Source organism: Oncorhynchus nerka, linkage group LG3, assembly GCF_034236695.1.
Source record: "Oncorhynchus nerka isolate Pitt River linkage group LG3, Oner_Uvic_2.0, whole genome shotgun sequence".
In the NCBI taxonomy this organism is placed as follows: domain Eukaryota; kingdom Metazoa; phylum Chordata; class Actinopteri; order Salmoniformes; family Salmonidae; genus Oncorhynchus; species Oncorhynchus nerka.
In genome coordinates this window covers 48,223,071-48,511,428 of record NC_088398.1, presented here as the reverse complement: position 1 = coordinate 48,511,428, position 288,358 = coordinate 48,223,071, and the positions used below count along the sequence as shown (strand labels likewise).

General features: G+C 41.1%; 1 protein-coding gene across 1 annotated transcript; it reads left to right on the top strand.

The window, feature by feature from the left end:
- Positions 1-167,304: 167,304 nt before the first annotated feature.
- LOC115109819 (contactin-associated protein-like 5) lies at positions 167,305-278,014 on the top strand. Its single transcript, XM_029635082.2, has 24 exons — positions 167,305-167,563; positions 192,877-192,987; positions 196,530-196,723; positions 203,796-203,943; positions 209,004-209,207; positions 233,491-233,675; positions 233,909-234,052; positions 235,114-235,381; positions 242,546-242,689; positions 249,323-249,497; positions 252,033-252,139; positions 255,141-255,260; positions 255,845-256,045; positions 261,830-261,986; positions 262,228-262,355; positions 262,562-262,732; positions 263,456-263,674; positions 264,613-264,852; positions 268,433-268,657; positions 272,040-272,173; positions 272,380-272,467; positions 275,249-275,452; positions 275,845-275,919; positions 276,085-278,014. The coding sequence occupies exons 1-24, from the start codon at positions 167,491-167,493 to the stop codon at positions 276,336-276,338; spliced, it is 3,969 nt and encodes a 1,322-aa protein (XP_029490942.1). The 5' UTR covers positions 167,305-167,490; the 3' UTR covers positions 276,339-278,014.
- Positions 278,015-288,358: the final 10,344 nt, after the last annotated feature.

Below are 288,358 nucleotides of genomic sequence, written 5' to 3'. Positions count from 1 at the left end.
TTGTCTTTAGAGCTCCAAGACAGGATTATGTCGAGTCACAGATCTGGGGAAGGGTACCACCAAAACATTTCTACAGCATTGAAGGTCGCCACAAACACAGTGGCCTCCATCATTCTTAAATGGAAGAAGTTTGGAACCACCAAGACTTTTCCTAGAGCTGGCCACCCGGCCAAACTGAGCAATCGGGGGAGAAAGATTTTGGTCAGGGAGGTGACCAAGAACGCAATGGTCACTCTGACAGAGCTCTAGAGTTCCCCTTTGGAGATGGGCGAACATTCCAGAAGGACAACCATCTCTGCAGCACTCCACCAATCAGGCCTTTATGGTAGAGTGGCCAGACTGAAGACCCTCCTCAGTAAAACACACATGACAGCCTGCTTGGAGTTTGCCAAAAGGCACCTAAGACTCTCAGACCATGAGAAACAATATTCTCTGGCCTGATGAAACTGATATTGAACTCTTTGGCATGAATGCCAAGCCTCACATCTGGAGGAAACCTGGCACCATCCCTACGCGAAGCATGGTGGTGTCAGCATCATGCTGTTGGGATGTTTTTCAGCGGCAAGGAATGAGAGACTAGTCAGGATCGAGGCAAAGGTGAACGGAGCAAGGTAAAGAGAGATCCTTGATGAAAACCTGCTACTGAGTGATAAGGACCTCAAACTGGGGCGAAGGTTCACCTTCTAACTGGACAATGACCCTAAGCACACAGCCACTACAACGCAGGAGTGGCTTTGTGACAAGTCTCTGAATGTCCTTCAGTGGATAAGCCCGAGCCCGGACTTTAACCTCTTCTAACATCTCTGAAGAGACCTGAAAATAGCTGTGCAGCAACACTACCCTTCCAACCTGACAGAGTTTGAGAGGATCTGAAGATAAGAATGGGATAAACTCCCCAAATACAGTTGTCCCAAGCTTGTAGCATCATACCCAAGAAGACTCAAGGCTTTAATCTCTGCCAATGGTGCTTCAAAAAAGTACTTAGTAAAGGGTCTGAATAGTTATGTAAATTTGATATTTCCGTTTTTTTTAATAAATTAGCAACAAATTCTAAAAACCTGTTTATGCTTTGTCATTATAAGGTATTGTGTGTAGATTGATGAGGGGGAAAAACGATTTAATCAATTTTAGAGTAAGGCGGTAACCTAACAAAATGAGGAAAAAGTAAAGGTGTCTAAATACTTTCCAAAGCACTGTACGCTGCTGCTATTGTGTTTATTTATTTATTTATCTATCCTGATTGCCAAGTCACTTTTATCCCTACCTACATGTACATGTTACCTCAACTATCTCATACCCCTGCACATTGACCCGTTAACGATACTCCTTGTATATAGTCTCGTTATTGCTAGTTTCTTGTGTTACTATTTCCTTTTTATTTCTTATATTGTAACTCTGCACTGTTGGGAAAAGGCTCATAAGTCAACACCTGTATTCTGTGCATGTGACAAAGAACATTTGATTTTCTAAGTTATGAAGTTGACTAAAGTAGAGCTCATCTTCTGTTTATAGGTATTTTCACATGGTAATGAGTAATAAGCGATTATCTAGAAAGTGCTCATAGATAACTGTAAAGTTACACTTCACTTCAAATAGCCAAGTCAACTAGTGATAGCCTAGATATGTACTCTGTGGTGTATTAGTGCTTATACAACAATTAGATGTAAACCTTATATCTGGGGCTATTATATAAACAGCGTTATGGTAATGTGGCCACACCGTCTCCCATGAGCTTCCCAAGTTGTGACAAACGGACCAGTTCGTAGCTGGATTCTTCACTGATCTTTTACACTTTCTCCGGAACATGAAATTTGTTCGTACCTCACGTTCTGTGAGGTGGAAGGATTTCCTTTGTCTCCATGAAAAACTACTCTCTATAACTGTGTGTCCATGAGGTCTTCTCAGGAATTTACGACCTCTGACCACAGCAGCCTAGTTGAAGGAGGCAAGGGGGGAGGCATGGAGAGGGGGATGGGGTTGCTATACTCAGAGAGGCCAACGTCATGACATTACTGAATTGGATGCAGCTGAGAAGAAACTAAACACTAAATTGGGGACTTTTGTGGAAACATGCCCATTTGTAACAAGCATTTGTTGTTACACCTCTGTAATTACAGACTGCAATTACCACCAGTTAAATGTTATTATTACAATGTAACTATGAATTATTACAATTAACTACAATACTTGTCTGAAGGGTGATCTCTTCAGATATAATAAGAAAACACCAAAACTCTGAGAAAAAAACAAACGTGAAGCAGCCCTGGACTTGTGAAGAGGGGGTAAAGGTTTGAGTTTGACAATGATGCCACCCACACCAGTTTAGCTAGGTACTGGACAAATCCACACTAACGGAATTATGGTAAAATCTCCCTCAGGTTGTTATGCAACCACATTTTTCCAAAACTCTGTTAAACATCTGCTCTCAATTAAGATTCAAAAGATGCCTGCAGAAAGAATGGGGTGCCAGCTATGACATGGCACCTTGAGTTTGAAAATCCACTTCACTACAGTAAGTGAAGTGGATTTACACCTGATAACGGAATTACAGTAATGGAATTACATCACGGGTACCTGATCTGTACTACACAGAAATGCATATGTATATGAATGTCATTCTCCTAATGTTCCACAAGTTTACAGCACAGCAGAGCAGATCAGAATAGAGTAAGTTAGAGAACAGTACAGTAGAGTTCAGTACAGTACAGTACAGTACAGTAAAGTAGAGTATAGTTCTGTACAATAGAGTACAGTACAATATACTGTACTCTAGTTTACTGTACTGTACAACATTCTACTTTTTTTACAGTACTTTATTGTACAGTACTATGGTATGGTACTGGACTGTATTATACTGTATTTTATTTTATTTGTACTCTACTGTACTCAGTACTGCACTGTACTGTACTGTACTGTACTCTACTGTACTCTACTGTGCTCTACTCACTGCATTGTATTGTACTTTACTGTGAAACATGGACGTTAACATCAAAGCAAGGGTGGACTGACCAACTACTTTTCAACATCCATGGACAGCCGGTGTCAGTCGGTGCTCAGTGGGTTAGGATGCTGGTTATCGGGGGCTCATGGGTAGATGTCAATAAGAGCTGGGAGAAGTGGCAACTGTGGAGTGAGAGAGAAAGGCAGGGAGAGACATTGGGTTAGAGGGAGGGGGTGTCCAGACTCAGACTGTTTCATACTCTTGGTTTGACCACCATACGACAGAAAGAGAAATAAAACAGTTGTGAGCTGAACATAATAATATGCCAGTGGAAGGGAGGACAATAACAGGTGGTTTGTCAGTATTATGATTTCCCATTGTAATCAATTCAGTTGCAGTAATTCCATTTTTGGGGTATTCTGTTACCAATTTGGTCAAATGAGACTAAAATGTATATTTTTGTTCATCAAGGAAAATGCTATGTCTGGCGCAAACCCAACACGTCTCATCACTCTGAGAACACCATCCCGATGTTTTTCATCGGCAGGGACTTGGAAACTGGTCAGAATTTAAGGAATGATGGATGGCGCTAAATACAGGGAAAATCTTGAGAGAAACCTGTTTCAGTCTTGAGACTGGGATTCACCTTCCAGCAGGACAATGACCCTAAGCAGACTGCTAAAGCAACACTCGAGTGGTTTAAGGGGAAACATTTAAATGTCTTGGAATGGCCTAGTCAAAGCTCAGACCTCAATCCAATTGAGAATCGGTGGTATGACTTTCTGTACACAGTTTTGCATTGATGAATGGGAAAAAATCCTAGTGGCTAGATGTGCCAAGCTTATAGAGACATACCCCAAGAGATTTGCAGCTATAATTGCTGCAAAAGGTGGCTCTACAAAGTATTGACTTTGGGGAGGGGGTGATTGGGGGGGGGGGGGGGGTGAATAAGTTATGCACGCTGAAGTTTTCTGTTTTTTTTTTTGGTCTTATTTCTTGTTTGTTTCACAATAAAACATATTTTGCATCTTCAAAGTGGTAGATATGTTGTGTAAATCAAATGATACAAACCCCCCAAAATCTATTTTATTTCCAGGTTGTAAGGAAACAACAAAATTGGAAAAATACAAAGGGGTGAATACTTTCGCAAGCCACTGTAAATCATCAGGTGTTGCCATCACTCATGGCATATGAAGCTTTTGATAAGAACATATTTGTAAGGTCCATTAGGTTTTGAGAGATGGGAGTCTGAGAACTGACTTTCCAACAAAATGATTCCTCTTTTTTTTTGAAGTGTCACAGTTGGAGTTGTTTTAAATGCCAAATTTCTGTTAAATGTTGGACTGTGATAAGCTGTCAGTGAGTGAGGTGGGTGAAGACACATGCCCTCTGTTCTTTTGCTTCTGTTAAGGCAGACCACTGTGGAGCACAGGTGATCTACAGCAGCCCATTAGCCTAGCTGTCAGGCTGAATTAAAGCTGTGAGTGGGGCAGGTTCAGACACCTGCAGAAATCCATGCATCCCCCTGAATAGAACGCCACTGGCTTCAATACATTCATTAACCTTTGAAAATAGGTGTTCAGTTCCACAAGGTATTGTGGTAAGTTAAAGTCCTGGAAATGTTAGCAAGAATAGGAGTTTTGGGGGCTTTTTAAAGCCTACAAAGTATACAGTGCAAACATTTGTAATGAAATATCGTTTGTATACATTTGTTTGAGCATATACTTTGAACATGGAAAAACACACCCCTACTCTCCAATACTTTGCTTTGGTGAATGACCTGAGGTGATCTCAATATACTGATATTGAGTGAAATGAACGAGAAAGTTCAGCCAATTGCATAGGAGGGAGATATTGTTCCTCTGCAAGAGAAATGAGAGTGGCAATAAGGCAATTGTATAGGAAAAATGTATAGGAAAGGAGGAACACATTTGTCTATATTCTAGAGAAATAAAGCACTAATGTCGTGTTTGGGTCTTTCCATTTGGAAAACATAGTTCACATTTGAGGCCTATTTTGTGTTATGTGCCACAGTGCTTAGAATGGTAAGAGGTTGACATATTACATTTTAAAGGTAGTATTTGTGACTTTTCTTGTTTTCCATTTCCACATTTATATTGTATGTGTTTTTGATGAAATCCAAGGTCTTCAAAATCATTGATGCCGAATCCACTCTTTTTTCAAACAGATTCAAATTTAAAAATGGCTCTGCTCTAAATGATTCATTTCTTTTTTTCTTGGGAAATGTATTATTCAACTGGTGGAAAGTCAAAGCATTAAGATTTTCTATAAGACAACTGTGATGTTTTCTCTCTAAAATGCATCAAAACAAATGTCAAAGCATTAAAAAGACTAGAACACTCTCCTGCCGAGTGCTTTGAGTAGGAATAAAACCTCTCTGTAGGTGCTTTAATGGATATGCCCTGGTTTGAAATGGGGACTCTCTCCATCTATAATGCTGAAGGCCTGTGGAAATCTGCCCACTGTAATATAAGCAACAACAACAACACCCACTACTGACTCACAATTTATAAGTAACACACAGGGTTTGAATTATTATACTGTGGCTTTTGTGTGGATTACTAACACAAATTACTAACACAAATACATTCCCTATTTGAAATTAGTGGCTTCCATTGACTATCATACAGTGCCTTGCAAAAGTATTCACCCCTCTTGGCGTTTTTCCTATTTAATTGCATTACAACCTGTAATTTAAATTCATTTTTAGTTTTATTTAATGTAATAGTCATACACAAAATAGTTTAAATTGGTGAAGTAAAATTAAGAAATTTACTTATTTAAAAAATATATAAAAAATAAAACATGGAAAAGTGGTGTGTGCATATGTATTCACCCCTTTGCTATTAAGCCCCTAAATAAGGTCTGGTGTAACCAATGTAAGTGTGTGTGCTGGTGGCAGGGAAGTCAGGTTCAGGAGATCGAACTTGGCATAAACAGAGCAGTTTAATAAGTGCTCAAAAACTCAGAAAACCAAAGTATACAGACAAAAAAAAGACAATTTTAAGCCATACACTCCATAGAGCTGGGCTTTATGGAATAGTGGCCAGACAAAAATAAACAAACACGTTTGGTGCTCGCCAAAAGGCATGTGGGAGACTCCTCAAAAAGTATGGAAGAAGGTACTCTGGTCAGATGAGACTAAATGTAGCTTTTTAGCCATCAAGGAAAATTCTACGTCTGGCACAAACCCAACACCGCTCATCACCCTGAGAACATCATCCCCACAGTGAAGCATGATGGTGGTAGCATCATGCTGTGTGGATGTTTTTCATCAGCAGGGACTGGGAAACTGGTCAGAATTGAATGAATGATGGATGGCGCTAAATACAGGGAAATTCTTGAGGGAAACCTGTTTCAGTCTTTCAGAGATTTGAGACTGGGACGGAGGTTCACCTTCCAGCAGGACAATGACCCTAAGCAGACTGCTAAAGCAACACTCGAGTGGTTTAAGTGGAAACATTTAAATGTCTTGGAATGGCCTAGTCAAAGCCTCAATCCAATTGAGAATCTGTGCTTATAGAGAGCTATAATTGCTGCAAAAGGTGGCTCTACAAGGTATTGACTTTTGGGAGGTCAATAATTATTCACGCTGAAGTTTTCAGTTTTTTTTGTCTTAATTCTTGTTTGTTTCACGATAAAACATATGTTGCATCTTCAAAGTGGTAGGCATGTTTTGTAAATCAAATGATACAACATGAAAAATACCAAGGGGGTAAATACTTTTGTAAGCCACTGTACATATATGAACAGGATGGTGTGTGTAAAAAATGCTGATAGATTGTATTTCGAACAGGTGCTATAGAGCACAGACCTAGGGAAGAGGAGAAATCTCTCGGTTGTCCCAGGCTCTGTGGGTGACAAACAGGCCACTAAAATGTAACTGCCTCAGCAAGCTGAAGTACCCATCCATAAAAATGTTAATTGATAGCCCTTGAAAGAGATATTGATGATGCAATCCATACATTATCGCTGGAGGGAAAGGGTATTTGCTAATGTCAGGATCATAAATGGTATGGTGATGGAACACACATCCTGTCATGCGTGTCAGTCGTACACAGGGTAGGCGTGCGCTGGGCAATCGTACACAGGGCAGTCATACACAGGGCAGTCGTACATAGGTCAGTCATACATTATACTGGGCAACACGGAATAAACAAGGTACTGTACAGTCTTAGCATTTGCTTTGCCAGTAATTGCTACAATAGGCCTAATTTTCTGATATTTTTCTCAAGCACATAATTACAAATGAAAAAGCTTGCAGACCAAGCCATTAATTTGCAAACACATTAATCTCTTTCTTTATTTTGTCGTGTTGGGCTAATAAGTAGTATGAGAACTGAAACTACTCATTTGGAAGATAACTTCCAAGGGACCACAGCTGGTGGCACACATGGGTATCTCTCAGCAGTAAATAACACTGCCTACCCTAAATGGGTGGAGGCCCGGCTTCCCCTGGTAAAAGGCATCAGGTGCTATCCCGAGTTTACAGCCACAGTTTCGTTTCAGATCCCACAATTATTTACACCATGCTCTCAAAGCACATTTAATTGCTGTGGTGAGATATGCCCATCTCTCAACAGGCAATTTTCGAACAATTGGTTCAGCCATTTTGATACCTGGGGATAGGGAAAGTTCGTTTGAGCATAGCTCGGCTTGATTAATTGTTATGGAAGGAGGTAGCGATATGGCAATCTTATATTCACAGTCCGGGAACAAGCAGAGCTTATTTTTAGACCAGGCAGCTGCCAAGAGACACATTTAACTAAGATTTCTCTACTAGGTGACATGATTCTGCTCTCTCCCCTCTTCTCTTATGAGAATGAAGCTGTCAGTTTGATGGCTGAAATCCTGTGTGGTTAGAAGACGTCTCAGATTGCATATATATTTCAGGGCTATTTCGCGATCTAACCATCCTCTTGGCTACAGAGTGCAAAGTGCATTTTTTTTAGGTAATTATTCAGATTCAAGCTGGTGTCGTTCATGAGGAAAGATAGAGATTTCAGGCCTTAATGATATTTGAACTAAATGATATTCAACTGAAAGAAGCTGAAAGAATCATGCAGTCTAATTAAATCTCTAAGTAAATTGGCTATGATAATTAATAGAGTAAAACATGATATATTCTGTATATATATATATGTACATGTTTTTACTCTGTCCCCATCAATGGCTTCATAAAAAGGTCTTACCTTGGTCACTGATCATTATAATGTATCTCATCTCCTCTTCAGAAAGCAGTAATTTAATTATTTGAGGTAGAAACACAGATGCTAATTAACCTTGGTTGGGGTGAAGGAGGTGGGAGACTGCTGTTGTTTTAACTGGTGAACCAATGTCTCCCAACAATGATTAATCGTTCCAGGGCTGCAGTCTTCCAATAAACAGGACACCTTGGGGTTCTACAGTTACCGGTACAGTGGGAAGTAGGCAGGAGCATGTTAAGGTGAAGGTGTGTGTGCGCATGTGTGTGGAGGGTTGTACATCACTCTCCTCACGGGGCCCTAACACCTCGCAGGATACACGGGGTTCCTCATATAAATGTCATACAGAGGGTATCTCAGGTATTAGTTCTAACATGGTGAGAGGATGTATCCCTGTGAGCCACTGGGATGTAAATATATTGTTTGCAATTATTCATATCAGGATGAATACAGAATTGTACCTCAATAACAAACCACTCTTTAGACCATGGATATACACGTCATTTAGAACTGTTTACTGCTGAATGTTGTAAACAGAAAATTACATATGTGCTTATTCATGGTAAACGTTGTCTTCCTCTCTAAACTGGCTCTTCTAGAGTATGTTACAGAGAATGTGTACTTTATCTCTTCAGAAGTGGTCTCTCGGCAAGTGCTGTCACTCTGTATACCCAGAGCCAGCTCACTATGTTAGAGGGGTTATTGATTTCAAACAGGAACATATTTTGCACAGGGCTATTGTTATTTGCATGGAAACAAGCTAATTATATAAAAACAAATGTATTATTTGCTGGGGCAGCACAGTGGAGTGTAACACTGGAGGGAATAACATTGCATCACTTAGTTGTCATACTAACAATGTGTTTTCCCACACTATACAATTTCCTGTTTGTTTTCCAATTCACAGTATACCTGTCTGTGACTGTTTGCTGGCAAGCCAATATGTTGTCTGGCTTTGGAGTGATAGTCACGTCTCAGGGCATTGAGATCAAAACAGGGGGGTGCTCAGGAGTATTTCTCTCCTCTAATACAGGAGTAATAAAGGCCTAGTTCACATAATTTGTCAGATTATTATTATTATATATATACTTTTTTGTTGTTGTTGTAATTATTATTATTTTTGTCATTTCTATTAAAACCCCTACTTCCTGCGGCTTATGGTCCTATCCTAGACATGCCAGCTGGTAGCTCCGGTACCCTCAGGCTCAGTCCCAGTTAGACCAACTAGTTGTGACCTTTACTATTGAACACAACATTCACTTTAGGGAGGAAGTACAACATTGTTTGTTAACATAAATGTTGAGATGGGAGAATATGTTTCTCTCAAGGGTGCTATTAAAATTGAGATATTACCACAAGGAATGGAACTGATCGTAAACTGTGGTTGAACATGTTATGAGGAAAGAACTTATTTTGCTTCCCAGGAGAAAATCAATTATGTCTTTTGATGATAATAAAACTAAGCAAAATGGATATGCAATCGAAGTGTAAACACATACCATATGTATACAATATAACTGTACACGGTGTAGAAGCAAGCTATGCCCTCGAGAGTGTCATTTCAGTGACAAGTGTTCACCAGACACTCAGAATGCAGCCTTTTGATCCATTCTCTTTCCCAGACGACTTCAAGCATGCATCTCTTTGTGTAGCTAAAGTTTGTCTCCTTTGACAGTGGTAAAAAAAAGATTTTGACCCTGAATAAAAAAGTAAGCATAGGATTCATCCAGCTTAACACTAATCTGCAGATAAAAGAGCTGGTTTATATTAGATAACAGTGTCTGTAACTTTCTACAGAAAGTTTCCAGGACAGAGGACCTATTTGACCTTGGTACTCAGAAAAAGACCATCAACATCAAAGTCTTAGGATGTGGTTGGTAACATCACTGATTTGGAGACCATAGGCAAGTATCAACTGAATAAACAGAAAACAAATGCACATGGAACACAGGAGGACCTCCTGTCGTGGACAGAACACTGTTCTATAAGAGTCTGGTCACAACCACTCCAACGAGATTTAACACTGTGTAGGGAGGAAGAAAAAATCATGATAGCCAGCTACCGAAATGGTTGTACTCACTGCCTCTTGAGAATGGTTAAAGTAGCCTCTCATAAGAAACCTTGGTGTACTCACCACCATTTCTGAACAGAGTCATTCCAGTATTTTCTTAACCTCTTTCCAATTGACACGTTTTAAACTCAAAAGTGTACATACCTTCTAGCAAACCAGCTTCTTACAAGCTTAAAGAAGGAAGCAAATTACTTATCAAGGCACCTGGAGCAGGAATTATCAGCTTGCCCAGAGGATCTACCCTAGCAGAAGACATTCATTATAGATATCAGGCAGTTTCTCTGTCTCAGGTGTGGAGTCATTATCAAGAATGTGGCATATTGTCACCCTCCTCTGAGCCAGAGTCTATTTGTTCCCTCTCCTTTCCTCTAAATCTGGCCCCCAGTGAGAACATATGGTGAAGAGCCTGAGTGACAGTCTATCACTCTTTTAATCTTTCAAGACCCAGAGCCAGTCAGGAGTTTGAAATGGGTGTCACCGTTACAAGCTTTATCAACCATGACAACCTCTACTGCCCCCTAATACAGCACAGATGGTGTTTTGGAGGATGTCCCCGTTTGTCACAAAAATACAAGAGTGACAGGGTCTTCGCCAGTAGAATCCAAAATTGGGGACCAAGTAGTAGTTGACAACGTCTAGCCACCTGTTCTCAGCTGATAAGTAAGGGAGAGGTAGTAATTGTGCGAATCTGGGGCATTGTTGCCAAGAACACCATGACCTGTTAAGGTTTTAATTAGGCCAAGCAGGAGACAATGAGGAACTGCCTGACTTCGTGCTCCACACAGACATGGATTGGCATTCTGTCCTCTTCCAGAGGAGCAAGACTTATTTGACTCATCCTTTTGTGTAACACGTACAGTATCACACTTTCTACATTAATCCTGGTAGGTACTTCAGACTGATCTATTGAACAAATTTGTAAGGAGCAAGATACACTTCTCAAAAGGCACCAAATTAGACCCATATCTGCCCCCATATAAAAAAAAACTAGACATATCCTGTAGGTGGTAAATGAACCAACTTCATCCATGACAAAACAATGTGTATTACTTCAAAGTAAATATTCAATCTATGTTGCATCTCAGATACGGTGTCCCTGCCGTATGCAATAGATAGGATCAATGTCCATATGTTACCTTATTTTCTTTTGAGATCTGCTCAAGGGATAATAGACAATAAAATGTAATCAGCTGTTCCAGATGACTGTGTGATCACGGTCTCTGTAGCCAATGTGAGTAAGATCTTTAAACAGGTCAATATTCACAAGGCCGCAGGGCCAGATGGATTACCAGGACGTGTACTCAGAGCATGCGCTGACCAACTGGCAAGTGTCTTCACTGACATTTTTTTATCTGTCCCTGACCGAGTCTGTAATACCTACATGTTTCAAGCAAACCAACATATTCCCAGTGCCCAAGAACGTCAAGGTAACCTGCCTAAATGACTACCGACCCGTAGCACTCACGTCTGTATCCATGAAGTGCTTTGAAAGGCTGGTCATGGCATCGACACCATCATCCCAGAAACTCTAGACCCACTCCAATTTCCATACCGGCCCAGCAGATCCACAGATTACGCAATCTCTACTGCACTCTACACTCCCCTTTCCCACCTGGACAAAAGGAACACCTATGTGAGAATGTTGCTCATTGACTACAGCTCAGCGTTCAAGACCATAGCCCTCAAAGCTCATCACTAAGCTAAGGACCCTGGGACTAAACACTTCCCTCTGCAACTGTATCCTAGACTTCCTGACTTTCCGCCCCCAGGTGGTAAGGGTTGGTAACAACACATCTGCCACGCTGATCCTCAACACAAGGGCCCCTCAGGGGTGCGTGGTTAGTCCTCTCCTGTACTCCCTGTTCATCCACGACTGTGTGGCCAAGCACGACTCCAACACCATCATTAGGTTTGCCTATGACACAACGGTGTTAGGCCTGATCACCGACAACGATGAGACAGCCTATAGGTAGGAGGTCAGAGACATGACAGTGTGGTGCCAGGACAACAACCTCTCACCTCAATGTGAGCAAGACAAAGGAGATGATCCTGAACTACAGGAAAAGGATGGCCCAGCACACCCCCATTCACATCGACGAGGCTGTAGTGGAGAAGGTCGACATCACAATAAACTATCATGGTCCAAACACACCAAGACAGTCGTGAAGAGGGCACGACAACGCCTATTCCCCCTCAGGAGACTGAAAAGATTTGGCATGGGTCCTTCAGATCCTCAAAATGTTCTACAGCTGCAGTATCGAGAGCATCCTGACTGGTTGCATCACTGCCTGTTATGGAAAGTGTTCGGCATCCGACCGCAAGGTGCTACAGAGGGTAGTGCGTACAGCCCAGTACATCACCGGGGCCAAGCTTCCTGCCATCCAGGACCTCTATACCAGGCGATGTCAGAAGAAAGCCCTAAAAATTGTCAAAGACTCCAGTCACCCTAGTCATAAACTGTTCTCTCTGCTACCACATGGCAAGTAGTACCAGAGCGCCAAGTCTAGGTCCAAATGGCTCCTTAACAGCTTCTACCCCCAAGCCATAAGACTGCTGAACAGTTAATAAAATGGCTACCCGGACTATTTGTATTGACAGCCCCCTTTTTCACGCTGCTGCTCGCCCATTGACTCGGTACAGGTACCCGCTGTATATATGCCTCGTTATTGTTATTTTATTGTGTACATTTAGTTTTACTTTGGTATATTAGGTAAATATTTTCTTAAAAATGGCATTGTTGGTTAAGGGCTTGTAAGTAAGCATTTCACGGTAAGGTCTACACCTGGTGTATTCGGCGCATGTGACAAATACAATTGGATTCGATTTTCTGAATGTATTTAAACATTTCCAATGTTACTTTCCTTTTGATCTGTCTAATTCAAATGTTTTATTAATGCTCAGAACAAGTTATTTAGCAGATTACAGAAGATAAAGGAACACCATTTCATTCCCTCATTAATCAAAGAAAAAGTTGGCCAATTGGGAATATATTCTCTTTCATCTTAGAGGGTGCAGTAGGAATCTGTGCCGCCACAATAGACATGCCCAGAGCTTGTTTGCTTAAGCGTTACTTACCATGAGAGGCAAGGCTGCCGGGCTATAGCCTGGTGCAAAATACACACCCATTGTTTTCATTATTCTAATAAGACTCTCTCAAGTGTGGGTATTACTATTAATGAGCCCAAATACCCTCACAGTTCCCTTATTAGTCCATGGGCTATTGGAATGGGCAACTACATTTAGAAGCATATTTGAAGTGAGAGATTTTTGCACTTTTTGTGGTAATTGTACTGCGAAGGAGTGACTTTACAAATTACGATAGAGTTATTTTGAAAAGAGCCGGTTGCAACTGTAGTCACAAAATGTACTCTTACCCGTATGCATGCACACGGACCTGAGAGGGTTTGCAACTCTTGCCAAAACACTGCTTTTCTGAGTGACAGTCCTGTGAGATAAAAAGCTGAGTTTGGGCTGCACCAGGAGATTTGTGAGCCAGTAATTGAGCGCGGAGGTCAATGTGTCACCTGCAAGTTAAACAGCTCCCTGGATGGCATGCATCACTAATGAAAGGTTTCACTCTCGCCGGCAGCTGCCACCTCTGTCCTCCCTCCGTCTGTCAAATGCTCTCGTTCCCCCTCTTCAATGAGAGCAGCTATAATATTAATGGCTGTTGTGATCACTCTGGTGTGTAAAACAATCTAAAGCAGAGTATAATCTACCGCTCGGAAATGTCTCTAAAAAAACATGTATTTGTTCCAAATGGATAATTACATTGGCTATAGTACATGTGAAGATCGTGCTGAGGCAATTTTTGTCCTTCACATTTCAGTAGTTAAATCCGCTCCTCATAGCTCCTTTGAACTCAGTCAAATCTCTGTTGACTGAGGAACAGAAAAGAGTCATTTCCATTTAAATGATATCATTCCGTGTAGTTTAGTGGGGACCTGGGTCCACGGAGTGTCTACCCTCTTCACAAGGGCAACGTACATTTTAGCTCAGTGAGAGAAAGTAAACACAGTAACTGATTTCCCCTTGAGCATGGACCTCATGACTGTTGTAGGTTTCATTGCAATGTGTTTGTGTTTCAATGAATCTCGGTTGAGTGTCTTTCATCCATGAAATGCAATTGGCTAGACCCACAAGGTGTGTTAGTATCAGAATGGCAGCTGCTCAGACGCTCTAGTACTGGCGTACAGAGATATTGAATTGAATACATTGGCACAGGTACAGTACATGCATATACATGCAAACATGTAAACACACACACCTGCCCACCCATAGAGCCAAACAAAGCACCCATAGATCTCCAGTTGTCATTAGCTTCAGACTGTGTGTGTGTGGGTGTGCATGCATACGTTCAGATGTGTGTGCTCGTGTGTGAAGTCCTCTGAGATAGCCAATCAGATGTAACACTGTGTTCAGTAATTACAATTAACAACCCATCTACACATCCCATCTAACACAAAGGTGGGAATTCTGTGTCTCACAAAAACAAACCAACCTATCAATGTGTACAAAATCTGGCAAAATTGTAGAAACAAATATTTCAAAAGGATGCCCCTTTAGAGCTCCAGTTTTGAATAAATACTAATAAGTTCAACACAGATAAAGACCATCAAGTATTCCACATTTTCTTCAATATTTTATTCCCTGAAAAAATAAGTTTACTAGTGAATCATGGGGGAATGTGTATGCATCACACATTTTTCTCTATGACAGTGTACCAACTACTTTAATTCACAAATAGCCTTTTTAGGACATCTTGAAGTCATAAATATATATACAGTATTACAGAGTACATTAGTCATACCTGCCTCCATTTCTAATATGCCCATAATGGACAAAGAGACAATGTGTTTTTCTGAGAAATTAATGTAATTGTGAAAATTTCCCAACATCTGTTTCTGAAAAAAATTGGACTATGTCCCTGTTCCACAGTCTGCATACCATCTGCAGGCTTGTCAAATCTGGAGTTGTTCCATTTCTCGAAAGGAAAATTGTGGCAATTAAAAAGGCGCTGTGTTTATGGATCGCCCACCGTAAGTCTCGTCCCAGTCAGTCAATAGATACGCAGCCATAGGGTGGAGACAACGAAGCAAGGCAACACTCATAAGTCGTGAGAAGCGTTAATAAAAACAAACACTTAACTCAACTCTATTCATCACAAACAGACCTCAGTTAAACATAATGCTTTTGTACTTACCCACTCCTCTTAGATACATCACAAACGAATAGCTTACAGTTGCATAGATCGGTCAGTTTGATACATACTGCCAAGTCTCTATAATTGAGGGTAATGTTCAATAATGTATGCTCTTCATTTAAGGAGCTACTCTGGACTTAATTGTTTTCACACCTGGGCCATTTTCATTTTCTAGGCAGAGTAAAAGGGTCGTTCCATGAATTGAGTCCCTTTTCGGTAGTATTTCAACAAATTTGAACAAATATGTTCAACTTATAAAAAAACAAAAATCTCTTTCACAAGAGGTCAAATATAATAATCACTACAGTAATTTCCCAATAAAGTAATTGAATCTTAAATCAGCCAAAAATCCCCGATTTCATCTTAAATCAGCCAATCCCCTTGTGACAGGGGGAATGGAAGCTTGTGGGCAACAAGGATTGTCATTGGCCCTTTGTTAAGGCCTGCCACAGAATTTGGGGAAACCATTCCTAGCGCTCCAATGGATAGGAATTGTCATCGAGTCCAACACCTCGGACAAGCTGATGTTTGAAACACATGAAAGGCATTGAGGGCATTACTAGAATTGTGAGTTTTCAATGGCTAAATAATTTAACAGTGCGCCAGGGTTCTTGCTACTGTGACTCCAAAAATGCAGAACCTGTTAAATATTTTTTTAAATCTGAAATTATACTTTTGTTACATTGTTTGCTAACTCAGCTATTTAGCTAGCTAGCTCTCAGCCTTATTGACCACCGAACATTGCTAATGCTAACTAGCTAGCCAGTTAAAATACAGTGTTTTGCAAAAGTATTCACCCCTCTTGGTGTTTTTCCAATTTAGTTTTATTACAACCTGTAATTTAAATTGATTTTTATTTGGATTTCATGTCATGGACACACACAAAATAGTCAAAATGAAGTGAAATGAAAAACATTACATCTTTCAAAAATGGAAAATGGAAAAGTGGTGTGTGCATATGTGTTCACCCCTTTGCTATGAAGCCCCTAAATAAGATCTGGGGCAACCAATTACTTTCAGAAGTCACATAATTATTAAATAAAGTCCACCTGTTTGCAATCTAAGTGTCACATGAGCTGTCACATGATCTCAGAATACATACACCTGTTCTGAAAGGCCCCAGAGTCTGCAACACCATTTAGCAAGGGGCACCACCAAGCACGTGGCACTATGAAGACCAAGGATCTCTTCAAACAGGTCAGGGACAAAGTTGTGGAGAAGTACAGATCAGGGTTGTGTTATAAAAAAATATCAGAAACTTTGAACATCCCACAGAGAACCATTAAATCCATTATTAAAAAATGGTAAGAATATGGCACCACAACAAACCTGCCAAGATCACTTCTGTGATCGAAAAAGCCTTGGTTTTATGCATGTCAACATCAGAAGCCTCCTCCCTAAGTTTGTTTTACTCACTGCTTTAGCACACTCTGCTAACCCTGATGTCCTTGCCGTGTCTGAATCCTGGCTCAGGAAAGCCCTCCAAAAATTCAGAGATTTCCATACCCAACTATAACATCTTCCGTCAAGATAGAACTGCCAAAGGGGGCGGAGTTGCAGTCTACTGCAGAGATAGCCTGCAAAGTAATGTCATACTTTCCAGGTCCATAACCAAACAGTTCGAACTACTAATTTTGAAAATTACTCTCTCCAGAAATAAGTCTCTCACTGTTGCCGCCTGCTACCGACCACCCTCAGCTCCCAGCTGTGCCCTGGACACCATTTGTGAATTGATCGCCCCCCATCTAGCTTCAGAGTTTGTTCTGTTAGGTGATCTAAACTGGGATATGCTTAACACCCCGGCAGTCCTACAATCTAAGCTAGATGCCCTCAATCTCACTCAAATCATCAAGGAACCCACCAGGTACAACCCTAACTCTGTAAACAAGGGCACCCTCATAGACGTCATCCTGACCAACTGGCCCTCCAAATACACCTCTGCTGTCTTCAACCAGGATCTCAGCGATCACTGCCTCATTGCCTGTATCCGCCACGGAGCCGCAGTCAAACGACCACCCCTCATCACTGTCAAACGCTCCCTAAAACACTTCTGTATGCAGGCCTTTCTAATCGAGCTGGCCCGGGTATCCTGGAAGGACATTGACCTCATCCCGTCAGTTGAGGATGCCTGGTCATTCTTTAAAAGTAACTTCCTCACCATTTTAGATAAGCATGCTCCGTTCAAAAAATGCAGAACCAAGAACAGATACAGCCCTTGGTTCACTCCAGACCTGACTGCCCTCGACCAGCACAAAAACATCCTGTGGCGGACTGCAATAGCATCGAATAGTCCCCGTGATATGCAACTTTCAGGGAAGTCAGGAACCAATACACGCAGTCAGTCAGGAAAGCTAAGGCCAGCTTCTTCAGGCAGAAGTTTGCATCCTGTAGCTCCAACTCCAAAAAGTTCTGGGACACTGTGAAGTCCATGGAGAACAAGAGCACCTCCTCCCAGCTGCCCACTGCACTGAGGCTAGGTAACACGGTCTCCACCGATAAATCCATGATTATCGAAAACTTCAATAAGCATTTCTCAACGGCTGGCCATGCCTTCCGCCTGGCTACTCCAACCTCGGCCAACAGCTCCGCCCCCGCAGCTCCTCGCCCAAGCCTCTCCAGGTTCTCCTTTACCCAAATCCAGATAGCAGATGTTCTGAAAGAGCTGCAAAACCTGGACCCGTACAAATCAGCTGGGCTTGACAATCTGGACCCTCTATTTCTGAAACTATCTGCCGCCATTGTCGCAACCCCTATTACCAGCCTGTTCAACCTCTCTTTCATATCGTCTGAGATCCCCAAGGATTGAAAGCTGCCGCAGTCATCCCCCTCTTCAAAGGGGGAGACACCCTGGACCCAAACTGTTATAGACCTATATCCATCCTGCCCTGCCTATCTAAGGTCTTGAAAGCCAAGTCAACAAACAGGTCACTGACCATCTCGAATCCCACCGTACGTTCTCCGCTGTGCAATCTGGTTTCCGAGCCGGTCACGGGTGCACCTCAGCCACACTCAAGGTACTAAACGATATCATAACCGCCATCGATAAAAGACAGTACTGTGCAGCCGTCTTCATCGACCTTGCCAAGGCTTTCGACTCTTGTCAATCACCATATTCTTATCGGCAGACTCAATAGCCTCGGTTTTTCGGATGACTGCCTTGCCTGGTTCACCAATTACTTTGCAGACAGAGTTCAGTGTGTCAAATCGGAGGGCATGCTGTCCGGTCCTCTGGCAGTCTCTATGGGGGTGCCACAGGGTTCAATTCTCGGGCCGACTCTTTTCTCTGTATATATCAATGATGTTGCTCTTGCTGCGGGCGATTCCCTGATCCTCCTCTACGCAGACGACACCATTCTATATACTTTCGGCCCGTCATTGGACACTGTGCTATCTAACCTCCAAACGAGCTTCAATGCCATACAGCACTCCTTCCGTGGCCTCCAACTGCTCTTAAACGCGAGTAAAACCAAATGCATGCTTTTCAACCGATCGCTGCCTGCACCCGCATGCCCGACAAGCATCACCACCCTGGATGGTTCCGACCTTGAATATGTGGACATCTATAAGTACCTAGGTGTCTGGCTAGACTGCAAACTCTCCTTCCAGACTCACATCAAACATCTCCAATCGAAAATCAAATCAAGAGTCGGCTTTCTATTCCGCAACAAAGCCTCCTTCACTCACGCCGCCAAGCTTACCCTAGTAAAACTGACTATCCTACCGATCCTCGACTTCGGCGATGTCATCTACAAAATGGCTTCCAACACTCTACTCAGCAAACTGGATGCAGTCTATCACAGTGCCATCCGTTTTGTCACTAAAGCACCTTATACCACCCACCACTGCGACTTGTATGCTCTAGTCGGCTGGCCCTCGCTACATATTCGTCGCCAGACCCACTGGCTCCAGGTCATCTACAAGTCCATGCTAGGTAAAGCTCCGCCTTATCTCAGTTCACTGGTCACGATGGCAACACCCATCCGTAGCACGCGCTCCAGCAGGTGTATCTCACTGATCATCCCTAAAGCCAACACCTCATTTGGCCGCCTTTCGTTCCAGTACTCTGCTGCCTGTGACTGGAACGAACTGCAAAAATCGCTGAAGTTGGAGACTTTTATCTCCCTCACCAACTTCAAACATCAGCTATCCGAGCATCTAACCGATCGCTGCAGCTGTACATAGTCTATTGGTAAATAGCCCACCCATTTTCACCTACCTCATTCCCATACTGTTTTTATACTGTTTTTTTATTTATTTACTTTTCTGCTCTTTTGCACACCAATATCTCTACCTGTACATGACCATCTGATCATTTATCACTCCAGTGTTAATCTGCAAAATTGTAATTATTCGCCTACCTCCTCATGCCTTTTGCACACATTGTATATAGACTGCCCCTTTTTTCTACTGTGTTATTGACTTGTTAATTGTTTACTCCATGTGTAACTCTGTGTTGTCTGTTCACACTGCTATGCTTTATCTTGGCCAGGTCGCAGTTGCAAATGAGAACTTGTTCTCAACTAGCCTACCTGGTTAAATAAAGGTGAAAAAAAGAAAAAAAAAGAGGGCCCCCCAAAACTTACAGACCAGGCAAGGAGGACATCAATCAGAGAGGCAACAAAGAGACCAAAGATAACCCTGAATGAGCTGCAAAGCTCCACAGCGGAGATTGGTGTATCTGTCCATAGGATCACTTTAAGCCATACACTCCATAGAGCTGGGCTTTACAGAAGAGTAGCCAGACAAAAATTTTGGGAAATAATAACACAAACATGGTTTGTGTTTGCCAAAAGGCATGTGGGAGACTCCCTAAAAATATGGAAGAAGGTACGCTTGTCAGATGAGACTAAAAATGAGCTGTCTGGCTATCAAGATAAATGCTTTGTCCGGCGCAAACCCAACACCTCTCATCACCTCGAGCACACCATCCCCACAATGTTGGTGGCAGCATCACGCTGTGGGGATGATTTTCATTGGCAGGGACTGGGAAACTGGTCAGAATTGAAGGAATGATGGATGGCGCTAAGTACAGTGAAATTCTTGAGGGAAACCTCTTTCAGTCTTCCAGAGATTTGAGACTGGGACGGAGGTTCACCTTCCAGCAGGACAATGACCCTAAGTAGACAGCTAAAGCAACACTCGAGTGGTTTAAGGGGAAACATTTACATGTTTTGGAAGGGCCTAGTCAAAGCTCAGACCTCAATCCAATTGCGAATCTATGGTATAACTTCAAGATTGCTGTACAGCAGTGGAAACATCCAACTTGAAGGTGCTGGAGCTGTTTTGCCTTGAAGAATGGGCAAAAATCCTAGTAGCTTGATGTGCCAAGCTTATAGAGACATACCCCAAGAGATGTGCAGCTATAATTGCTGCAAAATGTGGCTCTACAAAGTATTGACTTTGGGGTGGTGGATAGTTATGCACGCTCACGTTTTCAGTTTTTTTTTGTCTTAATTCTTGTTTGTTTCACAATAAAAAACATGTTGCATCTTCAAATTAGTAGGCATGTTGGGTAGATCAAATGATACAAACCCCCAAGAAATAAATATTAATTCCAGGTTGGTAGGCCACAAAATAGGAAAAATGGCAATGGGGGTGAATACTTTCTCAAGCCACTGTAACTACTTTTCTATGTTAGCTAACTAAGTTACTGGAAGAGATAAGACAAGGAATGAAGAAAGCAAATGAATAAATCCAGAACTTGGGCTTGAATGCAAAATAAAACATCATAATTCCCCAAAAATCATAGTGCAAGAAAGTGCATAAATGAAAGGTTAAAACAAAACACAAATGTTTGAGGCTCAGTGAAAATGCGAACTTCGCAAACAAATGTAAATTGTTAAAACATTTCTAGCCTGTTTATTGACGAGTAACAGGTTTGACATGTTGTGCTCAACACACTCATTTTTCTCCACCACGAAACACCAGCAAATGTCCAAAAAGAGTAGAACCAGCTCACCTGAGTTTACAGTATGATTTGACTATTAGATGTTCAATGTTTCTTTTGAAAAAAAAATGTTTTAAATGAAGTTTCACCATATTAAAATGAGAGTTCAGTTCACGTAACAGGGTTTACCTTAAAATGAATGACTAATATCATTAAATAAATAATAATCTTCAGAAATGACTTTGTCAAAGCAATAACACACCCAAGGCTTTACAATGATGGTGAATGTGATGAGTCCACAGAGAGACATGTCAAAATGCAGAATTTGGACACTTTAGAAAGTCTTTAATAATATTACAAATATGATTTATAGAATTTTACACGTGGTCTATATTAAAGGGCACTTCGTTAAATATTGGTGGATAATATCTACTTAAAAGATCCAAGTGATGCAAAAGGTACTAATTTCGTGGAACAACCCAAAAGTTTAGCGGAGGCCGGGGAAAAATCATGTGGTTACCGTATTCATCAAGTTGAAGTTCAGGCTCAGTGCATTGTTTATCATTCCCACCGGGTGATTTGATTTAGAAATAGGATGCTTTTCACGAAGGCCTGGGAGAGGCTCTCAGGAATTACAGCAGAACAAGGAGTAAACAATTAAAGGAGGGTCAGAATGCTATATAATGTCCGCCATTGCTAAGAATGCATAGCCTATTTGTGTGAATAAGCGGTATGTGTGTTTGCTCTTGATTATGGTTGTGTTGTTAATAATTCATACTGTTTTAAGTGGACTTAACACTTAGTGCAGCCCACTGAGAGCCATAATTTGTTTGCACTTTTTCTAATGCAGAAGCAGTTTTAGACATATATCTTGAGTGTTTTGGATATTACAGTATGTGGCTGGTATGTCAAATGCAATTCACAAAGGAAATTACAGTAATAAAATTGTTCAAACATGGCTTCCTCTGATAATTACACATTAATGAGGATGCTCTCTCCCTCCTGGTGTGACATGCCGAGGAAGGTGGCCTTAGCATGTGCCTGTCATTCAAGAGTAATGCATGCCATAATATGTTTATGTTCTATGGATGTTTCATTCTGCCACTTGAGCCATTCACAGCTAAATGTCTTTACAAAGTCCGCCTCTCACTGTGTGAAGGCCTTCACACTAAATCAACATTTCAACCAGTATGTGTCAGGGGCGGAGATTATGTGTATGTGAATAGAGTGTGCAGGCATTTCTGTGCGTGGGTGTTTCAAAGGGGAGGGGGTTGGCACCAGAACTGCCTGCAAGGTAAGCTATGTTGGCTCGCTAACCTTAAATTCAGCAAAATAAGGTTGGCTTATTCACAGCAAAGAGAACATCAATAAGCAAGGATAGGTAAGGTAAACCCTGGCTAGACTACCACTTCTGTCTCGTGAGCTAATAGAACATCATGGCCCTGGCTTTCGAATCTAGCCCTAGACCCCAGTAAATACTACATTATTAGTTTCAGTTTCCCTATTGTGTTTGCTCAATACAACACATTAAAGCATATTTTAAGATACTCATCAGTGATCTGAGTAGGGTGACTAATTGAAAAAACTAAGAAGCAAGGAAAGCAATTTACTCTGTTCAAAATGACTTCTTATCATACAAATGCCATGATCCGGCGGGTTCTGCTCTGGTTTGGTTAGGCCAAGGATAAATAAAACTTAAGTCAATTATATTATTCACAGAAACGTGTACGTTTGGATTCAAGCAGACATTGCAGATGCTGTACATTTTCACAGGCCAAGAGGTTTTGTGTCAAAATTCCTATGCTGATCTATATAGGTCTTACAGTTTTATCTGAATGCTTAAACACAAACAGTGATTCTTGAAGCACTATCTCTGGATCCATTAACTCTTGAAGCCAATGCATTTACCAAGTGTGCCAAACTGAATGCACATTCTTTGCTTTAGACTCAGTTTGTAATTTTATAACACACTTTTTGCAAAACTGTAAACACAACTCACTGCTTTACACACAGGTTACAATTTAATAACACACTTCTAGCAAAACTGTAAACATTGGTCTCTACATTGCTACATTATTTCGACAATTTCCTTTCCGCATTGAAACATGTGAAAGCACTTTTAGATAATGAGTTCACTTACAAATCAGAGCTTGAGCCCTATAAATAGGCCACAGGTAAACATTTAGTTTGGACAACAATGGGGCCAATGTTGGACAGAGAGTAAGAGGGGTCAGAACTAGAGGAGGATGAAGAGGAGGACGAGAAGGTGAAGAAGTAAGAGGAGGAGGAGGAGAAGGAAGAGGTGAAGTAGGATGGGGGAGAATGAGAGGACAGGGAGGAGGAAGAGGAAGGGGAGTCAGGAACACAATAACTGATGAAATCAGAGTGACTGTGTTTGACCATGTTGTCAACCAAGGGATGAGCATGAGGGAGGCTTGGCAACGGGTTCAACCAAATCTGAGCCTCTGTACCGTTGCAGGTATCATCCGGATGTTTCAAAATGAGAACCGGTAAGTAACTGTAAGTGCTGTAATCATACTGGTACAGTAATATGTTTTGTACTTTCCTAATGAGAAGGATCTATCACTAAAACCATTTAAATGTTTTTACAACTAGTATCTGGTGGAAGATGTCGACTGTTCACCCCAGAGCAGGAGACCCACATTGTAAATATGGTCATTGCAAACAACTGCATCAGATTCAGAGAACTGCAGGACCAAAAAATGGCAGATACCACAATATTCCAAAACGTCAACAGAGTGAGTCTCTCTGCACTGTCTCGTCTACTGAAACGCAATAGAATTGGGACGAAGCAGCTGTACAGAGTCCCTTTCGAAAGAATCTCAGACCGTGTAAAACAACTGAGATATGAATATATATGAATATGGTTCTGGAAGTGTATGTTGCTACATCATATTGACTGATCCCTGTCTTTTCGTACTGCGCTACATTGTTTTGTCTTGTCTCTTTCAGAGAATCATGGAGCTAGAAGCAGATGCAGTGCATCATTAGCTAATATATGTGGGCGAGGCAGGTTTCAACCTTGCAAAAACAAGGGGCCGCGGCAGAAATATCATCGGACACCGTGCCATCATCAACGTCCCGGGACAACGTGGTGGCAACATATCGATGTGTGTGGCTATTAGTCAAAACGGCGTTCTTCACCATCATGCAATCCTAGGCCCATTCAACACTGCACACATGATCACATTTCTGGACACCCTCCACAACAGTCTAATCCCTGATGACCAGGGGCCAGAGCTGCCCAGATACGTTATCATCTGGGACAATGTTAGTTTCCACTGGGCTGCTGTGGTCCGCAGTTGTTTCACAGGTCACCCACTTTTCATCACACTCAATCTCCCCCATACTCTCCGTTCATGAATCCTTTTGAAGCATTCTTCTCTGCATGGCGTTGGAACGTGTATGATTGCCAGCCCCAACAACGCATACCCCTTCTACAGGCAATGGAGGAGGCTTGAGGAGACATCGATCAGGGGATACTTTCCACGCTGACTAGCTCAAGCCAACATCGCATGTGATGTGGATGAAGTCTTATGGCCAGACCCACAAAGGCGGCGAGATGTAGCCACATTTTGATCTGTTCTTTTTTTTCGAGCACAAATGTTTTTGTTTTCTTGTTTTCTTTTGTTGTTTGAGGAGTGTTAGAACATTTAAAAAATGACCAAACTTGTATTTATAGTGTGTTATATTCGGAATAGACATCCATACTTTACACATTTGGATACCTGTGTGTATGTGTGTTTACTAGATGTATGACAACTTTATTGCAAACTGCTATGCCCTGCACACAGAAAAAAGTGTCATTTATACTATCACTGCGAAGTTGGTGCTTCGTGTGCTTATTCAAATGATAGTTTTGCAAGATTGTTTGCTTTTGCAAGAGATGTATCATGTTTTGCTGGTTTGGTGTAAGGTTTTGTGGTTAGAGTTTTGCAAAAATAGCCTATAGTTTCAAAGATAGTGCCTAAGCAATCAGAAAAAACTGTAATACATAGGCCTCTCCACCTAGAGGGATCTCTGAGACAATGGGAGTGAAAATAACAGTGGCTGATGCAGATACAGAGAAATTACAGTGTTTTAATTATGAATAATTTATAATATATTACAGTATACCTGCATTTGCACAGCAGTGCCAAAGAAACATACCTAAATTATTAACATTGAGTAAATGGAATATTTGAATTATAAATAAATGGACCTCCCTCTGGAATGAGTTTGACATTTAGATGATTCCTATCATGGGGAATATAGTATCTAATATGCGTTTATAATACAGGTTACTGTATATGTGCAATATGGGCATAATATCCACACATGATCTGTTTTTAGATGATCAGGGAGTGAATTAGTATCTCAGTAATTGCATTTCTAAATGAGATATTACGTCTAAAGTGCAGCTAGCAAATTAGGGTTGACAGGCAAAATCTGGAACCAGCAACCTTATGGATGAAAGCACTTACATGTGCAATATAATGCCCACACCTAGTAGTAGAAGTCATAGTATGTGTACATACATCAGGGACACACAAAAAATACCAATAGAAAACACGGACCAAGAGGTTTATAACTAATATCCCAAGTATAGATGCTATCTTGTTACAGTACTCCTATGAGATTTGTTAAGTTGTTTGACAAATCACATATTCAGACACTTAATAAGGAGAAATGGAAAAACAAATAATGCATCTTGAGCAGCACGGTGACTTAAAGTGCTCCACTTAGTACACTCTGATGTTTTGTGCAGCACACCATTATTGCGAAGGAGATTTTAAATGTTTCATAACACAAGTTTGCTATGTACTGTATATGTCCCGCAGGAGGTTGGTCGCACCTTAATTGGGGATGACGGGCTCATGGTAATGGCAAGAGCGGAATAGGTGGAATGTTATCAAATACCTCAAACAGATGGTTTCCATGTGTTTGATGCCATTCCATTTGCTCCATTCCGGCTATTATTATGAGCCGTCCTCCCCTCAGCAGCCTACTGCGATATATACATTCCTGCCAGTGACAAATCCTATTTTCTCTGTCTCCCATTCTTGAAAAGAAACATGTCTTTCTCTGTCTCAAAGCTTAAATGACACAGTATAGTAAAATGGAGAGATACAAATCTATGTCTCCAAACTAAAGTGTTTTAAAGGCACCACTAGTTAGTTATTCAATGGTTTCACCTAATTGCTGGAACAATCCCATTGGATTCAACATGTCTGGATTCAAAGACACTGTCATCAATTTCTAACTATTTTGATGATACAATGGTTTTATTCAACTAGAGGGAAAATCTACTGTATAAATACGGCAGGGTGGGTTTGTAATGAGCCTGATATAGTGGTGATTAGACTATATATCACACTGCTTCCCTGGTGTCACCATAGGATATTCATGGCAGGCCCATAAACTTGACCGTGAACGCCTCGGTCTATGTCAGTGCACTGATGCAAAGATGGGAGAGAGGCTTCAGATTTCTGCCGTGTCATGAAGCTTTCGAGTAAACAAGATCTGTCTCTTTGGTTCACTGACATTCGGGCAGAAGAGTCATTGATGCAGGGCAGACAGTTTTGGCACACAGTTTCCTGCCTACCAAGGGTTTTGGGCTCGGCTTATTGAGATCCCCCTTTTTGAAGACAGAATAAGTAGAAGGGAAGAGATCACTTTAACAGAAAGACCTTCATCTGATGCCCGGGAGGTTAGAAACAAAACTTTTCTAAACAATTTTGTGGAGGCGGGTGTGAAAAGTCATGCCTTTGATGAGGGCACAGTTTAAATGGGTATGAATTCCTAGACTTGAGAACCCAACTCCACATGAAAGAGTTTTGAAAATCAGAACAATCTACAATGTGCACACCCTGGTATGCATATCTGACCTCACATATTGGAACGCATTCTTTAAGTAGCCAGAATAGTTTCATACGTTCCATAAAGTCCACAGCAGTTGTGCTTTGAAGCTGTCTGATGAGTAATAGATGACTATGTCATGTGACACCGTACACATTATTATTATTTTTTTTTTCACCTTTATTTAACCAGGTAGGCTAGTTGAGAACAAGTTCTCATTTGCAACTGCGACCTGGCCAAGATAAAGCACGGCAATTCGACACATACAACAGCACAGAGTTACACATGGGGAATTAACAAAACATAGTCAATGATACAGTAGAACAAAAGAAAACAAAAGTCTATATACAGTGAGTGCAAATGAGGTAAGATAAGGGAGTTAATAAGGCAATAAATAGGCAATGGTGGTGAAGGAATTACAATATAGCAATTAAACACTGGAATGGTAGATGTGCAGAAGATGAATGTGCAAGTAGAGATACTGGGGTGCAAGTAGAGATACTAGGGTGCAAAGGAGCAAGATAAATAAATAAATACTGTATGGGGATGAGGTAAGAAAATATATGGGCTATGTACAGGTGCAGTGATCTGTGAGCTGCTCTGACAGCTGGTGCTTAAAGCTAGTGAGGGAGATATGAGTCTCCAGCTTCAGGGGTTTTTGCAGTTCGTTCCAGTCATTGGCAGCAGAGAACTGGAAGGAAAGACGACCAAAGGAGGAATATGCTTTTGGGGTCCCCAGTGAGATATACCTGCTGGAGCGCGTGCTACGAGTGGGTGCTGCTATGGTGACCAGTGAGCTGAGATAAGGCGGGGCTTTACCTAGCAGAGACTTGTAGATAACCTGTAGCCAGTGGGTTTGGCGGCGCGTATGAAGCGAGGGCCAACCAACGAGAGCATACAGGTCGCAATGGTGGGTAGTGTATGGGGCTTTGGTGACAACACGGATGGCACTGTGATAGACTGCATCCAGTTTGTTGAGTAGAGTGTTGGAGGCTATTTTATAGATGACATCACCGAAGTCGAGGATCGGTAGGATGGTCAGTTTTACGAGGGTATGTTTGGCAGCATGAGTGAAGGAAGCTTGGTTGCGATATAGGAAGCCAATTCTAGGATACATTTTTGGATTGGAGATGCTTAATGTGAGTCTGGAAGGAGAGTTTACAGTCTAACCAGACACCTAGGTACATGTAGAAGACATGTTTATGAAACAGATATATGAGGTGTGACAGGGAATGAGCATAGAGAGGCCGTACATGCTGTACACTGTATACACAGCTGGAGGGGAATGGCAGCATTCCATCACTGGTGCCGTGCATTGAGACAGCTAAAATGTCAATCTTTATGGCCCTCTATGACAGAGAACAACTAAATGCAAATGTCATCTCCATTAATGAACAGACTATATTACACACAATTAATTATGCATGACATCTTGCTTGCCAGCACACTAAGCTGAGCACATGCAGTATATCTCACCCAAGACTATTTCTAGCCTTTTATGAAAACTACAGGTATAGGCTATTGCTGTAGATTTTCAGCGTCACCATACAGTTCGTCATCTTACCGGTATTGGCTGAAAAGTGGCCAGCAGCTTTCCACAAATTAAATCAAGGCCCTTTCAATACTTTTTTGGACCATTTGTGAAATGTTTACGAACCTTAGACAATCCTGCTGTACATTGAATTACTAACGCTCAGTAGATGACACTTTCCAGCACAGTATAAGTCTCCAGATATGCAGGAATGGTCTGTTCATTATGAACATCCATTAAAATATCTCCCTCTTCAGCAAAGCATTTCTTCTATCTAGACAAACAGAGTATAATTTAATATTGCAAATCAATTAACTAATCTGCTCTTTCTACGGTCCATTCAAAAAATTGCCCATCCATAACAACAAGACTTGTCAGAGTAACATCAGCTTCGTTAGGTGTTGTTATGTGCTCAGTTTAGTGTATATTACAGCTAATCGATTTCTCTTTCACTGGTGTTTTAGAATCAGGATCTATTGACTTTATTGACATGTGGTGCAAACAGATAATCCTCTGCATTTACTTCCTATTGATGAATGTAAAACTCCTTTCACATTTTGCAGCCTGGCCTCAGAGCCATATGAAATGTACTTGATCTATTTCTGAGCACCTCCAAGACGTATGATACATACTAATAGTCTAGTTAATTGAGACAGAAACTAAAGTAGGGAGGTCGGGAGGATGGGTGGGCGTAATCTGCAATAGTCTAGCAATCAAATGTTGCATGTTAGAGTAGCCTCAAGGACAACTGGAGCATTTTAGCTAACCCTTCCCATAACCCTTATTCTAAACTTAACCCAATTTACCTAACTTGCTATGTTTATTCACCAAACCTTTGTTGTTTGTTCTCCTAACCGACAACTTAAATTGTTCCTGTAATTGTCCTTCGTTGTTACAGCGCAACAAGCAACCTGGTCTCAGGTAAAGACATGCAATACTCTACGTTAGCCAAGACATATGATAAGTTACATCATCCAATTAGAATGCTATTGTACGACCAGGTAAGACGTATGACACCGTACAGCCTCTAATTCGTATCACATTGTGCGACCATTATTTAATTCATAATGTAACCTAACGTAAAATAACATACTAAAAAGCATGTCACATATTTACTTACAGAAAATCCAAATTTCCCTCAGACCACGATTCATTTTTATAATTCCGCTCAATACATTTTGTTTATTTGCCAGTGTTATACACATGTCAGGTTGTTTGTACAATTGATTTCACCAATGCGCTTTGCACAACTTATTGTGCTTGTGTCTTATATACATTGTACTGTATACGTTTCTTCTGGACTCCTTCCAAGAAGTAAGATGTGGGACTTATGTCTCACAAGAGGAGCATCCTTTCTTTCCAGATCTGCTGCTCAAGTTTATGAATTTTAAGCTCAAAATACAAAGGAAGGGCACCCTTCTAAATGCTTATTTTGCAGTTTATTATTACAACTAAAATGCCTAAAGTCAAGAGATGATGAGAAGTTATATTGGTCCCTTCTCCAAGGCTCACAAAGGTGGCAAGACCACTGTGGTTTATAGGAAGCTGTGTGGTTCTTAGTATAGCAAGCTGCTCCATTGAGGCCTTACAAGGTCAGTCACTTTCAACTCCAGCAAAGTCCTTCTAGAAAACCAAGTTGTTTGGAGATGGAGCAGCACTGGGATGTTGACAGAGAGTGGAGAGACTGAGATAGCAATGATATTGCTATTCACTGGCCTGCACTCCAGCCTCTGAGATGATGGCTTCGGCCACTGAGTCTGTAATGTCTCTAGTCCCTGTGTATCTACAGTTTCATCTCTGCCAGCAGGGTCAGTCTGTCAGCTCCCTATGGCTAATACTGTGTCTCTGGAGCAGCAGGAACCATGTGCTGCCCCCTCACCTCCTGGATAACCCCATGGGTAACAGAGAGAGCTGACAGGCCTTGATTGAGGAAATACCAACTGAATATAATCAGCAGAATATAATTACTGTGATTATACAAGTGGAAAACCTAAGTGATTAGGGATCCCTTGGTTTTTATGGCAAATGCGAGAGTGGCATTGTCATGGTTTCAAAGCAAAAGCAGAATGCAAGGTCAGTTACTGTTGAAATGGACTGTACCTGTGTTATGTGCACTTGTACTATGAATACCTACAGTGTATACTGTAAAATGTGAAGAACCTCTCACAAACCATGAGGATAATGTTAGGTTTTCATTTACTTCACACTGCCTAAATCCAAACTAACAGCCAGTTAAGACATCTCTCATCTTTAGTGCCTGTAAGTGAAGAGTTGACTTTGCATGGCGGAGGTTATTCTTCAGTAATTGGCTCCCTGTGTGTTGTTGGGAGGGTGGTAGCTGAACATGTGCTTTGTCTGCTTGCTTCCATTAGCCTAATGTTAAATTTGTTCCTGATGAGTGCTGAGGTGAGCATCTCTAAGGGTACAGTAGGCACAGAAGACTGTTGGTCGGAGGGATGTCCGGGCTTACCAGGGCATTGCCTCCCTCCTGCTGCAAATTACACATATTTTGCAAATGGTGCAAAGTAAAGCTGATACAGTAGACCATGACAAATAAATAGTGTATTACAGTGATGCCTTCATTGAAAATATATAAAGTGTGAAAAAGAGGCTGAGCAAATGCAATAACACAACAATTTCTCAATACCTTAGGATGAATTGTAAGCAGTTGAATTAATCCCCAGATACATCAGTACAGACTGTTGTTACAGCTATTCCCACTGTCTGGGTCATGAGATGATAGATAATGTTATGCCATTGGGGCCTGTGAGAGAATTAATAGGGATATTACTTAACCATGCCATTGGAAAAGTAGTTAGCTCTCTGCAGCACTACGGCAATGACTCCCTCAAGATGAATAAGTACGAAAATGAATGATGGTTCTCTGCATCATAAGTCAAAATGCTTAGCCCTCAGGTAAAAGCTTAATATTTAAAGACCACCCAACACTAACAATTGACTAATCTCAAGCAGATAGATATGAACATCTCTGAGAAGTTATGTGAGAAGAGCCAGAAAAAGAAGGTTGTTCTGTAACACTTGTTCCTGATTATTGTAACTCTGCATATGAAACAGACCCAGCCTGAGGGGTAGCAGAGAGAGTGTGTCTGACAAGTCACAGGAGTCAGTGGGCCATCATCTGGATGTGCCGCGAGAACATCTGGACCACTCACAACATCCAGGGGACTACAGCTGTTCTCACAGCTGATGAAAGGGAGAAGAGAGGTATCCATGTGCACCTCGCAAACCTCCGACAATTTCACTTTTAGTATCCTCTGACGTGACTTTGAGAACTGGTAAAGTAGACCAAAGGTAGTTACACGTTAATAACACATTACTGAGCTATATTATGTTATGAAAAGTTTGAAACTGTATTCATAACAAAGTCATGTTATATATTGTGGCATGAATAGGTTGCAAACAACTATATTAGGCTGCAATATCGAAATAGAGAAAAAGCCAATAGTGTGCAGACCCTCATGGAACTTCTTATCCATGCCTGGTTGTTGTGCTTTGCCAGTGAGATTTCTAAGTTACTATACAGGTACCTACAATGCATTTGGAAAGTATTTAGACCCCTTGACGTTTGCCACATTTTGTTACATTACAGCCTTATTCAAAAATGGATTAAATAGTTTTTTCCCTCATCAATCTACACACAATATCCCATAATGACAAAGCAAACATAGGTTTTTAGAAAGGTTTGCAGATTAATTTGATTTAAACTGATGAAAATATTGATATATTACATTTCTCCCATTCTTCTCTGCAGATCCTGTCAAGCTCTGTCAGGGTGGATGGGGAGCGTTGTTGCACAGCTTTTTTCAAGTTTCTCCAGAAATGTAAGATCGGGTTCAAGTCCGGGCTCTGGCTGTGCCACTCAAGGACATTCAGAGACTTGTCCCGAAGCCAGTCCTGTGTTGTCTTGGATGTGTGGTTAGGGTCGTCGTCCTGTTGGAAGGCGAATATTCGCCCCGTCTGAGGTCCTGATCACTCTGGAGCAGGTTTTCATCAAGGATCTCTCTGTAATTTGCTTCGTTCATTTTTGCCTCAATCCTGACTCATCTCCCAGTCCCTGTCACTGAAAAACATCACCACAGCATGATGTTGCTACCACCATATTTCCCCGTAGGGATGGTGCCAGGTTTCCTCCAGAGGTGACGATTGGTATTCAGACCAAAGAATTAAATCTTGGTTTCATCAGACCAGATCATTTTGTTTCTCATGGTCTGAGAGTCTTTGTGCCTTTTTGCAAATGTGCCTCTTTACTTAAGAGTGGCTTCTATCTGGCCACTCTACCATGAAGACCTGATTGGTGGAGAACTGCAGAGATGGTTATCCTTCTGGAAGATTCTCCCTTTTCCACAGAGGAACTCTGGAGCTCTGTCACAGTGACCATTGGGTTCTTGTTCACCTCCCTGTCCAAGGCCCTTCTCCCCCGATTGCTCGGTTTGGCCAGGCGGTCAGCTCTAGGAAGAGTCTTGGTGATTCCAAACTTCGTCCGTTTAAGAATGATGGAGGTCACTGTGTTCTTGGGGGGATCTTCAGTGTTGCAGAAATGGTTTGGTACCCTTCCCCAGATCTGTGCTTCATAACAATCCTGTCTCTGAGCTCTACAGGCAATTCCTTTGACCTCATGGCTTGGTTTATGCTCTGACATACACTGTTAACTGTGGGACCTTATATAGACTGGGTGTGTGCCTTTCCAAACCATGTGCAATCCATTTAATTTACCACAGGTGGACGGACTCCCATCAAGTTTTAGAAACATCTAAAGGCTTATCAATGGGAACAGGATGCACTTGAGCTCCATTTCAAGTCTCATAGCAAAGGGTCTGAATACTTATGTAAATAAGGTATTTCTGGTTTTAATTTTTAATACATTTGCAAAAATGTTAAAAAAAACTATTTTCGCTCATTATGGGGGGATTGTGTGTAGATTGCCGAGGAATAAGACTGTAACATAACAAAATGTGGAAAAAGTCAAGGGGTCTGAATACTTTCTGAATTAACTGTACAATGAATGTGCCTCTGGATGTTTTGAAATAACTCACATAATGACAGTGAATCATGTCATTTCAAATTCTGAAAAAAAAAACATTGATAGTTGTGCAGGGCACTGTGACATTGAATGAATCTCCAATCTAAGATCCAGAATACTGAATCCATCAATCAATCAGTGAAACAATCTTCTCGACCACAATTAGTTACTATAACAATATTTACTTTTATCAATCACCATTAATCCCTCTGATTCCTAAGTATAAATGAGAGTCTTGGAAGTTTTATGTTCAGAATAAAAAATAGTAATACTACTTGATACAGTCGCCTATAGTTACCAGGGCGGAAGCTTTCACCTGTAAAGGCACTCAGGTCTTGGGATTGTGGTATTCATGAGCAACTCAACAAAGGTTGGGCTATGGGCTACATAATGCAGTACTTTGTTTGATGCTAAATGTTAATGCTCTAATTTGTAGCACATTTCTATAGTACATGCTAACGTATTCTGACATCCATCTTGGCAAAGCCCTTGTAGCAATTCATTAAAACTATTTTAAATTTAATTCATTCCATATTCAGCCTCCACTTTGCCACCATCAGCCCCTTTTTTAATTAAGGGAGGGAGAGATTGCATCTTTGGTTGATTAGCAAGCATGTTTCATTCATTCAGCAGTCCGGTTCACCTTAATCTACTTGTTAATATAGCCCTTCTTGTGTCCAAACACAATGGAAGCCTCCTACAGTATCTCTAGTGTAGCATGACTGACAGGCTTTTCCTCGCCACAGATTTACAGCATCTGATGAAACTGCACCACATGCAGGTATCTGATTGACAGCTTGTCAGCTGCACTTAAAGAGGAATAAGTCATAGAAATTGGACCATTTATTTAGTTATCCTTCAAATATCTGGAGTTTTCATTTAAGATTCAATCTGGTCCGCGGTTTCTTATTTGCAGCATTTACTTGAATGTGATCTCAGGGAAAGCGGTAACATTGCCTTTAATTAAATGGTGCATAGCCAAATACTATTCTGCCTACTCAGGTCATACTTTGAGTCTGCAGTACTAATACTCTTTCCAAAGTTAAGAGTTAAAGGCTGAAGGTAATTAACTGACAAAGGCCTGTCCGATGTTGATGTATTTACAGTTGAAGTCGGAAGTTAACGTACACTTAAGTTTGAGTAATTAAAACGTGTTTTTCAACCACTACACAAATTTCCAAACTATAGTTTTGGCAAGTCGGTTAGGACATCTACTTTGTGCATGACACAAGTCATTTTTCCAACAATTGTTTACAGACAGAATATTTCACTTAAAATTGATTGTATCACAATTCCAGTGGGTCAGAAGTTTACATACACTAAGTTGACTGTGCCTTCAAACAGCTTGGAAAATTCCAGAAAATGATGTCATGGCTTTAGAAGCTTCTGATAGGCTAATTGACATCATTTGAGTCAATTGTAGGCGTACCTGTGGATGTATTTCAAGGCCTACCTTCAAATGCAGTGCCTCTTTGCTTTACATCATGGGGAAATCAAAGGAAATCAGCCAAGACCTCAGAAAAAATTGTAGACCTCCACAAGTCTGGTTCATCCTTCGGAGCAATTTCCAAACGCCTGAAGGTACCACGTTCATCTGTACAAACCATAGTATGCAAGTATTAACACCATGGGACCACTCAGCCGTCATACCACTCAGGAGGTATCCTAGATATGAACGTACTTTGGTGCAAAAAGTGCAAATCAATCCCAGAAGAACAACAATGGACCTTGAGAAGATACTGGAGAAAACAGGTACAAAAGTATCTATATCCACAGTAAAACAAGTCCTATAACGACATAACCTGAAAGGCCGCTCAGCAAGGAAGAAGCCACTGCACTAAACCGCCATAAAAAAAAACTGACTACGGTTCACAACCGCACATGGGGACAAAGATCGTACTTTTTGGAGAAATGTCCTCTAGTCTGATGAAACAGAAATAGAACTGTTTGGCCAAAATGACCATCTTTATGTTTGGAGGAAAAAGGGGGAGGCTTGCAAGCCGAAAAACACCATCCCAACCGTGAAGCACAGGGGTGGCAGTATCATCTTGTGGGGGTGCTTTGCTGCAGGAGGGATTGGTTCACTTTACAAAATAGAGGGCATCCTGAGGAAGGAAAATTATGTGTATATGTTGAACCAACATCTCAAGACATCAGTCAGGAAGATAAAGCTTTGTCGCAAATGGGTCTTTCAAATGGACAATGACCCCAAGCATACTTCCAAAGTTGTGGCGAAATGACTTAAGGACAACAAAGTCTAGGTCTTGGAGTGGCCATCACAATGCTCTGACCTCAATCCTACCCGTGACGTTTGTGTCACGTCCAGACCTTAGTTCCTTTTTTATGTCTCTATTTTAGTTTGGTCAGGGCGTGAGTTGGGGTGGGCATTCTATGTTTTGTGTTCTATGTTTTCTATTTCTATGTGTTTGGCCTGGTATGATTCCCAATCAGAGGCAGCTGGCAATCGTTGTCTCTGATTGGGAACCATACTTAGGCAGCCTGTTTTCCCACTATGGGTTGTGGGTAGTTGTCTCTGTGTCTGCACCAGAGAGAACTGTTTCGTGTTGGTCTATTTTTGTTATTTTGGTCGTAGTGTTCTGAGTTAAAATAAATATACATCATAATTACGTACCACACTGCACTTTGGTCCTCTTCACCTTCTTCAACCCACGACAGCCATTACAGTTTGACCCAAGTTAAACAATTTATAAGCCAATGCTATCATATACTAATTGAGTATATGTAAACTTTTGACCCACCGGGATTGTGATGAAAGAAACAAAAGCTAAAATATATCATTCTCTCTTCTATTCTGACATTTCACATTCTTAAAATAATGTGGTGATCCTAACTGACCTAAGACAGGGAATGTTTACTAGGATTACATGTCAGGAATTGTGAAAAACGGAGTTTAAAAGTAGTTGGCTAAGGTGTATGTAAACTTCTGACTTCAACTGTAGGTTCCTATGAGGGGTTCATGGCTCTGCTCAGGACTGTCTTTGACCATCCACCGGGGGGCAGAGAGGGAGGTGAGCAACTGTTCTAACTTTGGCAGGGTGCCCAGACCGCTGCGGTGTACGCCCTCACCTTCCAGACCGTGGAAGCCTCCAGCTCTGCACGCTATTCAGAAGAAGACCCCACGAAGAGGTCCAGAGGGTGCTGGCGTGTTGAGACGACACGCTCTCCTTGGATGCACTCATCGCGATGGCCATAAGTCTGGATAACCTTCTTCGGTAATGTCGCCACCTTCATCGCCTCTTGCCATCCTCATTTGGAGTCTACACACCTCCCTGCGGTAGAGTTATGCCGCCGGACACAGCTGGGCATATTGCGGTCAGGAGGGGCACCAGCCTCAACGGTGTCCGGTGCGTCTTAACCAGGGGTCCACGAGGACAGAGGGACAGCGCTGTGATCACCCGTCTCTCAGGGTTGGTGTGATTATTCCATTATCTCTCCACCAAACCCTTTCTGGTTTGAATTTCACTGCTTGCTGTTCCTCATGTCTAGTCTCTACAGCTCTAGTGGACTCTGGTGTCCCTCCGCCCTGAACATCACCTCATACCCGCTTTCCTCTCCTTTTCCAGTCCAAGCCCTGGATAAGCGACCATTGGGATCCAGCACAATCTCACACAGCACCCCTCAACCTCACCGTGGGACCCATGCACCAGGAAAACCTTCCCTTCCTCTTCACCACCGCACTGGTACACAAAGTAATCCTCAGCCTCCCGTGGTTCTAACATCACAACCCCATCATCTCCTGGTCAAGGATGAAAATCACCGCTTGGGGACTATGATGCTTTCTCGGACCCTGTGCTTCCATGCCGGTTGAGAGTCTTGTAAGTGCCCTCGCTTCATTATTAAACTCACCTCCTTCCTAACTCCAGGCGTATATGTTACAAATACCCTGTTAAAACCATGTATTAGAAACACTACCTTTACTACAGCTATGTTGTTGAGCCTATGTCTTAATTGCATTGCATCAAACAAATGTTACTTTCATATGCAAGTTTCTAAGAAACGACCAGTCAATCATTTAAGAAGGACTATTGGGTTGAGTTCTTTTATGTGTCCGTCCACTTAATTATTTTGACTTTTTAAGTTTAATGTAAACTAGAAGGGCCTGATTTGGTTTAGCCAATGAGAAGCCTTGTTAAGGTTTGCTGTGGAAAGGGACTTTTGAGTCGAATAGGAAGATTCTGCTCGAGACGTGAGGAGAACAGAGACTCGACACTTGTTTGTTGAGCTTTAAATGTTATAAGATTGCACTAATACCCAAGGGATTTCTATTTTTATTTATTTACGGTGTTATTAATTGTACTTTGAACATTTTTCATAACTAAATAATACATCCAAGTGAAATTGCATTCAGTGTGCGGTTGCATCTGATTGAGTCACACGTTATTTTTTGTTGCATGAGAGAATATTTTGGAAACAGTAATCTAAGCCTTTATCAGTATAATCCCTAGCCTTGAGATTGTAGCTTGGTGCACTGAGCAAATAGTAGCTACACACAATACTGTTGTACTGAGTAATGTGTCTGTTGAAATGACGGATGACGAACTAAATGAAGCCCTGAGCCATGTCAAAGCTTTTGGGAAGGGTTTGGTACGCAATCGATGTTCATATGCACCTGGTAAAAAATGTATTGGTTGAGATATCACATGACCTAACTGAGATAACAGTACCAGATGTTGTAGGGTCACCTGGAGAAGTTGGTCCCTGGCCTGTGCATGTCGTTGTTGTATCACCTGCATCTCCTGCTGAGGATGATTTTCAGTCTAAGCTCCCTGTCATTTGCGAAGAATGAACTGAAGAATGTTGGCGATGTTAAAAGGCCTGATAAGTTCCTCACCTGCTGTTGACCTAAACACTGAGTGGGTTGGCGCCATTAGCTCATTGGTGAAGAAATGTCACAGTGTGCCTACTGAGATGCAAGGTTCTCTAGTGTGAAGCCTACTCCCAGGGGAGAAGAGGAGTATGATGCTTGGGCTGAGCAGACCACTCAATTGCTGGATGAATGGCAATGTACTGTAAATGTGAGTATTTGAAAGTCTTAAGGGTCTAAAGAGGTTTTTGAAGATTGGAAATCCCACAGCAACTGCTACTGATTACATGAAAGCTCTTGAAAATGTATTCAAAACTGACCTGATGGGAAGGTTCAGACACATTTTCCAGAATGAGGGGGAGAATCTTTCTGCTTCTCTGCTGAGTCTGAACAAATGGCTGTACAGAGTATTCTTTGCAAAGAAGGAATTTAACTGTCTAAGATTAATCGCACTGAACAGGTTGTGAGATGTGAACTGTCACACTACATGGTTGCTCTACACATACGGATAGGGGTAGGCAACTAGATTCAGTCAAGGGATGTTTTTGTTTTGCAATGATTGGTCGTGGGGCTGGATCATAATTATAATAATTTGTACACTGCAAATTGACCACAGCCAAGCCCAAAAAGAGATTGTTATTTTCAAATACAATCATTTCATACTTGAATTACATTGAGAAACAATCATGTCTCTTTTTATTCATGGGAATACCTAGGAACATATTTCCTAAAATAAACTAGTTTGTTACTAATTTCCTGGTGATTTTACAGTCTTTTTGGACCAAAAACAAACAACAAAAAACAGCCCAAGGAATAAAAATACAATGTGTACTTGAAGACCAACGAGAAAGTCAGATGAAAGCTCCGGTGCTGGCTTTTGCAAACCCTCAACAGCCATATGTACTACATGTTAATGCAAGCAGTGAAGGATTAGGTGGAGTACTGTACCAAGAGGTCTTCTTGCCTCGGGTATGCGTGGTAGACTCCCACCCCAAGTCATGCTTCAGCCGGACCATCAGGCTCCCACGCCTCAACCGGTTGGCCAGGCTACCATGCCTCTGCAAGCTTGTCGGCTTCTACGCCTCAGCCAGCTTGTCAGGCTTGCCCAGGTGGGACGTCGGGCGGCGCCTCTGGGGGGTACTGTCACGCCTTCTCCCACTCTCCCAACAAACATGTGGGAAAAGGCTGCCTAAATATGATCCCCAATCAGAGACAGCTGGCTATCGTTATCTCTGATTGTCGATCATATTTAGGCAGCTTTTTCCCACCTGTTTGTTGTGGGATCTTGTTTGTGTATAGTTGCCTTGAGCACTGCATAGCTTCACGTTAGTTTCTTACTTCTTTATTGTTTTTTGCCGGTTCACGTTAAATAAAGATGATGAACCCAACCCACACTGCATTTTGGTCCGATTCTTACAACAACGTTCGTGACAGAAGATCCCATGACCCACGGACCAAGCACTGTGCCCAGGAGGAGCAGAAATCCTGCAGGAGACAAAAGCCTGCCATGGAAGCAGCGAAGGAGGGACAGCGACAACACCGGGGTTCGCGGCCACAACGTAGGCACAAGAAGCAGCCTCAGGGCACACAGGGTGGTTGGCGGAGCTGAGGGGTGAGTCAGAGAGCGAGGAGGACTATTGGGATAGATTGAGCGAGGCGTGGTTGGAGAAAGTTGAGGAGAGTGATGAGAGAGAGCTGTTGGTTTGGCTGGAGAGGCAAGACATTCGCCCTGAGGAGCGTGTTAGTCGTCCGATGCCACCTGTGTCAACTCCCCGTATTCGTCCTGAGGAGCATGTAATCTGTCCGGTACCATCTGTGCCGACTCCACGCACCAGGTCTCCAGTGTGCCTCCACAGCCCAGTACGTCCTGTGCCAGCTCTCCGCACTCCCTTTGAGGAGCGTGTTATTCGTCCGGTACAATGTGTGCCGGTTCTGCACACCGCGTCTCCAGTGCACCTCCACAGCCCGGTACGTCCTGTGCCAGCTCCCTGCACTTGCCGTGCGTAGGTTGCCATCTGTCCAGGACACGTTGTGCCAGCTCTACGCTCCAGACCTCCAGTGCGCCTCCACAGCCCAGTACGTCCTATGCCGGCTCCACGCACCAGGCTTCCTGTGCGTTTCCCCAGCACGGTACGTCCTGTGCCGGATCCACGCTCCAATGATCCATGGTCCGGAGCCTCCTGCGAGGGTTCCCAGTCCAGAGCCTGCAGTGAGGGTCGGATCCGCGATCGGAGCGGGGTCGACGTCCCGCATCGGAGCCACCACCGAGGCTAGATGCCCACCCAGACCCTATCCTATAGAGTCTGGTTTTGTGGCCAGAGTCCGGCACCTTTGGGGGGGTACTGTCACGTCCTGACCTTAGAGATCCTTTATTCTCTATTTTGGTTGGGTAGGGGTGTGACTAGGGTGGGCATTCTAGTTTCTTTATTTCTAAAGAACATAATAAACGGCTCTCTATCCACCGGATGTGTACCAAACTCACTAAAAGTGGCAGTAATAAAGCCTCTCTTGAAAAAGCCAAACCTTGACCCAGAAAATATAAAAAACGATCGGCCTATATCGAATCTTCCATTCCTCTCAACAATTTTAGAAAAAGCTGTTGCGCAGCAACTCACTGCCTTCCTGAAGACAAACAATGTATACGAAATGCTTCAGTCTGGTTTCAGACCCCATCATAGCACTGAGACTGCACTTGTGAAGGTGGTAAATTACCTTTTAACCTGTTGCTTCTACTCGGGACGCTTGCGTCCCAACTAGAGCTCTGGAAATGCAAATGCGCTACGCTAAATGCTAATAGTATTAGTTAAAACTCAAAAGTTCATTAAAATACACATGCAGGGTATCGAATTAAAGCTACACTCGTTGTGAATCCAGGCAACAAGTCAGATTTTTAAAATGCTTTTCGGCGAAAGCATGAGAAGCTATTATCTGATAGCATGCAACACCCCAAAAGACCCACAGGGGACGTAAACAAAATAATTAGCATTTCGGCGTTACACAAACCGCACAATAAAATAGAAAACATTCATTACCTTTCACCATCTTCTTTGTTGGCACTCCTAGATGTCCCATAAACACTATTTGGGTCTTTATTTCGATTAAATCGGTCCATATAAAGCCTAGATATCGTTATATGTAGACTGTGTGATAAACGAAAAAAACATAGTTTCAAAACGTAACGTCATTTTTTTAAATTCAAAAAGTCGACGATAAACTTTCACAAAACACTTCGAAATACGTTTGTAATGCAACTTTAGGTATTAGTAAACGTTAATAAGCGATAAAATTCATCAGGAGGCGATGTAAAGATCATTAGCTGTCCGTCTGGAAAAATGTCCGGCTAGAAACTCAACGAAAATATCCGGTCCTAGACCGGAGGAGATACGGTGTCCTGTATGTGTTTGACCAAGAAAAAACTCGAAGGGAAATGACAAGACTCTAGACACCGTGTGGAAGCTGTAGGTACTGCAACCTCAGTCAATTAATTGTGGTTCACGTTTATCAATGGGTTCAAGTAGCGCATGGATATATTTTCCCATTTTCAGTGATCAGTTTTTCCTGTGCTTTTCGATGTAAATGCCGTTCTGGTAAAGCCACAGCAGTGATTTAACCAGTTTTATAAACGTCTGAGTGTTTTCTATCCACACAGACTAAGCAAATGCATATACTATATTCCTGGCATGAGTAGCAGGGCGCTGAAATGTTGCGCGATTTTTAACAGAATGTTCAAAAAAGTAGAGGGTCGACTTAAGAGGTTAATGGCATCAGACCGAGGCTCTGCATCTGTCCTCGTGCTCCACAAACCTTAGTGCTGCTTTTGATAGCAACGATCACCACATTCTTTTGGAGAGATTGGAAACCCAAATTGGTCTACACGTACAAGTTCTGGCCTGGTTTAGATCTTATCTGTCGGAGAGATATCAGTTTGTCTCTGTGAATGGTTTGTCCTCTGACAAATCAACTGTACATTTCGGTGTTTCTCAAAGTTCCGTATTGTTTTCACTATATATTTTACCTCTTGGGGATGTCATTCGAAAACATAATGTTAACTTTCACTGCTATGCGGATGATGCACAGCTGTACATTTCAATGAAAAATGGTGAAGCCCCAAAATTGCCTTCGCTAGAAGCCTGTGTTTCAGACATAAGGAAATGGATGGCTGCAAACGTTCTACTTTTAAACTCGGACAAAACAGAGATGCTTGTTCTAGGTCCCAAGAAACAAAGAGATCTTCTGTTGAATCTGACAATTAATCTTATGGTTGTACAGTCGTCGCAAATAAAACTGTGAAGGACCTCGGCGTTACTCTGGACCCTGTTCTCTCTTTTAACGAACATATCAAGAATGTTTCTAGAACAACTTTTTTCCATCTACGTAACATTGCAAAAGTCAGAAATTTTCTGTCCAAAAATGATGCAGAAAAATTAATCCATGCTTTTGTTACTTCTAGGTTAGACTACTACAATGCTCTACTTTCCGGCTACCCAGATAAAGCACTAAATACACTTCAATTAGTGCTAAATACAGCAGCTAGAATCCTGACTAGAAACAAATAATTTGATCATATTACCCCAGTGCTAGCCTCCCTACATTGGCTTCCTGTTAAGGCAAGGGCTGATTTCAAGGTTTTACTGCTAACCTACAAAGCATTACATGCTCCTACCTATCTTTCTGATTTGGTCCTGCCGTACATACCTACACGTATGCTACGGTTACAAGATGCAGGCCTCCTAATTGTCCCTAGAATTTCTAAGCAAACAGCTGGAGGCAGGGCTTTCTCCTATAGAGCTCAATTTCTAAGGAATGGTCTGCCTACCCATGTGAGAGACACAGACTCTGTCTCAACCTTTAAGTCTTTACTGAAGACTCATCTCTTCAGTGGGTCATATGATTGAGTGTAGTCTGGCCCAGGAGTGTGAAGGTAAACGGAAAGGCGTTGGAGCAACGAACCGCCCTTGCTGTCTCTGCCTGGCCGGTTCCCCTCTTTCCACTGGGATTCTCTGCCTCTAACCCTATTACAGGGGCTGAGTCACTGGCTTACTGGTGCTCTTTCATGCCGTCCCTAGGAGGGGTGTGTCACTTCAGTGGGTTGAGTCACTGACGAGATCTTCCTGTCTGGATTGGCACCTTCCCTTGGGTTGTGCCGTGGCGGAGATATTTGTGGCTATACTCGGCCTTGTCTCAGTAAGTTCGTGGTTGAAGATATCCCTCTATTGGTGTGGGGGCTGTGCTTTGGCAAAGTGGGTGGGGTTATATCCTTCCTGTTTGGCCCTGTCTGGGGGTATCATCGGATGGGGCCAGAGTGTCTCCTGACCCCTCCTGTCTCAGCCTCCAGTATTTATGCTGCAGTAGTTTGTGTCGGGGGGCTAGGGTCAGTTTGTTATATCTGGAGTATTTCTTCTGTCTTATCCAGTGTCCTGTGTGAATTTAAGTATGCTCTCTCTAATTCTCCCTTTCTCTTTTTCTTTCTCTCTCTGAGGACCTGAGCCCTAGGACCATGCCTCAGGATTACCTGGCATGATGACTCCTTGCTGTCCCCAGTCCACCTGCCCGTGCTGCTACTCCAGTTTCAACTGTTCTGCTAGTGGCAATGGAATCATGGCCTGTTCACCAGACGTGCTACCTGTCCCAGACCTGCTGTGTTCAACTCTCTAGAGACAGCAGGAGTGGTAGAGATCCTCTTAATGATCGGCTATGAAAAGCTAACTGACATTTACTCCTGTGGTGCTGACTTGCTGCACCCTTGACAACTACTGTGATTGTTATTATTTGACCATGCTGGTCAATTATGAACATTTGAACATCTTGGCCATGTTCTGTTATAATCTCCACCCGGCACAGCCAGAAGAGGACTAGCCACCCCTCATAGCCTGGTTCCTCTCTAGGTTTCTTCCTAGGTTTTGGCCTTTCTAGGGAGTTTGTCCTAGCCACCGTGCTTCTACACCTGCATTGCTTGCTGTTTGGGGTTTTAGGCTGGGTTTCTGTACAGCACTTTGAGATATCAGCTGATGTACGAAGGGCTATATAAATACATTTGATTTGATATTTAGGCATTTTTTTCTCACCGGTTTGTTGTGGAATCTTGTTTGTGTATAGTTAGCTTCACATTAGTTTTTCCTCTTTATTGTTTTTGCCGGATCACATAGGGGGCGCTCTTTTTAATTTTGGGATGAAAAACGTTCCCGTTTTAAACAAGATATTTTGTCACGAAAAGATGCTCGACTATGCATGTAATTGACAGCTTTGGAAAGAAAACACTCTGACGTTTCCAAAACTGCAAAGATATTGTATGTGAGTGCCACATAAAAAGCCCAGATAAAAATACAATCAGGAAGTGCCGCATTTTTTGAAACGGCCTCATGGCAATGACTCCTTATATGGCTGTGGAGGAGCTAGGAGTCAGCCTACCTTTTCCACGTTTTCCCCAAGGTGTCTGCAGCATTGTGACGTATTTGTAGGCATATCATTGGAAGATTGACCATACGAGACTACATTTGCCAGGTGGTCGCTTGGTGTCCTCCGTCGCAATTATTGCGTAATCTCCAGCTGCAGTATTTTTCCGTTTGCCTCTGATGACAAACCGACTGCCAGGAATGATTTTTCATCGAATAGAATTGTGAAAAACACCTTTAGGATTGATTCTAAACAATGTTTGCCATGTTTCTGTCGCTATTATGGAGCTAATTTGGAAAAAGGTTTGGCGTTGTAAGTGACTGCATTTTCGTTTTTTTTCTTAGCCAAAAGTGATGAACAAAACGGAGCTATTTCTCTTACAAAAATAATATTTTGGGAAAAAATGAACATTTGCTATCTAACTGAGAGTCTCGTCATTGAAAACATCCGAAGTGCTTCAAAGGTAAATGATTTTATTTGAATGCTTTTCTTGTTTTTGTGAAAATGTTGCCTGCTGAATGCTAGGCTTAATGCTATGCTAGGCTATCAATACTCTTACACAAATGCTTGTGTAGCTTTGGTTAAAGCATATTTTGAAAATCTGAGATGACAGTGTTGTTAACAAAAGGCTAAGCTTGTGTTTCAATATATTTATTTCATTTCATTTGCGATTTTCATGAATAGGAAACGTTGCGTTATGGTAATGAGCTTAAGGTTATGATTGCGCTCCCGGATACGGGATTGCTCGACGCTAGAGGTTAAATAAAAATGATGACCCCAAACCACGCTGCATTTTGGTCCGATTCTTCCAACGACGGACGTGACAGATTGCTGGGACTCTACACCTTATGTTGTGGAAGTCAAATGCCAAACATACCTGTGTTTCGGTTGAAGCCCGAGAACGGAGATGGACCCAGGACAGAATGTCTGCCTAGAACACGTGGTTGACTTTGAGCCAACAGTGTCGGAGAACCCTGGAAAGAAGAATAAATATTAAGTGTAGTTGACAAAGCCAAAAAGCTTACTTCAAGTGAAGAAGAGAAGTCTGAGGACGATCCAGAGAAATCTGAAGATCTTGAAGATATCCATTAGGAAGATGACAGTGTGATATGATCTAACTGACACAAACTGTCAAGACATAGAAGTTGAAGAAATGTAAAAATCTTTAATTTTGTACTTGGACATTGCATGGAATGGAATGACTGGAGAACCTGAGCTTAGATCAGGAGAAGAAGAAAATACACTTAAGAAGCAACAGTGGATTGGGTATACAGCAACAGTGGATTGGGTATACAGCAACAGTGGATTGGGTATACAGCAACAGTGGATTGGGTATACAGCAACAGTGGATTGGGTATACAGCAACAGTGGATTGGGTATACAGCAACAGTGGATTGGGTATACAGCAACAGTGGATTGGGTATACAGCAACAGTGGATTGGGTATACAGCAACAGTGGATTGGGTATACAGCAACACAGCAACAGTGGATTGGGTATACAGCAACAGTGGATTGGGTATACAGCAACAGTGGATTGGGTATACAGCAACAGTGGATTGGGTATACAGCAACAGTGGATTGGGTATACAGCAACAGTGGATTGGGTATACAGCAACAGTGGATTGGGTATACAGCAACAGTGGATTGGGTTGTGGATTATACAGCAACAGTGGATTGGGTATACAGCAACAGTGGATTGGGTATACAGCAACAGTGGATTGGGTATACAGCAACAGTGGATTGGGTATACAGCAACAGTGGAGTATACAGCAACAGTGGATTGGGTATACAGCAACAGTGGATTGGGTATACAGCAACAGTGGATTGGGTATACAGCAACAGTGGATTGGGTATACAGCAACAGTGGATTGGGTATACAGCAACAGTGGATTGGGTATACAGCAACAGTGGATTGGGTATACAGCAACAGTGGATTGGGTATACAGCAACAGTGGATTGGGTATCAGTGGATTTTACAGCCTTACAGCAACAGTGGATTGGGTATACAGCAACAGTGGATTCTACAGCAACAGTGGATTGGGTATACAACAGTGGATTGGGTAACAGCAACAGTGGATTGGGTATACAGCAACAGTGGATTTTACAGCAACTGGTGTTATTGGGTTACAGCAACAGTGTTCAAAGATTGGGTTTAGTTAGTTCATTTTTGTAATATAATTTTTTATCCTTATTTTACCAGGTAAGTTGACCGAGGACATATTTTCATTTACAGCAACGACCTGGGGATTAGTTACAGATGTAATGGCTGCTTCCAACTCACACCCTCAAACACGTAGATCTCCTGGATGAAGCTCACTTTCCAGCCCACTTTCCAGCTCACACTCAAACAGCTCGATCCCCTGAACTCAGCTCACTCTCCAGATCCCAATTTCCTGAATTCTAATCACCCGTTCACACACCTGTATGTCATTATCACACACTATTTAGTTCAGTTCTTTGCACCCCATCACTGAGGTATTGTTTGTTTTGTGACATGTCTTTCAGAGTGCTGGGTTTCCCGTGATTTACTCTTCCCGTGTATGATAGTTTTTGCTTGCCTCACTAACGACAGCTTTTGCCTATTCCCTGCCTGTACTTTAGCCTATTGGATTTCCTGTTATCTACCTATTGCCTGATCTCCCCGACTACGTTACTAGCCTTTTTTCCTTCCTGTACTGTTTCCCTTTTGGACCCCCTGCGTGTGACCTTCTGCCTGCCCCTGGACCCAGCTACCTGCCTCCTCCTGTGGTCCTTTGCAATAAACACCTGTTTTGCCCTGCTCTTGAAACCAGCTCTCTGTCTTCCCTTGTGTTCATTACAACAGGGGATAGGAGGGGGGATGAATTAGCCAATTGGAAACTGGGGATGATTAGGTGGGCATGATGGTATGAGGGCCAGATTGATAAATTGGCCAGGACACCGGAGTTAACACCCCTACTCTTACGAGAAGCGTCAGGGGATCTTTAGTGACTATGGAGAGTCAGGACACCCGTTCAACCCTTGTGTGGTTTTTGTTATTCACCCAATGTTCGCAGGTCTGATGGATTGCCAAAATTATTGTTTTTTTTAAAACAATACAGCCGTACCAATTTACATAAAAATACTTAGATGTTGACATATCAATTACAAGCAACAGAGAGCATACATGGTTAATATTTGTGCTATTCTTTTTTTTTTAAAGAGTGTTTTGTAAACAAAAATGTATTATAATCAAGACATGGGTGGAATAAATCATGTTAATCTTCAACAAATATGAATGAAGCAAGGTTTTCATCACTATTAAGGAAAAATGTTACATACAGTATTTTATGGAAATGACAAATGAGCCCCATTGAACAAAAATGAAGGCCGGTCTACACACCACTTGAGGGAGAGAGTTTTACTGTGTGTGTGTTGCAAATGTATTTTGTGCACTTGATGCATGTGTACTGTGTCTTCCTGTCCTTCTTGGGTCCACACACATCGCAGCGCTTCTTCTTGTTGCTCCCGGCTGCAATCTAGAATGATAAACACTTAGTTCAGGAATTTACTAACATCTCACTCACTCACATATATAGTTACAGAAGGCCGAGGTAGGAGAGTCAAACACACACACATGACACAACATCCCACACACTTACTTCCAGTATTGGAGTTGTTGGTTCTGTGGGTTAGGCAGATGGGGCACAAGCAGCATCCTCCTGAATCCTCCTCACGATGTCTGCAGAAGCTGGGGTTCTTGCAATATGTTGCCTCCTCTGTATTTGAGGTCTTACCAATGCCTTGCCCAGCTCCTCAAGAAAGAGCCATCTACTCTGGAGCTTCCCTCTGTTCCATTCTGGGTTCAATGACATCCAGATGACAAACATGTTGTACACCGAGATGCCCAAGATGTCGAAGAATATCACAAGTGCCCAGCGTAGGGTTCCTCTTTTACAGCTGTAGCCATTCACCGGCTCATCGAAATTGTCCACCCCTCCTTTTGTGGCATTGTAATCCTTTATGATTTCTGTTTTTTGATGTTCCTGGCCACAGATTCTCCCATCACTATGTAGCGTACTCATGAGTACCACATTTTTGCCTTTCTTTGACACATAGGACACTATGGACTTGTCGGCCATGAACACAAACTTAGAGGAATTGATAGGCCTGTCCATGTATTCAACAGCTGAGGTGGGAGCTCTGGCTTGTTTTTTCATATTGTTGTTACCATCGTCAGCTTCCTCTTGAGGAACTCATGTCCCAGCTTGTGCGAAGTAAAAAAAATATTGCATGTGATGTTATGGCCATGGGGTCCCTGTGTCACGTCCAGGACAACCCTCATCTCTTGGTTCTTCTCATTGGCTCCTCCATCTGGCTTCCCCAAATGCACTTGCAAGTTCCACGCATATGACGAAGCAGCATCACAGGCAGCACAGATCTTTATTCCATATTTTGTGGGTTTAGACAATATTTACTGTCTGAAGGGGCAGCGACCCCTAAATGGCATAAGCTGCTCACCAACAATAACGTTGGGCCAAGGGTTGGTTAACAAGGGAAGGCTGTTCACCCACTTGTCCCACACTGACCTGACTGCAGCTAAGTTGTCTCTCTGCTGCCGAGCTGGTCTGATGTCTCAGTTATCGAAGCGATAATCGTGGAATTAATGTGGAAGTTTTCCAGAGACATTGTTGCAGAGAAAGGTTTTCTGATAGTTTCTGCATCCTACAGGGACTCTGTGGATTCCCCATTGCATCTGAAAACACTAGCAAATATAAGAACACCAAACTATGCATCTAAATGAGTTTGGTCCATCTCTCTCCAAAAACATGCCTTCCCTCCAAATTAGAGTAGTCCAGAATGATTTTCTGGATGGTGTCTGGGATAAACAGTTCAAAAGAAGACTTTATGTCCTGCACATGAGTAACCACCATCTGCGTCGGCCCTGGTTGCATTCTTATCACATTGGCAGTGTCACACCATGATCGGTTTCACCTGTCTTTCTGCTTGTCTCCACCCCTCTCCAGGTGTTGCCCATCTTCCCAGTATCCCCAGCATACCTAGACCTGTGTTCTCTGTTTGTCTCTTGCCAGTTCATTTTGTTTCGTCAAATCTACCAGCGTTTTGCCGTGCTCCTATCTTTCTTTAGTTCCTGTTTTCTAGCTTTCCCGGTTTTGACCTTTCTGCCTGCCCTGATCCTGACCCTGCCTGCCGTTCTGTACGTTCAACCCACCCAGGGTTGTTGTACATTTATTTCTATACACTATAATTGATTTTATTGTGTAACGGATCATTTTTCATAACTAGATAATATACAGCCAAGTCAAATTGCATTCATTGTGTTGGTGTATTTCATTGAGTCATACATTCATTCTTAATGCATGGGAGATTACTGAAAACAGTCATCTAAGCATTTCTATACTGTATCTATTAATAATATCCATAGCCTCTTGCATTTTCACCTACAATGTCATTATCATACAAGTTCATTTACTGAGATGTCCTTTTCCGTGGTGAGACAGTTAAACATGCCCCAACTTCCTCTATTCTACCTTTCTTCACTCCTGTTTATAAAGAATATTCTCACTTCTCTAGAAGTGCATTGCCTCAATGACTATCGTCAAACCTCTTTAAAAAGATCTATGACATTGATTAAATATCTACAGTTTATACAAATCCTAACATTGTGATAAATGTAAATAAATATATCAACTTTATTCATGGGTTTATGACGTAAGGCAAATGTAATAATATGTTAACCAATATTACTGCCTGCTCTGCCAACTAACGATTTGTCACCATGCCAACAGTATTGGCCTAAGAGCTGGTTTCCTGAGTAGGGACTATATTTTCTGCTTCTCTTTCCCTAAGTCTCTCATTATGGCTTGTGTCTAACATCGCTGAGAGTGTGCTGTCTGGCGATGTCTGACTCCCCGCAGCATTAGACAGGAGAGCTATTGGAACCAATCCTGACTCTAAGTCCTAATAACCGGAAACACTTAATCTCTCTCTCTCTCTCTCTCTCTCTCTCTCTCTCTCTCGTGCAAAGTGTAATGGTTAAAAAAGGTTTCCATAACAGTCTTCATAAAATGAATGGTCTTTGTATTCTAATTAACGTTTCTCTCAAAGTTGAACTATGCATATTACATAAACTAGAGAGGGGTCATGGGTGTCGGCAACTCATCACAGACCTTCTTCCCTACTCGTTGTGTTAATGGAGACTCCTGTGTGTTAATTAGAAACATGGCCTTTACCCTGCCCGTAAACAAGACTAACACAGCAGACGGCACTGCATCAAGGAACCTAAATGAAGGCAACAGTAATTAATGAACATAAATACTTACAAGACATCAAGAAATGCTGTCAACCAGCAGTTTAGACAAACTATTGCTGTGGTTCTCTTCAAATTGCTATATTGCTGGGCTGGTATTGTATTTCACATGATGTTGACAATCAATTTTAAATTACAATTGATCTCTGGTTTTCTTTGTGATCTGGGCAGCTTTTGTCAACACATACAATTCTGAGATGTATTCTCACTTGTCAAATATCGCAAAGCAAATGTCAGCATTTGGATACAAGAAGAAATACAGAAAGTATTCTTAGGTCTTGATTTATTCCACATTTCCTGAATTTAAAATGTTTTAAATAAATAAAATGTCTCTCACCCATCTACACACAATAATCTGGAATTAAACATATTCTTTGAGATGTTTGACAATGTTTTGAAAATTAAGTACAGAAATATAAACTTCACATAAGTCAATAGCATACATGTTAGAATCAACTTTGGCAGTGATTACAGCTGTGGGTATTTCTGAGTAAGTCTCTGAGTGCTTTCCACACCTGGATTGTGCAACAATTGCCCATTTTTCTTTCAAAATTCTTCAAGCTCTGTCATATTGATTGTTGATCATTGTGAGACATCCATTTTCAAGTCCTGCCTTAAGACTTTCAAGAAGATTTAAATCAAAACTGTAACTTGGCCACTCAAGAACATTCACTGTCTTTTTGTAAGCAACTCCAGTATAGATTTGTCCTTGTATTTGAGGTTATTGTCTTGCTGAAAGGTGAATTAATCTCCCAGTGTCTGGTGGAATGCAGACTGTACCAGGTTTTCCTCTAGGATTTTACCTGTGCTCAGCTCCATTCCATTTATTTTTTTATCCTGAAAAACTCCCAAATCCTTAACGATTACTAGCATGCCCATAACATAATGCAGCCACCACTATGCTTGAAAATATGTAGAGTGGTACTCAGTATTGTGATGTATTGAATTTGCCCAAAACATAACACTTTGTATTCAGGAAAAAGTTAATTGCTTTGCCACATTTTTAAAGTATTACTTAGTGCCTTGTTGCAAACAGGATGCATGTTTTGGAATATTTGTAATCTGTGCAAGCCTCCTTATTTTCACTCTGTCAAATAGGTTAGTATTGTGGAGTAACTACAATGCTGTTGATACATAATCAGTTTTCTCCTATCACAGCCATTAAAGTCCGTAACTATTTTAAAGTCACCAGGGGCCTTTCGCTTTGGCTGAGTTAGGAAGGATGTCTGTATCTTTGTAGTGACAGGGTGTATTGATACACCACAATCTAAAGTCTAATAACTTCACCATGCTCAAAGGGATATTCAATGTCTTGTTATTTTTTTCCTATCTACTAATAGATGCCCGTCTTTGCGGGGCATTGGTAAACATCCTTGTCTTTGTGGTTGAACCTGTGTTTGAAATGCACTGCTCAACTCAACTGAGGGACCTTACAGATAAATGTGTGGGATACAGAGATGAGGTAGTCATTCAAAAATAATTTTAAACACTATTATTACACACAGAGTGTGTCCATGCAACTTATTATGTGACTTGTTAAGCACATTTTTACACCTTAACTTATTTAGGATTGCCATAGCAAAGGGTTTGACTACTTTTTGACTTAAGACTTTTAATTTTTCATTAATCAGTAAAATTGTCTAAAACCGTAATTCCACAACAAATACAAATACAAAAAAATCTAAATGTAATCCATTTTAAATTTAGGCTGTAACACAAGTCAAGGGGTGTGAACACTTTCTGAGGGAATACTGCTGTGCAGGTGTTTGCCGCATTAACAAAAAAAACAGCAGCAGACCCTCTTGAGCGCAGCGGTGCAGGGGAGCTCAACATAGGGGTTGCTAGCCTCTGTGCGGGCGATTGTGGTTCGGAGAGAGGATGTGGAAGGAGATGTAGAAGGCCACGTTGTCACTCCTTGGTCATAGTGTTTTGTGTTTTCGTTATATATTTTGGTCAGGCCAGGGTGTGACATGGGTTTATGTGTTGTGTTTCGTGTTGGGGTTGTATAGGATTTGGGATTGCTATGATTAGGGGTGTGTCTAGTTAGGCTTGGCTGCCTGAGGCGGTTCTCAATCAGAGTCAGGTGATTCTTGTTGTCTCTGATGGGGAACCGTATTTAGGTAGCCTGAGTTTCACTTTGTATTTCGTGGGTAATTGTTCCTGTCTCAGTGTAGTGTTCACCAGATAGGCTGTAATAAGTTTCACGTTCCGTTTGTTGTTTTGTATTCAATAGTTATTTCATGTATCGCTATATCTTTCATTAAAGTCATGAGTAACCACCACGCTGCATTTCGGTCCTCTCTTTCTACAAACGAAGAACGCCGTTACACACGTCTCACACAACTTCTTAGTAGATACAGGTGCTGAAATATTACTGATTCCTTATGATGAGAAATTGGCAAATTTGCGACAGGAAAAAGTATTACATTTAGCAGTGTAACAGGGGCAGAATCAAAAGCAATAAAAAACGACTACCCATGTCTCTGACCATATGACCAGTAACAATACCCGTATCATTTTATATGGCGACGGGGGTGGAACCAATTTTGGGGTTGGATAATCTATGCAAAATGCCAGGGGAATGGATTCTAAAAGGTAACAAGTTCAAATGGACACTGCCAAACACTCAACCACACTTGCAAGCTTAGAAAACCTTGTTGTTTTTTTATCTCGTGAGAAACTTTATTCCGTGTTATTCTGAAATGGCTTTATAGAATTGATGAAAGGGAGGAGAGTTCCTCACAAGAAATTAGAGTGGAGTTAAAATTGTGAGTAATTGTTTTTTTACAATTATAATTCTAGAGTTTAAAAAAATCAATACTGTCAAGAGCCAGCATTGGGGTTACCAAACCTAAAATACCCTTTTTAAATGCTGTTAATGAGTAGGAAGGGCATTGTAGTGTGGTGGTTATGCAAAATCATGGGAAAAGACGGACCACTCATGTACTGGAGTAAATCATTATTCTCGGTGGTGAGAGGAATACCGCCGTGTCTGAGGGCAATACAGGCCACAGAAATGGTTTTGCATAACACTGCTTTTATTACAACAGGACCCCCAAAAATATCTGTCTCGAAATCTGAAAATAGTAGACATTAATGAGTGTGAAGCAAATAGGGAATGTACAATGGAGATTGGTAATAGTATATACAATAAATGTTGGGATGGATTTAAACACAAACGATTAATGAGTGGAGGGAGGACAGTGGACTCCCTGAGAACAGAAGTTATCATGTTTTGTTTTATCTGTAAATAAAACCTTTTTGTTACTGATTAAGATTTAGCATATATTTTTATGTAACCTTTTATTTAACCTTTATAGTAAAAATGAACAAAATATAAATGTTATTTTACAGGAGAGGATGGGGTGTTCCTCTCACCCTCTGAAATGTTTCCCGAGGCCGTTGCCTTAGGAGAGCAGTTAGTCAAATTCTGCAGTTCTATTAACTTCTTACGGTATAGGGGACGCTTGCGTCCCACTTGGCCAAAAAACAGGGAAAATGCAGCGTGGCAAATTCAAATAAATTGATATAAAATCAAACTTTCATTAAAACACACATGTAAGATACTCAATTATAGCTACACTTGTTGTGAATCCAGCCAACGTGTCAGATTTTAAAAAGGCTTTTCGGTGAAAGCATAAGAAGCTATTATCTGATGATAACACAACAGTAAACAAAGAGGGTAGCATATTTCAACCCTGCAGGCGCTAAACAAAACGCATAAATAAAATATAAAACATGCCTTAACTTTGACAAGCTTCTTTTGTTGGCACTCCAATATGTCCCATAAACATCACAATTGGTCCTTTTGTTCGATTAATTCCGTCCATATATATCCAAAATGTCCATTTCCAAAATGCGCAACATCACTACAAAATATTTCAAAAGTTGCCTATAAACTTTGCCAAAATATTTCAAACTACTTTTGTAATACAACTTTAGGTATTTTTAAGCGTTAATAATCAATCAAATTGAAGATGGGTCTATCTGTGTTCAATACAGGAAGACAACAAACCAAGCTACTTTTCAAGTCTTGCGCAACTCTCAACAGTGTTACGCAGTTCCTAGTTGGCCCTACTTCTTCATTGCACAAATGAATAACCTCAACCAAATTCCAAAGACTGGTGACATCCAGTGGAAGCGGTAGGAACTGAAAACAAGTTCCTAAGAAATATTGTTTCCCAATGAGAACTCAGTGAACAGAGAGAGACCTAAAAAAAAATAATCTGAACGGTTAGTCCTCTGGGTTTTGCCTGCTACATAAGTTCTGTTATACTCACAGACATGATTCAAACAGTTTTTAGAAACATCAGTGTTAAAGGTGTTAATATCATGTCTGATTTATTGTGTGGGGTATTTTTTATTTGGTTTTAGTAGGTTCTTCACGGGCTAGAAAAGAAGAACCATAAAGGTCACACAAATTACATTTTCTGAAGTATCTACTGTCTGATTTTTTTTCTTCACACATATACAGCAAGTTCTCCTGATAAGAAATGTACTGTGAAACCCAATGTAAACCTGCTATACAGATTTTTTTGAAATGTGTAAATAAGTAGTCTGAAGTACAGGGAAAGAAAAGGCAAATAACATATTCGCTTAATGGTGTTGAATGACCTCTGTTCTGACTTTCTGGTGAGGCCTGATCAACCTCGCTAGAAAGGCGTTTTGCTGTTGTTTTTTTTGTCTTAGTTTTTGTCTTTGCTTCAATACAAATCTCACCAGATTTGGTCTGATGTATGGTCGGGATTTCTCCCTAAGGGTTAGCCCTCTAACTCCCTAAGCATCAGTATAGAGACAATGTAGAGTCGCAATTCAACGGCTCAAACACGAGACGTATGTGGCAGGGACTTCATATTCCCATACAAATTAAACAACTTCTTTGCTTGCTTTGAGGACAATACAGTGCCACTGACACGGCCCTAGGGCCACCATTGTTCCTGTTCCCAAGAAAGCTAAGGAATCTGAGCTAAATGACTATCGCCCCGTAGCACTCACTCCTGTCATCATGAAGTGCTTTGAGAGACTAGTCAAATATCATATCACCTCCACCCTACCTGATATCCTAGACCCACTCCAACTTGCTTACTGCCCCAATAGGTCCACAGATGACGCAATCACAATCACACTGCACACTACCCTGACCCATCTGGACAAGAGGAATACCTAGGTAAGAATGCTGTTCATTGACTACAGCTCAGCAGTTATCTTCTCTAGGATAGGGGGCAGCATTTGGAATTTTGGATGAAAAGCATGCCCAAATTCAACTGTCTGCTACTCATTCCCAGAAGATAAGATATTTTCATATACACAGATACTTTCTAAGATATTTCTAAGATATTTTCAGATACACAAAACGCAGAAATAAAATATAAATCATGCCTTACCTTTGACAAGCTTCTTTTGTTGGCACTCCAATATGTCCCATAAACATCACAAATGGTCCTTTTGTTCGATCAATTCCGTTGATATATATCCAAAATGTCTATTTATTTGGCACGTTTGATCCAGAAAAAAACAGCTTCCAATATGCGCAACGTCACTACAAAATATCTCAAAAATTACCTGTAAACTTTGCCAAAACATTTCAAACTAATTTTGTAATACAACTTTAGGTATTTTAAACGTTAATAATCTATCAAATTGAAGACGGGTCTATCGGTTTTCAATACAGGAGGATCACAAACTAACGCTACATTTTTAGTCTTGCGCAACTCTCAAACAGTACACATAACGTTACCCTGATCCAAGATGGCCGTACTTCTTAATTTCACAAAGGAAGAACCTCAACCTATTTCCAAAGACTGGTGACATCCAGTAGAAGCGGTAGGAACTGCAAATGCCTTAGAAATCTAGTTCCCCAAATAAAAACTCATTGAATTGACAGTGACCTCAAAAAAAACCTGAATGGATAGGCCTCTGGGTTTTGCCTGCTACATAAGTTCTGTTATACTCACATACATGATTCAAACAGTTTTAGAAACTTCAGAGTGGCTTCTATCCAAATCTACTAATAAGATGCATATCTTATATTCCTTGCATGAGTAGCAGGAAGTTGAAATTTGGCACGCTATTTATCCAAAAGTGAAAATGCTGTCTCCCTATCCCAAAGAGGTTGACCTCTACGGGATCGGTGTACCTAAACTTGGACGGCTGTTGCTAACGTGTGCTAATGTGAGTAGAATGACTTTGTAAACAATGGCCAACTTTCCGGGACATAGACATGTCTTGTATGGGCAGAAAGCTTAAATTCTTCTTAATCTAACTGTATTGTCCAATTTACAGTAGTTATTACAGTGGAAAATACAATGCTATTGTTTGAGGATAGTGCACAACAACAAAAAACTTTTCACGGCAACTGGTTTGATACATTCACCTCTGAAGATAAATAATGTCCTTACATTCAGTAGTCTTGCTATAATTTGTCATCCTGAGGGTCCAGAGAGAAAATGTAGCATCATTTTTTAAAAATAAAATCAATATTTATAATCAAATGTAGGATCTGTGTTCTACAGTTTGAACCCTTGCTGTCTCTGGCCCGGCCATTTAGATGTGTGAAGGTTAATGTGTTTTCTGTAGGGAAGCTAATTATCCATCATGTGTGACATTACTGAGAGTGTGTAAACTTAAATGTTTTATTACCATAGCATTTTTGTATGTTCTTAATAGTTATGTACTTGAAAATGTATCAATTGACCAATTAGGCACATTTGGACAAACTCCTGGCAGACATGATACAAAATATTGTGTAGTTATGTAATTATTCACTGGATCAGTCTGAAATGTTGCACACACACTGCTGCCATCTTTTGGCCAAAATCTAAAGTACACTTAGACTCCTATCTGACTGTATGGCCTTTCTCTTGCATTTCAAAGATGATGGAACAAAAACAAAAATTGAAAAATAATGCTTTTTTGTATGATCGTTTAATGTGTTATATTCTCTTACATTAATTTCACATTTCCACAAACTTCAGTGTATCCCTTTTTGGTATCAATAATATGCATATCCTTGCTTCAGATCCTGAGCTACAGGAAGTTAGATTTGGGTATGTCATTTTAGGTAGAAATTTAAAAACAGGGTCCGATCCGTAAGAGGTTTTTAAACACGTATTATCTCTCTTCCCTGTTTAAGTCAATACGTTTTCTAGGTGGCGTGGAACATGTGAGTTATCATTGTTCCGGATAAGGGACTGTTGGAAACAGACTAATTGACTTGAGTAAGTTTTAGTATGTTTAGAACTATATAAGTGGCCAAGCAGTAGTGATTAATGTGTTATGAGTTAGATGGAATGATCTATGTGCAAATGTATTTATAGCCGTACAAAGGGGGCCAGTCTCTGAGACTTATAGGAGGCATATGATAGGGGGGGTGTCTGGGTTGGCACCCCCTTGGGTTGTGCCGTGGCAGAGATCTTTGTGGGCTATATTCGGCCTTGTCTCAGGATGGTAAGTTGGTGGTTGAAGATATCCCTTTGTTGGTGTGGGGGCAGTGCTTTGGCAAAGTGGGTGGGCTTATATCCTTCCTTTTTGGCCCTGTTGGGTGTCCTCAGATGGGGCCACAGTATCTCCTGACCCCTCCTGTCTCAGCCTCCTGTATTTATGCTGCAGTAGTTTATGTATCGGGGGGCTAGGGTCAGTTTGTTATATCTGGAGTACTTCTCCTGTCCTATCCGGTGTCCTGTGTGAATTTAAGTATGCTCTCTCTAATTCTCTCTTTCTCTTTCTTTCTTTCTCTCTCTCGGAGGACCTGAGCCCTAGGACCATGCCTCAGGACTACCTGACATGATTACTCGTTGCTGTCCCCAGTCCACCTGGCCGTGCTGCTGCTCCAGTTTCAACTGTTCTGCCTGTGATTATTATTTGACCATGCTGGTAATTTATGAACATTTGAACATCTTGGCCATGTTCTGTTATAATCTCCACCCGGCACAGCCAGAAGAGGACTGGCCACCCCACATAGCCTGGTTCCTCTCTAGGTTTCTTCCTAGGTTTTGGCCTTTCTATGGAGTTTTTCCTAGCCACCGTGCTTCTACACCTGCATTGCTTGCGGTTTGGGGTTTTAGGCTGGGTTTCTGTACAGCACTTTGAGATATCAGCTGATGTACGAAGGGCTATATAAATAGATTTGATTTGATTTGCTATGCTAGAGCTGCTACTATAGATTGTGAACTATTGCCCTATAACACTGTCTTGTAGCTTCACTGTTTTATATCATTATATTTGCTCTATGTTTTTCATCATGATATTCACTTGAGTATGAATTGATCGCTTATTCTCAAATAGCTCTCTGTGTATGAGTCCGGATAATTAACAACAGACTGAGGCAAGGTGCAAGAATGTATTCTCCCAACTGATTAGAAGACCGGTCTGGAGTATCTGAAATATCGATGAACCACAAGGGAAATGGGAGATCGGGAGTAGGAGACAGATTCAATGCAATAGCTATTCTCATGGCAGTCATAGGGACAGCAACTGAGGGAGCGGTAGTAGTGGTGAAGGATGCTATAGTATGGAACAGCATGGAACTGGACAACGGAGCCAATGTATTTTCAAGTATGCATCATGTGCAGTGTTAGTGGTAGCAGGGGTTACCTTGTTAGCATTGCTGGGATATCACCTTCTGAAGATGTTGAAACGTGTATGCAGTGCTGATTTACCTCAAGATGAGGTACAGTTGGTTAAGGCCATCATACGTGTATGTCGGATGGCCTTGGAGGGAGAAGGAGGAGACGGGTGGTGGAGTGAGTATGATATGGCGTGGGAAGAACTGGTAAATCTGCAGCCTGAGGAGGAAGTCTGGGTATAAGCAGGAGGAGTTTAGAGCCTTCATTTTTGTGGACCCAAGCAAAACAGTACCCCAACGGTATAGAGCCAGGATAAGGGAGAGTGGGAACCGTCATCTTATCAAACTTTGTTTTTTTGCCATAAATGTTTATGCATAGCTTAACGCATTACTAGTATTTTGTGTTTTCTTTTGCTTTTCAAGTCTTTTGCCATCACTCTCTTAGAAACCCGAAGGAGGAAGAGAAAGTCATAAACTCCAGCTGAAATGTCATTATCAGTTGTGTCAAAGGAGGGGGAATAATAGTGTGCATAGCGTGATTATAATTCAGAGGCCATAAAATCTTGGAGGTGTAAACATACAAATCAACTGAGAATGGTAATCATGTTTTCTTTTCTGTTCATTTATGAGTCATTTCAAAGTTTATATAATGTTGAACAGTACGGAGTTACTATTCAAAAAGGAGGCACTGTTGGGATCGAGATTGAAGTATACTTATTCATGTTACCAGACTAGAACTTATTGATGTTCTTTACATTCATAAGGAATGTATATGTTGGGGTCAATGGTGGGTGGATAAGAACTAGGTGTATAAAAGTTACTGAATGAGACAAGGGGGAGTGCAGAAAATATACATTCTGTCAAACGTGTTATTGTTAAATCTCATGGCTCCTATGGAGGGAGGCAAATTTCAACAGTCTGGTTTCAGTCACTGATAAGGTTGGACAGTTGTGGATTAGGGAGGAGTGAGGAATTTGGCCCGAGGTCAGGTCAGATAAAGTGAGATGGAACAGGCCTATTACACACACATACACTTCCACAAAGGTTCTAGCATCAGGCAGGGCCATGACTACACCAGTGAGAGGAACCAATTAAGTTCCTGACTTAGCAACAGAGATGTATTGGCTGTCTAGATGTGCAAGGAGTTGTAAACATGTCTTTGTCATTGCAGCTGTGACCCAGTGCTTGAATAGACTTGGTTTTATCTTTTTCTAGTTGTCTGAGAGTTTTTACACTGTTTGTTCGGAACCTAACAAATCCAGTAAGTAAAAATCTAGTGTTTAAAAATATATTGGATTACAATATTTTTGCTGGTAATGTAACTGATAACAGTTACAGGTTCTTTTGTAATCAGATTACAGTCAATCCTATAGAAAAACTGATTAGGCCTACATTTACTGATTAGGCCTACATTTAATAAATTACAGCCCAACCCTTGCTGTCCTTAATGTATCCAAATGTTAAAAATAATTATCCATAGAGTTGTGTTTTTAATCAAATGCTGCTTTGCTTACTGGACTGTAACACTGCTTGACATATTCTGTTTGAGATGACTTTGAGGGGAAAAAATGCTTAAACTACCGTTCCTGAATGAAAGGCTATACCACTGCATCATCAAGTATTTGATACACTGCCCGCTTTTGCAGGTTTTCCTACTTACAAAGCATGTAGAGGTCTGTAATTAAGTAACTTCCGACGTCAACTGTATTAAAGGGAGAAGTTTTTCAAAATAAGATGGTAGACTCGGACATAAAATTGATATGTATAGCCTTCTTTTCATTGAATCACTTGAATCTCTCCCATTCCACATTTTGTGGATTCCCTTGTTGGAAAAGAGGCATCCTTAGGATCACGTCATCAGACAGTCTTTTCACTGAATACATTTTGAAAATAAAGGTATGGAAAGGTAATTTATCATATTGGTTGCTTGCTAATGCTATCTGCACTTGGCGCCAGGTTTGAATCATTGTCTTATAATAGAAAAATGAATAAAACACTAGGCAATATATCATGAAGTATAACACATTGTTGTAGATTAAAGCTGTGGTGCTGGTTTGTCTTCAACTAATAGCATTTAGGCCTCCCTCCTACAAAGAAACTAAAGAACCATACTAATGTTTTACAATACTTCAAAGTTTTGGATGTAGAAACTTCAACAATCTGCAGTGATCTTTTCAAAATGAACTACCGATGAGCTCATAAATCATAAAGGCCAAAAGGAATCTAAGCTTAAGAATTACCTGAAGTAAAATCTAATAAGAAGCTACAAAGCAATGTGAGCTCATTATTAATCTATGTACAGTATGCCTCAAATGGACTGTTATACAGTGGGGGAAAAAACTCAATGTTTAAGGGTATAGCTTCAAGACTGTAAAAACTTTTTGAGGGTTTCATGTTATGTTTTTTTAAATAACATTCTGGGAAAACATTATTGTTTTCAGCAATTTATTGGATAACTTATCTTCATGTTTTGAAAAACTATACTGAACAAAAATACAAACGCAACATGCAACATTTTCAAAAGAAATCAGTCAATTTAAATAAATCCATTAGGCCCTAATCTATGGATTTCACATGACTGGTCAGGGTTTTAGCCATGGGTGGGAGGCAGGTCCAGTCAATCAGAATATGTTTTATTGACGTCTTGATAATGTCTAAAGTAACGGTTAGCAAAATTAGGTAAATTGAGAAAGCACACTTTCCTTAACCTTAATGTTAACTGGTTTTTAATTTGCGTTGTAGATTTTATCTGTATAGATTATGTATTTATGTAACTCTGGCAGCCCTAATTAGAACCAATATGTACTACAATAGCATGCAAAGACAATGAAAATGCACCAGCTGAATTGCAATTTATTTCACTGAGGTGGGTCTTCTGAGAGAAACTAGAGATTCCAAAACAGCTGCAGAGGAAACGTGACAGTGCCAATCCGTAGATTGTTGAGCAAGCTGTGCATACATGCGGTGGTGCAATATCTAGTCATGTGCATTGTTCCTCATTAAACCAGATGGAGAGAGAGTGCCCACACATCAATTATGGTAGACTCCTGATGGTTAAATGTTCCAGGGAGACCTGTATCTCTCTACTGAAAAAATGCAATTCAGAGCATACTGTTATTATGCCGCTATAAGGGCTACAACTTTAATGTATTCAAGGATTCACACAGTCACAATTGAACAAATCTTATGGTTCCATTGCATGTATATTATTGACAACTGAAAAGCCAAATACTTATAAATCTGTATTTTCTTAATTGTAAATACCCCTTACAATTCAATATTATGGTAATGGGAAAAAAATCATAATCAAAGGAGGATTTTATTGATATTTATGTCCAACTAACACACCGAGAGATTATTTTCTTAACAATGCAATGCTTTCTGATTAACCTCCAACTGAACCCCACCATGAATATAACTCAAGGCCTGAACTTGAGTAATACAATACTTGAGAAATGTATGTTAAGAAATACTTGTGAATCTGTACAGTATAAGAGGTAAGAATGTGGTTAGAGAGAGAAGTAGTAGCATTTTTGGACATGTATTGCTCAGGGATACACTTCTTTAAGCTCACTGGGCCTGTTATTTTTTCAGAAATGTTCAAAAGTAAGTAACATTTTAATATGACATTAATATACCACAAGCAGTAGTCATGAACACAGATCCAGCTAAGCGTTTTGCACTGGTTTAGCATCAGTCTTAATTGCTTGGAAATTTACAGAGTTCGCAATAAGGTTACGCCAGGAACGTAATATCGTTCTCACACGCTAAGTATGACACTCTGTCAATCACCATATTCTTATTGGCAGACTCGACAGCCTTGGTTTCTCAAATGATTGCCTCGCCTGGTTTACCAACTACCTCTCTGATAGAGTTCAGTGTATCAAATCGGAGGGCCTGTTGTCCGGACCTCTGGCAGTCTATGGGGGTGCCACAGGGTTCAATCCTCGGGCCGACTCTCTTCTCTGTATACATCAATGTTGTTTCTCTTGCTGCTGGTGATTCTCTGGTACACCTCTATGCAGACAACACCATTCTGTATACTTTTTCTGTATACCCCTCTTTGGATACTGTGTTAACTAACCTCCAGACGAGCTTCAATGCCATACAACTCTCCTTCCGTGGCCTCCAACTGCTCTTAAGCGCAAGAAAAACTAAATGCATGCTATTCAACCGCTCACTGCCCGCACCTGCTCGCCCGTCCAGCATCACTACTCTGGACGGCTCTGACTTAGATTACGTGGACAACTACAAATACCTAGGTGTCTGGTTAGACTGTAAACTCTTCTTTCAGACTCACATTAAGCATCTCGAATTGGATTCCTTTTTCGCAACAAAGCTTCCTCCACTCATGCTGCCAAACATACCCTCGTAAAACTGACCATCCTACCGATCCTCGACTTCGGTGATGTCATCTATAAAATAGGCTCCAACACTCTACTCAGCAAATTGGATGCAGTCTATCACAGTGCCATCCGTTTTGTCACCAAAGCCCCATACACTACCCACCATTGCGACCTGTACGCTCTCGTTGGTTGGCCCTCGCTTCATACTCATCGCCAAACCCACTGGCTACAGGTTATCTACAAGTCTCTGCTAGGTAAAGCCCCGCCTTATCTCAGCCCACTGGTCACCCTAGCAGCACCCAGTCGTAGCATGCGCTCCAGCAGATATATCTCACTGGTCACCCCCAAAACCAATTCCTCCTTTGGTCGTCTTTCCTTCCAGTTCTCTGCTGCCAATGACTGGAACGAACTGCAAAAATCTCTGAAGCTGGAGACTCATATCTCCCTCACTAGCTTTAAAACCTGTTAAGGATAGGGCTGACTACTGCCCCCTTTGGAGGAATTGCGTGCCCATAGTAAACAGAAAAAAAATCTGTCCAAAATTGCTAATATATGCATATAATAATTATTATTGATTAGAAAACACTCTAAAGCTTCTAAAACCGTTCAAATTATGTCTGTATGTAAAGCAGAACTCTCAGGGCAGCCATTCTCCCAAACTCTCTCTTGTCATCAGAAAAGTTGGCCCAACTTTGACATCATCGCCCCCACCCTTCCCAAGCAGCTACAGACCTGGGAACAGTTGCTATGTCTTCAGCGCGATGTCTGCTTTCAATGGGGCTTGCCATTGTGAGAATCGCGCGCCCACGAGACTTTTGGCGGGCTGAAACCTTCGGGTCACGCGAAAAAACAAGTACTTTCATGTGCGCGGACGCTCCAGAGCTCTCTTTCTTCCAGCATTGACCAAACGATGTCGGTGTTTCTGTTCGTGCTAAGGATTGTTTTCCACGTTTATAATATGCTAAAGCTTGATTCTGCACTTAGTTTGACCAGTTTAGTCGACATATAATATGTCATTTTGAAGTTTTGGTGCGCATCCACTAGAATTTTGGCTGCATTTCGACCGGAATTTGTCGCGTTTGATAACCTAAAGACACAGACTTCAAAACCAAACGATGTTTTTGGTAAGTATAACTCCTTCCAGGTCTTCTGATGGAAGAACATCAAAGGTAAGGGAATGTTTATGTGGTAAATTTGGGTTTCTGTGGACTCCAAGATAGAGGAGACGTAATGCTAATTTCTGAGCGCCGTCTCATATTATAGCCTAGTGAACGAATTCTGTAACGTTAAAAATAAATGTAACACAGCGGTTGTATTAAGAAAAAGTGTATCTTTCTATCTATGTGTAGAACATGTATATTTAGTTAAAGTTTATGATGTGTATTGCTTGTTATCTGACGTTCTCTGACGGAGCTATCATCATTTCTCCGGACATTTGAGTAGCATTTTTTGAACATGGCGTCATTGTAAACAGAGATTTATGGATATAAATTGCATATTTAAAAAAAAACATCAATGTACTGTGTAACATGTTATATTACTGTCATCTGATGAAGATTTTCAAAAGGTTAGTGAATTATTTTTCTTTTAATCCTGCGTTTGTTGATTGCATATTTTGTTCAACTTTGGTATCTTTGGTGGTGGTTTGACATAAATATGTGCTATGTTTTCGCCGTAAAGCATTTTAGAAATCTGACTTGCTGGGTAGATGAACAAGGTGTTTATCTTTCATTTGAGCTATTGAACTTGTTAATGTGTGGAGGTTAAATATTTCTAAGAATATTTTTGCGTTCCATTGCGCCACGTTCCAGCTGAACGTGGGAGGGTTCGTTCCCAAATGGGTACCATAACCCCCTTCTGGTTAAGCACCAGCTGTCAGAGCAGCTCACAGATCACTGCACCTGTACATAGCCCATCTGTAAACAGCCCATCTATCTACCTACCTCATCCCCATACAGTATTTATTTATTTATCTTGCTCCTTTGCACCCCAGTAACTCTACTTGCACATTCATCTTCTGCACATCTACCATTCCAGTGTTTAATTGCTATATTGTAATTCCTTCGCCACCATGGCCTATTTATTGCCTTAACTCCCTTATCTTACCTCATTTTCACTCACTGTTTATAGACTTATTGTTTTCTTTTGTTCTACTGTATTATTGACTATGTTTTGTTTATTCCATGTGTAACTCTGTGCTGTTGTATGTGTTGAATTGCTATGCTTTATCTTGGCCAGGTCGCAGTTGCAAATGAGAACTTGTTCTCAACTAGCCTACCTGGTTAAATAAAGGTGAAATAAAGGTGAAATAAATAAATACCATTAAAAAAATATCATCCCACTAAACCCCCAAAACACTTTGTGACCCTGTAAAAACTTTACTTATATGGGTGATTCTACAGAAGTGGTGCCAAATGCAGTTCCAAGGCAATAAAAAGCATATTGTGAAATTAACACAGTTCAAGGTCATGGTTTATATACAGTACCTATTTCTATTGAGAGGTGGCTGTCCCAAACCCTAACTCATAAACTTTGTTTGAAAATAAGCTTTTTTTTTCAAAAGAAAATCTTGAGTTGTCCTATTATTACATTGAAAGATACTGATCTAATTGTTAGTTTTGTTTATTTATTTTAAACATGTAAAAAAAAAAATGCTGTACCACCTTTTGATGTCACTACTGAAACACACATATTAAAAGACTGTAGAATGAATGCGCCTTAATAAGCCAAACTCCTACAAATATCACCAGGTGATGGGATTGCTGCGCTTTCAAGCATGGCCACATGGTGAGTACGATTTATGATTTTATTCGGATTCCCATTAGCTGTTGAAGAAGCAGCAGCAATTCTTCCCGGGGCCCACTCAAAACAATGAACATGACAAAATACACAAAACTAATAGACAAGAACAGCAACACACATTTAAACTAAGAACACTACGACTAAAGAACAATATGACTAAAGTATCTTAGGTTTCATAGGAAACATTCCCATTGAGGCAGGTTTCCAGAGAAGTGACACAAAACTCTGTGATTTAAAAAAAAAAATAAGAAAGAAAAATTTAAGAAAAATATATACATTATTATTACTAATCTCAAACATTCAAGTGCTTTGTCATGTAAACACTTTTAGGCTGTTGCAACAAAATATACAACTAAACAATCATGTATGTGCGTGTGGGTGTCCACATTCTGTGTTGTTCCTTGCGGTGTTGTTTTAGCTGTTTTTAAAACAGATATTTATTTATTTATTGCTTGCCTGAGTTACCTTAGGTGGAACAGAATTCCATGTAGTCATTGCTCTGCACAGTACTATGTGTCTCACAGCCTCTGCTATTTTGAAGTGAAGACACCCCTGATTGCTTGATTTGTGGGGTATGTATGGGTTTTTGAGCTGTGTGTTAACTGGCTGAACAGACAATTTGGTACTTTAAGCATGTCAATATTTCTTACAAAGACCAGCAGTGATGCATTAATGTCTCCTCAAATGAATCAGGAGAAACTGACATGCATGTTACTGTAAGTCGCTCTGGATAAGAGCGTCTGCTAAATGACTTAAATATAAATGTAAATGTACTGACACTGGCCCTCCATGTACATTTGAGGGCCAGAGGTGCTGCTTTGTTCTAGGCCAGCTGCAGCTTTTCTAGTTCATTTTTGCCACACCTGACCATGCAACTGGACAATAGTCAAGATGCGACAAATCCAGAGCTTGTAGGACTTGTTTGGTCGACTATGGTGTCTCTTTATCACAGACATACCTCTACCCATTCCTCTCCCCACAACAATATAATCAATATCCTTTGACCATGACAGTTTACAATCGAATACAACACCAAGAAGTTTAGTCTCTTCTACTACCTCAACAGTTACAGTGTTCATTACCAGATTCAGCTGAGGTACAGTACTTAGGGAGTGATTTGTACCAAATAAAAATCTAATCAGATCAAGTTGTATTTGTCACATGCGCCGAATACAACCTTAGTGAAATGCTTACTTAGAAGCCTTTAACCAACAATGCAGCTTTAAGAAAATAAAAGTGTTAAAGTATTTACAATAATAAACTTAAGTAAAAAAAAAAAGAAAAAAAAGAAGAAAAAATAACAAATAATTTAGGAGCAATAATAAAATAACAGTAGCGAGGCTATATACAGGGGGTACCGATACAGAGTCAATGTGCGGGGGGTAGAAGCTGTTTAGAAGCCTTTTGGACCTAGACTTCGCTCTACGGTACCGCTTGCCGTGTGATAGCAAAGAGAACAGTCTACGACTATGGTGGCTGGAGTCTTTGGGAATTTTCAGGGCCTTCCTCTGACACCACATGGTATAGAGGTCCTGGATGGCAGGAAGCTTGGCCCCTGTGATGTACTGGGCCGTACGCACTATCCTCTGTAGTGCCTTGCGTTCGGAGGCTGAGCAGTTGCCATACCAGATGGTGATGCAACCAGTCAGGATGCTCTCGATGGTGCAGCTGTAGACCTTTTGTGGATCTGAGGACCCATGCCAAATCATTTCAGTTTCCTGATGGGGAGTCGGTGTTGTCTTGCCCTCTTCACGACTGTCTTGGCATGTTTGGACCATGTTCTTTTGTCTTGATCATATTGAGGGAGAGGTTGTTATCCTGGCACCACACGGCCAGGTCTCTGACCTCCTCCCTATAGGCTGTCTCATCATAGCCGATGATCAGGCCTACCACTGTTGTGTCGTCGGTAAACTTAATGATGGTGTTGGAGTCTTGCTTGGACATGCAGTCACGGGTGAATAGGGAGAACAGGAGCGGACTGAGCATGCACACCTGAGGGGCCCCCGTGTTGAGGATCAGCGTGGCAGATGTGTTGTTACCTACCCGTACCACATGGGAGTGGCCCTTTGGGAAGTCCAGGATTCAGTTGCAGAAGGAGGTGTTGAGTCCCAGGGTCCTTATCTTAGTGATGAGCTTTGAGGGCACTATGGTGTTGAATGATGAGCTGTAGTCAATGAATTGCATTCTCATGTGTGTGTTCCTTTTGTCCATGTGGGAAAGGGCAGTGTGGAGTGCAATGGAGATTGCAACATCTGTGAATCTGTTGTGGCGGTATGCAAATTGGAGTGGGTCTAGGGTTTCTGGGATAATGGTGTTGATGTGAGCCATGACCAGCCTTTCAAAGCACTTCAGGCCTACAGACATGAGTGCTACGGGTGCTCAGTAGTCCTTTAGGCAGGTTACCTTGGTGTTCTTGGGTACAGGCACTATGGTGATCTGCTTGAAACATGTTGGTATTAAAGACTCAGTCAGGGACAGGTTGAAATTGTCAGTGAAGACACTTGCAGGTTGGTCAGCGCATGCTCAGAGTACACGCCCTGGTAAAGGTCTTACTCACATCGACTACGGAGAGCATGATCACACAGTCGTCCGGAACAGCTGATGCTCTCATGCATGCTTCAGTGTTGCTTGCCTCGAAGCGAGTATAGAAGTTATTTAGCTCGTCTGGTAGGCTCGTGTCACTGGGCAGCTCGCAGCTTTACTTCCCTTTGTAGTCTGTAATAGTTTGCAAGCTCTGCCATATCTGACGAGCATCAGAGCCGGTGTTGTACGATTCAATCTTCGTCATGTACTGACGCTTTGATGGTTCATCGGAGGGCATAGCAGATTCCTTATAAGCATCCTGGTTAGAGTCCCACTCCTTGAAAGCGGCAGATCTACCCTTTAGCTCAGTGTGGATATTGCCTGTAATCCGTGGCTTCTGGTTGGGGTATGTAGAACATGTCATTTGTGGAATTCCACAAGGGAGATGTCTTGGCCCTTTACTGTTGGTTTTAGATAGTGTATGTTCAGTACTAGTTTATTCCTAGCCATCCCTTCCAAATCTGAATGCAACTCTTTGTTAATGGTTGCAGTGATGTGGGTGCTGACATGTATAGTGTTGAATCATCTACGTACGTAGACACACAGGCTGTGTTTAATGTTAGCGTTAGACTATTAGTAAAAATAAGAACAGTAAAGGGCCAAGACAACTCCCTTGTGGAATACCACACTTTATATGTTCTGTTAGATCAGTGGTCACAAAAAGTCAAGATCACCTTCACAGTAAAAAGCAAGACAAGATCTACCACTCATATTTATTTTTAAACATGTCTTAAAAAATGTAAGCCTATACAACATTAACCTAATAAAAAAAGTTATGTAGGAATGAGGTTTGTGTAGTAGGCCAAATACATTAACACATTAACACTGCATATTGGCTATACAGTATGCTTGTCCTGATGGTACCTGCATCTGATGGTCAGCCTCAGTTAACCTCTTGGATTTAGGGGGCGCTATTTTAATTTTTGGATGAAAAAAAAAGATATTCTGTCACGAAAAGATGCTTGACTATGCATATAATTGACAACTTTGGAAAGAAGACACTCTGACGTTTCCAAAACTGCAAAGATATTGTCTGTGAGTGCCACAGAACTGATGTTACAGGCGAAACCCAGATAAAAATCCAACCAGGAAGTGACGCATTTTTTGGCTGTGAATGAGCTAGGAATGAGCTTACCTTTTCCACGTATTCCCCAAGGTGTCTACAGCAATTGTAAATGAGAACTTGTTCTCAACTTGCCTACCTGGTTAAATAAAGGTGAAATAAATAAATTGTGACGTCTTTTTCGGCATTTTCATTGAAGAATGGCTGTAAGGGACCATATATAGCATGTGGTCACATGGTGTCTCCCGCAGAAAACCTTGCGTAAAATACTGAGGTAGCCATTTTTCCAATCGCTTCTTATGAGAAACCAATTGCCTCGACGGATATATTATCGAATATATATGTTAAAAACACCTTGAGGATGGATCCTAAACAACGTTTGCCGTGATTCTGTCGATATTATGGAGCAAATTTGGAAAAAAGTTTGGCGTACTAGTTATAGCATTTTCTGGTCGATTTCTCAGCCATGCATGATGAAGAAACGGGAGCTATTTTGCCTACAAAAATAATATTTTTGGAAAAAAGGAACATTTGCTATCTAACTGGGAGTCATTATGCCATGATAAACTTACACAAATGCTTGTCTAGCGTTGGCTGTAATGCATATTTTGAAAATCTGAGATGACAGTGTTGTTAACAAAAGGCTAAGCTTGTGTTTGAATATATTTATTTTATTTCATTTGCGATTTTCATGAATAGGAAAAGTTTCTAGGGGTATTTATGATCCTTTGCGTTATGCTAATGCTTTTGAGGCTATGATTACGCTCCCGGATACGGGTTTGCTCGTCGCAAGAGGTTAACGGTGGTCCTATGACCTAGGAAATTGAAATATTCCTTAATATTAAAATAGACACGAGGACCTGATAATAATGTAAACACATCTGCAGCACGAGTGGAAGTAGGGAGAAGTACATTTTATATTTAGGAAAATGTTGAATAAAAACAGTGTTGACAGTGCTGAATAAAAACTTAAACATGAACTCACTCATAAAAACGGTAGCTCCTTGCTGAATTCTTTGACAGTCTCTCTCTGGTCATGGTTTTAAAAGTTATGAAATCTCATGTAGGCTAGTATCAAACTTTGCTGTGGGGTCGTGGAAGCTGATTTGAGCTCTCTGATTGGCGAGCGCAGGTGGCACATTTGATTTAGCCAGAGCTCTCCTGGTCCGCCGGGTAGGTGGAGTTTGTCCCTTCAGACAAATGAAATGGTTTAAAATGGGAACACTTATCCTACCCGGCGTGCAGGGCTTCTGAATCATGTGCACCTATCACCAACAGCGCAAGGCAAAAACAAAACAAAATTAGAATTGATTGACACTTAAATAGCCTTTATTGTTGGCTTTTCTATAGAAATGTTTGGTGATCGACTAGGTATGACTTGAAGATCGACCAGCCGATCGCAATCAACCGGTTGGTTATCACTGTATTAGATAGATACCTCTCTATCCATGATATGGCAGATGATGTGAAGCCACAACACGTACATTTTTTTCCAGGGCTGCACTGACATTTTACAACACAGCTTCCACAGTCTTCTTATTATAATTTTCTTTCAGCCAATCACCAGTCATTTCTGCAAAAAATGTTGAGTGTCCGTCTCTATAAAAGTGCTGAAAATAAGTGTTAATAGAACATTGTATCTGGTCGAACAAGCTTTTTCATAAGTTTGTTGAAAACTGGCAGCAAGCTGATTGATCAGCTGCTAGAGCCAGCAAAGGGAGATTTACCATTTTTGGGAGGCAGAATCACTTTAGCTTCCCTCCAGGTCTATGGACAAACACTTTTCTCCAGGATCAGAGGAGTGCCCTGCTCCCATCCTCAGTAGCTTTCCATCTAGGTTGTCAATACCAGGTGGTTTCTCATTATTGATGGACTACAATACTTTTTCCACTTCTCCCACACTTAACTTAACTAAAAGTTACAATGATTTTCTGTCATTATTAAGTATTTTATGCATTAATATGATGGCTCGCATTTCCTGCCTAAGTTGGCCCACTTTGCCAATAAAATAATTGGCAATGTAAACAGGTTTTGTGATAAATAATCCATCTGATTCAATGAAAGATGGAGTTAAATGATTCCTTCTGCCCATAACTTAATTTAAAGTACCCCCCCAAAAATTCCATCATACTTTATATAATTTATCTTAGTTTCATATTACAATTTCTTCTTCTTTTTGTTCACTTTAGTCATATCATTTATCAATTTACAATATGTCTGCCAATCAGACGTGCAGATAGACTTAATTGTCACTCCTTTTGATTCATTTCTCTCTACTATACAGTTTTTGAATTCCTCATCAGTCCAGGGAGCCTTACAGCCCCTATTCAGTACTTTGTAATGTAAAAAAAAAAACATCACTTTGTCTAATAAATCACTGTGTGTGTTTATTGTTTTCATATACCTCAAAAATAAAAAAATATATCATTTATTTCCCTGAGCCTCTTTGTTTTTCATTGTTGAAAGTACATAAAGAAAGCAGACTGCAATGAAAGCTTGTTGCCATTCTTCATAAATGGTTAGTTATCTACATAACATATAAACAGAATGTAAACAAGGTCATAATGAAAGTCAAAATCATGGCATGGAAGGATATTTTTAAGTTGTTGTTTTACAAGATATGAGAGGTACAACTCAGTAAAGGGTATTTCTATACGGATCCTTACAAAATAAGGAACAGGCAACTCCGCGATGCTGGCCATCTAGGCAGAGTTGCAAAAAAAAGCCATATCTCAGACTGGCCAATAAAAGGAAAAGATTAAGATGGACAAAATAACACAAACACTAGACAGAGGAACTAGAAGGCCAGCGTCCCGGAGTCGCCTCTTTACTGTTGATGTTGGGACTGTTTTGCGGGTACTATTTAATGAACCTACCGTTTGAGGACTTGAGAGGCTTCTGTTTCTCAAATTAGACATGCTGATGTATTTGTCCACATGCTCAGTTGTGCACCGGGGCCTCCCACTCCTCTTTCTATTCTGGTTAGAGACAGTATCCTCTGTTCTGTGAAGGGAGCCGTACATAGCGTTGTACGAGATATTCAGTTTCTTGGCAATTTCTCACATGGAATAGCCTTCAATTCTCAGAACAAGAATAGACTGATGTGTTTCAGAAGAACATTCTTTGTTTCTGGCCTTTTTGAGCCTGTGATCGAACCCACAAATGCCAAAATACAGTCCTCCTGTCCCCTCAGTCTTAGCTAACTAAAGTTTTACTGAATCTAAAGTCAATTTTAGCGACATCATAATGATGACAAAAGGCTTTCCTACTAATGATTTGCCTCCTTTAGAAATGTAATTGTGTTGCATAATGTACTTTTATTTCGTCCCTCAATGAGCCATTGTTTACAGACAGGTGTGGACGAAGCAAAATGCACTTTAGACAAAATCGTTGCATTGTACTAGAATGTTAATTCGGGCATTGGTCCTCAAGAGAACGTTCAAAACAATACTGTGCGAAGTGTGAAATCTAGCATGTCCTTTACTTTTGATAATAGAAAAAGGGCTATCTAGAAACTTACTTCATGAATGGTTTCTGCTGCTGCCGGTTTCAAGATCCACGAGACACAACCTTGTTGCAATGCAGTCCGATGCGACGTGTGCTGTGTATGCAAATGTTCTGAACTTCTATGGTACTGGATTATTACAAATAAATGGAATCCAAATCCAACAAAATTATTGATCGCTACTGCACAGTTTCTCTTGCTTTTGCTCTTTGCTTTAAGTTAAAGTAGGAAGTAGGCCAAACTTCAGAAATATTACTTTGGGAACCTAAATGCACGCTGCTATCAATGAGCAATGGAATGTCAATATGATTTGGCAGGGCCAGCAGCAGTGTAGCAGGATATGTACAAATCAAGGGTGAACTATCATTGGTCTATTACAATCAGACCACTGGGTGCGGCGGGGGGCCAAAACACCAACATACTTGAACAGTGTTTTTTTAAACAAAAAGAGTAGTATCATAATTTTCACCATTTCAGAGTGTTATTTCGACCTCATAGTGTGGAAATACATATATTTTTTAAAACAGGAAATCACGTTTTTTGGCTGGACTGGACCTTTAACAGTTTTCATAGTCTTTGGTTTACAAAACATAGGCAACGCAGTTTGAAAAAGACAATGATCTCTGATCATTGGATGATTACTCCCAACCCATAGGAATCCTCACCCAGTTGACTACTTTAAAATGGTACAAGCCCTCAATGGCAATGTCTATACTAAAATGAGTTATATCCATCGAGAGTCCTACATTTATCTATTTGATTGACACTTAACACTGAAACGCCTGTAGGTAAAGTGATTACAATGTAATTAATTACAATGTAATTAATTAGATGTATAAGTCATTTAATCAATCAACAGGTTTCAGATTCATCCAATCAACATCCAATATTTTACAGACAACCATAGAGATATTTCTCTAAATTGAATTGAAAGGTTTTGAAAATCATGTTTTTAATATTTTGTTAATTTGGTATGCAAATACTTGTTCTGATATTACTCTTTAACAGAAGGTGAATCAAAATGATCACTACTGTGCATGGTTCTCCCCTTACTGCAACTTTTTCACTATATTTTTCGATAGTGACAGATTTTGTGGGGTGGTAAAGAATTCAGATAACTATTTTAAATATTTCAAATAAAGTGTGTCAGTAGTATATACTGTATATCTATTACCTGACATATGGAAGACGTGTGTTGAAAGTTGGGGGAAATTAGGATACAAATGTGTATTTCTTTTCAACACCAAATTTGACCCACTTCTGTGGAATGACCCATATATATGGAGGATGGGGGATGGAGCATGGGGGATTGTAAATATATAAAAACATCATAAACAATCTTTCACCTAGCCCCTCTGGTAATCATGTTCTTTGTGCTGTTGCCGTGGGAGTGGCCCAATTGATGGTCAGATGTTATTGTTCACATTCATCACGTCCTGCCAACCTGGGTACAGAGGCAAGCTGGGCTGGAGGATCCCTTTGCCTGACAACTGGGGAGAATAAAGCAGCACAGCAAGTTACTAAATCCTCCTGGAGTTGATTGATCCACCGGTGTGTCAATCTAAGTAACATCATTAAAAAAAATCCCCATCAAAATTCATCAGTTTAAGCTAGAGATACAGTATCTGGGTCTCCATCCACCGCATCCGCCGATGTCGCACTTCTGCATCTGCGGTGAAAGGTGGCAAAGCCAGAGTGGTATTTGTCAGAGCATGACACATTACAAAAATCGGTCTTCTCAAGAAAATCGTCTGTAGCGTCGATAAGGTTTGACCTACAAAACTTATGAGACTCTCACGAACACAATGGTAGTCACGGGACTTAAAATAATGAATGGAAGTATGAAGGTAGGCTTAGACTTTTAAGAATTTTAATAGCACAGTGATTGAACTTCAAGGGAAGCACATGTCAAACTGGTTGGTGTGGGTGTGGAAGTAAAACAGTAACCATTCACTTTTCTCTTTTATCAATTTAACCTGATATGTGACCTTCAAATAAACGACCAGGAGATGCCCGCAATAGAGGCCCTTCTTTAAAACATTTATTTTTCTTATCAGCTGGAGACCAACAATGGTAACCCTTATTCCCAAAAGGAAGAAGAAAGAAAAGACGGTTATATAGTAATCTGAACTATTTTCCAAAGGATTGTCCTTGTGTCATTTGTAAGCTATAACCCATTATAAAACATGGCCTCAGGGACTGAAAGGTTGGAGCCTTGGATTGTTATTCATGCATCCATCTTCTAGATGTTGATGTTAAATTCTGGTGCTTGGTGGTTATGCCGTGCATATCCATGCAGAGACAAATTCCAATTACGTCCAATCATGTTTTGCAAATCATTTATCAGAATAATGGTAGGGCTATAATCGTGATATAGCTCCAACCTCATTCCAGTAAGTTATTCTACCGTCACCTTACAATTTGAAAGGGGTTGATGTTTTGTTTACTTGGAAAGCCACTCTTGTCACAGCCTGTCTCTCACCCTGCAACACCTCCCAGTAAAGCCATAACCAATGCTCAATCACACCTCTGCCTGTCCTGAGGCAACATCTGGCATTCAAGGACCAGGGAGATGGATGCCGCTTGCAGGCCTCTCCGAATACATTCCCTGGCTCTATCCCTTGCTGTGTGGTGAAGGTTATGGATTCGCATCGACATAGCGGGGTTAGTCGCAGACAGAATGCTACTCTAGAACTGTTAAGTGCTCTATCTACTTAATCTGTGTGGGATTCTTGGAACCTAACAACCATGACACAAAAAACAATGGAGACACATTCAATTGAATCTAGGGCTTGGAGAAATAATGTTATGTAATACTTTTTTCTTAAAGGACACAGTATGTGATAGAGCTATTTATATATTCATCCATATGGGAGGCCTGGGTTTCGTGATGTCTCGATGCAAGGCCAGACAAATGAACAGTGACAGTAGGAAGGAAATGACCTTGCCCTTCCATTTTGTAAGAAAATTGTGTGGATTCACTGTCCAGCAACTACCAATCATGCTGCCTCGTCACTGTCATATTGATATACTCACGGAATAATGACTGGCATAGTTGATCGGAATGGAAATAGTCTGACTCGGCGGACAAGCAATGCATAGTATGCTAATGAGATCGTCTCATTAGTAACACAGATTTACATAGGTTTAGCTACACAGATTATAATAGAGCTCTCTTTATTAATTTATACATTAGGGCCGTTCTCATAGAATAACTGAAAGCAAAACACCAATAGACATATTCAATGTTGTTTATGAGTGTTGAAAAGCCTACAATTCACCCTCCTTTATCCCTTGTGGTGTCCTCGCACATTCTGATTTTGAAAAGAATGACCTGAATTTGTGGGCGAAAATGAATGCTGGAGGTGTACGCTGACTCTACTAAAGAGGATATTAAAGGCACATGTATTTGAAGTGGCATCTTTGACATTGTTCAGAGGACCAGGTGCTAGCATTATTCATGTACATCTGTCATTATCCCACCCAAGGTCCCTGCACCACACTCTCCCGACAAGCTAACTACAGATCCAGGTCATAAAAACAGCCTCACATTGCCTCATGTTTTAACTACAGTGTGAGACATTGTACAGTATACCACTGCTAATTGAAACTTAGAACTGAAAAGGTTGAGAAGTGCGATTAGCTGCAAACTCCAAATGAATAGTGACATCAATGCAGATTCTTTCACTTTTATTTTTACTTTCCCTTGATCTATTAAATTAAATTATGCACGAAAGCCTCATGAAAACATTTGTTTACATTGCCTTTCTGTCTGTTTTAGAGGCTGACAAAAATATTGAGAGTTGGAATTTTGGAAGCTTAATAATTAATTAACCTGCAATTATGCTTTCAGATACACAAAATGAGAATGCAAGAATGAGGCCCAGTCAGGTAATTTTTTGGGTTGGACCAAAAAGTTGAATTATATGGAAGCACTGAAGCACAAGGCAAAATATATATATTTTGACTCTTCAAATTATCTAATTTAAATGATTTGGTATCTCGTTTGAACGACTTTAAAAATATATATATATCTTTAAGTCATTCAAACAAACAAGTCATTAGTCATAAGTCAAAAGTCATGCTTCTAAACCTGCATTGCTTGCTGTTTGGCGTTTTAGGCTGGGTTTCTGTACAGCACTTTGTGACATTAGCTGATGTAAGAAGGGCTTTATAAATACATTTGATTGATTGATTGATTGATTGATTGATTCAAACAAGATACTAAGTCGTTTTAATGACATCTCATTTGAATAACGTAATTGTTATTTTGTCTAATTAGGCCTCATTTGTTATGCAATTTGAAAGACTGTATAATGGTTGCTGAAGCCATTCTTTCAATGATTCCATCCATTGATGTGATTTTTAATTGCAAGTTCTTTGATAGCAATAAGCAGGGCTGCTTTGAATGTACGAGCATTTCATTCAACATTTAATTCTAGCTCACAATCAAGGACAGCTGTGTATTCCATCCAGCAGTGTGAAGTGTAGGCCTATGACTATATAGCCTTGTGACACTGTCCTACTGGACTCTGTGCCAGTCCCTATTTAATTTAAATAGAATACTATGGTATGATGGACTCTCATTATCTTCCTGATGGCAGTATTGAGTCATGACCTGAGGGTCTACTTATTTTCTTTCTCCAATCAAATCTAAATCTAGGCTTTTAAAATATATTGTATTCCCCCAACTCTTGTTTATAAAGACGGCTATATTCCCATTAATATAAATTTATGCAAATATGATTTTGCATGTGTATTTATCAGTCGTTAAAGTAATAATAATATTTCATTGGTAGAGTACATTTCCCACTCTCAATACACATGTGAAGCTTGTTGGTGCTTGCTTCTTCGAGCAGAAACATTTGACTGATGCTCTTTGCGATGATTAATTCCCTTTAATTCAGGAAAAGAAGCTAACACTGGCCTTTATTATTTACAATTTATTTCAGATATTTTAACTCAATTAGATTGATTTATATTATGATGTTTCTATTCAATGGAAAAATGTAAATACATTTTACAGTAGCCTATGTATTGCCAACCTAAAACATTTGAAGTTCTTCAAAATATAAACTACATATCCTAATATTATATATAGTATAATATAAACTAGACATAGGCTACTGTGGGTGGGGTATGCTAAATAATTACAACCGCCTACTTAAAATAATAGTAGGAAACAAACAATGCTAGGCAGAGCATGCCCAGAGCTTGTGGTTGAGCAGTACCAGAGTGAAATTGGAGCGGGAGAGAAGGCCAACATTTTTTTAAACCTGCTCGAATAACACTCTGCACCCCGCTCCACACTTGCCCAATTACGTGCTCTAGCATTCAAAAGCAGCCCTGCTTTAGGCTATCAAAGAACTGTCAATGAGTAATCATATCAATGTACAGTGAATATAGAAAGTAATCAGATCCATTGACTTTCTTCCACATTTTGTTACGTTACAGCCTTATTCTAAATTGGTTTAAATTGTTTGTTTTTTCCCTCATCAGTCAACACACAATACCCCATGATGACAAAGCAAGAACAGTTTTTTAGAAATGTTTGCAAATGTATAAAAAAATAAAATAAACTGAAATATCACAAAAGTATTCAGACCCTTTAATCAGTATTTTCTTGAAGCATCTTTGGCAGCGATTATAGCCTCGAGTCTTCTTGGGTAAGATGCTACAAGATTGGCACACCTGTATTTGGGGAGTTTATCCCATTCTTCTCTGCAAATCTTCTCAAGCTCTGTCAGGTTGGATGGGGAGAGTCGCTGTACAACTATCTTCAGGTCTTTCCAGAGATGTTCGATCGGGTTCAAGTTCAAGGGCTCAGGCTGGGCCACTCAAGGACATTCAGAGACTTGTCCCGAAACTACTCCTGCGTTGTTTTGGCTGTGTGCTTATGGTCGTTGTCCAGTTGTAAGGTGAACCTTCGCCCCAGCCTGAGGTCCTAAGCGCTCTAGAGTAAGTTTTCACAAATGATCTATCTGTACATTGGTCCGTTCATATTTCCCTCAATCCTGACTCGTCTCTCAGTCACTGCCGCTGAAAAACATCCCCACAGCAGGATGTTGACACCACCGTGCTTCACCGTAGGGATGGTGCCAGTTTATAATTTGGTCTTGGTGGTTCCAAACATCTTCCATTTAAGAATGATGAAGGACACTGTGTTCTTGGGGACCTTCAATGTTAAATACATTTTTTGGTACACTTCCCATCTGTGCCTCGACACAATCATGTCTCAGAGCTCAACAGACAATTTTTGCTCGTACATGTATTGTCAACTGTGGGATCTTATATAGACCGATGTGTGCCTTTCCAAATCATGTCCAATCAATTGAATTTACCACAGGTGGACTCCAATCAAGTTGTAGAAACATCTCAAGGATGATCAATGGAAACAGGATGCACCTGAGCTCAATTTCGAATCTCATAGTAAAGGGTCTGAAAACGTATGTAAATAAGGTATTTCTGTTTTTTTATTTGTAATACATTTGCAAAAGAAAAAAAATACAACTGTTTTCGATTCGGCATTATGGACGTGTAGATTGATGATACATTGTTTTTTAAATACATTTTAGAAGAAAGCTGTAATGTAACAAAATGTGGAAAAAGTCAAGGGGACTGAATATTTTCAGAATGCCCTGTATAGTTAATAAATTGCTAAATCTACCATTACACAGTCTGACAAGCTGCAATTACAAATTAGGCTTAATTACATAAAATAACAATTAAGTAATTCAAACCATATAAGTTGTTCAAATTACTTAGTATCTTGTTTGAATGATTGAGATCCTAAATTGTTCAAATTAGATCATTCCTACTTTTTTTGCCTTGGTCTTTTTTTTGCCTTGTTTTTGTAGAATAGCATCGTTCAAACACTGAATTTGTTGTTTTGTTTATTGGTGTTCAGAATATCAGTACATCTTACATCAACAGATGCATGAGATACTCTCAATGCAGAATTACACCTATAACTAGAAAGTGATGAAGGTAGTCATGCAGGCATAATTCAGACAGCATATAATAGAAGCACCTGAAGTATCCGGGCCCTGGTTTCTACTAAAAACCAGAGCAGAATCCCTGACATGAAAGTGGCTCGGCAAAATGACATCAACGCCTCGGCACAGAGCTAGCTCTACTCCAATGTCAATTTTTCAGCTGTAGACAGCTTTGTCTGTTGTGATTTCCTTTCCTGGGAGTCTAGAGAGTGTCCATTGGCTTATAGAGACATTCAATAGCCTGAGTTGTTGTTTATCTGTCCTGTCCATAGAATTACATTATAATATCTCTATGGTCCTGTCCATATTTACCCTGTTTCACCAGGCGGCGAAATTTTCAGGTATGAAATATACCATCTGTATAGACACAGGATTCATCAGCCATACTATCTAATTACAGCAACAATGATATCAGATCTGTTTGACTGAACAAGGTTGAAAATAAAATAAATAAATAATAATATAAAATAAAATATTTCTCACATTCCTATTTTAGCCTTGGTGTGATACATGGGATATATGACCTGAGCTAAAGAAAAGAAAATCTATATTTTTTAGAAGACACAACGATAGCAGTGATTAAAGTCATATTTTTACTTTTGTGCTTTTATATATCTTGACAATTAGAGGATAAAACATTGCCATTTTAAGAGCAGGCCAACCATTCCATCTTGCTAATTGTGTTTCCAGATAATGTAAGTCAGATGGACAGGCACATTACTCTTTTGGTAGTAGTCTGACTTTACCAGATCCTAGATTAGGTACACTGAGGTATACCATCTTAAAGTTTCAAGTTATTGCCTGTTTGTACCGTCAGGTTGTCCTGTCAATTGTGAACTGATATTATTTGTCATGCCCTTGTTGCTGAGCTTCTCTGTTTCAGTCAGATAATGATGATGTATGGGCGTTTTCTCTCCTGGTTCCCCAGAGTTACCTAGATCTGTGCAGCTCAATCTAAGTCCGTCTTGCTGTTCTGTTCTGTTTATTTAATCGAACTTCTGACTCATTCACACGCAAACTATTAGAGAACATGCTCACATTCTTTGGAGAGAACGACCACTTGAATAGCATTTTTAGGTTAGTCAATGTAGCTAGAGATCTTTATGAAGTATGTTATCACTGTCAACTTAAGTGATGAATCACATTTATCTCAAAACCTCCAGGGGACCATGACACAACGTCTCAAGAATGTTCAGGGGAACTTCAGGGGACCATGACACAATGTCCCAAGAATATCCTAAAAACGTCCTCGGGGACGTCCCCGGGACCAACCGGGAACAAGACAAAACCTCCAGTGGACCATGACACAACATCCTGACGACTTTAAGCGACCATTTTGTGACATCCAGATGACGTCCTAACGACTCATTATTGTTTGCAGGGTAGAACGGTTTTGGGGCCCATATAGAACCCTTTCCACAGAGGGTTCTACATGAAACCCAAAATGGTTCTACCTGGAACTAAATAGGGTTTTACCTGGAACCAAAAGGGTTCTCATATGTGAACAGTCTGTCTTTTAGGGCTAGTGGCAGAAATTGACTGAAGAGGAGAGATACGTCAAAGGGCTCACAGCAGAAGTTCTCAGAGTGAAAAAAAAGTAATGATCCCTGGTTCAGCAGAAGCACTGCAATGAGCAGACGCCCTGCACAATCTACTCTACAATTCTGCCTCTGCCCCCGTGACCCTACAACCGAAAACATTACTTCACAGACATGTCGATGCGACTTCTGATGTGTTGCCTCCTTCTTTGATCATTGTGCCTTTCCAACAGGGCCTTAAGGATAGAGCCTATGGTCTAATTGGTTTTCCTCCCAGCCTCCCCAGATAGGGTCTCAGTGGAAAAACACTGCCTCTTCTCTTTAATGCGGTGTAGCAGGTTCAAGGGTGTGGGGTTTCCACGTCACCAAGTTCAATAACCAAACACGCACAAGGAGCACAACTAGAATGCAAATGGGGAGTTTATTAGGGAGTTTTGCACACTGGTGAAAGGGGTGAATTCACCAACCATTTTACCGTCCACAATCCGTTCTCGTTGTCCGCTTTATTTTCAAGGGGTAATCCTAAAACTCGGGTCCTCAGCCAATCCGGTTCAGTACACAGTGGGGGTAGTCAGACAGTCTCACCTGTTGTGACAGTAAGTACATATAAGGCTCGGGGATGGAGCCAGCAGGCTGCAAGATATCTCCCTTCAATAACCACTCCCCTCACCACTCCCTGCCATCTGCTACAGCGGACATCAATGACAGACTGATTATGGTCTATAGACCATAGGAATCCCCTTACTTGGTTATTGTTCCAACATCGAGTTCCAAGGCTTGATCCCTTCTTTTTATATATACCACTTATGGGATTTATTGAATTTTGTCCTTCTGTTTTTTTTCTTATTTTTACACAGGTTTTTTATTTAGCCTTAACCAAGTAATGGTCTGATGAATTGAACACTGTAAGGTTAGGCTCAAGGCTTTGACTCATAATGTAGAAATTGTTCATACCAGCCTCAATCCATTCACATGGCAGGTTAAGTAAATATTGTACTAAATGTGAGTATTTCTTACTAAACGGCCTGCCAGTTTGTGACTAGTGGAATCATTATTGATGATGCCCCTAGCGCATGTGACCCTCTGAGACCATGGATGTCATTAGTAGCTAGCATAGTCCACTCAAAGGTCAAGTCTGTATGCTGTTTCATTCATCAACAGTAACTAGTCAAGGCAGATGATGTATCTGTCAAACCCAAATGAAGACATCAAAACGCTGATATGTAATGGTAGACTGTTAGACTGATATCATTCAAGAACACTAACATTATAGATGTTTGTGTGATTGAATTCACAGTAATGCGTTATTGATCTCCATTCCTCAATACTCCGTGATTGAATCATGATGTACCATGGAAGGGTTAAGATATCTTTATGACTGTAATTCAATTATAGGCAGTCTCCATGACAACACCATCATTTCACACATGAAAGAGATTGTCGAGGCATAGATGGTTTCTATGATTGTGTTCATGCCATTTGTATTTCCCATGCACCATCATGCTCACTCTCTCTCTCTCTTTCTCTCCCTAATTAGCGATATGAAAAGGCTTCGTACTGTAACCCATATTATCTGACCATAAGCATTTCAGCATGAACATGGATGGAAGTTATTGTTCTTTTTTGTGTTTTTTTGGTACAGTTTCACCTGTGATTGATTTAGAATATGTGAAGAATCATGAATGATTAGTCACATTTACACATAAGAATGTACAACTAAATGTTTTGCAGGTAAGCTCATCTCATTGGATCCACATTATGTTACTATGTGTAACGGTACGGTATATATTTTTCCATTATGCAAATCCTCTGGTGTATTCAGATGTAAGTTTTCCTTCTGTCCCTCTCCTCGCGCCTATCTGGGCTCGAACCAGGGACCCTCTGCACAAATCAACAACTGACACCCTCGAAGCACCATTACCTATCGCTCCACAGAAGCTGGGGCCCTTGCAGAGCAAGGGAAACAACTGCTTCAAGGTCTCAGAGCAAGTGACGTCACCGATTTTAAATCACTATTAGCGCGCTAACTAGCTAGCCATTTCACCCCGGATACACTCTTGGTGCTGTGACTCAGATCAGTGGTTGCTGCGGAAAAGGAGGTCAAAAGAGGGATGAGTGTAACCGGTGTGAAATTGCTAGCTAGTTAGCGGGGTGCGCGCTAATAGCGTTTCAATCGGTGACATCACTCGCTCTGAGACCTTGAAGCAGTTGTTTCCCTTGCTCTGCAAGGTCTGCGGCTTTTGTGGTGCGATGTGTAACGATGCTTTGTGGGAGGCAGTTGTTGATGTGTGCTGAGGGTCCCTGATTGGAGCCCAGGTAGCAGCGAGGAGAGGGATGGAAGCTATACTGTTACATTGATGCTGTTAACCCAGATCACCGGTTGCTGCTGAAAAGGAGGATATCAAAAGGAGGATATAAGCGGTGTGAAATGGCTAGCTAGTTAGCAGGGTGCACGCTAATAGCCTTTCAATTGGTGACGTCACTTGCTCTGAGACCTTGAAATAGTTGTTTCCCTTGCTCTGCAAGGGCTGCGGCTTTTGTGGAGTGATAGGTAATGGTGCTTCGGGGGTGTCAGTTGTTGGTGTGTGCAGAGGGTCCCTGGTTCGAGCCCAGGTAGGGTCGAGGAGAGGTACAGAAGGAAAACTGTTACATATGGATCTGAATACACCAGAGGATTTGCATAATGGACAAATATATACCATAAAGCACAGACCTTGATAGGGAACCTGCTGCCAATGACTGGAACAAACTGCAGAAAAGAGTCTCACTAAAGCTGGAGACTCTTACCTCCCTCACTAGCTTTAAGCACCAGCTGTCAGAGCAGCTCACAGATCACTGCACCTGTACCTAGCTCATCTTTAAATAGCCCATCCAATCTACCTCATCCCCATACTGTATTTATTTATTTATTTATGTATTTATTTATCTTGCTCCTTTGCACCCCAGTATCTCTACTTGCACATTCATCTTCTGTACATTCTACCATTCCAGTGTTTAATTGATATTATTGTAACTACTTCGCCACCATGACGTATTTATTGCCTTACCTCTCTTATCCTATCTCATTTGCACATGCTGTATATAGATTCTTCTTCTGTATTATTGACTGTGTGTTTGTTTATTCCATGTGAAACTGTGTTGTTGTATGTGTCGAACTGCTTTGCTTTATCTTAGCCAGGTCTTGTTCTCAACTAGCCTACCTGGTTAAATAAAGGTGAAATAAAAATAAATAAAAGCCACAATAGTGGTATGATATCTTTTTTGGGTTAAAACAGAATTACCCCTGCTGCAGTAGAAAGTTCAGGTAATAATGGTTCCATAATATATGGCAGAATTCCTCTTGCATCAGGTCTCCCAAAATATACCGAGCCCATGGAAACCACATATCATTCTAATATGCCACAAATAAATGTCCTCAACAATTCACCTGAAACGATTCTCCTGCGTCTTCTATACACAAATGATTGAGTGTAGTGCTCATGTTAAGCACTCCAAATAATGTCCCAGATATACGTAGTGTGTTTGGAATTGTGTGTGTGTGTGTGTGTGTGTGTGTGTGTGTGTGTGTGTGTGTGTGTGTGTGTGTGTCGCACAGCTGAACTAAACCTGTGACCAGCCTATTATTGCAATATCTGATCATTAATAAATCACTGTCAAAATACAGTTTATCTACAACCATTTATAATGTCTTAGTAGTTAACACATTACATTACACATTTTTCACCAGATGATAAAATAATGTATTTACACCAGCTACAACAACAGCTGTCCTGAGCTCCAGCAGTGTTTGCCTACAGGGGTAAATGGATAAGGTTGACTCCAGGGTCAGAAGCTCCTCCTGGGCAGGAGACAGCTGCGGCAGCTCCCTCAGCTGTAGTCCACAACTCAGCCATATCAGCACAATACCACAACTACAGTGTGAGGTCATTCCTCTAAGCCATATCAGCTAGCAGAGTGCCCCCAGTATATATCTGTGTTTTGTTAAAAGTGTTTAATTCATTATTTAATGTCACAGACAGGGGCTAAAGGCTACAGGCCTGGTAACAGAACATGGTCACAGATGGGCAGCTGAGGTGAAGGTTCCAATCACACTGAAAATGACCACAGATAGCGAAGTCCAATCCCTGACCAGCTGCTCTGTCAAATATAAGAGGGAGAAAGGTCAGGTCAGATTGAACAATGCACAACCGTATAGTAACACAACCAAAAATGCCCAGGGGTTATATTAGGTTTATTCAAGAAATAAGTGTATTGTGCTGATACCATCATCGGTGCAACAAACTGATACCATCATTGAAAGTCAAACTTAAATAATGTCCAATACAGCAATGCCACGGGACTTACTGTACAACTGCAAAACATTATTTGAGAAGATTTATCCCAATAAGTAAAATATATCCATGGTAGAATAATACAACAGGGCACTCTTCAAACAGACCATTCTCTGGACAAATTATAAAGATACTGTAAAAACATACTAACATACTTTACAGAATGTCAAGGTCCAACAATTATCTAAGCTTAGTTATTGTCCAAGTTCCGAAAAAGAAAAGAAATGCAAAAACCAATTACATAGTACCCTAGTCATTTATTTTCTCTTGCTGATGTGATTTTCAAAGCAAGGTCACCATTTAAATGACTCAATAATTTTGCTGTGAGAATATTTTATGATCTAAGGCCACATGGATTCCTAGGAGGCATTTTCATTCATATTCATATGGTAGTTATAGGGATTCAATCTATTTTCTCTCATCTCCAGAGCTCCAAGCAATTCCAAACGCGAGCTAAGTAGGACTAAATATTTAAGAGGTAGGTACATTTCCCCATAAATGTACATGGATATCTAGAGTACTCCTATAGTGCAATGAGAACCCATATTGAAGTGTGTCCATTTTCATTCCAAAGGAGCAAAAATAAGTATGGTTTTGGTCCTCTTATCCCACCAAACCTCTTGGACCATTCAATATTGAAAAATACTGATGGTGATATTGATATTTCAGACAACTTTCAGATGAGAATACTGTCCTATACCCCACTCTTTAGGCAGAGCTAGGAATCGTCTGATTGACAGGTTCTGCCATTACAACACATTGCATAATTTCAGACAGTCCACCCATCTATTTGAGTGCACAGCTGACATTTCAGACCCGACAGTAATTGAGGATTTTATGTCTAAGCTAGAGACTGGAGTGTTATTTCAGCAACTTCATCAAGTTTTCCATTCAGGGGATTAGATTGTAATAAAACGTGCTATTAGACACTAATCTAATACATAGGCCTGCAGTCAGTACTCTTTTGTCGTTCACTCTTACTGCATCTGAGATAGGCCAGTCGATTTAATGGTAATGACTTAATGAAAATTGACATTCTAATGCCTTTCAAATTTGCATCTGTCATTGATGGTATGGTATGAGGTTGCCACCCTCTTATTATCTCACAGCTAGAAATGACTGAATGTCTTTTCACACCCCTTCATAACTTCAGTGTATCCTCTGTAAGTAGACAAGCACAGGGTTTGAAATCAAAGTGAAATCTACAAAAGAGTGCTGGTTCCTAGGGGCCTTTATCTATTTGCACTACAAGGAAGAACATTGTTGTTTTATCAAGAGCAAGCCCTAGCAGGTAGCTAATCTCAGACATTTCAGAAACACTGAGAAATCGAGTTGAAACACATTTTATTGCACACGGAAACAGCTCAGTCCGGGTGCATTAGTGTCTTTGTGTATTTCTTCATAATGAGTGTTGTTGTTTGAGGAGGATAGGAAAAAGCATGTTCAGTATTGTTAGGCATAACACATCATGTCAACGTTCATGTTTGTTGTCTTCTGCAGCTGTGTTTACCAGCCATTATAGCATGTTGTACGTGATATGATTTATGCATGTAGCATTATCCTTTAATATGATCATATGCAAAAGGAGAGCCTGTTTTGGATATTATTGTTATTGTCAATATTTGTATAATTTAGCTTTATATTAGCTCAATCTTCAGACTGCTTGGTAACTGGGGCTGTGTATACACAGGCAGCCCTATTCTGATATATTTTTGTTCACTAATTGGACGTTAGACCAATCACATCAGATCTTTTCACATCAGATCTTTTTCAGAGATGATCTGATTGGTCAAAGACCAATTAGTGAAAAAATATCAGAACTTGTCTGCCTGTCTAAATGCAGCTATAGTCTAGCATAAAGTGACTCATCAGAGTCCATGAAGAGAGAAAACCCATTCCACAGCTTCCCCTGCTTCGTCCTCTGCTTGACCTGTGATGCCCTGAGTGACACGGTGTCCCCCAGAAAGTGTCGGCTTTAGAATTCACACCAATGGTGTCATGTCTGCACCCTGACACGTAGGCGACCTCTCTATCCCTTGGCCTCTGTTTCATGGAGTGGTAGAGGAGGCAGGAGTAGGCAGCTGGAATCACAGGCTTATTGTTTTGGAATATCCACAGAATTATTTCAATGTGTAAAACCAGACAATTTCCATAATGTCTTTTCAATTTACATGTCGATTATCTTTTGACTGTGATGGGATTGTTTACATCTCCAACAATAAAATGTAACAGATTTGAGAAAAGCTTGAGGGCACACTAACAATATTCCTAATGTTTCATCAAAATATACAAACGTATGTAAACTTGTAGTATGCTTTGTGTTGATCTACAGTGCTTTTCTACTTGCCTCATGTCAAATGTTGCAGTACTATCAGATTTGAAACAGAAATTGATTTAAGCAATTTCAGAATTACCTGAATCCCCAACCCTGCAGATGATGATTCATAATTTTTAGGCCCTTCAAGTCAGTATCTACTACTACAGTCCATAGGGTCAGGGTGCCATTTTCAATGGGGAATTGAAGAATATCATGTGTTTACAATATCTCTTTATGTTGTGCCCATGAGGTAAAACAAAGAGCCCTCTGCCACGTCTCCGTCCTTACCAGAATCACATGATGGAACCTCTTGATCTGCTTGATCCTGTCACTATCCCCAGATGGTAGTGGAACACACTGGCAACTCAAGAGGCATTCATGTACATCAATATTACATGCATGGAAATTATAGATTTAATGTGATTTCATATGTTTACATTTGATCCTCAAGGGTATTTTTATGTACAGTATGTAGCTGTCTTACTTGAATCCATGCTATGCTTTGATAAAATTAAATTACAAACCTATATACAATTTACTGTGTTTATGCTGGCTTTGCTTCATCTTCACCATGACCTAACATTGAAGTTGAAACACCTCAGTGTGCATCATATTTGGCGAAATTATTTAAGAAAATAGTATTCATAAATCAACATAGATCCTCGAAATGGCTTCCGTTTATGACTTGGCCTGCCCGGCTGCCTTGGCAAGGGTTGCCTAGCTAAGTATTGTTGTCATGGCGCCAGGCAAACGCAGGCCTTTGCATCAAAGTGGGAGTGAGTGAGATAAATGATTCATGAACAGCTGCCATTGTTTTCACTCCATTGTATGGGTCAAGCAGTGTCCTGTGTGCATCAACAATTATCGTCCCCCCTTTTCTTGACCCTGAATTAGAGTGGGGTTCACTCTGATTGAACCTTCATAACAGATTGGCACCATATTGTGGAAAAGTCTGTTCATCGGTGTAGTTCGTCATTACTGTGACATGTCAAGGTGTACTCTACCATCATTGTTTCTATACCTGGGAACGGAAATTCAGCAGATTTGGTGAATTGTGTGTAGTGGCATGCGTTGGATTGATGCTATGCTGTGGTGGATGGTATAGAAAGGAAACTATGATTATGTTAACACACAAGTATAAAATGATTGGAGATCATCTCAGCTGTTTGACGTGTGTGAGAGGTATATTGAGAGGTTTTAAGGTTTTGATTTAGATTAGGATCGAAACAGGAATGTAGTCAAGGGTCCTTTATGTGTGCATGATCAAGTATCACTTCCTCTTAACTCTGTCCTCTGGGTCACCCTGTGAATGTCACTAATGTGAAAACAAAGTTTACGCTTGTGTGATAAACAGAAACGGAGGTGCCAGGGATATGAAGCACATTAAAGGAGACATTTTAGTTGCCATCACATCTACACACCAGGGCTTATCAATAGTGACTGCTATCCACGGGCCTGAATACATTACTATACAGCAGTGTTGCTGTCCATGGTCCTAAATAGGTTACGACACAGCGGTGTCGCTGTCCATGTTCCTGAATAGGGATTGCGCTATAGTGTCGCTGTCCAAGGTGATGAATCATAAGTTAAGGTTCTATAGTGCTGCACACTGTAGAGCTGGGAGGGGAGGTTTGCACTGGCACTGCAGTTTGATGTGCTGAATAAGTATGTTTTAGGGACCAGGGTGCTGAATCTCTCAAAATTGATGGAGTAGAGATGGGTGTCCACATCCCTGAATCAGCATTCTATGTTTTAGCCAAGGGCCACACACCATAGAGTAAACCTTCCCGTCATTGGTTTGTTTTGATTATTACCTGAGCATAATATGAGTATAGCTCAGGCATTACACCATGAGTTAATGTAATACTAATCAACACAATCCTGGAATGAATATGTTGTTGTTGCTGTTTCCTTCCATCTAGGCTCTTCCTTTCCATCCTGTGGCCCTATGACATTTCTCTTCCAGGAGGATGACATTCTTCTGTGTGTATTTAAATACATTTGGAGGTGAAAGCAGCATGTGGGGAGAACATGTTGGTTCACTGTGCAGCTCTGTAACCTTTATTTTCAATGTATTTCTATTTCAGGGTGTCGGTTGGGGAGGAGAGTCCGAGCCTTGCCAGGAAGTGCAGGGTGCCAGGCTGCCAGCTAGCTCGTCTTGCCATTAGCAACACTCCCTCTAACCCCATGTCTGAGGCACACAAGGTATTTAATCAAACTCCAGATGCAGTATAGCTGCTTCAATTCTATTCACACAAAGCCTAATGCATTAGCTTGTATCTGTTTAGTCATGCACTGTTATGCATTTGGATTACATAATGTGAGTCAAATGTATTCACTGCACTTTACACTTAAATGAAGTGCAAACAGTAGCAACATGAGGTTCTTTTTTGCTTTTTCGAATAAGGAAATAAGACAAGAGATGCTGTAAGTACGCTTAGCACTATTTTACCTGTTCATCCTTGTAAAAACGTAAATAGTTTCGTTTCAGATTCCTTCAAAATGTGACAGTATGAAAGATCATAGTTCATCATATTCCATTTTGCCAGACAGCTTCTAAAGTCTCCAAATGATGGTTCAGGCAAAGCCATTAGTATTGCATGGGGAGAGATGGATGTGGCAGGATGACAAATCTGTGACTTGCTTTTAGTGGAACAGTGGGATGTTGCATTCGATGTGTTTATTCTGAATCTTTGAGAGGGATTTCACACTGAGAACTGAAGCCCTTGCCTGGAATGTGAATAACAGGAAAGCATGGCCCAGAAAAATGGAGGCAATGAACAAGGACTGTTGGGGGTCTCTGTTCCATGGGAATGGGTTGCATTAAGGACGTCTTGGTTGAATAGAGAGGAAATAAGTTTCAGCCTCCCTGTGTTTTCCTCTCTTTCTGCAATGCTCCAGAAACCACTGGCTGTTCTTTCATAATTTCCTTTCAACGAGCTGAGTTATTTGACACATGGATTGATTCACATGCATCATGCTTTGGTTTTGTTTATGGACTGTAATCAACCAATAGTCCAATATGATACTACAATCGTTATGTGAAATCAGAGAGTATTAATTCCTTTCCTGTGTTATCCTGTGTGATCTTCAGATTAGATAAACGATGAATTGGAGGATCAAGTTCATGTGATCTTCTCTATTGAATAATTCCCATTTGGGAATAACTGTGGCATTTTGCTGTTCTGAAAATAATTCCATCTCAGGGAGAGTTGATTGCATTTAGGACAGAGTTTTCCCCGATTTTGAGCCCAGAATAGAAAATTGTGTCCCAAGCAGCCTTGCATTTTCTCCTAGGTATTGCTCAACTACAGTATGTCTGCTTCATGATTTATTCCCTTGAAGCCCATAGCTCCTCAGGGGAGTGATGTAAATAACTAAAATCTCTCTTGATTTCTGTTGCATTTAATTACACCAGAGTTGTTATTTACTGTTTGAAAAGCACATTAATTAAAATAGCCAGGAGGGCTCAGGAAATGTATTTGAGATAACCTAGCTCTGTTCAGAACTCAGCTGTAATCTGTTCCCCTAAGAGGCGCTCAGTGGGATTGGGGATTCATGTGTTGGACGTTGTGTGTATCTGTGGGAAAATTAAACATATACATTCTCAGAGCAAGATAGAGAAACTAAATATGCTTATTCGATGGGAAGAGTAGTATAGTCTCTGTAGAGACAACATAAACAACAGACTCTTTTCAGAAAAGCACATACCATGATTACAGCCTTATGGGTTCAAATGAAGAATAAAAATAAAACTGGACAATTTGTTAAAGTTTAGAACTAATTTATCCAAGGTATAATTATTTACAAAATCTGAAAGTCTACATCTGACATTGAATAGAGGTACAGCAAGTACAGTATGTGGTTTTATTTATCTGGGTCCAGAGCTCATTGGCTTGTCACATTAACATCTCTCTATTGCCCCTTGTGCATAAAAGGCCATTCATTCTTAAGGAAAAAGTTTCCTCTGCAGTGAAACTAAGGTATGAAGGCTTTCCAGTCAACGTCTCAGCATCCATTCATCTACAGTAACACAGTAATGCTCACCAAAATAAATAAATAATAGAAGTTGAATATGCAAAAATAGAAGTGGAATATGAGTATGGGCTTGCGACAAAGCTACAAGTACAAGCCTGAAGCAAAGCCTTAGAGGAAACAGGAAGCAGCTAGTAGGATTGATGTCTATTTTCTTTTCAAGCATTGCCTTTCTTTCCCTCCCAGTGGAGTAAGACGCTTTCCCACTTGTCCCTAGAAGATGTCTCACTTTTCTGAGAGGAAACCACAGTGACAAAAATAGATTTGTAGGCTACTAGGACACATTGGAATGGAGGAATTGTGATCAATAACTGAAAGGACCAAATAGTTCAGAGAAATCAGTGAAGATATTTTCCCCATTTCAAATGAATGAAGGATGAGTTTTAGATTTGCAAATTGGGAAGCAATTAGAATAGATTTCTGAGCATTACTTTAAATCCTTATGATTGCTTTGTGTGAAATAATTGTCATGCTTTTGTGTGGTAAATGTTTGTAGAGTAGAGATGAGAAAGGCTTTACATCTAGTCTTTATAGAGATGACAAAGTCAGCTGAAAGAGCTTGCGTTCTAACCAAGCTGTTACCTCAGAATTAAGATTTCATCTCTGTTGTGAGAATTAGAGAGAGGGTTCAATCTAGTTTATCTAACAAAACCACATGCAGACTGCAGCCCTGAGTCCATTTATCGTTTTGCTCAACCATCTGCGTCTTTAGACAGAGCAGGGAATACTCTTCTGAATATGTTATTATGTCTTTATGACCTCTGTTAGATCTTTCCAATTGTGACTTCTCAGAATCCTTCTACAGCAGGAGTGTCAAACTCATTACATGGGGGGCCCAGTGTCTGCAGATGTTTTTTCCTTTCAATTAAGCCCTAGACAACCAAGTGTGGGAAGTTCCTTACAAATTAGTGACCTTAATTAATCAATCAAGTACAAGGGAGGAGCTAAAACCCGCAGACACGGTCCTTTGTGGAATGAGTTTGATGCCTGTGTTCTACAGCTAAACTGTATTCATGTGGATGTCTGAATCAGCTTGGTCTTGCTCTTCATACAGTATAACTACATAATTCTGTATTACCATCACTCAGGAAAAAGCATAATATAGACCAAAGAAAATGGTAAAGATTACTGACATCTGAATAGAACACAGCTGCTTTGTTCATTGAAAGATGTTTCAACCTGCGTATCTCTCCATTGTGGAATTGTGTCTCTCTTCTTTCTTGTACCACAACCCCCATTTGCATGTCTGTAGGACTGCATGAAAGCCTGTCCCCTATAACCTTGTGCCGGGGTCATTCAGAAGTACACCATAAAATAATGTTCCTCAGTTTCACTTCTTCAGTGTTCAGTTCTGTATTGCAGGTTACAGAGGTTTTGTTTTCTCTTAAAACGGTTATTTTCTCCCAAACGAACCACTTCGTCTCCAGCTGTTAAAGTGAAGATGGTCGCTGAAATCCAGATGTTCTGAACTTGAAATATAGGAAAAGGTAAAAACATTTTCCCGTATTCCAGGTCAAGACACCCGGGGGACATTTATTTGTTAGGTAGAAGGAGAAACCAAGGAATGTTGATGATTGTTACAGGGATATATTGTACTATAGGCAATGAACAACGTCCTCAAAATTAGGGAAAATGCAAATACATTTCATAGCAAATTACATTTTCAAAGCAATTTTTATTCTTGATTATGGTAACTGCATTAGCACTTTTTCTTAATCTTTGCATAATGATGTTAACCCTCATACTACCAACATATTTTTAGATACATGAATTAACTGCTGGTGTTCTTTTGACCCCAAGAAGAAATGTACAGCAACAATCAAAGCAAAATATCAACTCATTTCAACTTCTTATCAAAACATCATAAGACATGAAAATGATGTTGTAAAAACTTTTTTTTTTGCCAAATTACAGTTAATTAGCATATTCTTTCAACTAAAATATACACGTGTCCCTTAAAAAATGTGCAACTTTTTTCCAAAGTAAAGTCCAGATAAGTACTAAAAAGCTGATTTATTTGTATTTTTGGAGTAAATACTAATTTGGTCATATTTATGAAGTGGTGGTACTTTGCATAAACATTTTAAAATATACCCAAATACTATAAGTTGCACGTATAGAATATTGAAGGATATTATAGGAATTATGGTATTTATATAAAATTTCCCGCATAATAACTATTTTTCAAAGAATACACACCAATATAGCACTTGGGTACATTTAGAGGGTAGCTAGTTTATTTTATTACAGTTCTACCAAGTATTCATACCACTGACATGCTTTTATGCGCTGTTTTGACTGCAACTAAGGTCATTTGGATTTGGATTAGAATAACTACTTGTTCAGATTTTCCCCAGGATAACTACTTTTCGGAGAATACACACCAATACAGCTCTCTGTGTAGATTCAGAGTGTATCTGAGTTCTGTATTTAAGTTCTATCAAGTATTGTACAAAGGCTCACAATGCATGGCATAGAAAAGTACAATCTTAGGTGATTACATGGGGAGCTATATCTCTGGCAGATGATCTATCTATCTATCTGGTCAAAATCACTATTTCAGGTCCCCCTCCACACTCTGGTGGTATGGATAACGTGTAATTATGTTTCCAGAGAAACCTACACTTAGAAATAAAGATGCTATCTAGGACCTAAAAGGGTTATCTGGGCTTTCCCCATAGGAGAAGCCTTTGAACCCCCCTTTTTGTTTCCAGGTAGAACCCTTTTGGTTCCAGGTAGAACATTGAACCCAAAAGAGTTCTGGTGGAACCGAAAATAGTTTTTCGAAGGGTTTTCCTATGGGGACAGCTGAAGAACTCTTTTGGAACACTTTTTTCTAAGAGAACCCTTTTGGTTCCAGGTAGAACATTGAACCCAAAAGAGTTCTGGTGGAACCGAAAATAGTTTTTCGAAGGGTTTTCCTATGGGGACAGCTGAAGAACTCTTTTGGAACCCTTTTTTCTAAGAGCGATTCAAATAAAGGTCCTATCTATAAATCGTTTTTTTTTAATGTTTTATTGTCACATAGGTGCAGTGAATTGTGTTGTTTTACAGGGTCAGCCATAGTTGAATGGGGCCCCTGGAGCGTGTTTTTGACCCCAAAGGACTTACATTTTGTATAAGTTTATAGTGATACAGAAACACTAAGCAATGATTTAGATTTATTAAGAACAAGTTGATTGACAAAGGTATGAAAATGTTGGAGAATGTCCTTTGGGCTGTGATCAAAAAGATGTCTCTGGAGTCAAAATCACCCCAGTCGGTAGTATGAGGGTTAAATGCTGTCCCTATTTATACTGCAATTGAATTAAACAAATGTAATACTTTAAGAACTGCCAATTATTCTCTAATTATAAGTACATAAATAGTTCATATATGTACATAACTTATCATCATCATGTTTTCTTGTACTGTGCACGACCTTGTCTAGACAGGTCCTACTGTAGTCATTTGTGTTAGGGATTGACTTAACTAGATCAAAGCCTCAGCAAAGCCACAAACAAAATGTCATAGCTTATTATAGGCATGCTGTGTCACTCCTAGTGACCCTAAAACCAACTATCAGCAAATTACCATTTCAATAGTGACATTGATGCCGTGTATACAGTATGTTGCTAATTAGCGAGCAGGGACTGTAAGCATCAAAGAGGTGAGAGAAGTGAAATAAGTACTTGATCTGTGTTACTATTCAGTTCATCCGAAAGCTAAACAAATAACTCAGTGTTTTCTTTTTATTTAAAATAAAAAATTGCTCTGTTTAGTATCATTGGCCTTGAACTTGAAAGGGCGTAAAACATCAGTTTCTCTAAAGTCACTTCCTCACATGTTTTGAAAGATCTTAGCTCAACTTGGTGTAACATAACTTCATGATTCCACTCCATTTACTTGTTTTCAGTTTCCTCCATGTTTCCGTTTGGCTGTGCCTGGATGAGAAATGTGACTCTTCAGATGCCATCAAATGAGTATGTCAGAGAGGGCCTCGCTACAAATATAAATATATATCATGCATATCGCGATCCTGCAGAACTATTGCATTATTTACTATCATAGCAGCTGCAATCTGACTTACAATTTGTTGAAAGGGGCCATATGGAACTCAACTCTGAATGTGACGAACACTGCCTATGGCAAACTATACGATACTTTTGGGCATAACTTTCTCTCTTTATTACATATGTTCACCTCTTTTGCATTAGGTCCCTTATAGAGCCCCACAGTGGAGTTGTGATAATACCCATACAACCTAGCAGTCAATCAGGGAAATGGTTCCAATCGTTTTTCCACCATTTATTTTTCCCATAGGGGATTTTAGAAACACTTAAAATAAGGTCTGTGTTTCGTGTCGGCGTGACTTTTATCAATATACAGTTGAAGTCAGAAGTTTACATACACCTAAGCCAAATACATTTAAACTCAGTTTTTCACAATTCCTGACATTTAATCCTGGTAAAATTCCGTTTTAGGTCAGTTAGGATCACCAATTTATTTTAAGAATTTGAAATGTCAGAATAATAGTAGAAAGAATGATTTATTTCAGCTTTTATTTATTTCATCACATTCCCAGTGGGTCAGAAGTTTACATACACTCAATTAGTATTTGGTAGCATTGCCTTTAAATGGTTTAACTTGGGTCAAACGTTTCGGGTAGCCTTCCACAAGCATCCCACAATAAGTTGGGTAAATGTTGGCCCATTCCTACAGACAGAGCTGGTGTAACTGAGTCAGGTTTGTAGGCCTCCTTGCTCGCACATGCTTTTTCTGTTCTGCCCACAAATTTTCTATGGGATTGACGGCCACTCCAATACCTTGACTTTGTTGTCCTTAAGCCATTTTGCAACAACTTTGTTGCTTCAATATATCCACTTAATTTCCCTTCCATGTGATGCCATCTATTTTGTGAAGTGCACGAGTCCCTCCTGCAGCAAAGCACCCCCACAACATGATGCTGCCACCTCCGTGCTTCATCGTTGGGATGGTGTTCTTCGGCTTGCAAGCCTCCCCCTTCTTCCTCCAAACATGATGATAGTCATTATGGCCAAATAATTATATTTTTGCTTCATCAAACCAGAGGATATTTCTCCAAAAAGTAGGATCTTTGTCCCCATGTGCAGTTGCAAACCATAGTCAGTTTTTTTATGGCGGTTTGGAGAAGTGGCTTCTTCCTTGTTGAGCGGCCTTTCAGGTTATGTCGATATAGGACTCAATTTACTGTGGATATAGATACTTTTGTTCCTGTTTCCTCCAGCATCTTCACAAGGTCCTTTGCTGTTGTTCTGGGATTGATTTGCACGTTTTGCACCAAAGTACGTTCATCTCTAGGAGACAGAAAACGTCTCCTTCCTGAGCAGTATGACGGCAGGTCTACAATTTTTTTATGAGGTCTTGGCTGATTTATTTTGATTTTCCCATGATGTCAAGCAAAGAGGCAATGAGTTTGAAGGTAGACCTTGAAATACATCCACAGGTGCACCTCCAATTGACTCAAATGATGTCAATTAGCCTATCAGAAGCCTCTAAAGCTATGACATCATTTTCTGGAATTTTCCAAGCTGTTTAAAGTCACAGTCAACTTAGTGTATGTAAACTTCGGACCCACTGGAATTGTGATACAGTGAATTATGAGTGAAATAATCTGTCTGTAAACAATTGTTGTAAGAATCACTTGTGTCATGCACAAAGTAGATGTCCTAACCGACTTGCCAAAACTATAGTTTGTTATTTAACAAGAAATGTGTGGAGCGGTTGAAAAATGAGTTTTAATGACTCCAACCTAAGTGTATGTAAACTTCCGACTTCAACATCATTTCAACTTCAACTTCATTTACTCTCAGATTAATAATGATAATTAGCATAAAAGTAGACATCATGCAAATCGACAAATCCCTGCAAGCTCCTGCACGCCATCTCTGGCTGACACCTTTGCTAACAGGTATTGTGTCAATTTAAATTTGCAGAAGACACTTCACAGAATTGTCCATTTAAAGAAACAGCCAATTTATGTATTACTACATTTAGCTATCATTAGATAGTAAATCCAGAGATTCTTACCTTTCGTCAGTCTCGTCCAGATCACTGTGGCATTTGTAGTGCTTTATGATAGCCACATTAGCAGCTAATTAGCATTTATTTTATTTATTTATTTTTGGTGGGGGGTAAATGCAGGCAAATATATTGATAAAAGTCACCTTGACGTATAGAAATGTTGTTATCAAAATGTCACGCAAGTGTCAGCCTACACGAAACACAGCCCTTATTTTATGTGTTTCTAAAATGCCTTATGTGAAAATAGTGGAAAAACTATTGGAACCAGAAGCAATACAAAAATACCTTAGTAGCTTTTGTGGGTATCTTTGCCCTTGCCGAAGGCAGGTGTTGTTACAGTTTATTCAAGCTATGAAGAGAGGCAATAGGAAAGGACTTAAATGTGCGGCATCTAACTTTAACATTGCAAAAATGCTCTGTCAGAAGAAAATAGTCTCTTTATAGACTCAGTTTTCCAATGCATTGCCTACAGTTATTTATTACAGGGACAAATCTGTTTTATCAGAAATACCTTCCTTTTGTTTGAAACATCAAAGAAAGTGGAACACATCTACTCACCATGTAGAACTTTTTTCCACATCTGGAGAGAAAAAAACAGATGTTGCTGAATCGCTACATGCCAAGAAAAACTCTTTGGGAGTTCTGTGAGGGATGCCATCCTTGAAGCCAAGTTTATTCAAGAGTCCTCCTTCACCTTGTGCGGCACATCCAGGGGTAGACGACGTTGAGTCTAAAGAACACTTCCAATAAAGAGACCAAAGAAAAAGTCATTTTTCCTGGTGTCAGATATCAAAACCTTTTACTGCAATGGGCTAAATCAGGGTCACATAGAGTGATTATTGGTAGTATTAAACAAATCTATTTTGAAACACAATTATACACCTCACACGCATGGTTATGGGCTTAAAAGAAAGATGCCTGTACCATGTCAGATATAGAGTTGAAGTATATACAATTTTGAATTTGCATCCCAATATTACACTTTATATACATCACTGAAGACTGAAATATAACAAAATAATTGTATCATTAAAATTAAAATTTAAATCATTAAATCATAAAAATAAACATTCCACCCATAGGCCAAATATGGCACTTTTGGTCATTGACTGAAGGATAGGGCTACGATGTTGTTTTAAAAATGTATTTGACTAATAAACAGCCAATTAAAAAATGAACGACAATGACCTTAATCCATATCGTTCCCGCTTGTCCGGTCTGTGCGGATCAGACACAGAGACTGAGAGAAGAGAGAATGTGCAATTAAGAGGGACAGAAAGCAGTTGCTTCGGGAGCCTGAAAATACATTATCTAAGTCACGTGTCAAAATCCTTCCATGGAGGGCCGAGTGTCTGCGGGTTTTCACTCATACCTTGTACTTGATTGAATAATTCAGGTCACTAATTAGTAAGGAACTCCCCTCACTTGGTTGTCTAGGTCTTAATTGAAAGGAAAACCTAAAGCCAGCAGCCACTACGCCCTCCATGGAATGAGTTTGACATCCCTGATCTAAGTGATTGATAGTTGGCTTTTTTTTAAAGAACTACTAAAATAGTGAGTTTGTCAGACAGCATAGCATGTCAGACAGCTCTATAGAAATGATATGATGACTTGGAATTAAATAATAAAGTCATCAAATAAAACAAATATTTTATTAAAGTAATGTGAATAAATGATAGTTAATAAGTGATATGCAGTAATGGGAAGTCACTACCATTATGGGACTTTTATTCATTGTTTTATTTTGTGTTACATCTATCAATCTACAAAAATCGCAAAAGCAAAATCTCAAATCATGATAATGTTTTTCATAATCAAACCGAAACTGAACCGACCTCAAAAAGCACTAAATCCTCAGCACTGTCAAGAACGCAACATTCTTTGACAAACGGTCAATTATTTATTACTGATATTAAAGATACACACTTTGGCATGCACCACAGTGGTAGCCACCCAAACTGGCCTTTTATAAAATGCTTTGATTATTTGTTAGAGCTGTATGGATTTCTTAAATTGACTTAGTGCTCCCCTGAAGGTAATGAGGGTGTCCTGATGCTTTAAAAGGTACATTCAGTCAGAGATCAGATACATTAGGTTTTAATGTGACCATTATACACTGGTTGTATAATGACCACAAAAAGACAGAGAGCAGGCTTGTTAGCTAAATGAGCCCTCTCTCTCTGAGTTGGGTTGTTGCTGGTTCCACAGCCTTGGGGTGACATTAGTGGAAATGCTTCATTTACTGTGATAATGGGCCCATCTATGTCGTGACATCTTCAGTCTACAGATCAGGGCTTGTTTTGTTAAGGGTTCTATTTAAAGATGTGTGGGGTAGGTTGGACATGAATTCAGCTCTCAGGTAATCGGGAAAAAAGTAACGTTAACGATCAGATTGGTTGATATTGAATGGATGGACAAACAGATTTTTTTCTCGAAAATACAAATATAAAAACATATTATTAGCTTATTCCGATTACACTAAACAGGGCTCTGCTATTCTTTCTGTTAACTGGAGGCTTCACTGAACCCGTTTCCATCATATAATGTCTCATAAATATTTGTTTTTTAATCTTTTCAGAGCTCTCTAGTGCCTAAGATGTCTGCCTGTGTCTTTTCAGTCTTTTATCTACCTTGTAATTTTCTGTTCTCACTCCATTAAGGGAAAATAATTACAGGAGTCCCTTTCTTTTGAAATAATGTTTACTCAGACAATTTTTACTAGATGGCCACTTTTTAAAGTGACTTAAAGAAACAGTACAATCCAAGGCCTCAGATCAGCTTGGCAAATGGCTGACGATGACAAGACCCAGACCCCTCTCACCCACAGAAGAGGGGGCTGGGCTGGTTTTATGACACCTCACACCAATCGTAAATGTTATGTAGCACAGAACCCTCTCCTGCTCTTCAGTATCAAGATTGGAATGTCTTTGTTTCACAAAGACTTTTGTCAGCCAAAAAGTAAACACTGGGATAATATTTCTAAATATCCAGATGTGAGGAATGATGAGAGATGGTCTATGGAAAATTAACGTCTATTTTGTGATGTCATTAAAATGTTTATAATGAAAATATTGTAACTTGAAGAGCTTTCACACTGTGTATGTCAGGTTTACATCCTTTACATTGTGTAGGAAATATCAAGGATGAAGAGAATATTTTTGTTAAGAAAGGAATGAGATTTTAGTTTTGAAGATATCATTGCCCATTATGTAGCCACACCCGGAATGAGGTCAGAGAGCTTGTCAGCGTGATTGACCCGACCTTTTCAACCATAGTGCTTAAAAGGACTGGCTATGATTTTACATACCAGACCAAAAGATGTGAGACCGTGGTCCACACATTGAAATGGTTGGGAACTTTGAAACTCTCAACCTGAAACACGAGGTGAAGAAGATAACCTCACCTACCAGACCAGAAAACGTATAGCTGTGGCTACATGGCTGAAAATAGTTTGAACTTTGAATCTCCACCCGAGGTGAAGAAGATAAAGACTAGACCTTAGTATTGCCAATCTGCAGCTGCACGTGTAATGTGAGTTTGGAACTTTGACTCTATACCCAAGGAAAAGAGGAGAAGTTCACCTCAGACAATCACTGGTGAATCAATGAACCCACAGACAACTAAGAAAAAGGACATTGTGATCTCTGGGGGACAATCATAGACTTACACCCACGAGAGAGCCCACCGAAACAACCTTCTGAGAGGGCTTGGTTCTGACCGAGATAGACGACGAACAAAGGCATTCACCATGTAAATACATTCATTATTTTCTTACCCAAATGGACAGTGGTTCATGTACAAAAGGTACATACATATATGAGTAATGTGAGAATAGTTGCAAAATGTATCCAAGATAAATGTCCCTTTCTCTATCGCTTTTTCCCCCACCCCTCTCCATATGTGTACCAAGCCGTCATATTTTGTCAGCCCACGAGGGACTTCTGTCTCATGTAAGTGTGTATGTGTATTCTGTGTTATTATTTAGTTAGTTAGTAAATAAATAATTACATCAATTCGTGTAGTACTGAATAATCAGCAAAGGCTCGGGTTCTTATGCATCCAAGAAGGTCACGACTGTTCAGAATGAGAACTGATATGAGGTAATGATTAATAAGTAATTTTTATCGATATATAACTTATATATATCTTCTTGAGTTTAATTCGGGGATGGTAACTCATTAAATAACTTCTTCCATGGTGCCCCAAATTCCTAATGTGTTAATTGTTACATGATTAATTTAATGGAGTAACAATTAAACATAGTTTGTTAATTTGATACATAACAGTCATCTCAAGTAACTTTGGTGAGTCTTTTAAAGTCAGGAACAAACTGTGTTACCTTCCTTTGACATACCATATTGCAAATCTATTTCCCTATGGCAGCTGCCGCGTTCACTTGTGGTTTGCATTAGAGCAAAGGAACCAAGCGTTTAGCTGTCTCTTGGGTTTGACCAAATCCCATTCCCTATCACAGATGTGCCAAAGAGTTGGATTTAGCAGCTGTGGGAGGAACCATGGGGACATTCCCATATTCATCTCTTCCCGAGGATATCCATGGCCACAGATGTTTCCCAGCCAGGGATATTCCATCTCAGTGGCTCAGAGTAAACAACAGCAGTGGTGCTCTACTGTGTTCTAATAGGTACCTGAGGATGGACCTGCAAGCAGGCAAAATCCTGCAGATCCAATCTCAAAAACCACAACAGACCCGTTCCTACCTGTCCTGCAGGCTAGCTAGATCCTACTATAATGTTCTCCCTTTTTTATTGAAACTGATGATAAAGACATATCTTTCACATTGTGCACATTCTGTCTTGGAACTTGACTTCTTAATGGATTCTTGTGCGAGGGGAAATGTCATAATTATTACACAATTCACTAGCATGGCTATTTGCTGTTTGTTTTGGTTCTGTTTGCTTGCCGGCGTTGGTTTTAGACTCAGAGTGGATTGTATGTCCTCAGACTAACACATTTCTGTTCAAGGATTGCCAAATAGATGTGCTCTGATTAAAAATAACTATTCACACTGTACTAGAAATAGATGGATTTTTTTCTATAATTAAGTATTGATGATTACTTGAAACACATTATAAAAGCAATAAAAGCAACGTCTGACCTGTTAGAAGTCGTTTGCGTACCTTTTCATGAAGTTACGGTGAAAAGGATGTAGGTCCACATAACTGAATTATTGCTACGATATTCAAAATTCAAACCTAGTTGCATTCTCAATAATAATATCAAATAATCACGAATACACTTTCTGTATGATTATGATTTCATACAGAGAGGGTATTTTAGGGACACGGAAAGTTGCAAAAGATATTACATGGAAATTCTGCCAGGGCAACAGCACGCATGCAAAAGAATAAAATACACCCAAAGCAAAAAAACAGCCCATTTGACCAAACTCTTAATATTGTGCATCATGTTGTGACATAAAGGCTTCACTTCTGGGTGACCTCCACAACCTTTTGCTTAAGCGACCATGAAAAATGGACTTTGACATCCAGGGGCCATCTCATGTCTGTACTGCGATTCACACCAACCACCTCCTCTAATTGCATGGGACGCGGGGTGAATTCCTCACACCACAAGAGAGGAAAAACAGACCTGTCTCCATACCATTTAATGACCCCTTGTGTTAAGGATTTACATGAGGCTAATTTAGCCCTTGCTTGATACAAAACTCTGACATGCTATCTTTTAGTAAATATATCCTCCAGGCTATTTTCATACATATGTTAGGCTACTCACATATGCATGTTAAACATGGTGTTCATTGTGTTAGAATAGAGTTCCCCACTTAATTATTAGGGAGGAAACACACATTGTAAAACTTACTAAGATATTCGGATCATTATGAACGTAATGTACTGTAATGTGACGTGAATTGGTGTTCCAATTAGCAGAAATTCATCCATGACTGATCCTGTTTATTAGTATGTGAAATTGATGTGCTTCACTTCCAATTAGTCAGATTGTTGATGAATTAATCGGAATGTAATCAATACTGTTTATTGTCAAATAATAATGAGATATTCTTCATACATGAACTGTGGTGTGTTGTAGATGTTTTATCCTCCAGGTTATTGATTACATGATTACAAAGTATGGGTATCAAATATTGTATTTATTTACTTGTATTCATCCATGACAGAGAGACACATGACTAACAATTGAAAACAAATGTAAGTGTAATTTGTATTCTGATCATTTTCATTGGACCATTACCTCCTATGGACTCAAGCTCTTAATTCATACATGTCAAACATGTTGATTAATAGTAGTGGTTGAGACTATTTCTTCTAATTAAGCCTAATTTACACCTTCCATTTCCACACCGTCTGCTAGGTCTGCTCGAACGAGGAGGGGCGTCGATTTCGGACATGGAAACCTGTGCAGACGGAAAATGTTTGATTGAAGTGGAAGGTGTACATTAGGCTTAATGATTTCAGGTTCCATTTAACACATTGCTTTAACCATACAGTAACATCAGCGTTTGGAGTGAGGCAATGAGGCCATACATAAAATGGCCACATATGTCATGTACGCAATAACATATACAATATTAGCTGGTATCCCCTGTCTTACTCAGAGGCCTTTGGGCATTCCTCGGGGCATCTCCTGCCTAGGGTGACAATGGGATTCATATTTAATGCATGGCAACAGGGTTGTGTAAATGTTTGCGGCCCATACGCTAGGGACAGCGCTCGTATGAGACCTTGGACTCCCTTGTAGATTTTTTCAGGGGGGGAAAGTTTGCTCAAGACTGTATGCACTGGTTACTTTAGGATGACTTTGCTATCCACATACAGTGAAGGTAGTCCACACTAACATTTATTCAAGGAAACTTTCTGGTTTGTATGTAACACATGGAACTGCATATGGAATTTGTAGGCAAATACATTTTCTTAGGATTTCCATTGAGAGGAATGTACATGGTCTATTTTCCCCTGTGCTTTTAGCAGGGTTAAGAGACAAACTCTCTCTGTGGAGAGAATGTAACTCTGTTTATCATACTGTTGCATTGTTGTCATCCTCTGACTGTCCCATAATGGGAGAGGACATGTTTGTTGACACTATGCTATTGGACGGACGGTGCACTGTCCGATATTTATTGGCAGCATCCACAGTCTCAGCACTTCCAGTGATGACAGATATGCCAGGTGGCACGCTATCCTCTGGGTGCAGAGGTTTTTGCTGCTCCATCATATCATACCACCTTACATGGTTAATGCCGCTGCAAGTCTTCATATTCCAAGTTCAGCCTATTTTTCCTGTTATTGTATTTGACACTTAAAGAGAGTTATTCTCTTCTATCATACATTTAATGAAGATGTTATATAACGTGAGCTTTTACACTCAGAGAAAAGATAGACAGATCCAGACACCTGATGGTGTTTTCCCCGCTCTGCGTGAGGTTGACAGCCTGTCCATAAGATCTCAGCATTTTGGCGTACTGCAGAGAGGAGGCGGCACATCAGTTTGATCACACTAAAGATATAAACCACTCAGTCAGTCACTCAACGCAATGAGAATCTGTGTTGTGACTCGCCTGTGCTAATTACACTCAGTGGCCAGTTTATTAGGTACAGTAAGTTTGGACACCCCGTTGCCTCCAGAACAGCCTGAATTCTTCTGGGGGAATGGAAACATTGCTCAATTGGTATCAAGGGACCTAACGTGGGCCAAGAAAACATTCCCCACACCATTACACCATCATCACCAGCCTGTACCGTTGACACCAGGCAGAATGAGGCCATAGATTCATGCTGCTTACGCCAAATCCAGAGTCTGCCATCAGCATGACTCAACAGGAAACAGCTTTCATCGGGTCAGGAAATGTTTTCCAACTCCTGAATTGTCCAGTGTTGGTGATTGTGTGCCCACTGGAGCCTCTTCTTCTTGTTTTTAGCTGATAAGGTGGAACCCGGTGTGGTCGTCTACTGCAATAGCCCATCTGTGACAAGGACCGACGAGTTTTGCATTCCGAGATGCCGCTCTGTAGACCACTGTTGTACTGCACCGTTATTTGCCTGTTTGTGGCCCGCTTGTTAGCTTGCACAATTGTTGCCATTCCCCTTTGACCTCTCATCAATAAGCTGTTTTTGTCCACAGGACTGCCACCGACTGGATGTTTTTTGTTTGTTGCACCATTCTCGGTAAACCCTAGACTCTGTCGTGTAGGAAAATCCCAGGAGACAGGCCATTTATGAGATACTGGAACAGGCCCACCTGGCACCGAAGATCATACCTCGCTCAAAGTCACTTAGGTCACTCGTTTTGCCCTTTCTAATGTTCAATCTAACAGCAATTGAATGCCTCAATGCCTCATCTGCCTGTCTTATATAGCAAACCACAATCACGTGACTCACTGTCCATAGGTACAAACCATTTTTGTGAACGGGGCCGCTGAGCGTCTCTCACACATACAAAAACATACACTTTCTAAACTAAACATACACTTAATAAACTGGCCACTGAGCATCTATCACACATACAAACACATACTACTGCTTTGTTGTCTTCCCATATTTACATTAGAGCTCACTGAAAGAAGAACAAAGCGTGGTTATTTGAGATCTAATGTCACAAGGTCACCATCAATTATTTGTGTTGCTGCAAATCCTGTCAGTAAGTATAAGTCCTACTGTGCTCAGGGGGAAAAAATATCATTCACATCATTCCATTTGAGAAAAGGTCCATATCATACCAGTATCATCATAACTTGAGAGGTTTTCCTGTAATATGTCAGACACTTTTAAATAGACCTACAATATAGGATATGCATAATGGGAGAGTGGAGAGAGTGGAAGAAAAAGTACGGTTCTGTGCTGATCCCTACAGTTCTATAGCGGCTGTGACAGATGATTCTAAGGCTGAGTGTATGAGATGTGTCAGCCCTAGCTCATGTGGAGCTGCTCACAGGGTGCCCTGTGTTGTCCTGGTGGAGCTGCTCAAGGAGTGCCCTGTGTTGTCCTGGTGGAGCTGCTCAAGGAGTGCCCTGTGTTGTCTTGGTGGAACTGTGGAGAGAGGAATGGACAAGCCGGCTGACTGGGGGATTTTTGGAGGTGTCCAATGACTTATTGATTACATTCTGTGCTTTTCAAAGTCGTTAAAAGTCACTCCTCTCCATGTCTGACGAGGCCAGTGAGTAATTGTGAAAAAGACTCAGCCTCTGGTAATTGAACTTCTGTGGTTGGCAACAGATGGCTGTAGACAGACAGGAGAGGGGAGGGATCATTTAAGGATGATAAGATGAGGAAGATTGCTCTCGTAGAGGGAGGACAGAAACGCCTTAACAGCTTTATAGTTTAATAATGGATTCAAATCAAATTATATGTGTCACATGCGCTGAATACAACAGGTGTAGACATACAGAGATATGCTTACTTACAAACTATTTTCCAACAATGCAGAGTTAATAAGTAAATAAAAATAAAAACACATGAGAATTAAAACACACAGGAATGAAGCTACAGTATATACAAGGAGTACCATACCCATATCAATGTGTACGGATATGTGGTAATTGAGGTAGATACTGTGGGGGGGGTAGATTGTGTGTGTGGATAGAGACCTGTGAGTGTGCATATAGACAGTGAAGGTAGAGTCACTGCAGATAGTCCATACAGTCCAGCCTACAGTGGGGTGTTAAATAAATTGCAGAATTTCTGTAATTTGCCTTTCTATGTCAAAATAAACCTCATGAGGTAATACAAACCACAGTACAAAACACAAGTCACAGTAACAGCTAACTGATAAGTAAAATAAATAACAGCATGGACTTACAGTGGTATTTCCAATAGGGTAATAACAATTAAGTGACCTGAGGAACTGCTGTGATTTCTGAGCGTAGCCAATTAACTGTCCTGTTTGTTCTTTTGTTCTTTTGTTTTTTTACTGCTTAAGATATTTTTAAATCTATCCAGGCTTTTTAATTATTTTTTTGATTTTTTATTCCCAGTCATTAAGTACAGCTTTATTGGACAATACCTCACCAAAACCAAAGGGGTCTGTATCTGAAATGAACATGAATCATTCTATTCACAACAGATAGAGTTATTGAAGTGGAGCCATTCAAATTATCTGAATAACCCGGAACATTGAACATTGTGCAATTAAATGAACCACTGAACCGCTCAGTAAGAGAATTGTAGTCTTCACCTCCTGTGTGTTTTTTTTTGTTAAACAAAGTCTACCCTTATAACTAGGTAAACTATTCCCATAAGAGGTACTTTGTACAGAATCCACATGAAACTCCACATGAAACTGTGCTTTTAAAGCTCTTCTGCTTTTACTAGTCTTTCTCTAATCAGCCTGATATGTTATGATCAGATCATATCATGTTAATAAGGGTCCATCATGGATAGCCATGGTGATGCAGATATGTATTAGCAACTGAAGGGCTTATACCCTAGCCTGGCTGACGAGACCCACGTAACTCACAGCACAGGGAGAGCTGTGACCACACTGGTCTGGAAAGGAGTTCATTTGTTAATGCAATATTTGCTCAGAAATTGTGCAAGGATTTTGATTGGTTCTTTGAAATGTATATTTTTTTCTCGGAGGTTGAGAGCTCTCGTTGTTTAGATTTAAAAATGCAGCCGTTGTAAATGGAAAGGGGCAGCACTCAGGTAAGACACAGAGGAGCGCTAACCACTAAAAGCACAGCCCTCTTCATTATCGATGCATTTTGCAGACAACATCAAAGATCCATTCCAGATTATGAAGTCAGGAGGACTTTGAGAGTTAGGTGTTAGCCAGACTACGTATACCCCCCATATGCATCAATTATCCCTATGACCCCAGGACAATGAAGAGTAACCTCTGTGTGGATGGGCCTGTCCTACAGAATAGACTTTAATCCATGGTCCTAGCTCTCTTTGGTCATTAAAAGTCCCATGGCATTCATTGAGTAACGATGTGCCAAAACTCTGGATCAAGTCACCTTATCACCCTAAGCATGTAATTGGTTATACAAACTCTATTAGTCCTCCCATTCCCTTGAATGCATTTTAACTAGAAAAACAACATATTACTGGAATAAATTGAGACAAACTGTATAAATAAATGTATTAATAAGTGAATGGTTCCTGCCTGCCCAGACATATTGGAATCTGTACTCTTTTGCTCATTCAAATACCTCAGGCTTATTCTGGCATTTTCGCCAAAGTCTGGCCTCTGATGGCATTGCAAACTTTATGTCCTCTCCAAACTTTGTCCTCCAAAGATTTTTTTTGGTCTGCTGTTTGACCTGATTTAACTTTGCTCTAAGACTGGCTTTAGATGCTTGAAACATAGACTCCTCTGTACACTCCCAGGGACCTTTCATTTTCCTTATATTAACCTGCTCCGGTTTCACACCACCAACCACAGGGACCTGAAAACCTTTTTATTCTCGGCTATATTTTTGGTCCACAGAGCTGTCATTGCACTGTCAAAGTTATGGCTCTACATCCTGGCTCTTTCATGTATACATATTCATACAATGGTGAATATAATATTGGGATATACTGTTTTCTTTGATACATTTAGGGTACAATGTTGCTATGTGATTTTTTCATCAGTGGCTCTTTGGCTGCTTACACAATTACCATTTTCCAATCAAATCAAATGTTATTTGTCACATGCTTTGTAAACAACAGGTGTAAACTAACACTGAAATGCTTAATATACTGTCTGTAAAATGTATATAGGTTCAGAACTTTTGTGAAATAGAACAGTTGAAAATCTATGGCAAATAGAAATCAAACTGGATTGACATCAGAAATAGATGGGAGAGGTGGAGGTTAGAGGAAGACCAGGACTAATAACAAACAAAATATAACTATTGTAAAATAGATTGTGTCCGTAAAATGTATATAGTATGTATAAGCTGGAAGTAGAAGCCTAAGTGTTGTTGTTTATTGGTTTACTCCAAATTAGGGGAGGGGTGGTAGAGTTTGTAGGGAATAATAAAGGAATATACAGTATATACTAAAAAGATATGTATACAAGTTTTAGAACATTTACTCATTCAAGGGTTTTTCTTCTTTTTACTATTTTCTACATTGAAGAATAATAGTGAAGACATCAAACTATGAAATAACACATATGGAGTCATGTAGTAACCAACAAAAGTGTCAAAGTATCAAAATACATTTTATATTTGAGATTCTTCAAATAGCCTCCCTTTGCCTTGAGGACAGCTTTGCAAAGTAGCCTCTTAACTGTTGACGTTAAGATACTATTTAATGACACTGCCAGTTGAGGACTTGTGAGGAGTCAGTTTCTCAAACTATACACTCTAATGTACTTGTCCTCTTGCTCAGTTGTGCACCGGGTCCTCCCACTCCTCTCTCTATTCTGGTTAGAGACAGTTTGCACTGTTCTGTGAAGGGAGTAGTACACAGCGTTGTACGAGATCTTCAGTTTCTTGGCAATTTCCCACATGGAATAACCTTCATTACTCAGAACCAGAATAGACTGACGAGTTTCAGAAGAAAGTTCTTTGTTTCTGGCCATTTTGAGCCTGTAATCGAACCCCCAAATGCTGATGCTCCAGATACTCACTTACTAGTGTAAAGAAGGCCTGTGTGTCACGTTCGTCGTATGGAGGAGACCAAAGCGCAGCGTGATTAGAATACATACTTTTTAATGAAGACGAAGAACACTTAACAAACTATACAAAACAGCAAACCGAACATGAAGCTATAATAATTATAGTGCAGACACAGGCAACTAGACATAGACATAGACAATAACCCACAAAATACCCAAATAAGATGGCTGCCTAAATATGGTTCCCAATCAGAGACAACGATACACACCTGCCTCTAATTGAGAACCAATCTAGGCAACCATAGACATATATAAATATCTAGATAGTAAACAACCCCAAAAGCCTACAAAACCCATAGACAGTACAAAAACACATACATCACCCATGTCACACCCTGACCTAACCAAAACAATAAAGAAAACAAAGAATACTCAGGTCAGGGCGTGACACAATGTTATTGCTTCTTTAATCAGAACAACAGTTTTCAGCTGTGCTAACATATTTGCCAAAGGGTTTTCTAATGATCAATTAGCCTTTTTAAAATTATAAACTTGGATTAGCTAACACACCGTGCCATTGGAACACAGGAGTGATGGTTGCTGATAATGGGCCGCTGTATGCCTATGTAGATATTCCATACAAAAATCTGCTGTTTCCAGATACAATAGTCATTTACAACATTAACAATGTCTGCAGTGTATTTTGGACCAAAAATCTGCTTTTCTTTCAAAAACAAGGACATTTCTAAGTGACCCCCAACTTTTGAACAGTAGTGTATGTGTATTTGTATGTATGTATATGCATGTGTATATGTATGTATATTTATGTGTCTATGTGTATGTATAGAAGCTGTTTAGGTTTTGTTGGTTCAATAATTTTACTATGCAATATGTTAGTACATTCCATGTATACCTCACATATGAGTGTGGGATAAAACTATACGTAATGATTCACTGAGGCAATTTAAAATAACCTAATCAATCAGGTTGTCTAAACTTCTTGACGTCTAGATTGATATTTACCCACAGGCCTAGTAGATGTTGCTTCCCAAAAAAGGTCTTAGTCGTGACAAAATTTCATCTACATTCAGAAAACATTAGCTTCAATAAGCAAGTAAATAGACAATCTTCAATAAGCAATCACACTTTGAGTCTGGTGTACATGAAGGGCACCATCATTGATGAGTGTACATGGTCATATTTTTACTGCAATTAATACTATCTGGCAGTGGAAGCTGAAACTCATTTAGGCCTAATAGCCTTAGAAAATGTTGTTATTTTACCAGAACTTGGACACTGTACGCAAGTGGTTCCTAACCTAGTGGTACAACCCCCATAGGGGGAAGATAAGGTTTCCTGGGGGATCGTGGGGCCTGACTTGGTTTCTGGGGTAAAAATAAATACAAATAATAATAATAATAATTTGACATTAATTTAATCGATCTATAATAATGAACAACTATGCAATTAATACCTACATGGTGGTTATTCATCGTACAATACAGTAAGAAATAAGAGTGGAAGCTAGATACAGAATCAGTGCCAGTACCAGATTTACAATGTGCAGGGATACTGGAATATTTGAGGAAGATATGTACATGTAGGCAGGGATTAGGAGAAAGTGACTGGTAGCAGGTTAAATAATAATAATAGTTAACATGGGCAGCAGCATAGGTGGTGGGTGGTGAGTGGTGGTGTGTGTGTGTATGCAAGTTGAAGAGTGTGTGTGTGTGTGTGTGTGTGTGTGTGTGTGTGTGTGTGTGTGTGTGTGTGTGTGTGTGTGTGTGTGTGTGTGTGTGTGTGTGTGTGTGTGTGTGTGTGTGTGTGTGTGTGTGTGTGTGTGTGTGTGTGTGTGTGTGTGTGTGTGTGTGTGTGTGTGTGTTTCATCAGTCCTTTAGGTGCCTTTTGGCAAACTCCAAGCGGGCTGTCATGTGCCTTTTTCTGAGGAGTGACTTCCGTCTGGCTACTCTACCATAAAGCCCTGATTGGTCTACTGCTGCAGAGGTAGTTGTCGTTCTGAAAGCTTCTCCCATCTCCACAGAGGAACTCTGGAGCTTTGTCAGAGTGACCATCGCGTTCTTGGTCACCTCCCTGACCAATTGGCCAGGCAGCCAGGTCAAGGACGAGTTTTGGGGGTTCCAAACTTTTTCCATTTAAGAATGATGGAGGCCACTGTTCTTGGTAACCTTCAATGCTGCAGACATTTTTTGGTACTCTTCCTCAGATCTGTGCCTCAACACAATCCTTTCTTGGAGCTCTTCCTTCGACTTCATGGCTTGGTTTTTGCTCTTACATGCACTGTCAACTGTGGGACCTGATATAGACAGGTGTGTGCCTTTCCAAATCATGTCCAATCAATTGAATGTACCACAGGTGGACTCCAATCAGGTTGTCGAAACATCTGAAGGATGATCAATGGAAACAGGATGCACCTAAGTACAATTTCGAGTCTCAAAGGAAAGGGTCTGAATACTTATGTAAATAAGGTATTTCTGTTTTTATTTTTAATAGATTCGCAAAGGTTTCAAAAAACAGTTTTCACTGTAATTGTGGGGTATTGTGTGTAGATTGATGTGGGGAAAAAATGATGTAATACAATTTAGAATAAGGCTGTAATGTAAAAAAAATGTGGAAAAAGGGAAGGGGTCTGAATATCTTCTGAATGCACTGTACATCTAAAAAGTGACTGGTAGCAGGAATATATAAATATGTATGGTAATATACTAATAGTAATATAAACATGTAAACAGGATAGTGAACAGTAGTAGGTAAATATATAGATAATAATGGTAATGTAAATCAATAATCAACGAACAGCAGCGTAGTGGTAGTAATAAATATAATCAATAATCATTTTAGCAGCCGCGTAGGTGAGAGGGGGAGCAGTAGTTGTTAGCCATTTAAAAGTCATATGACCATGGGATAGAAGCTGTTTAGGAGTCTGTTTGTCTGCCTTGATTCACTGGCACCGTCTGCCAGACAGGAGCATGGAGAACAGTCTCGGGTCTCGGGTGGCTGGAGTCTTTAGCAATTTTTCGGGAATTTCTCAGACTCCACCTGGCATGTACGTTCTTGATGGCTGGGAGCTCACCCACAGTGATGCGCATGGCCGTCTGCACCAACCTTCCGGTCGAGGGCGGTGCAGTTGCCATATCAGACAGTGATAAAACCAGATGCTCTAGAAGTTCCTAAGGATCTGAGAGCCCATGCCAAATCGTTTCATTCTCCTAAATGAGAAGAGGCACTGCTAAACATCAAAAGAAAGATGCCCAGGGTCCCTGCTTATTAGCGTGCCATAGGCATGCTGCAAGGGGGCATGAGGATGCAGATGTGGCCTGCGGGATGGGTACAGGATGGCAACAATAACTGTCCGAGTTACAACAGGAATGCACTCTCTCTCCATCAGCACTCAGACTGTCCGCAATATACCGAGAGAGAATGGACTGAGGGCTTGTAGGCCTGTTGTAAGGCAGGTCTTCACCAGACATCACCGGCAACAACGTCGCCTATGGGCACAAATCCACCGTCGCTGGACCAGACAGGACTGGCAAAAAGTGCACTTCACTGACGAGTCGCGGTTTTGTCTCACCAGGGGTGATGGTTGGATTTGTGTATATCGGGGTCCGTCATGGTCTGGGGCGGTGTGTCACAGCATCATTGGACTGAGCTTGTCATTGCAGGCAATCTCAATGATGTGCGTTACATTGAAGACATCCTCCTCCCTCATGTGGTACCCTTCCTGCAGGCTCATCCTGACATGACCCTCCAGCATGACAATGCCAGCAGCCATACTGCTCGTTCTGTGCGTAATTTCCTGCAAGACAGAAATGGCAGTGTTCTGCCATGGCCATTGAAGAGCCCGAATCTCAATCCCATTGAGTACGTCTGGGACCTGTTGAATTGGAGAGTGAGGGCTAGGGCCATTCCCCCCAGAAATCTCTGGGAACTTGCAGGTGCCTTGGTGGAAGAGTGGGGTAACATTTCACAGCAAGAACTGTCAAATCTGGTGCATTCCATAAGGAGGAGATGCACGGCAGTACTTAATGCAGCTGGTGGCCACACCAGATACTGACTGTTACTTTTGATTTTCACCCCCCCCCTTTGTTCAGGGACACATTATTCAATTTCTGGAAGTCACATGTCTGTGGAACTTGTTCAGTTTATGTCTCAGTTGTTGAATCTTATGTTCATACAAACATTTACACATGTTAAGTTTTCTGAAAATAAACGCAGTTGGCAGTGAGAGGACATTTCTTGTTTTGCTAAGGATATATTACTCTTACAGAATTTCCATGTGGGCGAGGATATTGGACATTTAATCAAAGACTATTGGATGGTAACTAGTTTTTAACCAGGACAGAAGAATTTACCTGACTTTTTCCGACATAACATTGGTACAGCAGATCCCCTTATTGTATGGGACACTTTTAAAAATGCCTAAAGGTCACGCAATGCAGTACTCCCTCTCTAAATCAAAAGCAATTTAGGTCAAACGACCACATGCTATATATGGTCCCTTACAGCCATTCTTCAATGGAAATGCCTAAAAAGACGTCATAATGCTGTAGACACCTTGGGGAATACGTGGAAAACGTAAGCTCATTCGTAGCTCATTCACAGCCATATAAGGAGTCATTGGCATGAGGCAGTTTTAAAAAATGCAGCACTTCCTGGTTGGATTGTTATCTGCGTTTCGCCTGTAACATCAGTTCTGTGGCACTCACAGACAATATCTTTGCAGTTTTGGAAACGTCAGAGTGTCTTCTTTCCAAAGCTGTCAATTATATGCATAGTAGAGCATCTTTTCGTGACAAAATATCTTGTTTAAACGGGAGCGTTTTTCATCCAAAAATTTAAATTAGCGCCCCCTAAATAGCGCCCCCTAAAGAGGTTAAAGTCTCCGCCATCTCCACTAACCGAAGTTAATTGTATAGATATTTTTTTCTATGAATAATGTCAAATTAACCACTCCTATATAAATGGTAGATTATCAAACACTCAACAAGATGGTCTGATTTCATTATTATTGAAACAGGATCCAAGTGGTAAATATAAAGATCCCGTCCATTTAAAGAATCGGAGGCCTCTTACATTTCTATCAAAATGCATAGTACATAGAATTAAAAAGTTATTGATATTATTCATCCTAATCAAACACGTTTTTTTACATAGACGATACATTGGAGATAATATAAGACAAGTACTGGAAACAATAGAACACTATGAAAAATCTGGGGAACCACACCTGCTATTCATACAGTAGCTGACTTTGAAAAGGCTTTTGATGAAGTACAACTGGATTTTATATACAAATGCCTGCCATTTTTAAATGTAGTATGAAATAGTAAATAATGGCTACTTCTCAAAGTTACAAATTGTTAAGAGGAATTCAACAAGGTTGTCCACTATCGGCATATCTATGTATTATTGTCAATGAAATGTTAGCTGTTAAAATCAGATCCAACAATAATATCAAGGGGTTAGAAACCCAGGGCTTAAAAACAAAGTTGTCATTGTATGCTGATGAATCATGTTTTCTTTCAATTCCAAAATGTGGATCCCTCCACAGCCTCATAGAGGATATATATACTTTTTCTAACCTCTCTGGTGATAAGTGTACAGTATTACACATTGGATCACTAAAAAGTACTAATTTGACTTTACTGTGTAGTTTACCAATAAACTGCACTGACGGTGAACAAATCAAATCAAATTTATTTTGTCACATACACATGGTTAGCAGATGTTAATGCAAGTGTTGCGAAATGCTTGTGCTTCTAGTTCCGACAGTGCAGTAGTATCTAACAAGTCATCTAACAAATTCACAACTACTCCCTTAAACACACAGGTGTAAAGGGGATGAATACGAATATGTGCATGAAAATATATGAATGAGCGATGGCCGTGCGGCATAGGGAAGATGCAGTAGAAGGTATATAATATAGTACAGTATATACACATGATATGAGTAATGTAGGGTATGTAAACATGATATAAAGTGACATTGTTTAAGTGACTAGTGATACATTTAGTACATCCAAATTTGTATTATTAATGTGGCTAGAGATTTCAGTCAGTATGTTGGCAGCAGCCACTCAATGTTAGTGATGGCTGTTTAAATAGTCGGATGGCCTTGAAACAGAAATAGTTTTTCAGTCTCTCGGTCCCAGCTTTGTTGCACCTGTACAGACCTCGCCTTCTGGATGATAACGGGGTGAACAGGCAGTGGCTCGGGAGGTTGTTGTCCTTGATTATCTTTATGGCCTTCCTGTGACATCGGGTGGTGTAGGTGTCCTGGAGGGCAGGTAGTTTGCCCCCGGTGATGCGTTGTGCAGACCACACTACCCTCAAGCCTTGTGGTTGCGGGCGGCACAGTAGCCATACCAGGAGGTGAGACAGTCTGACAGGATGCTCACGATTGTGCATCTGTAAAAGTTTGACTGTTTTCGCTGACAAGAGAAATTTCTTCAGCCTCCTGAGGTTGGGTTGTGCCTTCTTCACCACACTGTCTGTGTGGGTGGACCATTTCAGTTTGTCCGTGATGGTGGACACCTCCATAAGTTTAGATAACCTGCTGGCTACCCGCGGACGTCCAGATCGGGGTCTGTCGATTCCATCCCCCAGCACCACCGCTCCGATGCCCATGGAGCTTGGGGTTGCTGCAAATAGGGGGACCGGAGGAGGGGCCGATCCATGCACCATATGTGGCCGCAGAGGGCACACTGCCGGTTGGTGCTGGGGAGGTTCCTGTAGGAGTCGAGGCAGCAGGCAGGGCACTCTCGTGTCACCCCAGGTGAGTCAGTACCAGGTTCACCCAGAGCCCCTTGCTGCTCACATGTTTTTGTTTATGAATTTTCCTGAGTTTTCCCCGCATTCCCAGCATAAGGCGCTCGTCGATTCAGGCACAGCTGGGAATTTTATTGACAGATCATTTGCCCGTAGTTTAGGGATCCCCATTGTTCCTGTGGATATGCTTTTCCCTGTGTATGCCCTAGATAGTCGACCATTAGGGTCAGGGCTAATTAGGGAGGCCACCGCTTCACTGGGCATGGTTACGCAGGAGGGACACAAGGAGATAATCAGTCTCTTCGTTATTGATTCTCCTGCGTTTCCCGTGGGGCTGGACCTACCCTGGATGACTTGTCATGACCCCACTATTTCGTGGCAACAGAGGGCTCTCACAGGGTGGTCACGAAAGTGCTCGGGGAGGTGTTTAGGGGTTTCCGTTGGGGGTGCTACGGTGGAAAGTCCAGATCAGGTCTCCACCGTGCGCATCCCCTCTGAACATGCCAATTTGGCTCTCACCTTCTGTAAAAAGAAGGCAACCCAATTACCACCCCATCGACGGGGGGATTGTGCGATACATCTCCGGGTAGACGCAGCACTTCCCAGGAGTCACGTGTATCCCCTGTCGCAAGAGGAGACGGCGGCTATGAAAATATATGTCTCAGAATCTCTGGAACAGAGGTACATTCGGCCCTCCACTTCACCTGCCTCCTCGAGTTTCTTTTTTGTGAAGAAGAAGGATGAAGGTCTGCGCCCGTGTATTGACTATCGAGGCATCAACCAAATCACTGTGAGGTACAGTTACCCGCTACCTCTCATCACCAGTGTGATCGAATCAATGCGTGGGGCGCGCTGCTTCACAAAATTGGATCTCAGGAGCGCTTACAACCTGGTGCGTATCCGGGAGGGGGACGAGTGGAAGACGGCATTTAGTACCACCTTAAGGTACTATGAGTACCTCGTCATGCTGTACGGGTTGATGAATGCTCCATCAGTCTTCTAGGCCTTTGTAGACAAGATTTTCCGGGACCTGCACGGGCAGGGTGTAGTGGTGTATATCGCCGACATTCTGATAAACTCTGCTACACGTGCCGAGCATGTGTCCCTGGTGCGCAGGGTGCTTGGTCGACTGTTGGAGCATGACCTGAACATCAAGGTAGAGAAATGCCTGTTCTTTCAACAGTCCGTCTCCTTCCTAGGGTACTGCATTTCCACTTCAGGGGTGGAGATTGTAATTGGCCTGACTCCCACCACGGTAAAGGAAGTGCAGCTGTCTTTAGTTGGCTACTACCGGAGGTTTATCCGGGGTTATGGTCAGGTAGCGGCTCCCATTACCTCACTGCTGAAGGGGGGACCGGTGTGTTTGCAGTCGTCGGCTGAGGCGGACAGGGCTTTTGTTCAGCTGAGGGCTGTGTTTACCTCGGCTCTGGTGCTGGCTCATCCGGATCCCTCTTTGGGGTTCATAGTGGAGGTGGACGCGTCTGAGGCTGGGATAGGAGCCATGCTCTCTCAGCGCTCGGGTACACCGCCAAAGCTCCGCCCCTGTGCCTCCTTTTCGAAGAGGCTCAGCCCAGCGGAGCGAAACTATGATGCGGGAGACCGGGAAATGTTGGCTATCGTCAAGGCCTTGAAGGCGTGGAAACGTTGGCTTGAGGGGGCTAAACATCCTTTTCTCATCTGGACTGACCACTGCAATCTGGAGTCCATCCTGGCGGCGAGGAGACTGAACCCTTGCGAGTCAAGGTGGGCCATGTTCTTTACCCGTTTTGTCTTCACCCTGTCCTACAGACCACGTTCCCAGAACGCTAACTACGGGGTGCCTGAGGACAAAGTATCTGATCGAGGTCCCCAGTTCACGTCAAGAGTCTGGAGGGCATTCATGGAACGTCTGGGGGTCTCGGTCAGCCTTACCTTAGGTTTTCACCCCGAGAGTAACGGACAGGTGGAGAGAGTGAACCAGGATGTGGGTAGGTTCTGCGGTCCTATTGCAAGGACCAGCCGAGTGAGTGGGCGGCGTTCGTGCCCTGGGCAGAGATGGCCCAGAACTCGCTCCGCCACTCCTCCACTAACCTCTCCCTCTTCCAGTGCGTACTGGGGTACTAGCCGGTCCTGGCGCCTTGGCATCAGAGCCAGATCGAGGCTCCTGCGGTGGATGACTAGTTTAGGTGCGCTGAGGAGACCTGGGACATCGCTCATGTTCACCTTCAGCGGGCCGTGAGGCACCAGAAAACCTGCGCAGATCGCCAACGCAGTGAGGCCCCGGTCTGGTTCTCGACCCGAAACCTGCCCCTCCATCTGCCCTGCCAGAAGCTGGGCCCGCTGTTTGTGGGGCCATTCAAAGTCCCGAGGAGACTGAAAGAGGTATGTTACAGGTTAAAGCTTCCCCCGATTATCAAATTAACCCCTCGTTCCATGTGTCTCTCCTCAGGCCGGTGGTGGCTGGTCCACTCCATGAGACATTTTTATCATTGCAGATGCTCTTATCCAGGTTGATTTACAGTTAGTGCTTTCATCTTAAGATAGATAGGTGAGACAACCACATCCTGTACCACAGTCAAATATACAGGATACGAACATTCCATTCCAACTAAACAATAGATATATTTTACAGGCACATACACAAAGCAGACACTATTTGTACACATTCCTGAGTGATAATTTGGCAGCAGGTAGCCTAGGTACGGTACATTTCAGGTATGCATGAAACTGATTTACCACCTCGGGCAATGCAGCAGTTGGAGTATTCTCTGATCCAGCTGTTGCTATGAGGCAGCCAGATGCTGACCCCGCCCTCTCCATCCACGAGTTTCACGATGGATTTGTATGTCAGATTGGGTTATTCTGTAACAACATTTTTCCCAGAGGGATCCAGTAAATAGATTGTGATTATGTTAACTACAACCAAGTTGTTTAATTGAAAGACAAACAACTTTAAGTTTCTTAATTATAATCTATTAATCTCCCTTTCTATTTTCCTCTCACTTTAACTCACTCTCTTTGCATCTCTCCCTCCATCTCTCTCCTTCTCTCTCTCCCTTTCTCTCTGGTGTACTGTGGGCTTCATTATTTCATATCGAGTCACGCTCACCTCAGCACTCATCAGGAACAAATGGAACATTAAGCTAATGGAAGCAAGCAGACAAAGCACATGCTCAGCTCCCTACCTCCCAACAACACACAGGGAGCCAATTACTGAAGAACACCCCCCTCTGCCAGACATGCACATTCTATGCTACAGGCCTACTCTCAGTCTTTGGGAGTTGGCCACTGATAAAGTGTAAACAGCATTTATAGAGTAGGGGTTTTGATATTTCATATTTAACCCTTGTGTGGAGTTCGGGTCTGTGGGACCCATTTTCAATGCTTACTAAAATAAAAATTATACCACAAATATTTTTTTCAACCTGAGACTCATTGTCCTTGGCTCATTTTCTGTGAAGAACCTGAAACACTCTGCACCCCCTGCACCCCCTACACATTTATATTACATATTTGGTGTTCAGGTTTTACATTCAACTGATGTAAAAATGGCCTTATAAATACATTTAAATAATTGACATTACAATACATTATCTCGATACATTGTAAAAAAAAAAATCCCACACTCTACTCCAGTCAGGTGAAAATTGGGGGAGGGAAACAACATATCAAATAAAATCAAATGTATTTATATAGCCATTCGTACATCAGCTGATATCTCAAAGTGCTGTACAGAAACCCAGCCTAAAACCCCAAACAGCAAGCAATGCAGGTGTAGAAGCACGGTGGCTAGGAAAAACTCCCTAGAAAGGCCAAAACCTAGGAGGAACCAGGCTATGAGGGGTGGCCAGTCCTCTTCTGGCTGTGCCGGGTGGAGATTATAACAGAACATGGCCAAGATGTTCAAATGTTCATAAATGACCAGCATGGTCAAATAATAATAATCACAGTATTTGTTGAAGGGTGCAGCAAGTCAGCACTTCAGGAGTAAATGTCAGTTGGCTTTTCATAGCCGATCATTAAGAGTATCTCTACCACTCCTGCTGTCTCTAGAGAGTTGAAAACAGCATGTCTGGGACAGGTAGCACGTCCGGTGAACAGGTCAGGATTCCATAGCCGCAGGCAGAACAGTTGAAACTGGAGCAGCAGCAAGGCCAGGTGGACTGGGGACAGCAAGGTGTCCTCATGCCATGTAGTCCTGAGGCATGGTCCTAGGGCTCAGGTCCTCCGAGAGAGAGAAATAAAGAGAGAAAGGGAGAATTAGAGAGAGCATACTTAAATTCACACAGGACACCGGATAAGACAGGAGAAGTACTCCAGATATAACAAACTGACCCTAGCCCCCCGACACAAACTACTGCAGCATAAATACTGGAGGCTGAGACAGGAGGGGTCAGGAGACACTGTGGCCCCATCCGATGATACCCACGGACAGGGCCAAACAGGAAGGATTATAACCCCACCCACTTTGCCAAAGCACAGTCCCCACACCACTAGAGAGATATCTTCAACCACCAACTTACCATCCTGAGACAAGGCCGAGTATAGCCCACAAAGATCTCCGCCACGGCACAACCCAAGGGGGTTCGCCAACCTGGACAGGAAGATCACATCAGTGACTCAACCCACTCAAGTGACACACCCCTCCTAGGGAAGGCATGAAAGAGCACCAGTAAACCAGTGACTCAGCCCCTGTAATAGGATTAGAGGCAGAGAATCCCAGTGGAAGGGGCACCGGCTAGGCAGAGACAGCAAGGGCGGTTCGTTGCTCCAGAGCCTTTCCATACACCTTCACACTCCTGGGCCAGACTACACAAATAAATATCTTTGCATGTGTGGCTCCTTAAAACAATCAATCAGTATGGCAAAAATAATCTCTCCTCACATTAAATCAAATCAAGTTGTATTTGTCACGTGAAATGCTTACTTTACAGTTTTAAGAAAACATGTTTTTAATTAAAGAGCAGCAGTAAAATGACAATAGCCAGGCTATATGCAGGTGGTACCGGTACAGAGTCAACGTGCGGGGGCACCAGTTAGTCGAGGTAATTGAGGTAATCCAGTTGAAGTCGGAAGTTTATATACACTTAGGTTGGAGTCATTAAAACTAGTTTTTCAACCACTCCACAAATTTCTTGTTAACAACCTATTGTTTTGGCAAGTCTGTTAGGACATCTACTTTGTGCATGACACAAGTCATTTTTCCAACAATTGTTTACAGACAGATTATTTCACTTATAATTCAGTGTATCACAATTCAAGCGGGTCAGACGTGTACATACACTAAGTTCACCCAACCTATTGGGGGCAGATTGTGGAAGGCTACCTGAAACGTTTGACCCAAGTTAAACAATTTAAAGGCAATGCTACCAAATACTAATTGAGTGTATGTCAACTTCTGACCCACTGGGAATGTGATGAAAGCAATAAAAGCTGAAATAAATCATTCTCTCTAGTATTATTCTGACATTTCACATCCTTAAAATAAAGTTGTGATCCTATCTGACCTAAGACAGGGACTTTTTACTAGGATTAATGTCAGGAATTGTGAAAAACTGAGTTTAAATATATTTGGCTAAGGTGTACGTAAGCTTCAAACTTCAACTGTATATACATGTGAGTAGCGGGGGGGGCAATGTAAATAGTCCGGGTGGCCATTTGATTAAATATTCAGAAGTCTTATGGCTTGGAGGTAGAAGCTGTTTAGAAGCCTCTTGGACCTAGACTTGGCACTCCGGTACCGCTTGCCGTGCAGTAGCAGAGATAACAGTCTATGACTAGAGTGGCTGGAGTCTTTGCCAATTTTTAGGCCCTTCCTCTGACTGATGTGCCGGATGTGGTGTACTCCTCAATGCCATCGGAAGAATCCTAGACCATATTCCAGTCTGTGCTAGCAAAACAGTCCGTAGCTTAGCATCTGCTTCATCTGACCACTTTTTTTTGTTGACGGAGTCACTGGTGCTTCCTGCTTTAGTTTTTGCTTGTAAGCAGGAATCAGGAGGATGGAATTAGAAATAATTTGCAGAGAGAGAAGCTAGTGTGGAAGGAGCGTCTTCCACTTTGGAAGATAAAGTATTTTCCCGAATGTGAGTATAATGTTTCTGTCATTTCCGAGTCTTACAGTAAGTTGGAAGAAGAGGATGAGTATGACCCTCAGCCAGCCCCAAGTCCAGCCCATCAGCAACCAGCCCCAAGGCCAGCCCATCAGCAGCCAGCCCCAGGGCCAGCCCATCAGCAGCCAGCCCCAGGGCCAGCCCATCAGCAACCAGCTCATCATTAGCTTGCAGGAGGAGAAAAATCAACGACAACAAAAAATGATTGCCCATGGAATGAGCCTCCCCACATGGCTGCCAATGTTTTACAACCCTGGGCCCAACAATACTGTTGATGAGCAGCTTATGCTATTTTATGGGCCGCTGTCCCTTCAGGCAGTACATACCATCTAAACCCACAAAATATAGAATCAAGATCTGGGCTGCTTGTGAAGCTGCTTCATCATATGCATGGAACTTGCAAGTGTATACGGGGAAGCCAGATGGAGCCCCTGAGAAGAACCAAGGGATGTGGGTTGTCCTGGACGTGACATAGGGACTCCGTGGCACAAAATCACATGCAATACATTTTTTACTTCGCACAAGCTGGGACAAAAGCTCCTCAAGAGGAAGCTTACGATGGTAGGAACAGTACAATAAAACAAGCCAGAGCTCCCACCTCAGCTGTTGAATACACTGAACAGGCCTATCAATTCCTCTAAGTTTGTGTTTATGACCCTAGTGTCCTACATGCCAAAGCAAGCCAAAAATGTGCTACTCATGAGTACGCTGCAAAGGGATGGAAGAAAATGTGGCCAGGAACAACACAAAACAGAAAACATAATGGATTACAGTGTCACAAAAGGAGTGGTGGACAATTTACACAAGCTGGTGAATGGCTACAACTGCAAAAAAAAAAAACTCTACTCTGGCCACTTGTGATTTTCAACATCTTGGACATCTCGGCATACAAAACATTTGTCATCTGAATGGTTTGATTTGATCAAATTGATTTGATCTGATTTGATCTGAGGGAAGCTCCAGAGGAGACAGCTTTTTCTCTAGACCTCAAATCCAGAGGAGACAACATATCCCAAGGACCCTAGCTTCTGCAGCCATCTTGAGGAAGTTTCAGGAAGAGGATGCTGATGCCCCATCCGCCCGACCCACAGAACCAATAACTACAATACCGGAAGTAAGTATGAGTTATGTTGTTGCATAGGTGTGTCTGATTCTCCTACCTTGACCTGCTGTAAATATATATGTGAGTGAGTGAGATGTTAGTAAAATTCCTGAACTAAGTGTTTATCATTCGAGATTTCTTTAGCAACAACAAGAAGCACTACGATGTCTGTGGACCCAAGAAGGACAGGAAGACACAGTACACATGCATCAAGTGCAAGAAATACATATGCAACATACACATAGTAAAACTCTGTCCCTCATGCGGTGTGTAGACCAGTGTCACGATCGTCGTAAGAAGCGGACCAAAATGCAGCGTGGTATATGTTCATGATGATATTTTAATTAAAGAAAGCATTGAACACTGAATACAAAACAATAAACAAATAACGACCGTGAAACTATAAGAACTGTACTGACACAAACACTACACATAGACAATCACCCACAACCCACAATGACAAAACAGACTACCTAAATATGGTTCCCAATCAGAGACAACGACTAACACCTGCCTCTGATTGAGAACCATATCAGGCCAAACACAGAAACAGACAAACTAGACATAGAATGCCCACTCAGATCACACCCTGACCAAACAAAACATAGAAACATACAAAGAAAACTATGGTCAGGGCGTGACAACCGGACTTAATTTGTATTTAAAGGGGCGCATTTATAATTTCCATAAAATACTGTATGTAAAATTTGTCCTTACAATTTATTCAGTTCAAAGCAATGAACATCAATAGTGATGAAAACCTGGTTTCATTTATATTTGTTCAAGATTATCATGATGTTGTCATGACTTCCACCGAAGGTGGCTCTTCATCCTGTTCGGGTGGCGCTCGGAGGTCGTCGTCACCGGTCTACTAGCTGCCACTGATTCCCTTTTCCTTTTCCTCCGTCTGTATTGGTCTCACTTGTTTCTCTTTTGGGGTTTGGTTCAGGGCTATTTAAGCCTTTTATGGCCGCCTGCTTTTGTGCGGGCTTGTTCTCTGTTCTGTTTGTGGATGGTTGTGTTTGGTTTATTTTGGACTGTTTGGTATTCTGTTTTGGGGTCTGTCATTATTTTCGTCTGTTGTTGTTGGCGTGACCTTAACGGAATAAATACGGTTTTCCCTAAACCTCTGCTCTCTGGGCCTGACTCCCCACCCACCACTCCTAGCTACGTGACAGATGTATTCCACCCATGACATGATTTTTTAAAATAAAAAAATGAATAACGCCTTTATTGAATATTGGGATCTATCAATGTTAAATGGCAAATATTAACCATGTATGCTGTGTATATTGCTTGTAACTGATGTCAGTCAACATTTAAGTATTAAGTATTTTTACATAAATTGTTATGACTGGATAATGCTGTGGGTCCATCAGACCCGCAAACATTGGGTGAATAACAAAAACAAACACCACACAAGGGTTAAGATCCATTCACAGATAAAACTTTTACTGTTCTTTTATGACTGCTCTTTTAATGTTTGTGTTCAATCGGTCCTATCTGCATCACAATAAAACAAAATAGGCCTATTTCTCTTTTTTGGTTTGACCATTAAAGAAGAATAGCTGGTACAGAGAATATTCAGGGCCTCAACTGAACTTCAGTATATGCCCTTTGGAATAAGCCGTTCCAAGAACTACATAACGGTCAATCCGAGTTATAAGAGTGGAACAGTGGCAACATTTACATGTTCAATAAAGCTGATATCATCCTTATTAGCCCCAATGAAGTGCTGCTGTAGGCATGGATGGGCAATTCCTTAATGGACTATAGAAAGACTAGATTAGCTCATTGACTGCCAGTATTGGATCTCCTGAGTGAAATTAGCCAGCCTGCCTGTCTGGATAAGAGTGAGGGAATGCTTAGGAGAGGAGAAAGAGATCTCTCACTGGCTGTTGGTCAGACTGCGGTCAGCTCTCTCGGGGACTCTGATGATAGAAGTTTACCTTGCTACCTTTTATGTGGCCCTGTTTTAAAATCAATTGGGCTACAATCACAAAATCCAGACATTTGAATATACACTACCGTTCAAAAGTTTGGGGTCACTTAGAAATGTTCTTGTCAAACTGATCAGAAATACATTGTAGACATAGTTAATGTTGTAAATGACTATTGTAGCTGGAAACGGCCAATTTTTTAGATTGAATATTTACATAGACATACAGAGGCCCATTTATCAGCAACCATCACTCCTGTGTTCCAATGGCACGTTGTGTTGGCTAATCAAAGTTTATCATTTAAAAGGCAAATTGATCATTAGAAAACCTTTTTGCAATTATGTTAGCACAGCTGAAAACTGTTGTTCTGATTAAAGAAGCAATAAACCTGGCCTTCATTAGACTAGTTGAGTATCTGGAACATCAATATTTGTGGGTTCGAGTACAGGCTCAAAATGGCCAGAAACAAAGCACTTTCTTCTGAAACTCGTCAGTCTATTCTTGTTCTGAGAAATGAAGTCTATTCCATGCGACAAATTGCCAAGAAACTGAAGACCTCGTACAACGCTATGTACTACTCCCTTCACATAACAGAGCAAACTGGCTACTCAACTGGCAGCTTTATTAAATAGTACCCGCAAAACACCCGTCTCAACATCAAGAGTGAAGTGACGACTCCGGGATGCTGGCCTACTAGGCAGAGTTCCTCTGTCCAGTGTCTGTGTTCATTTGCCCATCTTAATCTTTTCTTTTTATTGGCCAGTCTGATATATGTCATTTTCTTTGCAGCTCTGCACTAGGTCGGGGTTTTTTAGTCTCCAAATATCCACTATTTCTAATGTGTCCAAAATATTTGTGATTTCCTTAGGGGCACGTTGATGATAGTTTGTAGAGTGATTTCCTTTGCGGTCCATTGAGGAACTTAACACTGTGTTATAGTCTCCTACCATAATGATTTGATCATTTGTTGCCTGTAAGTTCAATAAATTGGTAAAGTTGTTTTCGAAGAAGAATGGATCATCCTGATTTGGACCATATACAGTTGAAGTTGGAAGTTTACATACACTTTAGCCAAATACATTTAAACTCAGTTTTTCACAATTCCTGACATTTAATCATAGTAAAAAGTCCCTGGTTTAGGTCAGTTAGGATCACAACTTTATTTTAAGAATGTGAAATGTCAGAACAATAGTAGAGAGAATGATTTAATTCAGCTTTAATTCCACATTCCAAGTGGGTCAGAAGTTTACATACAGTCAATTAGTATTTGGTAACATTGCCTTTAAATTGTTTAACTTGGGTCAAACGTTTCAGGTAGCCTTCCACAAGCTTCCCACAATAAGTTGGGTGCATTTTGGCCCATTCCTCCTGACAGAGCTGGTGTAACTGAGTCAGATTTGTAGGCTTCCTTGCTCGCACACGCTTTTTAAGTTCTGCCCACAAATGTTCTAGTTTATTGAGGACACAAAGGAAGGGCTTTGTGATGGCCACTCCAATACCTTGACTTTGTTGTCCTTAAGCCATTTTGCCACAACTTTGGAAGTATGCTTGGGGTCATTGTCCATTTGGAAGATCCATTTGCGACCAAGCTTAAAACTTCCTGACTGATGTCTTGAGATGTTGCTTCAATATATCCACATAATTGTTCTTCTCATGATGCCATGTATTTTGTGAAGTGCACCAGCCCCTCCTGCAGCAAAGCACCCCCACAACATGATGCTTCCATCCCCGTGCTCCACGGTTGGGATGGTGTTCTTCGGCTTGCAAGCCTCACACTTTTTCCTCCAAACATAACGATGGTCATTATGGCCAAACAGTTCTATTTTTGTTTCATCAGACCAGAGGACATTTATCCAAAAAGTACGATCTTTGTCCTAATGTGTAGTTGCAAACCGTAGTCTGGCTTTTTTGTGGCGGTTTTGGAGCAGTTGCTTCCTCTTTGCTGAGCGGCCTTTCAGGTTATGTCGATATAGGACTCGATTTACTGTATATATATAGATACTTTTTTACCCGTTTCCTCCAGCATCTTCACAGGGTCCTTTGCTGTTGTTCTGGGATTGATTTGCACTTTTTACACCAAAGAAAGCGTCTCCTTCCTGAGCGGTATGATGGCTGTGTGGTCCCATGGTGTTTATACTTGCGTACTATTGTTTGTACAGATGAACGTGGTACCTTCAGGCGTTTGGAAATTGCTGCCAGGGATGAACCAGACTTGTGGAGGTCTAAAAAATGTTTTTCTGTGGTCATGGCTGATTCCTTTTGATTTTCCCATGATGTCAAGCAAAGAGGCACTGAGTTTGAAGGTAGTCCTTGAAATAAATCCACAGCTATATCTCCAATTGACTCAAATGATGTCCATTGGCCTATCAGAAGCTTCTAAAGCCATGACATCATTTTCTGGAATTTTACAAGCTGTTTAACGGCACAGTCAACTTAGTGTGTGGAAACTTCGGACCCACTGGAATTGTGATACAGTGAATTATAAGTGAAATAATCTGTCTGTAAACAATTATTGGGAAAGTGACTTGTGTCATGCACAAAGTAGATGTCCTAATCGACTTGCCAAAACTATACTTTGTTAACAAAAAATATGTGGAGTGGTTGAAAAACGAGTTTTAATGACTCCATCCTAAGTGTATGTAAACTTCCGACTTCAACTGTCGATTTTCGTCCACTTTCATATTCAAAATATTCAACCTTCCTTGCGAATCATTCCTGACTATTTACACATTCCGATAAAAAAATGTGTTAATTAATATCATCACACCTTTTGAGTTCCTTTGTCCATGACAGAAAATTATTTCACCACCCCATTCCTTTTTCCACGCAACTTCATCTAATTTCCTTTTCTTTTAGCTATGTAAAGACTGATTTTCTTTTTTATAATCTGCTAAACTGTTCCTAGGCCATCATTGAAAATAAGAATTTGTTCTTAACTGACTTGCCTAATTAAATAAAGGTGAAATTTAAAAAAACAAAAAACATTACAATTATAAATGGCAATGCTTATTTCACCCCTTACCATAACTAGATACTATTCTCAGTCTAAATTGAATATAATTAGTGCTTGTTAAGTTACTGCCATCAGAGGTATTTTAATGGTTCAAACTAGAGCTTTCAAATGTCTGATATGTAGAAATCAAGAAATAGGTTCTCGCAATATGTTTTATTCCCTTGCCTGTTTGCCTGTGAGCCAATGCCACAGATGTTAGAAAATTGAGACAAGATATTATGTGTGTAGTAAATCTGAGTAGGTTGATGTGTATGATATTGGATGTGATTTAGTGAGAGTGTGTACAATGTCTGTATAAGAGAAAGACTATAATGTGTGATGTCCAAATAAATAATAACTCTGTCAATTTGTATGGGTGAGTGTCTATGTGTGTAACATGTAGTGCGTCTAGCCTTAATATTCAAGATGATAATTGTAATCCATATCATATCACCGTCATAGTTGCATCATAATTACCTTTACCATCATTGAAAAACACATCCCAGCATTTCCATAGCAATTGATGTTTCACCTAGTGTCATTCACTAGCACTGAGCCCAAGAAACCAGTGGAGGGGTTCTGTGTCAGTACCCTGACAGAGTCAATAAAGTAGGAATTGAAGGCTATTGCTATTTCGACTGCATCCTGTGTTAGATTGTTATTCACCATTCAACGTGTAGACAAATACATAAAAAGATAGACAAACAATTAACACATTAAATTATATGCAGTTCTCAACAATAGTGTAACAGCATTCCTCCTCCTCTTCCGAGGAGGAGTAGCGAGAAGGATCAGAGGACCAATGCGCAGCGTGGTAAGTGTCCATAACGTTTATTTAAAGACAAACTGAACACTACAAAACAATAAACGTGAAACGAACGAAACCGAAACAGTACCGTAATGCAATAAACACACACACGGAAAACAAACACCCACAACTCAAAAGTGAAACCCAGGCTACCTAAGTATGATTCTCAATCAGAGACAACTAACGACACCTGCCTCTGATTGAGAACCATACTAGGCTGAACTCAAAACCCCAACATAGAAAAACACACATAGACTGCCCACCCCAACTCACTCCCTGACCATACTAAATAAAGACAAAACAAAGGAACTAAAGGTCAGAACATGACAAATAGAGAGGGAGAGGAGAGAAGAGAAGAGAAGAGAAAGAGAAGAAAGCGAGATCAGGTGTGTGTGTGTGTGTGTGTGTGTGTGTGTGTGTGTGTGTGTGTGTGTGTGTGTGTGTGTGTGTGTGTGTGTGTCCATATGTGTAAGCGAGCATGTAATTGAGTATGTGTGTGTTCATATCCACTTTATAATGTTCAGATATTTTTACAGTTCCCATACTTTATTTTGTTTGTAACCTGAAGTCCCTGTGGAATTTAGTACTGCCATGGTGTTATGGCGCTATCTCGGAATAGCTATCCATCTATATAGAGTTTGACCACAATGAGAAGGGCACGCTTACCCTTCTCCCTTTGTTGCCTTTGTACCAGATACAGTCTCTTACAACGTTTGTTTATCTCCCTTGGAAATTGGTCATTGAGACCGAATATGGTCCCTTTAAGCTCCCTTCCCCTGCTTTGATCAGCTCCTTTTGCTGTTAGTGTTCAAATTATTCGATAATCGGTCGGGGACCCTTGGTCTCATCACTCCGAGCTCCAAGTCTGTGTACTCTGTGGATAGCCACCTTGCTTACAGTCTCTATAGGAAGTTTCAAGGCGGATTGCATGAATTCTCTGATCACGCCCTCTGGATTATTAAATGCGTCCTCAGGAATCCCAGAAAAAATTAATTTTTTTGCGTATGCTAGTAGCGACTCCTTCATCACCCTGTTTCCCCCGAGTAGACAATCCATGTTGGAATTGTGGATTTTTACCTTGGCTGTGAGTGCCTTGTTTTCTCCTTGGAGCATGAGAATTTCACTCTGACTGAACTCCAAACTCCCCCTCAGCCCTGCTACCTCCTCAAACAACTTTTCCAGTGTTACATTCCAGCCAGAGCACTAGCCTCTACTTCAACAGTAAGTACATTGTCCATGTCTGTAGATGAATCTTTTTTTCTTTTTTTGTGGGTTAAAGTTACTTTGGGAGGGAGTCTGATCTTTCCGTGATGGTGTATGTGGTTTCTCCATAGCATAAATCTGTTGGTACTCATAGATTTCCCTCAGGATGTCCTTAGTATCCAGGTTTGCTCTTTACTGCAACAAGTTGTTTTACGAAAATATAACAATGAGTCTTTCCCACAAAGACGACAGGTGTCTTTAGTACAGCCAGGTAGCACTCGAGGAATCCACTCAAAAAAGTGGAACACAAACTTGCAGTCCCAGCCGTAAGGGTTGTGGAATCCTTAGCAACAAAACTTTAGTTTAATGATTTTTAAAATATATATAACCAACAAACCGAGTGTAGAAAGTACAATGTTCTGTTGTAATTAAATTGTTGCCAGTACCACAGTTAAAGTCACCAACACTGTGGATAACATGAAAACAGCCTAACTAGCTCTGCTAGTGCAAATAAAATGGTCAGAGTGGGGTGTTCTCTCATTTGTCTGGAAGCAAGCTAGCCAATGTTAGCCAGTTAACTTGGTTGCCTGAATGCCGTTGTGAGGTCAGAACATTTCGATCAACCCTACTCCTCAGCCAGAGCGTCCAGTGTACGCTCTCAATGCTCCGAAAGCGAAACGCTCTGAATTTACGAACAGACAATCTGACAGCACAGTTACAGTCACCAACACTCTGGATGACATAACAGCCTAACCAGCTCTGCTATGGCGAGTAATGTTCAGTGAGCTGTTATCTATTTTGTGTCCGGAAGTAGCTAGCAAGTTAGCTTGGGTGCTTGACTGCTGTAGTTAGTACAGAATGCTCGTATCAACCCTTAAAGAGATGGGTGGGGTTATAGCTTAAGAGGGTGTGAACGATGCTTAAATGGGTGTAGACATAGAAGGACTCTCCAGTAGTAGTACCAAAACATTCAAAAGCCATTTTCTCAAAAGGGAGTTGATAAGTTTATCAACCTTCAAAGCAGAATTACTTTCCCATTGTTCTTCAGCTGTAGTGTATGATATACCATTTTGTATCTCTGTGTCTCTTATTGTATCCAATGTAAAAAAAGAAACACCATTTCAAATGTTGCTACTTAAGACCGATTCGAGCCGGTCGTTCACATATATTTAACAATCCAATCAGCTGTAAAAGCACCAGATAAAATTTTTGCCAAATGCTTTTTAATTATGTTTTTGATGTAGGGGAATAGTTTTTGGTGCCCTTATAGTACTGCTGATGTGTTGTTTATGATGTACTCTTGCATCTAAAAACCAGCCATATGGCTTATCTGGTACCCAGAACAAGCACATGCTCAGATTCAAACAGGACTCAAAACAAAGACACAAAGGCTTCATTGACTTGGAATGTTTAGACATTTACAAGCATGTTTTTGCTTTCAGCTATGTGTACTGTGAAAGTATGGTTATCAGGTTGTCCATATGGAGATATCACACATGACATTCATTTGTAACCATTGCCAAATTCATAAATTCTCATTTGCATTTCCAATCAAAAGCAATATGAAAACATAGGGAAATATCCATGAAGGGTAATTGCTGCTACAGAGAACTGTTTGAATAGCTGCAGGGAAGAAAATCATTCAACTTATTGCTTTATGCTCAGTGCATGCATTGGGAAACAGCAGACTGAACTGTGCAGAGATGAAGTACTATTTGCATTATAACTGTGTATGCTAGAGAAACATACTGCATGTGACTGTATTGCATCCTCTTTAACCAAAGCCTTAAAAAAAGCATAATTAAAATAAATAATACATACGGGTAAAATCACTAGAAACCAACTTTGCACTGGAGAGAGCCTTAAAGTGTTATATTTCAATGTGAAAATATATTTTTATCCTTGGCAGAATCATACGTTTCCAAGGACCACTGCTACTTACAGATACAGTGTCTTAATTTGAGCCAGTTTGCTACAACAGGAAAATAATCCTGCAGCAACAAGACATATGAATTATGTGGATTATAATTAATGGACATTTTGGATGATACTTGATTTTCTAAGTGGAAATTACAAACTTCAGAAGCCTTTTTAAATCTCAAATACACTATCTGTTTAACATGTCCTTCATTGCAGAAAAGTCCTCCTGCAAAAGGGTGATCAAATTAAGATCCTACATCTGTAGTTACTCCATTGTCAATCATAACGAAACAACTGATAAACCCTCTACTTACTATTATCAAGGTTACACACCCAGAGCTTGGAAAAGAGGGTCCTTGTGTACAGTACAATGTAATAATGTAATGGACAGTTCCTCAAGTCCAACCTTATGACATAGCATCAACCCTATTGCTTGGTACTGCTGTAAGGGGATGTGTGTACTGTACCTATACCCATGCAAAGCTTTATATTAGCACAAACCTCACCCACCAATCAACACATCAATTTACCTAGCCTCTACTGTATAAACAGCCAAAGTGAAAGCCACAGACACAGGGGGTTCAAGAGTGGTTTTGTGAGAGCACATTAGTGAATGAAAAATATTTAATTATATCTTGAACATTTCTGTTTTAGCTGACAATTATATTATGCTATTGTAGTGGGGCAATATTTTATATTTATGCAGTAGTGTAAAGTACTTAAGTAAAAAATACTTCAAAATACTACTTAAGTAGTTTTTTGGGGTATCTGTACTTTACTATTCATATTTTTGACAACTTTTACTTCACTACATTTCTAAACAGAATTATGTACTTTTTACTCCAAACATTTTCCCTGACACCAAAATTACTCGTTACATTTTGAATGCTTAGCAGCACAGGAAAATTGTCAAATTCATGCACTTATCAAGAGAACATGCCTGGTCATCCATATTGCCTCTGATCTGGAGAACTCACTAAATACAAATGCTTTGTTTGTAAATGATGCCAGTGTGCCCCTGTACTAGAAAATTGTGCCATCTGGTTTTCTTAATTTTTACTTGTACTTTTACTTTTGATACTTAAGTATATTTTTGCAATGACATTTACTTCTGATTGCTAAGTATATTTAAAACCAAATACTTTTAGACTTTTACTCAAGTAGTATTTTACTGGGTGACTTTCACTTTTACTTGAGTCATTTTCTGTTAAGGTATCTTTAATTTTACTCAAGTATTTGTCACGACTTCTACCGAGGGTAACTCCTCTCCCTGTTTGGGCAGCGCTCGGCACTCGGCGTCGCCGGGTTTACTAGCCGCCACCGATCCCTTTTTCCTTATCTGGTTGTTTTGTCTGTGTTCCTTTTCACACCTGGTTTCATTTGCGTTTATTTCTGTGTGTATATATAGGGCACCTGTTGCCTGCCTGAGTTCGTGCGGGATTAAGTTTGTGTGTATTTGCGCTCGATTATCTTTGATATTTGTTGATTTCATTATTACGCACGTGTATGTAAAGTGTCAGAACTGTGGTTGTTCCTCAGTTTCTGATTATCAAGAGTATTTATTGGTGGACTATATGATTAAACACGCTTCACTGACATCCCTGCTCTCCTGCGCCTGACTCCTACACCTCTCACCGAGACGCACCTTCTCACAGTATTACAATTGGGTACTTTGTTAATGATCTTATAGATACCTTATATGCGACCCATAATAAGACTAAGCAATTCAGACTAAGCCCATTAAATTAATTCTTATTCAAGATACTATAGTTGAGTTACAGTAATAGAAAGGCAAAAGAAAGGTCTTAGAATATATTTGTAAATATAAGTGTATTTAATTACTTAGTCAAATGAATGCTAAATTTATACAAGGCATGAGCTTAAGTTAACAAGCATTACAAGGCATTATTCTAGATATGATCAGAGAGAGAGAGAGAGAAAGAGAGATCCTGCGACCTAAGAGGTATGTATCAGACGTTCATCATGCTCTGCTCACACCTACTGCGATGGTCCGGGCCTAAACCACACAAAAACACTAGACAATATGGAACACAAAGCTTTTACTAGTTCATCCTTGAATATACAAGATCTGAGGTCATCTGCCTTTGGCCTAAAGAGCAGGATCAAATCAAATGTATTTATATAGCCCTTCTTACATCAGCTGATATCTCAAAGTGCTGTACAAAAACCTAGCCTAAAACCCCAAACAGCAAGCAATGCAGGTGTAGAAGCACAGTGGCTTGGAAAAACTCCCTAGAAAGGCCAAAACCTAGGAAGAAAACTAGAGAGGAACCAGGCTATGAGGGGTGGCCAGTCCTCTTCTGGCTGTGCCGGGTGGAGATTATAACAGAACATGGCCAAGATGTTCTAATGTTCATAAATGACCAGCATGGTCAAATAATAATAATCACAGTAGTTGTAGCTTAAGCCCCACTCTCTTCAACATATATATATCAACAAATTGGCTAGGGCACTAGATAGGTCTGCAGCACCTGCCCTCACCCTACTAGAATCAGAAGTCAAATGTATACTGTTTTCTGATGATCTGGTGCTTCTGTCCCCAATCAGCGAAGGCCTACAGTAGCACCCAGATCTTCTGCACAGATTCTGTCAGACATGGGCCCTGACAGTAATTCTCAGTAAGAAAAAAATTATGGTGTTGCAAAAAAAGGTCCAGTTCCCATGAACACAAATACAAATTCCATCTAGATGCCTTTGCCCTAGAGCACACAGAAAAACTATGCATACCTCGGCCTAAACATCAGTGCCACAGGTAACTTCCACAAAGCTGTGAACGATCTGAGAGACAAGGCAAGAAAGGCCTTCTACGCCATCAAAAGGAACATAAAATTCGACATACCAATTAGGATCTGGCTAAAAATACTTGAATCAGTTATAGAACCCATTGCCCTTTCTGGTTATGGGGTCTGGTGTCCGGTCACAACCAAGAACTCAGAAAATGGGACAAACACCAAATTGAGGCTCTGCATGCAGAATTCTGCAAAAATATATTCCGTGTACAACGCAAAACATCAAATAATGCATGTGGAGCAGAATTAGGCCGATACCCGTTAATTATAAAAATCCCAAAAAGAGCAGTTAAATTCTACAACCACCTAAAAGGAAGCAATTTCCAAACCTTCCATAACAAAGCCATTAAGTACAGAGAAATAAACATGGAGAAGAGCCCCCTAAGCAAGCTGGTCCTGGGGCTCTGTTCACAAACTCAAACAGAACCAACAGAGCCCCAGGAGAGTAACACAATTGGATCCAACCAAATCATGAGATAACAAAAGATAATTACTTGAGACATTGGAAAGAATTAACCAAAATATTTGGCCCTAAACAGAGAGTACACAGTGGCAGAATACTTGACCACTGTGACTGACCCAAAATTAAGGAAATCTTTGACTATGTACAAACTCTTGCAATTGAGAAAGGCCGCCGAAGGCAGACCTGGCTCTCAAGAGAAGACAGGCTATATGCACAATGCCCACAACATAAGGTGGAAACTGAGCTGCACTTCCTAACCTCCTGCCAAATGTATGACGATATTAGAGACGCATATTTCCCTCAGATTACACAGACTCAAAAACAAATCCAATTTTGATAAACCTCAAAATATTTTGGGTGAAATACCACAGTGTGCAATGTTTGCGACCTGTTGCCACAAGGGCAACTAGTGAAGAACTAACACCGTTGTAAATACAACCTATATTTATGTTATTGTTATTTTCCCTTATGACCTTTAGCCATTTGCAAATCATTACAACACTGTACATAGACATAATGTGACATTTGAAATATCTTTATTCTTTTGTAAGTGTCTTTTTATTTTTTTATTGTTTATTATCTACTTCACTTGCTATAGCAATGTAAACATACATTTCCCATGCAGAGATAGAGATAGACGCCCATAACTCATGGGAGAAAGAAAGAAAGCAGTTCAGGAACAAACAAAAAAAAGAGAATGAATCTAAGACTGTTTATAAGCATCTGAGTTGTTTGGATTAAAACACTGAGTTGTTGACCAATAGTATTACTGTACAGTTAACCTTCAATCAGATTTCAGTCCTACAGGATGCAACCTCTGCTTCTCAGTGGCGAGACAGTGGGTGTTGGACAGATAATACAGCGAAGGTTGAATTCCCGAGAAGACAATAAAACCTTTTGCATAGAGTGTTGATAAAAAGAGTCACTTTGGGGGCTGCCTTACATAATCCTCTCTTGAAAACATCTGATTCTGCTTCAGAAAGAAATGTTAAAAACCGGATAGCCAGCGCAGGAATCAAGGTAAGACCCAGATGCAGAAACGTCAAATTGACAATGGTTTAATATTCCAACAGAGGCAGGCAATAGACAGGTCAAGGCAGGCAGGGGTCAGTAAACCAGAGGTGGGGCAAAGGTTCAGGTCAGGCAGGGGGGATTGAGTCGCTGGAGCCAGGAGAATCCAAATACAACGGGTACTAGATGAGCGGGAGCTGGATAGCCTCGCTGTGGTTCCCTGACACACGTAGGTTGATGGGAGTGGTGTTGTGGGTGACTTGGCCTATAGAGCGCCCGTCCAGCGCTCTAACGTCCATGGGAATAGAGAGGGGCTGAGTGGGGATGTTCAGCTCGGACGCCAGGGTAGCGTCCAAATAGCTCTCGTCTGCCCCAGAGTCAATGAGAACCCGGAGAGATTTGGACTAGTCTCCCCACATTAGAATAGCATGAAAAGGGGTGCATGCAAGGGAAGCAGGAACGTTCTCCATATGGCCCACCAGAGTACACGCTTCTACTGGTTAGCCTGTTTTTTTAAAGGACAAGATAACATGAAATGACCAAGAGTCCCGCAATACAGACAACTCTTTGTGTTGATCCTGTATTGCCAATCCACTGGCGACAGCCTAGCTCTGCCTAGTGGCATAGGCTCAGGAAGCGGTGACTCAGCCGTCTTCGGCAGCCCTCAGGACAGGTCGGGAAGCCTCGGATTCTCTCAGCAACGAGACCGTCGGGAGCTTCCGGGATGACCCGGAGGCAAGGTGGGATCCCTGGGCGTGCAGGCAAAATCCAATATCCGGATGGTCAAAGCGGGAATTGAGCGCCGTAGGTAACTTCCGGGCTGCAAGTTCGTCCTTGACCTCCTCCAAGATGCCGTGCAGGAACATATTGAACAGTGCCTCTTTATTCCAAGCACTCTCCGCTGCCAAAGTGCGTAAATCCACCGCATAGTCAGCCACAGTGAGGGAGTCTCGCCCTGAGAACGGGGCATCAAAAATCTTCCTCACTTCTCCCACGAACCCCTCAAATCTACAGCCATGTTGTTCCCACATGGCAGTAGCCCAGTTGAGAGCCCTCCCGGACATCAGCGTGATGAGGTAGGCTTTCTTGGAGCGATCCGAGGGGAAGGAGGAGGGCTGAAGCTCGAAGACGAGGGCACACTGACCGGTGCTCTGCTCTCCATTGAAACGTTCTGGAGGAGGTAAGCGGAACTCCCAAGAAGGTGGAGTGACCGATGAGACGGTGCTGCTAGCAGCTGAGTCGCTGAGGAGCTGTGGGGTTACCACTAAGGTCGGCGGCCTCCCAGAAAACCTGTGGAATTGCTCCAGCAAACTGTCCAACGCGTTCAGTCAACGTTTGGACCCCCTCTACAAGGCCATGATGAAATTCCTTGTGCCTATCGATGGTGGCTTCCTGGGTGGAGATGGCATTGCGCATTTAGCCCTGGTCTGCTGGGTCAGTCATGGCCAGTTCGTACTATCAGGAATCAAGGTAGGACCCAGATGCAGACACGTCGAATTGACAATGGTTTAATATTCCAACAGGGGTAGACAATAGCCAGGTCAAGGCAGGCAGGGGTCAGTAAACCAGAGGTGGGGCAAAGGTACAGGTCGGCAGGCAGGCAGGCTCAGGGTCAGGACAGGCAAGGGTCAAAACCAGGTGGGTGAGAAAAAGAGAGACTGGGAAAAGCAGGAGCTGATAACAAAAATGCTTGTTGATTTAACAAACAAGATGAACTGGCAACGGACAAACAGAGAATAGGTGTAATGGGGAAGATGGGCGACACCTGGAGGGGGGTGGAGACAATCACAAGGACAGGTGAAACATATCAGGGTGTGACAGTCGCCACTGTAGACAACCTTCAGACTAGCAGTTTATGGTCCATAAGCATCACTTCAGAAGTGTCCTTTTGGCAGGTAGCATTGTCTTCTTTAGACATGGAAATGTTTTAGATAACACCATTCCTGCAAGCAAGCTAGAAAGGAAGGCTCCATTTTTCTTTGGAAGAGCAAAACATTACAGATACATTTCCATTAACATAAAATAGTCTGTTTTTCTGATTGGATTGGTCAATAGCAACTTCAAAAGTAGTTGTATCAAATCAGTCAGATTAATATAAAATATATGAAAGATCACTGCGTCATAGAATAGAGTATATTTTAAATTAAAACTCTCAAACTCTCCTCCCTTTGAGAGAAAATATATTTGCCTTGAAAATGAGAAAATAAACAAAAGAACCATGCATTTTGTAATAATCAAGAACAATTCTTGAAGCTAAATCAAAACAACAATCGAGCACATGTTTTAGGTCTAGCATTTGTGTGAGAATTACAATGTAGGTTTAGAGTGGTTTCAAAAGCTATTTGAAAATTAAATGTATTAGCATCTCAGTTTACAGCACCCAACATTAGCATAGCAATGGTGAACGTTTTAAGGCCATTTTCTACCAAATAATGACTTTTCACAGCACACACACATTTTTACATTCAGATTGACTCAGCCATTTGCACCACGCTTAAGAAAACAAACTATTCTTTGATAATACAGAGAAGGCTGAATTCCTGAGAAGACAATAAAACCTTTTGCATAGTTGTTCATAAGAAGAATCCCTTCGGGGGCTACCCAGCAGTATACAGTATGACACACAGATTACTGATAGGCCTGCATCAGCCAATAATTTGCACTCACAACATTATACACCTATTTGTTTTTATACACCTATCTGACTTTATCTGTCTTGTTGCTGTTTATTGCCATATAACGATGAATAACATGTGCATAGGTTTTAATAACACATCAATAGCCTCCACCTGCATTTTGTACATTTTCTGACAATCATGTAAATTAATCGGTGGTCTGAATCAAAGAGTGAGACCAGATCAAGACAAAGGGCCCTGACAACTGCATGGGAATGGATCTGGCCCAGCCGGGTATTATGACAAATCTCCTTCAGAATGAGAGCTTACTGTGCAATGCATCAGGGAGGAAGATTAGTGGGCCACTTCAAGTCTGAATTTGATTCAAGTTACAGAGTTTTTCTCTCTCTCGCTCTCTCTTCTTTCAAAGTTTCGGAAAAGATGAAATGCCAAACACTAGTAAAAAGTGCATTAACCAAACCATCTTATCTTTTGGATGGAACATAGTCAGTGAAGAAGTGCTATCCCACAGGCAATAATTGGTTTTGAGGAAAGGGGCCATTTATTGTTTTATGTTTGTTTTATTGTGTTACGTTAATTTTTTTGTTGGTAAAAACAATAGTTTATTAACTTGTTTTCAATGTAGTTAGTGCAGAGAACACAACCCATTAGGTTTGTGTATGCTAGATGCACGTGCTCTTTCCCCTTGGATGCTCTAACATGCTTTCTACCTCTCTCAACACGGATATTATCACCCTGTCACCCATGTCACATCCTCTGATAGGTCACATGAACATTATATTGAGTAACTGTCAGAACATGTCATCGTGGCATTGGCTATGTGAGTTTTGATTGACAGCTGTATGCAGTGAGACTCCACACTCCCAAGGTTCCTCTATATCCTCTTTGAAATAGTTAAATAACCTCATTGATTCATGGCCTGAAAATCTGATCTAGTGTATGTTCTTCAACTGAAAGGTGTCATTAAATAAGCATATGAATAATTGAACAATGTGAAAACCAGACCATGGAAAACAGGAGGGTTTCTGTAGATAAAAACACATGACATGATTCATCTTAACCCTAAGATGGCACTGACAGAGAGGACTGCCTTGCTTCTATTTCTTAGGAAACTTTGCAGTATTTAGTTTTTTAAATATTTTATTTCTTACATTGTTAGCCCAGAAAATTGTATGTGTTATTACGTACAGCCGGGAAGAACTATTGGATATCAGAGTGGCGGTAACTCACCAGCACAACCAGCATTACGGATCCTTTGTTCGCACCACTCGGTTTTCTAGTCCAACACACCACCCACCGCTTCAGAGTATATTACTCGCAAATGTTTAGTCCCTAGATTATAAACTTGACGAGCTCAGGGCAAGGGTTTTCTTTCACGGAAACATGGCTCTCTCGGGATATACTGTTGGAGTCCGTCCAGCCATCTGGATTCTCAGCTCATCGTGCCGACAGGAATAAACATCTCTCCAGGAAGAAGAAGGGTGGGGGTGTATGTTTCATGATTAACGACTCATGGTCTAATTGTGATAACATACAGTCCTTTTGTTCACCAGACCTAGAATACCTCACAATCAAATGCCGTTGGTATTATCTCCCAAGAGATTTCTCTTCGGTTATAGTCACGGCCTTGTATATCCCCCTCAAGCCGATACCATGATGGCCCTCAAGGAACTTAACCTGACTTTATGTAAACTGGAAATCCTATATCCTGAGGCTGCATTTATTGTAGATGGGAATTTTAACAAAGCAAATTTGAGGAAAATGCTGCCTAAATTCTATCAGCATATCGACTATAGAATTTGCGCTGCTAAAACACTCAACGACTGTTACACCAACTACCCGGGGTGCATACAAGGCCCTCCCCCACCCTCCTGTCAGCAATTCTGACCACGACTCCATTTTGCTCCTCCCTTCCTATAGGCTGAAACACAAACAGGAAGTACATATGCTAAGGACTATTCAATGCTGGTCTGACCAATTGGAATCCCTGCTTCAAGATGTTCCGGGTAACTTCCGAGAATAATATTGATGAATACACTTAGACGGTGACTGAGTTTGTCAGGAAGTGTATAGGAGATGTTGTACCAACTGTGACTATTAAAACCTACCCTAACCAGAAACCGTGGATAGATGGCAGCATTCATGCAAAACTGAAAGTGTGAACCATCGCATTTAACCTTGGCAACGTGACTGGGAATATGGCAGAATATAAACAAAGTAGTCATTCCATCCGCAAGGCAATCAAACAGGCAAAACTTCAGAATAGAGACAAAATGGAGTCACAATTCAACAGCTTAAACACAAGACGTATGTGGCAGGGTCTACAGACAATCACGGACTACAAAAGGAAAACCAGCCACGTTGTGGACACCGCAACACCGATATCATTCTTTGGTCGCTTTGAGGATAACACAGTGCCATCGACGCGGCCCTCAACCAAGGACTGTGGGCTCTCCTTCTCCATGGCCGACTTGAGAAAGATATTTAAACGTGTTATTAACCCTTGCTGGCCCAGACAGCATCCCCAGCCGAGTCCTCAGAGCATGCACAGACCAACTGGCTGGTGTGTTTACGGACATATTCAATCTCTCTGTATCCAAGTCTGTCCCCACATGCTTCAAGATGGCCACCATTGTTCCTGTACCCAAGAATGCAAAGGTAACTGAACTAAATTACTATCGCCCCGTTGCACTCACTTCTGTCATCGTGAAGGATCATAGCACCTCCACCTTACGTGTCACTCTAGACCCACTTCAATTTCCTTCCCGCCTTAATTGGTTCACAGACGTTACAATCGCCATCACACTGTACACTGCCCTATCTCATCTGAACAAGAGGAATACCTATGTAAGAATGCTGTTGACTATAGCACAGCATTCAACACCACAGTGCCTTCCAAACTCATCATTAAGCTCGGGGCCCTGGTTCCGAACCCCACCCTGTGCAATTGCGTCCTGGACTTCCTGACGCACTGCCCCCAGGTTGTGAAGGTAGGAAACAACACCTCCACTTCGCTGATCCTCAACACTGGGGCCCCACAAGGGTGCATGTTCAGCCCCCTCATTTACTCCCTGTTCACCCATGACTGGGTGGCCAAGCACGCCTCCAACTCAATCATCAAGTTTACAAACGACACAACAGTAGTAAGCTTGATCACCAACAACAACGAGACAGCCTACTGGGAGGAGGTGAGGGCTCTTGGAGTGGGGTGCCAGGAAAATAACCTCTCACTCAACGTCAACAAAACAAAGGAGATGGTTGTGGACTTCAGGAAACAGCAGAGGGAGCACCCCTATCCACATCGACTGGACAGCAGTGGAGAAAATGGAAAGTGACAAGTTCCTCTGCGTACACATCACTGACAAACTGAAATGGTCCACCCACACAGACAGTGAGTTGAAGAAGACGCAACAGTGCCTCTTCAACCTCAAGAGGCTGAAGAAATTTGGCTTGTCACAAAAACCCTCAAACTTTTACAGATGCACAATTAAGAGCATCCTGTTGGGCTGCATCACCACCTGGTACGGCAACTGCACCGCCAACAACCGCAGGGCTCTCCAGAGGGTGGTGCGGTCTGCACAACGCATCACCCAGGGCAAACTACCTGCCCTCCAGGACACCTATAGCAACCGATGTCACAGGAAGGCCAAAAAGATCATTAAGGACAACAACCACCTGAGCCACTGTCTGTTCACCCCACTATCATCCAGAAGGCGAGGTCAGTATAGGTGTATCAAAGCTGGGACAAGGGAGTGAAAAACAATTTCTATCTCAAGGGCATCAGACTGTTAAATAGCCATCACTAGCACAGAGAGGCTCTATTTACACAGACTTGAAATCATTGGCTACTTTAATAAATGGAACACTAGTTACTTAGTCTATGCCACTCTGATATTGCTTGTCCATATATTTAAATATTCTAAATTCCATTCCTTAGATTTGTGTGTATTGGGTAAATGCTGTGAAATTGTTAGATATTGCTACACTGTCGGAACTAGAAGCACAAGCATTTTGCTACGGTCATGCCCTGGCCAGAGAGGCTTTTATTCTCTATTTTGGTTAGGCCAGGGTGTGACTAGGGTGAGTATTCTATGTTCATTTTCTATGTTTTGTATTTCTTTGTTGTTTGGCCGGCGTGGTTCTTAATCAGAGGCAGCTGTCTATCGTTGTCTCTGATTGAGAACCATACGTAGGTAGCCGTATGGTTTTCCCACTGGGTTTTTGTGGGTAGTTAATTTCTGTTTTGTGTTTTTCACCTTGCAGGACTGCAATAACATCTGCAATAACATCTGCTAAACTCGTGTACAGTTGAAGTCGGAAGTTTATGTACACTTAGGTTGGAGTCGTTAAAACTTGTTTTTCAATCACTCCACAAATTTCGTGTTAATAAACTATAGTTTTGGTAAGTCGGTTAGGACATCTATTTTGTGCATGACACAAGTCATTTTTCTAACATTTGTTTACAGACAGATTATTTCACTATATCACAATTCCAGTGGATCAAACGTTTACATACACTAAGTCGACTGTGCCTTCATACAGCTTGGAAAATTCCAGAAAATGATGCCATGGCTTTAGAAGCTTCTGATAGGATAATTGACATAATTTGAGCCAATTGGAGGTGTACCTGTGGATGTATTTCAAGTACCACCTTCAAACTCAGTGCCTCTGCTTGACATCATGGGAAAATCAAAAGAAATCAGCCAAGTCCTCAGAAAATAATTGTAGACCTCCACAAGTCTGGTTCATCCTTGGGAACAATTTCCAAACGCCTGAAGGTACCACGTTCATCTGTACAAACAATAGTACGCAAGTATAAATGCCATGAGACCACGCAACCGCCATACCACTCAGGAAGGAGATGCATTCCGTCTCCTAGAGATGAACATACTTTGGTGCGAAAAGTGCTAATAAATTCCAAAACAACAGCAATGGACCTTGTGAAGATGCTGGAGGAAACAGGTACAAAAGTATCTATATCAACAGAAAAACGAGTCCTATATCGACATAAGCTGAAAGGCCGCTCAGCAAGGAAGAAGCCAACGCTCCAAAACCACCATAAAAAAGCCAGACTACAGTTTGCAACTGCACATGGGGACAAAGATTGTACTTTTTGGATAAATGTCCTCTGGTCTGATGAAACAAAAACAGAACTGTTTTTCCATAATGACCATCGTTATCTTTGGAGGAAAAGGGGGAGGATTGCAAGCCGAAGAACACCATCCCAACCGCGAAGCATGGGAGTGGCACTATCATGTTGTGGTGGTGCACTTCACAAAATAGATGGCCTCATGAGGCAGGAAAATTATGTGGATATAATGAAGCAACATCTCAAGACATCAGTAAGAAAGTTAAAGCTTGGTCGCAAATGGGTCTTTCAAATGAACAAGGACCCCAAGCATACTTTCAAAGTTTTGGCAAAATAGCTTAATGACAACAAAGAACAGGTATTGGAGTGGCCATCACAAAGCCCTGACCTCAATCATATAGAAAATGTGTGGGAAGAACTGAAAAAGCGTGTGCAAGCAAGGGGTCCTACAAACCTGACTCAGTTACACCAGCTCTGTCAAGAGATACGGGCCAAAATTCACCAAACTTATTATGGGAAGCTTGTGGAAGGCTAACTGAAATGTTTGACCCAAGTTAAACAATTCAAAAGGTAATGCTACCAAATACTAATTGAGTGTATGTGAACTTCTGACCCACTGGGAATGTGATGAAATAAAAGCTGAAATAAATCATTCTCTGCTATTATTCTGACATTTCACATTCTTAAAATGAAGTGGTGATCCTAACTTACTTATGACAGTGAATTTTTACTAGGATTAAATGTCAGGAATTGTGAAAAACTGAGTTTAAATGTATTCGGCTAAGATGTATATTAATTTCCGACTACAAATTCGATTGGTCACATACAGTTGATAAGATGGATTCTGTTAAAAATGTAACATGTTTTAAGTTAAACTGTAGTTTGTTTTTATCCTGTTTAGTGAATGATTACTGTGAGTTTTAATGATTTTAGGCCATCAAACTGTGTGTATGCTAATTTGGAAAGTTTCAGATAAAAGGAAATTGCCTAGGATGAGAGAGCAGGATCAGACCTAGGACAATGAAGATGGACGGAGTGTGAGTCTGACATCTAGCTAAACAAAGTAAGAGCCATGGACATTCCACAGGGGAAATAAGGGAAACTCATTGAATGTATAGCTGGGGAGGTTACACCTACAAGAGTGTGTGACCAAAAGGAGGGAAGAGTATAAGATGTGCTGTCAACTTTCTAAATATATGCACTCAGATGACGGCATCCTAAACACTTGAAACTTCTCTTGAGCTTTTGGTCTCAATTCCTTATTGCAAAGAGGTTGCAATAGCATTTTTCATTTTTAACAATTTGATTACATGATTCATACAGTACAATATCACACAGCAGTATTGTGGCCAACAAACAGAATGAGAAATACCACATCAAATCTACAGTAATCATGTAAGATGTTGTCACATGCTTCATAAACAGACTAACAATGAAATGCTTACATACGGGTCATTTTCCAACATTGCAGAGTTAAAGATAAAAAAATACATTGAAATAGCGACACGAGGAACACATACACAGAGAATAACAAATCAATAACGAGTAAAACATAACATGGCTATATACAAGGAGTAGCAGTACAGAGTCAATGTCCAGGGGTAGGAAGTCATTTAGGTAGCTGTATAGATATAGGTGAGTAGGAAAAGTGAGTAGTTAACAGGATAGATAATATACGGTAGCAGCAGCGTATGTGTGTGTGTGTGTGTGTGGCCATGCTTTGTCCAGCATTTTTCATGTCCTTCGTCACTGTTCTTTTAATCAGGCCCATTATGTTGTATTTATTTAGCCTACCCCACCACTAATGCACTGAGATGTTGTCGCATTGTATAATGATAGGAGACAGGCGCAAGAATATGAAATATGTTTTTTATTTCTTTACCCAAAATAGCGTACGTCATGAACATGACGGGGACGAAGCCCAAAACAAATACGTATATATATATATATATATATATCACAGGGCTGTAACCCAAACAAAGGACGAGGTGTAAACCTCTAGAAAATACACGGAACGAGACCCGTAATAACAAGTGCACACTAACACAGTAACACCAAAGCAGATACAACAGAGCACAGGTTCTCACAAGACCAACAGACATGGAACAATAATCAAGCAGCACAAGACCAACAGACATGGAACAATAATCAAGCATGGGGAACAGAGGGCACATATATAAACATACTAATCAGGGGGAGTGGGAACCAGGTGGACGTAATGAAACAAGACAGTCCGGGGTTGGAGGTAGCGATCCAGTTGAGTGACGCCTAGAAGGCCAGTGACTTAGACCTCCGGAGCTGGTGAACGGAATGAGCAGCAGTACCGGGGGAATCCATGACTGATGTTGATATGAGTCCACCAAGAAATAGGTCACACAGCCTGTGTATTTGATGGCAAGACAACGAATGAGCCTATGAAGCCTATATAGGCTATTGTTTAAAAAAGAGCAACATAATCAGTTACAACTGAAATATCTGTTCATTAATAGATTAGAAAAAGGGTAAGCCCATCATCAGGTAGGTCCTTATTTAATAGCCTATGACATGCTGGTGAAATGTTGAAGCTTCTTATGATAACCTACTTCAAAACCAAATAGTAAATAGTCACAAAAGTAGATGGGGTGTTCGTTAAATTATATTTTTAAATAAAAAATGAATGAAGCAAATTTTGAGCAGCAGTTTTGGTAGGTTCGTGTTGCTGGGCAACTCGCGGCTTGGTTTCCGTTTGTAATCCGTGAAGTCCTGCCTGTCACATTCGTCATAACGAGGAGACCAAGGCGCAGCGTGATGGGAATACATTCTTCTTTTATTAAAACAAAGAACACTTAACCGTGACGCTATAAACAACTAGTGCTGACATGCAACTACACAGACAATAACGCACAAAAACAAAATGGAAAATGGCAACCTAAATAGGATCCCCAATCAGAGACAACGATAAACAGCTGCCTCTGATTGGGAACCAACTCAAGCCACCATAGATCTACATTTACCTAGACAAACCAAAACCCCATAGATGTACAAAAACCCTAGACACGTGCAAAACACCCAAACAACCAAAATAATCAAGAAAACAAAGATAACTAAGGTCAGGGCGTGACACTGGCACATCCAGCGAGCGTCAGAGATGGCGTAGTAGGATTCTATCTTAGTTCTGTATTGACTTTTTGCCAGTTTGAAATGCAGAAAGTAGAGTAGCTTACACAGTGTAATGTAGCTACAGTGGGTGAAGTAGAAATAGTTGTGCATTCCATTACCAGAAGGGCCAGGTGTGAATTCTTTAGAAGCGTTTGTTTTTTTACGTTGGATATAAATTCCACAGCACTGATTGTTGAAATGGTAAACATTGATGCAGTTTTGCTGACTGTATCTGTAAAGGGACTCTGTTGCTGCAGCAACAATGAATTCATGTAGGGAATTTGTTACCAGTGGTACAGTTCATAAAGTACAGCAAATTGTGATTTCCCTATTCCCTTGCATTTGAATAGTTTTCCACTCATCCTGATTATGTAATAATACCAATATGTAGATTTCATATTGTGTCAAGCCTAGGTCGAATTATGAGTATCTCCATTGATATTGTCCACATTTGAAACAGCGTAGATCTGCATTGTCAGAGCAATACAAAATGAGTATAAATTATTCCGAATTACAACACTTTCTCTCTGTGTATACAGTATGTGTATTAGTCACTGTTGTTTTCCTTCCCAGTGCCATTGTCTATGTGGAGATCCCCCCTGGATGTAGAGGCCAGGGTATTCAGGGATCTGCAATGGACCTGAGCCAGGGCTTAGCCACTGCCATGGGAGGGATGAATATTCATCATATCTACCCTGTGGAAGACGTATGGAGAAATGTGATCCCCAGTCTCGTCAGTTCAGCTTACTGTTTTCCTCCCCATCCATCAGAGTGACTGCAGCCCTCCCCCCTGGGCAACTCCATGCAGTGGCTCTGACTCTGCCCTCTCACTCCAGTGCAGAGAGACAGAGAGGATCCAGGCAGAATCCATAGCTACTCATCCCAGAGTGTGCCATGAACTGGGCCAATGTGATATGCTTTTATAGAGACTGCAAGATCTTTTTCTATTGCAAGTGCCATCGGTTACACATTCCTGATACCATTGTAAAGCATAAGTTACTCTTGAGGACCTATATTTTAGTGAGAAACATGTGCTTTTGTTAAGCTTTGTGCCTAAATGGAGCTCAGGTGCACACTCTGCAGCGAGTGCTACCTCTCCATTTTAGAATGATACATTTGCATCCACTTATAGTAGGAACTTCATGAATTCCACAAAAGCTATTATATTTTCTGATCAAAGCAGTTGAAATATAAAATGAACACACTCCCATCCATCAGGCTTCATAAGCATCTGGCTGTGGTAGACAGGAGCATACCAAATCAGTTACTGACTGCCTCAGTAGGGTAATTAAGCTTTGGGTACTGCCAGATCCTGTCACCTGTTCGTCGGGCTTTGTTTACCCTCTCTAGCTCCACAGATGATGAGTGGTCCTCAAACGAGACAGAAATCCAATCGGAAGTAGAGACACAGAGGCTGAAGGGTTTTCAGAGAAGACAGCAGCCAATTAGAAGCACAGATACAGAGGCTGAGTGGTTCTCTGAAAGGACAGTCAACCAATCAGAAGTAGAGATGCAGAGGCTGAGGGTCCTCAGAGTTGACAGCAAACAAATCAGAAACAGGTGTGCAGATTAGTTTGACTTCTGTCACAATCAAATGATTGAGTCCAAGACAAACAGAACGAGAGGTCATTCCAGTATATCTAGGTCAGGTGCAGGAGCAGTTGCCCCTCAAATCAAATCCAATTTTATTTGTCACATACACATGGTTAGCAGATGTTAATGCGAGTGTAGCGAAATGCTTGTGCTTCTAGTTCCGACAATGCAGTGATAACCAACAAGTAATCTAAATAACAATTCCAAAACTACTGTCTTATACACAGTGTAAGGGGATAAGAATATGTACATAAGGATATATGAATGAGTGATGGTACAGAGCAGCATACAGTAGATGGTATCGAGTACAGTATATACATATGAGATGAGTATGTAGACAAAGTAAACAAAGTGGCATAGTTAAAGTGGCTAGTGATACATGTATTACATAAGGATGCAGTCGATGATGTAGAGTACAGGATATACGTATGCATATGAGATGAATAATGTAGGGTAAGTAACATTATATAAGGTAGCATTGTTTAAAGTGGCTAGTGATATATTTACATCATTTCCCATCAATTCCCATTATTAAAGTGGCTGGAGTTGGGTCAGTGTCAATGACAGTGTGTTGGCAACAGCCACTCAATGTTAGTGGTGGCTGTTTAACAGTCTGATGGCCTTGAGATAGAAGCTGTTTTTCAGTCTCTCGGTCCCAGCTTTGATGCACCTGTACTGACCTCGCCTTCTGGATGATAGCGGGGTGAACAGGCAGTGGTTCGGGTGGTTGATGTCCTTGATGATCTTTATGGCCTTCCTGTAACATCGGGTGGTGTAGGTGTCCTGGAGGGCAGGTAGTTTGCCCCCGGTGATGTGTTGTGCAGACCTCACTACCCTCTGGAGAGCCTTACGGTTGAGGGCGGAGCAGTTGCCGTACCAGGCGGTGATACAGCCCGCCAGGATGCTCTCGATTGTGCATCTGTAGATGTTTGTGAGTGCTTTTGGTGACAAGCCGAATTTCTTCAGCCTCCTGAGGTTGAAGAGGCGCTGCTGCTGCTGCGCCTTCTTCACGACGCTGTCAGTGTGAGTGGACCAATTCAGTTTGTCTGTGATGTGTATGCCGAGGAACATAAAACTTGCTACCCTCTCCACTACTGTTCCATCGATGTGGATAGGGGGGTGTTCCCTCTGCTGTTTCCTGAAGTCCACAATCATCTCCTTAGTTTTGTTGACGTTGAGTGTGAGGTTATTTTCCTGACACCACACTCCGAGGGCCCTCACCTCCTCCCTGTAGGCCGTCTCGTGGTTGTTGGTAATCAAGCCTACCACTGTTGTGTCGTCCGCAAACTTGATGATTGAGTTGGAGGCGTGCGTGGCCACGCAGTCGTGGGTGAACAGGGAGTACAGGAGAGGGCTCAGAACGCACCCTTGTGGGGCCCCGTGTTGAGGATCAGCGGGGAGGAGATGTTGTTGCCTACCCTCACCACCTGGGGCGGCCCGTCAGGAAGTCCAGTACCCAGTTGCACAGGGCGGGGTCGAGACCCAGGGTCTCGAGCTTGATGACGAGCTTGGAGGGTACTATGGTGTTGAATGCCGAGCTGTAGTCGATGAACAGCATTCTCACATAGGTATTCCTCTTGTCCAGGTGGGTTAGGGCAGTGTGCAGTGTGGTTGAGATTGCATCGTCTGTGGACCTATTTGGGCGGTAAGCAAATTGGAGTGGGTCTAGGGTGTCAGGTAGGGTGGAGGTGATATGGTCCTTGACTAGTCTCTCAAAGCACTTCATGATGACGGAAGTGAGTGCTACGGGGCGGTAGTCGTTTAGCTCAGTTACCTTAGCTTTCTTGGGAACAGGAACAATGGTGGCCCTCTTGAAGCATGTGGGAACAGCAGACTGGTATAGGGATTGATTGAATATGTCCGTAAACACACCGGCCAGCTGGTCTGCGCATGCTCTGAGGGCGCGGCTGGGGATGCCGTCTGGGCCTGCAGCCTTGCGAGGGTTAACACGTTTAAATGTCTTACTCACCTCGGCTGCAGTGAAGGAGAGACCGCATGTTGTTTTCGTTGCAGGCCGTGTCAGTGGCACTGTATTGTCCTCAAAGCGGGCAAAAAAGTAATTTAGTCTGTCTGGGAGCAAGACATCCTGGTCCGTGACTGGGCTGGGTTTCTTCTTGTAGTCCGTGATTGACTGTAGACCCTGCCACATGCCTCTTGTGTCTGAGCCGTTGAATTGAGATTCTACTTTGTCTCTGTACTGACGCTTAGCTTGTTTAATAGCCTTGCGGAGGGAATAGCTGCACTGTTTGTATTCGGTCATGTTGCCAGACACCTTGCCCTGATTAAAAGCAGTGGTTCGCGCTTTCAGTTTCACACGAATGGATCAACAAAATGGAGTCGTGGTCAGCTTTTCCGAAAGGGGGACGGGGCAGGGCCTTATATGCGTCGCGGAAGTTAGAGTAACAGTGATCCAGGGTTTTACCACCCCTGGTTGCGCAATCGATATGCTGATAAAATTTAGGGAGTCTTGTTTTCAGATTAGCTTTGTTAAAATCCCCAGCTACAATGAATGCAGCCTCCGGATAAATGGTTTCCAGTTTGCAAAGAGTTAAATAAAGTTCGTTCAGAGCCATCGACGTGTCTGCTTGGGGGGGGATATATACGGCTGTGATTATAATCGAAGAGAATTCTCTTGGAAGATAATGCGGTCTACATTTGATTGTGAGGAATTCTAAATCAGGTGAACAGAAGGATTTGAGTTCCTGTATGTTTCCTTCATCACACCATGTCTCGTTAGTCATGAGGCATACGCCCCCGCCACTCTTCTTACCAGAAAGATGTTTGTTTCTGTCGGCGCGATGCGTGGAGAAACCCGTTGGCTGCACCGCATCGGATAGCGTCTTCCCAGTAAGCCATGTTTCCGTGAAGCAGAGAACGTTGCAGTCTCTGATGTCCCTCTGGAATGCTACCCTTGCTCGGATTTCATCAACCTTGTTGTCAAGAGACTGGACATTGGCAAGAAGAATGCTGGGGAGTGGTGCGTGATGTGCCCTTGTCCTGAGTCTGACCAGAAGACCGCTACGTTTCCCTCTTTTTCGGAGTCGTTTCCTTGGGTCGCTGCATGCGATCCATTCCGTTGTCCTGTTTGTAAGGCAGAACACAGGATCCGCGTCGAGGAAAACATATTCTTGGTTGTACTGATGGTGAGTTGACGCTGATCTTATATTCAGTAGTTCTTCTCGACTGTATGTAATGAAACCTAAGATGACCTGGGGTACTAATGTAAGAAATAACACGTAAAAAAAACAAAAAACTGCATAGTTTCCTAGGAACGCGAAGCGAGGCAGCCATCTCTGTCTGTGCCGGAAGTCTATGCATGCCGCCTGCCTAGGGTTGCAAAGCTATTAGTATTTTACTAAAGTTACTTCTGTAAATGTGTTAATGTATACCACAATAACTTTAAAAAATGTATTCTTATATAGTATTCCTTTTTCACATCTGTGTTCATGAGTTTCCAGTCGATAGACCATATGATTCAAGAGAAAATAGCCTAATTATTGAAAAAAATACATCTAATCAATAATGTAATTTTTTCAATGAACTCTGAAATCCTTCCAACTATTGAATGTTTTCTAAACTGCCACCAGTTAGGCTCTAAAACATTTACAACAAAGACATAAAAATGTGTAAAAAAATATATATTTCATGCTGAAACCCTCATAGTAAACCTCAATGGTATTCACTTAGTTGATGCTTTGTATTTAAGATAATGTTTTACAAATATGTCATTACATTAATTAGACACATTATATTTTGATGTTCCCAAAAAGGCCAGTAGATGTCATCTTTTAAAAATAAAAATCTTGAAAGCTACCAACCAAAATGTTGGTAGTTTACTGGTCAACTTTGAACTTTGTCCCTGACCTGTTTGGAGAGCTCCTTGGTCTCCATAGTGCCGCTTGCTTAGTGGTGTTGCAGACTCTGGTGCCTTTCCGAACAGGTGTATATATACTGAGATCATGTGACAGATCATGTGACACTTATATTGCACACAGGTGGACTTTAATTATGTGACTTCTGAAGGTAATTGTTTGCACCAGATCTTATTTAGGGGCTTCATAGCAAATATGCATGTACCACTTTTCCATTTTGTTATTCTTTTGAATTTTTTGAAACAAGTCATTTTTTTTCATTTCACTTCACCAATTTGGATGTCCATGACATGAAATCCAAATAAAAATCAATTTAAAATACAGGTTGTAATGCAACAAAATAGGAAAAACGCCAAGGGGGGTGAATACTTTTGCAAGGCACTGTATAGTCATGGGTGCCAAAATGTTTTATGTATGGTCCCGGGAATCAAACCCACTATCTTGGCGTTACAAGCACCATGCTCTGCCGAGCTAGATGTTGCTGTGTGAGCTATGTGGCGGAGAGCTACTACAGCGCTGTGCAGCGCGTGGACATTTTGCAGATGCAGGTGATGACTCCAATATGTGTCATTTTTTGGGACAACCGGGAAAATTGCTCTTTTTCAGCTATGAACCCAGCGTGAACCTGCAGGAGATCGCCCATTGGTTGATGCATTGGGGAATACGACCCTAATTTGCTCTCAATGTGTATGGTATATTACCAGGATATACACTATATTATAAGGACATAAGGATTTGGAAGGGTCTCTGAGAATGCAAAGACAATGCAGTCCTTTATAATAATGTTCAACAACAGCTGATTTTGGAGTGCAGTGTCAAATGTCAACCATAAAAGTAATGAATAATAATATGGTAAATTATCATGCATGCAGGTGTCTGGTCATTGACAGTCAGTTTGAACGGTTGCTCTCTAGCACAGAATGAAACACCAATGTCCTCATTATGATTGAATATAAAGCACAGGCACCATCAACGTGGGAGACTTGTAATGTTTCATTTGTGTGATGGAAACTAAACCCACCCACTTCCTCAGCCTACAGGCAGAAGATAGCAGTGGGAAGGAACCCTGACTCAGTACATCAACCATTACATTCATCCCCTGTTCTAATCCTTGGAGTGATGACTCGACGGTTCTAACAGCCTGCCAGGGCAAATGGGGGCTCCCATCCCAGTCAGCCGCAGTTAGTGCCTCCCATGTTGAAACTCAATAATAGCGCCTTCATCTCATTGGCTCCCGAGGGATGCGGTGCCAGGGTCTATTGGCTCATCAATCGTAGCTCTATTGTCCCACCCCTGGGTTTTAAAGTGAACTTTTGGGCAACCCTCACCCCCACCTCTGTCCCTCCAGTCCACTCCCCTTCCAGTCAGAACTGGTTAGCTGTGGCGGTGGCACCCATGGCAGGCAGCTGTTACAGGATTGGCCTGGATATGCCTTTAGCCTGTCTGCAGACTGGCCTCCCTGGAGGAGCAGCGGTGGGAGAACAGAGGAGAAACGAGTGGCTGCTTCCTCCATCACTGTTTTTATGGAAGCACCAGATCCTCCCAGAGGGAAACAATTTGGCATGGTTATGGGCGATGGATGAGGATTATCCCTTGCGTGTTAGTTAGGGATAAGAGTAATTTTCAATCAAATAACTAATAATTTCTACACCAATGCATTCAGAGGAAAACACTAAAAGGAACCGAAAACAGAGGTGTGCTTAATTCAAGGATTTACTCCTACAGCATTACATTACTGTTTTCACATGAAGCTGGCACACTGTCCCGGGGTACAACATTGACAAGAAATGAGGGATGCCCTCTCTTTGTGTGACCCAGTGATCACCTCTCCACTGACTGTGCATCAGAGCTGGAGACAGAACCGTTCAATACCTGTCAAGTGTCTCCCTGTCTCTGTCTGGCCCGCCTGAGCACTGTGACAGCCAGAGAGGAGATGAGAGGAATACAGACGAAGCCGAGGCTACAGCAGACTTCAAACAGACAAAACCAGACAGAACAGGGGACCTTTGCCAACAGAGACATATACAGTAAACTGCTGCAGTCGAAAACAGCCCCAGGTGGATGCTATCTAGCTAGCTAACGTAAGTTGTGTAGGCCCAAACGGAACCTGCAGTTTTCTTCTATTTTCTGCAGAGATTTCTGATGAAAATCTGCAGAATTCTGCGGGAAGCTTTTTTTGTTCAACCTCTGGTGTAAGTGTACCTCATGCAGTGTAATGGGGCACTTCATTTTATACAAATAAAGTTACATGTAAAAGTTACCTGTTACATGTAAAACAACATGAACCCACTTACTTTCGATTTCGAACATTTACTTAATTTTTCTTTAAGTACAATCTGTGTAAACAGATATGAAAACAGTAAGTTAATAAATAAATAGATAAACAGTTTCCGCATAAAGTGTCATGAAATCGATACTTTTTGTGTGAGAGAGAGTGGGAAAGACAAGAGAGAGAGAGAGAAATGTGCAGTGGAAAGAGTCAGCTCTTTTCTGCCTGGAGGATGTACATATTTCAAATTTAAACAAAAAACTATAATATGTGCATGTAGCCTATACAACTCAGACCGCAAACTTCAATTCAATAACATATTATGTTTTTGTATGTATGAACTAAGATCCAAGAATTTCATTGACAAAATAGGTTTTAGACTACAATACCCTGAGCACTTACATCTGAATTTGAATCACTTGAATCACTTGTGTTTGAAGAGTCAATCAGGCCATCAAATAAATAAATAAAACCTGGAGAGGTGTAGACAGGAATGTAAAAGCGCCAACCAACATCATTTCCTAAATACCTGTTCAACAAAATACATTTCTGCCTATAACATTCCATAACTTTGCAACCTGTTAGACCAAGGGTTCCCCAGAAAACTCACCTTCCAGGGTTCTTCAGAAGGCTCACCTTCCAGGGTTCTTCAGAAGGCTCACCTTCCAGGGTTCTTCAGAAGGCTCACCTTCCAGGGTTCTTCAGAAAACTCACCTTCCAGGGTTCTTCAGAAGGCTCACCTTCCAGGGTTCTTCAGAAGGCTCACCTTCCAGGGTTCTTCAGAAAACTCACCTTCCAGGGTTCTTCAGAAGGCTCACCTTCAAGGTGAGCAAGATACTTAAGCAATAAGACCCGAGGAGGTGAGGGATATGGCCAATATACCACAACTAATGACTGTTCTTAGCAAGACGCAACGCGGAGTGCCTGGATACAGGCATATTGGCCATATACCACAAACCCCTGAGGTGCCTTATTGCTATACTAAACTGGTTACCAACGTAATTAGAGCAGTAAAAATAAATGTTTTGTCATACATGTGGAATACGTTCTGATATATCATGGCTGTCCGCTAATTAGCATTCAGGGCTCTAACCACCCAGGTTAAACTCTCTAAGAGTATGATGTAAGTATGACCTACAGTAATTCTGACAGAAAGAGAGCGAGAAATAGAGAGGGAGAAAAAAGAAAGAAAGAGAGAAATAGAGAGAAGAGAGAAGAGAGAAAGAAAGAGGGAGGTGTGATGTCTAATGTTTCAAGCAGGGTAGGGGGAGGAGTGAGACCGCATGAGAGAGTTCATTCTTCAGTGCTGCCGTTGAACTTGGCATTCTTCTGTTCTGAGTTAACAAGTTCTGGTGATGTGAGAAGAGTTTCTCAACATCCACAAGTAAAGAGAAGCAATGCGGGCCAGAGTTGGCAGCCTGTCTGTCGTCGCTGCCCACCAGTCTACTGCTCTCACCTCTCTGAAATCAGTCTTGTCTATTGACGTGTACCTGTGCCACTCCTCCTCAGACACCTCACTCAAAGCAGGGATGATGTGTACATAGTCCTTCCTCTCTTTTCCTGGACCCTTCCACTCGTGAGTAGGTCCTGCAGTTTGTTGCCGATGTTGTGTGCGAATGGCTCCGATGTCTTCTCCAGCTTCTTAAGGAGGACCACAAGCTCCAGACTGTGTTCTACAATAAACACAGCCTAGGCCTTCAGCGAAGATATGTGGATCCCCAGCAGCTCCTTCAGATCTTGGACACACTTGGCAAAGGTGTCCAGGAACACAGAGAGGACATCCATGTGCTTTGCCAGCCACTCCACAGCACTGACTTAAGAGCACCACCTGGTCTGTACTGTGTAGACTGGCATTACAGGAGTGAGGTCCACTTCTAGCATGATGCTGGTGACAGTGGAGGACAAAAAGACCTCTTAACATGAGCACACAAGGTGTTCATCTCCACGAACACTTCAGGCAAGACCTCTAAAACAAAGTTTAGGAGATGTGCAACATATGTCACGTGGGTTGTGTTGGGAAAGAGGCCCTTCGGGAGCTTCTTAAAGGCCTTTTTCATGTAGCTGGCTGAATTTGATACAACGGCCCACAACTGATTTAAGATCACCCCATTGCTACTCAGACTTATCCAAAAAGGTCCAGTCTGCCATTATGGGTCTCTCTTCTACTGGCTGCAGTAGAATGACCAAGGCGCACCTGACCCTTGTGTCGGTGGTCTCATCCAAGATCACGTAGAGATCCTGACCCTTCAATACATCTTTGATTTTCTGGGTGTAGAGCTGGTACAGTTCAGCTAGGTATTCAGTGAACATATGGGTAGCTGCAGGAACACTCCCTCCTTGCTTGGAGTGTTTTTGTTTTAGAAACGTGGAGAACTTCGGTTCCTTCTCCAGCAGAACATTGACAAAACACTGTGTCAGCGTCTGAATTCTTGATTGACCTGTAGGATAATAATAACAACGTGTGTTAATATAAATTAAAAATTAAGGATAACTTAAAGTCATAATAAGGTTTTGGTAAAACAGACTCTCCCTTTCACACACATACAGCAGCACACAGAGCACACACACAGAGACCGAGAGAGAGAGAGAGCGAGAGGGCGATCCCAACACCCCTAAACCCACACACAGCTCACAAAAGGATGCCCAATCATTTATTTTATTTTCATAACCTAGGCCTATTTATAGGTCTGGTCATTATTTCCTCCAAGCTAACTCTAAACCTATTTAGGTGAGTAAATACAGGCTAGGAAATCTAGCAATATTGGCCACTGTTGCCTTTGATCAATGTGCCATGAAGCTGTGCATAGCACTCTCGCCCTCTCACACATGCGGGCAGTACCCAGCTAACCTTGTGGGGACACACAAAATTCAACCCCATTCAAAATCCAATTTTCCCTAACCCCTAATCCTAACCCTAAACCTAACCCTAGCCCATACTCTTACCTTTACCCTAACCTTAACCGTAAACCTAACCCTAGCTCTTAACCCTAACCCTAAAACTAACCCTAGCTCCTAACCCTAACCCTTAATGTAATTCTAACACTAATTCTAACCTTAAATTTAAACCCCCTAGAAATAGCATTTGACCTCGTGGGGACTAACAAAATGTCCCCAGTTAGTCAAATTTGTGTTTGTTTTCCATTCTTGTGGCGACTTCTGTTCCCCACAAGAATAGCTAAACATGTCCACACACACACCACAGAGTTCACACACACACACCACAGCTAGACACTGTAGCAGAAACAGTAGCTAACCACACAGTGTATATCACATGATTTCATATGTGCCTGGACTGATTTAATGACCATCAATAAAATAGACAAACAGACTCTCGAACATAAGTGAGAAGGGGAAATGGAGGAGAGCACGCTCATTGTCTCAACATTAGCTCTTGGCTCAGCCAGTGCAGGACATTGTCACGTACACTCACACACACACACACACACACAGTCCCCCATGGACCTAGGGTGATAAGTCAGAAGAGATGAGACGTGCCATTAAACCAAACTAAAGTTATGCCCAGTCACACAGTAGCGCTGGGTGAGATGTCGAGTTATACAGCAAGTCATGAAGTCAAGGATCCTCATGACAACGTCATCATTTAAAATGGCAGCCGTCTTCCATGCTTATTAACAGGATTTATCAGCTTGTGGTTCCTAGTTAATTCCAGACGTACTCTATATGCATTTAGAATAAATTGGATTTAAAGTGAGAAAACAAGTGAGAAATTAAGTTATGGTGGAACAATCTCCAGGGGGTACAGCATCAATTCAGCAAGTGTTGTGGTTTGAGAATATGATAATGTCATATGTAGACTACAGTATATCTATCTGCCAACTCCTCCATCTTCCCACCATGAACAAACAAGTATACTAGAGGAATGTTTTTTAATTTGTTATCCTGACAATCATGTTATATGCATGATCGTACAGTACACTAAATGAGTATAAATAAGAGACTATATACAGCACATGACAAAATACTATTGTTTTTGAGCAACAACATTTAGTTGTAAGTGGATCAAGCTGCGTAATGATATCAATGTCAAAGTCAGGACGTTCCCAATTTCACTCTCATCTGATAAGACTGTCAGTTCTATTCTCTGTGTCTGGGTTGCTGGGAAGGTTGGCTTGTCAAATCCAGTACCATGGAAACGCACGCCCACCGTGAGCCCTGTCACTTATTGCCTTTGTAACAATATTACTTCAGCTGAGGGAGAGGACCAGAGCTAATATGAAAAGGCTAATGCAGCCATGATTAAAAGGAAAATCTGTCCTCCGTCTCTAGGTAATACAAAAGCAGATAGCTCATATTACCTTCATATCATTGCAAATACATCTAATGGTGAGAAATGAATGGTTATTACATCACAGCAGCTAATATGACATTTTAAGAACTCTGTGACTCAGATCTCTCCTCCATATTTGTTTATTTTCTGTGTCCGGGTAAATGTAATTGAGATCAAGGGAAAGGAACACAGAGATTACAACAAATTAAACAGACAACTGATAGAGAATTTGGGACACAGAAATGAGTAGCACTGTGGCCAAAGGGTTGGTAGCTTCTTATGGCAGCATTCTTTAAAAAGCACTGCTAGAGTTTTTTTTTTATAAAGACAGAGGCCTGTGGTGATTGAGAAACGCTCCAGGGCATCCTCATCAGAATCACTCAGCCCTAAATGTGAGAGTTCTTTGCATCTGAGATCTCAGCCTCATCCATCAGCCATATGAGTGAAACTATAGGCAGCCTCTCAGTTTCCCAAATTAAATTCTCCACAGTGGCTGCATCTGAGGATGTCCACAGAAGAGTAATGTGGCGGAGAGGACAACCTGAAAATGCAGCAATCAGGGAGGTGTCGGAGATCTAGGTGATCTGTGAGTCCCAGAAGGACATTTATTTTTTTGGTCAGGTGAAGGTATTTGCCTGATTATGCCAATGATTTTACACAAGTCTACATAGCGGTTTAATGCAAATGTCTATTTCAAGCATCTGTTGCTGCTGGTTATATTATCTTGCCTCTGGAAGGAAAATCCATGATAGAGATACAGACAGGGGCCCAAAGTGATTTTGGCTGATAAACTGCCAAGTTATGTCATTCCACTTTGCCTTCTAAGATTTATTGGATTTGTGTTTCTTCCTGATCCTTCCTCCAAAAAGCATGCACTTGATGCGATTGTTTACCATCACTATTGCTGATATTTTCACTATATTGAACTCCCAAGTGGCTCAGTGGTCAAAGGCACTGCATCTCAGTGATAGAGGCGTCACTACAAACACCCTGGTTTGAATCCAGGCTGTATCACAACCGGCTGTGATTGGGAGTCCCATAGGGCGGCGCACAATTGGCCCAGCGTCGTCCGGGTTTGGCCAGTGTAGTCCGGCATTGTAAATAAGAATTTGTTCTTAACCGACTTGCCTAGTTAAATAAAAGGTTACATACATTATCTGAATGAATACCACAGCCATGATACTAGCCACAGTATGTAGCTTGGGAGATCATCAATCCATAAATCAATTGTTTTTACTCCAGAATTCAAATGTTGAGGCTAGCATTTCTCTCTGGGTAAAACAATACACTATGGAGAATATAGTAGATGAAATAAGAGGAAAATCCATTAATATACAACAATAAAATGTTCAATTATTGATCAGGAATAATATTTCAGCAGTTCTGTTTTGTTTCATCTGCATTTTTCTCTTTATATTTTCCTCTCATAAAATATTTAGGAGCTCAATCTACTTATCCACATTTTCATTATCTGCAGATTTCCTCAAGTGGGTCCATTAGTGCAGTTTAACATTACACCTTGCCAACAATTTAGGTGGAGCATCTGGGAAGCTTAAGGTTATTGAGCAAACTTTAACGGTCAACGACCTTCGCTATTGACTAGTGCCGTAACATGATATTTTCAAGCTAATAAAACGAACAAACTTGCCCTTTGTGAAATCAGTAAACTTGAACACTTTCTCCACCCGAGTTAGAAACCTTGACTTACCACTAAACAAAAATATAAAACGCAACATGTAAAGTGTTGTTCCCATGTTTCATGAGCTGACATAAAAGATCCCAGATATGTTCCATATGCATCAAATAGCTTATTTTGCTCTAATTTTGTGCACAAATCTGTTTACATCCCTGTTAGTGAGCATTTCTTCTTTGTCAAGATAAACCATCCACCTGACAGATGTGGCATATCAAGAAGCTGTTAAACAGCATGATCATTACACAGGTGCACCTTGTGCTGGGGACAAAAAAAGGCCACTCAAAATGTGCAGTTTTGTTACACAACACAATGCCACAGACGTCTCAAGTTTTGAGGGAGTGTGCAATTGGCCAGCTGACTGCAGGAATGTCCACCTGTGCTGTTGCCCGAGAATTTAATTTTAATTTCTCTACCAGAAGCTGCCTCCACTGTCGTGTTTTAAGTATTTGTCAGTACAGCCAACCGATCTCGTGAACGAGCGGTTTGCTGATATCAACGTTGTGAACAGAGTGCCCCATGGTGGCGGTGGGGTTATGGTATGGGCAGGTATAAGCTACGTACAACAAACACAATTGCACTTTATTGATGTCAATTTCAATGCACAGCGATACCCTTGACGAGATCCCGACGCCAATTGTGAGGCAAATTTTGTTTAAGGTATCTGTGACCAACAGATATGTGTTCCCAGTCATGTGAAATCCATAGATTAGGGCCTAACGAATTTATTTCAATTGACAGATTTCCTTATATGAATTGTAACTCTTAATGAATTGTAGAATGTTGAGTTTATATTTTTGTTCTGTGTAGATTTATGGCAGATAGAATATTTAAAGCTAGCATCTTTGTACTTTAACATCTCAAGTTAGGACAGTTCTACAAAACATCTTTAATGAAAAGGACTCTGTCTTTGCTAATGTACTGCACTCCTAATGCTGCTCGTAATGCTCTACCTTGTAACCACTGAAAGTGCCAATATCCATTATGGCGTACTCTAATCAATGGAGGAGTAGCATTTAGGTGCATTTAGACACAGACGGTTTAAACAGGCTGCTAATGAAAGCTAGTAAATTATACAATTCAGTGGACTTCCATTTAGCTATAATACATGTACAAACAATACTGTCAATACATGGCTATTCCTATAGCTATCAAATATGGTCATCAATACTTACACATGTATGTCTTAATGGGGACAGTTTTCTACAGCAGGAAAATAATCCTGCAGCAGCACGAAATGTGAATTATTATGTGGATTATAATTAATGGACCTTTTTGTAGGGGTTGCTACATTTTTCGTTAGGGCAAATAAAGTCGGACATTTCAAAGTGGCAATTAAACTATAGAAGTGTTTTTAAAACTCAAATTACACAACAAGTTTGCATTTCCTGCCGTGCAGGAAAATTCTCAGACACAAAAGAATGATCAAATTAAGAGCCTACATCTGTATGGCATCAAAGCTCACACCTTCATTGTTCAGTGGACAATCATCAACACTCCTTTCCACACTTGACACGACACAAGGAGATATGTTCTATAAATATCACCACATTAATACAGTGTGTCAAGAACATGTAGGACCTATCGGCTAGTCTAGACCTGATTCTGCATTGATTATACCAGACTCAGGTGATCTGCAGCAAAGCGGTAAAGTGGGGTAGAAGGGAGCGGTGTAGGACAGGTGGGGGAGCAGCTGTTCCCAGTGGGTACAGAGACATCAGCAAGACAGGGCAGATGGAGCCCCTCGACACCTCCAACAACACCCATTGCTTCAAACCAGAGCAGGGCACAAATGATGAATGGGTTTATTAATGTGTGACTATTGTGAAAATCAAATTAAATTAAGTCCGTAGCCATCTCTCTGATTACTATATTCATTATATTCAGTATTAGGTTTTTCAATTTCCTTTGCAGTAGAACAGTCATTCACTAATAACCATTACCGGCATAGTGAGATGAGTCACTGTCATTAGTTCTACACAGCTCTTCAACATCAACCCAGTTCTCTCTATCCATTAGTCAATGATCAACCAACAAATCACAATTAGTCAATCAACCACCCAATAAATCAGTCAATCAAACCAGCATGTCAATAAATCAATAAGTCAATCTAAAATAAAAGTAATCTTTTAACTCCTTGAGACAAGCCATTTTGCTTTCGGCTCAGCAAAGAACTGACTGAATACTGATGCCTGACTGCGTGGTAGAATGGACCTACACATGTGGTGATTTTAGGGCTTTTGGGATGCATGTACTTTTTACTCTCTCATTCAATATTCAATTTGCCGCTACCTTTGGAGATCTTAAAAGAAAGTATACATTTTTCATGGGGCACTTGTCAAGTGGAAATGGTGTTGAACCCGGTACCATATTTGTAGACCTTAAAAAGGTGACAAATATGGCCCTGTAATTTAATAGCACTTTAGCGTAGGCCTCATACCTTGACACCTGACAAGAACCCCAGGGTTATGCATTGAGGAATAGAGGTGTTAGATAAATGAATGTTGCATGCACTTATGCTAATGGAGAATTCTGCCAGAGTATTCAGGGTGATGTCAAAAAGAAGGCAGAAGAGAGCAGGCGGACGGTTAGGTGAAGTAAATTACTCCGAAATGGTTGTTTTCCATGATTCACAGGATAATATAAGACAATAATATTACAATAATGCACCATAACAATCAATACAATAGAGACGAATGTCTTCTTCTAAGTCCAAAAGGTGGCCAATATGATCTAAACTGTGATAATATAGCAGGTCATGTGTAGTGCGTATACAGTAGATGGATGGGAGGTGGGATTTTCAACAATATTGATGCATAGCTGAACAATTTGCATCTACAGTATAGGTCTGCGTGTGCAAAGCCCTGTTGTGTTGAAGGTATTTTTTTTTCACAATGTGTTACCATGAAATAAATTACAACGATCGAGCTACTGTCACCCTACCTACCCTACGTGAATATTCGTTGCCCAAGGATCCCCATATATATTTGTCAATTATCATCCGAAATGGAAATGTGTTTTTAGATCAAATAATAGAGACAGTAGAAGTCGAAATAGACGGTAATCGCGGCGAGACTGGAGGTTATCCACCGCTCGGTTACCGCCTGTGGGCAGAAGTAAATAAAGAGACAGAAGGGAGAAAACGCGTGTTTCTTTGTACCGTCTCTGTAGTCTATGCAGTCTCGACATCTACAACATACAGCCTGTGGCACAATGTCTGGAGGGAAACTTAGAGAAACTGCAAAATTAAGCCAAACAAGTTGAGAGAGGTATATATGAAGTATTAATTTGAGCCAGGCCTGCTAGCAGCTTGGTATTGTTTTGACTGCTGGCTGTGCTCTGTGCTTTGTGAAGAATGAAGCATGCGGATCTGTCTATTGCTGTGAAGCTGAAATAGTGTGAGCGGCAGTTGAGAGCGCGACTGGAGCTCACGTTAGCATCCACCGAAGCTCTCCTCAGTGCCCATTCCTCTGAAATAAGCCATATAACCTTCAAAAACTTCCATAACTAATGCAACATATGTCAATATTGCTATACCATTGTTTAATCGTGCAGAATGTCCAAAAATAAACTCGAAATGATTAAAGGCGTTTTTGTGTGAGAGGGCGAAAGAGAGAGAGAGAGAGAGAGAGGAGAGAGAAAGAGAGAGACGCACCGATGTGACGGGGATTTGGGAGCAGCAGCAGAGTAGAGGGTGTTGTGCGCGCGCTAGCAGACCTGCCTCGTGATGGTTCTGCAGTGAATAGGTGAAGTCGAAGCAGCTGGAATTATAACACACTGCTCGGAAGTACGGTCATCGGAGGTATTTTCACTGAGGATATACAGAAGCCTGGATATCTGTGGCAAGCAAGGTGGAAATGTCATCTCTGGCCATCGCCTTTATTCTCACGGTGCTTGGCGTTGTCAGTGCTGCGCTGGCGGCCAGTCACTGTAAGTAACTTGATAATAATACAACATACATTGTATTTAGATTGTTGGTTTTGTTTTCTAAGTTTATATGGCATTTGTTCTTTCTCGCAATCCCAAATCAGCAGAAATTTGAGCATGGAGTTCCATGCATGCATATGATAACCTCAACTCAGTCAGATAAACTACAGAGCGGTTTTGCAAAACCTGTCTTTGTCTCTACAATTGCAATGGATGTAAACGGATCTAATCGATTGTTTATAATACTCAGATCAATCAACTAACTTCCTGTACTTGGGATACACGTTTTAGCACGTCATTTGAATAAACATGTGTCGCATAGATCCATCTTTCTCACATTGCAGTGTTCTGTATTAACAGTAGGAGCAAAATTCGAAATTAAGTTTTCAACATCACTTTCCTATCTCGGGATTTGTGAAGTCCTTGCGAAAACCTAGAGCTGTGTAGGGTTACATCCCACTGGGCACAGACGTCAATTCAACTTCTATTACACGTTTGTTCGGCGTAATTTCATTAAAATTATATGGAAACAACGTTGATTCAACCAGTGTTTTGCCCAATTGGATACGCTGTTTTTATTTCATTTAATTGCCATAGGCTACTGTTTCTTTCAGAGACCACACTCAAACACAATGCATGTGCATTATACCTACTACATATGTGAACCCAATTCGACTAGAGGCCTATGCCTAGAAGCACACCCTACCATGGTCATCAAACTTACTAAGAGGAATGACATTCTCAAGTGCAAATGCTTAGGCTATCCGTGTTATCATTGTCTGCACTGTCACTAGAGGTCAGAATGATTCTACTTAGGTGCAGGAAGCTCTTCCATCAGAGAATAGAACTGCTCAATTTGAAGTGGAATGAGAAATTTCTGAACACTATATTCTCAAAGCTAAGAAAAATATGACATGGTTCCTCATCTGAACAGTAGATGCCAGATGTCACCCATGATTATCAGCATAAAGGTTCAGTAATCAGTAGAAATAATATAAATTCATAAGCCAAAGCTTTTTTTCAAACTTAAATAAACACAAAGGAATTAGCAATCAGTCTCTGATATTGATTTGGTAGCACTGTAGTTCTGAATCCATTTACTCTTCTTATAATTCTTTGAAACCTTGTTTCAAACAGGGAGTTGTCTAAACGGCATTACTGTATGCAACCTTGTTTAAGGTTGAGGCAAAAACTGTGCATTGGGGGCTTTGCTGCTAATGTTAGTGCCTGGGACCCATTTAGTCTGTGACTTGGTACCATTTTTCACCTACAGTAATGTATTAATATGGTTGGTGGCAGCTCAATGTCTCCCGTCGGACAGGCATTGCTTTGCCGTAGCTCTACCTGGTGCTGGAAGGCAACCTGGCAGGAAGCCTGGCCGAGAGAGAGAAAGCAGGGGGAAACACTACAGTGTGTTTGTGCCTCACAGTTTGAACAGCCTGCTGCTCTTCTCTATTTGGATCAGAGTCTCATCAAGTGAGGCTTCTGTTCAATGGTCCTCCCAGACAGTGCTCTGATCATCATGGTTCATTCTCCCCATCCCTCCCCCTACTTTTTAAAGCTTCAATTTCAACTCAAGGAAATACATGTACTCAGCACAGGATGCATAGAAGAGTGGTTGATGACATTAAAATGCATATCAGTATTTTATCTTGACACGGTGTCTAACGGATGATTAAAGATGACTAAAAATAGCAAACTTTCACTTGGCGGTTTACCCTTTCCTCTGTGTGTGTGTGTGTGTGTGCGTGCACGTGTGTGTGTGTAACTAACTGGTTGCATGCATGAGTACTGGTGGTGTGCATATGTGTGTGGCTCATTTCATTTCATGGCCTAACGGTTCAATGACCTCATCCATCAGTCGTGATAGCTGCTCGTCATCTCATCCTGTATTTATTCAAAGGATATGGACTTGAGTCAGTGTGCATTGACCTGAAGCATGAAACATCAAATGTTACATGTCCCTTTTTTTCAAGCAATTCATTGTTTACTATTAGTTTATATATTTTGTTTGTAAATAAGTAACAAAGTTATAACAAACATCAAAAGGACATAAAAAAATGGTGCTTTACAACCAAGCAATCCTTTTGGTAGCGCTTTACAATGACTCAAGGTAATATAACATTCATAATGGATTAGTAAATGTTTTATTCATTATTTATCCATCATTACTCACACATTTGTAAATGTTAGTAACCTAGTTATTCACACATGTATAAACAACTTGTAAAGTACTTAAAAAATAATTAATATGATTACGCAAAAGAGGTTGAGTTAGTTAAGTCTTTTTGCGTGGCGTCATATAAAGTGTGGGCTATTTATATGGTCCCCTTTTGATTAGCTATTTCTACTTTATACATTAGAAATGTAATTTATCGCAAAAAGATGGACATGCCATTTGGTCGAAAATTCCAGCTCTACTTGATGCTCATTAAGGTCTCAAAATGTGCCATAGAACATATCAATGGTTAAATAATAGGCACGCAATATGGAGGATGTTTAAGAAAATATATTGAACATTTTATTCCAAAACAGTCACACTGTTGTACTAGTGGGATGTGTAACTTCAGACAGACTCTATGCTGAGTAAAATAATATAAGTGTTCCATTTCTACCAAAACCAAAGTGTGAATTGCAGCAGTCACTCCGTAGAGTCTAATATGTGAATACATTATTTCACTTAACTATCTCATTATGTTTAAAGAAAAAAATAAACCTATGCTGGATTCAAAACGTAGTTTTTCAATTTAAACTATTATACAACATTTATGCAATCAATAGAATGTTATATATAAACTCAGCAAAAAAAGAAACATTCCTTTTTCAGGACCCTGTCTTTCAAAGATCATTTGTAAAAATCCAAATAACTTCAGACCATCATTGTAAAGGGTTTAAACACTGTTTCCCATGTTTGTTCAATGAACCATAAACAATTAATGAACATGCACCTGTGGAACGGTCGTTAAGACACTAACAGCTTGCAGACGCTAGGCAATTAAGGTCACAGTTATGAAAACTTAGGACACTAAAGAGGCCTTTCTACTGACTGAGAAACACGAAAAGAAAGATGCCCAGGGTCCCTGCTCATCTGTGTGAACGTTCTTTAGGCACGCTGCAAGGAGGCATGAGGACTGCAGATGTGGCCAGTGCAATAAATTACAATGTCCGTACTGTGAGACGCCTAAGACAGCTCTACAGGGAGACAGGACGGACAGCTGATCGTCCTCGCAGTGGCAGACCACGTGTAACACCTGCACAGGATCGGTACATCCGAACATCACACCTGCGGGACAGGTACAGGATGGCAACAACAACTGCCCGAGTTACACCAGGAACGCTCAATCCCTCCATCAGTGTTCAGACTGTCCACAATAGGCTAAGAGAGGCTGGACTGAGGGCTTGTAGGCCTGTTGTAAGGCAGGTCCTCACCTCACGATTTGGAGGTGGAGGGTCCGTCGTGGTCTGGGGCGGTGTGTCACAGCATCATCGGACTGAGCTTGTTGTCATTGCAGGCAATCTCAACGCTTTGCGTTACAGGGAAGACATCCTCCTCCCTCATGTGGTAACCTTCCTGCAGGCTCATCCTGACTAGAGGTCGACCGATAAACAGTGCTGAGCTGGCGAAGAGCTGCTGGCAAAACGCAAAACGCACGAAAGTGCTGTTTGAATGAATGCTTATGAGCCTGCTGCTGCCTACCATCGCTCAGTCAGACTGCTCTATCAAATCATAGACTAAATTATAACACACAGAAATACGAGCCTTTGGTCATTAATATGGTGGAATCTGGAAACGATCATTTAGAAAACAAAACATTTATTATTTCAGTGAAATACGGAACCGTTCGGTTTTTTATCTAACAGGTGGCATCCCGTCCAGTCTAAATATTCTTGTTACATTGCACAACCTTCAATGTTATGTCATAATAACGTAAAATTCTGGCAAATTAGTTCACAATAAGCCAGGCTGCCCAAACTGTTGCATATACCCTGACTCTGCGTGCAATGAACGCAAGAGAAATTACACAATTTCACCTGGTTAATATTGCCTGCTAACCTGGATTTCTTTTAGCTAAATATTCAGGTTTAAAAATATATACTTCTGTGTATTGATTTTAAGGCATTGGTGTTTATGGTTAGGTACAGTCGTCCAACGATTGTGCTTTTTTCGCAAATGCGCTTTTGTTAAATCATCCCCCAGCGTTGCATCGATTATATGCAACGCAGGACTCTCTAGATAAACGAGTAATATCATCAACCATGTGAAGTTATAACTAGTGATTATGATTGATTCGTAGTTTTTTTATAAGATAAGTTTAATGCTAGCTAGAAACTTACCTTGGCTTCTACTGCATTTCCGTAACAGGCAGGCTCCTCGTGGAGTGCAATGAGAGGCAGGTGGTTAGAGCATTGGACTAGTTAACTAAGGTTGCAAGATTGGATCCCCCGAGCTGACAAGGTGAAAATCTGTCGTTCTGCCCCTGAACAAGGCAGTTAAACCCACCGTTCCTAGGCCGTCATTGAAAAATAAGAATGTGTTCTTAACTGTCTTGCCTAGTTAAATGTGTATATATATATATATATATATAAAAAAATCGGCGCCCAAAAATACCGATTTCCGATTGTTACGAAAACTCGAAATCTGCCCTAATTAATCGGCCATTCCGATTAATCGGTCGACCTCTAATCCTGACATGACCCTCCAGCATGACAATGCCACCAGCCATACTGCTCGTTCTTTGCGTGATTTCCTGCAAGACAGGAATGTCAGTGTTCTGCCATGGCCAGCGAAGAGCCCGAATCTTAATCCCATTGAGCACGTCGGGGACCTGTTGGATCGGAGGGTGAGGGCTAGGGCTATTCACCCCAGAAATGTCCAGGAACTTGCAGGTGCCTTGGTGGAAGAGTGGGGTAACATCTCACAGCAAGAACTGGCAAATCTGGAGCAGTCCATGAGGAGGAGATGCACTGCAGTACTTAATGCATGATGCTGCCTGTTACTTTGGATTTTGACCCCCCCCCTTTGTTCAGGGACACATTATTTAATTTCTGTTAGTCACATCTGTGGAACTTGTTTAGTTTATGTCTCAGTTGTTGAATCTTATTATGTTCATACAAATATTTACACATGTTAAGTTTGCTGAGTTTATATGGGTGATACAATCATCCCAGCTCTGCAGATTTTGCTATGAAGAGACAATCACGAGATCAATTGTTTTGGTGCTGTCCATATGTAGCTTGTATGGCTAATGAATTTCAACATTTTCCTGGAGCTAACCCTGCAAATAGCACTGCTGGGCGATTTAAAAAGTCATACTCAATCGATCAATAATGCAGTGATACTTTTAGCAAAAAAATGTTTGTCTTTAAGATGACAATCTGTAGAAACTATGAAAAAAAAGAAAGGTTCTGTACTTTTGTGAAACAGAGCACAGCTGAAAACCAAATGACAAATTGAAAACGGGATGGTGTTCAGAGATAGATGGGAGGGTTTGAGTGAAGTTGAAGCATGTGTCTAAAAAACAAACAAAAGATAACTACTGTAAAATGTCTGTGTCCGTAAAATGTATATAGTAGTTTTAAGCTGGAAGTAGAATCCTAAGTGTTATTGTCCATTAGTTTACTCCAATTAGGGAAGTGGTGGTAGTGTTAGGGGAAAATAATAAAGGAAAATATATAAAACATATATACAGTACAAGTCAAAAGTTTGGACACACCTACTCATTCCAGGGTTTTACTTTATTATTTTTTTACATTGTAGAATAATAGTGAAGACATCAAAACTATGAAATAACACATATGGGATCATGTAGTAACCAAAAAACTGTGCCTTGTTAGAAGTTAAGAATGAAAGAAATTCCACAAATTAACACGTTTGTGCCAATCAGTTGTGTTGTGACAAGGTTAGTGGTGATATAGAAGATAACCCTATTTGGTAAAATATCAACTCTATATTATGGCAAGAACAGCTCAAATAAGCAAAGCGAAATGACAGTCCATCATTATTTTAAGACTTGAAGGTCAGTTTCGGAACATTTCAACGTTTCTTCAAGGGCAGTTGCAACCTTCAAGTGCTATGATGAAACTGGCTCTCAATTCCACTCTAAATAATGCCACTTTAATAATGTCTACATATCTTACATTACAAACATCACCTGTATATACTGTATTGAGACCCAATCAGTGGACACTAATAAATGGATCACTAGTCACTTTAAACAATGCCACTTTAAATAATGCCACTTTTATCATGTTTACATATCTTACTCATATCACATGTATATACTGTATTTTATACCATCTACTGCACCTTGCCTATGCCGCTCGGCCATCGCTCATCCATATATTTATATGCACATATTCTCATTCACCCCATTAGATTTGTGTGTATTAGGTAGTTGTTGGGGAATTTTTAGACTACTTTTTGGATTTGTGTGTATTAGGTAGTTGTTAGGAATTGTTAGACATTACTGCGCTGCTGGAACTAGAAGCACAAGTATTTCACTGCACTCACATTAACATCTGCTAACCTTGTGTATGTGACCAATACAATTTGATTTGATTTGAGATCGGCCACAGGAAAGGAAGACCCAGAGTTACATCTGCTGCAGAGGATAAGTTCATTAGAGTTACCAGCCTCAGAAATTGCAGCCCTTTTGACTGTATATATATATATATATATATATATATATACATACATATATACAATTAACCATTCAACACGGTACGGTTCAAAAGCAGGTTCAAATGCACCTACAAACTTCACAACGGCACCACACACATACCATCATTTGGCCCACTGCTACAATTCATGTGTTTTGGAGATTTAATTTCCATCCTCCTCGTCATCTGTGAATTGTTTCATCCAATGTCCATGAACTAATTCAATCTCCTCGAGAGGTAAATTCTTACTTTTGTTCTTGTCACGTTCGTCATAACGAGGAGACCAAGACGCAGCGTGATAAGAATACATTCTTCTCTATTTACACGAGGAACACTAAACAAACTAACAAACTGCCTGCGCCGCTATATGCCACAAGTGCTGACAGGCAACTACACATAGACAATAACCCACAAAACCAAAATGGAAAATGGCAACCTAAATAGGATCCCCAATCAGAGACAACGATAAACAGCTGTCTCTGATTGGGAACCAATTCAGGCCACCATAGACCTACATATACCTAGACATACTAAAACCCCATAGATATACAAAAACCCTAGACAGGCCAAAAACACATAGACAATACAAAAACTAAACCAACCACCCTTGTCACACCCTGACCTAACCAAAATAGTAAAGAAAACAAAGATAACTAAGGTCAGGGCGTGACAGTTCTTACTTTTCAAACACAATTTTTGGCTAATCTATAAAAACAATGTTGATAGCCGCTCGTACAAATGTGGGATTTCAGATGGTAATAAACATGTGCAAAACCTGACCGGTTTCCTGATGTAGATATTTGGTTGGGTATTTTTGCAAGGATTTCATGCCGCAGATCAAAACAAAACATTGTTTAGCTTAGCCATCCAAAATGTTTCAGTGCATCCAGTTTGTGTAATGTTTGGTCAAGTAAAAAAAAAGGTGACCAAAACAGGTATGGGCAATGGACATAAATAGACATGTATTATAGTTTTGCTTCGTATATACGGGGTGAATCTAAGCACAAGTCTGAACAATCATTCATGAACATTCTGCATTCATGTCAAATTCACTCCGTGATCAGGATTGACAAGCTGCTCAGAGATAAAACATCTAGATTCTCCTAGAGGACAAGCAAATGACTGTTCTCATATTTACCTTTGAGAAACAAAAGGAGAAGCCAGATATCCATCATGGGTGGTTTGTGTAGCCCCTGTGTCTGGTGACAGAGATAATGGCAGCCACATCCTCTCAGAGGAGCATGTCCTCATGCACTCCTCGCAGAGAGAGAGAGAGATTTGTGACCTGTTGCCGCAAGAAAAGGTTAACCAGTGAAGAACAAACACCATTGTAAATACAACCCATATTTACAGTATGTTTATTTATATTCCATTTTGTACTTCAACTATTTTGCAGATTGTAACAACACTGTTAGACAGCCATAATATAACATTTGAAATGTCTTTATTCTTTTGAAACTTTAGTGGGTGAAATGTTTACTGTTCATTTCTGATGTTTTTTTTTCACATTTCACTTGCTTCGGCATTGTAAACATATGTTTCCCACGCCAATAAAGCCATTTGAACTGAATTGAATTGAAATTGAGAGAGGGAAGTGTCTCTCCTACAGTAGCTGTGATAGAAGCAAGTTTATAATTGTGTGTAATGGGATTAATAGAGGCTCAACATAAGCTGTGTTGGGTTGACTAGGCCAATATTAATATTGAGCCAATCTTGTTGAGGGCCGCCACACTAGCAATAGAGTAAACAATCCTCTCGTATGAACTTCTTTATGCTAGAACTTGTACTGTCTGATTGCATATGGTGTAGGCTATTACAAAGTATAGCTAAAGAGTTAAAACCAGGAGAGGATTTTATTATGATATTATACTGTAAGTGAGTACTCAAAAGGTTAAAACAGTATAATAATATAACATGTCACTATATTTGTGAAAGCAGTGGCTAATTTCACATTTCCCAATACATCCCCACTCTCTGTGGGGGATTGTGGAATTTTGACCAAAGCATTAGTGTAATAGAGTCTTTACCTCAATTTTATTATGAGGTCAAACATGTTAGGTGTTTTAAATGGAGTCACCCTGCTGGGAGGGAGAGTACGGTTGTGAAGGTTGCCTTGGGCAAGGAACAGCGGGGGGAGTTTCCATTTCAAAACTCATACTAATAGTATAACTTATGACATACTTCCCTAGGGTCTGGCTCCAGCATATTGCTCCAGATCCTGTCAATACCATGGGGAAATGGGTCTTGACAACCCACACAAAGTCAAAGGGATTTATACAAGAGCACATTAGACACACACCTACACACACACACACCTACACTCACACACCTACACATGCACACACGCACACATACTCCTAAACATGCACACACCTACAGCCATGCACATAAGCGTGTGCATGTGGACACACAAAGACTGTCAGACATAGCGAGCCTTCCAACCTTTGAAACCCTCTAAAATGTAAATGAATACCTCTTATCGTAGATAGACCATATCACCACACACAGCGGGGGAAGTTACAGTATGAATGACCTTGCGAGGGAAGACAAATACAATCGCAGTGGTATGTGGCCGTAATTCTCCTCTTTACCCCATGATAATTTATTCCAGGTGTTTCTATAGGGGTAATTTAAATTAGTGAGTGATTGGTCACTCTAGAGATGAATGAAACAACTTTGAGAGATAGCCGTGTTCTGAATTGCCCTCTAAAATGCCCCATCACTCACCCCTTTCTCCCCTTCTCCAGATCTCCAAGATAGATGAGGATCCATTAAGTGATCCGGGAGTTAGGAGGAGGACAAAATGTCACTATAAATTATGCAGAGGGATGTTGTTGTGGTGTTGTTTAATTACGATGGGGACAACCCTATCAGCTGATGTGCTATATTTCCAAAATGATAATCAGCTGTTGACCTGGTGCTGAAAAAGACATTGTGATAAACCGTTATCATCATCAGGATCCTGATCGTCTGCCTCACCATGGCTAGCCCTCTGCTAGGATCACAGATAATGCAGATTATGATATGCCTCGGGGGGCATTAAAATGTTTGTGTTGGCAAGACACAAAGAACAGGACAGTGATACAGTTGGCACAGGGAAAATAGAGCTGGCTTTATCCTAAAGGGGTTTCTATCTAAATCCATTACAAACACAACTGTTCTGGATAAACCCACGGCCGTAACTGCCTCATTCTCACTGACTAGAGTTCATGTCTTCCTCTACCAGACTTATTCTGTTTGATCGGTTCAGCCCCCACTGTTCGAATTCATTGCTTTTTGTATTAATGAGAACGTGGCTATTCTTTTTCTTGAGTTTGACTTATTGCAGCTGTTCTGGGTGAATTGAGTACCAAAGCAAAGAGAGGCAGAGAGAAAATCTTTTTCTTCCTCTCACAGAGCTCACGATCAAATTAGAGTTCTCTTTTCTTTGATATGTTTTTGCTAGTGCCTGGTCCGCTTTGTATTACCCTAGGCTTTGGATTATGGTTTTATATTGTGTCAGATGACAATTCAAGTAAATTGTGCTTTCTTTTCAATAGGTCTGCAGGGCAGACTGTTATTGCTGTTCTGTTCTGATTTATCACACTTTAAGTGTTAAGACTAAACTAAATGTGTCTGTAACCTAACAACCCACTCACAAAAGAGCATTTACATGTTCATTGCTATGAGCTAGTTTGTAATTAGAATAGTTTTGTTAAAACTAGTTTATTTTTTAGTAAATAGCCGTGTCTTCACATTTCCAGTCTGAGTAATACACAGAGAGTGAGTTGGGGAGATGAGCTGTTTCCAGTTAAATTAGTACCCATATATGACAAGCTTTTTTCATCTTCCATTGTGTGGAAGATGACGCTGTAGGACAGCTCTAGTCAGCTGAGGGCATCTCACCCCACGGTTGTGTTTTCTCATTAAGCTGGTGTTTCATGTGATAATGTGAAATGATGAATCGCTACAAATTATGGCAGCCTGAAAATAAATTATCCACTTGCATCAACTTGAGCAATTTGCATGCATTGACTGCAATCACCACGCATGAGATACGTTTCTCTCTTTTTGAGGGTGCCCAAATTAATTAATACTACAGAATTACAGTTCAATTTAGCTATAATGGGGTCTCAGTTACACCACTTCTGAGTGTGCTCACACTCACACACACTGTGCAGACACACTTGTGCAGACACAAACACACACACACTATCTATTTGACAAATGTGGTGCCAGTGGAGGTCTTTTGTATTTACAATCTAATCACTCCAACACTGATGGAACACCACTCTCCATCTATTGAGTCCTATACATTAGCTGTAAATATTAGTCTATTAATTTCCTTTAAAATCTCAATTAATTCATGGCATACAGTAGTAACTAACCACAAAGTAAGAATTCCCACAAATCTGTTTTTAGACTTTGTAAATCCCCAACATAGTAAGAGTTTATATTTGATCCATTAATCCATTTTTGTTTGAACATATTTGGGGACATTTTCGCAGTCAAGATGACACTGCAGCGGTGTTGTCATCCCAACTGGCCAGGCGGTCCCAGATGCTCCTTCTGTATCCTTTGATCTTCAATTCGGGAGACTTAATCAAGTACCATAAAGTAGGGTTGGGCCGTATTCAGATTTTCATGCCATCATACCGTTTCTGTACCATACTGGGTTATACGGTATTACCGGAAGTGCACAAAAGGGGAGCCATTTAATTTTTTAATTTATTATGATATATAAAATAAAATAAAATAAAATGTACCCAGAAAACTATTTAGGCAACAGGGATCTTGATCCAGGAGAGGATTGAATGTTGCTGTGGGGTTGCGTGCTATGCCACTGCTTTATAAATGATACATTTTCTTTACACTATTGAAAATCTTACTGTTGGTATTTCGAAATAACCCAGTATACGGTATATCGCTCAAGCCTATTGTAAAGTACACTTTTCACCGTATAAATCCACACAGTGCCCTCCACTGTAACTTAAGCCCTCCATGCTCTCAACGTCAACAGTGAAGAGGCGACTTCCGGGAGTTCCTCTGTCCAGTGTCTGTGTTCTTTTGCCCATCTTAATCTTTTCTTTTTATTGGCCAGTCTTGAGATATGGCTTTTTCTTTTCTTTTTCCAGCATCCCGGAGTCGCCTCTTCACTGTTGACGTTGAGACTGGTGTTTTGCACGTACTATTTAATGAAGCTGCCATGTGAGGACTTGTGAGGCATCTGTTCTCAAACTAGACACTATAATGTACTTGCTCAGTTGTGCACCGGGGCCTCTCATTCCTCTTTCTATTCTGGTTAGAGACCGTTTGTGCTGTTCTGTGAAAGGAGATCTTCAGTTTCTTGGCAATTTCTCACATGGAATAGCCTTAATTTCTCAGAACATGAATAGACTGATGAGTTTCAGAAGAACATTCTTTGTTTCTGGCCATTTTGAGCCTGCAATCAAACCCACAAATGCTGATGCTAGAGACACTCAACTAGTCTAACGAAGGCCAGTTTTGTTGCTTCTTTAACCAGGACAAGAGTTTTCAGCTGTGCTAACATAATTGAAAAGGGTTTTCTAATGATGAATTAGCCTTTTAAAATGATACACTTGGATTAGCTAACACAACGTGCCATTGGAACACAGGAGTGATGGTTGCTGATAATGGGCCTCTGTACGCCTATGTAGATATCCCATTCAAAAAATCTGCAGTTTCCAGCTACAATTGTCATTTACAAAACTAACAATGTCTACACTGTATTTCTGATCAATTTGATGTTATTTTAATGGACAAAAAATGTGCTTTTCTTTCAAAAACAAGGACATTTCTAAGTGACCCATAACCTTTGAACGGTAGTGTACCACACAGAAGTCTGAAATGTAACAAAACCATTTGACATAGAAACACTGTATTTTCTGTGGGATTTCTCAGGTTCATATAGTGTACATTCTATACATAGTTTACAGTATACCTATTTAGATTGTGGGGTTGCCACATGATATTAGCACCGTGTATTCCAATATATGTGATATTATTCCAGTGTATTTAAATGTGAGTGTGCTGGCAGACATTTTTTACAGGAAAAAGAGTGCTGTCGTGTCAGACCCACCATCTGGGGCTGCCAGGCTACATGATTCTATTTGAACGGGAGTCCCTCTCCTTCAGTCTAGTATTCAGTGGGGCTAATCAGCCAATAACCCCTGGTTGCTGACTTCCAGTGGGGGCTAATGTGTGGGGTCACTTGGGACCAACTAGGATCCATATTTTTTCCCAGCACTGGGGCTATTCAGTAGAGGCGAGGCAGGATCACCTGGAGTGTCAAATATGATTGGAATTACCACCCTGGAATCATTGGCTATGGTTGAGAAGGTTTGCTAAATTGAATGGTAAAAATATAACTTGTGTGATATTTTGTGATATTCGTTCTCCCATCCTGTCAACTCCTCATGGATATCTGAGGCAGGTCTGAGTTTGGGTGAACTGATGTTAACATTTAGTATCAAAACCCAAGACAATGTTGGCATATAGTCTGTGGAAGAAAGAAATAACAGTTTGAACATCTGACTAACTAGAGAAAGTACTGTAGCTATCTTGTGAAAATAGGGCAATTTGTTACCGTAAATTAGTCTGGTTTCATTGTAGGGCAATGTTTGTTTGGTGTCTGAGAAGCTTGCTAATGAGCAAAGAGATTTGAGAGATCTGTTGATAAGCACTGTCAAACAGACAAATGGGCCCGTGATATCAGGAGGAGATCAAAGCCGTCATCAGGACAGACAAAGAAGTTGGAGCCAAAGGCAAAAATTGGCACCACTGGTTAAAAAATAGGTTGTAAACAATATTTATTTCAGCCTCTAAAAGTACTTAGTACCTTTCTCCTGGTTGAATTTAGGCCTACTAGTATTAAACCCAGTTTAGTTGGCATATCATTGTTAGTCATCTGTATATATGAGACTGTTTCCCTTTTCTAATATCCCAGTATGTACATTTTATACCACCTGAAATATCCCAATGGAACCAATATGCTGGGGCTGGAACATGATTTTGAGAGCTCTAGTGATAAAAACACTAGTTTCTCTCCATGTTAGCAATCTTATGTAACATGGTTATAAATACATATTGTTAGGGATGGGATTCAGGATTCAACTGCAGAAGATACACTGTGCACAAAACATTAGGCACTCATTCCATGACATAGACTCACCAGGTGAATCCAGGTGAAAGTTATGATCCCTTGTTGATGTCACTTCTTAAATCCCCTTCAATCAGTGTAGATGAAGGGGAGGAGACAGGATGTTTAAGCCTTGAGACAATTGAGACGTGGATTGTGTATGTGAGAAAGGGAAAGGGGGATACCTAGTCAGTTGCACAACTGAATGCATTCAACCAAAATGTGCCTTCTGCATTTTATCCAACCCCTATAAATCAGAGAGGTGCGGGGGGCTGCCTTAATTGACGCCCATGTCATCAGCACCATTCAGAGGGTGAATGGGCAAGACAAATGATTTAAGTGCCTTTAAATTGGGATATGGTAGTATGTGCCAGGCAGACCGGTTTGAGTGTGTCAAGAACTGCAGCGCTGTTGGGTTTTTCATGCTCAACAGTTTTCCGTGTATATCAAGAACGGTCTACCACCCAAAGGACATCCAGCCAGCTTGACAGAACTGTGGGAAGCATGGGCCAGCATCCCTGTGGAACGCTTTCGACACCTTGTAGAGTCCATGCTCCGATGAATTGAAGCAGTTCTGAGGGCAAATGGGGCTACAACTCAATATAAGGAAGGTGTTTGTAATGTTATGCTTGTGTATCTCAATGATTCACGTACTGTAGTTGTTGCTGACTGTATATATATTTAGTATTCAGCTCACAAACTACCAGCAGCCTCTATGCCCTTCAGTCTGTGTTTGGTTCATTACTGGTGAGTTCATATGAAACCATGTCGTGCCCTCAGGAATATGTATACTATACTTCAGACAGTCCTCTCCACGCAAACAGACTGGATTTGGGATGATGTCTTCAGGGATTTGTTTGACTGCGTCAGAACTTGTCATGGATTCAGACAGAAGAAGCACTTGATTTGAGTATGCACCTTCTGTAAGCTCACATCTCAGGTGGAGAAGTAGACAGTTTACATCTGAAGTTGGTCATTCCTAAATAATCCATCAAATTCCCCTTCAGGTATCAACCCATTTCATCTGTTTGCTTTTAGTATTGTGTCAACTCAACACATCTCTTTCTGACTAAAAACCAACAGGCGAATCCCTTCATTAGCCTTTATCCAGAGAAGGGGTGGTCATTTTGGATTTGAATTAATACCAGCCCTTTTGTTCAGGTCTAACAGGCAGACGAGAATAGCACATCCCAGTCCTGCCCAGTCCAACGCTGCTGCCTAAAACCTTCTATTACAGTACAATGCTCCAGCCTTCCTCCATCAGCCTCAATGTGCTGACTGCAGGGAAATGTAATTATGCGACCACCGACCGTTTGAGCTGAGTCACTGCTGCAGTTGGGGCTCTCTTCTCGTCCTGCCTAACGACTTAAGCCACAGGGGCGGGATAGAGAGTTTAACCGTGTGCTTGGACACATGTTGCGCTGTAGTGATGACGGGGATTGTATTGTTGACACTGCACAAGTGACTTGTTAAGTTACTATAGTACCTGTGTAGTCAAAATGTAATTATTTTAACAACATGTTATAAACAGCTGTTTTTTGTTGTTGTGGAAGTGCAATAGAAACTGTACTTTATTTCAGTTGTTTAATAATAAAGGTAGTGTTACCAAAGATGTAAATGAGGTAATCTGACGGAACATGCGTCTATACTGTAGATGAACTATATGTGCCGTGTTTACTTTGAAGTTGACCGGTGAGAAAAACAAGTACTTATCTATTTAAAGTAAAATATGATGTACTCCTGATCCTAAATCACTAAACCTTGATCCTCTTACATGATGTTGATGTGAAGATGTAAACCCTGCAGAGCTATGGCATGCATCTCAGCTCAGAGAGGAGCAGAGGGAGATGGAGGGGCAGAGAGTGTGATAGGCAGGGAGAGAAAGCAAACAGCCAACATGCACGGTAGCCTGCAGCATACCACAGAATAAAAAGGAGAGCGTCAACATCAAAATCCCTTCAGAGCACGTTGGCACTTGCTGTAGTGATGTGCGTAATGTACATTGGCAGATATCTCACTGCCCGGCTGTATCTGGGTCTTAAAAAATGGCTCGATCCACTCAGCATCAGAGGCATCTGCTGGCGAGTGATCTGAGTGCCGCCAAATCAGGTCAGATGAGATCCAGTGGGCCAAAGCATGCAAACAGACTTAATGCTGTCTGTTTTTTAACATGGCATTGTTGTCTACTAGATGAGTGGTCACTAGCCAATGCAGGTGTTTCCAGGAGGAGAGCTCCAACATGGAGACAGCATCCAAAACAAGAGAGAAATCGATGAATGAGTCACTGATGGAGAGTGTACAGTGATCATTGTAATCAAGCTGTTGCCAGTTATTTTTATGTCCTGGGATCCTCTTTAGCAGCCACACAGTGATGCTCCAGAAGCCACACTGCTCAGTGGAAACAACAAAGGAGAGTTGTGGTGCAGTAGCTAGCTAAGTGAATGAGCTCCACCCCACTCACTGCTCTTATTGGGGCCTGGCAGGCAGGGCTGGATCAGTGGAGATGTGTCCGACACGTTCAGATCACTGGACTCTTAATGTCCTTCTGCCTGGTGGAAGTGATCTAATCTCACACTGATGGATTAGGGGAACACTACAAGTGTTCGTGCAGGTTCTCGCCGGTTCCGTCTATAACTCAACTCAATTTGGATTTATGATTCAGTTAACGTGCACGCCACAATCTGACTGAATGGTACAATGAATGTCATGTTATCAGGTTTATCTTTGGCCGATATTGTCGTTATCTAATCGGCCATGATAATAGGAGTTTTATTTCAGTTTTAATGAGCACTTTTAATCAGGCCCTGCTTCAGGTGTTAATCTCTAGATGATTTTCAGGCCTCAGAAAGCAGGTAATAGGCTAATCAAAGCCAGTGGGTGATTTGTAGAACCAGCGGAGAAAATCAATCTCGGGATTTAATGGGTGTAGAAAATATTTTGATTTCATATAACCACTCATTGATTTAAAAGGTTAGATGTTGTTATCCATGAATCCACAAACTACTGTAACGTTACCTGGTTGCCGTGTACTAGAAAATTTGTATTCAGTCGCATATTTCTGTTTTTTTCCTTTAAATACATGCTGGAGATATTCAGCTACTCCTGAAGGACAGTGGAAGTTCAGCAAAAGATTATTGATTTATTATTTAAAATCTCTTTGTATCTCCAAGTCATGCACCTTGGTTGGACTGTGTGGTAGCAGCAGCATTTGTTTTCCTTTGTCTTAAATCTGTGCAGACAGGAAGATATAACAATGCTTTTTGGCAATGATATCAAAGCCACCTAAGGGGTCCAGGAGATGTTATTTATCAGAAAAGTAATTGTTGCAAATGTAACCATCTGAGGATATTTTGTGGAGCTTTGCTATAGAAACTAATGTGTGAAAGGAAACATTTGACTATATTAAAATGAAAATGGGTTTCATGTCCTGCATCAGCAGTGGGCTGGGTTGACTAAGAATTCCCTTGAGTAAATATTGATATTCTATTCCTTCTATCATTTTATTTTTTCCCTCTCAAGGCCATTGGCTCCTGTGAGAGTCGTAGATGCAGAGGTAGCTGCCGCTGTGAGCTGCTGAAAGCTTAGTGGAAATGTGTTTGCAATTACATGCAAATTCCCCAGAAAGGTCAAGAAACGTCAAACCCTGCAGTAGTTAACGTCACAAGCTACATCTGCCTTTCATCTATGATACAATAGTAATATGCTAAGACAGAGAACTGAAAGTGACCGAGGTATGGAGTATTACACAACTCAGAAGAAAGATTCTAAAGAATACTGTAAGAATTCTGAAGCAGTTTAGTTGTTTCTTCTGAAAAAGCAATGGATCACTGAATCCCTGTTTGTTTTCTCCCTCCCCACAACCTTTGTTCACAAGGGTCTGAGACCTTGAGAGAGAAGTGCCTGGTTGCCAGTACCAGGTTAGGCCTCATTTTTAAAGATAGCTGATGATCCACAGTGTGTCAGAGCCTGCAAAGCCATGCTGTGCAGCTTGCCCCAAGTCTTTAGGGTCCACAGGCAGTCTCACACACTGACATGGATGGTGTTTTATAACTAACGGTTATATTCCAAGTTGTGAAATGTTTTTGATGACTACAATATTCACATGCCAATCCAATCCTCAAATATCCTATACATGACCTGTCAAGGTGTAGAGGAGAGGTGCACAACAGATATTTGGGACATTTATGCCCTAAAGGCTGTTGCCATGGAAATGACCTTGACCTCTGTTAATATTGCTCTAGGAACCCAATTTTATGTTGTATAGACAGGTTGGTTGTTTAGCAACAAAACTGACCCGTGCACAACTGTGGGGGTAAAACTGACAGGGTTGGCTTAGATTGTTGACAACATGTGAGCTATCTTTCAACTCCAATGTTAATGAAAATGTGACTGCATCTGCACAATGAGCACTTGTTGTCTCTCAAATACAACATTACAGTTGTTGCTTAGCTAGATTGCAAAATTTTGGCATATTTGGGACATTGACATGAAATCAGTCCAAACACCTCAAAATAAGACATGGTATCAAGTACAAGATGAAACGAGCCACTTACGATTCCCCACATGGCAGTTTCTTGTCATTCTTGCTAGCAATCACAACAACACGGTGACCTCTGCTCCATGGAAGTGCCTACATCACTTTTGTGACGTTGTCAGCTAACCCATCTACAGGATGTGTGTTTATGTTCCCCTGAAGTACTGTACAATATTACATTGGATAGACATGGCTGCAGTTACATTAGTGGACTGCACAGCATTGAAGGTCACGGTTGAGAATATGGTTGTACATCCTCTTCTGCAGCCCAGGCATTTCTAATGGATCCCACACAAGTGACGATAGACTAGTGTTGTCACGATTCCCGAATTTTGACTTCGATACCACTACCAGGGTTAGTATCACGATACATGATACCATCACAATACTCGATTAAAAAAAAATACCACAACAACAGAAAATGAGGCGTTTAAGCCAAAGTTACAGAATGGCACTTGCTCCAGACATAATCTCAGCTACTGCTCTGTTCAATCGCTGGGCATCTTTTTTTTTTTGTATGCATGAAGAACTCAATAAGACAATCATACAATCAATTTTGACTTTGTTTTTAACAATCTAACTTTAAATGGGACTACAAAAACAACATAATGGTAAACTTTTAGTTGAAAGGTAAATCTCTATAGTTAATCTGGGTAACTGAAGATGTAGCCTAGGTCTATTCACAATACAGGTGAATGCATATTATTCAATAGTGCGTGCATGCATTGTGTTATTGAGTTGGTTTTAGCTGATTTCATGGGGCTGCAGATGACATACAACCCCTTCCATTTAGGACTTGTTTTATTGGCAACTGCTAGCAAAACATACAGTTAATGTCGGACGTTTACATACACTTAGGTTATAGTCATTAAAACTAGTTTTTCAAACACTCCACACATTTCTTGTTAACAAACCATCGTTTTGGCAAGTCAGTTAAGACATCTACTTTGTGCATGACACAAGTCATTTTTCCAACAATTGTTTACAGACAGATTATTTCACTTATAAGTGAAACGGCCGTCTGGTGAAGAAGGATCGGACCAAAGCGCAGGGTGGTAAGTGTTCATGATTTTTAGTGAAAACTGAACACTAGAAAAAAAATAACAAAGTGAGAACTAAACAGTCCTGTCAGGTGCAGAACACTAAACAGTAAACAACTACCCACAAAACACAGGTGGGAAAAAGCTACCTAAGTATGGTTCCCAATCAGAGACAACGATAGACAGCTGTCCCTGATTGAGAACCATACCCGGCCAAAACAAAGAAATACAAAACATAGAAAAATTAACATAGAATGCCCACCCAAATCACACCCTGACCAAACCAAAATAGAGACCTAAAAAGCTCTCTAAGGTCAGGGCATGGCAATAAGTCACTGTATCACAATTCCATTGGGTCAGAAGTTTACATACACTAAGTTGACTGTGCCTTCAAACAGCTTGGGAGATTCCAGAAAAGATGTCAAGGCTTTAGAAGCTTCTGATAGGCTAATTGACATAATTTGAGTCAATTGGAGGTGTAGCTGTGGATGTATTTCAAGGCTTACCTTCATACTCAGTGCCTCTTTGCTTGACATCATGGGATAATCAAAATAGATCAGCCAAGACCTCAGAAAAAAAAGATTGTACGTTTTGGATAAATGTCCTCTGGTTTGGTGAAACAAAAATAGAACTGTTAGGCCAAAATGACTTTTGTTATGTTTGGAGGAAAAAGGGGGATGCTTACAAGCTGAAGAATACCTTCCCAACCGTGAAGTATGGGGGTGGCAGCATCATGTTGTGGGGGTGCTTTGCTGCAGGAGGGACTGGTGCACTTCACAAAATAGATGGCAACATGAGCCAGGAAAATGATGTGCATATACTGAAGCAACATCTCAAGACATCAGTCAGGAAGTTAAAGCTTGGTTGCAAATCGGTCTTCCAAATGGACAATGAAGCATACTTTCAAAGTTGTGGAAAAATGGCTTAAGGACAACAAAGTCCAGGTATGGGAGTGGCCATCACAAAGCCCTGACCTCAATCCCAAATATGTGGGCAGGACTGAAAAAGCGTGTACGAGCAAGGAGTTCTACAAACCTGACTCAGTTACACCAGCTCTGTCAAGAGGAATGGGCCAAATTTCACCCAACTTATTATGGGAAGCTTGTGGAACTATTATTTTATTGTACTAATCAACAACATTGCATAGAAGAAGCAGTATTTTCTTTTATAAAAGTGTGCGTTGTCTCTTTAAGAAAGGAATGTCATTCAGGAGGAGACAAAGAAGTAAATTAGTTTTTGGTGGCAGGAGACAAAGTGAATTAGTAACGTTTTTGGTGACAATTAGCTTTGAAATCAGCATATTTTGCGTTATGGTTTGCATATTATTACAAACATGTACTAGGGTATTGAATTGATGCTTCAGGCGTAAGCTAGCAAGGAAATGTAGCCTACAAGTAAAGCTGGAAGCTACCAGTATTGTTTATTACTGTTTTGTGAACAGTAATGAACAGTTTCAACATTTCTGCATGCCATGTTGCAGTATTCAAGTGTGTTAACCTTTGTGCATCATGAGTGGGGATCAACCAATGCAGCCCCAACAGCTCTAGCAATTCATAAGTAAGTGGACTATGCACTTTGCTCTTCGCACTGTAAAGGGGCTGCGCTGATAGACAGACTTGATCCTCTCAGTCACGTGAGACACATTTGACAGAAGTACCGAACATAACAAAAAATTTAGTGCCAAATGTTTTTTTGTATAGAAAAAGTATCTACGTTTTGGCATACCGTGCGACAACACGATGGACGAGCAACTGTGGCCCGGGACCCAACAGTATAATATACCAGTTTCAAGAGTTGTTTAGATTGATCATTTAAATGGAATAGACATTTGCATGTTAGGTACAATATTGTGAGAATTGATTTAGTTTAAAACTTGTTTTTGACAATGTATGGGAGGTAATGCATAAATTAAAACGCTTATCAATGTAATGCAGTTTGGCATATGCCAAACACAAAGCAGGTGGTCCTGTTTGAATTACTTTGCATGACTAAACCTGACATCTCGGAAGTGGAAACAATTACTCACTTTTATTATCACAGTGCACGAGAGAGAGCGTGAGAGAGAGAGAGAGAAAGTGCTTATATAAACAAGATATTACAACAGTGCAATATGCAGATCGATAAGAGGAGTTTATTGAATTGCACTCAAGGCCCTCCTTACTTTCAAAGACTGTGTAGTCCAATACTGTTGACGCCAACCTTAAGACTTATTGCAGATGTGACCGCCACCAAGGACGGTGCACTCTTAGAGAAAAGGCACTATCTAGAACCTAAAAGGGTTCATCGGCTATCCCAATAGGAGAACCCTTTGAAGAACCCTTTTTTGTTCCAGGTAGAACCCTTTTGGGTTCCATGTAGAACCCTTTCCACAGAGGGTTCTACATAGAACCAAAAAGGATTTGATATGGAACCAAAAAGGGGTTCTCCTATGGCAGGGTTTCCCAACTGGTTTCCCAACTGTGCCGAATTCGGCCCTCTGGTGGTTTTTTAAGTTTTCTGGGCAAAAACTAATAATAAAACAAATATATTTTTGTTGTTGTTGAATTTTCATTGTTGGAAATAAAAGACTGTAAAAAGACCAGGAAATCAGCGAGTGATTTTCATTTTGGAAATCTGTTCCCAAATATTCCCACGCATAATAGAGAGACATATGTGATTGTATACAAATAATAGTAATTAATAATAATGGATTGGAATCATATAACATGTTTCTACCAACTGGGGTGCTCAAAGTGTTTTACATAGTAGGAGGAAACTCACCTCATCCACCGTCAATGTGTAGCACCCACCTCAGTGATGCACAGCAATCATTTTTGTGCAAGAACTCTCACCACACATCAGCTGTCAGTTGATGAGATGAGCAGTGATATATGCCAATTTGGAATGAGGAGGATGATTAGGTGGCCATGATGGAATGTGGCCAGGTTGGGAATGTAGCCATGACACCGGGGTGAATATCCCTACTCTTACAATAAGTGGGATTTTGAATGACCACAGAGAGTTAGGACGCCCATTTTAACGTCCCATCCGAAAGACGTCACCCTATGCTTATCAATGCTCCCAAATATAACCAAGGTTTGAAATGATTATGTTTTAGTCAAATATTATATCCGTTTAGGCTTCTTGTGGTCAATTTGCAGTCTATAAATATGTCATTTTATTATGTTCCGGCCCCTTAACCATATGCTCAAGAAAAAATTCCTATGGGGACAGCCGAAGAAACCTTTTGGAACCCTTTTTAATAAGAGTGTGTGAGGACATGGTAGGCAAACTGCTTGAGGTCTTTCAACAAAGAGAATTGGAAAGAGAGAAAGACAGAGAAGGTGAGGGACACCTACCTCATTCTCACGTCTTTTATTTTTTTGGGTATTTTAGCACAGAAAGTAACACCACAAAATATGTGTGGTCAGTGTGAAGTTTTGAATGTTTTTCTCTCCAAATCGTGGAGGGTGAGGCTTGGGGATATATCCCAGTGATTCTACTGTACACCCTGTATGTCTCTGAGCAGACTTGAGCCTCCTTGCTCTCCATTTCTTTAGGTACTTAGAGCCCTCATTGGTACTTAGAGCCCTCATTGAGAGATTACCATTGGGTATCATATAATTCTCTGGCCACTACAGCCTCACAGCTTAGAACTCCACAACCACATCTTCCAGCATTTCTTCTTCTTGTTTTATAACTGAATGTCAAGCCTACTTTGGGGCTTAAAACCCTATCAGTCTCTGAAATATCTTAGCTCTGATGTTTAGTGGAAATGCAGCACACTGAGAGATAACAAGAGGGCCCCTCGCCACCCTGCACCCTATCTCCATGCTCTTCCATCATGTGTTTCTTCCCGCTGTCACCCTCGCCTCTCTTTCTCTCTCATGATGATGTTGGAAATCAATTAATAAAATCTGGAGCCATCATTTTTGATGTGGGGCTCATTGAGCAGACCTGTGAAAAGGTTAATTAGCTGAATAATCAGCTTAGCTACTGCTTGGCAGCTTAAACTGTTGGCCTCTATGGAGTGTATCAGACATGGTTAGGGGCTCTTCCTCTGTGTTTAACCATACTGCTAGTACAGCTATAGCCCATCCCATGAATGTTCACCTGGGACGAACATTGGGTTTTGCTCAGAGTACTCCCCGTCCCATGCTATTACATGTCAAATAAATCAGTAATCATGCATATGGGGGTGAGGCCAGGGTGAGCCCCCCCAAAAAAGCCTGTCACTGTCTTCGTTGATGTTGGAGCCTGCTCAGCTCACCTGCAGATGCCTCATGGCATGGGATATGGTAGAGAGGGCTTGACTGACAGCGGGGAGGGAGGGAGGGAGGGAGGGGGTCAGTGACAGGTCCCAGACTGCAGTCTGAGGGCAAAGTCTCATCAAGATGACGAGGAAAAAAAGCTGTCCCCAGCAATCACAGAGGAGAGGAGATGAGAGGAAATATGCTCTAATGAGAAAGAGAGATAGACAGTAGAGCTGGGGGCAGGCAAGTGTGCAGAGAGGAGAGAAGAGGAGTGAGAAAGGGAAAACAACTAGGAAATAGAAGAGGGAGTGGAAACAAGAAAAGAGAGCCAGAGAGAATAGGAGATGATGTATTATAGATATACTGTATACCACGCTTCTCTGTGGAGCTGAATCGCATGCTGGCATTCACTCGTCTGTAAACAAACCGCTCTCGGCGTACCCATGGTGAAGGCCAATAAGGTGCAATAGAAAGCAGCAGGTCTCAGCAGGTCAATGAGGTACTACTGAATCAGTGATGTAACGAAACCTCGGAATACTAATTGGAATCAAAGGAAAGAGAGAAAGTCTGAGAGATAGAGATAAGAATGGAGGGAAAAGAAGAATGTGAGACGAGAGAACGGAGTGATATTTGCTCGGTATGCGAGATAAAAGCCCTGCAGCGACACAATCAAATTCAGCGCAGATGCTTCAATAGAAGCCACAATTGAAAACAAGAACAATAATGGATTGTCTCTTGGGTTTTCTTGACATTATTCTAAACAGATAAATTAATGTGTCAATTGCTGGAGGAAGGGCAAGCAGCAAGCAGACAAAAGAAGAGAAAGCGCTTGTGGTCTTTTATGTGAACAAGGAGGCGATTGCTTGTTGATTTCCTCTGAACTGAAAATGACTCTGTCCCTACAATGAGAGATTAAAGAGACTTGTATCCCCTTTGAACCAGGACAGATCGCGTCAAACACTTTCTAGGCGGTACGTTGTCGGTCATTTGAAGGGGCTCTGTTACTTTCTGCATAACCAAACCTCAAAGCATCCAAATCCTCTAAAGACACACCTGAACAAAATGGTGCACAGTCCGAGGTGCCGGGAGCTAGCTTCAACATGTTGGAAACCATGTATTATCCAATACGAATCAATGATACATGACACATATGACTGACTGATCATTTCTAATGAGAATACTGTTATTTCCCATGATTCTTGTCTCGTGGGTAAATTAACTTCCACTGTAGTGCTCCATCACATGGCAAATATTTGACTGATTATGACACATGTAATTAGTTACATCTCCCAGTCAACATAGAACAGCAGAGCTTGGTTAAACGAAGAGAAAAGGTTACCAGAACTCATATTTCATCAGCCTGTGCATGACTTTGAAATGAAGCACTAGGCATAACCCTTCTCAGAACCGTTTGTCTTTCCCATCTTTTGTGTCTAATGCAATCAGAACTTAATGAGTTGGTTGTCACATTTGTCTGCATATACAATACACTGTCATGTGTCATACATTGGGGGCAGTGAACCTCACTTGAATGCCATCAATCATTCACTAGAGACAGTATAAGACACGCTCAAGGAGATCACAGGAAACAGGATCATTCAATGTTACAAAATGTATGTTGAAAGCATATTTGCCACAGTTCTCAGAGGTGTATCAAGGCTACTTACTGTATTATCGCGCTAACCTGATTGCTCTGGTTTTGATCTCTTTAGATAACTGTGATGGCCCTTTGGTATCAAATCTGCCCCAGGCCTCATTTCAGAGTTCCTCGCAGTCCTCCACCAGCAACGTTCCACACTTCTCCAAGCTCAACAGAAGAGATGGTGAGTAAAGATTAAGGCCACGCTCAACACTGTGTATAAGTACCTATCCATCAGTAATAACCTCTTGACGCAGAGTCAACTTCCCATGAACATCCTGTGCAGAGCATGTTGCTGTAACATTTCATTTCCACGTGTAGCATAATAAACACAAATGATCTGTGTATCGCTGTAATTGATTTGATGGATGGATTGTAAACAACAATTGCTTGTCATTTAATTATATGGTTGTGAGCAGTTAATTGCCAGCTGTTTCCTTTAGAGTTTGCCATCTGCATTTGATCACTATACATCAATGGCTTTCACTCACGTAAATGAGAACATGTCAAAGTATTGATGAACTCCAAAGGCCAACCTAATTGTCCCAGACACTACATACTCCTCAGTCTGGAAAGTTGTCAATGTGGTAACAACAGAGTTGTTGGAGTTGCCTGACTTAAAAAATGCTGTTTGGCCTTTAACATACAGTACATATATATATATATATATATATATATATATATATATATATATATAACAAACAGAGGCCTTCCAGGGAAACATACTGTAAATACACATATATTTTTCACACCCTGTCCATCAAACACTGACTTGTACCCCAGGTTATTTTTAGCCACAGCCAACCTCCCTTTGTGAGTCTGTAAGAACCTGAATGATCCTTCTCTCTGGGGGGGGGGCTCCGTAAACGATGCTTCCTCTGTGACTGAGACTCTGGTTTGATATTCAGAGCTCATCTACTCCCATGGTGTTGTGTCCCAGCCCACAGCAGCTGAGTAATGAATCTCTGCCTGAGCTGACCTGTTTCTTCTTCTTGATAGCTGAGTAGCTGTGGGGCTTAAACACATCTTTAAGGAACATAACATACATTACAATTAGGACTACTCAAACGATTAACATAAATGAATCAAGTTAATGGCATTAGTTCATTTTTTGTTGTTGAATTTGCTCAAATTTGTCCCTATAGAAAAAAAGCAGTTCATTGAGTAACATGTATACTTTGCTTTGATTGTCAGATTTTTTAGGCTACATCAAAATGTTTTAATAGCATTTTCACTATAAACAACACAAAAGTCACTGCAACATACAGCTATTAATGCTCCCAATGTTTAAGTAGTTTAGCACACACACACGAACGCGCACACACACACACACACACACACACACACACAGACGCACTGTTTGTGTGTGTGTGCAATGTCTCTTTCTCTCTCTTTTCACTCACTCACTCACTCACTCACACACACACACACACACACACGCACGCACGCACGCACGCACGCACGCACGCACGCACGCACGCACGCACGCACGCACACACACATACACACACACACAAACACACACAAACACACACACACACATAATGACAAAATATACTACTCATCTCACACTTTGACAAGCTTCTCATACTGTACAGTCCTGGCCAAAAGTTTTGAGAATGACACAAATTTAAATTTTCACAGTCTGTTGCCTCATTTTGTATGATGGCAATTTGTATATACCTATATATATTTGTATATAAGGAGTGATCAGATGAATTACAATTAATTGCAAAGTCCTTCTTTGCCATGCAAATGAACTGAATCCCCCAAAAACATTTCCGCTGCATTTCAGCCCTGCCACAAAAGGACCAGCTGACATCATGTCAGTGATTCTCTCGTTGTTGACGAGGGCAAGGCTGGAGATCACTCTGTCATGCTGATTGATTTCGAATAACAGACTGGAAGCTTCAAAAGGAGGGTGGTGCTTGGAATCATTGTTCTTCCTCTGTCAGCCATGGTTACCAGCAAGGAAACACATGCCGTCATCATGGAGGATGGCCTGGTGTCAAGAAGGGCAGCAAAGAAGCCACTTCTCTCCAGGAAAAACATCAGGGACAGACTGATATTCTGCAAAAGGTATAGGGATTGGACTGCTGAGGACTGGGATAAATTCATTTTCTCTGATGAATCCCCTTTCCGATTGTTTGGGGCATCTGGAAAACGCTTGTCCAGAGAAGACAAGATGAGCGCTACCATCAGTCCTGTGTCATGCCAACACTAAAGCATCCTGAGACCATTCATGTGTGGGGTTGCTTCTCAGCCAAGGTAGTGGGCTCACTCACAATTTTTCCTAAGAACACAGCCATGAATAAAGAATGGTTCCAACACATCCTCCGAGAGCAACTTCTCCCAACCAACCAGGAACAGTTTGGTGACGAGCAATGCCTTTTCCAGCATGATGGAGCACCTTGCCATAAGGCAAAAGGGATAACTAAGTGGCTCGGGGAACAAAACATCGACATTTTGGGTCCATGGCCAGGAAACTCCCCAGACCTTAATCCCATTGAGAACTTGTGGTCAATCCTCAAGAGGTGAGTGGACAAACAAAAACCCACATATTCTGACAAACTCCAAGCATTGATTATACAAGAATGGGCTGCCACCAGTGGGCTGCCACCATGTGGCCCAGAAGTTAATTGACAGCATGCCAGGGCGGATTGCAGAGGTCTTGAAAAAGAAGGGTCAACACTGCAAATATTCATCAACTTCATGTAATTGTTAATAAAAGCCTTTGACACTTATGAAATGCTTGTAATTATACTTCAGTATTCCATAGTAACATCTGACAAAAATATCTAAAGACACTGAAGCAGCAAACTTTGTGAAAATTAATATTTGTGTCATTCTCCAAACTTTTGGCCATGACTGTATACTGGAAATACATAGCTTAAAGATATACTTAATATACTTTCTATACTGTACGTCCTTTCAGGCTTTGGGAAAAACATGCTACTGTATCAGAATCTCAATGCAGTCGGAGGATAGGCTATTAATACATCTCTGCTAGCATGTCTGTTTCTCTGTTAGTTTCTCTGGGAGACTAGGTCCACAGGCTAAGGGATATCAAGACCGTGTCCATATTTTAGAGTAATGGCTATGTGTAATAGAATGCTGAATACCAGACCAGAATCAAAGTTAGTTGCTTTTGTTTTTATTTTATTTTTTCTAAGGCACAACTACATGATTGAAGCCATTAATGGTTCACTACTACAAAGATGAGAAAGAAAAACCCTTGGTTCAAATGGTTTCCGATCCGACTCAAAGGACTGACTAGTCTAAGGGTGCAAAGGCACTGCCAAAACTGTCTGAATCACCTCCAATAATGCCACATTAAACTGCTTTTAGACAGGGTTTAGACAATCGTGCTCATGAACACATATAGTAGAGTACAGCCAGTGAGCCTGTATGAGTTAACCCAAATGCCAAATCTGAAAAATTCTCTATTATTTCTGTCTGACTCACAGCCCTACAGACATAATAACTGCAACAGTGACCAGTGACCAAACACAATCCCACTCTCTCCCACACACTCTATATTCTCTCTGGCTGGAGCTTTAAGGAAAATAATCTTTCTCACTGGAGATAGCTGTCTGGACTACCTATCTGTTTGGGGTTGTGTGCGTGTCTGTCTGTCTATCTACTCATGCTGTGTCACACCTAGCCATGCTAGGTCACTCTTTGCACCTTCCTGTCCTGAAATGTTTTTTCTTTCTCTGGTCTCAGGAGCGGGAGGCTGGTCTCCCCAGGTGACAGACAGACAGCCGTGGCTGCAGCTGGACCTCAGGGACAGGATGGAGGTGACGGCCGTCGCCACACAGGGGCGCTACGGCAGCTCAGACTGGGTCAGCGGCTACCTGCTGCTCTTCAGTGACACCGGCCTAGCCTGGAAGCAATACCGACAGGAGGACGGGGTTGGGGTGAGTCTCCTCGCTAATGATTTCTGTACCATGAAAGGCTCTGTTCTCCATTTGAATCCTTTAAACATTTTTGCAGGCCGTGTTCAATAATATGTGAGAGCTTCAGATCTATAACGCCCGGAAGAAGGCGTCAAATAAAAGCTGTATCTGACAGTAACGTCAGACTTCCTTGGGAAGATACATAGCTAGCTAGTTTGCCTCCTACCTGTCAACTCAGAAGCAGTACATGCTGACTGGATTTGAGTCAGACTAAAAGTATGAAAGAATGACAAAAAGTCTATGGAAGAGTGACACTGCTAAATAAGACTGTTGGATAAGAAACATATGACTCAGTGTCTGAGCTCTCTCTATCTTCACTCTGCCAGATACAAGGGAGTTTTAATCCACTCTTTCAAGTCTTTACTTCATTTTAGCGTTGCCATGAGGGACAGAGTAACGGTTGATCAAGATTTTTTGAGTCTTGACTGTTTTTTGTTCCTGTGGTTTGAAATCCCAACTTGGATTTGAAATCCTAACAAAGGAGGGCTTTTGCAGATGCACGTACTCATCAGGCAACTACACCCCATGGACAAACATGCACACAGGTTCCTCTATCACACCCTTCCAGAGTGTGGAATAAGAATTGTTATCCATGTCCACTGATGATTTATAAATATTGCACTTGGCTCTATTTTTTCCCCTCTCGTTCAGTGTGTGAGCAGAGAGTAGAGGAAACATGCGCTTGTATGGCCAATGCAAAGTCACATTACAGGAGAAAAGATTGATTGACTTATCATGTCCATTTTTCTGGCCTCATCAAAATGGATGCAGCGTCTTGACCTGGAGGTGTGAACTTTTCATCACTCACATGCTCAGAAACACATGGATGAAAGAACACCTTTTCTTCTTCTGGTACAGTATGACTGAGCTCAGCTGCTGCTCATGTAGCAGTCATATAGGGTAGGTCCAGCTATAGACCAACGACACTCCGATATCATAGAGGCGTTGCAGATGGTGCCACGGCAATTTCAGTGACCTCTCTATTAGTTGGTGTCACTCGAAACCAAGCAGTCATAAACCTTGTAGTATTGTTGTTGGTGTGAGAGGTGTAGGATCCATTAGATTCAGAGTAGTGGCCATAACTGTGCTTGTGCTGACAAGCCAGCTTAGGGTTCTTATAGAGCTGACATTGACACATATCTCTCCACACCCTCATCTCTCTTCATCTCCTAGCCTTTGTCACTTAACGGCAGGTGAACCTTGATTCCTCGTAGTGGAAAGTGCTGAGTGCAGGGGCTTTCTGAGTGCTTGTTGCTACACAGTTATTACTGTCATCGCATGTCTTCCCCAAAGACATGCATTTTAGACGCTTTCATGCCTCATAGGTTGTCATCTCAATAATAGTTTTCAAGGGCATAGTCTATACTCAGTGGTACTTTGCTTGACATAAATGCATGTACTTTGTCTGTCATGAAAGTATTGCCATTCAATGAAAGGAATGGAAATTGCCAAAATAATGTCAACAGCCTTGTTAATAAAAAGAAAAGCTATAACTTTGAGAGGGCATCATATTTTTCTGACAGATTAACAAATAAAAAAAAATAGACCAAGGTAATGATGGTTATTTCTGGTTAACCATTACATAGCAGTTGAAAATGAAATATTTCTCACAAAATGAACTACAATTCTGCTACGCAAGTTACATCGTAATTATTTGATGGTTATGTATTTGACATTTGAGATGATAAATTATGAGCTTTGTCTCTAAATGATAATCTTACAGCAGAGGTCATAAGCTAATTCTGCCTACAGGGCATGTATGAAAGGGTTAACACAACATGAATTACGTTGCACACCATAATGTTCTAAAAGGTGCTGATAACCATAAGAATGAACATGTATTTTTCATTGAACCTTTATTCCACCAGCAAATCTCATTAGGTTTGTGCTTCTCTTCTCCGAGAGACTTTGCCCTTGATAAAGAAGCAGCGGATGTCACTCATTCAAACCATTGTGCTGAAAAGGTTTCCCAGGTTCAACCCACTCTTCATTTTCCATGAAGGGTTTCAGTGATTCTTTTGATGTAGGAGCACAGCACTTTTCAGAAACATTTTTTTTTTTCAATTGACAGGGGCACCTTTTTTAGAAAATGGTATTCATTGACGTGCTGCTGGTAATTTTCACCAGGTTTCCAAGATCAAAGACTGTGAAAGACCAGAGCAGCTACAACATTGGCCTTTCTGCATACAAATGTGGAGAAAACTGAGCTTTCGATATAAACAGGTTGTGCTTTGTTTAAACCTATGCATCTTGAAGCCATCTTACATTTTATGTCTCATGTATGTTTTGAACCTTGAGAAAGGGGTCACATAAGGACATTTGCATAGATGATTTGTCATGCAGTTATGTAGGCATTATAAAGGGCTTATGGAGGCTTCATTAAACATTCAAAGTGTGACCGATAAACAGATTAACAGACCTCCCATTAGTGCTGAGTGCTGCTCCCAGGCTCTCATAACCCCTGATTGACCACATGACCAGATACATCAGATCATGTGCTCTCCATACTTTCGGTTCATTTCTAATATCCAGCTCTCAAGTCTTCCATTACAGGGAGGCTTGAGCAGCCCACAGGCCAATCAATATGGAGTCTATTACCATGTGAAGATTGGGTGCAAGAGCATGGTCTGGTGGTCAGTGTAGATCTTCTCCGGGTCTAATTGATGGAAGGTTCGTTGGGATTGTCGAGGGGATCGGAAGCTCCAAACTGATGCTGAGTAATTGGCGAGAAGAAGACACATTTATCTCCATGGGTGGATATCTCACTTGTTTAACACATAGCTTAATATTAAACAAAGATTGGTGATGTTGATGATGAGTGACAGTTAACTTCCAAGAAACAGAGGTTAACGGTTAGCTTGGTATTACATTTGAATGACAACGTACACATACATTTTAGAAAACTATGAGCATGAATATTTTAAAAAATCAATTTTTTGGTTTTGGTAATGATTTATTCATTTGTTTTTGTACTACATCGTAAATGTATTGTCTTTTTTTATAGTGCATAAAAAAATCCAGGAAATGAAACAGAATTTTCTGCCACTTAGTGCAGTTGAGGTGGGAATTCCATCTGCAGCTGTTTGTCCAAGGATGTGTTCATAAATTGCCTCCAGTGTGTCAAAGTGCGCTCTGAGCCGTTCGTAAATTCAAAGTGTTTCGCTCTGGAGCGTTCAGAGCGCACTGGACGCTCTGGCCAAGTATTAGGGTTGATCCGAGCCTTCTGACCTCACAATGTCAGTCAAGCACCAAAAACTTGCTAAAGTTGGCTAGCTTGCTAGCTACTTCCAGAATCAAATGAGAGAACTCCTAACTATGATCATTTTACTCGCCATAGCAGAGCTGGTTAGACTGTTTCATGTTATCAAGAGGGTTAGTTGCTGTAACTGTGCTGCTGGCGACTATTTCATTCTGTTTTTTGCCGAGTTCATAAATTAATCAATTACTCTGCGCTCTGTCATACTCAAATCAGAGTAGCCAGAATGAATTTACAAACGTACCCCATATCAACATCTGGCAAGTATTTGTGAAGAAGTAGACATAATGATATTGCTCCCTATCTGGTACTTTAACTAGACCCATAAAGTCACATACTGGCCTATTATTTGTCCTCAAACAGGAATTAGTTGGTCCCATTTCACACATGCAGAATATTTTTCAGCAGCAGAATTAGCAATCATTGTGGTCCATAGTCTCTGCAATGTAGTAGCTTTCTAGTTTAGCTAACAACAAACTCAAAGTCTTTCTGACTTTAGAGTCTGGGAAGGCTGCGAGATGTTGTAGGCACAATGCAATCGATAATGGGGTCTGGGATTTTTTTACCTCTGTCTTTCTGACTCAAACACCCGCATGTACAACCACACACAGCCCTCGAGCTCCGCCCCTTTACAATACAACTGTTTGATTTTCAAATCCAAACAACCTGAGGCCTCAACCCCCAGGAAATATATATATATATTTTGAGAGAGAACCAATCAAACAACAGCACATTTCTGCACGAATACTGCATTTACAACGGACTCCTGTCCAGACTAGTGTGTCACATCTCTCCCTTGCTGTGTACCACGTGAGTCAACCAGGCTAGTTACTTCCCTGAATTTGACTAGTTTTCTAATTTTCAAATGATGTGGTCAGGAAATTGTAATTGCTTTCACTGGGTATCTTTTAAGGAGCTTCGTCGGTTTTTCCTTAGATCCTAAGAAATATGCTTTTCTTGAGTAGCAGTAGTACATGTTTGGTTAATGCATCAATGTGTTTTCTGTCTCCATTGTTGTTGTGAGTCAATATTGTTTCAATGACGGTTCTGAGGACAGCAAGAGCTTGATTCCGTAGGTATCAATATGGGAGACAGCATCCTTTCAAATAAATAAATATTGACTTACTTAAACAAAGTATACCAACATCTCATCTGATCACAGAATCTGTGATTATTAACTCATATTTATTCCCATATCAGAGAATGACTAATCATATATCAGTATTTACAAGTATGTTTTTATCTTCAGTTTCTGATGCCTCAGACAGAAGCGCTGCAACATGTAGACGTACCGTGATGAATAATGAACTCATCTTTTCTCAAAAGTTTCTGTCCCAGGTGCTATTCTGTGTTTTCTTCCTCATTGAACAGAGTAAATAATAGATTGTCTCTGATGTTTGCCTATGTGCAAGTGTAGCAGAGCATCAGAGACAGTGGAATGAAGAAAGCGCTTGGCGTAACCCCTTGGGAGAACTTGGCTGCCTTTGCCTCCCCTGTAAGCCCGGTAACCATGGCACTCAGGTGCTCTTTGTGTTTGACACATAGCTAAGTCCGCCCGGCTCAAGGGACCATATAAAGCATCTTTCTGCAAGGGGAAGGAAGATATGTTAAAAAGCTTGTACTGTAGCTAAAAGAAACACTGGGGCATTCTTTTCTACAACTCAATACATCTTCCTTTGTTTAATGTGCTGTTTGTATGTTTGTTTTGCATCGAGTGAACAATGCCTCAAAATAGTAGGAACTATCCTCAGAGAGCTTTCATATCCTTTCAAATGTCTACATGACACGAGGAGACATGCCATTTGCCTATGTTGTTACAATATATTGTCTTTAGAATTTTCTTATCCTACATTTTCGTATAGCAGGGGAGTGAATATTTTACCCTAGAGCTAGTGTGCATTCAGCTGACGTGCATGACATTAGGGACCTCATCACAGTAGAGGAAGAGTAAAGAGTCCTAATGAATGGGAGGGAGGCCGTTGGTTCAAGAGTCGATACAGGAATAGAAATAATGAAGTCACTGTGGGGTTAGTAGCTGTTTATGTGGACAGTGACAAACCTAAAGCCCTGTGGTCCAATGGGAGGTATTCTGTCCCCTCAGGGTTCTAGCCAAATACTCTGGTTCACATCTGCACGGTAATTGGGCGGATGTGTTGTCGCCATTTTTTCAGATCTGGAATAACAAGGGTTGTTCTGGGACAGGGTTTAGTTTCCATTGTGCTTTAAAATAGATCACTCTTGCGGGAGACTGATGTTCCTGATATGACGCAAGATGACTGCTGGGACTTTTGTAAAGCAAGCTGCAAAGCTTAAAGTCACTGTCCTTGCTGAATCACTTGTTGTACATGTGTTTCCAGGGTCACACACACCATGCACTCATCCATTTCGGAAACAAAAAATGTGTCTTAGGTCTGCTGTATATGACTCATTTGAAAGAAAGAGATGACACTCATGACGATTTGTTTTACCTTCGAGGGCCTGTACGTATGTGTACTCACTCACTACTCACTCAACTCACTTTCTCTAACTGAATAGAGTTTAACCATGATTCTTGCAGCCAACAGGGAGACATGCAGATACTGCCTCTGGGTCTTACTCAGTTCAACACAAACCTTTGGGCTTGACAGTATGATTTAATCATTATAAGTCATTTCAGTGCTGATTCGCTTACTTAATGTTCAAGAGACAGAAATGTTACAAAGAGAGATTTACTGATCAGTATTGCATGCCTATATACTGTTGATTTAAGGATTTAATGAAGAGTGTCATTGACCCAAACGACACTAGATAACGCTGATAGATACATTCTATTGAATTATTGTCTACGTTCTAGGTAAGGCATTTTCTTGTATGCTATTGATGAGATGATTATGAAATGCTAAGATATCCTGGACATATAGGAGAGATTTTAATATCAAGAAATTAAATGGCATTTGTATATTATAGTCATTAGGGGGGAAAACATTTGGGGGGCGGTGCCTTGAAAAAAATATATATTAATAAACATATCCTGCTATGTAAATCCTGATGAAAGGGGGGGGGGGGGGAATCCAATATTATGAAAGCTGACACTTGGAAAACAGAAAAAGGAAAACAATGATGAAATTGCACCATGCAGGGTATAGTATATGTTTCCAGGCCATTCTAATTCAAACAGAACACTAATGACTTCATGCAAATTGAATTGTAAATAGCTTTTGCCATGTTGTTATTCATATTGTGGTATCAAAGTGTTTTCATTAAGTAAAACAGTGTCCACAGAAGCCACAGTACAACAACGCAAAATGCAGGACAGAATCTGCATGATTATGATTTCACTGTATGGGTGTCCTTAGTCCGTATCTAGTGACCATGATATTTTGTATACTGTGTGCGCGTGGGTGTAGGCCTATGTGTCTAAAGACACTATGACACGTACTTGGAAGGTGTTGATATGTACTGGGACTTGTTAACAAAATATGGAACAAAACATGTATTGTACAGTTGAGAACTACCATCTGTATAATGGATGGAGAACAAAGAGAGTTTGTCCATTTGTGTTGCCCTCAATATTTCCTTTGAGAATGGATGAATGTTCAGTCATGGCTTACACAGTAGAGTCGATGATGTGTTTAAGAGGATAAATATGATGAGTATCTTCATTAAATTTGCATTTGACTTTTCCACCTCTCTGGGTGCGCTTAAGGTTACTGTAGTGACGCTGCATGAACGATGAAAGACACGTAATGCATCTTATGTAACCCTTCTGCCTGTTCTCCTTCCTCTCTGTGTCTCCAGAGGTTTGTGGGGAACGTGAACGCTGACGGCGTCGTCCACCACAAGTTGTCCCACTCTATCAGAAGCCGCTTCCTGCGCTTCGTCCCGCTGGACTGGAACCCCAGTGGCTGGGTGGGACTCAGAGTGGAGGTGTACGGCTGTGCCTACAGTGAGTGACCAGACCACCAACCTTACAGAAAACAAACGTGTTCAGCTAATATCATAATAACTCCATACACATTGAGCTAATTTCATAATGTTCTGGCGTCTGTGATTCCAACCCATTTGGTATTCACTCTGTGGGACTCCTGGACTGCATTGGACATTGCTCTAACAAGAGCATGTTCAGACCTGTCCAGACTCTTAACACTTGTCATTGGGGCTTGTCATCTATCATGTGGCTGATTGTATCCCCATGTTGACGGTGGAATCCATGAGAAAATAGCATTATGCTAGCCAGTAATGTCATTGTAACCATCCTTTACATTGTTGCCCACTATTTAATAAGATATACAGTATGTGCTAACTGAAGAGACATTTCCTTCTGGCATGCCTTCCTTCATACAAGATCAAAGCAAATACTGACGGAACACAGTCCTCACCAGTTAATAGAGGCAGACAGTGACAGCCAGCCAGGCGTGCCAGTTGAGAGCCAGTCTCTGCCTGGGTAATGCTAAATAAATAAAGGGGAGTAACTGGGACGCCTCTCACACACATTCTGAAGCAGCATTAACTGGATCAGCCAGTGAATTACTGCTTTGTGAAAGACAGTTACAATTAACCCTGAGTGAGCACTTTCATAATGCCGAACTGTTCCACAGCATGATCCCTGTATTAATGTTGGATGAATGTGTGCTCTGCTAATAAATGCTGCGTGACATGCACCTCAATGTTCAAATGAAACTCCGGAGTGCTCTAACAACGAGCAAATACAGAGGGGAAGTGAAAAATCTTGGAGCCGCGCAGTACCATTGAACATGTCATAGATGACAAAGTTGCACTTATAGGTAAGCCCTTGGAATCTGTATTCGGCTCATCATAATCATTATGGAAATCTTGCTGAAAGGAAGGTCTGACTTTTATACATCCTCTAAAATGATTTACAGACATGCATAGGATCTGGGCACAATCAATGAAAAATGTTGAAGTTAGCTGTCATTTGCTTAACTGTGGTCGGTACTGCCCAAATTAGCATGATTCAAACATAACATGTCTACTTTAATTACACCAACAGAAGAAATATTTCAACATTAGAATGCAGATTTAATTTCTTAATGTTCACACACTTATTGCAAATCTTGTTAATGTCAACTGAAGGGCTGTCCTTTGCCTGGAGACTGAGTCACGCCCATGTCTCTCCATCTCATTTTGGTTTTCATTCACTAGACCCTCAGACTTCAGATCAATGAAGGATAAAATGATTTAACTTATTTTCACAGCTAATCACGTGAACAATTCTTACTTTTGTTCTGAATATTCCCCATAATTGCCATAATGCCTTATTGTAATTGACAAGGTTGGGTAGGTTACTTTCTAAATGAAATCTGTTACAGTTACTAGTTACCTGTCCAAAATTGTATTCAGTAATGTAACTTTTGGATTACATAAACTCAGCAATGTAATCTTATTACATTCAGTTACGAGGCATTAGAAAAAGACGAAAATGTATGTTACCAATTTTATGACATCTATTGCAGGATAAATCATTTTTAAAGTTTACATAGCTGGCCATATATGGATGTTACATTTTACTTAATGGGTTGGTTATGTAGACTTCTTCTAACCCATTGCTTTCTACTTGTCACGTTCTGACCCTAGTTCTTGTGTTATTTGTTTGTTTTAGTTGGTCAGGACGTGAGTTGGGTGGGCATTCTATGTTTTGTGTTTCTAGGTTGTTTTCTGTGTTCGGCCTAGTATGGTTCTCAATCAGAGGCAGGTGTCGTTAGTCAATTCTCTGATTGAGAATCATACTTAGGTAGCCTGGGTTTCACTGTTATTTTTGTGGGTGATTGTTTCCGTGGCTGTGTTTGTTCGCCACACGGTACTGTTTCGGTTTTGTTCACGTTTATTGTTTTGTGGTCATTGAGTGTTCAGTTTATGTTTTTAAATAAACAACCATGGACACTTAGCAACGCCGCATCTTGGTCCGATCCTTGCTACACATCTTCAGAGGAAGAGGAGGAAAACCTTTACACTACTACATATAATAATACGATTCAATGATATATATTCAAATACACATTTAGATTTGTGAGCAGCCATCCACAACAACCACGTAAGGCGCAAATAGCTAAATGAGAGAGCAACAGTGTGATTCAAATCAATGCGCCAAGTAGGTATCAACAATACAGTGGCAAGAAAAAGTTTGTGAACCCTTTGGAATTGCCTGGACTTCTGCCTACATTGGTCATAAAATTGTATCTGATCTTCATCTAAGTCACAACATTAGACACACAGTCTGCTTAAACTAATAACACAAACAATTATACGTTTTCATGTCTTTATTGAACACACCGTGTAGACATTGACAGTGCAGGGTGGACATTTTTTGTCAACCCTTGGATTTAATAACGGGTTGACCCTCCTTTGGCAGCAATAACCTCAACCAAATGTTTTCTGTAGTTGCGGATCAGTTGAGTCTCAATCGGGATCAGGTCAGGGCTGGGCCACTCCAGAAGGCATATTTTCTTCTGTTGAAGCCATTCTATCGTTGATTTACTTATGTGTTTTGGGTTGTTGTCCTGTTTTATCACCCAACTTCTGTTGAGCTTCAATTAGCGGACAGATAGCCTTACATTCTCCTGCAAAATGGCTTGATAAACTTGGGAATTCCATCAATGATATCAAGCTGTCCAGGCCCTGAGGCAGAAAGCCACTGCTGTAAAAACAAAAAGAAGAAGATCTGTGCCTCGACACAATCCTGTATCGGAGCTCTACGGGACAATTCCTTCCACTTCATGGCTTGGCATTTGCTCTGACCTTATGTCTACAGGTGTGTGCCTTTCTAAATGACCAATTGAATTGAATTTACCACAGGTGGACTCCAATCAAGTTTTAGAAACATCTCAAGAATGATCAATGGAAACATGATGCACCTGAGTTAAATTTTGAGTCTCATAGCAAAGGGTCTGAATACTTACGTAAATAAGGTATTGATTTTTATTGCTATGGGGTATTGTGTGTAGATTGAGGATTTTTTTATCCATTCTAGTATGAGGCTGAAACATGACAAAATGTGGAAAAAGGTTAGGGGTCTGAATACTTTCACAATGCAATGAATAAATATATACTGTACCAGTCAAAGGTTTGGACATAACTACTCATTCCAGGGTTTTTATTTATTATTACTATTTTCTACATTTTAGAATAATAGTGAAGACTTCAAAACTTTGAAATTACACATATGGAATCATGTATTAACCAAAAAATTGATAAACAAATCAAAATATATTTAATATTTGAGATTCTTCAAAGTAGCCACCCTTTGCCTTGATGACAGCTTTACACACTCTTGGCATTCTCTCAACCAGCTTCATGCAATGCATTTCAATTAACAGGTGTGCCTTGTTAGAAGTTAATTTGTGGAATTTATTTCTTTCTTAATGCGTTTGAGCCAATCAGTTGTGTTGTGACAAGGTAGGGGTGGTATACAGAAGATAGCCCTATTTGGTAAAAGACTAAAATATTATGGCAAGAACAGCTCAAATAAGCAAAGAGAAACGACAGTCCATCATTGGTGCTATAATGAAACTGGCTATCATGAGGACTGCCACAGGAAAGGAAGACCCAGTGTTACCTCTGCTGCAGAGGATAAGTTCATTAGAGTTACCAGCCTCAGAAATTGCAGCCCAAATAAACGCTTGACAGAGTTCAGGTAACGGACACATCTCAACAACAGCTGTTCAGATGAGACTGCGTGAATAAGGCCTTCATAGTCAAATTTCTGTAAAGAAACCACTACTAAAGGACACCAATAAGAAGAAGAAATTTAGCTTGGGCCAAGAAACACAAGCAATGGATGTTAGCCCGATGAAAATCTGTCCTTTGGTCTGATGAGTCCAAATTTGAGATTTTTGGTTCCTACCGCCGTGTGTTTGTTGGTGAAGAGAGAGTTGGTGAACGGATGATTTTCACATGTGTGGTACCCACCGTGAAGCATGGAGGAGGAGGTGTGATGGTGTGGGGGAGCTTTGCTGATGACATTGTCTGTGATTTATTTAGAATTTAAGGCACACTTAACCAGCATGTGTTATTTCATAGTTTTGATATCTTCACTATTATTCTACAATGTAGAAAATAGTAAAACAGTAAAACCCTGGAATGAGTAGGTGTGTCCAAATTTTTGACTGATAGTGTATATATATATTTATATTCTGGACTAATTTCTTTATTCTTTACTTTTTGGATTATGTGTGTCTTGTTTTTTATTGCTAGGTATTACTGCACTTTTGGAACTTGAAACACAAGCATTTTGCTGCACCTGAGATAACATCTGCAAATCTGTATACGTGACCAATAAACATAGATTTTGTTATTATTTTTACTTGTTCGATTGAGTAAACAATTCTAAGAGGTAGGGCGATTCTAGAATTGTGTTTGTGTGTTTACGAACGTGTTAAACATTCTTTAAATACACGATAGCAAAGTCATGTCTTTGATACAATGTAATGTAAATGTTAGTTGAACAGCTTGCCCAAACACGTCAAGTTTTCTCCTACTCATTGCTGATTCCCTTGTTTCTCTAGGCACATCACCCCCCCTCAGTTCTGTGTTGGAATAGCAGGTGCATGTTAGAGATTGCATTATTTATTCAGACAGCTTTGCCTACAGAAACTGAATCCCATCAGAAAATATAATGTATTCAGGCTTTAAAAACAGGAATTCAACATTTCTCCTGCTGCTGAAGCTCACTACAGTATATCTTCAGTTCAGGCCCATCCACATGAACTGAGCATGGAGCAGAGGCGCAGTGTTAGATAATGTATTAGACAGAGCTAGAGAGTTGTGATAAAAGTACCTCAGAATAAATAGAAAAAGTTTGACATATACTTCCAATCAGAATTTGTGGTGAAAAGTCAATTCTGTAAAAAGAAATGTAACTTGCCACTTCAATTCCTCTCAAAAGTACTGGCAACAGAAAACTCACAGCTCAGACGTGACACAGTGCCATAACTGAGGCCATTTTCTAAAAAGCAATGATTCTTTGATCTTCTTTCAATCCTCATCTAGAATCGTACGTGGCAGACTTTGATGGCAGAAGCTCCCTGCTCTACCGGTTTAACCAGAAGTCCATGAGCACGGTGAAAGATGTGATCTCACTGCGATTCAAGAGCCGCCAGGCTGAGGGGGTGCTGCTCCACGGAGAGGGTCAGAGGGGTGACTACATCACTCTGGAGCTGCACCGGGGCAGGCTGGCCCTCTACCTCAACCTGGGTGAGTTTGTCACACCTGGGCAGGCTGGCCCTCTATCTCAACTTGGGTGAGTTTGTCACACCTGGGCAGGCTGGCCCTCTATCTCAACTTGGGTGAGTTTGTCACACCTGGGCAGGCTGGACCTCTATCTCAACTTGGGTGAGTTTGTCACACCTGGGCAGGCTGGCCCTCTACCTCAACCTGGGTGAGTTTGTCACACCGGGGCAAGCTGGCCCTCTACCTCAACATGGGTGAGTTTGTCACACCGGGGCAGGCTGGCCCTGTACCTCAACATGGGTGAGTTTGTCACACCGGGGCAGGCTGGCCCTCTACCTCAACCTGGGTGAGTTTGTCACACCGGGGCAGGCTGGCCCTCTACCTCAACATGGGTGAGTTTGTCACACCGGGGCAGGCTGGCCCTCTACCTCAACATGGGTGAGTTTGTCACACCGGGGCAAGCTGGCTCTCTACCTCAACCTGGGTGAGTTTGTCACACCGGGGCAGGCTGGCCCTCTACCTCAACCTGGGTGAGTTTGTCACACCGGGGCAAGCTGGCCCTCTACCTCAACCTGAGTGAGTTTGTCACACTAAGGCATGCTGGCTCTCTACCTCAACCTACGTAAGTTGCTGGCCCTGCACCTCAACCTTGCTCACATAGGTCAGGGGTTAGAGGTCAGAGATTAGAGATCATGGGTAACAGGACAAACGGCACTCTGGGTAAGTATGGAGGAGTCCTTTGAACCTTAAAAGGAGTCAGGGAAGCAGTCTGGATGTTGGTATTCTACTCCCCTTCCAATTACCACTGCACCTGAGCTCCATTTACTAGCTGGACTCAGACTGTTAAGGATTCACATTGTGAGCAGTTGAGCTGGGAAAGATCATTCTTAAAGGACAACTGCACTTCCTGATTTGGCCTCATTTTCGTCAAATGGATCTTTGTCAGGGCCCTTTCCCACAATGCAGATAGAAAGAAAATAGAGAAATAATAGAAAAGTTAAATATATTTTTTATTTAACTAGGCAAGTCAGTTAAGAACAAATTCTTATTTACAATGACTGCCTACCCCGGCTAAACCCGGGCCAATTGTACACCGCCCTATGGGACTCCCAATCATGGCCGGATGTAAGTGACACCTCTTGCACTGAGATGCAGTGCCTTAGACTGCTATGCCACTCAGGAGCCCAACATAACAATAAAAGTAATAACAATATAAGTATTTATAAATACACAATGAGTAACGCTAACTTTGCTATATACAAGGGGTAACAGGACCGAGTCGATGTGCATATGTCCTAGGTAATTGAGGTAGATAAGTTCAGTTGAAGTCGGAAGTTTACATACACTTAGGTTGGAGTCATTAAAACACGGTTTTCAACCACTCCACAAATGTCTTGTTAACAAACTATAGTTTGGCAAGTCAGTTAGGACATCTACTTTATGCATGACACAAGTCATTTTTCCAGCAATTGTTTACAGACAGATTATTTCAGTTATAATCAATGTATCACAATTCCAGTGGGTCAGAAGTTTACATACACTAAGTTGACTTTCTTCCAACAGCTTGGAAGATTCCAGAAAATTATGTCATGACTTTAGAAGCTTCTGACATAATTTGAGTCAATTGGAGGTGAACCTGTGACTGTATTTCAAGGCCTACCTTCAAACTCAGTGCCTCTGCTTGACATCATGGGAAAATCAAAAGAAATCAGCCAAGTCCTCAGAAAAAAGACCTCCACAAGTCTGGTTCATCCTTGGGAGCAATTTCAAAATGCCTGAAGGTACCGCATTCATCTGTACAACCAATAGTACGCAACTATAAACACCATGGGACCATGCAGCCATCATTCCGCTCAGGAAGGAGATGCATTCTGTCTCCTAGAAATGAGCGTACTTTGGTGTGAAAAGTGCAAATCAATCCCAGAACAACAGCAAAGGACCATGTGGAGATGCTGGAGGAAACAGGTACAAAGTATCTATATCCACAGTAAAACGAGTCCTATATCGACATACCTTGAAAGGCCGCTCAGCAAGGAAGAAGCCACTGCTCCAAAACCGCCATAAAATAGCCAGACTATTGCAACTGCACATGGGGACAAAGATCGTACTTTTTGGAGAAATGTCCTCTGGTCTGATGAAACAAAAAATAGAACTGTTTGGCCATAATGACTTTCGTTGTGTTTGGAGGAAGAAGGGGGAGGCTTGCAAGCCGAAGAACACCATCCCAACCGTGAAGCATGGGGGTGGCAGAATCATGTTGTGGGGGTGTTTTGCTGCAGGAGGGACTGGTGCACTTCACAAAATGGATGGCTTCATGAGGAAGAACAATTATCTGCATATATTGAAGCTAATCTCAAGACATCAGTCAGGAAGTTAAAGCTTGGTCACAAATGGGTCTTCCAAATGGACAATGACCCCAAGCATACTTCCAAAGTTGTGCCAAAATGGCTTAAGGACAAATACGTCCACGTATTTCAGTGGCCATCACAAAGCCAAGGAGGCCTATAAACCTGACTCAGTTACACCAGCTCTGTCAGGAGGAATGTGCCAAAATTCACCCACCTTTTTGTGGAAAGCTTGTGGAAGGGTACCCGAAATGTTTGACCCAAGTTAAACAATTTGAAGGCAATGCTACCAAATACTAATTGAGTGTATGTAAACGTCTGAACCACTGGGAATGTGATGAAAGGAATCAAAGCTGAAATAAATCACTCTACTATTATTCTGACATTTCACATTCTTAAAATAAAGTGGTGATCCTATCTGACCTAAGACAGGGAAATTCTACTAGGATTAAATATCAGGAATTGTGAAAATCTGAGTTTAAGTGTATTTGGCTAAGGGTTATGTAATCTTCCGACTTCAACTATACGTACTGTATAACTAGGAATAAAGTGACAAATAGCAAACTGTAGCATCAGGGTATGTGATGAGTCAAAAAGGTTAGTGAAAAAGGTTTAATGCAGATAGTTCGGGTAGCTATTTGGCTAACAATTTAACTAACTATTTAGCGGTCATTGCTTGGGGGGAGAAGCTGTTCAAGGTCCTGTTGGTTCCAGACTTGCCATGCGGTAGCAGTGTTACCTCTACTCCCACTCCTCCCCTCCGGCGTTTGGCGATGCCGGCATACTATCTACCGGTCCTGGTATCCATAATTACGTGCACCTGCAAGTCATCATCAGACACACCTGGACTCCATTACCTCACTTATTACCTCCCCTATATCTGGCACTCCCTTTGGGTCTTTCCTTAGGTTCTTTCTGAAAGTATTCACTCCTCTAGACATTTTGTTGTGTTACAGCCTGAATTCAAAATTGATTACATTCAGATTTTTGGTCACTGTCCTATTCAAAATACCCCATAATGTCAAAGTGGAATTATGTTTTAAGATATTTTTACAAATTAATTAAAAGTGAAAAGCTGAAAAGTCTTGAATCAATCAGTATTCAACCCCTTTGTTAAGGCAAGCATGAATAAGTTCAGGAGTAGATATTTGCTTAACAAGTCACATAATATTTGCACGAACTCACTCAGTGTGCAATAATAGTGTTTGACATGATTTTTGAATGACTACCTCATCTCTGTATCCACATATACAATTATCTGTAAGTTGGCCAGTGAATTTCAAACACATATACAGTCACAAAGAACAGAGAGGTTTCCAATGGCTAAAAGCAGACATTGAATATCCCTTTGAGCATGGTGAAGTTATTCATTACAATTTGAATGGTGTATCAATACACCAAGTTACTACAAAGATACAGGCATCCTTCCTAACTCAGTTGCCGGAGAGGAAGGAAACTGGAAAATCAGAGATTTCACCATGAAGCCAATAGTGACTTTAAAACAGTTGCAGAGTTTAACGGCTGTGATAGGAGGAAACTGAGGATGGATCATCGAGATTGTAGTTACTCCACAATACTAATCTAATTGACATAGTGAAAAGAAGGAAGCCTGTACAGAATAAAGCCTGTACTTTTTGTACTGAATACAAATCAAATCAATCAAATCAAATTATATTTGTCACATACACATGGTTAGCAGATGTTAATGCGAGTGTAGCGAAATGCTTGTGCTTCTAGTTCCGACAATGCAGTCATAACCAACGAGTAATCTAATCTAACAATTCCAAAACTACTACCTTATACACACAAGTGTAAAGGGATAAAGTATATGTACATAAAGATATATGAATGAGTGATGGTACAGAACGGCATAGGCAAGATGCAGTCGATGGTATCGAGTACAGTATATACACATGAGATGAGTAATGTAGGGTATGTAAACAAAGTGGCATAATTTAAAGTGGCTAGTGATACATGTATTACATAAAGATGCAGTAGATGATAGAGTACAGTATATACATGTACATATGAGATGAGTAATGTAGGGTATGTAAACATTATATTAAGTAGCATTGTTTAAAGTGGCTAGTGATATATTTTTTTACATCAATTTCCATTATTAAAGTGGCTGGAGTTGAGTCAGTGTGTTGGCAGCAGCCACTCAATGTTAGTGGTGGCTATTTTACAGTCTGATGGCCTTGAGATAGAAGCTGTTTTTCAGTCTCTCGGTCCCTGCTTTGATGCACCTGTACTGACCTCGCCTTCTGGATGATAGCGAGTTGAACAGGCAGTGGCTCGGGTGGTTGTTGTCCTTGATGATCTTTATGACCTTCCTGTGACATCGGGTGGTGTAGGTGTCCTGGAGGGCAGGTAGTTTTCTCCCGGTGATGCGTTGTGCAGACCTCACTACCCTCTGGAGAGCCTTACGATTGTGGGCAGAGCAGTTGCCGTATCAGGCGGTGATACAGCCCGACAGGTTATTTTCCTGAAACCATAGTCCGAGGGCCCTCACCTCCTCCCTGTAGGCCGTCTCGTCGTTGTTGGTAATCAAGCCTACCACTGTAGTGTCGTCTGCAAACTTGATGATTGAGTTGGAGGCATGCATGGCCATGCAGTCGTGGGTGAACAGGGAGTACAGGAGAGGGCTCAGAACGCACCCTTGTGGGGCCTCAGTGTTGAGGATCAGCGGGGTGGAGATGTTGTTACCTACCCTCACCACCTGGGGGGCAGCCCGTCAGGAAGTCCAGTACCCAGTTGCACAGGGCGGGGTCGAGACCCAGGGTCTCGAGCATGATGACGAGTTTGGAGGGTACTATGGTGTTAAATGCTGAGCTGTAGTCGATGAACAGCATTCTCACATAGGTATTCCTCTTGTCCAGATGGGTTAAGGCAGTGTGCAGTGTGGTTGCGATTGCGTCGTCTGTGGACCTATTTGGGCGATAAGCAAATTGGAGTGGGTCTAGGGTGTCAGGTAGGGTGGAGGTGATATGGTCCTTGACTAGTCTCTCAAAGCACTTCATGATGACGGAAGTGAGTGCTACAGGGCGGGGCGGTAGTCGTTTAGCTCAGTTACCTTAGCTTTCTTGGGAACAGGAACAATGGTGGCCCTCTTGAAGCATGTGGGAACAGCAGACTGGTATAGGGATTGATTGAATATGTCCGTAAACACACCAGCCAGCTGGTCTGCGCATGCTCTGAGGATGTGGCTGGGGATGCCGTCTGGGCCTGCAGCCTTGCGAGGCTTAACACGATTAAATGTTTTACTCACGTCGGCTGCAGTGAAGGAGAGTCCGCAGGTTTTGGTAGCGGGCCGTGGGAGCAAGACATCCTGGTCCGCGACGTGTTATGTTTGTGTCAAATCTAATACAACACATTACTGAGTACCACTCTCCATATTTTCAAGCATAGTGGTGGCTGCATCATGTTATGGGTATGCTTGTAATTCTTAAGGATGGTGGAGTTTGTCAGAATAAAAAATACATGGAATGGAGCTAAGCACAGTCAAAATCCTATTGAAAACCCTACTTCAGTCTGCTTTCCAACAGACACTGGGAGATGAATTCACCTTTCAGCAGTACAATAACCTAAAACACAATGCCAAATATACACTGTAGTTGCTACCAAAAAGACAGTGAATGTTCCTAAGTGGCCAATTTACAGTTTTGACATAAATCTCCTTACAAAGGTATGGCAACAACTGAAAGAGGTTGTCTAGAAAAGGTCAACAACCAATTTGACTGAGCTTGAAGAATTTTAAAAATAATAATGGGCAAATGTTGCACAATCCAGGTGTGGAAAGCTCTTAGAGACTTACACAGAAAGACTGTGTACGTACAAAGACATCTGTAATTGTTGCCAAAGGTGCATCTACAAAGTATTGACTCAGGGGTGTGAATACTTATGTAAATGAGATATTTCTGTATTCCATTTCAATTCATATGATAACATTTCCAAAACATGTTTTCACTTTGTCATTATTGAGTATTGTGTGTTACAACATATTTTGGAATGTTTTTATTCTGTACAGGCTTCCTTCACAATGTCTAAAAACATACCCTAACAAGCAAAAAAGGCTTGCACATAGTGTGGAAAAATTGCTTTTATTTACCTTTGTTTCACAGTAACTTTATGCAGTTACAGCTAACATGACCCCCATTTTCTCCAAAATACAATAGAGGCAGGATACTTGTCCACAAGATTAAGCATGTATTTAAGGTAGCAAAAATGACATTCATTTTCGACCAAATTAGCAGTTACTGCCTTTTTGCTTGGAACGGCAGTGTAGATGGGTGAGGGGAAAAAAACTATTTAATCCATTTTGAATTCAGGCAATAACACAAGAAAATGTGGAATACAATGGCTTGTGAAATAATTCACCCCTCATGGCATTTTTCCTATTTTGTTGCCATACAACCTGGAATTAAAATAGATTTTTGGGGGGTTTGTATCATTTGATTTACACAACATGCCTACCACTTTGTAGATGAAAAATATGTTTTATTGTGAAACAAATAAGAAATAAGACAAAAAAACAGAACACTTGAGAGTGCATAACTATTCACCCCCCAAAGGCAATACTTTGTAGAACCACCTTTTGCAGGAATTATAGCTGCATGTCTCTTGGGGTATGTCTTTATAAGCTTGGAACATCTAGCCATTGGGAATTTTGCCCATTCTTCAAGGCAAAACTGCTCCAGCTCCTTCAAGTTGGATGGATTCCGCTGGTGTATTAAGTCATACCACAGATTCTCAATTGGATTGAAGTCTGGGCTTTGACTAGGCCATTCCAAGACATTTAAATGTTTCCCCTTAAACCACTTGAGTGTTGCTTTAGCAGTCTGCTTAGGCTCATTGTCCTGCTGGAAGGTAAACCTCCATCCCAGTCTCAAATCTCTGGAAGACTGAAATAGGTTTTCCTCACGAATTTCCCTGTATTTATCGCCATTCAACATTCCTTCAATTCTGACCAGTTTCCCAGTCCCTGCCGATGAAAAACACCCCGACAGCATGATGCTGCCACCACCATGCTTCACTGTGGGGATGATGACCTCGGGGTGATGAGAGGCGTTGAGTTTGCACCAGACATAGCATTTTCCTTAATGGCCAAAAAGCGACATTTTATTCTCATCTGATCTCCCACTCTCATCTGATCTCATCTCATCTCCCACATGCCTTTTGGCAAACACCAAACGTGTTGGCTTATTCTTTTCTTTAAGCAATGGCTTTTTTCTGACCACTCTTCCGTAAAGCCCAACTCTGTGGAGTTAACGGCTTAAAGTGGTCCTATGGACATATACCTATGGACTTATACTTATTATTATTGGACCATGCTGGTCATTTATGAACATTTGAACATCTTGGCCATGTTCTGTTATAATCTCCACCCGGCACAGCCAGAAGAGGACTGGCCACCCCACATAGCCTGGTTCCTCTCTAGGTTTCTTCCTAGGTTTTGGCCTTTCTATGGAGTTTTTCCTAGCCACCGTGCTTCTACACCTGCATTGCTTGCTGTTTGGGGTTTTAGGCTAGGTTTCTGTACAGCACTTTGAGATATCAGCTGATACGAAGGGCTATATAAATAAATTTGATTTGATTTGATATACTCCAATCTCCGCTGTGGAGCTTTGCAGCTCCTTCAGGGTTATCTTTGGTCTCTTTGTTGCCTCTCTGATTAATGCCCTCCTTGCCTGGTCTGTGGGTTTTGGTGGGCGGCCCTCTCTTGGCAGGCATGTTGTGGTGCCATATTCTTTCAAATCTTTTAAAAATTGATTTAATGGTGCTCCGTGAGATGTTCAAAGTTTCGGATATTCTTTTATAACCCAACCCTGATCTGTACTTCTCCACAACTTTTTCCCTGACCTGTTTGGATAGCTCCTTTGTCTTCATGGTGCCGCTTGCTTTGGTGGTGCCCCTTGCTTAGTGGTGTTGCAGACTCTGGGGCCTTTCAGAACAGGTGTATATATACTGAGATCATGTGACAGATCATGTGACACTTTGATTGCACACAGGTGGACTTTATTGAACTAATTATGTGACTTCTGAAGGTAATTGGTTGCACCAGATCTTATTTAGGGGGTTCATAGTAAAGGGGGTGAATACATATGCACGCACCAATTTTCCGTAAAAAAATGTGTATTTATTTTTTAAACAAGTAATTTTTTTCACATGACCAATTTGGACAATTTTGTGTATGTCCATTACATGAAATCCAAATAAAAATCAATTTCAATTATAGGTTGTAATGCAGCAACATAGGAAAAATACCAATGGGGGTGAATACATTCGCAAGCCACTGTAAGACAAGGAGTATGAATACTTTCTAAATCACTATACTGTTGGTGTTCCTTTTGTCCAAATGGGAAAGGGCAGTGTGGAGTACAATAGAGATTGCATCATCTGTGGAGCTGTTGGGGCGGTATGTGGATCCAGTGTGTCTGGGATGATGGTGTTGATGTGAGCCATGGCCAGCCTTTCAAAGCATTTGATGGCTATAGATGTGAGTGCTACGGGGCGATAGTCATTTAGACAGGTTACCTTGGCATTCTTGGGCACAGGGACTATGGTGGTCTGCTTGAAACATGTAGGTATTACAGACTGGGTCAGGGAGAGTTTAAAAATGTCAGTGAAGTCACTTGCCAGCTGGTCAGCGCATGCTCTGAGTACACGTCCTGGTAATCCCTGTGGCCCTGCTGCCTTGTGAATGTTAACCTGTTTCACAGTAGAACCGCTGGGCCTTGACGGACCCCCCTTCAAGCTAATTATATTCTCACAGTATAATTAATATATTTAATTTATGCTAATGCAAAAATAATCACTTGGTTGTGTTTATGAAGGCCTTGGGTAACATTAGAATTAGGGTTGGGCGATATTCAGACTTTCGTATCGTCACATCGTCCTTCTCTCATACCGGCATATACAGTATTACTGGCTTAGTACACAAGGGGGTGCCAAATAAAACACACAATAAACATTATGTTTCTATTATCTGCTAACAAAATGAGCATAAGTAACAGCGAATTTCAATGGAGGCTGCTAGCTAAATATGCTAGGGAGCTCAAATGAAAATAAACAAATTGCAAATATAGGCAATCCAGCTCATGAATTTAGACATAGATAGGAGCTACCCAATGTCATTTTGGTGAGTTTGTACATTTACAAGTGAATGTTGAGAGAGACAATTTGCAACTGAACAAAGTTTTGAGGCTTGCTTGTCTGAAAGACCAGTACTGGCTTTGGAGCAGCATGTGTAGGCTACATGCTCAATCTGTGTTCAGTCATTAGGGCGACAGGCCTGCCTTCTCTGCTCTGAGAAGAGGGGAGAGCTGAAGATGGACCCTGCTCGGAGAAGAGGGGAGAGGAGAAGATGGGCCAAGAACAGAGAGGAGAAAATCTGCAAGGAATTCAAGATAGCATTGGCAGCTGTACAAATAACTAATCCAAAGGGCTTTGACTTCTCAAACATGGCAGAAAACAAACACAATATGATGCCCTGTCACCTTATTAATTCAGCAACTTACTTAGATTAACTAGCAAGTTAAATTTAGGGGTCGGGCTAATATAAAATTCAGCGTTTTTCACATAGGGCTAAGTATAAAACACATAAGAAATACTTGCTGCATTTTGTAAACACAGATGTAAATAGCTTCTTATTGTAATTTCTGCATGGCATCAAACACATTTCGTGCTTCATTTGCACTTCTCAACTCAGATGATAATTCAATAACAGGCATTCTATCAGCAGACCTGGCTCTGACTGATGTGTAGATAATTTTCGACTTTTTTTCTTGGTGTAGCCAGCCTACTTTTCTCTGGTAAAATGCTAAATTGACTGAAGCTGGCTACATTCTTTCTATGATAAACATGAGAAATATGGTGGCCATGCATAATTTTTGTAAGCTCATTTACCTGTGTGACTACCAGCCAAATGCAAGTATAAACACCATGGGACCAAGCAGCCATCATACCGCTCAGGAAGGAGACTTATTCTGTCTCCTAGAGATGTACGTACTTTGGTGCGAAAAGTGCAAATCAATCCCAGAACAACAGCAATGGACCTTGTGAAGATGCTGGAGGAAACAAGTACAAATGTATCTATATCCACAGTAAAACAAGTCCTATATCGACATAACCTGAAAGGTCGCTCAGCAAGGAAAATGCCACTACTCCAAAACCGCCATAAAAAGGCAGACTAATGTTTGTAACTGTACATGGGGACAAATATCGTACTTTTTGGAGAAATGTCCTCTGGTCTCACGAAACAAAAATAGAACTGTTTGGCCATAATGACCATCGTTATATTTGGAGGATAAAGGGGGAGGCTTGCAATCTGAAGAACACCATCCCAACGATGAGGCACGGGGATGGCAGTATCATGTTGTGGGGGTGCTTTGCTGCTGGAGGGACTGGTGCACGTCAGAAAATAGATGGCATCACGAGGCAGGAAAATTATGTGGATCTATTAAATTATGTGGATATATTAAAGTAACATCTCAAGACATCAATTAAAGTTAAAGTTAAAGTTTGGTTGCAATGGGTCTTCCAAATGGACAATGAACCCAAGCATACTCCCAAAGTTGTGGCAAAATTACTTAAGGATAGCAAAGTTAAGGTATTGGATGGGCATCACAAAGCCCTGACCTCAATCATATAGAACATTTGTGGGTAGAACTGAAAAAGTGTGTGTGAGCAAGAAGGCCTACAAATCTGACTCAGTTACACCAGCTCTTCCCACTTATTGTGGGAAGCTTGTGAAAGGCTACCTGAAAAGTTTGACCCAAGTTAAACAATTTAATGGCAATGCTACCAAATACTAATTGAGTGTATGTAAACTTCTAACCCACTGGGAATGTGATGAAAGATATAAAATCTGAAAGAAATGTTATTACATTTTTTATATGACCTTTATTTAACCAGGTAGGCTAGTTGAGAACAAGTTCTCATTTACAACTGCGACCTGGCCAAGATCAAGCAAAGCAGTGCGACACAAACAACAACACAGAGCTACACATGGAATAAACAAACACACAGTCAATAATACAATAGAAAAATATTTATAGTGTGTGCAAATGAGGTGGATAAGGGAGGTAAGGAATACAATTTAGCAATTAAGCACAGGAGTGATAGATGTGCTAAATATGAGTGTGCAAGTAGAGATACTGGAGTAAAAAGGAGCAAAATAAATAAATACCAGAATGGGGATGAGGTAATTGGATGGGCTATTTACAGATGGGCTATGTACAGGTGCGGTGATCTGTGAGCTGCTCTGACAGCTGGTGCTTAAAGCTAATGAGGGAGATATGAGTCTCCAGCTTCAGTGATTTTTGCAGTTCGTTCCAGTCATTGGCAGCAGAGAACTGGAAGGAAAGGCGGCCAAACGAGGAATTGGCTTTGGGGATGACCAGTGAAATATACCTTCTGGAGCATGTGCTATGGGTGGGTGACCAGTGAGCTGAGGTAAGGCCAGGGCTTTACCTAGGAAAGACTTATAGATGACCTGGAGCCAGTGGGTTTGGCAAAGAATATGAAGCGAGGGCCAGCCAACAAGAGCATACAGTTCACAGTGGTGGGTAGTATATGGATCTTTGGTGACAAAAAGGATGGCACTGTGATAGACTGCATCCAATTTGCTGAGTAGAGTGTTGGAGGCTATTTTGTAAATGACATCGCCGAAGTCAAAGTTGGCAGTCATTTGAGAAACCAAGGCTTTTGAGTCAGCCGATTAGAATGTGGTGATTGACAGAGTCGAAAGCCTTGGCCAGGTCGATGAATACAGCTGCACAGTATTGTCTCTTATTGATGGCGGTTATGATATCGTTGAGGACCTTGAGCGTGGCTGAGGTGCACCCATGACCAGCTCGGTAACCAGATTGCATAGTGGAGAAGGTACGGTGGGGTTCTATATGGTCGGTGATCTGTTTGTTAACTTGGCATTCGAATACCTTAGAAAGGCAGGGTAGGATAGATATGGGTCTAGAGTGTTTCCCCTTTTGAAGAGGGGGATGACCGCGGCTGCTTTCCAATCTTTGGGGATCTCAGATGATACGAAAGAGAGGTTGAACAGGATAGTAATAGGGGTTGAAACTATTTTGGAAGATAATTTTAGAAAGAGAGGGTCCAGATTGTCTAGCCCGCCTGATTTGTAGGGGTATAGTATTTTCAGCTCTTTCAGAACATCAGCTATCTGGATTTGGGTGAAGGAGAAATGTGGGAGGTTTGGGCATGTTGCTGTGGGAGGTTTGTGCATGTTGCTGTGGGGGTACAGGGCTGTTGACCAGGGTAGGGGTAGCCAGGTGGAAAGCATGGCCAGCCGTAGAAAAATGCTTATTGAAATTCTCAATTATCGTGGATTTATCGGTGGTGACAGTGTTTCCTAGCCTCAGTGCAGTGGGGCAGGAGGTGCTCTTATTCTCCATGGACTTTACAGTGTCCCAGAACTTTGGGGAGTTTGTGCTACAGGATGCACATTTCTGGTTCTGGTTTCCTGGTTCTACATTTTTTGAATGGGGCATACTTATTTAAGATGGTGAGGAAAGCACTTTTAAAGAATAACCAGGTGTCCTTTACTGACTTAATAAGGTCAATATCCTTCCAGGACACCCGGGCCAGGTCGTTTAGAATGGTCTGCTCTCTGAGCATTTGACAGTGTTGAGTGGTGGTCGTTTGACCGCAGACCCATTACGAACACAGGCAATGAGGCAGTGATCGCTGAGATCCTGGTTGAAGACAGCAGATGTGTATTTGTAGAGCAGGCTGGTTAGGATGATATCTATGAGGGTGCCCATGTTTACGGATTTGGGGTTGTACCTGGTAGGTTCATTGATAATTTGGATGAGATTGAGGGCATCAAGCTTAGATTGTATGATGGCTGGGGTGTTAAGCATGTCCCAGTTTAGGTCACCTAACAGAATGAGCTCTGAAGATAGATGGGAGGCAATCAATTCACATATGGTGTCCAGGGCACAGCTGGGGGCAGAAGGGGGTCTATAGCAAGCGTCGACTGTGAGAGACTTGTTTCTGGAAAGGTGGATTTTTAAAAGTAGAAGCTCAAATTGTTTGGGCACAGACCTGGATAGTAAGTCAGAACTCTGCATGCTATCTCTGCAGTAGATAGCAACTCCGCCCCCTTTGGCAGTTGTAAATGTTATAGTTAGGGATGGAAATTTCAGGGTTTTTGGTGGTCTTCTTAAGCCAGGATTCAGACACAGCTAGGACATCCGGCTTGGCAGAGTGTGCTAAAGCAGTGAATAAAACAAACTTAGGGAGGAGGCTTCCAATGTTAACATGCATGAAACCAAGGTTTTTATGGTTACAGAAGTCAACAATTGAGAGTGCCTGGGGAATGGGAGTGGAGCTAGGCACTGCAGGGCCTGGATTAACCTCTACATCACCAGAGGGACAGAGGAGGAGAAGGAGAAGGGTACGGCTAAAGGCTATAAGAACTGGTCGTCTATTACATTCGGAACAGAGAGTAAAAGGAGCAGGTTTCTGGGCACAGTAGAATAGATTCAAGGCATAATGTACAGACAAAGGTATGGTAGGATGTGAATAGAGTGGAGGTAAACCTATGCATTGTGTGACAATGAGAGAGACATTGTCTGTAGAAACATCATTTAAACCAGGTGAGGTCACCGCATGTGTGGGAGGGGTTAGCTAAGGCGTATTGTGCAGGGCTAGAGGCTCTACAGTGAGATAAGGCAATAATCACTAAGGAAAACAGCAATGGACAAGGCATATTGACATTAGGGAGAGGCATGCGTAGCAGGGTGATCATAGGGGTCCAATGAGTAGCTCGGCGGGCTGGAGGCACGGCGATTCGGACAGCTAGCGGGCCGCGACTAGTAAGCCAGCAGAAGGGCCTTAGAGGGACGCCACGATGGAAGAAGTCTGTTGTAGCCCCCTTGTGCTGTTATGTCGGCAGACCAGTCGTGATCAGCAGAGCTCCGTGTGGTAAAAGGGTCCAGGCCATTTGGCAAAATAGGTATAGTGGCCAAAGAAATTGTGCGATGGGCCTCTTCAGCTAACAGTCCGATATGCTCTAGATAGCTAGCGGGCTGCGGATAGCAGGCTAGCAGATGGGCATTCAGGGTACTTTGCTAGCTAGCTGCGATGATCCAGGTAAAAAGGTTCAGAGTTTGCAGTAGGAATCCGGAGATATGGAGAAAAATACGTCCGATATGCTCTGGTTTGAATCGCGCTGTGCAGACTGGCAAGAGTTGTCCGGGCTAAAGGTTAGCTGATGACCGCTAGTAGTGGCTAGCTGACTACTAGCTAGTAGCTAGTTAGCTGGCTAGCTTCTGTTGGGGGTTCCGGTTAAAAAATAAAGAAAATAGCAGATCCATACCACATTGGGTGAGGCGGATTGCAGGAGAGTATGTTGAAGTTGAGGTTAACCTCTTAAGTCGACCCTCTACTTTTTTGAACATTCTGTTAAAAATCGCGCAACATTTCAGCGCCCTGCTACTCATGCCAGGAATATAGTATATGCATTTGCTTAGTCTGTGTGGATAGAAAACACTCAGACGTTTATAAAACTGGTTAAATCACTGCTGTGGCTTTACCAGAACGGCATTTACATCGAAAAGCACAGGAAAAACTGATCACTGAAAATGGGAAAATATATCCATGCGCTACTTGAACCCATTGATAAAGGTGAACCACAATTAATTGACTGAGGTTGCAGTACCTACAGCTTCCACACGGTGTCTAGAGTTTTTTCTTGGTCAAACACATGCAGGGCACTGTATTTCCTTAGGTCTAGGACCGGATATTTTCGTTGAGTTTCTAGCCGGACATTTTTCCAGACGGACAGCTAATGATCTTTACATCGCCTCCTGATGAATTTTATCGCTTATTAGCGTTTACTAATATCTAAAGTTGCATTACAAACGTATTTCGAAGTGTTTTGTGAAAGTTTATCGTCGACTTTTTGAATTTTAAAAAATGACTTTACGTTTTGAAACAATGTTTTTTTCGTTTATCACACAGTCTACATATAACGATATCTTGGCTTTATATGGGCCGATTTAATCGAAATAAAGACCCAATAGTGTTTATGGGACATCTAGGAGTGCCAACAAAGAAGATGGTGAAAGGTATTGACTGTTTTCTATTTTATTGTGCGGTTTGTGTAACGCCGAAATGCTAATTATTTTGTTTACGTCCCCTGCGGGTCTTTTGGGGTGTTACATGCTATCAGATAATAGCTTCTCAGATTTTAAAAATCTGACTTGTTGCCTGGATTCACAACGAGTGTAGCTTTAATTTGATACCCTGCATGTGTATTTTAATGAACGTTTGAGTTTTAACTAATACTATTAGCATTTAGCGTAGCGCATTTGCATTTCCAGAGCTCTAGTTGGGACGCAAGCGTCCCGAGTAGAAGCAAGAGGTTAAGAAAAATACTTAAAAAATATATGCGAAGAAAAAATATATAAAAAGATATATACACGGGACACGACAAGACGAAGACAAAGACGTCTGACTGCTACGCCATCTTGGAAGAAGTCTCTCTACCAATCATTCTCTCTACCATTATTCTGACATTTCACATTCTTAAAATAAAGTGGTGATCCTAACTGACCTAAAACAGGGAATATTTACTAGGATTAAATGTCAGTAATTGTGAAAAACTGAGTTTAAATGTATTTGGCTAAGGTGTATGTAAACTTCCGTCTTCAAATGTCGAATGTCAAACTGTAGGTGAAATGAAGGACACAATCTGCTTAATCTCCTAATGTATTGCACAAGTTGACTACAGGTATTTACTTAAAATGTAGTTACACATATTATGATCATGTAAATTGTAGGTCGCATGTTCCATGAGCTGAAGTATAAGATCCCAGAAATGTTCCATATGCACAAAAAGCCAATTTTCTCTCAATTTCTTTGCGCAAATTTGTTTACATCCCTGTTAGTGAGCACTTCTCCTTTGCCTAGATAATCCATCCACCTGACAGGTGTGGCATATAAAGGGGCGGCAGGGTAGCCTAGTGGTTAGAGCATTGGTCTAGTAACCCCGAGCTGACAAGGTACAAATCTGTCGTTCTGCCCCTGAACCGGCAGTTAACCCACTGTTCCTAGGCCGTCATTGAAAATAAGAATTTGTTCTTAACTGACTTGCCTAGTTAAATAAAGGTAAATTAAAAATTAAAAAAGAGGCTAATTAAACAACATGATGTTTACACAGGTGCACCTTGTGCTAGGGACAATAAAAGGCCACTCGAGAATGTGCAGTTTTGTCACACAACATAACAATGCCACATATGTCTCAAGTTTTGAGGAAGCGTGCAATTGGCATGCTCACTGCAGGAATGTTGCCATGTTGCCATGGAATTGAATGTTCATTACTCTACCATAAGCCGCCTCCTCCAATGTCATTTTAGATTCTTTGGCAGTCTGGCCTCACAACCACAGACCACGTGTATGGCATCATGTGGGCGAGTGGTTTGCTGATGTCAACATTGTGAACAGAGTGCCCCATGATGGCGGTGGCGTTATGGTATGGGCAGACATAAGCTACTGACAACAAACACAAGTGCATTGTATTGATGGCAATTTGAATGCACAGAGATACTGTGATGAGAACCTGAGGCCCATTGTCGGGCCATTTATCTCCCGCCATCACCTCATGTTTCAGCATGATAATGGCCCCATGTCGCAGGAATCTGTACACAATTCCTGGAAGCTGGAAATTTCCCAGTTCCTCCATGGTCCGCATAATCACCAGACATATCACCCACTGAGCATGTTTGGGATGTTCTGGATCGACGTGTACCACAGCATGTTCCAGTTCCCGCCAATATCCAGAAACTTCGCACAGCCATTGAAGAGGAGTGAGACAACATTTCACAGACCACAATCATCAGCCTGATCAACACAGCCTGATTATGCACAGCAAATGTGTCAGGCTGCATGAGGGAAATGGTGGTCACACCAGATACCCACTGGTTTTCTGATCCGCGCCCCTACCTTTTTTGTAAGGTACAGTATCTGTGACTATCAGATGTATATCTGTATTCCCAGTCATGTGAAATCCATAGATTAGGGCATAATTTATTTATTTCAATTGACTGATTTCCTTTTGTGTGACTCAGTAAAATCTTTTATATGGATCTCCCAGTTTCCAGTTTTGAAAGCGGCAGAAGTCATGCTGGATTGACAGCATGGCCAATGTTTATCCTTTTAAGCTTGGAAAAGAGACCCATAAACCCAGCGTTGGACCACACATCCACTCCACTGAATAGCAGGCTAGTGATTGCTTTGCCATGCTTTTAGTTAGCCAATGATTCCTTCCAAGCCACTCATTGTTGAATTTGCGATTTCCAAACTGTTGTGTAATGTTTATGTCCAATGGCCGAGGAGAAGCAATACATTTTATCTATAACTTCTCTTCATAATTTCTCTTCATATGACAAAAATTTAACATGATTTGCCAGTAGATTGCCTACTTGATTCATGATGATGACTGCTAGCTTGCTAGCTAAGATTTTGAAAGTATGATGTTGACATGATCAGTCCAATCAAAGTTACTGTAGATATAACGTGGTTTGTCATCATTTAATCTGTGGGCAATGACCTTGAGCCTTCTAGGATGGGCACTTATAATGTAACTCTATGGTAGCACCCAAGTGGCTTGAATTTTTGAGCTCTTTAGCAATGATGTAGTGTCCCCATGAGTGACAGAACACTGAGCCAATCACGGCAAAACTAGAGAACATTACCAATCCCTATGCTCCGTTTTTTTCCACTGGCTGCCTCACCACCACAGGAAGCTCTGAGATAGGCTGAAACACCTGCATTTTAGAGCTGCCTTACTAAGAGGCCATGTTTGTGTGCGGATTTATTAAGTTAAAGATTATTATTTTTTATACATGGTTTGTAAACTGATATGTGCCACTTATTAATGGCAAAATAACATGCAAAACAAACTAGCCAGACAGGTCGGGCTCAAAACAGAATGAATGATGGGTCGCCACTGGGACTGATATAGGGTTTATTTCCATTTTCAGTAGCGGTGCGTGGGTAAAATCTCTGAGGAAGCCATGCAAAGCCAGTAAAAAGTACATTTTACAACCGCTGTTGTGATAATTGTGTTGTTTGCTCTATAACCCATTCGTTCATATGCCATGGTGAAATACAGTAAGGCCGTGACAACAAAAAGACACCAGTCTCACAGGGGCGGAATAAATTCAAGTAAAAAATTGGGACACAACTACTCATTCAAGGATTATTCTTTATGTTTACTATATTCTACATTGTAGATTTATAGTGAAGACATCAAAACTATGAAATAACACATATGGAATCATGTAGTAACCAAAAAAGTGTTTAACAAAATATATTTTAGATTCTTCAAAGTAGCCACCCTTTGCCTTGATGACAGCTTTGCCCACTCTTGGCCTTCTCTTAACCAGCTTCATGAGGAATGCTTTTCCAACAGTCTTAAAGGAGTTCCAACATATGCTGAACACTTGTTGGCTGCTTTTTTTAGTACAGAATGCTCAGATCAAACCCTAACAACACTGGACCAATTGTGCACCACCTTATGGGACTCCCAATCACAGCCAGTTGTGATACAGCCTGGAATCAAACCAGGGTCTGTAGTGACACCTCTAGCACTGAGATGCAGTGCCTTAGACAGCTGCACCACTTGGGAGCCCGAAGACTGAATCAAGGCGGTCGATCACATATTGAACTTTAATCGTCTCAGGTCTGTGGCACAACATATTAATTTATGGTTAGATCAGAATCGTCCTCATAATCATTGGCCTGTACAGAGAATTAAGTTAAAACCACAAGTCTAAATCCCCATCTCCATCCATGGCTTGGGAAAGGGCTGATTTAGCAAGCTAGCTACTGCAGGACATCAACATAAGCAGACCAGAAAGAGACACGTTTTTCTGAAAATTATTTGATTGGTGTGAAGCCAAATTCAAACTGGCCTCCCTTGGTGGACGTTTTGCTGCTCCTGGACAACCCACAGTTGAGCTTAGCTCAACGCTGATTGGCCAATTATTAGCTTTTTAACAAGGGAGACCAAGTGCTTGCTGGCATCAATCAATCAAATAATACGGTGACAACATGTTATACTGTTTTGGTCCAGTCAGCATCAGATACAAGGGCTTCACATACTGAGACAGAGGGGCTCTGTTTCCCTCGCTCAGATGATTTTGCCGATGAGAGTCAGACACTTCAAATAAAATAAAATAAAATTGTACTTGTCACATACACATAGTTAGCAGATCATTTTGCGGATATCGCAAAATGCTTGTGTTCCTAGCTCCAACAGTGCAGTAATATCTAACAATACACAACAATACACACATCTAAAAGTAAACGATGGCTACAAGGCCCTCCCCCACCCTCCCATCTGCAAATCAGATCATGACTCCATTCTGCTCCTCCCTTCCTATAGGCAGAAACTCAAACAGGAAGTACCCGTGCTAAGGTCTGTTTAACGCTGGTCTGACCAATCGGAATCCATGCTTCAAGACAGTTTTGATCACACGGGCTGGAATATGTTCCGGGTTTCCTCTGAGAATAACATTGACTGAAACACTGACACAGTGACTGAGTTCACCAGGAACTATTGTTCCCACTGTGACAATTAAAACCTATTAAAACCAAAAAACCTGCATAGATGGCAGCATTCGCACAAAACTGAAAGTGTGAACCTGAACACGATGATGAACACAATGGGAGACAGAGAGCTGGTTTCAAGCGCAGGGAGCAACAGGTGTTTAATGTAAAGGACCACAGGAGGAGGCAGGTAGCTGAGTCCAGGGGCAGGCAGAAGGTCATACACAAGGGGTCCAAAAAGGGAAACAGTACAGGGAGGGAAAAGGCTAGTAATGTAGTCCGAGATATCAGGCAATAGGTAGATAACAGGAAATCCGATAGGACTATATACAGGCAGGGTATAGGAAAAAGGAGTCGTTAGTGAGGCAGGCAAAAACTATCATACATGGGAGGAGTAAATCAAAGGAAAAGGTAGATAGTCTGGTAATAGAAAGCTACGAAAAATATAGATGAAAACTCTTGTTAAATAGTATGGTTTACAGCTTGTCATGAGATATTCTATCAGGCGAACAGAACCAAGAGACTTCCTTACTATTAAGGATTGCGCACCAGCTACTGTTAACAAATAGACACACGCCACCCCCCTTGAGTTTACACTGCCATTCTGTCCTGCCGATACATAGAAAAACCAGCTAGTTGTATATTAACAATATCCTTGTTCAGACAAATTTCTGAGAAACATAGGATAATACAGTTGTTCAGGTCCCATTGATAGGGTAGTCTCGAACGGAACCCGTCCAGTTTGTTCTCCAGTGATTGTACATTTGCCAATAGAAGAGAGGGTAGTTTCATCAGGGTGCCCGCATGTCGGCCTCTACATTGCCGTCTCTTCCTCTTCCGATTGTCCGGTATTAGGGCCCGGTCCGGAGTGATCATTATGTCCTGCGCCGCCAACCCTTTGAAGTAGAGATCTTCATTCAAATTGAGAGTAGTGATTGCTGTTCTGATGTCCAGACGCTCTTTTCGTCATAGGAAACGGAGGAAACATTATGTACAAAAAAAACATACATAATAGCAGAATTGGTCAGGAGCCCATAAAACGGCCAATATACTTTTCAGCACCATTCTTCAGACCTGTCTTCAGGTGCAACGTTAGCTATGCAAATCTTCCTCTTACATTACACGTCAGGTAGAGGCTATTAATTTAGCTAGTTACATCACAGCATAATAGCCTGTCAAGTAAGGACATAGCTATAAACCAAATTGAGCTACTTACCAACAACACACCTGTCTCTGGTTTGACGGTTGACAGGCCAAGTAGAAAGTAGTCAGATGTAATCCATATCCTGGCCATCTGCTCAAGATTGTTGAACAACTTTATGGAAGCCCATTTTCACTACAGTAGCTATTTTCTGAGCAAGGGCAAGTACTAGCCACACGTCTTATCTGGGGAAGAGGTTCCATTGGGTGGGTTCATTTTGCTTGACCCAGTGCCCCGGGTGGGCAGGGTTTGCTCATTTTTTACATTCTATGTATGAAAATACCCTCAAATTAAAGCTGACCGTTTGCACTTTAACTTCATAGTCATTGTTTGATTTCAAATCCAAACTTTTGGAGTATGGAGCCAATAAATATGGAGGACACTGTATTTCATATCACAGGCCCAATACTACTGTAGAGCTGTTTTTACTTGCACTATATATAGCTGGGTTGCCCCGTCCTGTCCCTAAGAGTCCATTGCCCTGCAGCGCCCAAATCCAACACACCCCGTGTGCTTTAGCATTTTTCACTATTGGTTTCAGGTGTGTTTGTCTAAGACCAGAGTGACAACCAACAGTATGGCAGACCCCCAGGGCCAGGACTGAGCAGCCCAGCAGCTAGGGATTTCTTAACTTCTTGCGTCGAGCCATCCCGGATCCGGTATCGTGACTACAGTTAACTATTCATGAAAATATTCATGAAAATCGCAAATGAAATGAAATTAATCTATTTGCTCTCAAGCTTAGCCTTTTGTTAACAACACTGTCATCTCAGATTTTCAAAATATGCTTCTCAACCATTGCAAAACAAGCATTTGTGTAACAGTATTGATGGCTAACGTAGCATTTAGCGTAGCATTTAGCGTTAACATTCAGCATGCAACATTTTCCACAAAAACCATAAAAGCATTCAAATAAAATAATTTACCTTTGAAGAACTTCAGATGTTTTCAATGAGGAGACTCTCAGATAGCAAATGTTCAGTTTTTCCTGAAAGATTATTTGTTTAGGACAAATCGCTCCGTTTTCTGCGTCACGTTTAGCTACGAAAAAAAACCTGTATCCAGGATTGTGTAAATCTATCAGCAAGCTCATTAGCATAACACAACTTTAACTATTCATGAAAATCGCAAATGAAATCAAATTAATCTATTTGCTCTCAAGATTAGCCTTTTGTTAACAACACTGTCATCTCAGATTTTCAAAATATGCTTCTCAACCATTGCAAAACAAGCATTTGTGTAACAGTATTGATGGCTAACGTACCATTTAGCATTAGCATTCAGCATGCAACATTTTCCACAAAAACCATAAAAGCATTCAAATAAAATAATTTACCTTTGAAGAACTTCAGATGTTTTCAATGAGGAGACTCTGTTAGATAGCAAATGTTCCGTTTTTACAAAAAATATTATTTGTGTCGACTAATCGCTCCGTTTTGTTCATCGCGTTTGGGTAAGGAAAAAATAATAATAATAAGTCATTAAAACGCGAACTTTTTTCCAAATTAACTCCATAATATCGACAGAAACATGGCAAACGATGTTTAGAATCAATCCTCAAGGTGTTTTTCACATTATCTATCGACGATAAAATCCATCGTGGCAGTTTACTTTCAATTCTGAAGAAATGGAACGCGCATGGACTTACAGATTACGCACACAGGACACCGGGCGGGACACCAGGTAAATGTAGTCTCTTATGGTCAATCTTCCAATGATATGCCTACAAACACGTCACAATGCTGCAGACACCTCGGGGAATAGACAGAAAGCGCAGGCTCATTCCTGGCGCATTCACAGCCATATAAGGAGACATTGGAACACAGCTCCTTCAGAATCCGGGGCATTTCCTGTATGAAACTTAATCTTGGTTTCACCTGTTGCATTAGTTCTGGGGCACGCACAGATAATATCTTTGCAGTTTTGGAGACGTCAGAGTTGTGTCTTTCCAAGGCTGTCAATTCCATGCATAGTCGAGCATCTTTTCGTGACAAAATATTGCGCTTAAAACGGGCACGTCTTTTTATCCAATAATGACACAGCGCCCCCATAGGTTCAACAGGTTAAATAATTATCTCCCCTGACGTGGGCATGTTTTTAATAAAGGTTCCTTTTCTCATACATTATTCCATATAAGGCATCCAGACCTTATGATAGTTGCACAGAATTCCTTTAATCATGTAATAAATCAAATTGAGTGATATATAACTTGACATTTCTGCCATCCATTGTGACTTTGTGGAATGATAATCAACCTTCTAATTAATGGCAATGCATTTCTTAGTCGCTATAAACGCTAGGTTAAACAGTTTCTTCTTCAGTTTTACACCTCCAGCAGTGGAATTACATTTCTGTGTCGATTATATTCATGTTCACTGGTATATAGTGCATTCTATGGATGGTATTAAACTACAGTAATTTATGTGGTCTCTATATCAGCCCTTAATACAATTTGGAACTCATCTTTAGAGGTTTGTCAGACTGTCTGACAAAGTATTGCATCTGCAAAAGTTCACCTCCACGCCATCACAGACTGCTCTTCCCTGGTTGCCTGATCCTGCTGAGACCACTGTCGCCATCTGATCCTGCTCAGATGAGGCATGACAAAGAAGTACCTTGCTGTACATTTATACATTATATTATCCAAGAATAGAGTCAATGGTTCAATAATTGAAATTACCATTATTCCCAGATCCCAGACTGTAGCCTACCCATCAACTCAAGATTGAAACAAAGATTACAAACCATTCCCATACACACAAGAATGGTTAAATACTGCTACCTGACAGATACTGTAGCTAGACCCGAGAGCTGAACTGGCTTTGGTAGCTAATAGCTAGCTAGCTAGTTCATTCACTTCAGACAGCACTTCCATCGAGAGGGGATGAAACATGTAATGCATTGGCTAACATTACATGTCAGTTACACTACTAACTCAGCACTGGGGGAATAAATATATATTTCTTTCTGTTGAGTCAAACAGCAGTTATCTTGCCAGCAACATCACTCAAATAACGAGTATTATATGATCTGTTTCTGATCTGCTTGCTTTTACAACTTGGAGAAAAAGCACAACACACACAGACAACAGCTGCCTCTGTTAACACACTCTGTGGTGTCCGACCAGTCCTAAATCCTAAAAAGGCCATGCTTATATTTTCGATTTGTTTTTTTTTGTCTTCAGATGACACCCGGTTGCGGTTCAGCAGTGGTCGTGTTGCGGTCACTCTGGGCAGTCTTCTGGATGACCAGCACTGGCACTCTGTCCTCATCGAGCGCTTCAACAAGCAAGTCAACCTCACCGTGGACACCCACACACAGCACTTCAGGACCAAGGGGGAAGGAGACTCTCTGGAGGTGGACTATGAGGTGTGTCTGTCCAAACATCCATAATATTTCCTTACAGTATCTCTGAGTAGATTACACCACTATCATCCAGTCAGGAAAAACACATCACTCCAATACCAGGGTGAGATTAAGAATAATACTTGGTCTATCTCGTTAGAACCTGACATCTCGTTTCAACCTGACACCTGACACTATACTTTCGTAGGACTTTTCTTCTATTTCTTCATATATTTCACCTTCTTTCCTCATCAAAGCTCAGCTTCGGGGGCATCCCACTACCAGGTAAGCCTGGCACCTTCCTGAGGAAGAACTTCCATGGTTGCATCGAGAACCTCTACTACAACGGGATCAACATCATTGACCTAGCCAAGCGACGCAAGCCTCAGATCTACAGTGTGGTAAAAGCTTTTCAGCTACTCATTTGTAATGCATAAACTGTAGGCCAAGGCCACATTTATTTTGCGCTGAATTACCAATATATTAACTTATGTAAGTGATAATGCTCCATTGTATTAGAAGTGGAGGTTAACAACACCTAACCTTAGAGAACTAGTGAACCATAACAGTTGTTGCATAACAAATTACAGACTGCGGATAGGTATCCATGTGAATACAGGGTGTATGGCAAGAACCACTTAGAGCTGAGAGAATAGTCTTCTATTTTCTTCTCTTGTTCTTATTTTGGAAAGAGATCAGGGCTCAGTGATGAGTTGGAGCAGGAGCTGTATTCAGTGATCCATTCAATATAGAGGTATTATTACCTTCTGTAGCCCGAGGTAAATTGCATTATTTAAGGTAGTCCTCTCGGAGGTGTCAGGGCCTTGTGCAGCCCCTAAATGATACATCTTAATGGATATTAACCTTGAGACACTTTCTGTCTCAGTGGTCTTACAGCCCCAAACACGAGGTGTGATACACAACGGGTGTCACCTAACCTCTAACAACAAATCCGCTAACACTGAAATAGCATTAGCATAAATAAGTTATCAATAATTCGGTGTGAGTTAGTGTCAGCCTATTGAAATAGGAGGATACTGAAATCAAGTTTGGTTGATTTGATGGAAGAGTCCCTGTGGAGGGTTTAGTGAACGTGCTCCATGTCACTGCCACTCCATGTCACCAGGATCGATGATGTGTTCATCCCCACACTGCTCTGACCTTTTCCTGTGTACAGAAACTCATGTCTTCTGTACTGGCTCTTCCTGTCCCTAGGAGTCATAGTGGGGTTGGCAGTGGCATGTAACCCAGCTCCCTACAGAGTTGATTTTATCTCATTCCACTGTTCTCTCTATTGTTCTTTCTCTCTCTCTTTTTTTGTTGGTCTCGTATACCCGCCATTTTCTTTCTCTCTTTCTAGAAGGGGGCCAGTAAGGATTTTTAATTAACCCCTAAATGTTGAAAGTTGATCTTGATCGGAGCAAGGTGACTGTAAGACTATGTGTTCCATGTGTGTCACCAGGGCAACGTGACCTTCTCGTGCTCGCAGCCCCAGCTGGTGTCCACCACATTCCTGAGCTCCAGCAGCAGCTTCCTGTCGCTCCCGGCCACGCCGTCTGCTTCAGGAGGCTTCACGGTGCGTTTCCAGTTCAGAACATGGAACCCAGATGGGCTACTGCTCTCCACCCAGCTGTCCCTGGAGCCCCAGAGACTGGAGCTGCAGATAAGCAACAGCCGGCTGCGCTTGACCCATCACACGTCAGCCCAGCAGAAAGAAGAGGTCTCCACCGGTGAGGGCCAAGCCAACAGCCTCTAGCATAGCTGACCCACACTATGGGCTGGAATCAGTGGTTCTGCCTATGGGGACTCAGATTATAAAAGGCTATTGTATTCTAGTGAAGAAGGCAGACAATGAGAAACCCATTTTATTACTGCAGAGTATGTTTGTGGTTTTACACAGAGATAGTCTGATAGTGATAGTAAAGATTATGAGTAAAGTTTATAAGAAGAGAGAATCAATTCAGTTGGACCTGTGCTTATCTCTTATGAGTTCACAAACAAGACCTGTGTTCAAATACATGTGTTTTTGAGTATTACATATTTTAATGATTTTTTCTGTGTATTTACTTATTTTCAAATATACAGCCCAAAACAAGTACCAAATAGTCGACCAAATTGTATTTGAATGTATTTTTTTTTTAAATACTTATTTAAAATACAATTCTCAAATACCTGAGTTAATGTAACATAATGTATTTAAGTCTGTGTATTTGAGTATTTCCAAATTCATTGCAATATTCAACTTCTTGTATTCATGATATCATAGAAAAATTTCATCCTGTCACGTTTTTTGCAAAAGGTCAAATACATTGCCATCAATGGTAAAATGTGAGTGTTACAGGGTAGTGATGTGTAGGTTGACTCATAACCCGATGTCCCCACAGTTACAGTGTCTTCGGGAAGTATTCAGGCCCCTTAACTTTTTCCAAATTTTGTTACGTTACAGCCTTATTCTAAAATGTATTAAATAAAATAAATCCCTCATCAATCTACACACTATACCCCATGAAGACAAAGCGCAAAACAGGTTTTTACAAATGTTTGCAAATGGATTAAAAATTAAAAACAGAAATACCTTATTTACATAAGTATTCAGACCCTTTGCTATGAGACTCAAAATTGAGCTCAGGTGCATCCTGTTTCCATTGGTCATCCGTGAGATATTTCTACAAATTGATTATAATCCACCTGTGGTAAATTCAATTGATTGGACATGATTTGGAAAGGCACACACCTGTCTATATAAAGGTCCCACAGTTGACAGTGCATGTCAGAGCAAAAACCAAGCCATATGGTTGAAGAAATTGTCTGTTGAGCTCAGAGACAGGATTGTGTTGAGGCACAGATCTTGGGAAGGGTACCAAAACATCTCTGCGGCATTGAAGGTCCCCAAGAACACGGTGGCCTCCATCATTCTTAAATGGAAGAAGTTTGGAACCACCAAGACTTTTCCTAGAGCTGGCCGCCCGGCCAAACTGAGCAATCGGGGGAGAAGGGCCTTGGTCAGGGAGGTGACCAAGAACCTGATGGTCACTCTGGCAGATCTCTAGAGATAGGAGAACCTTCCAGAAGGACAACCATATCTGCAGCATTCCACCAATCAGACCTGTCTGGTAGTAGACAGATGAAAACCACAACTCAGTAAAAGGCACATGACAGCCCGCTTGGAGTTTGCCAAAAGGCACTTAAAGGAATCTCAGACCATGAGAAACACGATAATCTCATCTGATGTAACCAAGATTGGCCTGAATGCCAAGCGTCATGTCTGGAGGAAACCTGGCACCATCCCTACGGTGAAGCATGGTGGTTGCAGCATCATGGTGTGGGGATGTTTTATCAGCGACAGGGACTGGGAGACTAGTCAAGATCGAGGGAATGATGAATGGAGCAAATTACAGAGAGATCCTTGATGACAACCTGCTCCAGAGCGCTCAGGACCCCAGACTGGGGCGGAGGTTCACCTTCCAACAGAACAATGACCCTAAGCACACAGCAAAGACAACACAGGAGTGGCTTTGGGACAAGTCTCTGAATGTCTTTGAGTGGCCAGATCCTGGACTTGAACCCGTTTGTGTAGCAACGCTCCCGAACCAACATGACAGAGCTTGAGAGGATCTGCAGAGAAGAATGGGAAAAACGCCCCAAATACAGGTGTGCCAAGCTTGTAGTGTCATACCCAATAAGCCTCAAGGCTGTACTCGCTGCCAAAGGTGCTTCAACAAAATACTTAGTAAAGGGTCTGAATAGTTATGAAATTAAATTTTTTATTTAAAAAAAAAAAGAAATCGCAAAAATGTCTAAACATGTTTTTGCTTCATCATTATGGGAAATTGTGTGTAGGTTGATGGGGAAATAAAAACGATTGAATCAGTTTTAGAGTAATGCTGTAACCTAACAAAATGTGGAAAAAGTCAAGAGCTCTGAATACTTCCCGAAGGCACTGTATTTCCGAAGGGTGAGCGAGGTTAGGGTAATTAAATATTGTATGGCTAATGGTTAAAGGATGGGTGTATCTGTAGGCTACATTGAGGATTTTCTATAATTATTTTGTTGTCTATCTGGCATTATTGCGTAAGCCTAAGCTTTAGGGCCTAACCATATGCGTGCCAAATAGCCTACACGCCAATCGCCAAATACTTTTGAGAACTGGTAAAAAAAGTTAGTCCATCCACTCAGGCAAAAAGGACAGTTTAATTCAAGAAAAAAGCTGTGAAATGGAGAGTTTGGGAAGTGGTAAAAGAATATGGTTGCAGTTATGTGTGATGATTGTGTAGCATGCTATACACATTTGACATTCACAAGACAGGGACTTAGAATACGCCTCTGGCACGTCAATGGAACTGTAGCCAACTGCACTGTTCAGATGGGTTAAATGGAAACTGAAAACTGGAGACTGACTGTAGGTCTATATCCTCTCCCATAACTCCTGCAGAATTAATATTTTTTCTTGCAGTAAAATTATATATCAAATGTACAGTTGAAGTTGGAAGTTTACATACACTTAGGTTGGAGTCATTAAAACTCGTTTTTCAACCACCCCACAAGTGTCTTGTTAACAAACTGTAGTTTTTGCAAGTTGGTTAGGACAGCTACAGCCTTATTTCTATTACAGCATATTGGATGACTGTCGTTCATATTCCACCCAGCTCAGTGTAACATTGGCTACTACATGATACTTACATTTTCGCTAAATCCACCATGAAGTTGCTACAACCTAGCCTAATTTAGAGAGACAAATGAGAGTAATCAAGGTGATAGACAGTGGCACATTCAATACCGCCTTGCACAGTCTTGCCTGCATCTAGCTGATCTAGGGTGTAATCATTCGTCCAACAGTTTGAAATTATAGTTTCTATTGTACAAATTCAGATATGTTTATCCATGTTTCGTTCCTTTTGCTTCCACTTAAAACTTCTTAAGACTAGGGGGCGGTATTTTCAAGTCCGGATGAAAAGCGTGCCCAAAGTAACCTGCCTGCTACTCAGGCCCAGAAGCTAGGATATGCATGTTATTAGTCGATTTGGATAGAAAATACTCTGAAGTTTCTAAAACTGTTTGAATTATGTCTGTGAGTATAACAGAGCTTATTTGGCAGGTGAAACCCTGAGGACAAACTGTCCAGGAAAAAATAAATTTGAGGTCACTCTCTTTTCAATGGGATTTCTATGAGGATCTGGATTTCTAAGACACGTGCTTGCAGTTCCTATCGTTTCCACTAGATGTCAACAGTCTTTAGAAATTGGTTGATGTTTTTCCTTTGAGAAATGAACAAGTAGGGCAGTTCAGAATGAGGGTAAAGTGAAGTGTACTGTTTGTTAGAGGCACGTGACCTGAAAGCAGGCTCCACTTTGTTTTCATCCGGTATTGAACACAGTTTATCCCGTCTTAAATTTTATTGACTATTTACGTTAAAAAATACCTAAAGTTGTATCAGGAAAGTTGTTTGAAATGTTTGGAACAAGTTTACAGGTAACTTACTAGATATTTTGTAGTCATGTTGCACGAGTTGGAACCTGGGTTTTTCTTGATCAAACGTGCCAAATTAATAGACATTTTGGATATATAACGACGGAATTTATCGATCAAAAGGACCATTTGTGATGTTTATGGGATATTTTGGAGTGCCAACAAAAGAAGTTCTTCAAAGGTAAGACATGAATTACATCGTTATTTCTGAGTTTTGTGTCGCACCCGGCTGGTTGAAATATGAATGTCATGTGTTTGTTTGGTGGGGTGCTATCCTCAGATAATCTCATGGTTTGCTTTCGCCGTAAAGCCTTTTTGAAATCTGACACGTTGGCTGGATTAACAAATGTAGCTTTAATTTGGTGTATTGCTTGTGTGATTTCATGAAAGTTGAATATTTATGGTAAATTAATTTGAATTTGGCGCTCTGCCATTTCACCGGATGTTGTCAAATCGATCCCGTTAACGGGATTTGATCCCTAAGAAGTTTTAAGAAAAATGTTTCAACAGAATCTGCTAGGGCTGACCCCATTTTGTCGATTGTTCGATTGTTTGGTCGATAGGCTGTTGGTCGACCAAGATTATTTTAGTGAAGTAGTAAAAATATATATATAAAAACATATACATATGGCACCTGTTGGATTCAGGCCTGTCTGAGAGGACTAATCCATTGTGAAGGCCGCGGGGATGGCACACCAGTATTACCAGTGGTACATTTAACATTAATTATCATAATCTACAATGTTTGTTTGGTTACGGTAATTTCTGTTAATGCATTCAATGTATTATTATTACAGTCTTACCATTGTGTTTGTAGGAGTGGACACATTATTTGCGTAGCGCGCAACCTAGGCTACACTTGTGAGAAAAAAGTTTGGGTTTATTTCATTCCATTTACAAGTATTAATTGTCTTTTGTTTGGAGCATTCCTGTCAGTCTTGAGTAAGAACACACACCTGTTTACGCATAGAAGTAGGCCTAGGCTACCTGGCCTGCGCGCAAATGTAGGCTTATTAATGTGCCCATTTGGGGATCTGATACTATTTCTGATTGTCTTAACTCACCATTTTTCTTCACCTCAAACAGCAAGTAAACAAGTCTGTTTTTACATCCAATGAGAATAGTTCCTCAACCTAGCTAATTTGAAAAATCTTTCCAGCTCTCTCCCTTTCAATAACTATTCAGCATGAATGGAGAAAAAAATGTAATGCTCTGATCCGGTGAAACGTCATAAAAAAGGCCTACCTAATTACCTCTTATCCCTTGGGCAAATAGCCTACAGCTGTGTCTGTCTGTCCGGGAGCTCACTGCCACCTGAAACTCTTGAGGGCCCAGAATATTTTATACAATGTTGAAAGTTTGCTAGCAGGAGCTTTTGGCTGGACCAAGTTAATAGCTGATACAATGTTTCAAGTTCCTTGCAGACAGGCCATGCATATCCAATGTGATTTATAGGATATTAATTTTTATCAGCATATTTTCTACCTGCAGGCTGCAATGTTTTTATTTGATGGCTTTATGTAGGGCAATTTTTGACATAATGGCAATGGCAATAGAAGTTACTTTTATATTTGTATCGTTTTCATTTAGCTATCATTTTGAATAACCACATGACACATGAAATGAATCTGTTCCATGAAAATCATAACTGGCACGAAGATCAATAGAAATGGTATGATAACTTGCCACTCCAAATGTAAAAGGTTGCTTATTACCGGCAACTTCCGGAGCATAAGGCCAGCAGCAGCATGCAGCAGAAGCAGGAGGGTCAGGAACAGGTTTTTGTCTTCTGGTGGAATTGATCTCTCTGAATTGATCTCTGGTTCCCTCTAGTAATGTGTCTTAATTTTCAAATTGCAGTGCTTAAAGCATCAGACATGCTCAAGTAACATACATATAGCTAATTCTATTCAAACATAGGGTGTGTCTATATATTGAAAAATACACAATATTTTTTTACCAATAGCTTTTGACCAAAAACAGACGACTCCCGGGTGACCAAGATTTGCTTTAGTAAGGGACAGCCCTAGAATCGGCGGGAATGAATACACCGCTGATCACACGCAAACACAGTTCATAGCAGCCACATACAACAGCATGATCACTTTCTCAATGTACTCTAATTCCTTATTGCATCTACACGCTCTCCTCCTCTCACCTTTTCTCTTCACTTGTGGACTTCAGTGCAGTGAAAGAAGGAGGGAGATAGAGGGTGAAGGAGAGAAGGTGGAAAGAGAGAGATAGAGAGAGGGGAGAAAGAGATATGAGAGAGAGAGAGAGAGTCTATGCTTCCATGTTGTGAATCTTCCCCCATTGAGTGGAATGTATTCACTTAGGAATCAACCCTGTGTCACTAATTGTTCCACATTGACTGCAATGTTTTGACATACACATCAACCCTGTGACACTCATATTTTCCCATTGAATTCAATGTATGTCATAAACATCCAACCTGTGACACTTTTTCCATTGACTGCAATGTATTGAGAAAAATGTCTGCTTTTCAAATCAAGGTTATCTGAATACTTGTTTTGAAATGTATTGAAAAGTAATTGAAATGCCTGAAATAGTATTTGAACCCAGGTCTGTCACACAAAAAGATAAGCATTTGGTTTTGTCCATTTTTTAACAATGGGGAAATGAAATATGCATTGAGTTGGGATTCCATATTGTTGGATTTAGTTATTTTTACATGCTTATTAGCAAGACATAGCACACAGACAGAGTTATGTTTGACCCGTCTCTGTCTCTGTGTGCTCATTTGAGACTGATCTCACTCACTGCAACATAATCAAGATGTTATCAGTAACAATCCGAGGTCGTCCTCCATCTGTTGCATGTTGGAGGCTTCTCAGAGTCAATGTTTGAACCAGGTGTGCTTTTTTGTTTGTTTCAAACAATTTACTGCCTGAAATCTAGCACATTTAATTACATTCCATTGTAATTATCCTAGCCTGCAACCCTGCAAGCAGATGGCAAGCACAGAGGGGATTGTAGACAGAGCAGACACACACAGAGCTTGGATGCCCTTCACTGTAAAGGCCTGAGCTTAATTAAATCAAAAACCAAAGATTATACCACTGAGGTTTACCATTGGTTCCTTCTCAGAATGGAACTACAAACACAACAGATGGGGATTGTTGGTGATCCTTTGTTTATTTGGTAATGTAAGGGAAACTATATGAAATGTGTGTGTAGTGTGGAGGGAGATCCATAAAGTCAACATCTGCGAGAGCAACAGAGTGAATGCAGAGGTTTGTTGCAGACAAACAGATTGTATATATAAATATAAAACTGTACATTTTTTTTGTAAATTGTTTTTATAACAGTGTAGTTGCTATGGTAAAAATAACAGTGATGTGCAGAGATTGATAGTGTATTTTAAAGTCTCCAAACCACCCAGAACCTACACCCTGCTGTCTCCACAGGTCACAGGGTGAATGATGGACTGTGGCACACTGTGAGTCTCGGCTCCCGAAGTCTCCAGGTCACCATGACTCTGGACAACGAGCCGTCCTCAACAATCGAACTGGCGGACCACATGGACGCAGGAGACAACCTCTACTTTGGAGGTAAGAGGACAGATAATATGACCAATACTTCGTTAGGTATGAATATATGTTCTGTTATTTACAGTAGAAACGCAAGGACTTGATGAAACTGGGGACTGTAATACCTAAATAGCCTCACTCTTTGGCATCGTCACTCAAGTGCCATAGTGGCTCTTAATTTACATTGGCTTGTAAACAGAGATTAACTTAATACATCCCTGTACAAACTTTAGCTTCCCAAAACTTGCCATGTACTGTAAATCTCAAATCTTCTGATAGCTGGCATTTTACTAAGCTGCTTTTAAAAGGCTTCAACTTGTATAATGGCATGTCTTGGCAGGTTTAACTCTGCTCTCTTTTTTTGGGGGCGACTTCTCTCTCTGCCATAACAGAGGTTTAACAACTTTACATGATTGTCACTAAATCACAAATGTTGTATTTTCTGCTTGCATGTCTCCAGTCAGTAAGTCAGTCAGCACTCTTAGCAACTTAACATGCAGTGCCTTCGGAAAGTATTCAGACCCCTTGACCTTTTCCATATTTTGTTACGTTACAGCCTTATTCCCATCAATCTACACACAATACCCAATAATGACAAAGCAAAAACACATTTTTAGAATATTTTGCTTTATTCACCAACAAAAAAACTGAAATGTGACATTTGCATAAGTATTCAGACCCTTTACTCAGTACTTTGTTAAAGCACCTTTGGCAGCGATTACAGCACGGAGTCTTCTTGGGTATGACGCTACAATCTTGGCACACCTGTATTTGGGGAGTTTCTCCCATTCTTCTCTGCAGATCCTCTCAAGCTCTGTGAGGTTGAATGGGGAGCGCTGCAGCACAGCTATTTTCAGGTATTTCCATAGAGATTCGATCGGGTTCAAGTCCAGGTTCTGGCTGGGCAACTCAAGGTCATTCAGAGACTTGTCCCAAAGCCACTTCTGTGTTATCTCTGCTGTGTGCTTAGGGTCATTGTCCGATTGGAAGGTGAACAAGTTTTCATCAAGGGTCTCTCTGTAATCTGCTCGGATTATCTTTGCCTCGATCCAGACTAATCTCCCAGTCCCTGTCACTGAAAAACTTCCCCACAGCAAGATGCTGCCATCACCATGCTTCTCCGTAGGGATGGTGCCAGGTTTCCTCCAGACATGAAGCTTGGCATTCAGGCCAAATAGTTTAATCTTGGTTTCATCAGACCAGAGAATTCCCAAGTGGGCTGCCATGTGCCTTTTACTGAGTAGTGACTTCCTGTAGAAGGCTTTAGAAACTTTCTGATGGCTTTAGAAACTTCTGATAGGCTAATTGACATAATTTGAATCAATTGGAGGTGTACCTGTGGCTGTAATTCAAGGCCTACCTTCAAACTCAGTGCCTCTTTGCTTGACATCATGGGAAAATCAAAAGAAATCAGACAAGACTTCAGATATTTGTAGACCTCCACAAGTCTGGTTCGTCCTTGGGAGCAATTTCCAAACGCCTGACTGTACCACGTTCATCTGTACAAACAATAGTACGCAAGTATAAACACCTTGGACCACGCAGCCGTGATACTGCTCAGGAAGGAGACGCATACTGTCTCCTAGAGTTGAACGTACTTTGGTGCAAAAAGTGCAAATCAATCCCAGACCAACAGCAAAAGACCTTGTGAAGATGCCTGAGGAAACAGGTACACAAGTATCTATATCCACAGTAAAACAAGTCCTATACCGATATAACCTGAAAGGCCGCTCAGCAAGGAAGAAGCCACTGCTCCAAAACTGCCATAAAAAGCCAGACTACGGTTTGCAACTGCACATGGGGACAAAGACTGTAATTTTTGGCGAAATGTCCTTTGGACTGATGAAACAAAAATGTAACTATTATGTTATGTTTGGAGGAAAAAGGGGGAGGCTTGCAAACCGAAGGACACCATCCCAACCGTGAAGCACGGAGGGACTGGTGCACTTCAGAAAATAGATTGCTTCATGAGGATGGTAAATGATGTGGATATATTGAAGCAACATCTGAAGACATCAGTCAGAAAGTTAAAGCTTGGTCGCAAATAGGTCTTCCAAATGGACAATGACCCCAAGCATACTTCCAAAGTTGTGGCAAAAAGTCAAGGTATTGGAGTGGCCATTACAAAGCCCTGACCTCAATCCCATAGACAATTTGTGGGCAGAACTGAAAAAGCGTGTGCGAGCAAGGAGGCCTACAAACCTGACTCAGTTACACCAGCTCAGTCAGGAGGAATGGGCCAAAATACACCCAACTTATTGTGGGAAGCTTGGGGAAGCCTACCCGAAACGTTTGACCCACGTTAAACAATTTAAAGGCAATTAGTTGGTTGTAATTTTGGGTAGAGCAGAAGTTTCTGTGTTAGCTGCATGTGTCACATAACTCTATCAGTCCTATTTATGATATCATTTACAAAGTTTTACCTTTTTTTTTTTTTTTATAGAATTTTTTTTAAATCAATTGGTATATTTGAGTTTAACTACAATATTTATTGTATTATTTCATGTTCAAATAATCGAAAGTGAGCAGTTGTAATCTGAATAAAGGTACACAGGCCATTCTTGAACATGGGGTGAGACATTCTTACTAATTTGATAGAAAATCAGTACGGATTTAATTATAACTTTTGTATGACTGACACCTTTAGTGAGAGGTCTAATGCTTTAATATTTAATCATTTCTGCCCTCCGAATTCATATTCATTATATAAATAGGCCCATGTGCGCCTTCATCTGATGAGCCGCAACATGTCGGCTAAAGCGATTTAATTCATGAATATATTTTAAAGTTTTTCATATTGTGATAATGAAGAGCAAAATAATCCTAACATTTCCAAATAAAAATCGGATTGATTTATCAAGACCAGTCCCCATGCTATGTAATTCAGTGATATTTATTCCCATAGTAAATCGATATGCATCCGTTAATATATATATATATATATATATATATATATATATATATATATATATATATATATATATGTAAAGTCCCTAAACTCGGCAAGAGTATATTGTCCTGCTGATAGTTGAAATTAACGTCTGCATTTTGAAAGAGTTTTTTTAATCATAATTTTTATTAACGAAAGCATAAAGATGTCGATGAAGTAATACTGTACAGTATATGCTTTATCCGACATTTTGCGGTTGAATGAGGTTTGGAGTTAGAAATGTAAAACTTTAGAATACTTAATACATTTCAAGTTGGGGGGATTTTTTTCACACCTAGCCAAGCCATCCTTTTGTAAAGGTTGAAGAGTCTGTCGTCCTGCTAATAGCCCATCATGGAAACGTTATTGGACCCATAGGTTTTAGGCCTGCAAGTAGGTTATAATAATCCATGTCTTCTGGGAATGTTTAAATGTCCAAAAGTTATAGGTGGAGTTAGAATTTTGTCTGTCAGAAGTATTAAAAACAACCAATTAAATGTGCTTTATTATACAAATGTTTAAAGTGCAACACGCATCTGATTATTCAATATGAATAGGAATTATTTTGTTTACATTATTTATTGTAACCACAATGTCACAAATTATTGAACACACACAACATGAGCAGATTAACTTGGTCAAAACCGTCAAAACATTTATTTATTAAAGACTAACAGACGGAAAACACCTCCATTCATTTACGAACAGGTAGTCAATTTACAGTTTAGACTACTGATAGATCAGCTATATTTTCAAGATGATTTTGTTTTCAAATACCTGAAAGTGAGCGGTTGTAATCTAAATAAAGGTAAAAAGGCCATTCTTGAACATGGGGTGAGACAATATGATCTTAAATGGAATATTTTTTGCTCATATAATTTTAACAGGTCGCTAGGTGTAGTCAAAACCATAAGCAAATATGTGAACTGTGATATGACTAAAGAGTTAACCTCTCTGGTGTCCCACCTCGCCAACAGCCAGTGAAATTGCAGGGCGACAAATTCAAAAAAGCAGAAATATCATAATTAAAATTCCTCAACCATACAAGTATTTTACACCATTTTATAGATACACTTCTCGTTAATCCAACCTCAGTGTCCGATTTCAAAAAGGCTTTTCGGCGAAAGCAGAACATATTATGTTAGGTCAGCAACTAGTCACAGAAAGCATTCAGCCATTTTCCAACCAAAGAGAGGTGTCACAAAAAGCAGAAATATAGATCAAATTAATCACTAACCTTTGACGATCTTCATCAGATGACACTCCCAGGACTCAATGTTACACAATACATGAATGTTTTGTTCGATCAAGTTCATATTTATATCCAAAAACCTCAGTTTACATTGGCACCATGTTCAGAAATGCCTACAAAACATCCAGAGAAATTGTAGAGAGCCACATCAAATAACAGAAATACTCATCACAAACTTTGATGAAAGATACATGTTTTACATAGAATTAAATATAAACTTGTTCTTAATGCAACCACTGTATCAGATTTCAAAAATGCTTTACGGCAAAAGCACAATATTCAATAATCTGAGAACAGCCTTCAGCCACAAAAGCAAGCCATACAGTTACCCGCCAAATTGAGGAGTCAACAAAAGTCATAAATAGCCATATAAATCTTCACTTACCTTTGCTGATCTTCGTCGGAATGCACTCCCGGGACTCCCACTTCTACAAGAAATGTTTGTTTACATCCATATTTATGTCCAAATACCTCTGTTTTGTTTGCGCGTTTAGTTCACTATTCCACAGGCACAATGCGCGAGCGCAAAATCCAGACAAAAAGTCAAAAGAGTTCCATTACAGTTTGTAGAAACATGTCAAACGATGTTTACAATCAATTCTTAGGGTCTTTTTATAATAAATCTTCAATAATATTCCAACCGGACAATAGCATATTCATTACAGAGGAAAAAGAAGTGACCGCGCAGTAAACAACTGATTGGCCTCAGCCTAGTCCACTTGTTGAAACAGCTCTTATTCGACACCCTTCCACAATAGAAGCCTCAAACAACTTTCTAAAGACTGTTGACATCTGCTGGAAGCCTTGGGAAGTGCAACCTGGCCCCATAGACACAGCATATTGGATAGGCAATCACTTAAATAAAACTACAAACCTCAGATTTGTCTCAGGTTTTCGCCTGCCATATGAGTTCTGTTATACTCACAGGCATCATTCAAACAGTTTTAGAAACTTCAGAGTGTTTTCTATCCAATATTACTAATAATATGCATATATTAGCATCTGGGACAGAGTAGCAGGCAGTTTACTGTCACCCCTGTCACCAAGAAGTTAATCAGGGTGATTTTTTCACAAATAGACAGGTATTTTCATCAATGGCACGTTGTTTGAAGAGTCCACAAACAGGAGGTAGAGTTCCAGAGCTCACAGGTGTGGCTGGCATGGATTGTGACTCCATCTCGTTCCTCGTTCTCTTCAACTCGTTTTTCTCCTCCTGACTCTCCACCAATGCCGCCTGACTCTCTGCCAATGACGTGACTCTCCGCCAATACCTCCTGGCTCTGGACCAATCACAATCAGATAAATTTTACAATCATAATCCTAACATTTCCAAATAAAAATCTGATTGATTTATCAAGACCAGCTCTGTCATTCAGTAATAATAATAATAATAATAATCATTGGATAACAGATCATCTCTCAGAACTCATTAAGAGGCAGCTTCTATCTTCAATATAATCATTAATTCAGAAGGTCAAACCCAGAGGTGGCCTGCAGTAGGTTATAATTAATGGAAAATTGCGTGTCAATTTATAAACCATGTGCCATGGAATTGGTACATCTAAAATCTCTTCCCAACTATTTTGCAAAATGGTATATATTTTTATTCATCACAATTTTCTTTAACCAATTTTGTTCTTTAATGTGTTACGTCTGTCGGCCCTGCACTACTTTCCCCCCCCTTCCACTTGATAAAGGTTCCAATTGACAATGTTTTTTAATCAAATAGTATATTTGAGTTTAACCACAATAATTTGTTGTATTATTGTTGTCTTTTCTGGTGGATTAAACTGAAATTGAAACCAACTTTCTATGGCTTGTTTAAAAAATAACAATATTTTGGAGATGATTTCGTTTTCAAATAACCGAAAGAGAGCAGTTGTAATCTGAATAAAGGGGGAAAGGCCATACTTGAACATGGGGTGTGACATTCTTACTAATTTGTAAATAAAGCCAGTTTGTTATCTTGAACGATTTATTTAGGTTTTTAGAGGGAGACCAACCGAAAGCCCACCGTGCCTATTTTTCAAAAATCGTCAGTCCACATGTCAAATGAAATTCCCCAATTGTATTTACCCAAATTCTCTCTTAACTCCAGGACCACAGACAGTTTTTGTTGTTGCCTGATGCAGGACTCTAGTGCCAGAGAAGAGACTCTCAGACTGAAAACACTTGTGCCACAGTTTAGACTACCAATAGTTCCTCGTTCTACCTCCCCCTTGTGATGACAGAATGCCACCATCTACCACTAACGGTCGCGGCATAAGCTCGGAACTTTTAAAAGAAGGTATTTTTGTTTTTATAGCTTATAGGGTATTTTGTGTAGATTTCATTTATTTAATCCGTTTAAAGTCTGTAACGTAACAAAATGTGGGAAAAGTCAAGCGACCTGAATACTTTGCATTATTACAATAGAAGCTGGTTTGGCAGACGTTTTGTTACGTAAACATCCTTCTGCTGTGTGTTCTATTAGGCTGTCCCTCCTTGTCCCCAGCTGACCCAGGCTGTGAGAACCCCACATTGGCATTCCAGGGTTGCATGCGTCTCATCTCCATCAACAGCCAGCCAATGGACCTGAACCAGGTGCAACAAGGACGGCTGGGAAAGTACAAGGAGCTGCAGTTTGACACATGTGGCATCCATGACAGGTATCACAATTTCTGTATACAATATTAGAATTTTGAAATGATGTGCCAAGGTGACAACCTTCAACTCAAAGCGTATGCATGGGACTTTTGTTTTTTGCTTATGCAACTAACACAAAACTTAACACTTGATTATTGTCAGACCTTGTTTGATATAATATGTTCCAGCAACTCTGTTTGGATTGTGCAAGCACATAATTGCTGTCTCATTTGATTTTATGGCGCTGCTATAAAACATTGTAGTTTATTTTGGACCTGAAGCTTGTGAAACCCTTTTCTCACAGCTGAAGTGTGAGCAAATGAACATTAACACACGTTCTAAAGCAGGGGACCTTTGAAGTCAGCAGCCTTTACAGGGTCTACAGTAATTACTGAGGAGGGTTGAGTAATTATAGAAAGGTGGTAGGTTCCTATGTTGCCCAATGGAAAAAAACAGCTGATTGGGACTCTGCTTTCGACTGTGTCTCTAATTAACTGTGACTAGAGTCAGAGCGCCGATTGACTGATTGCCAGACTGACAGTCTACTGTACAATTTTTACTGGGATGAAACCAAGGAACCAGTTAACCTAAGAGACAAGATCCCCTGAGAAGTGATGATGAGGAGAGGAGCTTATTTTTCTTTGGTGTTTCCAAAAGTGTCGGGAGCAAAATGTCTCATGTTATGACACCTCACCGAACATATTTTAATTGGGAACCTAGCATGAGAAAGAGTAAGCAAAAATAATTGTGGCAAAGCTCAAAAGAGGCAACTTGTTTCTTAGTGTTAAAATCTTGAACATTTTTTTGCTATTTTTATGTATAGAACCAGCGCCCAATACATTAGTCAAAGCACAATATGAATAATCTGATGTCTGCATGCATTGCTATACTGTAATTAGACTATACACTATTTCAGGATGTGCAACATGGAGTGTTTTTGGAGAACTGGTGATTTAAACCGCACCCATTTCTGAATGACTTTGTATTTCGTTCCTGTGGTGAGGATTAAGCACTGTGTTTATGCTTGTGGGGTTCCAATAATCAGCACAATAAAAAAAGGCTGCCATCTTCAACCTTTTCAATATAATGACAACCTACTTATAATTGCGTAACCTCCACTGTAACGGGCAAATCACTGCAATCAAACAAGATTACTACATACCCTGGGAGTTGTTCTTTCCATCGTCTTACCTTTTTAGAAAGTGTTGATTTATTCTTCCCCCTGCTCAACACTGCCTGTATATTCATAGTATAACATAGCAAAGCTAGGCCTCCCTCTGTCTCTCTCCATCACCAATTCTCCAGCTTTAAAACATTCATGAGCAGCTGTCATCCTCCAGGACCCTGCCAGGCTCAGGGTGGCAGTCCCCTAACAGCCAGCGCAGGTTGACTGGAAGACCGCGGCCTCCGCATGCCACCGTGGGGGTGGGGGCCATGGGTTCCTAGGAATGTTCAATAAAGCCATTAAGGGACATGCCCAACCTAACTCAGCACTTTGGTGTGTGACATATTTTAAAGAAAAGCAATTCATTTCTTTGTCAGCGAGGGAACTAATTACATAACACAAAAAAACTCGAAGAGATTATAGTATCTTTTGTTGAAGAGCTTTCCTTGCCATTCACTCCGACCACTAAAACTTTATTGTCCGGTTTATTGCGGAGGAACAGTTCTGCAAGTTGAGCAGCATAATTTTATGGTCCACGAAAGCCTTTTTCTGTGTGCATGAATAAAAATAGCACAGCAATAATTAAACCATCACCTGAACATTATGCGGAGAACAGTTGACTCCTTTTGTAGTGCTAAATAGGTAAATGGGTATTGTAATAGCTGTGTTGTATGTACAACCCCCACTAAACCAGAGCTCCCCTGGGACAGGTTTCACAATTGAAGCGGAATTAAATAATATATGCAAGCTTAAAAGGCAGGTAATTTTAGAAGGTACAGAGGCATGAGGAAGGCACTATTAATCAGAGTGTCTTTCCATAGCCAGTTTCACTGGTACTTTTTCTGCATATTGTTAACATTTACAGAGACCTCAGACGATTTGCAAAAATGTCATTGTAGAGAGGGAGAGGGGTGAGGAGAGTGGGGTTGGGTTGGGTTGGGTTGCACCTGCCATAGCCATGCATGTTTACAAACAACCGCCGACACAAACACCTGCTTTACTTGAATTTGAGCCCCACACAAAAATCAACAATAACAAAATTGTTATGAAAATCTAAACTCAATATTCTGTTTGCTAAATCTATTGTCACTGGAGAGTTTTGTATGCAGATGCTCATCTTTAAACGGCTCCCTGTGAAATTAGACTGTGTCAGGAATAATTACAATTTTAAGTCTTACAGTCGTTTTGTTGTTAAGAAGATGTCAAAACACCTGCCATCGTCAGTCAAGCATATTTTGTAATGTCCTCAAAACCATTATCTCCAGCTAGTTCAGTTCAGTCAGAGAGTGGGAACAACCACATTGTTTTAGCATTGCTGTCTCCATGACTTTGCCTCTCTAGTACCAGGTTACTTGGATTCCTTCTCACTGTCTGATCTTCCCTGTCTCTCCAGATGTCTGCCCAACTTCTGTGAACATGGAGGGCAGTGTTCCCAGTCCTGGAACACCTTCTACTGTGACTGCTCTGGAACAGGATACGCTGGAGCCACCTGCCATAACTGTGAGTCCTGCCTGCTCTCCGGCTGTATGGGACATGACTGTATGGGTTGTGACCTCTGTACCCATTGTGTTTTATTGTGTAAATACACTAGATGACCAAAAGTATGTGGACACCTGCTTGTCAAACATCTCATTCCAAAATCATGGGCATTAATATGGAGTTGGTCCCCCTTTTGCTGCAATAACAGCCTCCACTCTTCTGGGAAGGCTTTCCACTAGATGTTGGAACATTGCTGCGGGGACTTGCTTCTATTCATCTAAAAGAGCATTAGTGACGTTGGGTGATTAGGCCTGGCTCACAGTCGGTGTTCCAATTCATCCCAAAGGTGTTTGATGAGTTGAGGTCAGTGCTCTGTGCATTGGGGACATTGTCATGCTGACGCAGGAAAGGGCCTTCCCCAAACTGTTGCCACAAAGTTGGAAGCACAGAATAATCTAGAATGCCATTGTAATCTATAATGTCATTGTATGCTATAGCTTTAAGATTTCCCTTCACTGGAACTAAGGGGCCTAGCCCGAACCATGAAAAACAGCCCCAGACCATTAATCCTCCTCCACCAAACTTTACAATTGGCACTCTGCATTGGGGTTGGTAGCATTCTCCTGGCATCCGCCAAACCTATATTCGTCCCTCGGACTGCCAGATGGTGAAACATGATTCATCACTTCAGAGAAAGCGTTTCAATTGCTCCAGAGTCCAATGGTGTGAGCTTTACACAACTCCAGCCAAAGCTTGGCATTGCGCATGGGGATCTTAGGCTTGTGTGCGGCTGCTCGGCCTTGGAAACTCATTTCATGAATCTCCCAAAGAACAGTTATTGTGCTGACGTTGCTTCCAGAGGCAGCTTGGAACTCGGGTAGTGAGTGTTGCAACCGAGGACAGAAGATTTTTACGCGCTACGCCCTTCAGCACTCGGTGGTCCCGTTTTTTGAGCTTGTGAGGTCTACCACTTCACGTTGTTTTCCTAGACATTTCCACTTCACAATAACAGCACTTACAGTTGACTAGGGTAGCTCTAGCAGGGCAGACATTTTACGAACTGACTTGTTGGAAAGCTGGCATCCGATCAAAGTCACTGAGCTCTTCAGTAAGGCTATTCTGCTGCCAATCTATGTCTATGGAGATTGCATGGTTGTGTGCTCGATTTCTTTACACCTATCAGCAACGAGTGAGGTTGAAATAGCCGAATCCACTCATTTGAAGGGTTGTCCACATACCTTTGTATATATAGTGTATACTACTCAGCAAAAAAAGAAACATCCCTTTTTCAGGACCCTGTCTTTCAAAGATAATTTCTAAAAATCCAAATAACTTCACAGATCTTCATTGTAGGGTTTAAACACTGTTTCCCATGCTTGTTCAATGAACCATAAACAATTAATGAACATGCACCTGTGGAACGGTCGCTTACAGACGCTAGGCAATTAAGGTCAGATATGAAAACTTAGGACACTTAAGAGGACTTTCTACTGACTAAAAACACCAAAAGAAAGATGCCCAGGGTCCCTGCTCATCAGCGTGAATGTGCCTTAGGCATGCTGCAAGGAGGCATGAGGACTGCAAATGTGGCCAGGACAATAAATTGCAATGTCTGTACTGTGAGACGCCTAAGACAGCGCTACAGGGAGATGGGACAAACATCTGATCGTCCTCGCAGTGGCAGACCACGTGTAGCAACACCTGCACAGGATCGGTACATCCCAACATCACACCTGCGGGACAGGTACAGGATGGCAACAACAACTGCCCGAGTTACACCAGGAACGCCCTCTCTCTCCATCAGTACTCAGGCTGTTCACAATAGGCTGAGAGAGGCTGGACTGAGGGCTTGTAGGCCTGTTGTAAGGCAGGTCCTCACCAGACATCACCGGCAACAACGTCGCTGGACCAGACAGGTCTGGCAAAAAGTGCTCTTCAACTGATGAGTCGCGGTTTTGTCTCACCTTGGGTGATGGTCGGAATCGCGTTTATCGTCGAAGGAATGAGCGTTACACCGAGGCCTGTACTCTGGAACCGGATCGACTTGGAAGTGGAGGGTCCGTCGTGGTCTGGGGCGGTGTGTCACAGCATCATCGGACTGAGCTTGTTGTCATTGCAGGCGATCTCAAGGCTGTGCGTTACATGGAAGACATCCTTCTCCCTCATGTGGTACCCTTCCTGCAGGCTCATCCTGGCATGACCTTCCAGTATGACAATGCCACAGGCCATACTGCTCGTTCTGTGCATGATTTCCTGCAAGACAGGAATGTCAGTGTTCCGCCATGGCCAGCGAAGAGCCCGGATCTCAATCCCATTGAGCACGTCTGGGACCTGTTGGATCGGAGGGTGAGGACTAGGGCCATTCCCCCCAGAAATGTCCGGGAACTTGCAAGTGCCTTGGTGGAAGAGTGGGGTAACATCTCACAGCAAGAACTGGCAAATCTGGTGCAGTCCATGAGGAGGAGATGCACTGCAGTACTTAATGCATCTGGTGGCCACACCAGATACTGACTTTTACTTTTGATTTTGACCCCCCCTTTGTTCAGGGACACATTATTCCATTTCTGTTAGTCACATGTCTGGGGAACTTGTTCAGTTTATGTCTCAGTTGTTGAATCTTGTTGTGTTCATACAAATATTTACACATGTTAATTAAGGTTCCTGAAAATCAATGCAGTTGACAGTGAGAGGATGTTTCTTTTTTTGCTGAGTTTATATGCGACAGGGTTGACCACTATTCCCATTCTGTTTCACTGTGTAAATAAACAATCTAGTCTCACTATTTCCATATATAATATGTTGTTTTAAGGTTTAGCCATAGATTGTTTTGCATACTTATTGTTATATTGTTAGGCCACCATCACATTTTAAATGGAAACAAATAAAAAATATACACAACCCTATAATACAACTGTTTCTGCAAGCGTTTTTCTTTTTGTAACAGCCTGTGACAATATTTTATTACATTTACCCTACTCAAATTGTATTTTCATTCTCTACTCCCATGTGTATTCCTCTGTAGCCATCTATGAGGCATCATGTGAGGCCTACAGGCTGACTGGCAGCTCCTCAGGCTACTTCTCCATTGATCCAGATGGCAGTGGACCTCTGGGGGCGACACAGGTCTTCTGCAACATGACAGGTGAGCTGCCATCCTGGCCCTCAACCCCACATAGACATTTAGACTGATGGCATTTATGATCTTGTCAGACTAATCTAGATTTTCAGCCAGAATTATACTTTAGATCGGATTGACATTGATCATAATCCAACAATATTATGATAATTCAGATCAATCTCAGTCTATTTCATTGATCTTCATGGGCTTTATTTAAGATAGGTACATTCTGGATTAAATGCATTTTTCTTTTCCCTTTATCCCTTTATTTGGGAAGCAGCCACATTAGACCGTTTCATATCTGTAAAATCAGAATGCACTCTAGCGAGGATGACAGAGACTGACTGGTAATTAGGGGGACTGTCAGATATGTAAATACCTCCCAGTTTGGTACAGGATCATGAATAATCATACATCATATTTAAATCACTCCTCGAAATGAAACTTAACGTATAATCACTACTGTGCTCTCAGATTCTGACTCTGACTTTCTGACTTGTCATCCTCAATTATTCTATTTATGCATGTGCCTTTTTACATCTGTTTTTAAAAGTGTCAAAATAAACTAAACTAAAAACCTGTTTATTTGCTCCATATTGTGTGTGTAGAGGACAAGGTGTGGACAGTGGTGACCCACAACAGCACAGATCCAGTCAGGGTCCAGGGTTCTACTCTCCAAAAGCCGTACATTATGAAGTTCAACTACAGCGCCTCACCTGAACAACTGATGGCCCTCGTGGCCAGGTCAGAGCAGTGTCAACAGGAAGTAGTATACAGCTGCAGGAAGTCCCGCCTCTTTAACACTTGGGGTGAGCATTTCCCGTATTGGCTTGCATCATGACTGAAACTTTATCTCCTCAAAACAGTTCAGTTACAGATATTTCGCACATTTCACTTAGCAGGCAACCGAAGCACAACCCATTTAATACCCATTGTTTGTCCATGTAGAGTTTGTCTATTCCCAGCTGTATAAATTCTATTGAACATTGCTTGTGTGCCGTCGCATGGGGAGTTGAAGAATTCATCTAGCCAGTGAGACCCCTTTATTCCTTCAGTTTTCTCATCGCTTGGGGAGAACCCAACTATAGGTTAATCTTTCATGAAAAATGTATGTAGTCAGATCTCTATGAGGTGAATACAATGTCACCGCAGACAATAAACAACTTTATTATGCCCAAACAACAAGATCATTAAAGGAAGAAAATACTTTTATTTTCAGGCCCAGTAGATATGAAACAAGACATAATTGCTTTCATTGTTTACTTGAATGCTTCAGAAACCGTTGTTGTCTAAAAAAGAAGAGATTTAAAAACACAGCTCACTGTAATTGGACTTGCAAAAAAGAGGCTCCTTATATTACCACTGTAACCATGTTTCCATCCAGTTTTTTATGCAAGTGAAGTTATAAAGTACAAAAAAAAAAAAATGGCAGCTGTAATGGAAAGAGGAAGATTCGGTGTAATTTTATAAATGCAGACAGATCATTTGTTCATTCAACATGTTGGGATCGTTTTGTGTCGGTAAAATGTATAATGCAGGAAATGGTGGTGGAAACGCCTTTAATGCACAAATATTGATATAATAACCATCATATCGAAGTAAATCAGGAGTCACGCGATGATATGGTGGTCCTCCCACTACGACTCGGGAAACCATTCAGTTTATTAGGCTACAGATAAATAAAATAAGTTACGATAAACTTCACAGGGTGGTGAAAGTGCACGGTGATGAGCTTGATGCTGCTTTCCGATAAATATTGCAGGTCTTATTCTGGTGACATCATGATCGATGCTTGACTACCGTTTGACAAATAAAAACATTCTCGCTCTTATCCATAATAATCTCATCATACCCTCACAGCCTACCCGCACTGTATCTGCGAGCTGTTGGCTAGAGCGCAGGTGCCAAGACCAGAGTAGGCACATTCGCATCAGTTTTTGTGACAAAACTGTCGGTAAAGTTGAAAATGCAATGGAAACGCATTGAACTTTCGGTTTTATTCAGTACATGAACACTTGTGCGAAAATGTACATTTCGTCTTGACTACGTCATCACTGGTTTTTATCCTCAAAAAGTCAGTTTAGTGGAAACATAGCACTGGTGGGAAATGTTAATATTTTGTTTATGCAGAATCCTGAATATTTGCATGAATATCTGTCGCCAATTGAATGGAAACATAGCTAATGATGCACTTTCTATCCTGCTGTATAGAAGATGGCTTTTTTCATGCTACATCATAAGAAGCTTTACAGAAAGGTTATCATTATGGCCAGGCCTACACTTCATTTGCCAGAGACAGAAATAGATCCATATGCTAAATAAGAGCTGCATAATGTGCAAAACTAAAAGAGGTTGAACTGAAGCAAACAAGAAGGGATTTGTAAAAAACGGATTATCATAACATGATAACTTCTACTTCATATGTACATGTTTCATCTGCATGAAAAAGGGAAACTTTATATTGCTCACCTTTTCACGATAATGACAGGAAGATCTTACATAACATCATATTTGAGTAACAGGAAACATTTACTCTCACCATTTATCTAGATGAAAGCATCACCTTGTCTCTCCTGTCATTGAAAATTCCAAGTAATTTATTCTCTGGAAGGGTCTTGATAAATAAGTTATTCCTAACTCCTTGAGACGGTAGCTCATATCCCTATACGGAAATATAGATTTAATCAGATCTTCCCCTTTGTTTGAGCACGTTTGGAAACCAATTTCCTCGTGATTACTTTGATTTAACTGGAAAACAATACACGGACAGCACTTCCGTTAAGCTGATCTATGGAAGTGTATGCCCTGCATTTTGTTGAATTATTAACCTAGCTCTTATCCCAGACTCCCCAAAACCATAATTATATCCTCAAACTATATCTGACGCTAATGGAAAGCAAACAACTGATTTATTGCGATTCATCATGATCGTTGAACGTTTTTGAAAGAATCTTTATGCAAATATTAAAATCAGGCTATACAGTGGGGCAAAAAAGTATTTAGTCAGCCACCAATTGTGCAAGTTCTCCCACTTAAAAAGATGAGAGAGGCCTGTAATTTTCATCATAGGTACACTTCAACTATGACAGACAAAATGAGAAAAAAAATCCAGAATATCACATTGTAGGATTTTTAATGAATTTATTTGCAAATTATGGTGGAAAATAAGAAAATAATTTGGTCAATAACAAAAGTTTATCTCAATACTTTGTTATATACCCTTTGTTGGCAATGACAGAGGTCAAATGTTTTCTGTAAGTCTTCACAAGGTTTTCACACACTGTTGCTGGTATTTTGGCTCATTCCTCCATCCTCTAGAGCAGTGATGTTTTGGGGCTGTTGCTGGGCAACACAGACTTTCAACCCCCTCCAAAGATTTTCTATGGGTTGAGATCTGGAGACTGGCTAGGCCACTCCAGGACCTTGAAATGTTTCTTACGATGCCACTCCTTCGTTGCCAGGGCGGTGTGTTTGGGATCATTGTCATGCTGAAAGACCCAGCCACGTTTCATCTTCAATGCCATTGCTGATGGAAGGAGGTTTTCACTCAAAATCTCACGATACATGGCCCCATTCATTCTTTCCTTTACACGGATCAGTCGTCCTGGTCCCTTTGCAGAAAAACAGCCCCAAAGCATGATGTTTCCACCCCCCTGCTTCACAGTAGGTATGGTGTTCTTTGGATGCAACTCAGCATCCTTTGTCCTCCAAACACGACGAGTTGAGTTTTTACCAAAAAGTTATATTTTGGTTTCATCTGACCATATGACATTCTACCAATCTTCTTCTGGATCATCCAAATGCTCTCTATCAAACTTCAGAAGGGCCTGGACATGTACTGGCTTAAGCAGGGGGACACGTCTGTCACTGCAGGATTTGAGTCCCTGGTGGCGTAGTGTGTTACTTAGTGTGTTACTGACGGTAGGCTTTGTTACTTTGGTCCCAGCTCTCTGCAGGTCATTCACTAGGTCCCCCCGTGTGGTTCTGGGATTTTTGCTCACCGTTCTTGTGATCATTTTGACCCCACGGGGTGAGATCTTGCGTGGAACCCCAGATCGAGGGAGATTATCAGTGGTCTTGTATGTCTTCCATTTCCTAATAATTGCTCCCACAGTTGATTTCTTGAAACCAAGCTGCTTACCTATTGCAGATTCAGTCTTCCCAGCCTGGTGCAGGTCTACAATTTTGTTTCTGGTGTCCTTTGACAGCTCTTTGGTCTTGGCCATAGTGGAGTTTGGAGTGTGACTGTTTGAGGTTGTGGACAGGTGTCTTTTATACTGATAACAAGTTCAAACAGCTGCCATTAATACAGGTAACGAGTGGAGGACAGAGGGACCGCTTAAAGAAGAAGTTACAGGTCTGTGGGAGCCATAAATCTTTCTTGTTTGTAGGTTGTCAAATACTTATTTTTCACCATAATTTGCAAATAAATTCATTAAAAATCCTACAATGTGATTTTCTGGATTTTTTTTCTCTCATTTGTCTGTCATAGTTGAAGTGTACCTATGATGCCAATTACAGGCCTTTCTCATCTTTTTAAGTGGGAGAACTTGCCAGGAAGAAGCACAATTGGTGGCTGACTAAATACTTTTTTGCCCCACTGTATATACTTTAAAAAAAAAAGTTTTACTAGGCAATGCAGTTAGGAACAAATTCTTATTTACAATGACAGCCTACCAGGGAACAGTGGGTTAACTGCCTTGTTCAGGGTGAGAACGACAGACTTTTACCTTGTTAGCTCAGGGATTCGATCCAGCAACCTTCCGGTTACTGGCCCAACCCTCTAACCACTAGGCTACCTGCTACCTTCTATATCAAACATTATTTTAGCATCAATGCATGAATATGGGGAAATCCTCTGGTGTACAATTACCACCACTCCAAACTCATAAATTCTAGTACAGTTGAAGTCGGAGGTTTACATATATTTAGGTTGGAGTCATTAAAAATCGTTTTTCAACCACTCCACAAATTTCTTGTTAACAAAGTATAGTTTTGGCAAGTTGGTTAGTACATGTACTTTGTGCATGTGTAATTTTTTCAAAAATTGTTTACAGACAGATTATTTCACTTATAATTCACTCTATCACAATTCCAGTGGGTCAGAAGTTTACATACTCTAAGTTGACTGTACTTTTTAAACAGCTTGGAAAATTCCAGAAATGTATGTCATGGCTTTAGAAGCTTCTAATAGGCAAATGTATATCATTTGAGTCAATTGGAGGTGTGTGGATGTATTTCATGGCTTTACCTTCAAACTCAGTGCCTCTTTGCTTGACATCATGGGAATATCAAAATAAATCAACCAAGTTTGGAGGAAAAAGGGGGAGGCTTGCAAGCCGAAGAACACCATGCCAACTGTGAAGCACGGGGGTGGCAGCATCCTGTTGTGGGGTTGCTTTGCTGCAGGAGGGACTGGTGCACTTCATAAAATAGATAGCATCATGAAGGAAGAAAATTATGTGGATATTTTGAAACAACATCTCAAGACATGAGTCAGGAAGTTAAAGCGTGGCCGCAAATGGGTCTTCCAAATGGACAATAACCCCAAGCATACTTCCAAAGTTGTGGCAAAATGGCTTCAGGACAACAATGTCAAGGTATTGGAGTGGCCATCACAAAGCCCTGACCTCAATCCCATAGAAGATTTGTGGGAAGAACTGAAAAAGCGTGTGCGAGCAAGGAGGCCTACGAACCTGACTCAGTTACACCAGCTCAGTCAGGAGGAATGGGACAAAATTCACCCAACTTATTGTGGGAAGCTTGTGGAAGGCTACCCGAAACGTTTGACCCACGTTAAACAATTTAAAGGCAATGCTACCAAATACTAATTGAGTGTATGTAAACTTCTGACCCACTGGGAATGTGATGAAAGAAATAAAAGCTGAAATACCTAATTCTCTCTACTATTATTCTGACATTTCAAATTCTTAAAATAAATTGGTGATCCTAACTGACCTAAAACAGGGAATTTTACCAGGATTAAATGTCAGGAATTGTGACTGAGTTTAAATGTATTTGGCTAAGGTGTATGTTCTGACTTCAAATGTATATACTCATCTTATTTCCATGTAATTTGTTATTCCTAAACCATTTCTGTATTCGGTGGTCTATTCTGCTTTGTTTCAATTGAGTAACAATGTCAATTTGACATGATGACCAAAGGCAGAAGAATATTGGATTACACACTTTGGTACACTGTAATCCGTTATCCCACAACATACACTGTCAATGTCAGTCAGTGTGTCTTGACCAGTACCGCTGTTACAAACCCACCATGCCCACACTTATCAAATTACTCTCAATGTAATGTTCCTATTATACGGTCCCCACTCTCCCACCACTCTCCTGTCTTAAGAGTAGAGTCTGAGAGCTAAGGGGCTGCTCCCTACAGGCCTGGAGTGTCTCTAATGCAGAGTCATATTTTCTGACGGATGGCTGTAGCAGGGCCACTTACAGATGCTCCAGGAAATGAGCCCTGCCTGTTTGACTGGCATCACTGAGGGTTCATTGACACAATGCCATGGGATGCCAACAGATGCTGTACAGATTATGCTACTCTATATGTGGACCTAATTGTAATGCTGGTGCAGATGGCAGCCCCCTGTCCTGGTGGGTGGACCAGGGTGGAGAGAGACGGACTTACTGGGGAGGCTTCCTGCCGGGGGTTCAGCAGTGCTCCTGCAGCCTGGAGGAAAACTGCATGGACATGAACTACTTCTGCAACTGTGATGCCGACACAGACTCATGGTAACAATGCAAATATGTCTCTCTGTGTATCTACTGCCCTGCCCATCAATATGATTTAGCTATGAATCTGTGTGCATATCTTCTATTTATTGTCTCATCTTACATTTCCACATTTGTACACTATTCAGTATATTACCTTTTGTCAAATATTGAGATTAAGTGGGTCACGACAGGGTAGGCGAGGGTTCCATCATTGTTTGATTCCTTCCACAGAGACCATGCTCTCCTCTCTGTATTGTAGGGCTAATGACACAGGAGTCCTCTCCTACAAAGAGCACTTACCAGTGAGTGAGATCGTGATTGGAGACACCAACAGAACAGGCTCTGAGGCACTCTACAGAATCGGCCCACTGCGTTGTTATGGTGACAGTAGGTGAACTCTTCTGTTTTGTTACATTTTTATCTTACAGATGGTCCCTTTAAACATCCTTGTTTTTCCACGCCAAATGCTGATGAAATATTGAGTATGTTCAAACGCTCCACTCAGTCCCATGATATTCATCCTCATCTCTGTATCTTTCTTATGTGAGTCAGGACTTTCCTCTAAAAAGAAATGACTGTTTCCTGTTTTCTAGAGTCTGTGTGGAATGCGGCGTCCTTCTACCAGGAGTCATCCTACCTGCACTTCCCAACCCTCCAGGCAGAGCTCAGTGCTGACATCTCCTTCTACTTCAAGACCAGCGTCCCATCGGGGGTCTTTCTGGAGAACCTGGGCCTCAAGCACTTCATCAGAGTGGAGCTTAGCTGTGAGTTTGTGGGCCACACACGCACACACAAACACACACACGCGCAGAAATAATCTGCACTTCATTTCATGAGAGCACTACTATGTGACATAAAATCACAAATCTAATCTAATTTTATTGGTCGCGTACACATATTTTGAAGATGTTATCGCAGGTGCAGCGAAATGCTTATGTTTCTAGCTCCAACAGTGCAGTAATACCTAAGAATACAAAACAATACACACAAACCCCCCCCCCAAATAATAAAGGAATTAAGAAATATCTGGTTGAGCAATGTCTGAATCTGTAATACAAATATACTTTACGTATATAATGGTGTACAATATATTAGTATAAAAGGTGTGTACAGCAGTAGTTATATAGGATGACATGTGCTTCAAAAAGCTGTCCAATCTGTCCCTCCAGATAATAAACTTCATAATGTAATCCAAATTATAAGATGTATTATAAAGCACAATTACAGCGCTAACATCAAGCTGTCAACTTAGCTTTGAATAGATGCAGAAAATGACCCATGTGCTTGGAGAGAGAAAGAGCATAAAAGAGGGTTGGAGGGGTGGCAGGCAGTGGGGAAGGAAATTCTCAGAACTCATTGTGCGGATGTACTTCTATTGAAGGGAAAATGTGAGAAACCGTTGACAGGAAAATGGAAGTACAAAATGTGAAGGATGAGTTCTCTGTGACCTGACTGTCAGCTATTCTCATCCTGTTCTGTTCCCTCAGCTCCATCCGTGGTGACGTTCTCCTTTGACGTGGGAAACGGGGGGGTGGTCCTTGCCGTCAAGTCCCATGTGCCCCTGAATGACAGGCAGTGGCACTATGTGAGGGCAGAGCGCAATGTGAAGGAGGCCTCTCTGCAGGTGGACCAGCTGCCCTTACGCTTCCTGGAAGCTCCATCTGATGGACACCTCCGCCTCCGGCTCAACAGCCAACTGTTTGTGGGTAGGACTGGCTTGTCCTCATAGCCTTAGTCTCAATCTCAACTGCCAGTTGTTTGTGGATGGGGCTGTTCTGCTCTCAGTCTCAGTCTCAACAACCAGTTGTGTGTTGGTAGGGCTGGCCTTGGCCTCAGTAATTATAATATATTTTATTTAATTAGACAGCCTTTAATTGTGGCCTTTCCCCCTCAAGTTCCACCAGAGATATACTGTATTGTCTCGGTACAGTTTCTATCTCAGGATTTACAGTGTCCTCAAATTTGACAGTAGGTCAAGGTATGAATTATAATGCTATTAGATATTCTTTTTCATATTCATTATCATTATTTCACTGTAACTTTCTGGTTATGCCAAGGCATTACACACATGAATGGGTTCCCTATAAGAAATTCCCAATGAGCTTTTCCTGAGATTAAACCTTTATTTGGCCATAAATCTTGATTTGTCATTCGGGGGCTATACTGTTTCTTCTGCTCATAATGGCTTGAAAGGTCAGCCCAACACTTCATCGTTATAGCTATTCTTCCATATTTGCATATAGTTAGTCTTAATGAGGCCTCTCACACATGAATAGTTCCAGAGATGTCTTAGATGCTTACTGGAATGAAATCAAGGTTTGCAGTAAATCAGTGGGGTGCTTTCATAGGTATAAAGACTAGTTAGAAATGTTTTATAATGTATATAACATGTCATCTCCTCCTCTAGGGAGAACAGCAGCCAGGCAGATGGGTTTCCTGGACTGTATTATGTATATAGAGTAGTTATACATCTGTTATAGCATTCTATTAGGCATTATTAACTAGTTATAACCTGCAGTCTCACCTCTAGGAGGAACTGCAGATAGTACTCTGTGGAATATTATGCATGATATACTAATTATAAATGTGTTATAACACTGTAAAAGCCATATGAAGTCATTATAACCTGTGGTCCCTCCTCCAGGGGGAACAGCGGCCAGGCAGAGGGGCTTCATGGGCTGCATCAGAACTCTGAATATAAACGGCATGACCTTTAACCTGGAGGAGCGGGCTAAGATGACGCCGGGCGTAAGTGCAGGCTGCCCCGGCCACTGCAGCGGCTCCAGCAGTCTCTGCCACAACAGAGGGAGGTGCATCGAGAAGAACAGCGGCTATGTCTGTGACTGCTCCCAGTCTGCTTACGGGGGACCCTCCTGCAAGGAAGGTCTGTGAGGATATGCCCCCAAAAAACTAGATGTAAATGGGATCACTCATGAGATTGTCTATGATGAATTATTAAATGGAAAAACACTTAAAACACAATGATTAAGACATAAGAGTAGGCTTACACTTTGAAATTATTTATAATTTATCTAATACAGTTGGTACTTGGAACATTCTCCAGGTCCTCATCACACTGCATGTATTATACAATAGAGTGATGACATCCATATGCAACTGGTACTGTACAGCTAGGGGTGTAACAGTACACATATTCATGCCGAACGGTTCGATGGCCGATCATGCGTAATCGTTTAAATCTACAATTTGGGAACATTTTAGCTTCCCAGTCAGTAGATTACAACGATGATGGACAGAGAGTTGTGGATTAAACGTTAACAGTATGTCGCCACACTCAATGAGAATAGCCTATGCAGCCTGAGCAAGACGGAAACGCAAAGAAAAAACAACACAACATCTTCTCCCCTCTGCATTCCTTGCCAGCTGATTCTGACCGGGCCAAAAAAAAGAGAGCGATTGGTAGGCTGTGTTTATATTTTGTAGTCTTTGGTTTATAGACACGGATATGCGACATTCGTTGTGGTTGAGAATGGGGGGTTTCAGCACCTCGTGAAAGTGCTCGAGCCACGTTATGACCTTCCCACTAGCACCCAGTTCAGCAAACAGTTAATACCCGCTCTATAGACGAGTTTGTTGTTTTGCAACAAATATCAAGACATGCACAAATATGGGGCAAAACATACGGGGTTGGCTTAGATTCTCGACAACATGTAAACAATATTTAGTCTTCAGTGTTTATTGAAAACATAAATAAATGTGCACAATGAGCACTTGTTGTCTGTTAAATACATTGTTACATTTGTTGGTTCGCCATCTAACCATATTAGCATTGACATGAAATCAGTCAAAACACCTCAAACAAGACATGGTATCAAGAACCAAATTAAATTAGCTGAAACTAGACACTCACGATTCCCCACATGGCAGTCTTGGCATTGTTGCTCGCCATCCGGCCACCCAGAGTCACAACAACTCACGGACTTCTGCCCCATTGTGTTAGTGACGTTGTCAGCTAACCCAGCTATATAAACAAGCCAAAGCCAAAGTTTTCAATGAATTGGCCAATTCACCCTGTGTTGCGCTTACTTAACAGTGACAGCCCATCACATTACCCCAGCGTGGGAAAGGTACGGTGCTACAGACATGCCCCCTTTATGAGAGTCACAACTGCGCATCTGGCACTCAAGGAGTCAGTATGATGGTGCGTTCCTAACTAAGTGGGAATTTACCACATACGACTGGGAAAAATCCACTTGAACGGCTCTCCAAATGGTAATTACTAGTGGGAAACTCATCTATCATCCTGAGCACCCACTTCTCCCACATGGTGACCTCTGACGTCACCTACTAAGGAAACAGACTATAGAACAGCATTTCCGGCAGTTAAATGCAACATCAAAACATTATTTATAAAAAGCAATCTATTATTATTTACTTGTAAGCATGATAGCTGTACTCTATGCAGTTCAAAGTACAAATCACATTAACGCATCTAACTGATATTTACAACATCACAACTGATACACGTCCACCTTTTTTAAATTTACTTAACTAGGCAAGTTAGTCATGAAGAAATTCTTATTTACAATGACTGCCTAGGAACAGTGTGTTACCAGCCTTGTTCAGGGGTAGAACAGCATAATTATTATATATATATATATAATTTTTTTACCTTGTCAGCTCAGGGAATTGATCCAGCAATCTATCAGTTACTGGCCCAACACTCTAACCACTAGGCTACTTGGCACTCCACCTGCCACATGGTTACATACGTAGAATCAGAGTGGAAACTTGAGATGCCCAACATAACAACCCTGTCACAACAGACAGGAACATTGTGAATGGCATTTCATTTTCCCGATGTACCAAACCGAACCCCAAAACCACAACAGGTACCGAACCATGGGTTTGGTGAACCATTACACTCATATGTACACTTCTCCACCCCCCGGTGGAAACTCTTTTTTACCTTGCCAGGTTTTGAACAGTCATACCTTACAACAGAAGCCCTGTTAATACTTGGTTCTAACATGCGTCCTTTGTCCTGATCTTTTCCACATTCTCATTATGCCCACATTTTTTTGATAAGTGTAAATGATTAAAGATCTGACTGTGATCTGATCTTCCTCAACACCTACCGAGGTAGTCAGATGCATTGTGTCTGTCTTACAATTGTAGACGGATCTCCACAGTGAAACCATTTAAATCATCATCCCGCCCTATAAAATCATTGACACATATTGATGCCATTGACTTATGGCATCAATGTGTGTCTTAAAATAAATAAATATTATTTTGAAAGAATATCTGTCAAGTAATTAGCATAGAGGCAGGGACCAGGATATCTGATCACAATGCAGAGACAGTGGATGGATAAGAGACACATTTTGCTACCATGTGTTGATGCAACAGTTACAATGTGGGCACAATCAGAAAGTAAATAAGATCAGGACAAAGGACACATTGGATGCGTTTACACAGGCAGCCCAATTCTGAATTATTTTTCACTCATTTTGGCAATCAGATCATCTCTGAAAAATTATGAGAAAACATCTGATGTGATTGGTCAAAATACTAATTAGTGAAAAAAAGACCTGAATCCGGCTGCCTGTATAAACACAGACATGGTAGCCACAGGTATAAACGAGGCTAGAAAGAGCAGTTTTAAGCAAAAAGCAGGATGTAGCGACCGCCGGGATTCTTGCATATTTTGAGATAGCTTGTTTTTCTCTGAAGCACTGGATATACTTGTTCCTGAGCCTCTTTCCAGTTAAGCAATCCTTGCCTTCAATCATGTTTAAGAAAGAAAGCAATATTGACTTATCATAACCCTGTTCTGTCTTTGTAGATTCTTCTTTATTTCCACTGTCTGCTCTTGTGTGGGTGGAGCGCTTTTCATTCTCTTTCCACAAAGTCATGACTTGTTATGAAACTTAGTTATGAAAACATAAAACTCGCTGAGAATGTGCTTAGACAAAGCTATAATTATGCAATATCTTCCTTTGTCCATGAATAATTTTGAAGAGAACGGGGGAAGAGAAAAGAACGGAATGTTTTGAGAGGTGTTCACTTTGCTCTTAAAGTGGAGGTGTTGAGATCAGTGGCATTCAGAGTGCAGATTGGAGTCCATCTGAAAAAGACATCAAAGAGGGAGAAGATGAGATGACAGATCCTTGCTGCTCTGCGTTCTCTGGTCTGTCTGAGAGGATCTGGCTCTCACATTCACACTAATCTAGGCCTCCATTATCATGGAGCAGACACTTCTTTAACAAAGGGTGTTCTGTTTCTTATAGGAGGTACATGTCGTTCTATTTCGTCCGATGACATTGACAGAACGTGTATTTGTCAGGAGTGTTGGTGATTTTTAAAATTCTGACTGGTGATTAGGTTCAGCTAAGTGCAGCTACAACTTATAAAATGTAATCAACAATTGATATAATGAATTCAGTGTATAATAGCATGACTCCCCTAATGATCCATCCTCTCTCTCTGTGTCCATGCAGAGGTGTCTGTGTCATTTGACAGAGAGTCGTCGGTGACCTACACCTTCCAGGAGCCTTTCTCTGTGATGCAGAACAAGAGCTCCCAGGCGTCCAGAGTCTACAGAGAGAGCACTAGGGCCAGAGAGAACATGGCTTTCAGCTTCATGACCACACAAAGCCCTGCCATGCTGCTCACTGTCAGCACCTTCAGCCAGCAGTACGTAGCAGTCATCCTGGCACTCAATGGTAGGGACACCTCTACCATTCATTTGTTTGTAACAGTGGAGGCTGCTGAGGGGATGATGGCTTATAATAATGGCTGGAATGGAGTGAAGGGAATGGTATGAAACACGTGTTTGATACCATTCCATTTACTCCAGTCCAGCCATTATTATAAGCCGTCCTTCCCTCAGGAGCCTCCACTGGTCTGTAGTACGTACAATAATTGAATCATTTCTAATGTGTCCTGTCTATGCTTTGAACATATTTCCATGTTTCTGGAAAAAGTTGGCGCTCCACCAAGGCTTTAGCAAAGGGGGTTGTAATGGCTCAATTAGCTAGCAGAGTGCAACTCTAAATTCTGAATTTAATCTCATTATATGGAGTGTTTTCTCCCATTGTACCTCACAGCAAAAGGCTGAAAGAACCAAGTTGCCTTGCACAACTTTCAACACAAAAAATGCTATATGTTTTTTTTTATAGAATGATGGAATTATAGTCCCTTCACAAATATGGAAGAAGTAATATGTCATGTTGAGAATATTTCCATCCATTACATAACGGACAGGAATAAAATTTTTAAAAAATGGAACTTTGACAGATCCAGGTTTAGCAATGCGTCTCAGCCTATTCAGCCTCATCCATAACGACGCCAGGAACACTCCAGATCACGCACTTTAGACCTCTAATCTGACATCCTTCCAAGTAGAACAGAAAGCCCACCAGCATCGTGTTGAGTTACACCATTTATCTTTAAGTCGTCGCTCCTTTATGCTCGTTTGTGTTCATCGGTGCATGTGGAAGAGTCACGCCTTTGTAAATATTGGAGGATCAGGAGGACATTTCATCCACGGTAATCTCCGGCACCCGGGCACTGTCAGGGGTTTGTCAAACATATCATAAAACCATTCGCCGAACTGAGCTGGAATTGTAGTATTGACCCATCTTCACTTGATAATGCAAAGCTCTCTGCCTCTCAGATCTAGTGTCGTGTGTGTGGGAGGAACATTGAGGCTGTTCGAGGATAACTATTTATACATCTACAGATGTAGGATCTTAATTTCATCACTCTTTTGTTGAGGGGCATCAATAGAGAAGCAGACTGGAGTCTATAAAACATTAGGAACACCTTCCTAATATTGAGGTCATCCCCTTTTGCCCTCAGAACAGCCTCAATTTGTCAGTGCATGGACTCTATAAGGTTTTGAAAGTATTCCATAGGGATGCTGGCCCAAGTTGACTCCAATGCTTCCCACAGTTGTGTCAAGTTGGTTGGATGTCCCTTGGGTGGTGGACCATTCTAGATACACACGGGAAACTGTTGAGCGTGAAAATCCCAGCAGCGTTGCAGTTATTGACACACTCAAAGCGGTGCGACTGGCATCTACTACCATACCCCGTTCAAAGGCACTTAAATAGTTTGTCTTACCCATTCACCCTCTGAATGGCACACATACACAATCCATGTCTCAATTGTCTCAAGGCTTAAAATCCTTCTTTAACCGGTCTCCTCTCTTTCATTCAGTCAGAATGCTATTTTCATTTATATGGTTCGTGGCATTCCAAACTAATTTAGATTGATAGATGTGCGTGGGGCATTGAATAGGTTAAGATGAGGTGATCCTCATGAGATAAGTTTATCTATTTAAATTAAAGGTTATTGTCAAGCCTCTGGCGTTTTAATGAATAAACAACTCTCGGGACAATCTCATCGGCACAGCTCATGGAAAATTGCCAAATTCAAAGAAACAAAGGCAATAACATTACCAAAGCACCAAAAGGGCATTTAATGGATATTTCAAAATACGTTTTCATTTTCGTGCATACTTTAGCCCGAATGAAAATTAGAGATATTTGCATAGTCCCCACATTGACTTCGATGCATGATTTAAACAAGTCCAATAGTCCCACGCATCAAGGTACAGTGCCTTCAGAAAGTATTCAGACCCCTTGAATTTCCACATTTTGTTACATCACAGCCTAATTCTAAAATGTATTAAAACTAAAATAATAATTATCATCATTCTACACACATTACCCCATGACAGAGCAAAAATAGGTTTATATGAATGTTTGTGAATGTATTACATATAAAAGATGAAATATCACATTTGCATAAGTATTCAGACCCTTTGGCGGTGATTACAGCATTGAGTCTTCTTGGGTATGATGCTACAAGCTTAACACACCTGTATTTGAGGAGTTTCTCCCATACTTCTCTGCAGATCCTCTCAAGCTCTGTCAGGTTGGATGGGGAGCTTTGCTGCACAGCTATTTTCAGGTCTCTCCAGATATGTTCGATCGGGTTCTTGTCCGGGCCACTATTCAGAGGCTTGGCCCAAAGCCACTCATGTGTTGTCTTGGCTGTGTGCTTAGGGTTGTTGTCCTGTAGGAAGGTGCACCTTGCCCCAGTCTGAGGTCCTGAGTGCTCTAGAGCAGGTTTTCATCAAGGATCTCTCTGTACATTGCTCCGTTCAGCTTTGCCTCAATCCTGACTAGTTTCCCAGTCCCTGCCGCTGTAAAACATCCACACAGCACAATGCTTCACCGTAGGGATGGTACCAAGTTTCCTCCAGACGTGACGCTTGGCATTCAGCCCAAAGAGTTCAATCTCGTTTTCGTCAGACCAGAGAATCTTGTTTCTTGTGGTCTGAGAGTCTTTAGATGCCGTTTGGAAAACTCCAAGCAGGCTGTCATGTGCCTTTTACTGAGGAGTGACTTCCATCTGGCCACTCTACCATAAAGGCCTGATTGGTGGAGTGCTGCATAGATTGTTGACCTTCTGGAAGTTTCTCCCATCGAGTTCTTGGTCCCTGACCAAGGCCCTTCTCCCCCGATTGCTCAGTTTGGCCGGGCGGCCAGGTCTAGGAAGAGCCTTGGTGGTTCCAAACTTCTTCCATTAAAGAATGATGGAGGCCACCCTTCCCCAGATCTGTGCCTCAACACAATCCTGTCTCGGAGCTCAAAGGGAGAATTCCTTCGACCTCATGGCTTGGTTTTTGCTCTGACATGGACTGTCAACTGTGGGACCTTATATAGACAGTGTGCCTTTCCAAATCATGTCCAATCATCTGAATTTACCACAGGTGGACTCCAATCAAGTTGTACAAACACCTCATGGATGATCAACGGAAACAGGATGCACCTGAGTTTAAATTTGAGTCTCATAGCAAAGGGTCTAAATAATACATTTTCAAATAAAAAATTAAAAACTGTTTTCGCTTTCTCATTATGGGCATATTGTGCGTAGATTGCTGATTTTTTTAATGTAATTTAATCGATTTTAGAATAAGGCTGCAACGGAACAAAATGTGTAAAAAGTCAAGTAGTCTGAATACTTTCCGAAGGCACTGTGAGTTTTAGATCTTTCAATGCATGGTTTTCACCCAGTTTGTGCTGTGTTCTGCAGGGAGTCTCCAGATCTGGTATCGTCTCCATGTGTACAGGAAGCCAGATGTGTTCAGCCCCAGCCCCAGCAGCCTGGCAGACGGACGCCTCCACCGTATCAGAATCCACCGTCAGGGGAAAGATGTCTACCTACAGGTGAGCAATGGATACATGTACAAGAGGTGTAGATACTGTGCAGTGTAATTCCTTCGCAGCATCTGGGCAATATTGTATACTGTTAAGAAAGTGCTTTAGTTCCCAATCAATTTAGCTGGACTACAGCAATTTGCAGCCATTTAGATGAATCAGTATTTCCTGTAATCCTCGTTTTTATTACTTGATTGCTTTCCACATTCCCCCAGATCGATCAGGACATCCACAGAAAGTACACCCTGTCATCTGATGCGGAGTTGATCTTAATCAGATCATTGACTTTGGGCAAAGTCATCGGTAAGCCCGCCTATGAAATGATACTGCCATTGCATGGAGCTATTTTGAATAATGAAATGAGGACCACGCGCACACGTGTGTTGTTTCATGACTTTATGTGATGCTGTTCACACCTATTTCTCCACATTTTCAATCCCGTTCTCAGAATAGCTTTTGTAAAACCGGACATGCAGATTTAAAGATTTTACCATCAATGCTGTAGCATAATTATTTGTTTATCCCTCACTGCTGTTGCCATAGAAACCTTATCTTCAATTCAGGAGGCAAAGGAGGCTGAATCTAATAAAGGCTGTATAAAGATTAATTGATGGGGAGGCTGAATCTAATATAGGCTGAATAAAGATTCATTGATGGGGACTAAAAGGGTTCTGACAGAGAGCAAATAAAAGTTGAATACAATAACCTAAGCAGAAAGCCAACTCTCTCTCTCTCTCTCTCTCTCTCTCTCTCTCTCTCTCTCTCTCTCTCTCTCTCTCTGTGTATCCTACTCACTCACTCTAATTAAAAGCATACAAATGAAGATCTACTAAATATGCTCTACATACATATCTTCCACGATGACTAATTTGTACATCATAAAAGCACAAATTGCTAGCACAGACTGGAATATGTTCTGGGATTATTCTGATGGCATTGAGGAGTACACCACATCAGTCACTGGCTTCATCAACAAACAAAAAAATTAACCTTTATTTAATCAGGTAAGCTAGTTGAGAACAAGTTCTCATTTACAACCTCGACCTGGCCAAGATAAAGCAAAGCAGTGCGACACAAACAACAGCACAGTTACATATGGAATAAACAAGCGTACAGTCAATAACACAATAGAAAAACAAAAAAAAGAAAGTGTGCAAATGGCGTGAGGAGGTAAGGCAATTAATAAGCCATAGTAGCAGTGACCGTACGTACATATCCCAACTAGAAGCCATGGATTACAGGCAACATCTGTACTGAGCTAAAGGGTTGAGCTGCCGCTTTCAAGGAGTGGGACTCTAACCCAGAAGCCTATAAGAAATCTCGCTATGCCCTCCGACGAACCATCAAACAGGCAACGCGTCAATAGAGGACTAAGATTGAATCGTACTACACTGGCACCAACGCTCGTCGGATGTGCCAGGGCTTGCAAACTATTACAGACTACAAAGGGAAGCACAGCCACGAGCTGCCCAGTGACAAGAACCTACCAGACAAGCTAAATTACTTCTTTGCTCGTTTCGAGGCAAGTAACTCTGAAACATGCATGAGAGCACCAGCTGTTCCGGATGACTGTGTGATCACGATCTCCGTAGCCGATGTGAGTAAGACCTTTAAACAGGTCAACATTCACATGGCCGCAGGGTCAGATGGATTTCCAGGACGTGTACTGCGAGCATGCGCTGACCAACTGGCAAGTGTCTTCACTGACATTTTCAACCGGTCCTTGACTGAGTCTGTAATACCAACATGTTTCAAGCAGACCACCATAGTCCCTGTGCCCAACAACACTAAGGTAACCTTTCTAAATGACTACCGACCCATAGCACTCACGTCTGTAGCCATGAAGAGCATTGAAAGGCTGGTCATGGCTCACATCAACACCATTATCCCAGAAACCCTAGACCCACTCCAATTTGCATACCACCCCAACAGATCCACAGATGATGCAATCTCTATTGCACTCAACACTGCCCTTTCCCACCTGGACAAAAGGAACAACTATGTGAGAATGCTATCCATTGACTACAGCTCAGCGTTCAACACCATAGTGCCCACAAAGCTCATCACTAAGCTAAGGACCCTTGGACTAAACATCTCCCTCTGCAACTGAATCCTGGACTTCCTGACGGGCCGTCCCCAGGTGGTAAGGGTAGGGAGCAACACATCCCCCACGCTGATCCTCAACACGGGGGCCCCTCAGGGGTGCGTGCTCAGTCCCCTTCTGTACTCCCTGTTTACTCATGACTGCATAACATAGCACGACTCCAACACCATCATCAAGTTTTGCCGACGACACAACAGTGGTAGGCATGATCACCAACAACGATGAGACAGCCTATAGGGAGGAGGTCAGAGACCTGGTTGCATCACTGCCTGGTATGGCAACTGCTCGGCAAGAACTATGGGGGTAGTGCGTCCGGCCCAGTACATCACTGGGGATAAGCTTACTGCCATCCAGGACATCTATATCAGGCGGTGTCAGAGGAAGTCCCTAAAAATTGTCAAAGACTCCAGTCACCCTAGTCATAGACTGTTCTCTATGCTACCGCACGGCAAGTGGTACCAGAGCGCCAAGTCTAGTTCCAAAAGGCTTCTTAACAGCTTCTACGCCCAAGCCATAAGTCTCCTGAACAGCTAATCAAAGGGCTACCGAGACCCCTCTTTTACTCTGCTGCTACTCTCTGTTTATAATCTATGCAATCACTTTAACTCTACCTACATATTACCTCAATTACCTCAACTAACCGGTGCCCCCGCACATTGACTCTGTACCGGTACCCCCTGTACATAGCCTCGCTTGTTATTGTACTGCTGCTGTTTAATTATATGTTATTATTTGTTATTTTTTTATTATCTATTTTTTACTTAACACTTTTTTAAACTTCTTAAAGCATTGTTGGTTAAGGGCTTGTAAGTAAGCAACACCTGTTGTTTTCAGCGCATGTGACAAATAAAAATTGGATTTGATTTGATATATGTTTTGTTTGTTTTAGCTCACAAGAAACTTGTTCTCTTGTGGGATAACTTTATTTCCCGTGAGAGACTATACCGCTTTAACAGCTCAATGTTAATACTAAATTACAGGAGGAGAAAATTTCGATGAGGAGGTGATGCAGGCAGGATCTAAGGGCTTCATTGGCTGCCTCTCATCAGTCCAGTTCAATCACGTGGCTCCACTGAAGGCAGCTCTACTAAACCGTGGCAGCTCATTGGTCAGCGTACGGGGTCACCTGGTGGAGTCTAACTGTGGGGTGCTGGCTGACTCAACAACCTCACACCCACTCTCAGGTAAGCTATTGTAAAACACAGTCTCCACTTGGCTGACTGGATAAAACTCAGGTCGAACAAATATATTTGTTTGTTTACTATGCCACAGCTGTTCAGCTTTCATTCTGGAAACCATTTGAAGGTGTGTGGAATCAACTGTGGATGTCCAGTTTTGTCTCTGGCTTAAAGCATCATTATTACATTTTAGGGATAAATCAGGAACGAATCGACACCACAATGAGTGGATGCCTGACAGCCTAATGGAAGTTTTGTTATCATTGTTTACACAGTTACAAAAATACGTTATCTTCTGCCACATACACCCGGTTGAGGAACATCCGTTGGCTGCACAGCTCATTCACTCATTACTGAAAGTTAATTAATTAGCCGGCTTCTCTTTTCTTCTCTGCCAGATCAAGCTGCAAAAGCAAACAAAGATAAGGAGCAGCAAGGCAATGACACCCGGCATGATTCAGCAGTAATTGGAGGTTTGTTTCTCTATTTTGTCTTAATTTATTGGTCCTGTCTTAATATGAAATTAGCCTATTTTTCTTTCTTCCTTTCTCTCGCTCTCTTACCTTACACAAATTTTTGTGGTTGTCTCCTTGATAACCTAACCTGTGATGTCATAACTAACCCTTGCTCGTCTACAGGAGTGGTGACAGCAGTGGTCTTCATCACTCTGTGTGTGGTGGTGGTGATGACCCGTTTCCTTTACCAACACCGGCAAGCCCAGAGAGATGCCAGCATCAAGGAGAAGGAGCACCGACACAACCTGGAAACAGCCTACCGGAGAGAAGCAGCCTACCAGGCCGAACCGGTCTACCGGGCCGAATCAGCCTACCGGACAGAGCTCCACCTCCACGACAGCGCCACCCTCAGGGACAACAGGGAGTACTACATCTGACCACAGCATCCAGCCAAGCCTTTTAGCCATCGCTGCTTACCTTTATTCTGTTTTGTCCAGCTGTCTGCACGGGAGGAGACATCCAGACTTTTTCCTCGCTCCTCTGCGGTAGAAATGAAGAATTCATTCTCCTTTAGGGAACTGTGGGAATATCCTGGTGGGGAACGTCTTCCCATTTCTGTCTAGATATTTCGTAGGACAGGACTTGTAGCTGCAAAGATGTTGACCGGTCGGCTTACGAATGCTGGTGATGGGACAGGAAAATGGTGCCATAAGAGATTGAAGCATTTGGGTATGGTGCAACGGATTTATCCAATGATAGGAATACAAAGAGCCTGGAAGGGTTAGAATAGACAGGCAATGTTATAGGAAGTGTAGGCAATGTTATGGTATAAAGCCACATAGAGGAAAACATGGACAGGGGCACTGTTTTGGTGGCTCAATGTATGTAGATTGCGAAGATTAAACTCTCCCACTGTCATGTGGGGAAGAAATCTCATGTTCTGACTCAGAGAATCTACGCACACATGCAAGGAATCTATTTCAAATTCCTAAGAAAATGTTTAGAAGTTTAACAGAATGGAATGGTTGAAAAGACTAAACACAAAGGCCATCTTAGATAATATACTATTGAAAAACACAGAGTAAGATAAGTATTGTTTTACTGATCTTGATAATGCAGTGATTAATTAAGATTAAAGGAATTCCACAAAGAACTGATATTAAAATTAAATCTCCATCTCAATATATCCTTAAATAAAGCCATTAAAAATGAGGTGCCCCGGACCGGTTTCCTACATTATAATTATTTGAAAGTTTGATTTAAAATTCTTCTTTCTCCACAATGTTCTTGAGGTTTCTAAGACACATGCTGGGCTGGATTGTAATTGCTGCAAGAAAGGGAATGTAAAAATAACCCAGCTAACTGGAACATCTGCTAGCGGTCCCCTAGCAAGAAAACCTAACCATCATATACCACAGAAGTGGCTGCCGGCCAAGGGTTAGAGGAGTCTTCAAAGAGCTGCCATATACAAAGCTTAAGTTGTTCACCCAAGCTTTTTAGATTTATTTTGGGGTATTTTTTTTTTGTTTTGTTTGTTTCCTTCAGTAAACATTTTGTTCTGTCACACGTTTGATCTGTTCACGCATTTGCTACCATTTTATATTGTATTTTTTATTAAAAGTTTTTAATTCATTGCTACTGCTTGACGTCAACAGTATCCCTGTGTTAGATCTACAGTATAAAGTGATTAGTATATACTGGTATTTAATGCTGGATATTGATGCTTAGTTTAGTGTAATTTTTCTCTGAAAATGAAGTGGGAAAGGATAATCGGCACTAAGTGCAAAATAACACAGTTTGACAGTTTATCAATAATAAAACAGAGAATGAGAATGAAAATCGTATACGCAAACATCTTTGATGAGCAACAGTTCATAAACACACCATCACCAAAATAATGAAATTGGCGGAAGTATTGCCTGAAAACATTTTTTCCTTTCATATTAAAGTGTCCTTGACAGCAAGTTATGGTTAACCTCTGAGACTCTGAAATCCTTTTTGTACTCATGTTGATATTGTGGTTATTTTGAGGGCCCATTTTGTATGGCTATAATTGTACAGGTATATTATGAATATATGTTTAATAAAACCAAACATTCTTTTTGAAAAATAATGATCTCTTTCAGAGAAGTTTTATGCTACATAACCTGTATATCAATCTTTAACTTTCTTATTGTCTTTATATGAGTGATTGAGTTGTTTTTTACATGCGTGTAGAAGCATACATAGACCAAGGATGGTAAATGCCAAGAGGTGGTCCTTTGTATTCTGATATAGTAGAAACATTCATTATGTGCTGTGAAACTACATCCTCCTTCCTACAAATGTTGTTATGGTAAATGTGCCAAATGGAATCTGACCTAATTCAATCACAAAGCCACAGTATTTAATTACTTTAATGGGTGGGAAATTGTGTTGTCTCTAAATTAATTGTGCTTTCTGCAGTATTTTATCCTGACGAGTCTAGTCAAATATTACAACACCGGGATATATTCTTATTCATCCAATTAAGTGTCCAATTAAAAAATGAATTCCTGCTATTTTATTTAATTAATTGCATCATAAATGTATTACCGTGGAGTTACCATTTATATTCCCCTTTTTCTATTATACCCTGGTCTAACCCATGGATCTGTCAATCATAAGATCACATGGTGTCTCCATGAGTGGCTTTAGTAGTGTGGCAATGGGCAAGGCCAAGGAAGTTTCATTTCAGCTAAAATACTTTGCATATTGCTAGGTGTCTTTTCTTCTCAAAACGTAAATGAGTGGAAAGCCACCGGAGAAAACCCCTTTTGCGTTCATGCAAACTGGATTGCTCCAGATCTATTACGGTTGCTCAAGGTATGGTTGTAAAATATGTGTCCAGTGAAAGGGAGTATTTTCAAAGATGGATAATGCTGTGTTTACTGGTCTTTGGGGAGACATTCATTTTTACCATCACTGTGTTTAACATAATTGTTGTGTTTATTTGAGATTCCCCCTCATATCTAGAACACGGTGTACTGTAGCACCAATTCACTTGGTATATCTATTCCTGGGTTTCGACATCATGATATTGTCCTGGGGAAGGACCTTTGTGTACCTGTGAAGGCACATGAAGAAGATGGAAGAACGCAGCAGGCCTTTCTCCCAGCCCCAAGCACTGTAGAGCCAGATGAGGGTTACTGTGACATACATGACGAAGACACTGTAGATCACTGTAATATGCATCTATAGAAAATACATGGATCCCTGTGGACACACACTGTGATTTATCAGTTAATAATAATATATGCCATTCAGCAGACACTTTTATCCAAACCGAAATACAGTTGTGCGGGCATACATTTTAAGTATGGGTGGCCCGCCAACCCTGGTGGTACAAGTGCCATGTGCTACCAACTGAGCCATGCAGGACCAGTTCTCCCTCTGTATCTCCCTGTGCTTCAGCTTCTCTCATTCTGTTTACAGCCAGCATGGAGCTACTTTGTATTAGTATACTGTGTACACCAGTGGAGGCTCCTCAGAGGAGGAAGAGGAGAACCATCCTCCTCAGTGAATTTCCAAAAAATGTCAATTCTAAAACATTTTAAAAGTTATCCTTTTTAGATACAACTATACTGACTATAATCACGTGACCAAACAATTGATTAAGAAAACAATACTGAATATAATCACGTCACCAAACAATTGTTTAAAATAATTTTGCAAAGAAGGTAGGCTCAATAGTACTCTGTAGGGTAGTACCATGGTGTAGCCAGAGGACAGCTAGCTTCCATCCTCCTCTGGGTATATTAACTTCAATACAAAACTTAGGAAGCTCATGATTCTGACCCCCTTCCATAGACTTACACAGTAATTATGACAACTTCCGGAGGACGTCCTCCAATCTATCAGAGCTCTTGCAGCATGAAATGACATGTTGTCCACCCAATCAAAGGATCAGATAATTAATCTAGTACTGAAAGCATAAGCACCAGCTACAGTAGCTATCACTGCAGTGCGTAAAATGAGGTGAGTAGTTGACTCAAAGAGAGAGAAAGACAATAGTTGAACAGTTTTGAACAAATTATTTTTTCCAAAATGAAGGAGAAGCAAGAGAGAAATATGGAGAGAGATTTTATCTTTTTTTCACTTTCAGGTTTCACTTCCTTAGCTAGAAAATGCAGCTAGCTAGTTTAGCCTACTGAAAAACCCTGCTCAAACAGAGGGATGCTAAGTTAGCTAGCTGGCTCTGACTATCCAACACAAATTTATTGCCACCGGGTTCCCGGTGTAACTGCTTACTGACTGTACACTAACATTACTGCATGATTGTAGCGGGTTTACTAACGCATTAGTTCCATTAGTTAAGCTGACTATGACTTTACTTTAGCTAATATGGTGACAATGATGTAGGCTGTGTGTAGTGGTTTGGCTTGGAAATATTTTTTCACCTGGTCACATGCAGCTGATGTGTTATATTGAAGGCCAGAAGCAAAGGGACAAGGTGAGAGGAGAGTGCATAGAAGGAATACAACGTGGCTCCTATGAAAGTGAACTGTTATTACGCATGATCAGGGGTGTACTCATTCCACCGATTTTGTTGAAAAACATTTCTTAAAACAGAAGCAAACGGAACAAAACAGGGATAAACAAACCAGAATTTGTCCAATAGAAATTATAGTTTGCGACAGTTGGGCTAATGATTACACCCTATATCAACTAGATGCAGGCAAGTGTGTGCAAGGCGGTGTTGAATGTCACTGTCTGTCTATGTGTCACTGTCTGTCACCTCAAATGTGTCTCTCAACCTGTGTGCACCTACATTGTAAACTTTCATTCATAGGCTAGGTTGTAGCAGCCTCATGATGGGTATAGGGAAAATTTGAGCATCATGTAGTAGCCTGAACCTATTGCTGTCACATTGAACTGGGCGAATGGAATTTGAATGAGTCATCCAATATGCTGTAATAGAAATAAGGCCATGCTCATGAAAAAAAAATTTCTCCCTCATCTTAAACGGCACTGACCGCCACTGGTGTACACAAAGCACTCTTTAATGTTAGGCAAACAAATGTGACTGGTTACAGGATCGAGGGCGTTTAAAGCTAGTTCCTACTTCACAGTATGGTCGTTTGAAAAAATAAACTGTATTGTGGTGGCAGTATGGGGAGTGCCACAAAATGAGTAATTGGTATTTAGACATTGTGCACCAATATTGAATTTTAAAAACATGTTATATTCAATGAAGTGACCTTTAATATAGAGCACATGGATAATTCAATAAATACAATTTTGTATATGAATAAAGACTTGCTAAAGTGCCAACATTCTGCATTTTGACATTTCCCTCTGCACCCTTTGTGACTTCAAGGAATATTTTAACCCACAAAACCCCAACATGTCTCCAAGTTTTCACCATCATTGTAGAACCCTAGTTACAGTATTTAGCTGCTTTGACAAAGTAATTTCTGAATATTATTAATTATTGAATGATTCATTTTAAGTTTAAAAGGTCAACCATGTTTTGTGAACTGAACTCTTGTTTTAATATGGTGAAACAGAACAGAGTATACCAAACATTAGGAACATCTTCCTCAGAGGGTGGCCTCAGAACAGACTCAATTTGTTCAGCATGGACTCCACAAGTTGTTGAAAAACCCAGCAGTGTTGCAGTTCTTGACACAAACTGTTTGCGCCTGGCACCTACTTACATACCCTGTTCAAAGGCGCTTAAATATTGTATTGCCCATTCACCCTCTGAATGGCACTCATACACAATCCATGTCTCAATTGTCTCAAGGCTTAAAAATACAATTTAACCTGTCTCCTCCCCTTAATCTACACTGATTGAAGTGGATTTAACAAGTGACATCAATAAGGGATCATAGCTTTCACCTGGATTCACCAGGTCAGTCTATGCCATGGAAAAAGCAGATGTTTACCCAGTTTAACTACAGTTGAAGTCGGACGTTTACATACACTTAGGTTGGAGTCATGAAAACTAGTTTTCAAACACTCCACAAATTTCTTGTTAACAACTACAGTTTTGGCAAGTCGGTTAGGACATCTACCTTGTGCATGACAAGTCATTTTTCCAACAATTGTTTACAGGCAGATTATTTCACTTATAATTCACTGTATCACAATTTCAGTGTGTCAGAAGTTTACATACACTAAATTGAGTGACTCTAAAGGGTGGGATTAAAAACAACAGATAACTAATGTAAAATATACTGTGACTGCAAAATGAATTTAGGTTCAGAACTGTTGTGAAACAGCACAGTTAAAAATGTGTGGAAAAATAGAGATCAAACTGGATGGTCTTCAGGGATACATGGGAGGGGTTGATGGTATCTGAAGGATGGGATTAAAAACAAACAAAAGATAACTATTTTAAAATACATTGTGTCTGTAAAATGTATATAGTATGTATAAACTGGAATTAGAAGCCTAAGTGTTGTTGTCCATTAGTTTACTCCAGTTAGGGGAGGGGTGGTAGGGTTAGGGGAAAATAATAAAGGAAAATGTATTTCAAAATATATCTATATACAGTGTATATATATTTTTTCAAAAAAATATATGGGGGATTGGAAATGATGCAGACAATTCAATTGATGGAAGCTAAACTCTATCTGCAGTATTAAAGCTGATCTACCCCCTAAGAAAAAAGAAAAAGGAAAGTGCAGGTGTTCTTAATGTTTTGTATGCTCAGTGTATTTCTTTTAAAATATTGTTTTCAAAAGAAACACTGAACATCTACTAGCCAAGTCATAGTGTAAAGCATAGTGTGAAACCACACATTTAACGTAACCTCACCCCATTCCGTACAAATGTGCGCAATCGCGACATTCAAACGAGGCTACAAAGAAAACTAATGGGACTGTAGCGACAGTGCTGACTTCAAAATCTGGGGTGTGAACTACGTTTCTATTCAAGCGTTGACCGACATGGTAATGGCTCTATAGTATTGGAGAAAAGTTGAAAAACTGACCCTCCGTTACATCGTGACGTGTCATGCTGTAACGTACAGCATGCATAAAGCAACTATTTCTGTCTTACAATCTCTCTCCACCAGGTGTAGCACTCCTCTCATCGTTTAAAAACCAGAAATGGACAGTGACAGGGGTAAGGGGGGGATACCTAGTCATTTTTTGCGTCATCACTGCAAGCGAGCATCACTCTCAAAGCCGCTGTTTACTTCTGAAGATCACTTTAGCACCGCCCTAAAAGCCATATTCAAATTCGACACAAACCTTCAAATGGGGATGTAATGACACATTTCATAAACTCTTTATAGTGTTTTATTTAGATTTTAGAGGCGATAAGGTGATAAGTTGGACAGATCGAGTGAAAAAAATAAGTTTTCCCACACGACATCTGTCTTTCTTACTATCACGCATTGGTTTCGCTTCCCCACCCGCCATTTTTAAAAAGACCTGAAGGAGCTCATTGACTTGTTAAATTATGAAGAAACGGGCAGAGTGGAGCTCATGTCATTGATTTTGTTGGAAAGGGGAGAAATTGTGCTTTACAATGGTATTGACATTTGTCACGTTCTGACCTTAGATCTTTTGTTATGTCTTTGTTTTAGTATGGTCAGGGCGTGAGTTGGGTGGGTAGTCTATGTTCCTTTTTCTATGTGGTATTTTTGTGTTTGGCCTGGTATGGTTCTCAATCAGAGGCAGGTGTCGTTAGTTGTCTCTGATTGAGAATCATACTTAGGTAGCCTTTCCCCAACTGTGTGGTGTGGGTGATTATTTTCTGTTCAGTGTTTTTTCAGCACCATTCAGGACTGTTCGTTTGTCGTTTTATTGTTTTGTTTCAGTGTTCAATTACTTGATTAAAGAATATGGACACTTACCACGCTGCGCATTGGTCCTCCTCTTCTTCCACCTATGACGAACGTTACAGAATCACCCACCAACCAAGGACCAAGCAGGGTGGTAACAGGCAGCGGCAGAAATCTCAAGACTCCTGGACATGGGAGGAGATTTTGAACGGAGAGGAACCCTGGACACAGGCTGGGGAATATCGAAAGCTGAGCGGCGGTGGTATGAGGATGCAGCACGAGGGGTGGCACACGGGGAGTGTGGCTAAGTCAGGTAGGAGACCTGAGCCAACTCCCCGTGCTTACCATAGAGAGAGGTGGACCGGGCAGGCACCGTGTTATGCCGTGAGGCGCACACGGTGTCCCCTGTGCGCAGGCATAGCCCGGTGCATTACATCGCAGCGCCTCTTATCGGCGGTCTAGAGTGGGCATCGAGCCAGGTGCCATGAAGCCGGCTCAGCGCATCTGGTCCCCAGTGCGTCTCCTCGGGCCGGGGTACATGGCACCAGCCCTATGCATGGTGTCCCCGGTTCAGCAGCACAGCCCAGTGCGGTCTATTCCACCTCCCACCTCGCAGCACTGGCCTGGCTACGGGGAGTATCCAGCCAGGTAGGGTTGTGCAGGCTCAGTGCTCGAGACCTCCAGTGCGCCTCCACGGTCTATCCGGTGCCTCGTCCACGCACCAGGCCTCCGGTGGCAGCCCCCTGCACCAGGCTGTCTCTCCGTCTCCTTCCTGCATGTGCTCCCGCCTGTCCTGAGCTGCCAGAGTCTCCCGTCTGTCCTGAGCTGCCAGAGTCTCCCGTCTGTCCTGAGCTGCCAGAGTCTCCCGTCTGTCCTGAGCTGCCAGAGTCTCCCGTCTGTCCTGAGCTGCCAGAGTCTCCCGTCTGTCCTGAGCTGCCAGAGTCTCCCGTCTGTCCTGAGCTGCCAGAGTCTCCCGTCTGTCCTGAGCTGCCAGAGTCTCCCGTCTGTCCTGAGCTGCCAGAGTCTCCCGTCTGTCCTGAGCTGCCAGAGTCGCCCGTCTGTCCTGAGCTGCCAGAGTGCCGGAATCTCCCGTCCATTCGGACCCGTTGCTAGGGTCCCCAGTCCGAAGAGCACATGTTCAACTTAATAAAAAAACATGTTCCTATTTGAAGAGGTTAAATACTAAAATAATTATAGTATGTGCTTATTAAGTGCCAAATAAAGTAACAAGGTTGACCATAACAAGGTTGACGATTTAATTTTAAATCAGCCTTATACCACACTCTGTGTTGGAGTGTTGGACTACCGCATTGTTGAATTCTCATTTCTGATTGTCTAGAAGGGCATTCTAGAATGAACATTAAAACCAGATAACGGGACAGTTGAAAAGATATCAGGACACCTTGCAATCATGACGCAATATGCGCCTACACATGCAGACCGTACTTGCTACAAAGTTACAGAAAGCTAAACCAACAACTACACAAACTGAAATTGGATACTTAGCTCGCTAGGTAGCATTGATTTGTTTTTGCAGAGTAATATTTTTTGGGGAGCATCTGATGATCTAATGTGTTAAGTGAACATGAATTTCTCCGGTCCCCTCCGCTGCTAAAGCTATCAAATCCTCCCACATGTTTCTAGTTTGACCAGCGGTTTTCAGCCATTTATATTTTTTAATTCGGTTGTCAAATTGGAAGGTTTGCTAGCAACAGTGTCGACGAGAAGGCAAACATTTCTAGCTATGCCAGACAAAATTGGGCATTATCAGTTCATTGTTATGGATTTATCCAAACTAATGTCAATAGAAAACAGATACTTTGTGACTGTGTTATGTCGTGACTGTGTTAGCTGTAGCTACTGTAGCTAGCAAGGGATAAGAACATTGCCAGTGAGCATGGCAACAGAACATAAAAAACAAGCGACTGGGTCAAGTCCATCGATTTCAAACTAATTGAACGAATGACTGCGTTGCATCTCTATCAACCAAAGATGAGCTAGTATGTATTTTCTCAAACAAATGAAAATATCAAGATTAGTTTTTTATTTCTGCTGGTAAATGTGTGCTTAGTATTGTTTTCTTTTGCAACTGTTGTATAAGCGGGACAAAAAGCTTAAACAGATGCAAAGCAATACATGTTGCTGTTATTCTGGCTGCAAAGGTTGTGACTGTTTAGCTGTAGCTAGTTGGCTAGATAGCAGCAAGCAAGGGAAAAGATCGTTACCAATGAGCATGGCAACGTAACATTAAGGGCGAACAACTGGGTCACGTCTGTAAATATCAAACTAATCAAACAAATGACCTGGTCGTTTGCCCCTTCCAGGGTGGCAGGATAGCCTAGTGGTTAGAGTGTTGGACTAATAACTGAAATGTTGCAAGTTCAAATCCCTGAGCTGCCAAGGTACAAATCTGTCATTCTGACCCTGAACAGGCAGGTAACCCACTGTTCTTAGGCTGTCATTGACTGACTCTTAACTTGCCTGGTAAAATAAAACATTTTTTTCATGACTGCCAAATGTTTTTTTTCACGAATTGACACATCTCAAAAGGCACCGAATTGGTGGAACCGTCCATATATGTTGCCTTAAGAGTTGTACAGAGTTGGTAGTATCCTATTCAAAATTATTCACAGCTGTAATTGCTGCCAAAATTCTTTCCACCAAGTATTACTTCTGGGGTGTGAAGACTTACATAATCAAGACATCTTAGTTTTTTCTTTCACGTGTTTCTTTCACTTTGAAAATGTGAAGCAAGTAGTGGATATAAGTAAGAAACAAATCCAATTTTATCCCCTTTTTCGATTTAATTTTAAGGCAGCAAAATAAGAAAAGGGATGTGGAGACATTTGCTCGGCACTGTAGAAAGACAGGATCCTTCCTGGCAAGCCATGTGTTATTGACTGTACGTTTGTTTATTCCATGTGTAACTCTGTGTTGTTGTTTGTGTCGCAATGCTTTGCTTTATCTTGGCCAGGTCGCAGTTGTAAATGAGAACTTGTTTTAACAAAGAAGAGCTCACTAGCACGTGTGAAAATCTCATAACAATCTTACAAAGACCATTTTCTTCTAGTTGTCTCATATTGGGATAACAAGTTTATCAACGTTCAAAGCAGCATGTTTCCTACAGTATGATATACCATTTTGAAGCTCTGAGACTGTACTTTTATGAATGTTTATTGTATATATTTTTTTGCAAATCACTTAATTTTGACATAAGTCCCCATAGACAAATCTGATTACAAATACAATGACATTATTGTGAACAAAATATAATTTGTACTGTCATTGAAATAGTAAATATGTACAATGTCTACATTTTCTACAACCAAATCTTCGCAGCAATGGAACAATGTTATTGTTTTCTATTGTGCAGAGTTCCTGCTGACTCACTCTATGGTTTGCATGATATATGCACACTGGGTATGGTCCACGCTCACTGGGTATGGTATGGGCCTTCCCTCTTCGCAAAATCCAGTTTGGAATGACATTGGCTATCACAAGTCATTGTAGTTGTCAAATTGTATAATGATAGGAGACAGGCACAGGAATACAAAATAGAGGGTTTTATTTCTCTACCCAAAAAAGAGTATGTCCTGAACATGACGGGGACAAATCCCAAAACAAACACTGGAGACCCACGCCCGACGCCTCGAATCCAGGACTTCACGCACCGAGGAGGCCGGACCTCCCTCGATGTCCAGAGGAGGCGGAGGGGCATCACTAGGTCCAGCCTCAGTGAGGGGCCCAGGCACCACTGGCCTGAGGAGAGACTCATGACGGCAGTTGTTGTAATCAACAGGGAGCTGCAAACAGTACGTTACCTCATTAACCCGTCTCAGGACTTTAAACGGCCCCACAAACCACTAGCTCAGCTTCCAGCAGGGCAGGCGGAGGGGCAGGTTCTGGGTGGAGAGCCAGACCTGGTCGCCCGGAGAGAAAACAGGCGCCTCACTGCCGTGGCGGTCGGGCCTGTTCCTTGTACCGACGTACGGCCTGCTGGAGACGAGTGTACCCAGTGTTCCAGATCTCCTCAGCACGCCGAAACCACTCGTCATTATGATGACTGCTTACTAGCTAAGATTTTGGAAGTATAATGTTGACATGATCATTCCAATCAAAGCTATGGTAGATATAGCCTGATTTTATGTAATTTTCTCTATATATACAGTACCAGTCAAAAGTTTGGACACACCTACTCATTCAAGGGTTTTTCTTTATTTTACTATTTTCTACATTGTAGAATAATAGTGAAGACGTCAAAACTAAATACATTTTCTTCTCCTAAGATCTTCATCAACACAACCAAATTATTATTTTTGCGATAGGCATAGGCCTATATTAATACATGAATTATTAGACTGTTAGAATGTTAACGTCAAGAAGATTTGTCATTGGCTTAGGTAGCCTAGGGGTATATCGAGGCCCGGCTTTTCTATTGTTAAAGGGAAACTGTTGAAAATGGGAATCCTAATACAGCTCTGTTTTTGTGATTAATTCCATATTTAATGAAAGCTACAGTACCAGTCAAAAGTTTGGACACACCTTCTCATTCAAGGTTTTTTTTGTACTATTTTCTATATTGTAGAATAATAGTGAAGACATCAACACGATGAAATAACACATATGGAATCATGTAGTAACCAAAAAAAGTGTTAAACAAATCAAAATAGATTTCATATTTGAGATTCTTCAGAGTAGCCA

Excerpts from the sequence above, each read along its gene's own strand:
- LOC115109819 (XM_029635082.2), top strand. The coding sequence starts at position 167,491 with ATGTCATCTCTGGCCATCGCCTTTATTCTCACGGTGCTTGGCGTTGTC. Across the intron at positions 242,690-249,322 it reads AGACAACCTCTACTTTGGAG|GCTGTCCCTCCTTGTCCCCA; the intron begins GTAAGAGGACAG and ends GTGTTCTATTAG. Across the intron at positions 262,356-262,561 it reads ACTGCGTTGTTATGGTGACA|AGTCTGTGTGGAATGCGGCG; the intron begins GTAGGTGAACTC and ends CCTGTTTTCTAG.